Source organism: Ranitomeya imitator, chromosome 6, assembly GCF_032444005.1.
Source record: "Ranitomeya imitator isolate aRanImi1 chromosome 6, aRanImi1.pri, whole genome shotgun sequence".
Lineage (NCBI taxonomy): Eukaryota > Metazoa > Chordata > Amphibia > Anura > Dendrobatidae > Ranitomeya > Ranitomeya imitator.
The window spans coordinates 335124587-335412944 of NC_091287.1; the positions used below are offsets into that span (position 1 = coordinate 335124587).

The following is a 288358-nucleotide window of genomic DNA, read 5'->3' on the forward strand; positions in this document are numbered from 1 at the left end:
AAAATGTCTGCATTTGATATCTCTCCAGTATTTTCTTTTTTATAAGCAAAATACTTATTTTTATATTTTCTGATGTTGGTTCAAGGGGTACACGGGCAGCAGTAGACAGGTCAGTGGAGGCCTAGTGGAAGGAGGGACCGCAGACAGGCTTCGAAGCCCTAACATAATAAATTGGGCTGGCTGAAGGCAATTTAAAATTGGTTCCAGGGGAACCCGGGCAGCAGTAGACAGGTCAGTGGAGGCCTAGTGGAAGGAGGGACCGCAGACAGGCTTCGAAGCCCTAACATAATAAATTGGGCTGGCTGTAGGCAATTTAAAATTGGTTCCAGGGGAACCCGGGCAGCAGTAGACAGGTCAGTGGAGGCCTAGTGGAAGGAGGGACCGCAGACAGGCTTCGAAGCCCTAACATAATAAATTGGGCTGGCTGTAGGCAATTTAAAATTGGTTCCAGGGGAACCCGGGCAGCAGTAGACAGGTCAGTGGAGGCCTAGTGGAAGGAGGGACCGCAGACAGGCTTCGAAGCCCTAACATAATAAATTGGCCTGGCTGTAGGCAATTTACAATTGGTTCCAGGGGAACACGGGCGGCAGTAGACAGGTCAGTGGAGGCCTAGTGGAAGGAGGGACCGCAGACAGGCTTCGAAGCCCTAACATAATAAATTGGGCTGGCTGTAGGCAATTTAAAATTGTTTCCAGGGGAACCCGGGCAGCAGTAGACAGGTCAGTGGAGGCCTAGTGGAAGGAGGGACCGCAGACAGGCTTCGAAGCCCTAACATAATAAATTGGGCTGGCTGTAGGCAATTTAAAATTGGTTCCAGGGGAACCCGGGCAGCAGTAGACAGGTCAGTGGAGGCCTAGTGGAAGGAGGGACCGCAGACAGGCTTCGAAGCCCTAACATAATAAATTGGGCTGGCTGTAGGCAATTTAAAATTGGTTCCAGGGGAACACGGGCAGCAGTGGCCTGATCAGTGTAGTAGTAGTGGAAAAACGGGCCGCAGACAGGCTTCGAAGGCCTAACATAAAAAAAATTGGGATGTAGGCAATTTACAATTGGTTCCAGGGGAACACGGGCAGCAGTAGACAGGTCAGTGGAGGCCTAGTGGAAGGAGGGACCGCAGACAGGCATCGAAGCCCTAACATAATAAATTGGCCTGGCTGTAGGCAATTTACAATTGGTTCCAGGGGAACACGGGCAGCAGTAGACAGGTCAGTGGAGGCCTAGTGGAAGGAGGGACCGCAGACAGGCTTCGAAGCCCTAACATAATAAATTGGGCTGGCTGTAGGCAATTTAAAATTGGTTCCAGGGGAACCCGGGCAGCAGTAGACAGGTCAGTGGAGGCCTAGTGGAAGGAGGGACCGCAGACAGGCTTCGAAGCCCTAACATAATAAATTGGGCTGGCTGTAGGCAATTTAAAATTGGTTCCAGGGGAACCCGGGCAGCAGTAGACAGGTCAGTGGAGGCCTAGTGGAAGGAGGGACCGCAGACAGGCTTCGAAGCCCTAACATAATAAATTGGGCTGGCTTTAGGGAATTTAAAATTGGTTCCAGGGGAACCCGGGCAGCAGTAGACAGGTCAGTGGAGGCCTAGTGGAAGGAGGGACCGCAGACAGGCTTCGAAGCCCTAACATAATAAATTGGCCTGGCTGTAGGCAATTTACAATTGGTTCCAGGGGAACACGGGCGGCAGTAGACAGATCAGTGGAGGCCTAGTGGAAGGAGGGACCGGAGACAGGCTTCGAAGGCCTAACATAAGAAAAATGTCAATACAATGGTATTGACAGTGCCAGGCATTGAAGGATGTCAGCGCATAGACTAAACATTGGTGGAGCTGTGAGAGAAAATATTGCAAGTCATAGAGCACTGTTTGACCTGGGGGGGGACTGTCTTGTGGCCGGCGGTACAGGCCCAGGGCCCCTCATATTACAACGGTGTGTCTGACGTTGGGTGCGCACCACCACCGCCAGACACTTTATTGTACAATGAGGGACCTAGTGGCAGTGCCGTCGACCAAAAGCGGGCACACCCACTTCTTCAGACAAACAGTACTCTCACGGGTGCTGGCGCCAAGTGGCGATACCACGGCCCCGTGTGGGGACTTTGGCCATTTAGGGAGGTGTTAACATGTCGGATGCTGGACAATCAGGTGCTGCAAATTACGAGATTGGAAAAGTCGTTCAGAATAGTCCACAGGCAAGACCTTTACATAGGAAAGCTAGGTGTCAGCCGGGCAAGGTGGGGCAAAAGATTTCGAAATCCAGTTGTGGTTCATTTTAATGAAGGTTAGATCATCTACATTTTGGGTAGCCAGATGAGTCCTTTTTTCTGTTAGTATTGAACCTGCAGCACTGAATACTCTTTCTGATAGGACACTAGCTGCCGGGCAAGCAAGCTCCTGCAATGCATATTCTGCCAATTCTGGCCAGGTGTCTAATTTTGATGCCCAGTAATCAAATGGGAATGACGGTTGAGGGAGAACGTCGATAAGGGATGAAAAATAGTTAGTAACCATACAGGACAAATCTTGTCTCCTGTCACTTTGAATTGATGCTGCAGTACCTGTCCTGTCTGCGGTCATAGCAAAATCACTCCACAACCTGGTCAGAAAACCCCTCTGGCCAACGACACTTCTGATTTCTGCCCCTCTAACACCTCTGGTCTGCTGGCCCCTGCAGCTCGTGTTAGAACGATCACGGGCGCTGTGTGCAGGGAATGCCAGAAGCAAACGGTCAACAAGAGTTGATTGTTTGGTTGCTAATATTAGTTCCAAGTTCTCATGTGGCATTATATTTTGCAATTTGCCTTTATAGCGAGGATCAAGGAGGCAGGCCAACCAGTAATCGTCATCGTTCATCATTTTTGTTATGCGTGTGTCCCTTTTGAGGATACGTAAGGCATAATCCGCCATGTGGGCCAAAGTTCCAGTTCTCAAATCTGTGGTTGTGCTTGGTTGAGGGGCAGTTTCAGGCAAATCCACGTCACTTGTGTCCCTCCAAAAACCAGAACCCGGCCTTGCCGCGCCAACAATTTCCACTGGCCCCGGAAAAGCTTCCTCATTAAAAATATAATCATCCCCATCATCCTCCTCGTCCTCCTCCTCCTCTTCGCCCGCTACCTCGTCCTGTACACTGCCCTGGCCAGACAATGGCTGACTGTCATCAAGGCTTTCCTCTTCCTCAGCTGCAGACGCCTGATCCTTTATGTGCGTCAAACTTTGCATCAGCAGACGCATTAGGGGGATGTTCATGCTTATTATGGCATTGTCTGCACTAACCAGCCGTGTGCATTCCTCAAAACACTGAAGGACTTGACACATGTCTTGAATTTTCGACCACTGCACACCTGACAACTCCATGTCTGCCATCCTACTGCCTGCCCGTGTATGTGTATCCTCCCACAAAAACATAACAGCCCGCCTCTGTTCACACAGTCTCTGAAGCATGTGCAGTGTTGAGTTCCACCTTGTTGCAACGTCTATGATTAGGCGATGCTGGGGAAGGTTCAAAGAACGCTGATAGGTCTGCATACGGCTGGAGTGTACGGGCGAACGGCGGATATGTGAGCAAAGTCCACGCACTTTGAGGAGCAGGTCGGATAACCCCGGATAACTTTTCAGGAAGCACTGCACCACCAGGTTTAAGGTGTGAGCCAGGCAAGGAATGTGTTTCAGTTGGGAAATGGAGATGGCAGCCATGAAATTCCTTCCGTTATCACTCACTACCTTGCCTGCCTCAAGATCTACAGTGCCCAGCCACGACTGCGTTTCTTTCTGCAAGAACTCGGACAGAACTTCAGCGGTGTGTCTGTTGTCGCCCAAACACTTCATAGCCAATACAGCCTGCTGACGTTTGCCAGTAGCTGCCCCATAATGGGAGACCTGGTGTGCAACAGTGGCAGCTGCGGATGGAGTGGTTGTGCGACTTCGGTCTGTGGACGAGGTCTCGCTTCTGCAGGAGGACAAGGAGGAGGAGGAGGGGGTGCGAATGGCTACAGCCAACTGTTTCCTAGACCGTGGGCTAGGCAGAACTGTCCCAAACTTGCTGTCCCCTGTGGACCCTGCATCCACCACATTTACCCAGTGTGCCGTGATGGACACGTAACGTCCCTGGCCATGCCTACTGGTCCATGCATCTGTTGTCAGGTGCACCTTTGTGCTCACAGATTGCCTGAGTGCATGGACGATGCGCTCTTTAACATGCTGGTGGAGGGCTGGGATGGCTTTTCTGGAAAAATAGTGTCGACTGGGTAGCTCGTAGCGTGGTACAGCGTAGTCCATCAAGGCTTTGAAAGCTTCGCTTTCAACTAACCGGTAGGGCATCATCTCTAACGAGATTAGTCTAGCTATGTGGGCGTTCAAACCCTGTGTACGCAGATGCGAGGCTAAGTACTTCCTTTTTCTAACCATAGTCTCATGTAGGGTGAGCTGGACTGGAGAGCTGGAGATCGTGGAACTAGCGGGGGTGCCGGTGGACATGGCAGACTGAGAGACGGTGGGAGATGGTATTGTTGCCGCCGGTGCCCTAGATGCAGTGTTTCCTACTACGAAACTGGTGATTCCCTGACCCTGACTTCTTTGGCCTGGCAAAGAAACCTGCACAGATACTGCAGGTGGTGCAGAAAATGGTGGCCCTACACTGCCGGAAGGGATGTTGCGTTGATGACTAGCTTCATTGGCCGAGGGTGCTACAACCTTAAGGGACGTTTGGTAGTTAGTCCAAGCTTGCAAATGCATGGTGGTTAAATGTCTATGCATGCAACTTGTATTGAGACTTTTCAGATTCTGCCCTCTGCTTAAGGTAGTTGAACATTTTTGACAGATGACTTTGCGCTGATCAATTGGATGTTGTTTAAAAAAATGCCAGACTGCACTCTTTCTAGCATCGGATACCTTTTCAGGCATTGCAGACTGAGCTTTAACCGGATGGCCACGCTGTCCTCCAACAGGTTTTGACTTTGCCATACATTTTGGGCAAGATACGGGCCCGGCAGATGGAACCTGTTGCGATGTTGATGCCTGCTGCGGCCCCTCCTCCTCCGCTTCAGAACTGCTGCCGCCTGCACCCTGTTCCCCCAATGGCTGCCAATCGGGGTCAAGAACTGGGTCATCTATTACCTCTTCTTGTAGCTCGTGTGCAACTTCGTCTGTGTCACCTTGTCGGTCGGTGGTATAGCGTTCGTGATGGGGCAACATAGTCTCATCAGGGTCTGATTCTTGATCAGCACCCTGCGAGGGCAATGTTGTGGTCTGAGTCAAAGGACCAGCATAGTAGTCTGGCTGTGGCTGTGCATCAGTGCACTCCATGTCAGATTCAACTTGTAATGGGCATGGACTGTTAACTGCTTCACTTTCTAAGCCAGGGACGGTATGTGTAAAGAGCTCCATGGAGTAACCCGTTGTGTCGCCTGCTGCATTCTTCTCTGTTGTTGTTTTTGCTGAAGAGGACAAGGAAGCGACTTGTCCCTGACCGTGAACATCCACTAACGACGCGCTGCTTTTACTTTTACCAGTTTCACGAGAGGAGGCAAAAGAGCTAGAGGCTGAGTCAGCAAGATAAGCCAAAACTTGCTCTTGCTGCTCCGGCTTTAAAAGCGGTTTTCCTACTCCCAGAAAAGGGAGCGTTCGAGGCCTTGTGTAGCCAGACGACGAACCTGGCTTCACAGCTCCAGACTTAGGTGCAATATTTTTTTTCCCACGACCACCTGATGCTCCACCACTACCACTACCCTCATTACCAGCTGACAATGAACGCCCCCGGCCACGACCTCTTCCACCAGACTTCCTCATTGTTTTAAAAACCAAACTAACGGTATTTGTTGCAGTCACACAACTTACACGGTGAGCTATAACCTCAGTATGATTTAGCTACCCCTTTACAGGTGGGTAAGACCACAACGAAAATCAGGCACAATGTTACACACTCTGTTGTTGGTGGCAACAAATGAGAGAGATGCCACACACGCAGGACTGTCACTGAAGCGCAAATGTAAATATTAATCTCCCACTGATTTGTGTTTTTTTTTTAAAAAAAGGAGACTTTAGAAAAAAAAATTAAAAAAAAAAAAATGATTTTTTAAGGAAGAATTTATAAACCAAATAAAATGAAATGATTTTTTCAGGGAGAATTTAGAAAACAAATAAAACATAAAATAGCCTTTCTAGGGCCCAGTGAGTGAGAGAGGACGCACACAGGAGTCAGGAGTGGCACACAAGCCCAGAGGCCAATATTTATCTCCCACTGATTGATTTAGTGATTTTTTCAGGTAGATTTTGGAACCCAAATCAAGCAAAAAAATTAATAGGCTTTCTATGGCCCACAATTGGAGAGAGAGAGATGGCACACCCAGAAGTCAAGACTGGCACACAAGCAGAAAGGGCAATATTAATCTCCCACTGATTTTATTTATTTTTTTTTTTCAGGGAGACTTTAGAAAAAAAAAATACAAAAAAAAATGATTTTTTTCAGGAATAATTTAGAAACCAAATAAAATAAAATGATTTTTTCAGGGAGAATTTAGAAAACAAATAAAACAAAAATAGGCTTTCTAGGGCCCACTGAGTGAGAGAGGACGCACACAGGAGTCAGGAGTGGCACACAAGCCCAGAGGCCAATATTTATCTCCCACTGATTGATTAAGTGATTTTTTCAGGTAGATTTTGGAACCCAAATCAAGCAAAAAAATTAATAGGCTTTCTATGGCCCACAATTGGAGAGAGAGAGATGGCACACCCAGGAGTCAAGACTGGCACACAAGCAGAAAGGGCAATATTAATCTCCCACTGATTTGTTTTTTTTTGTTTTTTTCAGGGAGACTTTAGAAAAAAAAAATACAAAAAAAATGATTTTTTTCAGGAATAATTTAGAAACCAAATAAAATAAAATGATTTTTTCAGGGAGAATTTAGAAAACAAATAAAACAAAAAATAGGCTTTCTAGGGCCCACTGAGTGAGAGAGAACGCACACAGGAGTCAGGAGTGGCACACAAGCCCAGAGGCCAATATTTATCTCCCACTGATTGATTTAGTGATTTTTTCAGGTAGATTTTGGAACCCAAATCAAGCAAAAAAATTAATAGGCTTTCTATGGCCCACAATTGGAGAGAGAGAGATGGCACACCCAGGAGTCAAGACTGGCACACAAGCAGAAAGGGCAATATTAATCTCCCACTGATTTGATTTTTTTTTTTTTTTTCAGGGAGACTTTAGAAAAAAAAAATACAAAAAAAAATGATTTTTTTTTCAGGAATAATTTAGAAACCAAATAAAATAAAATGATTTTTTCAGGGAGAATTTAGAAAACAAATAAAACAAAAAATAGGCTTTCTAGGGCCCACTGAGTGAGAGAGGACGCACACAGGAGTCAGGAGTGGCACACAAGCCCAGAGGCCAATATTTATCTCCCACTGATTGATTTAGTGATTTTTTCAGGTAGATTTTGGAACCCAAATCAAGCAAAAAAATTTATAGGCTTTCTATGGCCCACAATTGGAGAGAGCGAGATGGCACACCCAGGAGTCAAGACTGGCACACAAGCAGAAAGGGCAATATTAATCTCCCACTGATTTGATTTTTTTTTTTTTTTCAGGGAGACTTTAGAAAAAAAAATACAAAAAAAATGATTTTTTTCAGGAATAATTTAGAAAACAAATAAAACAAAAAATATGCTTTCTAGGGCCCACTGAGTGAGAGAGGACGCACACCGGAGTCAGGAGTGGCACACAGGCCCAGAGGCCAATATTTATCTCCCACTGATTGATTTATTGATTTTTTCAGGTAGAATTTAGAACCCAAATCAACCAAAAAAATAAATAGGCTTTCTATGGCCCACTATTTGTGAGAGAGATGGCACGCTCAGGACTGGCACACAAGCCCAGAGGCCAATATTAATCTCCCACTTTTTTTTTTTTTTTTTCCAGGGAAAATTTATAAACCCAATAAAAAAAATAATAAATAGGCTTTCTATGGCCCACTATCTGAGAGAGAGAGATGGCACGCTTAGGACTGGCACACAAGCCCAAAGGCCAATATTAATCTCCCTCTGATTGATTTATTGATTTTTTCAGGTAGATTTTGGAACCCAAATCAAGCAAAAAAATAAATAGGCTTTTGTGGCACCCCTAGGGGTATTTGCCACAAAAATAGTTACTGACAGTAAATGCAAATACTAAAATAGCAAGACTGCACTACCACCTCCGGCCAGAAGGGGGGGCTCCAGAGACTCCCCTTGATCCATTCTGGTCTGAGAGAAGAACTGGCAGTTGGGCTAAGGAGCTGAAAGTGAGAGGTCATACAGTTGAATCTCTAACAGCCCTGTGACTGTTACCAGGCCTAAATCACCGGCCTGAGGAGAAGAGGGATAGAGAAAAAGGACATTGTGAGAACCGGGTAGCATTAATCACTACCCAGAACAGGCGCAAAGACGGATACCGGATCCGTGGCTGTATTCATTACATATAATACAGCAACCGGAAAAATGTGAGGTGATATCAGCTTCACTAGGGTCGGACGCAGCAACAGACACAGAGTTCAGCGGTACTCCTGGAGGGGGTAAGCCGATAAAAGGACTCGGGTTGACCGTCGAACCAGGACCCGGAGGGGACAGATTGGGCCGGCAGCCAGTTCACATACAGCAGCAGGGCCACACAGATATTGCGTACAATAAGAGGCGAAGACCCCGGCAGGGTCAAAGTAACTCAGAGTTCCCATACAGACTCCGGTGACAGGACTTGTTGTAAATCCTTTTTTGTTAAAGTAAACTGGTTAAACGTTTCAGTGCCTCAGTCTTTCATTTGGACAATAGCCATCTATCCAGGATTGGGATCATCACCGCTGGGAGAACCTGCTGCTGATCAAGTAAGTGCCAGTTCCCTCACGATACCCTTTACACTGTGCATTGCCTGAGGCCACAGCACCGGGTCAAGCCACCCGTGACACCCCCCTCAAGAGACAGACCCCATTGGTCCGGTGCTGGGTACCCCGGTCTCTTGGGCGTTACAATTGGCGTCACGAACAGGATCTAGCCAGCCCGTATACCGGGTATTGTGTGCCGTGATTGGAGCCCAAAACTGTGAAAACTTGGATGAAAAATCTTGAAAATTGACTTTATTAAAGAAAAATCCATTCCCCATTGAAAACTATTGAAAGTGACTTTTCCCCATTGGTTATAATGGAGTAAAGATGGCCGCCATCCCCTGAGGTAATCACTTCATAACCGTTAGGCACGAGACTGTTAATTGAGCTACGCCATCACCTGAGCCCCAGCCTAACTGAAAAACGTCAGAATCCGCCATTACAGAGCGCGGTGGGTGGGAGCAGCAGGGGGCATGTCATTGTGGGCGGCACCAAGCTGAGCGCTCTAACATCAGAGCAAGGGGAAAATCGATCCTGCAGCACAGTGGAACGAATCTACACTATCCCGACGGAAGCGGAGGACCGGAAGGGTCCGGATTAACTAAGGGGGCACAGTATGTCGCAGCACGGAGACGCCGCAGCACCCGGCGACGCTAATGCAGCTGAAAGACAGAGTGTCGATAGAGAGTCCGGTAGCGCAGCGGTGCAAGGAGTGGCGCCCATCATGCCGGTGCTGATGCCATATACCCCGGGTGGCCCATGGCTTCCAATGTATGAAGGTGAGCCTAATACCCTTGATGATTTCAGAGAAAAGATGCTGGCCCATTTTGACATGTTCCCTGTGGGTGAAGTTCAGCGTGTTAGTCTCCTGATGATGCAGTTAAGTGGCCATGCTAAGCGAGAAGTCACAGCGTGGGCAGCTGATCTAAAAGGCACTGTTGAACGCATATTTGCTGGATTAAAAGCTACATTTGAAACCACTGCCAGCAGCAAAGCTAAAGTACGATTCTTTAATTGCAAACAAAAAGTTAATGAGGGCGTGAGAGACTTTGCCTTAAACCTGCAGGAAGCCCTTAAATCACTTACACTGGCTGAACCCATTTTTAACACCGGAGCGGATAAACTGCTAAGAGATCAATTTATTGAGGGACTCTACACCCCTTCTCACCGGGGGCATGTGAGCATGCTTGTTTTTAAGAACCCTGAATTGACATTTGCCCAATTAAAGGAGAGCGTTATACGTCTCCAGCTGGCAGAGGCACCTCGGGATCAGGATCCTGCGCAACTCATGGCAAAGGCTCCTCAACAACATGGAGTACCAGTGACATCAGCTATGTCCGGGGCCATTGCTAAGCCCCTGGGGCCCAGTACTAATGAGGCTCTTCAACAAAAGCTTGACTCTTTAACTGATGTTGTTGCTTCAATGGCTAAAACCATGCAGGAGATGAGAGGACCCAAGATGGAGTTGTCAAACCGTAGAGAAGGTGTTCCATGGATGAGACCCCGGAGATACCCGACATGGAGAGGACGACCCCGCGACCGCTACCAACCGGATGGACAGCCCATTTGCCGCCGTTGCCAGCAGCCAGGCCACTTTGCACGAGATTGTGATTTAAACGGGAATCCCCTGGGAATGCGGGCCGCTTCGCAGGAATGAACTTTCAAGGCCCAACACCCTGGCACGACAGGTACATCGGAGGACGACCCATTATCCCTATCGTGCTGGACGGAATGCCCCTCAACGCTTTGCTGGACACAGGTTCCCAGATTTCATCTATACCGTATATCCTTTATAAGAGGTACTGGGCTGATGCAGATATTGATAAAGGGCCCTCTGATGTTGAACTAGATATATGGGCCAGTAATGGTAAGTTGGTACCGAAACTAGGATTCAGGGAGATGACCATAAAGATTGGTAAAGTAGAATTGAAGAAACAGGGTATAATTGTTGTTGATGTTGACCGGCGGAACTGTGAACCAACTGTATTGATAGGAATGAATGTGTTAGAGAACTGCTTTTCCGAAGTCATTTCTGTCTTACAGCAAATTGCTGAAACTGCCCAATCCTGCCAGCAGAGAGTTCTCCGGAGGGAAATAAAAGTATTGATGTTAAGGCAACAGGTAGAAGTTGCAGGTGGAGAAATCGGCAGTGTGAGGGTAAGTGATCCAACGTCTATTGTAATCCCACCAAAAACAGAAATGCTGGTTTGGTGTAGAGCAGCCATTGGTACTAAGGGACGAGATTATCAAGCCTTAATAGAACCAGTGTACACCGACAGCAGGCCCACTATACTCACAGCACGAGGGATAGTCGAGGTACACCGGGGACGAGTGCCGGTACGACTTTTGAACTGTGGAGAGGAAGAGGTTACTTTGCCAAGGTATGCTACAATGGCAAAGCTATATACTGTTGACAACAATGCCATCACAACCATTGAGCCCTTAGAACCAACCTGTCAGGTGGAAGGCAATGGCTCAGATGGAGAAATGGAGGATTGGTGCCAACAGCTACACGTGGGCATAAATTCAACACCTACCCATCAAAAACAAGGGGTGTATAGGCTAGTGACGGAATATGAACAAGTCTTCAGTAAACACCCATTGGACTTCGGACGGATAGAAGGGGTAGAACACACAATCCCCACCAGTGACCATCCCCCAATAAAAGAAAGATATAGACCCATACCGCCCGCTCACTATCAATGTGCAAAAGATATGCTGAGGGAGATGAAACAGGCCGGGGTAATAAGAGACAGCTGTAGCCCCTGGGCGGCCCCTCTAGTGATTGTCAAAAAAAAGGACGGAACCATGAGAATGTGCGTAGACTACCGGAAGATTAATAACATCACCCATAAAGACGCCTACCCCTTGCCTAGGATAGAAGAGTCCTTAACTGCTTTGAAATCTGCTAATTATTTTTCCACCTTAGACTTAACAAGCGGGTATTGGCTAGTCCCTGTGGCTGAGCGAGATAAGGAAAAGACGGCATTCACCACACCAATGGGTCTATGTGAATTTAATCGCTTGCCGTTCGGACTCTGCAACGCATCCGGTACCTTCCAGCGGCTGATGGAATGCTGCCTCGGACACAAGAACTTCGAGACCGTCCTCCTGTACCTAGATGATGTGATCGTCTACTCAAAGACTTACGAACAACACTTAATAGACCTGGCAGAAGTGTTCGAAGCCTTATCCAGGTATGGCATGAAAGTCAAGCCATCCAAATGTCACCTTCTCAAGCCAAAGGTACAGTACCTGGGACACATCGTGAGTTCGGAGGGAGTAGCACCAGATCCCGAGAAAATAAGCGCCATAAGGGATTGGCCAAGACCTACCAGCGCAAAAGAAGTGAGACAATTCCTGGGATTGGTGGGTTACTATCGCAGATTTATAAAAGGATTTACCAAGTTGGCAGCACCCTTGCAAGACACCTTGGTAGGGCAGACGAAGAAACCTTCAAACCGAAACCCTCCTTTTCAGTGGAACGACAAAAGGGAAGACTCCTTTGAACAACTAAAGAAGGCACTAACCGGAGAAGAGGTTCTGGCATACCCAGATTACCATCAACCTTTCATCCTCTACACCGATGCCAGTAATGTGGGACTAGGAGCGGTGCTGTCACAAAAGCAAGAAGGTCGGGAGAAAGTCATCGCCTTTGCAAGTAGAAAGCTCCGGCCTACTGAAAGAAATTCAGAAAATTACAGCTCCTTCAAATTGGAACTACTGGCAGTAGTTTGGGCTGTGACTGAACGTTTCAAACACTATCTGGCCGCTGCAGAATTTATTGTCTATACTGACAACAATCCGTTGACCCACCTGGACACAGCCAAATTAGGTGCGTTAGAACAGCGATGGATAGCCCGGTTATCTAATTACAACTTCAAGATCAAGTATCGAGCAGGTCGCAAGAATGGAAATGCCGATGCCCTATCCCGGATGCCACACATGAGAGATGTAGAAGAAGAAATGGGGGAGCTTGAAGAAATTGAACTACCAGCCTTCCATCATCCCAAGGCAAAACATCATCAGTCAAGTACCTATCAGAAACAACAAGAGGTGAATTTAAATCCGTTAGCACACCATAGATGGGCTGACACCCAAGACAGCAATCCGGCTGTGAAGTTGGTGAAGGAATTGTTAACTGAGCAAAGTGCATATCCCGATGAGGATGCCCCAGAAGAGACGCATCAACTCTGGAAAGAGAGAGGCAAAATGTTCCTGTATCAAGGGAAGCTCTGTAGAAGGTACACCAATCCGAAAACACATGAATTGGTTTGGCAGATTATCGTGCCTAAACAAGATGTCAAGATGGTCCTCGAAGCTTACCATAATGGTGCTGGTCACTTCGGTTGGAAAAAGTTAGAAGTACTTCTAAGAGAAAGATTTTATTGGGTCGGGATGAGAAAATCAATCGAACAGTGGTGCAGAAATTGTGGCCCATGCAACCTCAGAAGAAACGATCAAAAGAACCAAAGAGCACCACTGCAGCCCATAATCACCAAACAACCACTTGAACTTGTAGCCATTGACCACGTGAAGTTGACACCAAGCCGGTCTGGCTATGTCTATGCCTTGACCATCGTGGACCATTATTCACGCTTCTTGGTAGTAGTACCCGTAAAAGATCTGACAGCAAAAACAGCAGCCAAAGCATTCCAAACGTACTTTTGTAGACCCCATGGATATCCGGAACAGGTTCTCACCGACCAAGGTACAGCCTTTGAATCAGAGATCTTCAGAGAATTCTGTAATATGTATGGTTGCAAAAAGATCCGGACGACGGCCTATCATCCACAAACAAACGGCTTATGCGAGAAGATGAACCATATTGTAATAGAACTACTAAAGACTTTACCTGAGGCAGAAAGGAATCAATGGCCAGAGAAATTGCCTGACTTGGTGGATCTGTATAATCATGTCCCGGTGAGTTCCACCAATTGCACCCCAGCTTACCTTATGCGTGCAAGACCCGGCCAATTACCAATCGATCTAGAAATGGGAATTCTGAAACCAGACGCAGAAGTCCAAGACTCCAATTGGGATATCATACGGCAAAAGCAGTATCGCCAAGTGCAAGAGAGTGTGGAAAGAAGCCTTCAGCAAACTAGAGAAAGACAAGAGCGAACTTTCAACCAGAATGCTCTAGCGACCCCATTAAGACCGGGTGACCAAGTGCTCAAGAGAAATCGTCGAACCAATAAACTGGACAATCAGTGGGAAGCCGTACCCTACACAGTTTTACCAACAAGAGTGGATAATCCTAAAATGTGTCTCATTAGCAAAAACGGAGGCTTAACATCTGTACTAGTGTCAAGAGACAATCTTAAATTATGTCCGGAAGCATTGAAAGAGCCAGACGTTGTCCAGCCAGAACCAGAAGTTATTCAACCCATACAGGTTCAACCAGTAAAGGAAAAAGAAGAGGAAGTGTATCACACCTGTATAGGAGACTTTCCCAAAACCCTACTAACATACCATGGTGCAGTAGTGGTTCCCATGGTGGCCTTTTACCCAACACCGAACCCAATACCAGAAGTCCCAAGACAGGAAGAGGCTGGCCCCGTACTACAGGAGGTTCCAGGCCAGGAAGAACAGATTCCTGGTCAGAGTAATCCCATTCACGGTGGACTTGCTAACTCCATAGTCGTGGAATTATCTTTAGCAGAGCGGGCAGATACTACATCCGCAGTAGACAGTAGTACACCACATGAAGAGACACCGCTATTACGTAGATCACAGCGTAGTACCCAGGGTCAATTACCGGCCAGGTATGCAGATTACCAACTATAAAGCTCATAATGTGAATTGTATATATGTTATGCCGTCTATAGTTAAACAGAAAATGTAGTATAGTCATTGTTATCAGTCTGCAACGTTTAAGCCCAGTGCCTACAGAGACTTGTCTGTATGAACTTCTTGCATATTCTTGAACTTTTTATCAGCCCGGAGGCACTAAATCAAAGCTCCGGAAAGACTGCTTTTTGAACTTTGCTTTTTGCTCTTTTTGAACTTTCTTTAGACTTTATATTGATAACTCCGTTGGAAAAATGGAACTAAATTCCTGGACACTAAGTACAGTGCCTTTCCTAATACCTTCAAGGATAGAACTGTATTAATGAACGCTATTTGAAGTGACTTTTTACAGAACTATATTTTTGTTTCCTTGAGTGGTTTTTGTAACTTTTCATTTTTAAGACTCTGTACATATTAATTGTTATTTCAAAATGTTATTGTCCCACAGTCCCGGAGTACTGTTCTTAACTAAGGGGGAATGTGGCACCCCTAGGGGTATTTGCCACAAAAATAGTTACTGACAGTAAATGCAAATACTAAAATAGCAAGACTGCACTACCACCTCCGGCCAGAAGGGGGAGCTCCAGAGACTCCCCTTGATCCATTCTGGTCTGAGAGAAGAACTGGCAGTTGGGCTAAGGAGCTGAAAGTGAGAGGTCATACAGTTGAATCTCTAACAGCCCTGTGACTGTTACCAGGCCTAAATCACCGGCCTGAGGAGAAGAGGGATAGAGAAAAAGGACATTGTGAGAACCGGGTAGCATTAATCACTACCCAGAACAGGCGCAAAGACGGATACCGGATCCGTGGCTGTATTCATTACATATAATACAGCAACCGGAAAAATGTGAGGTGATATCAGCTTCACTAGGGTCGGACGCAGCAACAGACACAGAGTTCAGCGGTACTCCTGGAGGGGGTAAGCCGATAAAAGGACTCGGGTTGCCCGTCGAACCAGGACCCGGAGGGGACAGATTGGGCCGGCAGCCAGTTCACATACAGCAGCAGGGCCACACAGATATTGCGTACAATAAGAGGCGAAGACCCCGGCAGGGTCAAAGTAACTCAGAGTTCCCATACAGACTCCGGTGACAGGACTGGTTGTATATCCTTTTTTGTTAAAGTAAACTGGTTAAACGGTCTCTTGGGCGTTACAATTTCTATGGCCCACTGAGAGATGGCACACACAGGAGTAAGGAGTGGCACACAAGCCCTGAGGCCAATATTTTTCTCCCACTGATTGATGTAGTGATTTTTTCAGGTAGATTTTAGAACCCAAATCAAGCAAAAAAATAAATAGGCTTTCTATGGCCCACTGAGTGAGAGATGACACAGACAGGGATGGCACTCTAGCAGAAATGCCAATCTTAATCTCCCACCAAAAAAAAAAAAAAAAAAAGGAACTGTCCTTCAATTACTATCTCCCTGCAGTAATCTCAGCCAGGTATGGCAGGCAGCAATAAGGAGTGGACTGATGCACAAATTAAATAAAAAGTGTGGACAAACAAACAAGATAGCTGTGCAGAAAGGAAGGAACAAGAGGATTTGTGCTTTGAAAAAAGCAGTTGGTTTGCACAGCGGCGTACACACAGCAATGCAGCTATCAGGGAGCCTTCTAGGGCAGCCCAATGAGCTACAGCGCTGAGGGGAAAAAAAAAAAACGTAGCTTCCACTGTCCCTGCACACCGAAGGTGGTGTTGGGCAGTGGAAATCGCTACAGCACAAGCGGTTTGGTGGTTAATGGACCCTGCCTAACGCTATCCCTGCTTCTGACGAAGCGGCAGCAACCTCTCCCTAGGCTCAGATCAGCAGCAGTAACATGGCGGTCGGCGGGAACGCCCCTTTATAGCCCCTGTGACGCCGCAGACAGCAAGCCAATCACTGCAATGCCCTTCTCTAAGATGGTGGGGACCAGGACCTATGTCATCACGCTGCCCACACTCTGCGTTTACCTTCATTGGCTGAGAAATGGCGCTTTTCGCGTCATTGAAACGCGACTTTGGCGCGAAAGTCGCATACCGCATGGCCGACCCCGCACAGGGGTCGGATCGGGTTTCATGAAACCCGACTTTGTCAAAAGTCGGCGACTTTTGAAAATGTTCGACCCGTTTCGCTCAACCCTAGTTGATGGTATTCAGCTTTAAAGCTCCACTCCAGCGTTTTTTCTTATTTTTGCACTCGATGCATGCCACTAATGTAAGGTCCCTCATCCTAGAATTATACTTGCCAGCTACAATCTTCAACTCTTCCCGGCACCACTCCGGTCCTGTACCACCATCTTGTGCCACATCTTCTCACTGACTGGAAGTCAGGGGTAACAGTTGCAAGTTCTCCATGTAAATCTATAAGAATCTCATTCTAGCTCTCACAGACATCCATTGAGTTGAGTTGAGAAAAAACATTAGAGTGATCTGCCAGGTCACAAACTGCTGTAGACCAACCAGAGCAGTACAGATAAGATAAGAAGGTGGCAGCTGGTAAGCATGAGACTAAAGGTACCTTCACACTCAGCGATGCTGCAGCGATACCGACAACGATGTCGATCGCTGCAGCGTCGCTGTTTGGTCGCTGGAGAGCTGTCACACAGACAGCTCTCCAGCGACCAACGATGCCGGTAACCAGGGTAAACATCGGGTTACTAAGCGCAGGGCCGCGCTTAGTAACCCAATGTTTACCCTGGTTACCATCGTAAAACTAAAAAAAACAAACACTACATACTTACCTTCCGCTGTCTGTCCCCGGCGCTGTGCTTTCCTGCACTGACTGTGAGCACAGCGGCCGGAAAGCAGAGCGGTGACGTTACCGCTGTGCTTTCCGGCTGGCCGGCGCTCACAGCCAGTGCAGAGAAGCACAGCGCCGGGGACAGACAGCGGAACGTAAGTATGTAGTGTTTGTTTTTTTTAACTTTTACGCTGGTAACCATGGTAAACATCGGGTTACTAAGCACGGCCCTGCGCTTAGTAACCCGATGTTTACCCTGGTTACCAGTGAAGACATCGCTGAATCGGCGTCACACACGCCGATTCAGCGATGTCTGCAGGGAGTCCAGCGACGAAATAAAGTGCTGGACTTTCTGCAGCGACCAACGACATCACAGCAGGATCCTGATAGCTGCTGCGTGTCAAACACAACGATATCGCTAGCCAGGACGCTGCAACGTCACAGATCGCTAGCGATATCGTTCAGTGTGACGGTACCTTAAGTACAGGGAACTTAGATTAGTGGCAACACTCCAAATAAAAAATAATGCTGGAGTGGTGTTTTAAATATATATCATGCCCCCTTAATTTACAGTACTTTCCCACTCAAGGATGGCCAGGAGTGAATTATAATGATGGCAATCTGTGCTGAGAGGACACAATATAATAAATTAGGGGTGGTGGGTGGGATGATAGGGAGGTGGGTTGTAAAGAAGACGTGATTTTTTAATGAGCTGAGGGTGAGATGAGAGAGAAGCCATTACATAGTGATGAACGAGCATGCTCTGATAAGGTACTATCTGAGCATGCCTCAGCGCTAATAAAGTATCTTTGGGATGCTCAAATACTATGTTTGAATCGCTGTGGTTCGACAGCACAACACATGCAAGGATTGCCTAACAAACAGGCTATCAATGCATATGTTGCAGCTGTCAAATAGCTGTGAGACATGCAGGCGCGGTAACTCGAACATAGTATTCGAGCACACCGAAAATACTCTATTAGCACTTGAGCATGCTCAGATAACACCATATTCGAGCATGACTTCTCATCACTAATGACATTATAATGAATTGAGGTTAAGGGATGAAAGAGCAGATATAACATTTTAATGAATTGGGGGTGAGAGAGAAAAGATGACATAATGATTTGGGGATGGATGGTGGGAGAGAGGAAATGAAAGTATAATGACTTGGGGATCAAGACATGTAATTATAATTACTTGAGGTAGCTGTTGGAGCACAGCCATTTTTGCATCAGGTATAGCAGGTCGAACATCTGAGACCATGGAGGTTTGTGCTCACATTGCCAGGGTGACACCCAAATGTGACATAGTCTCCACCTTCAGCTTGTTGTACTCCTTGCAATACTGCAGGACTAAGTTGTAGTATGTTTTCTGTGGTTCCCCCAAAAGGCGTTGAGCTAGGTCTTATGCCCATTGCTCTGGGGGCAATTTCTATCTGTCTCCCACCCTCCCTAATAAAGTTAGAAAAGTCTCAATGTCATCTTCGAGAGTCATCTTCTGTAAGGCCTCCCGTACAATTCGCATCACTCAGAAACCTTCACTTTGGCTTGTCGGTGATGCCATCTCTGTGGCCAGGACAGTTTCTGTCATGAGGGCCATCTCTTGCTGATGCTGTTGCTACTGCTTCTAAAGCTTTAGACTGGCTGTGTGCTTATTTACAATATAACTAATGGATTCCATTACTAAGCCGTAGGCTTGATCTCACCTGACAATACAAAGTTAACATCAACCCAACAAATATTAAACCCATTTGCCACCACCACAGTGCAAGTGAGTAGAGCCAGGTAAAATGCCAGAATTGGCACATCTAATATATGTGACTTTTCTGGAGTAGCTGCAGGCTGCTATTTTTAGGCTGGGGTGCCAATATCCATGGTCCCTTACCATCCTGAGTATACCAGCCCCCAACTGTCTGCTTTAGCTTGGTTGGTTGTCAAAAATTGGGGGACCCTATGCCTTTTCTTATATTATTGATCCCATGGGATCCATCTATTCTTGATAACCAGCCTTGCTAAAGCTGGCAGCTGAGGGTTGCGGCCTGCAGTTGCCAGTTTTGCCTGGCTGATTATCAAAAATACCAATGCCATTTTTTTTATTTATTTATAACACAGGTGCCGGCTGAAGCATACACCCATCAGTGGCACCTGCTCTTGCTATTATCAAGGCTAGCAGGCATAAGCTGATGGGAGTAGTAGTCCCATCAGCTGACACCTGCGACCGGAGGTAAACTTTTTACCTCCGGTCACAGCTGTGGGCTCATGCTGTAATATGACAGAGTGGAAATCACAACACTCTGACAAGTAGTAATGATCTTACTGCCAATCAGAGCCCTCAGTGCTTCTGGCACTGGCATGCAGATGACAGCGTGAAAAAAAACTGGTGTTTGGAGTGCTGATCCAGAACAGTAAAACAAACTTCCTAGTTAAGTCTGTGTTTGGGGTCTGTGCCCGAACTCTAGGTGTTCGGTACAGGGCCCGGACTTTACTGTTCGGGTTCATTCATCTTTAATTATTTTCCTTTAAAATTGATAAATGACCAAGGATGCTATAAGCTCAGAAATGGCAGCAACCAGTGGGGCCCAACTACACCCATCTACTGTTTGGAAAAGTCTGGCCCGAAATGATCTTGATGAAAGAATTGTGGTTAAAAACCAAACCTTCAACAACAGAAAAATGGCAGCTGGTGCCTTGGACTGATTAATGAACATGAGCTGACGGAAAGATTTCCACAAGTCTACAGAGTGTTCAAAGAAAAAAATGATTTAATTTAGTTTTCTCTTTTGTTCATTCACTTTGCATTTTGATAAAAAATAAACTATTAACCATGTTTAATAGCATCCTTACTTTGCAGCATTTTTTTTCCACACCTGCCTAAAACTTTTGCACAGTTCTGTATACATACCTCCTTCATGACATTTTATATGGTGACAAGAAAAATATGATAATTTTAATTCTTCCTGCTTCACCTTACATAAAATATGAAACCTACTTTGGAGTGAACAAAGTATTCATAATACAATGTACTAAGGAGGTTTGACAGACAGAGCATAGAAATCCTTATATGACCCTAGTATTCATTTCTTACTTTCTGAAATATGTAGATGCCTTCTAATTTTGTGTGGATAAATAACAGAAACCAAATGTTGAGAATAATACTGAGCAGTTATTTTAAACATCATTGTACAGTTGACATCTTTCATACTTGTAGTAGAAAAAAATAACGGTTAAAATGCACTGATCTCAAACGTTCCTTGTTCTTATGACCTATTTTGGAAAGTCGAACCAAAAAGATTAAGTCTCTATTCTGTTCCACCTCACCTCAAACCCTATTACTTCAGTGAAATATGGATCATGCATAATTTTTAGACTGTCATTGGAAACCATTGACTGTATGGAGTGCCTCCAAAAATGTGTTGGAATTTGCAATTCTTAACATTTTAATCAATAATCAAAAGTTATGAAATTGTTTCAAATGCAAACTTGTGGCTGACAGAAGAGGGCACGACTGGTACCCAGATAACCAGATATTCAGAACACAGGAGATGGAGATATAGGAGAGGGTACTGAGATGTGACCTTCTAATCTTTGTTTGCTCCACACAGATGCCTGAACATAAGTAAGTGAGATTCAAAGTTCAGAGAGCAGACACAAGTAGGAGATAAGTAACAAGGCATTGCAAAATTAGAGCGGGACCAGTGGATCTGCATTGCCATGCTGCTGATTTACCCTAAATGTGGCCCACAGGTGTCCTGTATAATTTACTGCAGTGCTCAGGTGCGAATGACTAAAGGTCTGACTGCACTTTGTAAGGTTTTTGTAGCCCGTATCACGCCAAGATGATTTTTAGAATGGTGTTATACATTAAGATTTTTTAATGCACAGTATAGTCATGAGAAATATGTGGATAAAGAATCTAATGAAAAGAGCTTGATGTGTCGTTTTCTATTGGAAAACTGCTATACGGCTCCTCTTTCTGTTCTCCATGCTTAATGTGGCACACACAGACACACAATGCAAACATTGAGTCAACTTCTCCCTTTTTATCTGGTTTCAGGTGTCATTTTCATATTGCTCACAACTGTTACTTGCACAAGTGAGGCTGAACGAGCATCGCATGGTTGAAACAGTTTACCCACAAATTTGGAAAGGTGCCAACAATTTTGTACAGCCCATTATGTCCAATTTGTCTGTTTTTTTGTGTTATTTCAAAATGCACAAAGGAAATAAACGTGTATAACAAAACATATGCACTTGCAATAATTTTCTGGGTGAAATACTTTATTTTCAAGAACAATTTCAAGGGTGCCTACACTTTTTGGCCATGACTGCTAAACTTGTTGCATTACGTTCCCTTCCTTAGGACATGCTCAGTCTTTGCACAAAGTCAGCCTATGTTAAAAAAGACCAAAGCAAATCGTATATGGCATTAGACAAGTTTCAAAAGACATACTATCTCTTTCCTCGGCTCAAGGAACACCTCCGTGGCAAGAAATTTGACAACAATAGCGACGTGATAACCGCTGTTGGGGATTTTTTTGAGGGTCAAGATCAAGAATTTTTTTCGAAGGGAATTCTAAGTTTAGAAAAGAGATGGACTAAATGTATAGACTTGTTTGGAGACTATGTAGAAAAATAATTTTTTTTTACTATATTCATTCTGTTTAGTATTGATTATCATTAGGGTTGAGCGACTTTTAGTTTTTCAGGGTCGAGTCGGGTTTCACAAAACCCAACTTTCTCAAAAGTCGGGTCGAGTGAAATCGGCCGATCCTATTGAAAAGTTGGGGTCGGGGATCGGCCGAAACTCGAAACCCAATGTAAGTCTATGTTTTTTTTGGTTTTTTTTACATTTCCTTCAGGGCGATATAGCAGAAAATCCGGTAATTCAATTATCGGTTTTTCATTTCTCCTGCCAAAACCCGACATGATATGAGACATGGTTTACATACAGTAAACCATCTCATATCCCCCTTTTTTTTTCATATTCCACACTACTAATGTTAGTAGTGTGTATATGCAAAATTTCGGTGCTCTAGCTATTAAATTAAAGGGTTAAATGGCAGAAAAAATTGGCGTGGGCTCCCGCGCAATTTTCTCCGCCAGAGTAGTAAAGCCAGTGACTGAGGGCAGATACTAATTGCCTGGAGAGGGTCCATGGTTATTGGCCCCCCCTGGCTAAAAACACCTGCCCCCATCCACCCCAGAAAAGGCACATCTGGAAGATGCACCTATTCTGGCACTTGGCCACTCTCTTCCCATTCCCGTGTAGCGGTGGGATATGGGGTAATGAAGGGTTAATGCCACCTTGCTATTGTAAGGTGACATTAAGCCAGATTAATAATGGAGAGGCGTCAATTATGACACCTATCCATTATTAATCCAATTGTATGAAAGAGTTAAAAAAAAACACACACATTATTAAAAAGTATTTTAATGAAATAAACACACCGTTTGTTGTAATATTTTATTGTACGCTCAATCCACTCGCTGAAGACCCTCGCTCTGCAACAAATAAAAAATAATAAACCAACAATATACATACCTTCCATAGATCTGTAACGTCCCACGTTGTAAATCCATCTGAAGGGGCTAAAATATTTTACAGCCAGGAGCTCTGCTAATGCAGCACTGCTCGTGGCTGTAAACCCCAGCGAATGAAGGTAATGCAGGTCAATGACCTGTAGTTACCTTCATTCGCGGTGATGCGCCCCCTGCTGGATGTCCCTGGAGCATGGGAAAAGTTCCCGGGCTCGAGGTCATATGAAGACATCCAGCAGGGGGCGCATCACCGCGAATGAAGGTAACTATAGGTCATTGACCTACATTACCTTCATTCGCTGAGATTTACAGCCACAAGCACAGCTGCATTAGCAGAGCTTGTGGCTGTAAAATATTTTAACCCCTTCAGATGGGTTTACAACGTGGGACGTTACAGATCTACGGAAGATATGGATATTGTTGGTTTATTATTTTTTATTTGTTACAGAGCGAGGGTCTTCAGTGAGTGGATTGAGCGTACAATAAAATATTAAAACAACCTGTGTTTTTATTTCATTAAAATACTTGTTAATAATGTGTGTTTTTTTAACCATTTAATGCAAATGGATTAATAATGGATAGGTGTCAGAATTGACGCCTCTCCATTATTAATCTGGCTTAATGTCACCTTACAATAGCAAGGTGGCATTAACCCTTCATTACCCCATATCCCACAGCTACACGGGAATGGGAAGAGAGTGGCCAAGTGCCAGAATAGGTGCATCTTCCAGATGTGCCTTTTCTGGGGTGGCTGGGGGCAGGTGTTTTTAGCCAGGGGGGGCCAATAACCGTGGACCCTCTCCAGGCTATTAATATCTGCCCTCAGTCACTGGCTTTACTACTCTGGCAGAGAAAATTGCGTGGGAGCCCACGCCAATTTTTTCCACGATTTTACCCTTAAATGTAAGAGCTAGAGCGCTGAAATTTTGCACATACACGCTACTAACATTAGTAGTGTGCAATATGCAAAAAAAGGGGGATATGACATGGTTTACTGTATGTAAACCATGTCTCAAATCATGTCGGGTTTTGGCAGGAGAAATGAAAAGCCGGTAATTGAATTACCGGCTTTTCTGCTATATCGCGCTGAAGTTAATATATATATATATATATATATATGTGTCTGAATGACATATATATATATATATATATATATATATATATATATATATATATAAAAAAACCAAACCCGACTTTTAAGTAGAGATCGCCGACCGCCGACCAGATCCCAGAGTGGGATTGGGTCGGGTTTCACGAAACCCGACTTTTCTAAAAGTCGTCGACTTTTGAAAAGTGCCGATCTGTTTCGCTCAACCCTAATTATCATTACCTTTGGATCGCCCCTCGTAGTTATGTTAATGTATTTTCTCACTTTCCCCTCCATTCTATGAGCTTTCCAATAGGTAAATTGCCCTCTTGAACCACTTGAGCTTCTTGGATAACTATCTCTTAAGATCTATTATAGCATGAGCGAAAGATAAATGTGTTCTTACTATAATGATTTTTTTTACACTATTAGTAAGTGTATGTAAAAAAAAATCACATCAAAAAGTAAAAAGTTCATTAATGTAGTACATCTGATGAAGAGGGCATATACTTTATATTACTTTGAAATGATGATAGGCTCTTGAATACATTCTTCACATAAAAAAAGGTGTTCCATTAAACCTAGAAGACTTAGATTCAGGAAATCTACCACAAAGCCACACATAGCTAGTCATCCTGAGAGTTGATGGTTCCTAAGAATGAAAATATATAAAACAAACAGATTTGTATACAAGAGGTTTTAACTAAAATAATGAACATCTGGATTATTGAACGTATAAAGATTTCAATAAACTCCCTATGCATGAATGACAGAACGGCAAATAATGGACCTCTCCAAAATGAGGATGTTTCCATGTGAACACCTCACTTCTTCCTTTAGCTGTAAACTGTACAGATTTTAGTTTCCCATAGCTACAGGAAAAAACATGTCTTTGCTTGTTACTGTGGTGATTGCTTTATTTTGACTGATTGGTACATCGGGATTGGATGTTATACTATGACATTGTCTCTGGCTTAAAACTCGGATTAGTTATTTTCAGCATCAAGAAGGTAGTAACACGTTTGTTCTGTTTTGTACATTGTTTTGATATGGGATTAACAGAAATCTGTGTGACCTTGGTTTTTGTTTATGAAATTTATGTTAATCCTTAGTAAAAAGAGAGTTAGAGCTTTGTATTTAACAACTTGTATAAAGATGAAATTAAAATGAGTTGTGGGCAAGTTGGGAAAATCGGTTTGGCTGAACGTTTTCATTTTTCAACAATTTCAATATACTCAACATTTTATATTTCAGTCGTTCAATATATCAATACATTTGAATTAACAATGCACAACTTAAAGTCTAAACTACCAAACAGAAGATTACAAGAACATTTTGATTAAATGTTGTAAATAACATTTAAAGCTACGGCCATGTAACTTATCAGTGTAAACATCTAAATTTAGGAAAAAATTGGTTAACAGAAAACAGGTTACTCAATCTTAATGTAAACTGACAGCTAAATGCAATGTTAATAAATGTGTTTTCTCACATTGCATTGCAATAAAAAGGTGTAAATTACGTTAAGTTAAATAGAAAATAAACTGCTAAATAATTTACAGTAAAGTTTTAGAGCATTTAAAAATAAGAGTTCAAACTTTAAATCTTCTGCTAAAAGCATGGAAAGAAGTTAAGTAAAGGTGTTTACTGAAAATTGGTTTGTTATTAAGTCTAATGGCAAATGTATCAAATCTGTCTTTAGTTAGATCCCCGAGTGGCAGCTACAAGCAGTTACAATTTTACCATTTAATATTTTCTTTTGATGAAAACTGAGAATTTGGAGTTCTGTATTAGAGCTGTGACCCGTAGAAATTAAATAATGCAAAACTATGAAGCTAAGTTATACTTTATTGCACAAAATATGTTACGACACTGCAAAAAATTACAGTCCCCACAATCCCCACAGTAGAATACAAGATTCTTTACATATGGCCTTAAAAAATGTGTTGAGGCTGTCTAACAGCCGCAAATCAAGCAGCAGCTGTGACTTGAACATAATATACGAGCACTCCCAGATGCTCGGATAACACCCAAGCATGCCCGGATAAGAGGTTATCCAAGCACATTCGCTCATCACTAGTAATTAGTCAGCCTAATATTATCAAATTACAACAGTCCTGACCTCTGGCTCTCTACTCATATCTATGCATGCACAGATCACTGTGAAATTAATATGGGGCATGCACAGAACTGAAGACCCATAAGGATGCAATCTCGAGCTTATAATATGTTACCTCCTCACGTGATATTATATGAAAAAATTTCCAAACATGGCTGGGTGTGGACTGTAGAAGACTTCAGGCCTGCTGTCATAAAAACTACCACTACTAAACAAAATGTGACTATTAATATAGATACATATAAACTCTGGTAAAACACATTCAAAAATATAAAGCTAACGAGCAGAACAATAAGTCACAGAAATAAACACATGCAATAAAAATGTTACTGTTATATAAGAAAAAACAAAAAAGAGCAATCTGTTAAACTGGATCTCTATCAGTCAAAAAATAAGACTTAGTGGCACCCTACTTTTCTATTTATTTTGTAATGCAAGTTCTGCTGAATGCCAAGTCCACCAATGGGAGAGGGGTATCAATCTTCTTTCAAACTGATGATGGTATAGTCTTTTAGCTGCTTGCAAATCAACCTGCATCAATTCTTAAAACAGTTAATATAGTGCCCGATTTCCTGGGCTGCTTCCTCTGTATAAATCCCAAAGTAGAAAAAATGGCCATAAAATACTTATGCAAATTGCCTCTTCTGAGAAAAAGAGGACTTAAACTCTATAGCGCCACCTGTTGGAAGTAGCGATCCTACAAGTCACAATCAACCCTTTAACGAGTCGTGCAATATGACTTAGGATCTCACCTAGCCAAATCAGTTCTCATGCTTCACACTGACAAGGGCCAACAGCCCGAAACACCGTGTCTGCGAATTGAGATACTGATTTGGCTTTTATCCTAAGTCATATTGCACGACTCATTAAAGGGTTGATTGTGACTTGTAGGATCGCTACTTCCAACAGATGGCGCTATAGAGTTTAAGTCCTCTTTTTCTCAGAAGAGGCAATTTGCATATTTAATTTCCCAGAGGAGCATTGCACGGCGAATAAGCCTTCTTACCTTGACAAGCCAGCTGGTATGTCACTCTACATAAGAAGAAATGTTACCCCATAAAATACTTAGTAATGCAATTGAGTCTTCCAGGGTATTCAACAGAGTTTGTACCAATAAACACCATCGGAGGAGGTAAACGGCACTGTTTTAGAGTTTTTTTCCTGATTAGTAGAGAATAGAGTTGAATTTGGCTGGATTAAAGGTCTTTGAGGCACGTGTTTGCAGCTCACATTTTTAAGATGATGCAAGGAGCTTTTCCATTTTTAATGAAGAAAACTGTCTTTTTAGTGTCATTACTAGGTAGCTACAATTTAATACAATATCTAATTCATTTGATCCATCCAGCCAGAATCCTACTCTCGTTGATATATCTTGTTTGGCTAATAATCCTACTCATGTTTCAATTATCTTCAATGGGTTGGGCATTCATTAGAGAGGCTGACATAATCCTTGTAGAGGATAAGTAAATTAGTTTTAATTGTTCGTCTGTTTAACCGTTACATTTGCATAAAACTTATTAATAACTTATAATCCTATATTTCTCTTTGTAAAATGAAATATATCCAGCATCAGCAATCTCACAAGTTAAAACAATTATATTTATTTCTTCAAATTAAAAAAAATAATACATTGACACCAATTGAAAAAATATGTCAGTAATTGCATTTGTGTTTCAAACTAGCATCTTAATAGTCAGTAAAAATAAGGAGGTGCACACAGCTAATGGGGGGATGAGGTGCAAGCTGAACAGGGATAATGTAGAAAAAAGTCAAAAAGCTGCACTCTCAATTTGCATTGCTAGTGAATATTTAATACGTAGAAAATTGACACCATACAAATTGATTTTTGATGAATTAGGTACAGAATCAAGTAGTGTACGTGACGTTTCGACCCTTTGGAGGGTGTTTTTCAAACGACGCTGAAAGATAAGTGAACATACATCAGTCATGTGGTATAAACAGTGTGGCACATTCAATAAACCAGAAATAAATCTAATATATAAAGCTGAATGTGTGTGTGTATGTGTGTATGTCCGGGATTGGCATCTGCACCGTCGCAGCTACAGCCACAACATTTTGCACAGTCACACGTCTGAACCCAGAGAGCTTCATAGGCTATGTTGTGAGGCGAAATTTTAACCCCGCGCGTTCCAATTCACCAAACAATTTTGCCCCTATCTACATAATGGGGAAAAAGTGAAAGGAAAAGTGTTGAAGGCAAATTGACAGCTGCCAGATGTGAACAAGGGGGACTTAAAGAGTGAGAGCGATGGCGCCAAAGAGTATATACCGTACAGTTGCTAAGGTGGGGCCCCGACATGGGATACTCACCACACACGGGGATATGAACACACACAAAATGCGCCACACACTACCACGTGCTTGAACACATATACCACCCTCAGCACACATTTCACCACACATACACCAACCTCGCCACATAAAAGTCGAAACACAAAAGTCACCGCTCAAAACTCGCCACGCGCAAAACACACCACGTGCAAAACTAGGCTCACGCAAAACTCGCCACACATGCAAAACTCACCTCATGGAAAACTCGCCACATGCGGAAAAATTGCCACATGCACAAAAGTTGCAACACATGCAAAAGTTGCCTCACACAAAGCTTGCACATACTCAAGACGCACCACACATAAAACTCACCACGTGCAAAACTCGCCATGCGCAAAACTTGCTGCACACAACTTGCTACACTAACCTGTCACATGCTACTCGACACAAAAAGTTGCTACACGCATGTCGCCACACAAAACTCATCTCACATAAGTCGCTACATGCATGTCGCCACACGCAACTCAATACACACAACTTGACACATGAAACTCGCCCTAAAACACACACAAGTCTGGTATTATCCTTCAAAAATAAAAATCTGATTAATAAGCAGACAAACTACAAGAGCAACAACTGTACCATATAGGAAATACGGCAGCTGTCAGTCACATGACCTGTCTATTATGTGTATATGTGATCTAATATATACTGCCAAGGGGGAGGGCTTCCTGTTGGCTGGGGATTTATCAGGCTGCCAATTTAGCTTACAAATACTGAGGTAAAAATACTGAGCAAATAACATGTGAACGAGGTCTAATACAGGAGGAGATGACATACAGATATATACTATATACAGGAGGGGATGACACAGGTATATACTATATACAGGGGAGATGACACAGGTATATACTATATACAGGAGGAGATGACACACACATATATACTATATACAGGAGCAGATGACACACAGGTATATACTATATACAGGGGAGATGACACACAGTTATATATACAGGAGCAGATGACACACAGGTATATACTATATACAGGAGGAGATGACTTACAGGTATATACTATATACAGGAAGAGTTGACACACGTATATACTATATACAGGAGGAGATGACATACAAGTATATACTATATAAAAGAGGAGATGACACATAGGTATATAGAGGAGGAGATGACATACAGCAGGTATATACTATATACAGGGGAGATGACATACAGGTATATACTATACACAGGAGATGACATACAGGTATATGCTATATATAGGAGGAGATGACATACAGGTATATAGTATGTACAGAAGAGATGACATATAGGTATATACTATATACAGGAGGAGATGACACATAGGTATATACAGGAGGAGATGACATACAACAGGTATATACTTTTTACAGGGGAGATGACATACAGGTATATACTATATACAGGAGATGACATACAGGTGTATACTTTATATAAGGGAGATGACAAACATGTATATGCTGAGGGGAAAATGAGAGGTGTGAGGTGAAAATGAGGGGTGTGAGGTGAAAATGAAAAGGTGTGAGTGCAAAATGAGAGGAGTGAGGGAAAATATGTGAGGTTGAAATGACAAGTGTCAGTGGGGAATGAGGAGTGAGGGGGAAAATGAGAGGAGTGAGGGGGAAAATGAGAGGTGTAAGGGAGAAAATGAGAGATGTGAGGGGAAAAATGAGAGGCATGATGGGAAAATAAGAGAAGTGAGGTGCTATAACTAACCACAGATATTTACTATGCCCAGGCAACGCCGGGCTCTTCAGCTAGTAAATAACTAAAAAATCAGTACAGGGATCGATAAAATAATACATAAATTAAAAAAAATCATGCAAGCAAACATAATGAAAATATTAGGGGGAAAAAGGGGGTGAGGAGAAGGAACAGGAGCTTGTTGAAAAAGGGGAGCAAAAATGTAATACTGACCAAGCTGTAGATTCAATAAATATGGAAAATAAGAAAATAGGAAAAATGAAAAAAAAGCAATAATGAATAAAGTAAAAATTATTAATAAAGTGAAAAGGAAATGAGAATAGAACAAACGAGAAAATGAAAATTGAAAAATAAAAAAATAAAATAAATAAAATATAAAAGAAAAAGTAAAAAAGAAAAAGAAAATATATAAATATGGAAAATAAGTAAATGAATACTAAGTAATGAACAAAGGAAAACATGAAAGTAAACAAATAAAAAATAAAGAATAAAAATTATAAAAAAATAAAAAATAAAAATGGACAATGAAATATGAAAAATCGGACAAGCGTGCTTACCTCCTATAGAAACAATATTTTAATGAATCTGCGAAAATAAGAAAGAAAACATTAGAAGAGTTGGAAAAAGAGCAAATATGGAAAAAGCAAGCTCCCTTGAGGGCACAATAAATGCACATTTTAACCCCTTCATGACCCAGCCTATTTTGACCTTAAAGACCTTGCCGTTTTTTGCAATTCTGACCAGTGTCCCTTTATGAGGTAATAACTCAGGAACGCTTCAATGGATCCTAGCAGTTCTGAGATTGTTTTTTCGTGACATATTGGGCTTCATGTTAGTGGTAAATTTAGGTCAATAAATTCTGTGTTTAATTGTGATAAAAACGGAAATTTGGCGAAAATTTTGAAAATTTCGCAATTTTCACATTTTGAAATTTTATTCTGTTAAACCAGAGAGTTATGTGACACAAAATAGTTAATAAATAACATTTCCCACACGTCTACTTTACATCAGCACAATTTTGGAAACAAATTTTTTTTTTGCTAGGAAGTTATAAGGGTTAAAATTTGACCAGCGATTTCTCATTTTTACAACGAAATTTACAAAACCATTTTTTTTAGGGACCACCTCACATTTGAAGTCAGTTTGAGGGGTGTATATGGCTGAAAATACCCAAAAGTGACACCATTCTAAAAACTGCACCCCTCAAGGTGCACAAAACCACATTCAAGAAGTTTATTAACCCTTCAGGTGCTTCACAGCAGCAGAAGCAACATGGAAGGAAAAAATGAACATTTAACTTTTTAGTCACAAAAATGATTTTTCAGCATCAATTTTTTTATTTTCCCAATGGTAAAAGGAGAAACTGAACCACGAAAGTTGTTGTCCAATTTGTCCTGAGTACGCTGATACCTCATATGTGGGGGTAAACCACTGTTTGGGCGCACGGCAGGGCTTGGAAGGGAAGGAGCGCCATTTGACTTTTTGAATGAAAAATTGGCTGCACTCTTTAGCGGACACCATGTCACGTTTGGAGAGCCCCCGTATGCCTAAAAATTGGAGCTCCCCTACAAGTGACCCCATTTTGGAAACTAGACGCCCCAAGGAACTTATCTAGATGCATAGTGAGCCCTTTAAACCCCCAGGTGCTTCACAAATTGATCTGTAAAAATGAAAAAGTACTTTTTTTTCACAAAAAAATTATTTTCGCCTCATTTTTTTCATTTTCAGATGGACAACAGGATAAAATGGATCCTAAAATTTGTTGGGCAATTTCTCCTGAGTACACCTATACCTCACATGTGGGGGTAAACCACTGTTTGGGCACATGGTAAGGCTCGGAGGGGAAGGAGCGCCATTTGACTTTTTGAATGAAAAATTATCTCCATCGTTAGCGGACACCATGTCGCGTTTGGAGAGACCCTGTGTGCCTAAACATTGGAGCTCCCCCACAAGTGACCCCATTTTGGAAACTGGCCCCCCCAAGGAACTTATCTAGATGCCTAGTGAGCACTTTAAACCCTCAGGTGCTTCACAAATTGATCCGTAAAAATGAAAAAGTACTTTTTTTTCACAAAAAATTTCTTTTCGCCTCAATTTTTTTATTTTCACATGGGCAATAGGATAAAATGGATCCTAAAATTTGTTGAGCAATTTCTCCCGAGTACGCCGATACCTCATATGTGGGGGTAAACCACTGTTTGGGCACACGGCAGGGCTCGGAAGGGAAGGCGCGCCTTTTGACTTTTTGAATGGAAAATTAGCTCCAATTGTTAGCGGACACCATGTCGCATTTGGAGAGCCCCTGTGTGCCTATGCATTGAAGCTCCCCCACAAGTGACCCCATTTTGGAAACTAGACCCCCCAAGGAACTTATCTAGATGCATACTGAGCACTTTCAACCCCCAGGTGCTTCACAGAAGTTTATAATGCAGAGCCATGAAAATAAAAAATAATTTTTCTTTTCTCAAAAATGATTTTTTAGCCTGGAATTTCCTATTTTGCCAATAGTAATAGGAGAAATTGGACCACAAATGTTGTTGTCCAGTTTGTCCTGAGTACGCAGATACCCCATATGTGGGGGTAAACCACTGTTTGGGCGCACGGCAGGGCTCAGAAGGGAAGGCACGCCATTTGGCTTTTTAAATGGAAATTTGGCTCCAATCATTAGCGGACACCATGTCGCGTTTGGAGAGCCCCTATGTGCCTAAACATTGGAGATCCCCCACAAATGACCCAATTTTGGATACTAGACCCCCAAAGGAACTAATCTAGATGTGTGGTGAGCACTTTGAACCCTCAAGTGCTTCACAGAAGTTTATAACGCAGAGCCATGAAAATAAAATAAAAAATTTCTTTTCTCAAAAATGATTTTTTAGCCCGCAGTTTTTTATTTTCCCAAGGGTAACAGGAGAAATTTGACCCCAAAAGTTGTTGTCCAGTTTCTCCTGAGTACGCTGATACCCCATATGTGGGGGTAAACCACTGTTTAGGCACATGCTGGGGCTCGGAAGTGAAGTAGTGACGTTTTGAAATGCAGACTTTGATGGAATGCTCTGCGGGCGTCACGTTGCGTTTGCAGAGCCCCTGATGTGGCTAAAGAGTAGAAACCCCCCACAAGTGACCCCATTTTGGAAACTAGACCCCGAAAGGAACTTATCTAGATGTGAGGTGAGCACTTTGAACCCCCAAGTGCTTCACAGAAGTTCATAACACAGAGCAGTGAAAATAATAAATATGTTTTCTTTCCTCAAAAATAATTTTTTAGCCCAGAATTTTTTAATTTTCCCAAGGGTAACAGGAGAAATTTGACCCCAATATTTGTTGTCCAGTTTCTCCTGAGTACGGTGATACCCCACATGTGGGGGTAAACTACTATTTGGGCACTTGCCGGGGCTCGGAAGTGAAGTAGTGACGTTTTGAAATACAGACTTTGATGGAATGCTCTACGGGCGTCACGTTGCGTTTGCAGAGCCCCTGATGTGACTAAACAGTAGAAACCCCCTACAAGTCACCCCATTTCGGAAACTAGACCCCAAAATGAAATTATCTAGATATGTGGTGAGCACTTTCAACCCCCAAGTGCTTCACAGAAGTTCATAACACAGAGCCGTGAAAATAATAAATACGTTTTCTCTCCTCAAAAATAATTTTTTAGCCCAGAATTTTTTATTTTCCCAAGGGTTACAGGAGAAATTGGACCACAAAAGTTGTCCAGTTTCTCCTGAGTACGCCGATACCCCTTGTGTGGGGGTAAACCACTGTTTGTGCACACGTCGGGGCTCAGAAGGGAAGTAGTGACTTTTGAAATGCAGACTTTGATGGAATGGTCTGCGGGCGTCACGTTGCGTTTGCAGAGCCCCTGGTGTGCCTAAACAGTAGAAACCCCCCACAAGTGACCCCTTTTTGGAAACTAGACCCCCAAAGGAACTTATCTGGATATGTGGTGAGCACTTTCAACCCCCAAGTGCTTTACAGAAGCTTATAACGCAGAGCCGTGAAAATAATAAATACGTTTTCTTTCCTCAAAAATAATTTTTTAGCCCAGAATTTTTTATTTTCCCAAGGGTTACAGGAGAAATTGGAGCCCAAAAGTTGTTGTCCAGTTTCTCCTGAGTACGCCGATACCCCATGTGTGGGGGAAAACCACTGTTTGGGCGCACGGCAGGGCTCAGAAGGGAAGGCACGCCATTTGGCTTTTTAAATGGAAATTTAGCTCCAATCATTAGCGGACACCATGTCGCGTTTGGAGAGCCCCTATGTGCCTAAACATTGGAGATCCCCCACAAATGACCCAATTTTGGATACTAGACCCCCAAAGGAACTAATCTAGATGTGTGGTGAGCACTTTGAACCCTCAAGTGCTTCACAGAAGTTTATAACGCAGAGCCATGAAAATAAAATAAAAAATTTCTTTTCTCAAAAATGATTTTTTAGCCCGCAGTTTTTTATTTTCCCAAGGGTAACAGGAGAAATTTGACCCCAAAAGTTGTTGTCCAGTTTCTCCTGAGTACGCTGATACCCCATATGTGGGGGTAAACCACTGTTTAGGCACATGCTGGGGCTCGGAAGTGAAGTAGTGACGTTTTGAAATGCAGACTTTGATGGAATGCTCTGCGGGCGTCACGTTGCGTTTGCAGAGCCCCTGATGTGGCTAAAGAGTAGAAACCCCCCACAAGTGACCCCATTTTGGAAACTAGACCCCGAAAGGAACTTATCTAGATGTGAGGTGAGCACTTTGAACCCCCAAGTGCTTCACAGAAGTTCATAACACAGAGCAGTGAAAATAATAAATACGTTTTCTTTCCTCAAAAATAATTTTTTAGCCCAGAATTTTTTAATTTTCCCAAGGGTAACAGGAGAAATTTGACCCCAATATTTGTTGTCCAGTTTCTCCTGAGTACGGTGATACCCCACATGTGGGGGTAAACTACTATTTGGGCACTTGCCGGGGCTCGGAAGTGAAGTAGTGACGTTTTGAAATACAGACTTTGATGGAATGCTCTACGGGCGTCACGTTGCGTTTGCAGAGCCCCTGATGTGACTAAACAGTAGAAACCCCCTACAAGTCACCCCATTTCGGAAACTAGACCCCAAAATGAAATTATCTAGATATGTGGTGAGCACTTTCAACCCCCAAGTGCTTCACAGAAGTTCATAACACAGAGCCGTGAAAATAATAAATACGTTTTCTCTCCTCAAAAATAATTTTTTAGCCCAGAATTTTTTATTTTCCCAAGGGTTACAGGAGAAATTGGACCACAAAAGTTGTCCAGTTTCTCCTGAGTACGCCGATACCCCTTGTGTGGGGGTAAACCACTGTTTGTGCACACGTCGGGGCTCAGAAGGGAAGTAGTGACTTTTGAAATGCAGACTTTGATGGAATGGTCTGCGGGCGTCACGTTGCGTTTGCAGAGCCCCTGGTGTGCCTAAACAGTAGAAACCCCCCACAAGTGACCCCTTTTTGGAAACTAGACCCCCAAAGGAACTTATCTGGATATGTGGTGAGCACTTTCAACCCCCAAGTGCTTTACAGAAGCTTATAACGCAGAGCCGTGAAAATAATAAATACGTTTTCTTTCCTCAAAAATAATTTTTTAGCCCAGAATTTTTTATTTTCCCAAGGGTTACAGGAGAAATTGGAGCCCAAAAGTTGTTGTCCAGTTTCTCCTGAGTACGCCGATACCCCATGTGTGGGGGAAAACCACTGTTTGGGCGCACGGCAGGGCTCAGAAGGGAAGGCACGCCATTTGGCTTTTTAAATGGAAATTTAGCTCCAATCATTAGCGGACACCATGTCGCGTTTGGAGAGCCCCTATGTGCCTAAACATTGGAGATCCCCCACAAATGACCCAATTTTGGATACTAGACCCCCAAAGGAACTAATCTAGATGTGTGGTGAGCACTTTGAACCCTCAAGTGCTTCACAGAAGTTTATAACGCAGAGCCATGAAAATAAAATAAAAAATTTCTTTTCTCAAAAATGATTTTTTAGCCCGCAGTTTTTTATTTTCCCAAGGGTAACAGGAGAAATTTGACCCCAAAAGTTGTTGTCCAGTTTCTCCTGAGTACACTGATACCCCATATGTGGGGGTAAACCACTGTTTAGGCACATGCTGGGGCTCGGAAGTGAAGTAGTGACGTTTTGAAATGCAGACTTTGATGGAATGCTCTGCGGGCGTCACGTTGCGTTTGCAGAGCCCCTGATGTGGCTAAAGAGTAGAAACCCCCCACAAGTGACCCCATTTTGGAAACTAGACCCCGAAAGGAACTTATCTAGATGTGAGGTGAGCACTTTGAACCCCCAAGTGCTTCACAGAAGTTCATAACACAGAGCAGTGAAAATAATAAATACGTTTTCTTTCCTCAAAAATAATTTTTTAGCCCAGAATTTTTTAATTTTCCCAAGGGTAACAGGAGAAATTTGACCCCAATATTTGTTGTCCAGTTTCTCCTGAGTACGGTGATACCCCACATGTGGGGGTAAACTACTATTTGGGCACTTGCCGGGGCTCGGAAGTGAAGTAGTGACGTTTTGAAATACAGACTTTGATGGAATGCTCTACGGGCGTCACGTTGCGTTTGCAGAGCCCCTGATGTGACTAAACAGTAGAAACCCCCTACAAGTCACCCCATTTCGGAAACTAGACCCCAAAATGAAATTATCTAGATATGTGGTGAGCACTTTCAACCCCCAAGTGCTTCACAGAAGTTCATAACACAGAGCCGTGAAAATAATAAATACGTTTTCTCTCCTCAAAAATAATTTTTTAGCCCAGAATTTTTTATTTTCCCAAGGGTTACAGGAGAAATTGGACCACAAAAGTTGTCCAGTTTCTCCTGAGTACGCCGATACCCCTTGTGTGGGGGTAAACCACTGTTTGTGCACACGTCGGGGCTCAGAAGGGAAGTAGTGACTTTTGAAATGCAGACTTTGATGGAATGGTCTGCGGGCGTCACGTTGCGTTTGCAGAGCCCCTGGTGTGCCTAAACAGTAGAAACCCCCCACAAGTGACCCCTTTTTGGAAACTAGACCCCCAAAGGAACTTATCTGGATATGTGGTGAGCACTTTCAACCCCCAAGTGCTTTACAGAAGCTTATAACGCAGAGCCGTGAAAATAATAAATACGTTTTCTTTCCTCAAAAATAATTTTTTAGCCCAGAATTTTTTATTTTCCCAAGGGTTACAGGAGAAATTGGAGCCCAAAAGTTGTTGTCCAGTTTCTCCTGAGTACGCCGATACCCCATGTGTGGGGGTAAACCACTGTTTGGGCGCACGTCGGGGCTCAGAAGGGAAGTAGTGACTTTTGAAATGCAGACTTTGATGGAATTGTCTGCGGACGTCACGTTGCGTTTGCAGAGCCCCTGGTGTGCCTAAACAGTAGAAACCCTCCACAAGTGACCCCATTTTGGAAACTAGACCCCCCAAGGAACTTATCTAGATATGTGCTGAGCACTTTGAACCCCCAAGTGCTTCACAGACGTTTACAACGCAGAGCCGTGAAAATAAAAAATCATTTTTCTTTCCTCAAAAATTATGTTTTAGCAAGCAATTTTTTATTTTCTCAAGGGTAACAGGAGAAATTGGACCCCAGTAATTGTTGCGCAGTTTGTCCTGAGTATGCTGGTACCCCATATGTGGGGGTAAACCACTGTTTGGGCACACGTCGGGGCTCGGAAGTGAGGGAGCACCATTTGACTTTTTGAATACAAGATTGGCTGGAATCAATGGTGGCGCCATGTTGCATTTGGAGACCCCCTGATGTGCCTAAACAGTGGAAACCCCTCAATTCTAACTCCAACACACCCCTAAACCTTATCCCAACTGTAGCCGTAACCCTAATCACAACCCTAACCCCAACACACCCCTAACCACAACCCTAATTCCAACCCAACCCTAAGGCTATGTGCCCACGTTGCGGATTCGTGTGAGATTTTTCAGCACCATTTTTGAAAAATGCGCGGGTAAAAGGCACTGCGTTTTACCTGCGGATTTACCGCGGATTGCCAGTGTTTTTTGTGCGGATTTCACCTGTGGATTCCTATTGAGGAACAGGTGTAAAACGCTGCGGAATCCGCACAAAGAATTGACATGCTGCGGAAAATACAACACAGCGTTTCCGCGCGGTATTTTCCACACCATGGGCACAGCGGATTTGGTTTTCCATATGTTTACATGGTACTGTAAACCTGATGGAACACTGCTGCGGATCCGCAGCCAAATCCGCACCGTGTGCACATAGCCTAATTCTAAAGGTATGTGCACACGCTGCGGAAAACCCTGCGGATCCGCAGCAGTTTCCCATGAGTTTACAGTTCAATGTAAACCTATGGGAAACAAAAATCGCTGTACACATGCTGCGGAAAAACAGCACGGAAACGCAGCGGTTTACATTCTGCAGCATGTCACTTCTTTCTGCGGATTCCGCAGCGGTTTTAAAACTGCTCCAATAGAAAATCGCAGTTGTAAAACCGCAGTGAAATGCGCAGAAAAACCGCGGTAAATCCACAGCGGTTTAGCACTGCGGATTTATCAAATCCTCTGTGGAAAAATCCGCAGAGGACCAGAATACGTGTGCATATCCCGAACCCTAACCCTACCCCTAACCCTACCCCTAACCCTAGCCCTAACCCTACCCCTAACCCTACCCCTAACCCTAACCCTACCCCTAACCCTACCCCTAACCCTAACCCTACCCCTACCCCTAACCCTACCCCTACCCCTAACCCTAACCCTACCCCTAACCCTACCCCTAACCCTACCCCTAGTTCTAACTCCAAGCTTAGTGAAAAAAAAAAATTCTTTATTTTTTTATTGTCCCTACCTATGGGGGTGATAAAGGGGGGGGGGGTCATTTACTATTTTTTTATTTTGATCACTGAGATAGGTTATATCTCAGTGATCAAAATTCACTCTGGAACGAATATGCCGGTCGGCAGATTCGGCGGGCGCACTGCACATGCGCCCGCCATTTTGGAAGATGGCGGCGCCCAGGAAAGAAGACGGACACCGGCAGGCTCGGTAAGTATAAGGGGGGGGGAGATCAGGGCACGGGGGGGCGTCGGAGCACGGGGTGGGGGGCTTCAGAGCACGGATGAGGATCGGTGTGAGTGCGGGTGGATTGGAGCACGGGGTGGGGGATCGCTGTGCAGGGGGGGTGATCGGAGCACGGGGGGGATCGCTGTGCGGGGGGGTGATCGGAGTGCGGGGGGGGTTGACTGGAGCACGGGGGGAGCGGACAGGAGGATGGGGGAGCGGAGCACAGGACGGAGGAGAGCGCTGCACAGATCGGGGGGCTGGGGGGGCGATCGGTGGGGTGGGGTGGGGGCACATTAGTGTTTCCAGCCATGGCCGATGATATTGCAGCATCGGCCATGGCTGGATTGTAATATTTCACCAGTTTTTTAGGTGAAATATTACAAATCGCTCTGATTGGCAGTTTCACTTTCAACAGCCAATCAGAGCGATCGTAGCCACAGGGGGGTGAAGCCACCCCCCCTGGGCTAAACTACCACTCCCCCTGTCCCTGCAGATCGGGTGAAATGGGAGTTAACCCTTTCACCCGATCTGCAGGGACGCGATCTTTCTGTGACACAGCATATGCGTCACAGGTCGGATTGGCACCGACTTTCATGACGCATACGCTGTGTCACAGGTCGGGAAGGGGTTAAAGTCCATGACAATACAATACAAGTTAATCAACATTACCAGGTATCACAAAATAATAAGAGGTCAATGGATCATAAAATCTAGTTCCCTATTGAGACCCCTCAGAGCTAAAGTTTGCAGAGTGTGGATCCAGTAGGATTCCCTTTCTTTTAGCAATCTTATGTGATTGCCACCCCTTCTAGGTCAGGCCACCTGCTCAAGGACCTGAAACCTGAGTTGTGATACTGTATGCCCATCGCTACTAAGTGCTGTGGCAGTGGAAGCCACGTTTTTTGCACCTGATAGTTGATTTGTGACTTGCTATTCTGTCTTTTACATGCTGGGTTGTTTCACCAATAAATAGCAAGCCACAGGGGCATTTGATAGCATAGATGACAAAATTACTATCACATGTAAAAAAAAACATTGATGGGATAGCGTTTGCCCATATGCGGAAAAAGGGGAGCAAAAATATAATACTGACCTAGCTGTAGATTTTCCGTAAGCTTCTGTTCCTCTTCCCCACCCCCCTTTTTCCCTAATATTTTCATTATGCATGCTTGCAAAAAAATTGTGAATATATGTATTATTTTATCAATGCTTGTATTGATTTTTAATTTATTTATTTATTTCTGGTTTACTGAATGTGCCACACTGTTTATATCACATGACTGGTGTATGTTCACTTATCTTTCAGCGTCGTTTGAAAAAGACCCTCCAATGGGTCGAAACGTCACGTACGCTACTTGATTTTGTACCTTATTCATCAAAAATCAATTTGTATGGTGTCAATTTTCTACATATTAAATGTTCACTAGCAACACAAAATGAGAGTGCAGCTGTTTGACTTTTCTTCTAGCATCTTAATAGTTGTATAAAATACAAGATACTAAAAATCCTCTTGAGTTATTATATGTGTCTTGCTCAGTTCAATTTTATTTAATTTTAATCAGTTTTCTTAGTGGGTAATTTTTTACCACTTGTTAGGGGTGACAAGAAGTGGCAAAGAGTTTCGAATTAGTAGAAGCTTTTTTTTTGTTTTGTGTTATTAAGATTCCATTATCAGTATCCCCATTTAATGTGTTACCTAAGTAATTCACACTGTGTCTGTTAACATTATCCTTAATGTAACAAACTAAATTTAACAAAATTTACCTCTGTTCTAGGACCCTCCAATGTCAGGAGCAGGTCATCAATATAATGACTAGAGTTGAGCGACTTTTACTTTTTTAGGATCGAGTTGGGTTTCGCGAAACCCAACTTTGTCAAAAGTTGGGTCGGGTGAAATCAGCCGATTATTTTGAAAAGTCAGGGGCCGACCGAAACACGAAACCCAATGCAAGTCAATGGGGAATCAAAGTCGGCAGTGAGTGGAGGACAGTAAAACACCTACAGTGTCCATTCTAATGCCAAAAACATCAATTCTTATTTATTAAGCTTGTCAATCTTAATTTACTTTAAAATAATAGTTAGGCATTGAAAACAGGGGGTCATTTGGCTAAAATTGTGGGGGGTAGGGCTGGCTCAAGATTTTCATGGGCCCAGGAAATGCGGATTACGTCACGGCGGTGGAACAGGGAGAGGTAAGTATTCAACTTTGCAAGTGCTGTGATCCTGAGCAAGCAGGGGGGGCACACTCATTGGTACTTGGCACTGGCACAGGGCCCCTCATAGTACAGCGGTGTGTTTGACGGCGGGTGGCGCCTCCCACTGCCAGAGACACTTTTGCGTACTATGAGAGGCCCTGTGCCAGTGACATCGCCAACGAGTATGGCCCCCCACCTGATGAAGGAACCTGCACTTTCATCTGCTCCTTCCTCTTTGTCCCCGTGTAAGGTGGTATAGTATGTGGGAAGGGGAACCTGACTTTCAGCAGGGTCAGATTCAGGCTGTGCAGAGTGCAAGGGGAATGTAGCGTTCTGGGTCAATGTACCAGCAGACTCATCTAGCAGTGGCTGGGCAATGGGCAGGATGAGGAGGAAACACAGATATAGGCCCAAATAATAATGTAGGCTAAAAGCAGTTCAAAATTGGTAACAGGACTAAACAGGCGGCATTGCTTTGTTCAGTGGAGGACAACTGTAATGAGTGGTGCAGACACAGTTAGTAGGCCCAAAATAAAAAAGTAGGCTAAAAGCAGTTCAAAATTGGTAACAGGACTAAACAGGCGGCATTGCTTTGTTCAGTTGAGGACAACTGTAATGAGTGGCGCAGACATGGTTAGTAGGCCCAAATACAAAAGTAGGCTAAAAGCAGTTCAAAATTGATAACAGGACTAAACAGGCGACATAGCTTTGTTTAGTGGAGGACAACTGTAATGAGTGGCGCAGACAAGGTTAATAGTCCCAAATAACAAAAGTAGGCTGAATGCAGTTCAAAATTGGTAACAGGACTAAACAGGTGGCATAGCTAGGTACTAGGGTGGGCTCCTCTGCTGTAGCAGACAGTGGTAGTAGGCGCAAAGTATTGACTGGTCTAAATGGAGGCCAGGTCCCCTGTATATTGTAACTATCATCTTTCATTTCAACAAATTTGTATTGGCAGTGCCATTGAAGGATTTAACCCTCCATCAGGAACAATGGATCTGACAGGCGCAGCACTTCTACTTTCACTTCTCCCTTTTCACCAGATTTTCAGGAAACCCCCTCCCTCTAGATCATCTTCTGGCTCTAGCTGCTGTGTGAAACCTGATACCACAGTTGGTCTGCAGAGCTTCAGGAAGGAAGATATAGCTGTGCTGGCTTCTCAGGCTCATTGGTCCCGAATAGAGTTGAGCGACCTTGACCTTTTTAGAGTCGAGCCGGGTTTCGCGAAACCCGACTATCTCAAAAGTCGGGTCGAGTGAAATCGGCCGATTATGGCGAAAAGTCGGGATCGACCGAAACACGAAACCCAATGCAAGTCAATGGGGCAGCATAGTCGGCAGTGAGTGGGGGCCAGGAAAACACCTAGAGTGCCCATTTTAATGTCAAAACCATCCATTCTTCTTAATGAAGCTTGTCAAGCGTAATTTACCTTATAATAATTGGAAGGCATTTGAAATTGGGGGTCATTTGGCTAAAGTTGTGTGGGGTAGGGCTGGTTCAAGTAATTAGTGGGCCCAGGAAATCTGGACCACGTCACGGCAGTGGAGCAGGGAGAGGTAAGTATTTCAACTTTGCAAGTGCTGTGATCCTGAGCAAGCAGGGGGGCCCACTTGTTGGCATTGGCACTGGCACAGGGCCCCTCAAAGTACAGCGGTGTGTTTGCACGGCGGGGGCGCCTCCCACCGGCAGCAACACTTTTGCGTACTATGAGAGGCCCTGTGCCAGTGACGTCGCCAACTAGTATTCCTCCCCCCACCTGATGAAGGAACCTGCACTTTCATCTGCACCTTCCTCTTTGTCCCCGTGTAAAGTGGTATGGTATGCGGGAAGAGCAACCTGACTTTCAGCAGGGTCACAATGTTGTTGTGTAGCATGCACGGGGAATGTTGCGTTATGGGTCAATGTACCAGCAGACTCATCTATCACTGGCTGGGCAATGGGCACGATGAAGTGGAAACACAGATATAGGCCCAAAGAATAAAGTGGGCTAAATGCAGTTCAAAATTGGTAACACAGGAATAACCAGGGGGCATTGCAGTGTAGGACAACTGGAATGAGAGGCTGACACAGAGAGTAGGGCCAAATCAGTAAGTAGTCGAAATGCAGTTCAAAATTGGCAACCGTAGTAAACAGGCGGCACAGCTTTGTTCAGTGGAGGAGAACAGCAAGGAGTGGCAGACACCGATAGTAGGCCCCAACCCAACTAGTAGGCCAAATGCAGTCTAACATTAACAACTACTTAACGAGAGCCTGAAAATGGAATTTCAGGACAGGAAACCAGGAGAACAGCAAGGAGTGGCAGACACCGATAGTAGGCCCCAAACCAACTAGTACGCCAAATGCAGTTGTTCCATTTAACCACAATTTAATGAGAGCCTGAAGATAGAAGCTCAGGAAAGGCAACCTGGGGAACACCTTGGAGTGTAACACACCATCTCTCTCCACCCCATACCCATTTTGTAGGCCTAATGCAGTGTACTTTTCTACAACTACTAAACGAGAGTCGGAAGACCGAAGCAATGGCAAGGAAACCTGGGGAACACCTTGGAGTGTAACACACCATCTCTCTCCACCCCATACCCAATTTGTAGGCCTAATGCAGTGTAGTTTCCAAGAACTACTAAACGAGAGCCGGAAGATCGAAGCTCAGGAAAGGCAACCTGGGGAACACCTTGGAGTGTAACACACCCTCTCTCTACACCCCATACCCAATTTGAAGGCCAAATGCAGTGTAGTTTCCAAGAACTACTAAACGAGAGCCGGAAGATCGAAGCTCAGGAAAGGCAACCTGGGGAACACCTTGGAGTGTAACACACCCTCTCTCTACACCCCATACCCAATTTGAAGGCCTAATGCAGCGTAGTTTCCAACAACTACTAAACGAGAGCCGGAAGATCGAAGCTCAGGAAAGGCAACCTGGGGAACACCTTGGAGTGTAACAAACCCTCTCTCTACACCCCATACCCAATTTGAAGGCCTAATGCAGTGTAGTTTCCAAGAACTACTAAACGAGAGCCGGAAGATCGAAGCTCAGGAAAGGCAACCTGGGGAACACCTTGGAGTGTAACACAACGTCTCTCTACACCACGGAAGGGCTGATTCTTAGGAAGGAAGGCTGTTGGAAATAAGCATTGCGCGTCCGAGGGTGATTATATTCTTATTAGGTATATACTCACCCTCGGACGCGCCCTGCTTCTTTATTTGGAATGAATGTTTATTTGCAATGTGGTGTTGACTTTCTCTATTATTTTGGTAATTAATGATTTTATTATTTTCATTGTTTTGCATCTTCTCGGCAATAATATAAAGAAGACGCGACAGGACAACACTCGGTGGATGCCATATCTGTGTTTTCAATTTAAAAAACCTTTCAGTTAAATACTTGCAGGATAAAGTAATTGTAGCTGGTGGCCATTTTTAGTACTGTACCAGATTTTAGTTGTGTGTTTGTTTTTAATGTTAAAATGTCTGCATTTGATATCTCACCAGTATTTTCTTTTTTATAAGCAAAATACTTTTTTGTTTATTTTATGATGTTGGTTCAAGGGGTACACGGGCAGCAGTAGACAGGTCAGTGTAGGCCTAGTGGAAGGAGGGACCGCAGACAGGCTTCGAAGCCCTAACATAATAAATTGGGCTGCCTGTAGGCAGTTTAAAATTGGTTCCAGGGGAACACGGGCAGCAGTAGACAGGTCAGTGTAGGCCTAATGGAAGGAGGGACCGCAGACAGGCTTCGAAGCCCTAACATAATAAATTGGGCTGCCTGTAGGCAGTTTAAAATTGGTTCCAGGGGAACACGGGCAGCAGTAGACAGGTCAGTGGAGGCCTAGTGGAAGGAGGGACCGCAGACAGGCTTCGAAGGCCTAACATAATAAAATGGGCTGGCTGTAGGCAATTTAAAATTGGTTCCAGGGGAACGGTATTTGTTGCTGTCACACAACTTACACGGTGAGCTATAACTTCAGTATGATTTAGCTACCCCTTTACAGGTGGGTGAGACCACAACGAAAATCAGCCACAATGTTACACACTCTGTTGTTGTTGGCAACAAATGAGATGGCACACACGCAGGACTGTCACTGAAGCGCAAATGTAAATATTTATCTCCCACTGATTTGTGGTTTGTTTTTTTTTAAAGGAGACTTCAGAAAAAAATAAAATAAAAAAAAAATTATTTTTTACAGAAGAATTTATAAAACAAATAAAATGAAATGATTGTTTCAGGGAGAATTTAGGAAAAAAAAAAAAGGCTTTGTAGGGCCCACTGAGTGAGAGAGGACGCACACAGGAGTCAGGAGTGGCACACAAGCCCAGAGGCCAATATTAATCTCCCACCGATTGATTTAGTTATTTTTTTTGGTAGATTTTGGAACCCAAATCAAGCAAAAAAATTAATAGGCTTTCTATGGCCCACAATTGGGGGGAGAGAGAGAGAGATGGCACACCCAGGAGTCAAGACTGGCACACAAGCAGAAGGGGCAATATGAATCTCCCACAGATTTTTTTTTTTTTTTTTTTTTTCAGGGAGACTTGAGAGAAAAAAAAATACAAAAAAAATGATTTTTTTCAGGAATAATTTAGAAACCAAAGAAAATAAAATGATTGTTTCAGGGAGAATTTAGAAAACAAATAAAACAAAAAATAGGCTTTCTAGGGCCCACTGAGTGACAGATGACGCACACAGGACTCAGGAGTGGCACACAAGCCCAGAGGCCAATATTAATCTCCCACTGATTGATTTAGTTATTTTTTTTGGTAGATTTTGGAACCCAAATCAAGCAAAAAAATTTATAGGCTTTCTATGGCCCACAATTGGGGAGAGAGAGAGAGATGGCACACCCAGGAGTCAAGACTGGCACACAAGCAGAAGGGGCAATATGAATCTCCCACAGATTTTTTTTTTTTTTTTTTTTCAGGGAGACTTTAGAGAAAAAAAAATACAAAAAAAATGATTTTTTTCAGGAATAATTTAGAAACCAAAGAAAATAAAATGATTTTTTCAGGGAGAATTTAGAAAACAAATAAAACAAAAAATACGCTTTCTAGGGCCCACTGAGTGACAGATGACGCACACAGGAGTCAGGAGTGGCAGACAAGCCCAGAGGCCAATATTAATCTCCCACTGATTGATTTAGTGATTATTTTTGGTAGATTTTGGAACCCAAATCAAGCAAAAAAATTTATAGGCTTTCTATGGCCCACAATTGGGGAGAGAGAGAGAGATGGCACACCCAGGAGTCAAGACTGGCACACAAGCAGAAGGGGCAATATGAATCTCCCACAGATTTTTTTTTTTTTTTTTTTTCAGGGAGACTTTAGAGAAAAAAAAATACAAAAAAAATGATTTTTTTCAGGAATAATTTAGAAACCAAAGAAAATAAAATGATTTTTTCAGGGAGAATTTAGAAAACAAATAAAACAAAAAATAGGCTTTCTAGGGCCCACTGAGTGACAGATGACGCTCACAGGAGTCAGGAGTGGCACACAAGCCCAGAGGCCAATATTAATCTCCCACTGATTGATTTAGTGATTTTTTTTGGTAGATTTTGGAACCCAAATCAAGCAAAAAAATGAATAGGCTTTCTATGGCCCACTATTTGTGAGAGAGATGGCACGCTCAGGACTGGCACACAAGCCCAGAGGCCAATATTAATCTCCCATTTTTTTTTTTTCCAGGGAAAATTTATAAACCCAATAAAAAAAATAATAATAAATAGGCTTTCTATGGCCCACTATCTGAGAGAGAGAGATGGCACGCTTAGGACTGGCACACAAGCCCAAAGGCCAATATTAATCTCCCACTGATTGATTGATTGATTTTTTCAGGTAGAATTATGAACCCAAATCAACCAAAAAAATAAATAGGCTTTCTATGGCCCACTATTTGTGAGAGAGATGGCACGCTCAGGACTGGCACACAAGCCCAGAGGCCAATATTAATCTCCCACTTTTTTTTTTTTCCAGGGAAAATTTATAAACCCAATAAAATAATAAAAAAATAGGCTTTCTATGGCCCACTATCTGAGAGAGAGAGAGAGATGGCACGCTTAGGACTGGCACACAAGCCCAAAGGCCAATATTAATCTCCCACTGATTGATTTATTGATTTTTTCAGGTAGAATTTAGAACCCAAATCAAGCAAAAAAATAATAGGCTTTCTATGGCCCACTGAGTGAGAGATGGCACACACAGGAGTAAGGAGTGGCACACAAGCCCTGAGGCCAATATTTTTCTCCCACTGATTGATGTTGTGATTTTTTCTGGTAGATTTTGGAACCCAAATCAAGCAAAAAAATAAATAGGCTTTCTATGGCCCACTGAGTGAGAGATGACACAGACAGAGATGGCACTCTAGCAGAAATGTCAATCTTAATCTCCCACAAAAAAAAAAAAAAAAAAAAAAAAGGAACTGTCCTTCAATTACTATCTCCCTGCAGTAATCTCAGCCAGGTATGGCAGGCAGCAATAAGGAGTGGACTGATGCACAAATTAAATAAAAAGTGTGGACAAACAAACAAGATAGCTGTGCAGAAAGGAAGGAACAAGAGGATTTGTGCTTTGAAAAAAGCAGTTGGTTTGCACAGCGGCGTACACACAGCAATGCAGCTATCAGGGAGCCTTCTAGGGCAGCCCAATGAGCTACAGCGCTGAGGAAAAAAAAAAAAAGGAGCTTCCACTGTCCCTGCACACCGAAGGTGGTGTTGGGCAGTGGAAATCGCTACAGCACAAGCGGTTTTGTGGTTAATGGACCCTGCCTAACGCTATCCCTGCTTCTGACGAAGCGGCAGCAACCTCTCCCTAAGCTCAGATCAGCAGCAGTAACATGGCGGTCGGCGGGAACTCCCCTTTATAGCCCCTGTGACGCCGCAGACAGCAAGTTAATCACTGCAATGCCCTTCTCTAAGATGGTGGGGACCAGGACCTATGTCATCACGCTGCCCACACTCTGCGTTTACCTTCATTGGCTGAGAAATGGCGCTTTTCGCGTCATTGAAACGCGACTTTGGCGCGAAAGTCGCGTACCGCATGGCCGACCACGCACAGGGGTCGGATCGGGTTTCATGAAACTCGACTTCGCCAAAAGTCGGCGACTTTTGAAAATGTTCGACCCGTTTCGCTCAACCCTAGTCCCGAACACATCACACTTTATAAGGTTGGTATGTAATGTTTTTAGTCATTACTATTGTTTATTTAGCTTATTTTATGAATATATAGGGAAAGGTTTGTGGATATTTCATATAAATAAGGCAGATTTTCTTACAAATGAATGGCTATTTGGTGGGAGTTTTGAAATTTGTGTATATCAAAGTTATTACTTTCATGTTAAGTAAATGGGTTTGTTTTGCACCTGATAATGTGTAGTCTCTTTTATTACATCCCTATGAAGGTCTATGATCACCTTTAGGTCACTGAAATTGAGAAAATTAGATATTCTAGGCATTTTTCTAGCCTGCGCTTGACAGGCACATTGTTCCATTATGAGTTAGTGCGAATATTTTTCCTGACGGAGGGTTAACTGCACAGACTACACAGTGGTGGAGCACGGAGCGGTAAGTATTGCAAGTGGTAGAGCACTGTTTGAGCTGGGGGGGAACACTCTCTCATTGGCAGTGGTACTGGCACAGGGCCCCTCATATTACGACGGTGTGTCTGACGTTGGTTGTGCACCACCACCGTCAGAGACACTTCATTGTACTATGAGGGACCCTATACCAGTGCCGTTGCCCAAGAGTGAGCGGACCCACCTTTCCAGGCAAATGGCACTCGCACGGGTGCTTGCGCCAGGTGGGGACCACGGCCCTGTGGGGGGAGTCAGCCCATTTAGGGAGGCATAAAAATGGCCTATGGTGGACATTCAGCAGCTGCAAATGGCGGAATTGGAGAAGGCAGTAGGAGGAGGCCAAAAGCAAGACATTTTTCAGGCAAGCTACGTGTCAGCAGGAGAAGGTGGGGCAAAATAATTTGAAATACATGATTGGTTAATTTTAATTAAGATTAGAGCATCAACATTCTGGGTAGCCAGACGTGTCCTTTTTTCAGTCAGTATTGAACCAGCAGCACTGAAGACTCTTTCTGATGGCACACTAGAAGCAGGGCAAGCGAGTTCCTGTAATGCATATTCTGCCAATTCAGGCCAGGTGTCTATTTTAGATGCCCAGTAATCAAAGGGGAATGACTTGAGAGGGAGAACATCGATAAGGTAGGAAAAGTAGTTGGTAACCATACTGGACAAATGCTGTCTCCTGTCACTTTGAATCGATGCAGCACTACCTGTCGTGTCAGCGGTCATTGCGAAATCACACCACAACCTGGTCATAAAACCCCTCTGTCCAATGCCACTTCGGATTTGTGCACCTCTAACACCTCTGCCATGTTGCCCCCTACGGCTCGTCTGAGAACCATCACCGGTGCTGTGTGCTGGGAATGCCTGAACCAAACGGTCTACAAGAGTTGCTTGTTTGGTAGCCAATATTTGCTCAAGGTTCTCGTGTGGCATGATATTTTGTAATTTTTCTTTGTATCGTGGATCCAGGAGGCAGGTCAACCAGTAATCATCATCGGTCATCATTTTCATAATGCTGGGGTCCTTTTTTAGGATATGCAAGGCATATTCAGCCATGTGGGCCAATGTTCCAGGTGTCAATTCACTGCTTGTGCTGGGTTGAGGAGCACTTTCTTGCAAATCAACATCACTTGTGACCCGCAAAAACCCTGTACCTGACCTTGCAACACCACCAGTTTCTATTGCCTCCTGTGAAGCATCCTCCTCCCATAAATATTCATCCCCATCATCCTCCTCCTCTTCATCCTCCACCTCGTCCAGGAGAGTTCCCTGAGCAGACAATGGCTGACTGTCATCAAGGCTTCCCTCCTCCTCGGCTGCAGACACCAGCCAAATAATGTGCATCAAACTTTGCATCAGCAGACGCATTTAGTGGGATGCTCATGCTTATGATGGTGTTGTCTGCACTTACCAGCCGTGTGCATTCCTCAAAACACTGAAGGACTTGACAGAGGTCTTGGAGCTTCGACCACTGCATACCAGACAACTCCATGTCTGCCATCCAACTGCCTGCTCGTGTATGTGTATCCTCCCACAAATTAATTAAGGCACGCCTCTGTTTGCACAGCCTCTGAACCATGTGCAGTGTCGAGTTCCACCTTGTTGCAATGTCGATTATTAGGCGGTGCTGGGGAAGATTCAGCAATCACTGATGCTTCAGCATACAGCTGGAGCGTACGGGCGACCGGCGGATGTGCGAGCAAAGTCTTTGCACCTTCAGGAGCAGGGCTGGTAACTCCGGATAATTTTTGAGGAAGCACTGCATCACCAGGTTCAAGGTGTGAGCCAGGCAAGGTATGTGTTTAAGTTCTGAAAGGGCTATGGCAGTCACAAAATGTCTTCCGTTATCACTGACTACCTTGCCTGCCTCAAGATGTACACTGCCCAGCCATGACTGAGTTTGTTGATGCAAGTACTTGGCCAGTATTTCTGCAGTGTGTCTGTTGTCGCCCAAACACTTTATTTCTAACACAGCCTGCTGACGCTTACCACTAGCTGTTCGATAATGGGACTCCTCGTGTGCAACACTGGCAGCTGCGGATGGAGTGGTCGTGCGACTGCGCTCTGTGGATGAGCTTTTGCTTCTGGAGGAGGAGGAGGAGAGGAGGCGAACGCCTACAGCCAACTGTTTCCTAGACCGTGGGCTAGGCAGAACTGTGCCACTAAGGCTGTCCCCTGTGGACCCTGCATCCACCACATTAACCCAGTGTGCCGTGATGGACAAGTAACGTCCCTGGCCATGCCCACTGGTCCATGCATCTGTTGTGTGGTGCACCTTTCTACTGACTGACTGCCTCAGTGCATGGACAATGCGGTCTTTGACATTCTGGTGGAAGGCTGGGATGGCTTTTCTCGCAAAGAAGTGTCGACTGGGTAGGTCATAGCGTGGTACTGCATAGACCATCAGGGCTTTGAAAGCTTCGCTTTCAACCAACCGGTAGGGCATCATCTCTAACGAGATTGGTCTACCAATGTGGGCGTTCCAACCCTGTGTACACGGATGAGAGGATGAGTACTTTCTTTTCCTAACGAGAGTATCTTGTAGGGTGAGCTGGACAGGAGAGGTGCATATGGTGGAACTAGCGGTGGTGGACATGGCGGATTGAGAGAGGGTTGGTGATGGTATTCTCGATGTTGGCCTACATACAGTGTTTCCTACCAATAACCTTGTGATTCCCTGACTGCTTTGGCCTTGCGACAATGCCTCCTCATTTGCTGCTGGTGGTGTCCTAACTGGTGGGCTTACAGTGAGGAAAGCAATGTAGCATTGCTGACTACCTTCATTCTGAGCAGGTGCACCAATGGTACGGGACGTTTGGTAGTTATTCCAGGCTTGCAAGTGCATGCTGGTTAAATGTCTGAGCATGCATGTTGTATTTAAATTTTGAAGATTCTTCCCTCTGCTAAAGGTCTTTGAGCATTTCTTACAGATAACTTTTGACTGATCATTCAGATCTTGGTTAAAAAATTCCCACACTGCACTCTTCCTACTATGGAATACCTTTTCAGGCATTGCACGCTGTGCTACTTTAACCAGATGGCCACGCTGTCCTAAAACTGTTTTTGTTTTTGACAAACGTTTTTGGCCTGATACGGGCCTGCCAGATGACAGCTGTTGCGATGTAGATGGCTGCTGCAGATCATCCTCCTCCGCTTCTGAGCTACTGGCAGCGGCACCCTCTTCCCCCAATGGCTGCCAATCTGGGTCAACAACTGGGTCATCTGTCACCTCCTCTTCAATGTCATGTGCACCTTCCTCTGTGTCACCGTGTAAGGTGCTATAGCTTTAGGGACGGGGCACCATAGTCTCATCAGGGTCAGATTCTTGCTCAGTACACTGCGAGGGCAATGTCGTGATCTGAGTCAATAGAACAGCATTATAATCTAGCTGTGGCTGTGCATCAGTGCACTCCATGTCCGATTCATCTTGTAATGGGCAGTTAACAATTTTCCGTTCTAACCGAGGCATGGTATGTGTAAAGAGCTCCATGGAGTAACCTGTAGTGTCGCCTGACGCATCCTTCACTTTTGCTTTGGGTGAAGGACACAAGGAAACGTCTTGTTCCTGACCGGGAGCATCCACTGACGACTCACTGCTTTTATGTTTAGAACTTTCTGAAGAGCAGGCGAAAGAGCTAGAGGCTGAGTCAGCAAGGAAAGCCAAAACTTTTTCCTGCTACTCCGGCTTTAAAAGCCGTTTTCCTACTCCCAGATAAGGGAGCCTTCGAGGCCTTGTGTAGCCAGACGATGATTCTGGCTCAACACCTCCAGCCTTAGGTGCTATTGTTCTTTTGCCGCTACCACCAAATGCACCACCACCACCATCAGTACCAGCTGGCAACCACCGCCCACGGCCTCTTCCACCTGACTTCCTCATTTTTTGGAAAATCTAACCAAAATAACAACCGTTATATGGTACTGTAAAACAAGGTAAAAGGTGTATATAAACGTGTTGAGATTTGAAATCTCCCTTTTTTGGGGGGAGACTGAACAAAAAATAAGGCCCTGTGCAAAAAACAACACAATATAAGTGGCAGAAAGTGGCTGGAAGATGTATGAAAAAATACAAGGACTGTAGTACAATTTCAATCTCCCTACAATGATCTGAGGAAAAGTATGGCAGCAATATAAAGGACTGCTGCACACAAAAGTGTGGACAAATAAACAAGATAACTTTGCAGAAAGGAGCAACAGGACTTTTGCTTTTAAAAAAGCAGTTGGTTTGCACAGCGGTGTGCAAACAGCAATGCAGCTATCAGGGAGCCTTATAAGGCAGCCTAATAAGCTACAGAGCTGATGCTCAAAAATGTAGCCTCCACTGTCCCTGCAAACAAGTGGTGGTGTTGGACAGTGGAAATTGCTGCAGCACAAGCAGTTTTGGGGTTAATCTTCCCTCCCTAACTATATCCCTTCTTCTGATGAAGCTGCGGCAACCTCTCCCTATGCTACTATGGGCAGAAATAAGATGGCGGTCGGCGTGCACGCCCCTTTATAGCTCCTGTGACGCCACAGAAAGCAAGCCAATCTGTCATGATCCCAATGGCAGGGGATCACTAAAGGACAAGCACAGATACAAACAAGCTCTAGGGCGATGGAACCTGAGCTGACCGCGACCCTGAACCTAACACACTAATAAAAGTAGCCGGGGAACGTGCCTACGATGATCCTAGACGTCTCGCTCCAGCCGAAGATCTAACTTCCCCTATTAGAAGAAACACAGACCTCTCTTGCCTCCAGAGAAATCCCCCACAGAAATAGCAGCCCCCCACATATAATGACGGTGAAATGAGAGGAAAGCACATACGCAGTATGAAAACAGTTTCAGCAAAATGAGGCCCGCTAAAGCTAGATAGCAGAGGATACAAAAGTGAACTGCGCGGTCAGCGAAAAACCCTTCAAAAAAACCATCCTGAAATTACTTGAACTCATGTGCCAACTCATGGTACATGAGGAGCAATTTCAGCCCACTAGAGCAACCAGCAGCAAGAATCACATATCTGCAGGCTGGACAAAAAAACAAATAAAGCAAAACACCAAAACAGGAAAATCCAAACTTAGCTTGACCAGAAGTTTCTAGGAGCAGGGAGCAGAGGTAACAAGACACACTGGATACATTGATAACCGGCGAGGAAATGCCAGCAAAGCCAGGTTAAATAGGAAACTCCCATATGCTGATGGAACAGGTGGAACCCAGAAACCCAGGAAAGACAAGTCACCCAGTACCATCAGTAACCACCAGAGGGAGCCCAAAAACAGAACTCACAACACCAATCACTGTCATGCCCTTCTCTAAGATGATGGGGACCGAGACCTATGTCATCACGCTGCCCACACTCTGCGTCCTCCTTCATTGGCTGAAAAATGGTGCTGAAAGCGTCATACGAAACGCGACTCTGGCACGAAGATCGCCGACCACATGGCCGATCCCACACTAAGATCAGGTCAGGTTTCATGAAACCCGACTTTGCCCAAAGATGGCGATTTTTGAATTTGTCTGATCTGTTTGTCTCAACCCTAATGAATGCCTAATCAGAGCACCACATGAAAATGCCCCCACAGGCTGCCCCGAGGCACAGGCATATATATCAAGAGAAGAGAAAATATGCGGCACTCACCCCAAGTTAGCAGTGGAAATCGTGAACTTTATTGGAGAAAGTATATGGAGTACATTCGTCAGGACATCAGGTATACAGGAGGGTGCGGTATTGGAGTATGGACCATAGTCCATACTCATATGGACTCCTGTTACACATTTTGTATGCTGAGCACCATAACCCCTAGCATTCGTGATGCCTGACAGTCGTTTGTTCGCCATCAGTCCTGCTTACTGGGAATCGTATTGCTCTAGTGCCGTTCATTTCTTTATACTCAATGTGGCACAGGCATATATATCATTAACTTAAAACTGAAAATAAAGATTACACAACAACCACAAGACGGATTTCATCAACCAAGGTATCATTTTTATCAGTACTGTGGTGACGACCTGACACTGTATGTAGGCTACTGTGCACAAACCTACTGTCAGATTCCCTTTAAATATTTCCCTAATGCATTATCCCTTCTTTATATGTGATGCATATTTGAGTTGCTTATCATGATCCTCCAGCATGGAAAACCAAACGATTGGTTGATTATGCCTTCTTAGTGCTGAAAACCCCCAAAAACCCAATCATCAGTTGGTTTAGACCAGTAGTCCAAAATAACTTTTTCTTCAACAAATATTAATGTTCTTGAAGGAAGGTTTCCATTTTTTAGGGATGCAAGTCCTAAAAAGACATTAGATAATTCACTAAATCGATAGACACATCTATGTATTTATTTTTACAAATTCACTTTTTGCTCTCCATTGTGTTCTTGTACTATATATATATATATATATATATCATTTTTCACTGAAGTTTAATAATTCCATTTTGATGGACTGTGGGCTTTCTCTGTGAAATTGGTATTCTGATGGTAAAATTGTGTTGCTAGGAAAGGGGTCAATTTATAACATTGACTCAGTAAATGAGCATAACCTGCCTGATTCGAATATTGAATTCAGTGCAGTCAACCATGTGGAAAACACTGTTTTGTTTGTGTTAGTTCAAACAGCTGGTCATTAATGCAGGAACTATCTCTAGAGTGAAGTGCTACTGGACATGAATGGCTTCTTGATTAATGCTGGTCATGGAAAGGTTCTTCATCAAGCAATGATGCTCAGAGCAGAATAATACAGCATGATTTGACTGTGCTCTAACTGGGTGCTATGTCATTGTGTCACAAAGCAATTGAGGTTATTATGGGGCAGGATAGACAGACGGGACAGCAGGGTTACCAGACCGTGGCATTTTTAGAAATACAGGCCTGACCTACTTAGGGAAATTCTTGCTGGCTGGCAGCTGCACAGTATAAGAAGTCTCCCGATAGGCAGAAGCTGTTGCTAGGAGGAATTAGCATGGCCTATTCTGCACAGAGACTTGATGATTGAATGATAAAAGCTGACTGGAATTAAATGGATTTGGCTCAGAATTATTCAGATTTATTTCACTTTCCCTACTTTATCATACCAAGGGAGGAAAATAGCATTTCACTAACTTTATGTTATAGTATTGTGTTGGATAGTTAAGCCTTAGGAACTCTTTTTATTGGTTGTTGTCTATATTGAACCAATAGCAGTGTAGCCTATCAACAATTTGCTCTGCAAGAATCAAAACTATTTTCATGTATTATAAATATCAATATTTGGTGGCATTTTATAAAGTCAACAAATGAAAAGTATTTAAACTATGAAAGAAAAAATATATATTCTTGGTTAAACAGAATTTTTTGCAAATTTTGAAAACTATCATGTAGACTTATAAGATATATAATGAAGAATGACAAAACACTTGAAAACACAACGAGAATAATCTATGTTTCTTCTTTATATTTTCTCCATAAATTGGTACAATGATCTGTTGTATGATATTTCTGATATCATATTCCTACATCTTAAAGTGTAGTTTGTATTGCCTCATGGTGCAAAAGTTGTATTTACTATAAGGGTTCCAAGTAAGCACTAATGCCTTTATATGTACCACATATGTAAAATATATCTCACAATAGTAGCATCTGTATCTAGCATAAAAACAACAACAGTCAGAATTGTGCAATTAGTATGATATATTATGGCAACCCTGTAGTGCCAATTTGACCTGCAGATGTTAAGTACCTACCAGTATTTGGTGGACTATAAGACGCATCAGACCATAAGACGCACTCCAAATTTTGGGGAGAAAAAAAGAGTAAAACTTTTTTTTTAATAACATGGTGGTGCGTCTTATTTTTTTGATTTTGTGGTGGAGTGGGGTAACATGAGGCACGGCCTCTGCTACCAGAAGCTGGCGGCTGAATCGGCAGGAGTGGGGCGATGTTGAGGTCCCAGGGCTGGGAGGAGGGGGTGATCTGGCATTGCAATGTTGCGGGCCCTGTCAGAAAATGAGTGGAGTCCCCATACTTTCCATTGATTTCCTTGTGGTGGGCTTTGGAAAAATGGCTACCGGAAGCAGCACATGCTGATATTGAGATCTCGGCTCCTGAGATCTCAGAAGACGAGATCTCAACTGAGCATGCTCCACCTCCTCAGCCATTTTCCCAAAGCCTACAACAGGGAAATCAATGGGAAAGTGCGGGGAATCCATTCAAACCTGACATTTTGTGGCAGCCCGGGGCCCTCTGTTTTGCAGCGCCAGGACACACCTCTCCTCCCAGCTCGGGGCCAACAGTATCACTTCACTCCTGCCTCCACTGCCACCACCAGCTTACTACAGCAGCAACTCTGCCTCCTGAAACCCTGCTCCAGTGCAGCCACTCCCCCAGTAAGCTACATTTGGATTATAAGACGCACCCCCCAATTTTAATCATAATTTTATTTAAAAAAGGTTTTTCTTATAAACTGAAAAATATGGTACTTTCAATTGTTAACAATAAAGCATGACCATCTTTTGTTTTATGTGATCTCTATGTGATTGCTGATTTTTTTTTCAAAATAAACAAATTCTAATCTGTAAGCTACCTGTTTAGGGGTACAACACAATCTCATTAAGAAACATGCTGCCCATATCTAAACAGTACTGTAATTCTTTTATTTTTATTTTTTACAGCCTTAGCTCAGGCAGTCTAAATAAACCATAATAATCCTATCATGGTGAATGAATGCCTCCTTACTTTTTCCAACAGTTTATTTTAAGATAGTTTTATAAGTTTGGACACTTGAAATCTGAATAGTGTCACTAGTCCAAAACTCTTACTTGAAATTCTGCCAAATAGTAAGAGTGACAGTTAGATGCTTCCAATCGCCTTGAGACTTGTCTTCAGATGACACATGCTAAGCAATAAGATATAGTGGTTTGAAATAACTTACTTTAAAATATTGTACAGCCCAAAGTTTAACTGGTTTGGAATATAAATTTGTATGCTTATTTTCTCATATAGGAAGTATAGAAAACTATAATTATTATTTATATATTTATTCAGCTAAATATATCTTTTTTATTGCAGAAGCAAAATTAATAGAATATTTAATGAATTGTTATTAAATGTATTTATCAAACTTCATGACAGTTTATTTGAAAGTCTAGTTTGTTTTCATCCCTGTGTGCCTATCTGGTTTGGACATGTGAAAGGTTGGAGAGTGTATATTTATTTATTATTCTAGCTTATGGAGCACCATTAATTTCCACAGCACTTTGAAGACATCATCTGTTTTCATTGGGGGTCACATTCTTCCTAGGCTGAACTCATTGGGCCTCACATTCTTAATTCATTGGGGCTCACATTCCAAATTCATTGGGGCTCACATTGTGGATACAAATGAACAAATTGACAGAGCATGGGAAACAAATAAGGAGAATTGGAGCTCGTAACACAGGAAGAGAGATATAATGTCATAGGCATCACTGAGACTTGGCAGGATGATACACATGATTGGAATACAAACCATGAAGGCTGCAACTTATTTATTAGAAACAGGATTAACAAGAGGGGAGGAGGTGTTCCATTGTATGTTAGGAAAATGTATATTTCCACAGAGATCCAAGCTTCAGAGACTGGTAGCTCTGTAGAAATGGAGTAAGAATACAAGTAGAGAAGAACAGGAAGGACAGTATTGTAGGTGTTTACTATACGCCATTTGGATAGACTGAAGATATGGATGAAGATATGGATGAACTCTTTTTACATCAGATGTCTGTTCTCAAAAAAGTATGACACAGTGATCATGAGAGATTTTAACTACCCAGATATTTGTTGGGAACCTCTCTCAGGCAAACGTAATGGGTCCCAAAAAATCTTATATTCTCTTGCCGACATCTTTTAAAAGGTAGAACAAGATGTTTTGCATTCTTGGACCTAATTCTTATCAACAGGGAGGAAATTGTTGAGGAAGTAAATGTGGCTTTGAATTTTGGAAGCAGTGATCATGATATTCTTGAATTTTAGATTACAAGAAGAGGAAGACCAGAGAGTACTCAGACTTTAAGTTTGGACTTCAGAATGGCAGATTTTAATGGACTCAGAAATAAGGTAGGAAAGGTCCAATGGCTCAATGTTCTAAAGGACACAAATGTCCGAGAGCGATTGGAGACTTTACTAAAATAATTTTCACTGCACAATGGGTAACAATCCCACCCCCCAAAAAAGAATTGTAAGCATTTAAAGAGACCAAGATGGATGAACACAGAACTTAATCACTCATATATTAAATGGAAAGAGGGGGGCATATCTAAAGAAAAATATATTGCTGGCTGTAGGGAATGCAGGGCAAGCGTTAGAAGAGCAAAAGCCAGTAATGAAGTGAACGTTGCATGGAAGACCAAAAGCAGTAAAGAAGGATTTGGGGGGTATGTCAAAAGCAAAAGAAGATGCTATAGGATTTTTACTGGATGAAAAGGGTGAAGTGGTCAAAAATGATGTTGAGAAGCTTGAACTTTTAAATTCCTATGCAAAACAAGGAGAAACAGTCAAAATATACTAAACAATGTAAAGATTTTATTAATGTTTCAAAAAATTACAGAATAATGCATAAATAAAATTGGATTTGTATGCGCACAATATGGTTTGATCCATAGATGAAAAAAGAGGCTGAAGAATTGGTCAGGAAAAAGTAACAATATGCAAGCAACAAGATTAATTTATCCAATTTAAAAATTTACACTAGACATCTATATCAACTGATACTCTCAATTATAGTTACTGCACTGTGTATAATGATAATAGGAAAACCATCCAATAGAGGAGCAGTAATATGATGTCTGTTATGCAGAGTCAATAAACATATGCTGTATGCAATACATGTGATAGAAAGGGATACAATTAATAACAAAAGTAATTACCCATACTGATTGTAAATCCCGCCAAGACCACGGCCACAGTGAACGTGGCCATAGTCTTGGCAGGATTTACAAACACTATAGTGAACTTAGTGAATCTTTAATTGTATTGTGCAAGGGTTGGGCATAATTACCCTTGAGGTCCATTACAACTGTAACATTCTACGATTCTAATTTCCTCCCACACTCCAAATCAATATGTCTTTGGCATTTAGGAGGAATCCAGAGCACCCAGAATAAACCTACGCAAACACGGGAAGAGCATTCAAACTCCTTGAAGATGTTGTCTTTTGTGGGATTAGAACCCATGAATAGTACAGTGTGCTAGTTTTTGGTGAGAACTAAAATGACATTGTCATTTAACACGATCAAGACCATGACACCTACCCTTGATACTATTCATTGGTTAAGTACACCATATAATATAAAATAACTTACCTCCTTGACAAGCACAACTCATGTGATGTCAGTGCTTTGATTTCCAGCTGGGTCAGGTGACATTGTTATGCGAGGTGACCTCTGCAGCCAACCAGTGGCCAGTGATTAGCTGCAGCCTTCCAGTATTTCATCAGAGTTTACATCCAGTCTGATGGAATAGTGAAGGTTTCAGTGTTGTGATAAAATAGAGAATGTAAGTACGGTATATGTTGTTTTATTTTATATGGGACACTTGAGCAAATAGGAATTGGACTCCAATGAAAGACTGCATCTGGATAGATTTGTAATCTTCTATATGCAGTTGGGTGAGTTTCCCTTGCATTTTTTCCATACTCCCAAAATATTAGAAGAGGTTAATTGGCTTCATATGAAACTGAGCCTAATGTATCTGTTTAAAAAAAAGAAAAGAGCTGGCCTCTTCATGCTAGGCTGGGCGATATCTGGCTCTGATGAGTTCCACTATGTTTCTGTGCAAGTGAACTCTAAGTCATGATGTCACGACAGGCGCCATGACCTGGGGGAGTACATGGGGAAAATTGACCTGGGCCTCAACAGAGCCAAAAGTCTTGAACTAGTATGAAGAGCCCCATTGATTCAGCACTCATGGTGGTGAAAAGAAGATGCGACGAGGAATGAACTAGTGATGGTGAAGAGTAGAGGAGCCAACAAGGTGTACAGTAAGGTGAGTATATGTATTTTTTTTAACTTTTACACCTTTCCATGTCTCTTCTCAGTTCATCAAATTGCAATACTAGGCAGCCCCACTTTGACTGCAAACAGCCAGTGGTTCCATGATGATGTTCCACTGGCCTGACACCCACCAATCAATAAGTTCTTATCTATCCTGTGGATAGGAGATAACTTGTTTTCATCAGTTAAATCCTAAAACATGTAATTTATACCCTAACATGTGTCAATGGTAATGGGTTTTTTTCAGTTCTACTCAATTAGGATTTATTTCTGTTTTCTAACAAATTTCCAACACCTGTTTTAGTGCTACTACACATTTGGAAAGTCATAGTTTGGCGATTGTAAAGGGAGCTGAAACCAGCAGATCTTGACGATTTAAATGCCTAAGTGCATTTAGCATGGCAGGACTTTCCTCAATCATCTTTAAAAGGAAGCTGCCATAAAAAAAAATATTTTTCAGCAATTGAAAAAATGTAGAGAATTAATTGTTAGGGTTGGCGGAACACACCGAGTATATATATATAAGGAATAATAGGTGCATTCGCAATCCGGGGTCCACCGTGCAGGAGAGTAACTTGCTGCTAGAATTGGAGGCACTATATGGCGGTATAAGCGAACTCTGTTAGTTCACAGAATCGCAAAGATAGGAAAACACTGTGCCCTGTTAACCTCACAGAGGATCACAGCTACCTAACTGAGCAGAGAGCAAACACTGGTCATGCAGTTAGCAAGGCACACAAACACCTCTTCTCCGGTGGAGCTCGAATTCTAGTGGCTATACGCCAGCCCTGAATTCAAACACACAAAACTCCTCACCGGAGGTGCCAGTATTCTAGGGGCTTATTTCAGCCTACCCCGACCTCATGCAGACATGACCTCAAAAGTAGCAAAGCTCATGACATAGGTTGATACTAGCGCATGGCCGTGCGGCCATGTGAACCTTTTATAGCTGCAGCAGACAAGGACCTTCCAAGTGGTCCAGTAGGAGCCGCAACAGGACCTAAGCATGTGACCCCCGACCTACAATGGGAGGTCATCCTGTGGGCATGCTCAGTATGGGAAAAGCAGGACTTAGTCCCAGAAAGACCTGCTTGCTGCTGATCATTTCTTGCTAGAAAAGAGAGAGCCTGGAAGGGCAGTAGCAATCAGTCGTCCAGTATCAGCCTGAGCCAGACACTGGGACCGACGTCTCCGCTGAACAAGTTCCACTGCGGCTGGAGGAGAACGGGAGACCACAGCAGACATGGTTCGAGGTTCCCCCTGTGCAGCGGCGGGAACTCGCCACCTAACATTAATGTTTAAATTCTCATAAAAAATATTATAATTTGTTTATAATTTAGTAAAATATCAAAAAATAATTGTAAAAGGTTTGGTACTTTTAAACACTCGGGGGAGCAGCTATTGAAATCTGACAAAAACCTAGAGTACAACTAGCTCACATTACTAAGTCCGATATAGAATCACTGCACTCAGTAGAAAGGTATGCTTTGAAGTGAATAAATTTTATTAACGGTGATAGGTGAAGCGACAGTTTTTTAGAGACGTTTCGGCCGAACCACGGCCTTTATCATATAGTCGCTGGAAAAAAAATTTAAATCTATACAATCAGAATATTTGATATATATACAGTTCTGTATATCAAATATTCTGATTGTATATATTTTAATTTCTTTTCCAGCGACTATATGATAAAGGCCGTGGTTCGGCCGAAACGTCTCTAAAAAACTGTCGCTTCACCTATCACCGTTAATAAAATTTATTCACTTCAAAGCATACCTTTCTACTGAGTGCAGTGATTCTATATCGGACTTGGACTTATGGAACATTGGGTTCCCTTTCACTTGCACCTTTATTCTACCTAGTCGAGTGCTAACCATCTATATTATTATTATTATTAGCTCACATTACTGCACAGCAGTAATTATGGGGTGAGTCTGCTCACATGTGTGTGATGTCTCCTCTCCTCCTCTTCTGGGTGTTTTCTAAGGGATAAGAGAGGATGACATTTAGGAACACAGTGAGGAGCCATTTTGTTGGTGACTGCAAAGTTATACTGACAAGTAGATGGTCACCGAGGATGGCAGGCAGGAAGGATTCTGTAAGTTGGTGCTGCTCGCTGTATTATGCTCACATGCTGATGCTCACGCTCATACTGATACTCAAACACTGATGCTGACACTCACACACTGACTTTCACGCTCACACGCTGATGCCCATATTCACGCTGACGCTCACACTCATGTTGACGCTCACACATGATAAGACACGATGTAACGGCAGAATAGTGATTGCAGCTCTGGAGGTGACTGGAGGATAAGACAATGTAAAAGCAGAATAGTGACTCTAGCTCTGGAGGTGAATGGAGGACAAGACGATGTAAAAGTAAGAATAGAGACTGCAGCTCTGGAGGTGACTGTCTCTCTCCATGTGTGCAGTCTCCATCCCCCTGTGCATGGTCTCTCTCCCCATGTGTGCTCTTTATCCCTCTGTGCCTGGTCTCTCTCCCCATGTGTGCTCTCTATCCCCCTGTGCCTGGTCGCTCTCCACGTGTGCTCTTTATCCCTCTGTGCCTGGTCTCTCTCCCCATGTGTGCTATCTATCCCCTTGTGCCTGTTTTCTCTCCCCCTGTGCCTGGTCTCTATCCCCATGTGTGCTCTCTATCCCCCTGTGCCTGATCTCTCACCCCATGTGCGCTCTCTATCCTTCTGTGCCTGGTTTCTCTCCCCATGTGTGATCTCTATCCCTCTATGCCTGGTCTCTCTCCCAATCCCCCTGTGCCTGGTGTCTCTTCTGTGCTCTCCTCCCCCCTGTGCCTGGTCTCTCTCCCCATGTGTGCTGTCCATCCCCCTGTGCCTGGTCTTTCTCCCCATGTGTGCTCTCTATCCCCTTGTGCCTGGTCTCTCTCCCCATGTGCGCTCTCTATCCTTCTGTGCCTGGTTTCTCTCCCCATGTGTGATCTCTATCCCTCTATGCCTGGTCTCTCTCCCAATCCCCCTGTGCCTGGTGTCTCTCCTGTGCTCTCCTTCCCCCTGTGCCTGGTCTCTCTCCCCATGTGTGCTGTCCATCCCCCTGTGCCTGGTCTTTCTCCCCATGTGTGCTCTCTATCCCCTTGTGCCTGGTCTCTCTCCCCATGTGTGCTCTCTATCCCCCTTTGCCTGGTCGCTCTCCCTTCTAAGCACTCCTCTCCCCCCTGCATGTCTCTCCCCATGGGTTGCTCTCCCTCCTATGCACTCCTCTCCCCCCTGCATGTGTATCTCTCCATGGGTCGCTCCCCATGCAATGTGTGAACATACCCCAAGCTTTAGAAATATAGAAATAAAAAATCAACCCATAGTTCGCAAAGTTTTATTAAAAACACAAATAAATAAGTCTAACAAAAGGAGAAAAATATAAGTATATTTATTCAAACAAGTCTATAACAATAAACTTTACAAATCACTATGTAGAACTAAGCCACTTTAGAGATGGTTATGCATCCTGGAGTGGACCCACTGGATCACAACGCCGACCGATCCTGGGAGAGTTGACCAGGTGGAACTGACCCATATACAGGGACCATTAGGGGCAGGCCCAGGGGGAAGGTATGCCTCTATATAAAAAGAAGAAAGTATGATGGCACCAGGATAAATGGATTTAGATGGCTTTCAAGTGAGCAATTTACTGCAGCGATCAAAGTCTCTCATGGCAATCGGAACAACGGTGGAATACAATCGCGCTGTGGTGCTCTACCAAACAGTAATTCGTATTGAACATCCAAAGAAAAAGAAAAGGTGGCACTCACCAAGCGATGTATTAAAAATCCTTTATTCTTCCATATATTGGAGTAAGGACATGCCTTTCGGAAGAATAAAGGATTTTAATACATTGCTTGATGAGTGCCACCTTTTCTTTTTCTTTGAAGGTATGCCTCTATAGCTAGTGCCAGAGGGACGGCTTGAAGGAAAAGGAAAGAACCAGGGTACTCACCAAGAACAGTACGGAGCAGCACATTCACTGAAAAGCACGAGGACCAGGACCAGGCTGAGTCCACAAAGCGGGTACGGGACTCTGGATAGGGCAGAATACTCGCAGAGAGAGCCAAGATCCAGGGTAAGGCAGAGTGCACACAGGGTGACGTACAGTGACAGGGACGGAGCAGAGCACGCACAGAGAAACACACAATAACAGGTACGGGGCAGTGTATGCACTGGGAAGCGTACAGGGACAGATTAGAGCACACACAGAGAAACACACGATAACAGGTATGGAGCAGAGTATGCACTGGGAAGCGGACAGGGACAGAGTGGAGCATGCACAGGGAAATGCACCAAAATGGGTACAGAGCTGAGTACGCAGTAGGAAGCGTACAGGGATCTGAGGACTAGTCTGCACAAGACAAGTGCAAGAAAACAATAATCAGGTGCCGAGGCACGGCCGCAGCTGCCAGATATACCTAACACCGGACACTAGGTAAGGTCACTTCAGGGTCAGGACTGCGCTGCTATCTCCACCGCGCTCTCTTCTTCCCCAGCAGGATATAGGTTCTCCCTTACTCGTTTATGGAGCTGCAATCCAGGAAGAGATCGGAGAGTCTCCTGAAGTGAGTGTCCCTCACTGCTGAGTATAGGCTGTGGCCAAAGGCACCCGGCATGCGCGCATGCGCGGATGGCAGAGAACCTGAGGACGCCGTCTGGCCAAAAGAGAAGATGCAGTGTGTTGCGCCCCCACTCCGGATACGATGGTAACAGAGATAAACAACAAAAAACAAAAATGTAAGAGTAACAGCATCCCCTTCCCCTCCACACAGCCCCACCAACATGAAGCCTCACGAGTGACATTACCCACTTCCCCACACAGCCACAAGGAATGTACACATGTAAAGAAAATCTAGCTTCTTGGAAATTGCTAAATGTATTGGAAAACAGATAAAAAATGAAAACATGCTAACTTTCAGAGACAGCATAGAAACTTGTTTCAGATGCACATGGCCTCGTTGATTTTGTACCTCTTTTTCAATAAATTTTGTGATTTCCAAGAAGCCGGATTTTCTTCATATTTTATCTACATTTTGTCCCAGGGATTCCGTGCTTCTGTGCTCCTAGAGCTTGGGTAAGCTGTTTTTTTTTCTATTTTATGTACAAGGGAGTTACATCACCCCAATCACCTTGTAGCAAACCAATATGTATGATCTTCCCCTTCCCCACACAGCCCCTCCTCCTCTTGACCCCCTTCCCCACACAGCTCCACATCATCATCCCTCTTTCCCTGCAGAGCCCCTTATCCCCCCTTCCCTGCACAGTCCCTCATCATCATCCCCCTTTCTCCCCATAGCCCCTAATCATCACCCCTCTTACTTCGCACAGCCTCTCATCATCCCCCTTCTCCACACAAATTTCCCACAGCCCCTCATCACCCCCTTCTCTACACAGCCCCTCATCTCCCCTTCTCTACACAGCCCCTCATGATCTCCCTTTCTCTCCACAGCCTCTCATTATCCCCCCTTCTCCACATAGCCCCTGATCATCCCCCCATTCTCCACACAGCACCTCATCATCATCTTCCCTATGTAGCTCCTCTCAAGTAACATCAACCCCTTTCCAATATACCTCCTCAGTGCACTCACACCGAGTCCTGTGTCATCATTCCCATTTGTACAAGGGTGCAAGGTGCAGTCCCTCAGTCTTCTCCTCATATTGCTCCATGGTGCAGCCCCTCAGTCCTCTCCTCACATGACTCCATGGTGCAATCGCTCGGTCTTCTACTCACATAGCTCCATGGTGCAGCCCCTCGGTAATCTCCTCACATGGCTCAAAGATGCAGCCTCTCTTTTCTTGCTTCTCTTCCACAACAGCCTCAGCAAATCCCAGCTTCCTGCTATTGGGTCTTCACTGGACAGAAGGAGGCCCTGCACCTTACGGTGACATCATTGCCTCAAAAAATCAACTCTGATCTAATCACTACCTAGGGGGAAAGGGGAGCTCACAGAATACACTGTGGGCTCCAGAAAAATGGCACTGATCTCCTCCCTCTGCTGTGATCTGGACAGCCCAGGAGGGAGTGCCCAGGTCACAGCAGGTAGCAGCTTAATGCAAGGTATAGGCTCGGCAGGCACCCGCTGTCTCCTATGCCCAGGGCTGCCATATTTGCAGAGTGTAAGTGTCGTGCAGTGACTCTTACACTCCTGCAAAGCAAAATGGCAGCCAACAGTATCTCCAAAAATGATAACAAAAAATATTAAAGTTAAAAAAAAGTAATTTTGTATGAAAAATAATTGTTTATATAAACAATCATTTTTAATACAAAGAAAAATTGTGGCACCTTCTCTTTAAGGACCTCATTGATACAATGCAAAGGCATATAATTATGTGCATTTCTGTTTGTGGTGCTCATATTTGATACTAAATAAGTCAAGAAATTTAAAACATGTATCCTTTTCTTCATCATTTGCATATCATTAACATGTCTAGCAATCTTGTGATTTCTATTAGTGATAAGCAAATACATTCGGCACTATTCTCTTTACTCGCATGAATAGTACGCTATTTGGGCCATTCATTACTTACCGAGTAATTTGGTATTTAGCTAGGTACATTCTACTGACCTGCCCAGCAAGTTTTGAGCTTTATTTTCAGCCAATGAACATTCTTGGCTGGCTTGCCAAAGACAGTAATGCCGGTAGCGAGTGCGTAGTGTGAGTATAGGGACAGTGAAAGGAGCATATCGGGTGATTTTATTTATTCCAAAAAGCTCTTTTTAGGCCCCTTTCACACATCAGTTTTTGCTAGTCACAATCTGTTGAATTTTGAAAAAAACGGATCCGGCGACTGATGCCGCTGTATCCGCATTTTTTCTCAAAGGCTTGTATTAGCGATGGATTGCGATGGATGGCCTCACGTTTCATCCATCATTCACCGGATTAATTGAAAATTGTACGGCGGCCAGAGACAACGGACAAAGTAAAGTTTCTTGTCTCCGTCAAAAAAACAGACAGCGACGGATTGGACGCGGTCCGTCATTTGCTAGAATGGAAACTTATGACGGAATCCAGCGACGGATTCCATTTTTTTTAAACTGAGCATGATCGGACCTCTTTAGCCAGCTCTCTAGTCAGATCCATCGAAAGAACTGATCCGTTGCATCAGTTTTTTTACAATCTGCGATGAATCCGTCGATCATTCGAGCCAATGGATTGGGACTGATGGCAAAAAACTGATGTGTGAAAAGGGCCTAAGAGTTCATGAGGGTGAATATTAGTTCTTTGTTTGGTGGATATAGTGAAGGGAGAGATTTCATAGGAGGGTGAGAAAAAAATCAGGCACCTGGGTGTTATCACTATCAGTTCACATCATTATTGCAAGTAACATAGTAACATAGTTAGTAAGGCCGAAAAAAGACATTTGTCCATCCAGTTCAGCCTATATTCCATCATAATAAATACCCAGATCTACGTCCTTCTACAGAACCTAATAATTGTATGATACAATATTGTTCTGCTCCAGGAAGACATCCAGGCCTCTCTTGAACCCCTCGACTGAGTTCGCCATCACCACCTCCTCAGGCAAGCAATTCCAGATTCTCAGTACATGTTGAGATCTCTGTTAATTTGCATTGTATGCTGTATACTTTAGGATTAGGAACACACTGTGTGATTAGAGTGAGATAGCAAGACGTTCATCCACTACCACAGTGTTCCCCAACTCCATTCCACAAGAGCCATCAACAGGTCATGTTTTAAGGATTTCCTTAGTATTTCACTTAGGTGATGAAATTCCTGCCTGTAAAGGTGATACAATTATCACCTGTGCAATACTAAGGAATTACTGAAAACATGACCTGTTCGTGGCTCTTGAGGACCGGATTTGGGGAACACTGCCTTCCATAATATACATATCAGCTCTTTTTAGAGGCAAATAATATTAGGTAGTACCAGCATATACATCCAATTATTTTGGAGCTACATAACATTCCTGTGTAGCAGAATATAATTTTTTTTGCAGCTAAATAATATTCCTCAGTGCCAGCATATAGTAATATCCTTTGTAAAAGCTAATTGGTAATTAATATTCCATTACTGTTGCTTAAATAGCTAATATTTTTCAAGTAGTTGTGTGAATGGCACAAAACCTGCTGAGTTATGGAAACATAATTATTTACCAGTAATTTTACTGAGTCTGCCGTTGGCGTGTCTCCTCAAGGCAATCTAAAAAAATGCAAAAAAAATTAGATTGTTTAAATAAATAGCATATTTTTATCTGGTAGTTGTGCGACTGGCACAATCCATGCAGAGATAAGCAAACATCACAATTTACCAGTGGCAATAATTTTCATTAGTCCGCTGTTGCAGTTTGTCAGCAAGGCGATATAAAAATTACTAATTTTATGTTGGTTTAATATATAGCATATCTTTATCTAGCAGTTTTGTGATTGGTGCAAGTCGGGCAAAAATAAGCAAACGTCAAAATTTACCAGTGGCAATAATTTTCATTAGTTCGATGTTGCAGTGTGTCATCAAGGCGATATAAAAAAATACTAATTTTCTGTTGGTTTAATAAATATATATTTACCTAGCAGTTGTGCGACTGGCACAATTCTGACAGAGATAAGCAAACATCACAATTTATCAGTGGCCATAATTTTCACTAGTCCACTTTTGGCGATATAAGGCGATATAAAAAAAATACTAATTTTCTATTGGTTTAACCCCTTCGCGCCATGCGCCGTACTAGTACTGCGCTGCCGACACTGCATTAGTGCCAGCCGCAGTACTAGTACGGCGCCGCCATTTTCCGGTCACCGCGCGGCATCGCGCGGTGATCGGGTTCCAGTGTCTGCTGTTCCTGACAGCAGACAATCCCTGCACGCAGCCCCGGGTGCCTGCACCGCCCCCCCGCATCAGCGATCGCTGTGATTGGCTGGTCAATTCTGACCAGCCAATCACAGCGATGTGACAATAAAGTTTCAAAAAAAAAAAAAAAAGCATGTGACAGGTTGTGATTGATGCTGTGTGACGTCGCACCAATCACAGCCGTCACAGTAGGTGGGGTGATTCACACGTCACCTCACCTGATTAACCCCTATGGCGCTGATTGGCTGAACAATAGCTTCTAGCGAATCAGCGCCAAAGGGGTTAATTTAAAATACCGATCACCGCCCTGCACGCCATCTTTCTCTCAGATTTGGCGTGCAGAGCGGTGGTCTAAGCCCCTCTGTGTCACCTGAGATAGAGAATCCATTGGTGGCCAGTGCGATCCTCCCTGCGATCTCCTGCCTCCTGTGCTGATCTCCTGCTCCATCTTGTGCTCCGTGCTGTGTGCTCTCTGCTGCCATCTGCCTGCTGTGTGACTCCTGTGATCACAGCAGCAGCAGCACCTCCCCCACCCCTTTCCCATCCCCCCATCCCTGTTCCAGTACCCCCTCCCTCCCCCACCCTCCAAGAAATTTTTTGCGCACTTTTTTGCGCTTTTTTTTCCTGTGCGCGGCGTCCCGCGCAGAGCATTCGTGCTCTTCCTGTGTCCGCAACGCTCTGATCAGTATCGCTGCTGATCAGAGACTGCGCCACAGGACTTTTTTTTTTTAGTTAGTTAGTGTAGCGGACATTGCAGTCTAAGCGACGTCTGTTTTTTTTTTTTTTTTTTAGAAAAAAAATTGTAGTTAGTACAGTGTAGTTTTAGACGTAACAAGGTAGCGTAGCCGGCGTCAGTGTTTGGTGACGTCCCTCCATCCCTGTTCAAGTACCCCCCTCCAATTCAATTTTTTGCGCACTTTTTTGCGCTTTTTTTCCTGTGCGCGGCGTCCCGCGCAGAGCATTCGTGCTCTTCCTGTGTCTGCAGCGCTCTGATCAGTATCGCTGCTGATCAGAGACTGCGCCACAGGACTTTTTTTATTTTAGTTAGTGTAGCGGACATTGCAATCTAAGCAACGTCCGATTTTTTTTTTTCCTTTACAAAAATATAATAGTAGTTAGTACAGTGTAGTCTTAGACGTAGATTAGCTGGTGTCACAGCGTTCGTGACGACCGGTCTTTTTTTTTTTTAGAGAAGAAAAAATTGTACAGAGTAGTTTAGTGGTAGCGTGTTAGTGTAGCCAGCGTCACAGCGTTAGTGACGACCGATCATCTTTTAGAAAAAAAAAAATCGTACTGAGTTTTATAGGTAGGGAGGTAGCGTCTTGTGCATAAAAAAAATCTGCTATCGCCGGATAATCTCTAGTGCATTAGGGGAGCGTACGTCACACTGGTGGCGTTCGCTTTTCTTTTGTAAAAAAAATATTTAGTTGCGTAGGGTAAATTTATACTTTTTTTTTATACAAACTTATTTTTTTACATTGATTTTTCTTTTCATCTTTTTTTCTTGTTTCTTCTACATTTTTTCACACTACTTGTTTTTTCTCTCTGATTGGTTTTAATAAAGAGTACCCTATACACAAGCCCCACACATTACACGTGTAAAAGCACCACTTACACACACATACCCAGGGTTTGGGGAAAAAAAAATGGCCCATTCGTCAACAAGGCGCTATTCACCAGAGGAGGCTTACGCCATCCTTGCGTCCGACACGGATTCAGCCAGTGAGGAAGATCCCACATTCCTCTATTCCTCCTCCTCCTCCTCATCTGGTGAGGAAAGACCCCTAACAAGGCGCCGTAGGACCCAGGCAACTCCTGCAGCAATCGATCCCGTATGGATTGCACCCCCGGAAAATTTTCAGCCCGTCATTCCGGATTTCAGCAGCAGCTCAGGAATCCAGTTTGACACGACTGGCCTCACTGAAATTGACTTCTTCAAATTCTTTTTCAGTGATGAAATAATAAATATTATGGTGGCCCAGACGAACCTGAATGCCCAACAATTTTTTACCCAAAATCCCACGTCATCTTATGCCAGATGGACCCCCGTAAATGCAGCAGAGATGATGACATTTTGGGGAATTGTGCTGCATATGGGCCTAATCAAAAAGCCAAAGCTTCGGCAATACTGGAGTACTGACATTCTCTACAGTACACCGGTATTCCGCATGGCCATGAAAAGGACACGATTTGAAGCGATCCAAAAATTTTTGCATTTCAGTGATAATGCGCAGTGTCCTCCCCGAGACGATCCAAACTTTGATCGTCTATATAAAATTCGTCCAGTGGTTGAACACTTCAGCAGAAAATTTGCTGAGGCGTACACACCCCAGAGGGACATCGCTATTGATGAATCTCTCGTTCATTTCAAAGGGAGGCTAAAATTCCGACAGTACCTGCCCAGTAAGAGGTCCAGGTATGGAATAAAGCTGTACAAACTGTGTGAGAGTACCTCAGGGTACACCCACAGATTTAGGGTCTACGAGGGTAAGGACACCCAGATTAACCCCCCTGAATGCACCCCCATCCTGGGGGTGAGTGGGAAAATTGTGTGGGAATTGCTGCACCCACTGCTGGATAAGGGTTATCACCTTTATATTGACAACTTTTACACCAGCATCCCACTCTTCAAGGCCCTCTCTGCCAGAGGTACAGCTGCATGTGGCACCGTGTGAAAAAATCAGCGAGGACTCCCTAAGCCGCTAATTGGGCAAACGCTGAGAAAAGGGGAAAGCAGAGCCAAATGCAGTGACAACATGCTGGTGGTCAAGTATAAGGACAAAAGGGATGTCCTTATCCTGACCACCATACACCGTGACAACAGCACCCTTGTCACTGTTCGTGGGACCACAACACAAGTCCCAAAGCCAGATTGTATCCTGGATTACAATCGGTACATGGGGGGTGTGGATCTCTCAGATCAGGTCCTCCAACCATACAGTGCCATGCGAAATGCTTACGTATGGTACAAAAAATTGGCCGTGCACATTGTACAGATGGCACTGTACAATGCTTTTGTGCTGTCCCGATCTGCAGGCAATACGGGGACCTTCCTTCAGTTTCAGGAGGTAGTCATCAAGGCCCTAATGTTTGGCACTCAGGGATGTGAGGGTCCCAGTACTTCTGAATCTGATAGTGCCCGTACTGTCCAAGGTCAACATTTCCCAGGACAGGTTCCCCAAACAGCGAGGACAGGACGATCACAAAAATGGTGCAGAGTATGTTCCAAGAGGGGAATCCGAAAGGACACAATTTACCATTGTGAAACCTGCCCTGAGAAACCTGGCCTTTGCATTAAGGATTGCTTCAAAGCATACCACACGTCCACAAATTAATAAAAATTAGTTTATACCCTGTTGACACAACACACTGTGTAGTTTCCAACATGGTGTCACTTGTGGAGTGAGGCACTTGGAGGTTTACGGTGCTCACCACATATCTAAATAAATTCCTTGGGAGGTCCAGTTTTCAAAATGGGGTCACTTGTGGAGTGAGGCACTTGGAGGTTTACGGTGCTCACCACATATCTAAATAAATTCCTTGGGAGGTCCAGTTTTCAAAATGGTGTCACTTGTGGAGTGAGGCACTTGGAGGTTTACTGTGCTCTCCACATATCTAACTAAATTCCTTGGTAGGTCCAGTTTTCAAAATTGGGTCACTTGTGGAGTGAGGCACTTGGAGGTTTACGGTGCTCACCACATATCTAAATAAATTCCTTGGTAGGTCCAGTTTTCAAAATGGGGTAACTTATGGAGTGAGGCACTTGGAGGTTTACGATGCTCACCACATATCTAAATAAATTCCTTGGGAGGTCCAGTTTTCAAAATGGTGTCACTTGTGGAGTGAGGCACTTGGAGGTTTACGGTGCTCACCACATATCTAAATAAATTCCTTGGCAGGTACAGTTTTCAAAATGGTGTCACTTGTGGAGTGAGGCACTTGGAGGTTTACGGTGCTCACCACATATCTAAATAAATTCCTTGGGAGGTCCAGTTTTCAAAATGGGGTCACTTGTGGAGTGAGGTACTTGGAGGTTTACGGTGCTCACCACATATCTAAATAAATTCCTTGGTAGGTCCAGTTTTCAAAATGGGGTCACTTATGGAGTGAGGCACTTGGAGGTTTACGGTGCTCACCACATATCTAAATAAATTCCTTGGGAGGTCCAGTTTTCAAAATGGGGTCACTTGTGGAGTGAGGCACTTGGAGGTTTACGGTGCTCACCACATATCTAAATAAATTCCTTGGGAGGTCCAGTTTTCAAAATGGGGTCACTTGTGGAGGATTTCCACTGTTTAGGTACATCAGGGGCTCTGCAAATGCAACGTGACGCCTGCAGACCAATCCATCTAAGTCTGCATTTCAAATGGTGCTCCTTCCATTCCGAGCTCTGCCATGCGCACAAACAGTGGTTTTTCCCCACATATGGGGTATCGGTGTACTCATGAAAAATTGCACAACATTTTTTTCTTTCTATTTTGTCCTATAACCCTTGGGAAAACAAAAAAAAAACCTTGCTAAAGATCATTTTTGTGGAAAAAATGTGTTCTATTTCTTTTTACGACTCATCGTTATAATTTTTGGTGAGGCACTTGGAGGTTCACGGTGCTCATCACATAGCTAGATAAGTTCCTTGAAGGGTCTAGTTTCCAAAATGGGGTCACTTGTGGCGGTTTTCCACTGTTTAGGCACATCAGGGGCTCTCCAAACGGGACATGGTGTCCGATCTCCATTCCAGCCAATTTTGGTTTGTAAAAGTCAAATGGCGCTCCTTCCCTTCCGAGCCCTGCCGTGTGCCCAAACAGTGGTTTTCCCCCACATATGGGGTATCAGTGTATTCAGGATAAATTGGTCAACAACTTTAGTGGTCCATTTTCTCCTTTTACACTTGTGTAGATAAAAAAAATTGTTGCTAAAAGATCATTTTTGGGAAAAAAATGTAATTTATTATTTTCACGCCTCTACGTTCTAAATTTCTGTGAAGCACCTGGGGGTTCAAAGTGCTCACCACATAGCTAGATAAGTTCCTTGAAGGGTCTAGTTTCCAAAATGGGGTCACTTGTGGCGGTTTTCCACTGTTTAGGCACATCAGGGGCTCTCCAAACGGGACATGGTGTCCGATCTCAATTCCAGCCAATTTTGGTTTGTAAAAGTCAAAAGGCGCTCCTTCCCTTCCGAGCTCTGCCGTGTGCCCAAACAGTGGTTTTCCCCCACATATGGGGTATCAGTGAATTCAGGATAAATTGGTCAACAACTTTAGTGGTCCATTTTCTCCTTTTACACTTGTGAAGATAAAAAAATTGTTGTTAAAAGATCATTTTTGGGGAACAAATGTGAATTTTTATTTTCACGCCTCTACGTTCTAAACTTCTGTGAAGCACCTGGGGGTTCAAAGTGCTCACCACATAGCTAGATAAGTTCATTGAAGGGTCTAGTTTCCAAAATGGGGTCACTTGTGGCGGTTTTCCACTGTTTAGGCACATCAGGGGCTCTCCAAACGGGACATGGTGTCCGATCTCAATTCCAGCCAATTTTGGTTTGTAAAAGTCAAAAGGTGCTCCTTCCCTTCCGAGCCCTACGGTGTGCCCAAACAGTGGTTTCCCCCAACATATGGGGTATCAGTGTATTCAGGATAAATTGGTCAACAACTTTAGTGGTCCATTTTCTCCTTTTACACTTGTGAAGATAAAAAAATTGTTGTTAAATGATCATTTTTGGGGAAAAAAATGTGAATTTTTATTTTCACGCCTCTACGTTCTAAATTTCTGTGAAGCACCTGGGGGTTCAAAGTGCTCACCACATAGCTAGATAAATTCCTTGAAGGGTCTAGTTTCCAAAATGGGGTCACTTGTGGCGGTTTTCCACTGTTTAGGCACATCAGGGGCTCTCCAAACGGGACATGGTGTCCGATCTCAATTCCAGCCAATTTGGTTTGTAAAAGTCAAAAGGCGCTCCTTCCCTTCCGAGCCCTGCCGTGTGCCCAAACAGTGGTTTTCCCCCACATATGGGGTATCAGTGTATTCAGGATGAATTGGTCAACAACTTTAGGGGTCCATTTTCTCCTTTTACACTTGTGAAGATAAAAAAATTGTTGTTAAAAGATCATTTTTGGGGAAAAATGTGAATTTTTATTTTCACGCCTCTACGTTCTAAACTTTTGTGAAGCACCTGGGGGTTCAATGTGCTCACCACATAGCTAGATAAGTTCCTTGAAGGGTCTAGTTTCCAAAATGGGGTCACTTGTGGCGGTTTTCCACTGTTTAGGCACATCAGGGCCTCTCCAAACGGGACATGGTGTCCGATCTCAATTCCAGCCAATTTTGGTTTGTAAAAGTCAAATGGCGCTCATTCCCTTCCGAGCCCTGTAGTGTGCCCAAACAGTGGTTTTCCCCCACATATGGGGTATCAGTGTATTCAGGATAAATTGGTCAACAACTTTAGTGGTCCATTTTCTCCTTTTACACTTGTGAAGATAAAAAAATTGTTGTTAAAAGATCATTTTTTGGGAAAAAATGTGAATTTTTATTTTCACGCCTCTACGTTCTAAACTTCTGTGAAGCACCTGGGAGTTCAATGTGCTCACCACATAGCTAGATAAGTTTCTTGAAGGGTCTAGTTTCCAAAATGGGGTCACATGTGGCAGTTTTCCACTGTTTAGGTACATCAGGGGCTCTCCAAACGGGACATGGTGTCCGATCTCAATTCCAGCCAATTTTGGTTTGAAATAGTCAAACGGCGCTCCTTCCCTTCCGAGCCCTGCCGTGCGCCCAGACAGTGGTTTTCTCCCACATATGGGGTATCAGTGTATTCAGAAGGAATTGCACAACAACTTTCGTGGTCCATTTTCTTCTTTTACCCTTGTGAAAATAAAAAAAATGTTGCTAAAAGATCATTATGTGGAAAAAAAGTTAAATGTTATTTTTTTCCTTCCACATTCCGTTAATTCCTGTGAAGCACCTGAAGGGTTAATAAACTTCTTGAATGTGGTTTTGAGTACCTCGGGGGGTATAGTTTTTAGAATGGTGTCACTTTTGGGTATTTTAAGTCCTATAAGCCTCTCAAAGTGACTTCAAATATGATGTGGTCCCTACAAAAAATGGTTTTATAAAAGTTGTTGAAAAAATGAGAAATCGCTGTTTAACTTTTAACCCTTATAACTCCCTAAGGAAAAAAAAATTGGTTCCAAAATGTTGCTGATGTAAAGTAGACATGTGGGAATGTTATTTATTAACTAATTTGTGCGATATGAGTCTCTAATGCAAGGGTATAAAAATTCAAAGTTTGAAAATTGCTAAATTTTCAAAATTTTCGCCAAATTTCCGTTTTTTTCACAAATAAACGAAGGTAACATCAAATAAATTTTACAACTATCATGAAGTACAATATGTCACGAGAAAACAATGTCAGAATCGCCAGGATCCGTTGAAGCGTTTCAGAGTTATTACCTCATAAAGTGACAGTGGTCAGAATTGTAAAAATTGGCCCTGTCACTTAGGTGAAAACAGGCTTCGGGGTGAAGGGGTTAATAAATAAGATGTCTAGTTGTGCGACTGGTGCAAAGCCTGCTGAGATATGCAAACATGACTGCATACCTGTAATTAATTAATTAATCTGCTGTTGCCGTGTGTAATAAAGCTGATATCTGAGATAGAAATAGCCACACATTACTAGATACAGTGAATTTGTACATAGCATCTCTGTGAGGATAATTGTGAAAAATAAAGTCAGCAATTTTTTTTCATAAGCATAGAGCATTCAATTTGAGAAAGGGTGACGTTAAGGGATGTGTATGTGGTGGTCCCCCCAAGGCCGGGTGACAGATCAGAGGGTGACAGTATCTTGCTCTAGCTTCCTGTCCAAATTTGGTCAGCTTGCTACACTACTGACAAACCCAGACAAATGCGAGGATGTTGCATGTTGAATGGCAGACAAAGGCTCCAGTGTGTTGACAAGCAGCCCCACAAAGTCTTCCAAATGGTCCAGTCTCAGTAGATAAGAGGCTGAGCCTCTGAATCCTTAACCTGGCCCTCCTTCCTCCCACCATCAAGATTCCAGGGAGACATATGACCCCAGCTCTGGCCACTCTGAGGACCTGTTTATGTTCCCTTGTAATTTGTCAGGGCTTTCAACATGAACCATTAAAGAGGGTCATGCGGAGGCGGAATGCAGTGATGCCCAAACAATTAACCCTCGGCCAGGAGAAAGCCACGCTGGAGAAGGTCAATTCATGTCTGAAGAGGTGGAGGATAATCATGACACAGTTCCCATCAGGTCAGCCTAAAATCGCAACTCAGAAGGAGGATCAGATTGATGAATTGGAAGATGACATGGTCGATGATGAGGCTTCTGATCCAGTCTGGCATGGTGGCATGCCCCGCGAGCACAGCAGTGCAGAGTGATGGTTCTATAGCATGAAAACAGGCAAGATGAGGTATTGGTTTGACCAGAGGGAGAACTCGGTCAACTGTTCCACAGAGCCCCCCCACTTGGCTAGATAACAGGCCAAGTGTGTGTTGTTTCCCTGTATGGCAGTTTTTTATTATTATTATTATTATTATTATTCATTTATACAGCACCATGCTGTACATGTGAAAAGGGGTTACATACAGGGTTATAGATATCATTAACAGTAAACAAATTTACAATGACAGACTGGTACAGAGGGGAGAGGACCCTGTCCTTGCGGACTTACATTCCTCGGGATAATAGGGAATAGACAGGAGGTCGGTGTGCGGCAGCACTGGTGGTGGTGAGGCGGCAGCTCTGGTGGTGGTGAGGCGGCAGCTCAGGTGGTTGGTGAGGTGGCAGCTTTGGCGGTGGCAACATGGCAGCTCGGATGGTTGGTGGAGTGGAAGCAGCTCAGGTGGTTGTTGAGGCGGCAGCTCAGGTGGTTGGTGAGGCGGTAGAATGGTTATTGCAGGCTGTAGGCTTTCCTGAAGAGATGGGTTTCCAGGTTCCTTCTGAATGATCCGAGGATCCCCTGTGTTATGGCCTTACCAATCAGCTGTCCATGAAGCAGGTGCTGATGCCTCCTGTGTACAACCTGCAGTTGCACAGTCACAACAGTCTGCAACCACAGCCAGTTGGTTGTCCCAGCGCAGCGTTCAGTTGTCCCTGCCCCAGACATTTAACAGAAAGCTGAAATAAAACAGGCCCAAATGCTAAACACCCACATAGCCAGATTGGTAGCCCTGGAGATGTTACCTTTTCGAGTTGTGGAAACTGAGTCTTTCTGCCTCCTGTGTACAACCTGCAGTTGCACAGTCACAACAGTCTGCAACCACAGGCAGTTGGTTGTCCCAGCACAGCGTTCAGTTGTCCCTGCCCCAGACATTTAACAGAAAGCTGAAATAAAACAGGCCCAAATGCTAAACACCCACATAGCCAGATTGGTAGCCCTGGAGATGTTACCTTTTCGAGTTGTGGAAACTGAGTCTTTCTGCAACCTCTTGGCGGTGGCAGCCCCATAGTGTCGATTCCCAGCCACCACTTTATTTTCCAGTGTGCCACCCCGTGTTACATAAGCATGTGTTACACAACATCAGCCGTGCTCTGGCCAATGCTGTAACAGGGAAGGTCCACCTAACCACAGACACATGGACAAGTTCTTGTTGACAGAGATGCTACATTTGATGACACACTGGATTAACCTGGCAGAGTCTGGGACACAGTCAGATGCTGCAAAATGACTCATCTTGTCCACACCAAGAATAGCAGGCCCAACTTCCATCAGAGTTTCAGTCTCCGTATATTCCAGTTCCTGTCTCTATTCCTCATCATCATCATCGTCAATGCATCTAGCCTCTGCTGGGAAGTCTGCAGCACTGCTCTGGCGAAGCGGCAGCATGCTCTGCTGAAGCTCATCTATTTAGGTGATAAAGCTCACAATGCAGCTGATCTGTTGAAAGGGATTGAAGAACAGACCGATCATTGTCTCTCTCTGCTGAACCTCCAACCGGGTCTGTTTTTGTGATAATGGGCTAAACTTGGTGGCAGCTTTAAAGCTCGGCAAGCTGGTTCACAATCTATGCATGGCCCATGTGCTGAACTTGGTTGTAAAGAGATTTTTTTTTAAATATCAGACTTGCCCGACCTACTTGCCAAGGTACACCGTGACAGCGCACATTTCCGGAGGTGATCTCAGGCTTTCGCTAGTCTAGCTTTGCTGCAGCAGTGCTTTAATTAGCCTTGTCACCAACATATTTGTAACCTGTCCACAAGCTTGAATTCGACCTTTCATATGTTGGCAAGGCTTAAGGAGCAGAATAGAGCAGTGTCTGAATTCCAGCTTCTCAATGCCTGTCAGAGTAACACTCAGACCCCACACATAACAACTGCCGAGTGGGTGTGGATTGATGGCATACATGAAGCTCTTCAAAACTTTGAGTACTGCACCAAGATGGTGAGCACTGATGACACTATTGTAAGCGTAACCATTAAAACCATCAAAACGTTTGCTGCAGAATTTCAAAAATGAAGTTTTGACTGCCGAGAAGGTGGCTATGGAGCAAGATTTTACAGTGGCTGATAACACACAGCCCAGCCTCACACAATATTCTCTGGCCACATTGGGTGATGATGAGGAACAGGAGGCAAAGGAGGAGTATGAGGAGGAAAAGGAGTTTTTGGTCTGCTTTACTGAGTGGACTCTCAATCCCAGCTTCATACCTATCCATCATGGATGGCCTGAAGAGGTGGAGGAGGCTATACATCGTGAGGAGGAGAGGATAGTTGGTGTTCTTCCTGATGAGGACACTGAACGTATGACTATTTGTAGTCTGCCACGAATGGCAGAGTTCATGTCCAGATGCCTTTCCCAAGACCCTTGCGTGAAACACATTTTGTCCAACATGAAATACTGGCCATGCATTTCTTTCTCTCATGTCAGAGGCAGACAAGCCAGAGGGCCGTTGTGGAAGACTTGCTAAAAAGATTACCCTCAAACAACAATGACAATATTTTTTCCAGCTACAATATGTGAGTCAGAAAGGCATGCAGGCATCTTCTCCATGCTGTTCCCATTTAGTTTGAGCTCTTTCCCATCCATTTCAGCTTGTTTGTTGGGTCTTGCAGAAAAATATTTGGCTTTCTCATTGACTTTGATTTGATTCATTAATCAGTACGAATACACGGATATTAGAAGTTATTGTGCCAATTTTCCCGAATCTTAATATTTCACTATTCGTTTATCACTAATTTCTATAATTTCACAATTTTTTTTCTTGTTTTTGCACTTTCAATGTTGAGGAGTGTATGCATATAGTTATGGCCGAAAATGTTGGCAACCTTGAAATTGTTGCAAAAAATGAATTATTTCTCTGAGAAAATTACTGCATTAACAAATGTTTACGTAAACACTTTTTTTTGTATATGTTTATTTAAACAACACAAAAAACACAGAAAAAATGGCAAATTGGACATACACAAAGCTCCAAAAATGGATGGGACAGAATTGCTGGCAACCTCAACTTAATAGTTGGTTGCACACTCTTTGGAATAAATAGCTACAATCAATCGTTTCCTATAACCATCAACAAGCTTCTTACACCTCTCAAATGGAATTTTGAACCACTCTTCTTTTGCAAACTGCTGCAGATCTCTCATTTTTTTAAGGGAACCTTTTCCCAACAGCAATTTAAGATCTCTTCACTGATGTTCAAAGGGATTTAGATCCATACTCATTGTTGGCCACTTTGGAACTCTCCAATGTTTTGTTTCCATCCATTTTTCGGATCTTATTTACGTATGTTTGGGGGTTGTCCTGCTGGAAGACCAATGTTTATGATGCACACCCAGCTTTCTGATACTGGCACTATATTGCAACATAGAATCCTTTGTAACTCTGAGATTCCATGATACATTTTACACTCAATGCACTCAGTGCCAGAGCAGCAAAACAACACCAAAACATCGTTGAGCCTCTACCATATTTGACTGTAGGTACTATATTATTTTATTTGCCTACCGCTTTCAGTTTTCGGTAAACAGTAGAATGATGTGCTTTACCAATAAAAGCTCTATTTTGGCCACCCTGAAACTGATGCACCCTGAGCCTGCAAGGAAGAATTCATTTCTTTGGAACTTGATTGGGGCTGCTTATCCAACATCTGGACTATCCTGCGTTGCAACCTTTCAGCAATTTTCCTCATCCACATCCAAGGAAATTAGCTACAATGCCATGGGTTGTAAACTTCTTGATTATGTTGCACACCATAGACAAAGAAACATTAAGATCTCTGGAGATGGACTTGTAAGGTTGAAATTGTTCATATTTTTCAACAATTTTTGGTTCTCAAGACCACAGACAGATGTCATCGCCTCTTTCTTTTCTTTATGCTTAGTGTGGCACACACAGATACACAATGCAAAGATGAAGTCAAATTCTCCCCTTTTTATCTGGTTTGTGATTTTCATATTGCCCACAACAGTTACTTGTCACAGATGAGTTTGAACGAGCATCATATGCTTGAAACAAAGTTTCTTACCTTCATTTTTGGAAGGGTACCAACAATTTTGTCTGCCTCACTTTTGTGGTTTTGTGTGAAATTATGTCCAATTTGCCTTTTTTCTATTTTTTTTATTGTTTCAATACACACAGGGAAACAAACCTGTGTATAACAAAAGATATGAAACTGAACATTTTCTGGGAAAAAATACACTAATTAAAAAACAAGTTCCACTCATTTTTAAGCCACCCATTAAAATATGCTAGCTTTATTTCTTGATTAAACATGCATGCATAGCTTATTAGGGAGAAGGAAATTGGATACAGCTAGTCATTCTTTTCAAAAGACTTATCTCCCAGGAAAACATGGGATTGGGCATGGTGAATGCAATATGCCTTAAGCATTTATTAGAGATTTAATGTTTTCCCTTTGTTTTCATAGGTTTCCTCCTACAATACAAAAACATACTCATAGTGTTGTTGAGTATTTCTGCAAAGCGTAATGAAATTAATGATGTTACATAAGATAGTAAAATAAATAATATTAGTGGGCAAATTGATTTCATATTTTTAGGAACTTTTCTAACTAGTGCTAAGCATAAAACTACTAGGACATCAATGCATATTTTCCAGCATACAGTAGATACCACTTTTTACTACAATATCTATACTGAGAGCTTATAGTGTTTGATAAATGAGGAAGTAAGCAAAACCGATGGTAAATAAGTCAAACTTCATTTAGTTTGCACAACATTTTTGTTTCTTTGTGATAAATTAGCTGTAACCCCTTTTGGATTATTTATGATTTATGTTATGGAACTTATTGTACTTCTTTTTGTTTTTATTTTTACTGTTCCCAAATTGAGTTTAGTACAAACATGAAACTGAAATGAAAACAAGATGTACTATTCAGCTGAAAATGTACAATTTCTACAGGGATTTATTTAAGAAACTGTCAAGGCATATTTTTTTACCAACTTAAAATACCTTCCAGGCACAAAAGAGACTCATTTATAATATAGACATAAAATCGTGACAAGATCATGCCTATAATACATACTGTGCAGACGTTTTTTTCTGTGAATACTTAAAGTATTTAAACACAATTATCAGATAATAGTTAATTATATTCGGGGTCAGACTTGTCAAAATCCCAGATGGACCAGTCTGGCAATGGATATCACAGCCCGCAAAACTTTTAAAATCATCTGCGTCCACAGGACACGTATACACACGTGGTCAAAATTGTTGGTACCCTTCGTTTAATGAGAGAAAAAACCCACAATGGTCACAGAAATAACTTGAATCTGACAAAAGTACCATATATACTTGTGTATAAGCTGAGATTTTCAGCACTTTTTTTGTGCTGAAAATGCCCCCCTCGGCTTATACACGAGTTCTTGTCCAGAAAGCCGGCAGGGGAGGGGGAGCGGGGACTGGCGGCTGTAGCCCAGTGACAGCTGCAGCCGCTGGCTTCCAGAAGACATCAATACTCACCCTCCATCGCTGCATCTCAGTCCCTGCATCTCTGGTAATGAATATACACACGTCTTCACTCCCATAGGAGTGGAGCACATACATGGGAGAAATGTAGTTTCAGTGCTACATTCAGGTGCTTCTCACAGAATTAGGATATTATCAAAAAACGGTGATTAGACCTACCTGTAATTGTATTTCCAGGAATCCATCCTGACAGCACCATGTGGGACAGGAAACCACAAGAGTTTAAAAAGACCCTCCCCTTTCCACCCTTCAGTGATTTTCCAAAGTAACACCTCTGAATGGATGCAAAAAGAATTTTATTTGAACATAACAATCTTATACAAATGTTACTTCACATAAGTATGCAGTATACTGTATCTGAAAAAGGGAGGGAACTAACAGTGCTGTCAGGATGGATTCCTGGAAATACAATTACCAGTAGGTCTAATTACCATTTTCCAGGTCACCACCTGACAGCACCATGGAGAAGTACCAAAAGAGATTTTTGTTTCTAGGGTCGGGACTACTGCAAGAAGCACCTTCCTGCCAAAGGCTAGCTGAGACGCCACTACGTCTAGTTTGTAATGCTTAGAAAAGGTACTGAGACTAGACCAGGATGCAGCCCTGCAGATCTGATCTGCCGAAGCACCCCCTTTCTCTGCCCCTGAGGAGGCTATAGCCCTGGATGAATGAGCTTTTAGGCTAATGGTGTACCTAATCCATCTCACAATGGTAGATTATGAGGCTTTTTTCCCCTTATTAGGGCCTCTAAAGAGAACAAATAGATTTGTATCCTGTCTCCAGGCCCTAGTTGCCTCCAAGTACTTAAGTACTGTCTCCCTAACATCCAAGTTATAACATTTTTCCTTCAGGTTTTTAGGAAACTGACATAATGATGGAAGCACTACTTCCTGATTCATATTTGAATCTGAGACCACCTTAGGAAGAAAGCCTGGGTCAAGCCTTAAGACTAGTCTATCATCAAATATTTGCAAAAAGGGATTTTGAATGGACAGGGCCTGGAGTTCTCCTAGTCTCTTAGAGACTAGAGATTAGCGATGTCTATACCCTCAGCTAGGTCAAAAGGATCTCGGCACAATTCATTAAGGACTAGGTTAAGATCCCAAGGTGGGATGGTTCTCCTAATCAAGGGTCTTAGCCTCAGAACTGCCCTGGAAAATTGAGCTATCCAGGGGTGACAGGCTAGGGAAGAATCATAAAATACACTAAGGGCTGCCACTTGAACTCTCAAAGTACTCGGTTTAAGACCTTTCTTAAATCCCTGCTGCAAAAAATCAAGGATCTTGGGAATGTTAGGGTGATCAAGATCAACCATCGTGTCTCCACAAAAACTGCAGAACTTCTTCCAAATTTATAAATAAATTGCAGAAGTCACTGGCTTCCTACTTGCTTGGAGGATGGAGATGACTTCTTCTGATAGACCTTTCGCTTTCAGGATCTGGCGCTCAGGATCAGGCTGCTAATTGGAGGCTGTCTGGGTTTTGATGGAGAATCGGGCCATGGAGGAGAAGATCCCTTCTTTTCGGAAGGAGAAAAGGTTCTTCTACCGTCAAATTTTTTAGTAAAGGAAACCAGCTCCTATTGGGACAGAACGGAACTAGTAGAATGATCTGAGCTCTGTCCTCGTATATCTTCCTGAGGATTCTTGGGATTAGTGCAAGGGGGGGGGAAGCATATAAGAGACCCCTGCTCCATGATTGGGAGAGCGCATCCAATCCCACCGGTCTTTCCCAAGGGTTCAGTGAATCAAAAGTTTTGACCTTCGCATTCCTTCTGACGGCGAGTAAGTCCACCTCTGGTGTTCCCCAGCGTTGGCATAGCTCGCTGAAAACTTCGCTGTTTAGCTCCCACTCTGTGGCTGACAGCTTCTTTCTGCTCAGAAAATACCCTCCAGATATACAGCTGAAATTGAGAAAACCGATCTTTCTGCCCAACTGAAGATTTGATCCGCTAGCTGTTGTAATTTTGGATGTCTTGGACCACCCTGGTGTCGAAGAAATGCTACCGTCGTCGTGTTGTCCAAGAGAATCTTCAGGTGTTTGTTCTTCAGTAGAACTTATGCTGAATAGAGGACTTTCCATGTAGTTCTCTGTGATTTGAGGAATTCTTGCTGTCTTCTGAATTCCACTGTCCCTGATAATATTTTCCGAGGACTTGACCACCCCAACCCTGTTGGCTTGCGTCTGTGGTCACCATAACTGCTGGAGACTGGATCCAGGGAACGCCGACCCGGAGATTTCTGGGAACAATCCACCAGTGCAGGGATCGTTTGACCTGATGGGATAAACAGAACTCCCTGTCCAGAGAGGTCTGTCTTCTGTCCCAGGAGGCGAGAACTGCTCTCTGTAACTGATGGGAATGAGACTGACTCCAGTTGACACAAGGAATGCAGGCCGTCATCAACCCAAGGATCTTCATTGCATCCCTGATGGAGACTCGGCCTCTTGAAAAATGGCAAATTCTTCTTATTATATCGGTCCTCTTCTGGTCCGAAAGAAAAGATTGTCTGACATTTGAGTCTAGTATAATTCCGAGAAACTTTATTCTTGGTTTGGGTGTCAGGTCTGACTTTGACCAGTTCACCACCCAACCTAAATTCTGCAAAGTGGAGATCACCAACTAACAATCGATTTTGAGCTGCCCTGTAGAGTCTGCCACTATTATGATATCATCTAAATAGGGTACTATCGTGATGTCTCGATTTCTCAGATAAGCCACTATTTCTACGACAAGTTTTGTAAAAACTCTGGGCGCTGACGCCAACCCGAAAGGGAGGCAGCAAAACTGGTAATGGTAGACTCTTCCTTCTTTTTCTACCACAAATCTGAGGTATCATTGGTGATCTGTACAGATTGGTACGTGATAATATGCACTCGTTAAATCCAGAGTGCACATTGCCACGTCTTTTCCTAAGAGGGGAATTGTAGAGCCAATGGATTCCATCTTGAACCTCTTGTATTCTAGCCATTTGTTTAGGGGCTTGAGGTTTATTATAGTTCTGAATTCCCCAGAGGGCTTTTTTTTATAGAGAAAAGGCCCGAGTAATGACCTCTTCCTATCTCCCGATGAGGAACTGGGGATATTGCTGCCATTCGCAGAAGATCCTGGATGTCCAACCACATAGGGTAGACTGAAGAGAGATGGACGTTGGACACAAAAAATCTTTCTGAGGGAAGGGAGTTGAATTCTACCTTATACCCCTGAGAGATGACCTGGAGAACCCACGGGCTTCTGGTAATTTTCTCCTACTCTATCCAAAAGTTTAACAACCGCCCCCCTATTCTGTTGGCATCATTTTTTTCGGAATTCTGATCTGGAAGTCGAGGACCTGAATACCTATTTTTGTTCCTATTTTCCCCCCCTTTTTGATAGCTCCATCTCCCCTGCTATCCTTTACCCCGATAGTCTGATCTCTGACTATAATAGGGCCTTTGAAAGGGCTGGTATCAGGAAGGGAGTTATAAGTGACACTTGTTCCTATTTTCCCCCCCTTTTTGATAGCTCCATCTCCCCTGCTATCCTTTACCCCGATAGTCTGATCTCTGACTATAATAGGGCCTTTGAAAGGGCTGGTATCAGGAAGGGAGTTATAAGTGACACTCACCTATGCTATCTCCTGGGAAGACAGGACCCGGAGATAGCCACAGACTCCCAGGAATGCAAGGCAAGCAAGACTGGAGAGCGATTGCTTCAGGCCTAACAAGACCTGAATCACCTGACTGCTGGAGGGTGTGGCCTAAGCTCCAGGGAGCTAGAAGCTGAAGAAAAACTCCTAGAAAGGTAACTAAAGAACTGAGCAACCAAGGGGCACAGACAGAGACATAAACAGACCAGGCCGGCGTCAAAGCACAGAATAGCGTAATGGTACCAAAGGACTAGACAGAAAGGATAGTAGAGGCCAAGCAGAGGTCAATACCAAACGGACAGAGAAAGTACAGAGATGGAATCCAATAAACAGTAACCAGAGAGCAGACCGAGTCAAAAACCAAGTGATCAAGCAAACAGCACACAGCACAAAACACACTCAGGGGTCAATACACTTAGCCAAGGGCGGAAGTATCACTGACAAAGGAAACTCCCAGATGGAGGCTATAAGAAGTCCATGCAGGATCAATGTGAGGCCACAGGAATTAACCCTAGAAGAACCAACCCAGACAAACCATGACAGCTGGTACTTCCTACGTTTTTCCTCTGGAAACTCCTTCTTTTCATCTGAAGCTTTTTCCAGGATATCATCAAGAATGGGTCCAAAGACCCTAAACCCTAAGAAAGGGATAGAGCACAACTTATTTTTAGAATGGACATCACCTGAAAAGTTTTTCAGCCATATGGCTCTCCTGGCTGCATTTGATAAAGACTGGCCCTTAGCTGTAAACCTAACCGACTCTGCAGTAGCACCTGCTAGAAAATTGGTTGCTAGTTTTAGTAGAGGAATTGCTTTAATAATGGTCTCTCTAGGGATTCTAGCTGACAACTAATCTTTCAAGTCATCTACCCACAAATGCATAGCCCGCACCACGGATGTTGCCGCTACATTTGTGCGGATTACCACCGCTGAGCTTTCCCAGGCTCTCTTTAAGAGTCCATCCACCTTGCGATCCATCGGGTCCTTTAAGTTAAAGGAGTCCTCAAATGGAATGGTGGTTCTCTTAGAAACTTTTGCAAGAGGAATGTCAATTTTGGGATATCCTCCCAGTCCTTGGCTTGTTCATGATAGAAAGGGAGGCGGAGTCTAAAGTCTTTAGGGATTGATAACCTCCTTTCCGCTTCTTCCCATTCTTCTAAAATCATAGAACGAATATGGGCATTAACAGGAAAGACTTTTGATGTCTGAGAACGCAGCCCCCCAAACATTTCATCTTCAATCGACAGGGTAGATGCGGGTTCTTCAATATGTATAGTCTGTCTAACTACTCCCACGAGCTCCACTATATCATTAGACAAAAACTTATATTTTTTCCCCCTCTCTGGAGGATTTCTGCTTAACTCTTCCTCTTCCAGATCTGATTCAAAAGAGCTGTCCTCGGACGACAGATCCGATTCTCTCTGTCTTTTCCTGGATCTCTGTGGATCCTGGGGGTCTGACTGGATGGGCTGGGGAAATGTGATGCCAGATATCGAAGCCTGCACCTCTTCTCTGACAATGGCCTCATATTTGTCATCAGAGAAGCCTGTTCTTCTCCCACGATACGACTGGTGCATGACTTGCATAGGGACTTCTGCCAGGAGTCCTTAAGTTTTATGGCACAAATGGGGCCTTTTCTGCACTTCCCGGATTTCCTAGCTGCAGATGCCTATAACACATAATATATATTTAAAGATAAATGTCACATGGGCTATATGTGATCAAAGCCTCTGAGGGTGCAGGCTTCTGTCTGGAACTCACATGCATCTGGGCCTCCTGTATTATCTCGGGTTTTGCATTAGATTTATCCTCCATATTACTGGATAAGAACCCCCCAGTCCACACATACCTTTTATATTGTTGCTGCCATGTTCCGGACCTCCAAAATACGCTCAGGGAGTAGGGGAAGCAGAAGACGCCAACCCCTGCTGCCGGCTGCGACCCAGAAGTGACGTGCGCGACAGCCACGAATCAGAAGTGACTCGCGCAGGAGCGCGATCCGGAAGCGAGCACGTGCCGTGCTCCCAGACTACAGCCACGCTGATCCCAATCTCCGAGATGTTTTGTGGTATATCCCCCGGATCTGCATGCTAAGAATCTTACCCTGTAGAGGCGCTACTGACAGGTACATCGAGGTCTTGCGCCGAGGGTCAAGAGCCCCCTTCAGGGGGAAGCGACACTAAACCAGGAGCAGCGCTACACTGGTTGGTGCTGAGGGACCCTATGACTCGGGTGTCAGTGCGGCAGAATCTTCTAGTGGGAAGGAAGAGGCCGAGCTCGCCGATCCTCACTCTCTGCACGGGACAGACGGACGAACTCTCGTCATTCCCATCCATAGTGGGACAGGAAAAACACTGAAGGGTAGAAAGGGGAGGGTCCTTTTAAACTCTCATGGTTTCCTGTCCCACTATGGATAAGAAGGACTTCCTCCATGGTGCTGTCAGGTGGTGACCTGGAAAGTTGATTTATTTCAGTTCTTCAATACAAAAAGTGAAACGCATATATTATATTACATTATATATATTATATTATTACAGAGTGATCGATTTCAAGTGTTTATTTATGTTAATCTTGATGATTATAGATTACAGCAAAAGAAAACCCCAAAGTCATTATCTTAGTAAATTAAAATACTTTATAAAACCAGCTTGAAAAATGATTTTAAAATCCAAAATGTTGACCTGTTGGATCCGCAAATCATCACTTATTGTGGAAACTTCACACTAGACCTCAAGTAGCTTGGTTTGTGTGCCTCTCCACTCTTGCTCCAGACTTGATTTCCAAATGAAATGCAAAATTTACTTTCATCTGAAAACAACACCTTGGACAACTGAGCAACAGTCCAGTTCTTTTTCTCCTAGGCCAGGAGAGATGCTTCTGGGGTTGTCTATTGGTCATGAGTGGCTTGACACAAGGAATGCAATACTTGCAGTTTTTTGTAAATCTCCCCCAAATTTTTAATGGCCTTTTCTTAACCCCTTTACCCCCAAGGGTAGTTTGCACGTTAATGACTGGGCCAATTTTTCCAATTCTGACCATTGTCTCTTTATGAGGTTATAACTCTGGAACGCTTCAACGGATCCTGATGATTATGACACTGTTTTCTCGTGACATATTGTAATTCATGATAGTGGTAAAATTTCTTTGATATTACCTGTTTTATTTGTGAAAAAAACGGAAATTTGGTGAAAATTTTGTAAATTCTGCAATTTTCCAACTTTGAATTTTTATGCTGTTAAACCACAGAGATACAGTAGAGACCAAAGTTTGGACACACCTTCTCATTCACCTTCTCATTTAAAGGTTTTTCTGTATTTTCATGACTGTGAAAATTGTACATTCACACTGAAGGCATCATAACTATGAATTAGCACATGTGGAATTATATACTTAACAAAAAAAGTGTGAAACAACTGAAAATATGTCTTATATTCTAGGTTCTTCAAAGTAGCCACCTTTTGCATTGATTACTGCTTTGCACACTCTTGGCATTCTCTTGATGAGCTTCAAGAGGTAGTCACCGGAAATGGTCTTCCAACAGTCTTGAAGGAGTTCAAAGAGATGCTTAGCACTTGTTGGCCCTTTTGCCTCTTTTGCCTTCACTCTGCAGTCCAGCTCACCTCAAACCATCTCGATTGGGTTCAGGCCTGGTGACTGTGGAGGCCAGGTCATCTGGTGTAGCACCCCATCACTCTCCTTCTTGGTCAAATAGCCCTTACGCAGACTGGAGGTGTGTTTGGGGTCATTGTCCTGTTGAAAAATAAATGATGGTCCAACTAAACACAAACTAGATGGAATAGCATGCCGCTGCAAGATGCTGTGGTAGCCATGCTGGTTCAGTATGCATTCAATTTTGAATAAATCCCCAACATTGTCACCAGCAAAGCACCCCCACACCATCACACCTCTTTCTCCATGCTTTCACGGTGGGAATCAGGCATGTAGAGTCCATCCGTTCACCTTTTCTGCATTGCAAAAAGACACAGTCGTTGGAACCAAAGATCTCAAATTTGGACTCATCAGACCAAAGCATAGATTTCTACTGGTCTAATGTCCATTCCTTGTGCTCTTTAGCCCAAACAAGTCTCTTCTGCTTGTTGCCTGTCCTTAGCAGTCGTTTCCTAGCAGCTATTTTACCATGGAGGACTGCTGCACAAAGTCTCCTCTCAACATTTGTTGTAGAGATGTGTCTGCTACTAGAACTCTGTGTGACATTGACCTGGTCTCTAATCTGAGCTGCTGTTAACCTTCGAATTCTGAGGCTGGTGACTCAGATAAACTTATCCTCAGAAGCAGAGGTGACTCTTGGTCTCCCTTTCCTGGGGCGGTCCTCATGTGAGCCAGTTTCTTTGTAGCGCTTGATGGTTTTTGCAACTGCACTTAGGGACATTTTCAAAGTTTTCCCAATTTTTCGGACTGACTGACCTTCATTTCTTAAAGTAATGATGGCCACTCATTTTTCTTTACTTAGCTTCTTTTTTTCTTGCCATAATACAAATTTTAACAGTCTATTCAGTAGGACTGTCAGCTGTGTATCCACCAGACTTCTGCACAACATAACTGATGGTCCCAACCCCATTTATAAGGCATAAAAATCAAGCTTATTAAACCTGATAGGGCACACCAGTGAAACGAAAACCATTTCTGGTGACTACCCCTTGAAGCTCATCAAAAGAATGCCAAGAGTCTGCAAAGCAGTAATCAAAGCAAAAGGTGGCTACTTTGAAGAACCTATAAGAAAATTTGAAGTAATTTTGAGGGGTCTATATGATGAAAAATAACCAAGTGTGACACCATTTTAAATCTGCACCCCTCAAGGTGCTCAAAACCACATTCAAGAATTTTATTAACCCTTCAGGTGTTTCACAGGAATTTTTGGAATGTTTAAAAAAATGAACATTTTACTTTTTTCACAAAAAATTTACTTCAGCTCCTATTTGTTTTATTCTACTAAGGGTAACAGGAAAAAATGGACCCCAACGGTTGTTGTACAATTTGTCCTGAGATATCCCATATGTGGGGGTAAACCACTGTTTGGGCGCATGGCAGAGCTCGGAAGGGAAGGAGCGTCGTTTGACTTTTCAATGCAAAATTGACTGGAATTGAGAAGGGACGCCATGTTGTGTTTGGAGAGCCCTTGATGTGCCTAATCACTAAAAACCCCCACAGGTGACACCATTTTGGAAAGTAGACCCCCTAAGGAACTTAACTAGATGTGTGGTGAGCAATTTGATCAACCAAGTGCTTTACAGAAGTTTATAATGTAGAGCCGTAAAAATTCAAAATCATATTTTTTCACAAAAATGTTTTTTTTACCCCCAATTTTTTATTTTCCCAAGGGTAAGAGAAAAAACTGGACCCCACAAGTTGTGCAATTTGTCCTAAGTATGCCAATACCCCATATGTGGGGTTAAACCACTGTTTGGGTGCATGGCAGAGCTCGGAAATGAAGGAGCGCCGTTTGACTTTTCAATGCAAAATTGACTGAAATTGAGATGGGACGCCATGTTGCGTTTGGAGAGCCCCTGATGTGCCTAAACATTGAAACCCCCCACAAATGACACAATTTTGGAAAGTAGACCCCCTAAGGAACTTATCTTGATGTGTTGTGAGAGCTTTAAACCTCCAAGTGTTTCACTACAGTTTATAACGCAGAGCCGTGAAAAAAAAATTTATTTTTTTTTTCACAAAAATTATTTTTTAGCCCCCAGTTTAGTATTTACCCCAGGGTAACAGAAGAAATTAGACCCCCAAAAGTTGTCCAATTTGTCCTGAGTGCACTGATACCCCAAATGTGGGGAAAAACCACCATTTGGGCGCATGGCAGAGCTCAGAAGGGAAGGAGCGCCGTTTGGAATGCAGACTTAGATGGAATGGTCTGCAGGCATCACATTGCATTTGCAGAGCCTCTGTTATACCTAAACAGTAGAAACCCCAAATTGGAAACTAGACCCACCAAGGAATTTATCTAGATGTGTTGTGAGAACTTTGAACCCCCAAGTGTTTCACTATAGTTTATAATGCAGGGCCGTGAAAATAAAGTCATCTTTTTCCCACAAAAAGGGTTTTTTAGCCCCCCAAATTTTTATTTTCCTAAGGGTAACAAGAGAAATTGGACCACAAAAATTGCTGTCCAATTTGTCCTGAGTATGCTGATATCCCATATGTTGGGCGCACAGGAGAGCTCAGAAGGGAAGGAGCACTGTTTTACTTTTTCAACAAAGAATTGGCTGGAATTGAGATCGGACGCCATGTCGCGTTTGCAGTGCCCTTCATGTGCTTAAACAGTGAAAACCCCCAATTCTAACTGAAACCCTAACCCAAACACACCCCTAACCCTAATCCCAACTCTAACCATAACTGTAACCACACCCCTAACCCAAACATGTCCCTAAACCTAATCCCAACCACACCCCTAACCCCAACTACACCCCTAACTCCAACACACCCCTAACCCTAATCCCAAACCTAAACACACCCCTAAATCCAACACACCCCTAACACCATTCCCAACCATAACCCTAACCACACCCATAACCCTGACACACCCCTAACCCTAATCCCAACCGTAAATGTAATCCAAACCCTAACCCTAAATTTAGCCCCAACCCTAACCCTAAATTTAGCCCCAACCCTAACCCTAGCCCCAACCGTAACACCAACCCAAACCCTAGCCCTAACACTAACCCTGGCCCTAAACCTAGCCCCAACCCTAAACCTTGCCCCAACCCTAACCCTAGCCCTAACCCTAGCCCTAACCCTAGTCCTAACCCTAGCCCCAACCCTAACCCTAGCCCAACACCAGCCCTAACCCTAGCCCCAACCCTAGCCTTAACCCTAGTCCTAATGCTAAACTTAACCCTAGCCCCAACCCTAACCCTTGCTCCAACCCTATCCCTAACCCTAGCCCCAACCCCAGCCCTAACCCTAGCCCCAACCCTAGCCCTAACCCTAGTCCTAATGCTAACCCTAACCCTAGCCCCAACCCTAACCCTAGCCCAACCCCAGCCCTAACCCTAGCCCCAACCCTAGCCTTAACCCTAGTCCTAATGCTAAACTTAACCCTAGCCCCAACCCTAACTCTTGCTCGAACCCTATCCCTAACCCTAGCCCCAACCCTAACCCTAGCCCCAACCCTAAACCTAGCCCCAACCCTATCCCTAACCCCAACCACAACCCTAGCCCTAACCCTAGCCCTTACCCTAGCCCTAACTCTAATGGGAAAATGGAACTATATTATTATTATTATTTATTGTTATAGTGCCATTTATTCCATGGCGCTTTACATGTAAGGAGGGGTATGCATAATAAAAACAATTACAATAATCTTAAACAATACAAGTCATAACTGTTACAGGAGGAGAAAGGACCCTGCCCACGAAGGCTCACAATCTACAAGGGATGGGTGAGAATACAGTAGGCGAGGGTAGAGTTGGTCATGCAGCGGTTTGGTCGCTCGGTGGTTACTGCAGGTTATAGGCTTGCGGGAAGAGGTAGGTCTTCAGGTTCTTTTTGAAGGTTTCGATGGTAGGTGAGAGTCTGATATGTTGGGGTAGAGGGTTCCAGAGTAGGGGTGATACGCGAGAGAAATCTTGCATACGATTGTGGGAAGAGGAGATAAGAGGGGAGTAGAGAAGGAGATCTTGTGAGGATCGGAGGTTGCGTGTAGGTAAGTACCTGGAGACGAGGTCACAGATGTATGGAGGAGACAGGTTGTGGATGGCTTTGTACGTCATGGTTAGGGTTTTGTACTGGAGTCTCTGGGCAATGGGGAGCCAGTGAAGGGATTGACAGAGGGGGAGAAGCTGGGGAATAGCGGGGGGGACAGGTGGATTAGTCGGGCAGCAGAGTTTAGAATAGATTGGAGGGGTGCGAGAGTGTTAGAGGGGAGGCCACAGAGCAGAAGGTTGCAGTAGTCAAGGCGAAAGATGATGAGGGCATGAACTAGGGTTTTTGCAGATTCTTGATTGAGGAATGAACGCATTCGTGAAATATTTTTGAGTTGAAAGTCGGCAGGAAGTGGAAAGGGCTTGGATATGTTTTTTGAAGGAGAGATCAGCATCAAGGATTACCCCGAGGCAGCGAGCTTGTGGGACTGGGGAGAGTGGGCAGCCATTTACTGTAATGGATAGATTAGTTGGGGGGGTCACGTGAGATGGGGGAAAGATGATGAATTCTGTTTCGTCCATGTTAAGTTTCAGAAATCTAGCGGAGAAGAAGGATGAAATAGTGGACAGACATTGAGAGATTCTGGTTAGTAGGGTGGTGATATCTGGTCCAGATATGTAGATCTGTGTGTCATCAGCATAGAGATGATATTGAAAGCCATGAGATTCTATGAGCTGTCCCAGGCCAAAGGTGTAAATGGAGAAGAGCAGGGGCCCAGGACTGAACCTTGTGGGACTCCGACAGATAGGGGGCGAGGTGGTGAGGTGGTGTGTGAGTGGGAGACGCTGAATGTCCTGTCTGTTAGGTATGATGAGATCCAGGATAGGGCCAAGTCTGTGATGCCAAGGGATGAGAGGGTCTGTAATAATAGGGAATGGTCCACTGTGGCAAAGGCAGCCGACAGGTCCAGGAGGAGTAGGACAGAGTCGTGTCACTTGCTCTTGGTGGTTAAGAGGTCATTGGTGACCTTAGTTTGGGCAGTTTCAGTGGAGTGGTGTGACCGGAAGCCAGATTGTAAGCAGTCAAAGAGGGAGCAAGAAGAGAGATGGGAGGACAGTTCAAGGTAGACGTGTTGTTCCAGTAGCTTGGAGGCATAAGGGAGAAGTGATATAGGGCGATAGCTAGATACAGAGGATGGGTCAAGAGAGGGCTTTTTGAAGATAGGTGTGATGGAGGCATGTTTAAAGCTTGAGGGGAAAACACCAGTTGTTAGTGATAGGTTGAAGAAATTGGATAGGGTTGGGATGAAGACTGTGGTGAGGTTTGGGATGAAGTGGGATGGGATCGGGTCAAGTGCACAGGTGGTGATATGTGATCTTGAGAGTGGAGTGGAGAGTTGATCTTCTTTAATGGTGGAGAAGTCGGTTTTGGAGGTGGAGGGCTGGGAAGTCAGGAGGAAGGGCTCTGGGGGTTGTTGACCAAAACTGTCTCTGATGTTATCAATCTTCTGCTTGAAAAATGAGGCAAAGTCTTCAGCTGAGATGAGTGGGGAGGGAGGAGGTGCTGGGAGACGGAGGAAAGAATTGAAGGTGTTGAATAACTGTTTAGGGTTGTTAGACAGGGAGGATATGAAGTAGGTTTGATTAGCTGTGGTGAGTGTGGTCTTGAAAGTAGTGAGGGACTGTTTGAATGCAATGAAGTGCTCGTTGGAGTGGGATCTTTTCCATCTACGCTCAGCAGCCCTGGAAGCTTGCCTGTTATGAAAGGTAATTCAGTACCACAATGGACATAGAGGTAAGCGCACATACAGTGACCTGGCAATAACCCAAAAAACAAGAACGAGCTCTGAGACGTGGGAACTCTGTTGACCGCAATCCCTAATCCTCTCCAACCACACTAAAGGCAGCCGTGGATTGCGCCTAACGCTCCCTATGCAACTCGGCACGGCCTGAGAAACTAGCTAGCCTGAAGATAGAAAATAAGCCTACCTTGCCTCAGAGAAATACCCCAAAGGAAAAGGCAGCCCCCACATATAATGACTGTGAGTTAAGATGAAAAGACAAACGTAGAGATGAAATAGATTTAGCAAAGTGAGGCCCAACTTTCTGAACAGAGCGAGGATAGGAAAGGTAACTTTGCGGTCAACACAATACCCTACAAAAACCACGCAAAGGGGGCAAAAAGACCCTCCGCACCGAACTAACGGCACGGAGGTACACCCTCTGCGTCCCAGAGCTTCCAGCAAGCAGAAAAAAACAAATAGACAAGCTGGACAGAAAAAAACAGCAAACAAATAGCAAAGAGGAACTTAGCTATGCAGAGCAGCAGGCCAGAGGAACGATCCGGGAGGAAACAGGTCCAATACTAGAACATTGACTGGAGGCCAGGATCAAAGCACTAGGTGGAGTTAAATAGAACAGCACCTAACGACTTCACCACATCACCTGAGGAAGGAAACTCAGAAGCCGCAGTACCACTTTCCTCCACCAACGGAAGCTCACAGAGAGAACCAGCCAAAGTACCACTTGTGACCACAGGAGGGAGCTCTGCCACAGAATTCACAACACTTGCCTCAGTTCTTTGGTCTGGCTGGTGTGCCAGGGCTGTCTGTTGATTTTGCTTTTATATATATAAATATATGCTTTTCTTTAATTTTGTTATTTTTCCCTAACTAAGGGGGTGATGAAGCAGGGGTTGATTTACTTTTATAGCGGGTTTTTTAGCGGATTTTTATGATTGGCATCTGTCACACACTAAAAGACACTTTTTATTGCGAAAAATAGTTTTTGCATCTCCACATTTTGAGAGCTATAATTTTTCCACATTTGGTCCACAGAGTCATGTGAGGTTGTTTTTTGAAGGACAAGTTGACTTTTTTATTGGTACAGTTTTTGGGCATGTGACATTTTTTGATCGCTTTTTATTCTGATTTTTGTGAGGGAGAATGACCAAAAACCAGCTATTCAAGAATTTCTTTTTGGGGGGGCGTTTATATTGTTCCGTGTTTTGTAAAATTGATAAAGCAGTTTTATTCTTCGGGTTAGTATGATTACAGCAATACCTCATTTATATAATTTTTTTTGCTTTTATACGATAAAAACTATTTTATATAAAAAATAATTATTTTGCATCGCTTTATTCTGAGGACTATAACTTTTTCAATTTTTCGCTGATAATGCTGTATGGTGGCTCATTTTTTGTGGGATAAGATGACGTTTTCAGGGGTACCATGGTTACTTATATTCGTATTTTTGATCGCATGTTATTCCACTTTTTGTTTGGCGATATGATAATAAAGCATTGTTTTTTGCCTCTTTTTTTACAGTGTTCACTGAAGGGGTTAACTAGTGGGGCAGTTTTATAGGTCGGGTCATTACGGACGCGGCGATACTAAATATGTGTACTTTTATTGTTTTTTTATTTATATAAAGAAATGTATTTATGGGAACAATATATATCTACTATATAAAACTGAATGTGTGTGTGTGTGTGTGTGTGTGTGTGTGTGTGTGTGTGTGTGTGTGTGTGTGTGTGTGTGTGTGTGTGTGTGTGTGTGTGTGTATGTCCGGGATTGGCATCTGCACCGTCGCAGCTACAGCCACAAAATTTTGCACGGTCACACGTCTGGACCCGGAGAGTGTCATAGGCTATGTTGTGATGCGAAATTTAACCCCGCGCGTTCCAATTCACCAAACAATTTTGCCCCTATCTACATAATGGGGAAAAAAGTGAAAGGAAAAGTGTTGGAGGCGTCGCAGCTACAGCCACAAAATTTTGCACAGTCACATGTCTGGACCCTGAGAGCGTCATAGGCTACGTTGTGAGGTGAAATTTTAACCCCGCGCTTTCCAATTCACCAAACAATTTTGCCCCTATCTACATAATGGGGAAAAAAGTGAAAGGAAAAGTGTTGGAGGCGTCGCAGCTGCAGAAACAAAATTTTGCACAGTCACACGTCTGGACCCTGACAGCGTCATAGGCTACGTTGTGAGGTGAAATTTTAACCCCGCGCTTTCCAATTCACCAAACAATTTTGCCCCTATCTACATAATGTGGAAAAAGTGAAAGGAAAAGTGTTGGAGGCGTCGCAGCTACAGCCACAAAATTTTGCACAGTCACACGTCTGGACCCTGAGAGCGTCATAGGCTATGTTGTGAGGTGAAATTTTAACCCCGCGCTTTCCAATTCACCAAACTATTTTTCCCCTATCACCTTCCGAGGATCTGTTTATACCAAGGAAGGTGACGGGCACAAGGGGGCATTCTTTGCGTCTGGAGGAGAGAAGGTTTTTCCACCAACATAGAAGAGGATTCTTTACTGTTAGGGCAGTGAGAATCTGGAATTGCTTGCCTGAGGAGGTGGTGATGGCGAACTCAGTCGAGGGGTTCAAGAGAGGCCTGGATGTCTTCCTGGAGCAGAACAATATTGTATCATACAATTATTAGGTTCTGTAGAAGGACGTAGATCTGGGTATTTATTATGATGGAATATAGGCTGAACTGGATGGACAAATGTCTTTTTTCGGCCTTACTAACTATGTTACTATGTTACTATGTTACTATCTACATAATGGGGAAAAGTGAAAGGAAAAGTGTTGGAGGCAAATTGACAGCTGCCAGATGTGAACAAGGGGGACTTAAAGAATGAGAGCGATGGCGCAAAAGAGTATATACCGATCAGTTGCTAAGGTGGGGCCCCGACATGGGATACTCACCACACACGGGGATATGAACACACACACAGAATGCGCCACACACTTCCACGTGCTTGAACACATAGACCACCCTCAGCACACATTTCACCACACATACACCAACCTCGCCACATAAAAGTCGAAACACAAAAGTCGCCGCTCAAAACTCGCCACGCGCAAAACTCGCCACATGCAAAAACTAGGCTCACTCAAAACTCGCCACAAGTGCAAAGCTCACCTCATGGAAAACTCACCACACGCAAAACTTGCACACGCGGAAAAATTGCCACATGCACAAAATTTGCAACACATGCAAAAGTTGCCTCACACAAAACTTGCACATACTCAAAAGGCACCAGATATAAAACTCACCACGCGCACAACTCGCCATGCGCAAAACTTGCTGCACACAACTTGCTACACTAACCTGTCACATGCAACTCGACACACAAAAAGTTGCTACACGCATGTTGCCACACAAAACTCATCTCACAAAAGTCGCTACATGCATGTCGCCACACAAAACTCAACACACACAACTTGACAAACGAAACTCGCCCTAAAACACACACAAGTCTGGTATTAGCCTTCAAAAATAAAAATCTGATTAATAAGCAGACAAACTACAAAAGCAACAAATGTACCATATAGGAAATACGGCAGCTGTCAGTCACATGACCTGTCTATTATGTGTATGTGTGAGCTAATATATACTGCCAGGGGGAGGGCTTCCTGTTGGCTGGGGATTTATCAGGCTGCCAATTTAGCTTACAAATACTGAGGTAAAAATACTGAGCAAATAACGTGTTAACGAGGTCTAATACAGGAGATCACACAGGTATATACTATATACAGGGGAGATGACACACAGATATATACTATATACAGGAGAGATGACACACAGGTATATACTATATAGAGGAGGAGATGACATACAGGTACATACTATATACAGGAGGAGATGACATACAGGTATATACTATATACAGGAGGAGATGACACACAGGTATATACTATATACATGAGCAGATTACCTACAGGTATATACTATATACAGGAGGAGATGACATACAGGTATATGCTATATATAGAAGATGACATACAGGTATATACTATATACAGGAGGAGATGACACACAGATATATACTATATGCAGGGGAGATGACACACAGGTATGTACTATATACAGGAGGAGATGACATACAGGTATATACTATATGTAGAAGGAGATGACATACAGGTATATACTATATATAGGAGGAGATGATATACAGGTATATACTATATATAGGAGGAGATGACATACAGGTATATACTATATACAGGGGAGATGACACACAGCAGGTATATACTATATACAGGGGAGATGACATACAGGTATATACTATATACAGGAGATGACATACAGGTGTATACTATATATAAGGGAGATGACAAACATGTACTGTATATACTGAGGTGAAAATGAGAGGTGTGAGGTGAAAATGAAAAGGTGTGAGTGCAAAATGAGAGGAGTGAGGTAAAATAGTGTAGTGATCGGAAAACGACAGATGTGAGGTCGAAATGACGTGTTAGGGGGGAATGAGAGGAGTGAGGGAGAAAATGAGAGGTGTGAGGGAGAAAATGAGAGATGTGAGGGGGAAAATTAAAGATGTGATTGGGAAAATGAGAGGCGTGATGGGAAAATAAGAGAAGTGACGTGCTATAACTAACCACAGATATTTACTATGCCCAGGCAACGCCGGGCTCTTCAGCTAGTCTAATATATAAAGCTGAATGTGTGTGTGTGTGTGTGTGTGTATGTGTGTATGTCCGGGATTGGCATCTGCACCGTCGCAGCTACAGCCACAAAATTTTGCACAGTCACACATCTGGACCCCGAGAGCGTCATAGGCTATGTTGTGAGGCGAAATTTTAACCCCGCGCGTTCCAATTCACCAAACAATTTTGCCCCTATCTACATAATGGGGAAAAAAGTGAAAGGACAAGTGTTGGAGGCGTCGCAGCTACAGCCACAAAATTTTGCACAGTCACACGTCTGGACCCTGAGAGCGTCATAGGCTATGTTGTGAGGTGAAATTTTAACCCCGTGCTTTCCAATTCACCAAACAATTTTGCCCCTATCTACATAATGTGGAAAAAGTGAAAGGAAAAGTGTTGGAGGCGTCGCAGCTACAGCCACAAAACTTTGCACAGTCACACGTCTGGACCCCGAGAGCGTCATAGGCTATGTTGTGAGGTGAAATTTTAACCCCGCGCTTTCCAATTCACCAAACAATTTTGCCCCTATCTACATAATGGGAAAAAATGAAAGGAAAAGTGTAGGAGGCAAATTGACAGCTGCCAGATGTGAACAAGGGGGACTTAAAGAATGAGAGCGATGGCGCCAAAGAGTATATACCGTACAGTTGCTAAGGTGGGGCCCCGACATGGGATACTCACCACACACGGGGATATGAACACACACACAAAATGCGCCACACACTACCACGTGCTTGAACACATATTACCCTCAGCACACATTTCACCACAAATACACCAACCTCGCCACATAAAAGTCGAAACACAAAAGTCGCCGCTCAAAACTCGCCACGCGCAGAACTCGCCACATGCAAAAACTAGGCTCTTGCTAAACTCGCCACAAGTTCAAAACTGACCTCATGGAAAACTCGCCACACGCAAAACTTGCACAGGCGGAAAAATTGCCACATGCACAAAAGTTGCAACACATGCAAAAGTTGCCTCACACAAAACTTGCACATACTCAAAAGGCACCACACATAAAACTCGCCACGCGCAAAACTTAACTTGCTACACTAACCTGTCACATGCAACTCGACACACAAAAAGTTGCTACACGCATGTTGCCACACAAAACTCATCTCACAAAAGTCGCTACATGCATGTCGCCACACGCAACTCAACACACACAACTTGACAAACGACACTCGCCCTAAAACACACACAAGTCTGGTATTATCCTTCAAAAATAAAAATCTGATTAATAAGCAGACAAACTACAACAAATGTACCATATAGGAAATACGGCAGCTGTCAGTCACATGACCTGTCTATTATGTGTATGTGTGAGCTAATATATACTGCCAGGGGGAGGGCTTCCTGTTGGCTGGGGATTTATCAGGCTGCCAATTTAGCTTACAAATACTGAAGTAAAAATACTGAGCAAATAACGTGTGAACAAGGTCTAATACAGGAGGAGATGTGTTGTGAATTCTGTGGCTGAATTCACTCCTGTGGTCACAAGTGGTACTGCAGCTTCTGAGCTTCCTCCCTCAGGTGTTCTGGTGAGCTCGTTGGCTGCTTTGTTATTTAACTCCACCTGATTCTGTCTTCCTTGCTCCTTGTCAATGTTCCAGTGTTGGATCTGAGCTTCTGGATCTTTCCTGTGGCCTGCTGCTCTGCTTAGATAAGTGCTTCTTTGCTTTTGTTGCAACTTTTTCTGTCCAGCTTGTCATTTCGTTTTGCTGGAAGCTCTGAGACGCAAAGGGTGTACCGCCGTGCCGTTAGTTCGGCACGGTGGGTCTTTTTGCCCCCTTTGCGTGGTTTTTTGCTTTAGGGTTTTTTGTAGACTGCAAAGTTCTCTTTGCTATCCTCGCTCTATCTAGAATATCGAGCCTCACTTTGCTGAATCTATTTCATCCCTACGTTTGTCTTTTCATCTTGCTAACAGTCATTATATGTGGGGGGCTGCCTTTTCCTTTGGGGTATTTCTCTGAGGCAAGTCAGGCTTGTTTTTCTATCTTCAGGCTAGTCAGCTCCTCAGGCTGTGCCGAGTTGCATAGGTAGTGTCAGGCGCAATCCACAGCTGCCTTTAGTTGTGTTTAGGTTAGGTTCAGGTATTGCGGTCTACAGAGATTCCACGTCTCAGAGCTCGTTCTATTGTTTTTGGGTTATTGTCAGATCACTGTATGTGCTCTGATTGCTGGCACACTGTGTCACTGGATTGCCTACATAACAGTACAAGGAGCCATCCTAATGATTCTCAATAGAGGGTAAAAAGAAGTTCTGACACCTTTTTTTTTTCTCAGCTCTGTGTTCAGTCTTTTTTTTCCCCTAGACATTTGGGTGTTTCAGGACACAGGTGTGGACATGGATATTCAGGGTCTGTGCTCTTCAATGGATAATCTCGTTACACATGTACAAAGGATTCAAGATACTATTGATCAGAAATCTATGTTAGAACCAAGAATTCCTATTCCTGATTTGTTTTTTGGTGATAGAACTAAGTTTCTTAATTTCAAAAATAATTGTAAGCTATTTCTGGCCTTGAAACCTCATTCTTCTGGTAATCCTATTCAACAGGTTTTGATTATTATTTCTTTTTTGCGCGGCGACCCTCAGGACTGGGCATTTTCTCTTGCGCCAGGAGACCCTGCATTGAGTAATGTCAATGCGTTTTTCCTGGCGCTCGGATTACTTTACGATGAGCCTAATTCAGTGGATCAGGCTGAGAAAAATTTGCTGGCTTTGTGCCAGGGTCAGGATGATATAGAAGTATATTGTGAGAAATTTAGGAAGTGGTCAGTACTCACTCTGTGGAATGAATCTGCGCTGGCAGCTTTGTTCAGAAAGGGTCTCTCTGAGGCTCTTAAGGATGTCATGGTGGGTTTTCCTATGCCTGCTGGTTTGAATGAGTCTATGTCTTTGGCCATTCAGATCGGTCGATGCTTGCGCGAGCGTAAATCTGTGCACCATTTGGCGGTATTGTCTAAGATTAAACCTGAACCTATGCAGTGCGATAGGACTATGACCAGAGTTGAACGGCAAGAACACAGACGTCTGAATGGTCTGTGTTTCTACTGTGGTGATTCCACTCATGCTATTTCTGATTGTCCTAAGCGCACTAAGCGGTTCGATAGGTCTGCCGTCATTGGTACTGTACAATCCAAATTCCTTCTGTCCATTACCTTGATATGCTCTTTGTCATCGTATTCTATCATGGCGTTTGTGGATTCAGGCGCTGCCCTGAATCTGATGGATTTGGATTATGCTAAACGTTGTGGGTTTTTCTTGGAGCCTTTGCGGTGTCCTATTCCGTTGAGAGGAATTGATGCTACACCTTTGGCCAAGAATAAACCTCAGTACTGGACCCAGCTGACCATGTGCATGGCTCCTGCACATTAGGAAGTTATTCGCTTTCTGGTGCTACATAATCTGCATGATGTGGTCGTGTTGGGGTTGCCATGGCTGCAAACCCATAATCCAGTATTGGATTGGAACTCTATGTCGGTATCCAGCTGGGGTTGTCAGGGGGTACATGGTGATGTTCCATTTTTGTCTCTTTCGTCATCCACTCCTTCTGAGGTCCCAGAGTTCTTATCTGATTATCAGGATGTATTTGAAGAGCCCAAGTCCGATGCCCTACCTCCGCATAGGGATTGTGATTGTGCTATCAATTTGATTCCTGGTAGTAAATTCCCTAAAGGTCGATTATTTAATTTATCCGTGCCTGAACACGCCGCTATGCGCAGTTATGTGAAGGAATCCCTGGAGAAGGGACATATTCGCCCATCGTCATCACCACTGGGAGCAGGGTTCTTTTTTGTAGCCAAGAAGGATGGTTCGCTGAGACCGTGTATTGATTACCGCCTTCTTAATAAGATCACTGTTAAATTTCAGTATCCCTTGCCATTGTTATCTGACTTGTTTGCTCGGATTAAGGGGGCTAGTTGGTTCACTAAGATAGATCTTCGTGGTGCGTATAATCTGGTGAGAATCAGGCAAGGAGATGAATGGAAAACTGCATTTAATACGCCCGAGGGTCATTTTGAGTATCTAGTGATGCCGCTCGGACTTGCCAATGCTCCATCTGTGTTTCAGTCTTTTATGCATGACATCTTCCGTGAGTATCTGGATAAATTCCTGATTGTTTACTTGGATGACATTTTGATCTTCTCAAATGATTGGGACTCTCATGTGAAGCAGGTCAGAATGGTTTTCCAGGTCCTGCGTGCTAATTCTTTGTTTGTGAAGGGATCAAAGTGTCTCTTCGGTGTGCAGAAAGTTTCATTTTTGGGGTTCATCTTTTCCCCTTCTACTATCGAGATGGATCCGGTTAAGGTCCAAGCCATCCAGGATTGGACTCAGCCGACATCTCTGAAAAGTCTGCAAAAATTCCTGGGCTTTGCTAATTTTTATCGTCGCTTCATCTGTAATTTTTCTAGCATTGCCAAACCATTGACCGATTTGACCAAGAAGGGTGCTGATTTGGTTAATTGGTCTTCTGCTGCTGTGGAAGCTTTTCAGGAGTTGAAGCATCGTTTTTGTTCTGCCCCTGTGTTGTGTCAACCAGATGTTTCTCTTCCGTTCCAGGTCGAGGTTGATGCTTCTGAGATTGGAGCAGGGGCGGTTTTGTCACAGAGAGGTTCTGGTTGCTCAGTGTTGAAACCATGTGCTTTCTTTTCCAGGAAGTTTTCGGCTGCTGAGCGTAATTATGATGTGGGCAACCGAGAGTTGCTGGCCATGAAGTGGGCATTCGAGGAATGGCGTCATTGGCTTGAAGGAGCTAAGCATCGCGTGGTGGTATTGACTGATCATAAGAACCTTACTTATCTCGAGTCTGCCAAGCGCTTGAATCCTAGACAGGCCAGTTGGTCGTTATTTTTTGCCCGCTTCGATTTTGTGATTTCGTACCTTCCGGGCTCTAAAAATGTGAAGGCGGATGCTCTGTCTAGGAGTTTTGTGCCCGACTCTCCGGGTTCATCTGAGCCGGCGAGTATCCTCAAGGAAGGAGTCATTGTGTCTGCCATCTCCCCTGATTTGCGGCGAGTGTTGCAAAAATTTCAGGCGAATAAACCTGATCGTTGTCCGGCGGAGAAACTGTTCGTTCCTGATAGGTGGACTAGTAAAGTTATCTCTGAACTTCATTGTTCGGTGTTGGCTGGTCATCCTGGAATCTTTGGTACCAGAGAGTTAGTGGCTAGATCCTTCTGGTGGCCATCTCTGTCACGGGATGTATGTACTTTTGTGCAGTCCTGTGGGATTTGTGCTAGGGCTAAGCCCTGCTGTTCACGTGCCAGTGGGTTGCTTTTGCCCTTGCCGGTCCCAAAGAGGCCTTGGACACATATTTCGATGGATTTCATTTCTGACCTTCCCGTTTCTCAAAAGATGTCAGTCATTTGGGTGGTCTGTGATCGCTTTTCTAAAATGGTCCATCTGGTGCCCTTGGATAAATTGCCTTCCTCCTCTGATTTGGTGCCTTTGTTCTTCCAGCATGTGGTTCGTTTGCATGGCATTCCTGAGAATATTGTTTCTGACAGAGGTTCCCAGTTTGTTTCAAGGTTTTGGCGAGCCTTTTGTGGTAGGATGGGCATTGACCTATCTTTTTCCTCGGCTTTCCATCCTCAGACTAATGGCCAGACTGAACGAACCAATCAGACCTTGGAAACATATCTGAGATGTTTTGTTTCTGCAGACCAGGATGATTGGGTGTCCTTTTTGCCGTTGGCTGAGTTCGCCCTTAATAATCGGGCCAGCTCGGCTACCTTGGTCTCTCCATTTTTCTGCAATTCTGGGTTCCATCCTCGTTTCTCTTCAGGACAGGTTGAGTCTTCGGACTGTCCTGGTGTGGATTCTGTGGTGGACAGGTTGCAGCAGATCTGGACTCAGGTAGTGGACAATTTGACCTTGTCCCAGGAGAAGGCTCAACTTTTCGCTAATCGCAGACGCCGTGTGGGTCCCCGACTTCGTGTTGGGGATCTGGTTTGGTTATCTTCTCGTCATATTCCTATGAAGGTTTCCTCTCCTAAATTTAAACCTCGTTTTATTGGTCCGTATAGGATTTCTGAGATTCTCAATCCTGTGTCTTTTCGTCTGACCCTCCCAGACTCCTTTTCCATACATAATGTATTCCATAGGTCATTGTTGCGGAGATACGTGGCACCTATGGTTCCATCTGTTGAGCCTCCTGCCCCGGTTTTGGTGGAGGGGGAATTGGAGTATATTGTGGAGAAAATTTTGGATTCTCGTGTTTCTAGACGGAAACTCCAGTATCTGGTTAAATGGAAGGGTTATGCTCAGGAAGATAATTCCTGGGTTTTTGCCTCTGATGTCCATGCTCCAGATCTTGTTCGTGCCTTTCATGTGGCTCATCCTGGTCGGCCTGGGGGCTCTGGTGAGGGTTCGGTGACCCCTCCTCAAGGGGGGGGTATTGTTGTGAATTCTGTGGCTGAATTCACTCCTGTGGTCACAAGTGGTACTGCAGCTTCTGAGCTTCCTCCCTCAGGTGTTCTGGTGAGCTCGTTGGCTGCTTTGTTATTTAACTCCACCTGATTCTGTCTTCCTTGCTCCTTGTCAATGTTCCAGTGTTGGATCTGAGCTTCTGGATCTTTCCTGTGGCCTGCTGCTCTGCTTAGATAAGTGCTTCTTTGCTTTTGTTGCAACTTTTTCTGTCCAGCTTGTCATTTCGTTTTGCTGGAAGCTCTGAGACGCAAAGGGTGTACCGCCATGCCGTTAGTTCGGCACGGTGGGTCTTTTTGCCCCCTTTGCGTGGTTTTTTGCTTTAGGGTTTTTTGTAGACTGCAAAGTTCTCTTTGCTATCCTCGCTCTATCTAGAATATCGGGCCTCACTTTGCTGAATCTATTTCATCCCTACGTATGTCTTTTCATCTTGCTAACAGTCATTATATGTGGGGGGCTGCCTTTTCCTTTGGGGTATTTCTCTGAGGCAAGTCAGGCTTGTTTTTCTATCTTCAGGCTAGTCAGCTCCTCAGGCTGTGCCGAGTTGCATAGGTAGTGTCAGGCGCAATCCACAGCTGCCTTTAGTTGTGTTTAGGTTAGGTTCAGGTATTGCGGTCTACAGAGATTCCACGTCTCAGAGCTCGTTCTATTGTTTTTGGGTTATTGTCAGATCACTGTATGTGCTCTGATTGCTGGCACACTGTGACACTGGATTGCCTACATAACAGAGATGACACACAGGTATATACTATATACAGGGGAGATGACACACAGATATATACTATATACAGGAGAGATGACACACAGGTATATACTATATAGAGGAGGAGATGACATACAGGTACATATACTGTATATACAGGAGGAGATGACATACAGGTATATATTATATACAGGAGGAGATGACACACAGGTATATACTATATAGAGGAGGAGATGACATACAAGTACATATATATACAGGAGGAGATGACATACAGGTATATACTATATACAGGAGGAGATGACACACAGTTATATACTATATACAGGAGCAGATGACCTACAGGTATATACTATATACAGGAGGAGATGACATACAGGTATATGCTATATATAGAAGATGACATGCAGGTATATACTATATACAGGAGGAGATGACACACAGATATATACTATATACAGGGGAGATGACACACAGGTATATACTATATACAGGAGGAGATGACATACAGGTATATACTATATATAGAAGGAGATGACATTCAGGTATATACTATATATAGGGGAGATGACACACAGCAGGTATATACTATATACAGGGGAGATGACATACAGGTATATACTATATACAGGAGATGACATACAGATGTATACTATATATAAGGGAGATGACAAACATGTATATACTGAGGTGATGAGGTGAAAATGAGAGGTGTGAGGTGAAAATGAAAAGGTGTGAGTGCAAAATGAGAGGAGTGAGGAAAAATAGTGGAGTGATCAGAAAATGACAGATGTGAGGTTGAAGTGACAAGTGTTAGGGGGGAATGAGACGAGTGAGGGAGAAAATGAGAGGTGTGAGGGGGAAAATGAAAGATGTGATTGGGAAAATGAGAGGCGTGATGGGAAAATAAGACAAGTGAGGTGCTATAACTAACCACAGATATTTACTATGCCCAGGCAACGCCGGGCTCTTCAGCTAGTATATACATATATTTCTTTATTTGGGAATTTTATTTTTTACACATCTGAATATTTTTTTCACACTATAACATTGCCCCTGGGGGGCATCATGTTATAGGGTTAGAAAGCTTATCTGACACTTTGCAGAGCACTGTGTCAGATCAGCAATCTGACAGGCAGGGCTGCAGGCTTACTCAGAGCAGGCGCTGGTAAACCACCTCCCTGCAGGACCCGGAAGCAGCCCCGCAGCCATTTTGAATCCAGGGCCTGCAGGGAGAAGGAGGTAGGAGACCCTCGAAGCAACGCGAGTACATCACGTTGCTCCGAGGTTCTCAGGGAAGCACGCAGGGCGCCCCCTCCTTGCACAATGCTTCCCTATACCGCCAGAACACTGCGATCATGTTTGATCACTTTGTTCCGGGGGTTAATGTGCTTGGAGCGGTCCATGACCGCTCCTGGCACATAGTGCTGGATGTCAGCTGTGATAGTCAGTTGACACCCGGCTGCGATCGGCCGCGCTCTCCCTGTGAGCGTGGCAGATTGCATATGATGTACTATCCCGTCAGTGGTCATACGGGCCCACCCCACCTTGACGGTATAGTACGTCATATGTCAGAAAGGGGCTAAAGGGAATCTGTCACCCCAAAACTCGCCTATAAGCTAAGGCCACAGCATTCTGTAATGGTGCAAATAAGGCCCTGATTTCACCTGAAAGATAAGAAAAACAGGTTACATTTGCTTTCAGCTACAGGCGTACTTTATCTGCCCTGTTGAGGGCAGTGTAAAGTACTGCATGTGCAGGCGCCGGGCATCTCTGACCTTTCCCGACACCTGAGCACTGCAGTTCTTTGCTCTGCCCTCAACAGGGCAGATAAAGTACGCCTGTACAGGAGCCACGACAGGAAGCAAAGAAGAGGACGTCATCATATGAAGATGGGAGGCACTGGACCTGGACCGCGACGCCCATCGGACCGGACCACATCAGTACCACCCCTGGGTGAGTATAATATAACCTGTTTTTCTTATCTTTCAGGTGAAATCGGGGGCTTATCTACAGCATTAGAGAATGCAAGATTGCCTTGTGCAGGCATGTACTACCGAGGACAGAGAATGAACTTTAATCCAATATTGCAGCCAGCATGTAGCCAGCGGGTAAGGAAAGGGTGAATCAAACACCCGAAAACCCCGCCTCTATGGCTGAAAATTGTTCCCTCCAAATTCAGGTGACAGAGTCCCTTTAACATGACAAATCTGCACCATAAGCTGCCCAACCTGTGGGTGTGTATGGCAGGTGCATTTGCATGGGCATAGAATGGAAAGTTTACCAGGCAATAAGTAATGTTCTTTATTTACATACTATATGGCACTGTGTGCCAGTTTATCGTAAAAATAAGGGATCATTATGGCACTATTTAGCTTGTTAATATATGCACTAATTATCTTGGTAATTCAGAAAGAAGTTGTAAGCTGTGAACTGAGGCGGGTTAGCTGTACCCTTAATACTCTTAATGTATACTTATGAGTATTTTGTGCTCCAACAGAACTGATTATCCCCTACTGTGGGAACTTTCAAGTGTAAATTGAAAACCCATCTCTTCAGAACTGCTTACAGCCTGCAATGACTCTTCTGACACCTCACCACTGTAAGTTCTCCGCCTCACCAACAGCAGAGCTTCTGAGAACCCCTAACCTACTCTTTGCTTCCCCATTATCCTGTAGAATAAAAGTCTGCAAGGGTAGGGTCCTCTCCCCTCTGTACCTTTCTGCCACTATTTGTTTATTCATTATATTTACTATTTGTGTTTTGTATGTAACACCTTTTCATGTACAGCACCATAGAATCATTGGTGCTCTAAAATTAAATAATAATGCCCTAGATTAAAATCTAGGGCCTATGTTGCACCGCAATCGCTTCTTTATCTATTCTTTAAGAACTGTGGATACGTTACAATATACAGTATGTCAATATTTATTAAACACAAATTCAGCCAACATGCAAAAGCAGTATGAGAATGATTAGGGTTACTCTATAGATCAATAGCTTGTAGCATCACCCTTAGCAGCAATAACTTGAATAAATAATTGTTTATAATTTTATCAGTTCTTTATCATCTTTCTGGATAAATGTTCCAATACAAAAAGTGAAACTCATATACTATATAGAGTCATTACAAACAGACTGATCTATTTCAAGTGTTCATTTCTGTTAATGTTGATGATTATGGCTTACAGCCAATGAAAACCCAAAAGTCATTATCTCAGTAAATTAGAATACTTTATAACATCAGATTGAAAAATGATTTTAAAATCCAAAATGTTGGCCTACTGAAATGTATGTTCAGTAAATTAACTCAATACTTGGTCGGGGCTCCTTTTGCATCAGCTACTGAGTCAATGCAGCATAGCATGGAGGCGATCAGCCTGTGACACTGCTGAGGTGTTATGGAAACCCAGCTTGATTTTGTAGCAGCCTTCAGCTCATCTATATTGTTGGGTCTGGTGTCTCTCATCTTCCACTTGACAATACCCCATAGATTCTCTATGGGGTTTAGGTAGGGTGAGTTTACTGACCAATTAAGCACAGTGATACTGTTGATTTTAACCCTTTAAGCCCCGAGTGTGGTTTGCATGTTAATGACCGGGCCAATTTTTACAATTCTGACCACTGTCCCTTTATGAGGTTATAACTCTGGAATGCTTCAACGGATCTTGGCGATTCTGACACTGTTTTCTCGTGATATATTGTACTTCATGATAGTTGTAAAATGTCTTCGATTTAACATGCGTTTATTTGTGGAAAAAAATGGAAATTTGGCAAAAATTTAGAAAATTTGCAATTTTCCAACTTTTAATTTTTATGCCCTTAAATCACAGAGATATGTCGAACAAAATAATTAATAAGTAACACTTCCCACATGTCTACTTTACATCAGCACAATTTTGGAACCAAATTTTTTTTGGTTAGGGAGTTATAAGGGTTAAAAGTTGACCAGCAATTTCTCATTTTTACAACCCCAATATTTTTTAGGGACTACATGACATTTGAAGTCATTTTAAGGGGTCTATATGATAGAAAATAACCAAGTGTGACACCATTCTAAAAACTGCTCCCCTCAAGGTGCTCAAAACCACATTCAAGAAGTTTATTAACCCTTCAGGTGTTTTACAGGAATTTTTGGAATGTTTAAATAAAAATGAACATTTAACTTTTTTTCATAAACAATTTACTTCAGCTCCAATTTGTTTTATTTTACCAAGGGTAACAGGAGAAAATGGACCGCAAAAGTTGTTGTACAATTTGTCCTGCGTACGCTGATACCCCATATGTGGGGGTAAACCACTGTTTGGGTGCATGGCAGAGCTCTGAAAGGAAGGAGCGCCATTTGACTTTTCAATGCAAAATTGACTGGAATTGAGATGGGATGCCATGTAGCGTTTGGAGAGCCCCTGATGTGCCTAAATATTAAAACCTCCCATAAGTGACACCATTTTGGAAAGTAGACCCCCTAAGGAACTTATCTAGATGTGTGGTGAGCACTTTGACCCACTAAGTGCTTCACAGAAGTTTATAATGCAGAGCCGTAAAAATAAAAAATCATATTTTTTCACAAAAATGATCTTTTCGCCCCCAATTTTTTATTTTCCCAAGGGTAAGAGAAGAAATTGGACCTCAAAAGTTGTTGTGCAATTTGTCCTGAATACGCTGATACCCCATATGTGGGTGTAAACCACTGTTTGGACGCATGGCAGAGCTCGGAAGGGAAGGAGCGCCATTTGACTTTTCAATGCAAAATTGACTGGAATTGAGATGGGACGCCATGTTGCTTTTGGAGAACCCCTGATGTGCCTAAACATTGAAACCCTCCACAAGTGACACCATTTTGGAAAGTAGACCCCTTAAGGAACTTATCTAGTTGTGTGGTGAGCACTTTCACCCAACCAGTGCTTCACAGAAGTTTATAATGCAGAGCTGTAAAAATAAAAAATCATATTTTTTCACAAAAATGATATTTTGCCCCCAATTTTTTTCCCAAGGGTAAGAGAAGAAATTAGACCACAAAAGTTGTGCAATTTGTCCTGAGTACAACGATACCCCATATGTGTGGGTAAAACACTGTTTGGGCGCATAGCAGAGCTCGGAAGGGGAGGAGCGCCATTTGACTTTTCAATGCAAAATTGACTGGAATTAAGATGGGACACCATGTTGCTTTTGGAGAGCCCCTGATATGCCTAAACATTGAAACCCCCCACAAGTGACACCATTTTGGAAAGTAGACCCCTTAAGGAACTTATCTTGATGTGTGGTGCGCCCTTTGACCCAACAAGTGTTTCACAAAAGTTTATAATGCAGAGCCATAATAATAAAAAATCATATTTTTTCACAAAAATGATCTTTTCGCCCCCAATTTTTTATTTTTCCAAGGGAAAGAAAAGAAATTGGACCCCAAACGTTGTTGTGCAATTTGTCCTGAGTACGCTGATACCCGATATGTGGGGGTAAAGACTGTTTGGGCGCAAGGCACAGCTCGGAAGGGAAGAAGCGCCGTTTTACTTTTCAATGCAAAATTGACTGGAATTGAGATGGGACACCATGTCGCATTTGGAGAGCCCCTGATGTACCTAAGCATTAAATCCCACCACAAGTGACACTATTTTGGAAAGTAGACCCCCTAAGGAACTTATCTATATGTGTTTTGAGAGCTTTGAACCCCCAAGTGTATCACTACAGTTTATAATGCAGAGCCGTGAAAATAAAAATTCTTCTTTTTTCACAAAAATTATTTTTAGCTCCCAGTTTTGAATTTTCACAAGGGTAACAGGATAAATTGGACCCCATAAGTTGTTGTACAATTTGTCCTGAGTACGCTGATATCCCATATGTGGGGGGGGGGAACCACTGTTTGGGCGCATGACAGCTCAGAAGGGAAGGAGCGCCATTTGGAATGCAGACTTACAGTAGATGGATTGGGCTGCAGGCGTCACGTTGCATTTACAGAGCCCCTGATGTACCCAAACAGTAGAAACCCCCCACAAGTGACCCCATATTGGAAACTAGACCTTCCAACGAACTTATTTAGATGTATTTTGAGAACTTTGAACCCCCAAGTGTTTCACTACAGTTTATATTGCAGAGCTGTGAAAATAAAAATTCTTTTTTTTTCTTCAGAAAAATGATATTTTAGCCCCCAGTTTTGTATTTTAACAAGGGTAACAGGATAAATTGGACCCCAAACGTTGTTGTACAATTTGTCCTGAGTATGCTGATACCCCATATGTGGGGGGGAACCACTGTTTGGGTGCATGGCAGAGCTCGGAAGGGAAGGAGTGCCATTTGGAATGCAGACTTAGATTAATTGGTCTGCAGGCGTCACGTTGCATTTGCAGAGCCCCTGATGTACCCAAACAGTAGAAACCCCCCACAAGTGACCCTATATTGGAAACTAGACCTCCCAAGGAACTTATCTAGATGTGTTGTGAGAACTTTGAACCCCCAAGTGTTTCACTACAGTTTACAACGCAGAGCCGTGAAAATAAAAAATCTTTTTTTCCCACAAAAATGATTTTAGCCCCCCAAATTTTTATTTTCCCAAGGGTAAAAAGAGAACTTGGACCCCAAAAGTTGTTGTCTAATTTGTCCCGAGTACGCTGATACCCCATATGTGGGGGTAAACCCCTGTTTGGGCGCACGAGAGAGCTTGGAAGGGAAGGAGCACTGTTTTACTTTTTCAATGTAGAATTGGCTGGAATTGAGATCGGACGCCATGCCGTGTTTGGAGAGCCCCTGATATGCCTAAACAGTGGAAACCCCCAATTCTAACTGAAACCCTCATCCAAACATACCCCTAACCCTAATCCCAACAGTAACCCTAACCACACTCCTAACCCTGACACACCCCTAACTCTAATCCAAACCCTAATCCCAACTGTAAATGTAATCCAAACCCTAACTTTAGCCCCAACCCTAACCCTGACTTTAGCTCCAACCCTAGCCCTAACCCTAGCCCTAACCCTAACCCTAGCCCTAACCCTAGCCCTAACCCTAACCCTAGCCCTAACCCTAACCCTAGCCCTAGCCCTAACCCTAACCCTAGCCCTAACCCTAGCCCTAACCCTAACCCTAGCCCTAACCCTAGCCCTAACCCTAACCCTAGCCCTAACGGAAAAATGGAAATAAATACATTTTTTTTTAATAATTTTTCCCTAACTAAGGGGGTGATGAAGGGGGGTTTGATTTACTTTTATAGCATTTTTTTATACCCGATTTTTATGATTGGCAGCTGTCACACACTAAAAGACGCTTTTTATAGCAAAAAAGTTTTTGCGTCTCCACATTTTGAGACGTATAATTTTTCCATATTTTGGTCCACAGAGTCATGTGAGGTCTTGTTTTTTGCGGGACGAGTTGACGTTTTTATTGGTAACATTTTCTGACATTTATATTCCGATTTTTGTGAGGCAGAATGACCAAAAACCAGCTATTCATGAATTTCTTTTGGGGGGGCGTTTATACCGTTCCGTGTTTGGTAAAATTGATAAGGCAGTTTTATTCTTCGGGTTAGTACGTTTACAGCGATACCCCATTTATATCTTTTTTTAATGTTTTGGCGCTTTTATACGATAAAAACTATTTTATAGAAAAAATAATTATTTTGGCATCGCTTTATTCTCAGGACTATAACTTTTTATTTTTTTGCTGATGATGCTGTATGGCAGCTCGTTTTTTGCAGGACAAGATGACGTTTTCAGCGGTACCATGGTTATTTATATCTGTCTTTTTGATCGCGTGTTATTCAACTTTTTGTTCGGCGGAATGATAATAAAGCGCTTTTTGCCTTGTTTTATTTTCTTATGGTGTTCACTGAAGGGGTTAACTAGTGGGACAGTTTTATAGATTGGGTCGTTACGAACGCGGCAATACTAATTATGTGTACTTTTATTGTTTTTTTTTTAATTTAGATAAAGAAATGTATTTATGGGAATAGTATATATTTTCTTTATTTAGGAATTTTTTTTTTTTTTAATACATGTGGAAATTTTTTTTTTTACTTTTTGACTTTGCCCCAGGGGGGGACATCACAGATCACTGATCTGACAGTTTGCACAGCACTCTGTCAGATCAGTGATCTGACTTACAGTGCTGCAGGCTTACCAAGCGCCTGCTCTGAGCAGGCACTTGGTAAGCCACCTCCCTCCCTGCAGGATCCGGATGCCGCGGCCATTTTGGATCCGGGCCTGCAGCAGGGAGGTAGGTAAGGAGACCCTCGCAGCAACGCGATTGTGATGTGCTGCTGCAGTGCAGTAGAGAGCAATCTCCACCAAGGGTTGCTGGCTAAGGAAAAGAGGTTGCACACACAGCACAGCAACACTGAACAACAACACAGGTGTCACAGGTAATGAAAGGGACATGAAACAAGCCAAGGTCATACACGGAGATAGCAGCGCGGTACAGAAGGGGCGAGCAGAGAATCGTCGGGGACAAGCAAGATGTCAGAACCTACCAGGAACGTGGTAACCTAAACGTGAGACAGAGAAGGAGTCGGGGTACAGACCAAAGGTCAGAACAAGTCATAAACGGGTGTAGGCAGTCAGAGGCAAACAGGAACACATTAACAGGGATCAGGTCAGGAGCTCAAACCTTGCAGCATGAACTATAGCTGACACTGGCCCAATGGCTACAGAGGACTTAAATAGTTCAGCCAGCTCCAGGGTGAGGCAGAGAGGATTAACTCCCACATGACCAGTCCAGAGACAAGAGCTGAACATAATCTCAGAACTGGATCATGACAGCGATCACATCTCAGGGAAGCCTGCAGGGAGCCCCCTCCCTGCGGGATGCTTCCCTATATCGCCGGCACATCACGATCATGTTGGATCGTGGTGTGCCGGAGGTGGTCCGTGACTGCTCCTGGCACATAGTGCCGGATGTCAGCTGCGATATGCCCCCCCGTGAGCGCAGCCGATCGCATATGACGTACTATCCCTTCACTGGGAATTAAGTCCCAGGGCACCTCGACAGGATAGTACATCATATGGGATTAAGGGGTTAAACCAGGCATTGGTACTTTTGGCAGTGTGGACAGGTGCCAAGTCCTGCTGGAGAATGAAATTTCCATCTTCAAAAAGCTTGTCGGCAGTGGGAAGCATGAAGTGCTCTAAAATTTCCTGGTAGATGGCTGCGCTGACTTTGGTCCTGATAAAACACAGTGAACCTACACCAACAGATGACATGGCTCCCTCCCCAAACCATAACTGATTGTGAAAACTTCACACTAGACCTCAAGCCGCTTGGATTGTGTGCCTCTCCACCTGTCCTCCAGACTCTGGGACCTTGATTTCCAAATGAAATGCAAAATTTACTTTCATTTGAAAACAATACCTTGTACCACTAAGCGACAGTGCAACAGTCCAGTTCTTTTTCTCCTTCGCCCAGGTAAGGCATTTCTGGGGTTGTATTTTGGTCATGAGCAGCTTGACACAAGAAATGTGACACTTGTAGCCCATGTCCTTGATACATCTGTGTGTGGTGGCTATTAAAGCAATGACTCCAGCAGTAGTCAACTCCTTGTGAATCTCCAACAAATTTTTGGCCTTTTCTTAACAATCCTGTGAAAGCTGCGGTTACCCCTGTTGCTTGTGCACCTTTTTCTACCACACTTTTTCCTTCCGCTCAACTTTCCATTAATATGCTTGGATGCAACAATCTGTGAACAGACAGCTTCTTTAGCATTGAGGTTTTGTGGCTTACCCTCCTTGTGGAGTGTTTCAAGTCAGCAGTCTTCCACATGATTGTGGAGCCTACTGAAACAGACTAAGGGACCTTTTTAAATGCTTAGGAAGTCTTTGCAAGTGTTTTTTGTTAATTTGTCTAATTTACTGAGATAATGACTTTTGGGTTTTCATTGGCTGTAAGCCATAATCCTCAACATTAACAGAAATAAAAACTTGAAATAGATCACTTTTTTGCAATGACTCTATATAACATACGAGTTTTACTTTTTGTATTGAAGAACTGAAATAAATGAACTTTTTGATGATGTTCTAATTTTGTGAAAAGCACCTGTATATATAGATTGCACAAAAAACCTATGTGGCTAAAAACTGTGTGGAAAAGACATGACCGACATTGAAATAATCTTCACAAAAAAATCTAAACGTTATTAAAAAACTAAGTTTTTGTTAACATTTTGGCAAAACCTTTAGAAAGTAAATCCCACAAGGGGAATATAGTTAGAACTACTTTATGTAACATTAGTAAGCGAGCAACAGATACAAAGATTAACCCGAGCAGCAATAAGAAGGTGCATAGAAAAGAATCAGGACAGCCAGGGCTGTATCTTTGCTACCTGCTGAGGGTTGCTAAGCAACATGGGCCGACTTCTGCCCCAAGGGCCTGTTACTTTACAATTAGATATGTGAAAATGAAACAAAAAAATCCATTCAATTGTAAAAGTGAATGTTTAAAAAAAAAAAATATTATAATTTGTCATATATTTTTAAATACATATCAATTACTTGAACCAGATCTTTCTTTTTTTATATATAACTGACAATATCTATAAAATAATCCAAGATTCAAAATGTGACATTTTGACTCTCGGGGAGGAATTATTTGCAATTTGTTTTGAACAGAAGCTTAGTTCATGTCAGATGTGAACCTCCAGACAATCATTAGTTTAAACTGCCTGCTATGTGTTTAAAGATTTCAGTCAATTTACAGCTGATCTGAATTGCAAATATGATGGTAATAAGCCATTAGGGAACAGCATATCTCTTTTTTACACTTACAACCCTCTGCTGTAGGATTTCGAGCAAAAAAAAATGGGAACATGTCATCGTCTTTCTAACATAATAGTACAAAAAAATGAAAAAAAAAAAGCTTTTTTTGTTTTAAAATTGACTTTGTGATCATAATCAGATGGAATAATTATACGTCCATATATGCAAATGTGTTTTAGTGATTACATTTGAGTATCTGAAAGGTGCACGTTAATTTTTGGCAGTTGTGGAAAAAGTGCTGCAATGTAAGAATGCTATAACCCCTTAACTCCTGGATCTTTTTTTCGGTTTTGCATTTTTGTTTTTTGCTTCTCACCTTCCCAGAGCCATAACTTTTTTATTTTCCCATCAGTATGGCCATGTGAGAGCTTGTTTTTTGCAGGACGAGTTGTACTTTTGAATGACCCCATTGGTTTTACTATGTCTTGTACTAGAAAATGGGAAAAAAAATCCAAGTGCGGTGAAATTGCAAAAAAGTGCTATCCCACTCTTGTTTTTTGTTTGGCTTTTTTGGTAAGTTCCCTAAATGCTAAAACTGACCTGCCATTATGATTCTCCAGGTCATTATGAGTTCAAAGACACCAAACATGTCTAGTTTCTTTTTTATCTACCGTATATACTCGAGTATAAGCCGACCAGAGTATAAGCCAACCCCCCTAATTTTGCCCCAAAAAACTGGGAAAACTTATTGACTCGAGTATAAGCCTAGGGTAGGAAATGCAGCAGTTACCGGTGAATTTAAAAAAAAAAATAGATGCTCCATACCGTTCATTATTGCCCCATAAGATGCTCCATATAAAACTGTGCCACATATAATGCTCCATACATTTCATTATTTCCCCAGAGATGCTCCACATAAAACTGTGCCACAGATAATGCTCCATACTGTTCATTATTGCCCCATAAGATGCTCCATATAAAGCTGTGCCATATATAATGCTCTGCATCGTTCATTATGGCCCCATAGATGCTCCATATAAAGCTGTGCCATATATAATGCTCTGCACCGTTGATTATTGCCCCATAGATTATCCATATATAGCTGTGCCATATAGAATGCTCTGCACCGTTCATTATGGCCCCATAGATACTCCATATAAAATTGTGCCATATAGAATGCTCTGCACCGTTCATTATGGCCCCATAGATGCTCCATATAAAGCTGTGCCCCATATAGAATGCTCTGCATCGTTCATTATGGCCCCATAGATGCTCCATATAAAGCTGTGCCATATAGAATGCTCTGCACCGTTCATTATGGCCCCATATAAAGCTGTGCAATATAGAATGCTCTGCACCGTTCATTATGGCCCCATAGATGCTCCATATAAAGCTGTGCCCCATATAGAATGCTCTGCATCGTTCATTATGGCCCCATAGATGCTCCATATAAAGCTGTGCCATATAGAATGCTCTGCACCGTTCATTATGGCCCCATATAAAGCTGTGCAATATAGAATGCTCTGCACCGTTCATTATGGCCCCATAGATGCTCCATATAAAGCTGTGCCATATAGAATGCTCTGCACCGTTCATTATGGCCCCATAGATACTCCATATAAAATTGTGCCATATAGAATGCTCTGCACCGTTCATTATGGCCCCATAGATGCTCCATATAAAGCTGTGCCCCATATAGAATGCTCTGCATCGTTCATTATGGCCCCATAGATGCTCCATATAAAGCTGTGCCATATAGAATGCTCTGCACCGTTCATTATGGCCCCATATAAAGCTGTGCAATATAGAATGCTCTGCACCGTTCATTATGGCCCCATAGATGCTCCATATAAAGCTGTGCCATACAGAATGCTCTGCACCGTTCATTATGGCCCCATAGATGCTCCATATAAAGCTGTGCCCCATATAGAATGCTCTTCACCGTTCATTATGGCCCCATAGATGCTCCTTATAAAGCTGTGCCATATAGAATGCTCTGCACCGTTCATTATGGCCCCATAGATGCTCCATATAAAGCTGTGCCATACAGAATGCTCTGCACCGTTCATTATGGCCCCATAGATGCTCCATATAAAGCTGTGCCCCATATAGAATGCTCTTCACCGTTCATTTTGACCGCATAGATGCTCCATATAAAGCTGTGCCCCATATAGAATGCTCTGCACCATTCATTATGGCCCCACAGATGCTCCATATAAAGCTGTGCTATATAGAATGCTGCTGCTACAATAAAAAAAAATGACATATTCACTTCTCTTGCTGCCCGCTGCTCCTCAGCGTCCCATCTCGGCATCTCTCCGCACTGACTGTTCAGGCAGAGGGCGGCGCGCACACTAATACGTCATCGCGCCCTCTGACCTGAACAATCACTGCAAGAGGACGGGAAGACGGAGCGGCGCCCGGCGGGTGGAACGCGGACAAGTAAATATTAAATACACACCTGCTCTGTCGCTGCCCCTGGCTCCTTCTCCCGATCATTAGAGGAATGAATATGCAGCTCCACCTCTATGGGAGTGGAGTCCATATTCATAACTTTAACCCCTTTACCCCCAAGGGTGTTTTGCACGTTAATGACCAGGCCAATTTTTACAATTCTGACCACTGTCCCTTTATGAGGTTATAACTCTGGAACGCTTCAACGGATCCTGGTGATTCTGACACTGTTTTCTCGTGACATATTGTACTTCATGATAGTCATAAAATTTCTTTGAAATTACCTGGGGTTAATTTATGAAAAAAACAGAAATTTGATGAAAATTTTGAAAATGTTGCAATTTTCCAACTTTGAATTTTTATGCAATTAAATCACAGAGATATGTCACACAAAATACTTAATAAGTAATATTTCCCACATGTATACTTTGTATCAGCACAATTTTGGAACCAAAATTTTTTTTTGTGAGTTATAAGGGTTAAAATTTGACCAGCAATTTCCCATTTTTACAACACCTTTTTTTTAGGGACCACTTCTCATTTGAAGTCATTTTGAGGGGTCTATATGATAGAAAATACCCTAGTGTGACACCATTCTAAAAACTGCACCCCTCAAGGTGCTCATAACTATATTCAAGAAGTTTATTAACCCTTCAGGTGTTTCACAGGAATTTTTGGAATGTTTAAATAAAAATGAACATTTAACTTTTTTCACAAAAAAATTAATTCAGCTCCAATTTAATTTATTTTACCAAGGGAAACAGGAGTAAATGGACCCAAAAGTTGTTGTACAATTTGTCCTGAGTATGCCGATACCCCATATGTGGGGGTAAACCACTGTTTGGGCGCATGACAGAGCTCGGAAGCGAAGGAGTGCCATTTGACTTTTCAATGCAAAATTGACTGGAATTGAGATGGGACACCATGTTGCGTTTGGAGAGCCACTGATGGGCCTAAACATTGAAACCCCCCACAAGTGACACCATTTCGGAAAGTAGACCCCCGAATGAACTTATCTAGAGGTGTTGTGATCACTTTGACCCACCAAGTGCTTCACAGTAGTTTATAATGCAGAACAATAAAAATAAAAAATCATATTTTTTCACATAAATTATCTTTTCGCCCCCAATTTTTTATTTTCCCATGGGTAAGAGAAGAAATTGGACCCCAAAAGTTGTTGTACAATTTGTCCTGAGTAAGATGGTACCCCATATGTGGGGGTAAACCACTGTTTGGGCGCATGGGAGAGCTTGGAAGGGAAGGAGCGCCGTTTGACTTTTCAATGGAAAATTGACAGGAATAGAGATGGGACGCCATGTTGCGTTTGGAGAGCCACTGATGTGCCTAAACATCAAAACGGCCCACAAGTGACACCATTTTGGAAAGGAGACCCCCTAAAGAACTTATCTAGAGGTGTAGTGAGCACTTTGACCCACCAAGTGCTTCACAGAAGTTTATAATGCAGAACTGTAAAAATAAAAAATCATATTTTTTCACAATAATTATCTTTTCGCCCCAATTTTTTATTTTCCCAAGGGTAATAGAAAAAATTGGACCCCAAAGGTTGTTTTGCAATTTGTCCTGAGTACGCTGATACCCAATATGTGGGGGTAAACCACTGTTTGGGCGCATGGGAGAACTCAGAAGGGAAGGAGCGTCGTTTGAATTTTCAATGCAAAATTGACAGGAATTGAGATGGGACGCCATGTTGCGTTTGGAGAGTCACTGATGTGCCTAAACATTGAAGCCCTCCACAAGTGACACCATTTTGGAAACGAGACCCCCTAAAGAACTTATCTAGAGGTGTGGTGAGCACTTTAAACCACCAAGGGCTTTACAGAAGTTTATAATGCAGAGCCGTAAAAATAAAACAAAAATTTTTTCCCACAAAAATTATTTTTTAGCCCCAAGTTTTGTATTTTCCCGAGGATAACAGGAGAAATTGGACCCCAAAAGTTGTTGTCAATTTGTCCTGAGTACGCTGATACCACATATGTGGGGGGGAACCACCGTGTGTGCGCATGGGAGGGCTCGGAAGGGAAGGAGTGCCATTTCGAATGCAGACTTAGATGGAATGGTCTGTAGGAGTCACATTAAGTTTGCAGAGCCCTTAATGTATCTAAACAGTAGAAAAACCCCACAAGTGACACCATTTTGGAATGTAGACCTCCTAAAGAACTCATCTAGATGTGTTGTGAGAGCTTTGAACCCCCAAGTGTTTCACTACAGTTTATAACGCAGAGCCGTGCAAATAAAAAATATTTTTTTTCTCACAAAAATTATTTTTAGCCCCCAGTTTTATATTTTTCCAAGGGTAGCAGGAGAAATTGGACCCTAAATATTGTTCTTCAATTTGTCCTGAGTATGCTGATACCCAATATGTGGGTTGGAACCACCGTTTGAGTGCATGGCAGAGCTCGGAAGTGAAGGAGCATCATTTGGAATGCAGACTTAGATGGATTGGTCTGCAGGCATCACATTGCGTTTGCAGAGCCCCTAATGTACCTAAACAGTAGAAAACCCCCACAAGTGACATCATTTTGGAAACTAGACGCCCCAAGGAACTTATCTAGATGTGTTGTGAGAACTTTGAACCCCCAAGTGTTTCACTACAGTTTATAACGCAGAGCCGTGAAAATAATAAGAAAAAAATTTTCCCTAAAAAATTATATTTAGCCCGCAGTTTTGTTTTTTCCCAAGGATAACAGGAGAAATTGGACACCAAAAATTGTTGTCCAAGTCGTCCTGAGTACGCTGATACCCCATATGTGGGGGTAAACCACCGTTTGGGCGCATGGGAAGGCTTGGAAGGGAATGAGCGCTATTTGGAATGCAGACTTAGATGGAATGGTCAGCAGGCGTCACATTGCGTTTGCAGAGCCCCTAAAGTACCTAAACAGTAGAAACCCCCAACAAGTGACCCATATTGGAAACTAGACCCCCCAAGGAACATATCTAGATGTGTTGCGAGAACTTTGATTCCCCAAGTGTTTCACTACAATTTATAACGCAGAGCCGTGAAAATAAAAAATCTTTTTTTCCCACAAAAATTATTTTTTAGCCCCCAGTTTTGTATTTTTCCAAGGGTAACAGGAGAAATTGGACCCCAAAAGTTGTTGTCCAATTTGTCCTGAGTACGCTGACACCCCATATGTTGGGATAAACCCCTGTTTGGGCACACGAAAGAGCTCGGAAGGGAAGAAGCACTGTTTTACTTTTTCAACGCAGAATTAGCTGGAATTGAGATCGGATGCCATGTCGCATTTGGAGAGCCCCTGATGTGCCTAAACAGTGGAAACCCCCCAATTATAACTGAAACCCTAATCGAAACACACCCCTAACCCTAATCCCAACGGTAACTCTAACCACACCTCTAACCCAGACACACCCCTAACCCTAATCCCAACCCTATTTCCAACCGTAAATGTAATCCAAACCCTAACCCTGACTTTAGCCCCAACCCTACCCCTAACTTTAGCGCCAACCCTAACTGTAGCCTTAACCCTAGCCCCAACCCTAGCCCTTACCCTAACCCTAGCCCTAACCCTAGCCCTAACCCTAGCCCTAACCCTAACCCTAGCCTTAACCCTAACCCTAGCCCTAACCCTAGCCCTAACCCTAACCCTAATGGGAAAATGGAAATAAATACATTTATTAGTTTTTTAATTTTTTCCCTAACTAAGGGGGTGATGAAGGGGGGTTTGATTTACTTTTATAGTGGGTTTTTTAGCGGATTTTTATGATTTGCAGCCGTCACACCCAGAAAGACGCTTTTTATTGCAAAAAATATTTTTTGCGTTACCACATTTTGAGAGCTATAATTTTTCCATATTTGAGTTCACAGAGTCATGTGAGGTCTTATTTTTTGCGGGACGAGTTGACATTTTTATTGGTAACATTTTCGGGCAAGTGACATTTTTTGATCGCTTTTTATTCGGATTTTTGTGAGGCAGAATGACCAAAAACCAGCTATTCATGAATTTCTTTTGGGGGAGGCGTTTATACCATTCCGCGTTTGGTAAAATTGATAAAGCAGTTTTATTCTTCAGGTCAGTACGATTCCAGCGATACCTCATTTATATCATTTTTTTATGTTTTGGCGCTTTTGTACGATAAAAACTATTTTATAGAAAAAATAATTATTTTTGCATCGCTTTATTCTGAGGACTATAACTTTTTTATTCTTTCGCTGATGATGCTGTATTGTGGCTCTCTTTTTGCAGGACAAGATGACGTTTTTAGCGGTACTATGGTTATTTATATCTGTCATTTTGTTCGCGTGTTATTCCACTTTTTGTTCGGAGGTATGAATAATAAATTGTTTTTCCCTCGTTTTTTTTTTTTCTTACGGTGTTTACTAAAGGGGTTAACTAGTGGGACAGTTTTATAGGTTTGGTCGTTACGGACGCGGCGATACTAAATATGTGTACTTTTACTGTTTGTTTTTTTTATTTAGATAAAGAAATGTATTTATGGGAATAATATATATTTTTTTCTTTATTTAGGATTTTTTTAAAAATGTTTTTACACATGTGGAAATTTTTTGTTTTACTTTTTTACTTTGTTCCAGGGGGGGGGACATCACAGATCGCTGATCTGACAGTTTGCACAGCACTCTGTCTGATCAGCGATCTGACTTAGAGCACAGCAGGCTTACCAAGCGCCTGCCCTGAGCAGGCACTTGGTAAGCCACCTCCCTCCCTGCTGGACCTGGATGCCGTGGCCATTTTGGATCCGGGCCTGCAGTGAGGAAGGAAGGTAAGAGACCCTTGCAGCAATGCGATCACATCGCGTTGCTGCGGGGGTCTCAGAGAAGCCCGCAGGGAGCCCCCTCTCTGCGCGATGCTTCCCTATACCGCCGGCACACCGCGATCATGTTTGATCGCGGTGTGCCGGGGGTTAATGTGCCGGGGGCAGTCCGTGTCCGCTCCTGGCACATAGTGCCGGATGTCAGCTGTGATAGGCAGCTGACACCCGGCCGCGATCGGCCGCGCTCCCCCCGTGAGCACGGCTGATCTCGCTGGACGTACTATTCCGTCCTTGGGAATTAAGGCCCACCCCACATGGATGGAATAGTACGTCCAATGACAGAAAGGGGTTAATGAGCGGTCCCACGTGACCGCTGAACAGGGGAAGAGCTTCAGCACCCGAAGACCATGGGACAGGCAGGGACAGCGACAGGAGCGCCGGAAGCAGGTTAGTATGCGACAGACCTCTCTCCCCCTCACCCGCCGACCGTGACTCGAATATAAGCACAGAGGGGCACTTTCAGCCCAAAAATTTGGGCTGAAAATCTTGGCTTATATTCGAGTATATACGGTACGTGGTAAAAAATTCCAAACTTTGCTAAAAAAAAAAATAATTGCGCAATTTTCCGAGACCCATAGCGCCTACATATTTCGTGATCTCGGGTTGGGTGAGAGCTTATTTTTTGTGTGTCGAGCTGTCGTTTTTAACCCCTTCATGACCCAGCCTATTTTGACCTTAAAGACCTTGCCGTTTTTTGCAATTCTGACCAGTGTCCCTTTATGAGGTAATAACTCAGGAACGCTTCAACGGATCCTAGCGGTTCTGAGATTGTTTTTTTGTGACATATTGGGCTTCATGTTAGTGGTAAATTTAGGTCAATAAATTCTGCATTTATTTGTGACAAAAATGGAAATTTGGCGAAAATTTTGAAAATTTCGCAATTTTCACATTTTGAATTTTTATTCTGTTAAACCAGAGAGTTATGTGACACAAAATAGTTAATAAATAACATTTCCCACATGTATACTTTACATCAGCACAATTTTGGAAACAAAATTTTTTTTTGCTAGGAAGTTATAAGGGTTAAAATTTGACCAGCGATTTCTCATTTTTACAACGAAATTTACAAAACCATTTTTTTTAGGGACCACCTCATATTTGAAGTCAGTTTGAGAGGTCTATATGGCTGAAAATACCCAAAAGTGACACCATTCTAAAAGCTGCACCCCTCAAGGTACTCAAAACCACATTCAAGAAGTTTATTAACCCTTCAGGTGCTTCACAGCAGCAGAAGCAACATGGAAGGAAAAAATGAACATTTAACTTTTTAGGCACAAAAATTATGTTTTAGCAACAATTTTTTTATTTTCCCAATGGTAAAAGGAGAAACTGAACCAAGAAAGTTGTTGTCCAATTTGTCCTGAGTACGCTGATACCTCATATGTGGGGGTAAACCACTGTTTGGGCGCACGGCAGGGCTTGGAAGGGAAGGAGCGCCATTTGACTTTTTGAATGAAAAATTGGCTCCACTCTTTAGCGGACACCATGTCACGTTTGGAGAGCCCCCGTGTGCCTAAAAATTGGAGCTCCCCCACAAGTGACCCCATTTTGGAAACTAGACGCCCCATGGAACTTATCTAGATGCATAGTGAGCACTTTGAACCCCCAGGTGCTTCACAAATTGATCCGTAAAAATGAAAAAGTACTTTTTTTTCCCAAAAAATTTTTTTAGCCTCAATTTTTTCATTTTCACATGGGCAACAGGATAAAATGGATCCTAAACTTTGTTGGGCAATTTCTCTTGAGTACATCAATACCTCACATGTGGGGGTAAACCACTGTTTGGGTACATAGTAAGGCTCGGAAGGGAAGGAGCGCCATTTGACTTTTTGAATGAAAAATTATCTCCATCGTTAGCGGACACCATGTCGCGTTTGGAGAGACCCTGTGTGCCTAAACATTGGCGCTCACCCACAAGTGACCCCATTTTGGAAACTAGACCCCCAAGGAACTTATCTAGATGCCTAGTGATCACTTTAAACCCTCAGTTGCTTCACAAATTGATCTGTAAAAATGAAAAATTACTTTTTTTTCACAAAAAAAATTCATTTCGCCTCAATTTTTTAATTTTCACATGGGCAATAGGATAAAATGGATCATAAAATTTGTTGGGCAATTTCTCCCGAGTATGCCGATACCTTACATGTGGGGGTAAACCACTGTTTGGGCACACGGCAGGGCTCGGAAGGGAACCATTTGACTTTTTGAATGGAAAATTAGCTCCAATTGTTAGCGGACACCATGTCGCGTTTGGAGAGCCCCTGTGTGCCTAAACATTGGAGCTCCCCCACAAGTGACCCCATTTTGGAAACTAGACCCCCCAAGGAACGTATCTAGATGCATATTGAGCACTTTAAACCCCCAGGTGCTTCACAGAAGTTTATAACGCAGAGCCATGAAAATAAAAAATAATTTTTCTTTCCTCAAAAATGATTTTTTAGCCTGGAATTTCCTATTTTGCCAAGGGTAATAGGAGAAATTGGACCCCAAATTTTGTTGTCCAGTTTGTCCTGAGTACGCTGATACCCCATATGTGGGGGTAAACCACTGTTTGGGCGCACGGCAGGGCTCAGAAGGGAAGGCACGCCATTTGGCTTTTTCAATGGAAAATTAGCTCCAATCATTAGCGGACACCATGTCACGTTTGGAGAGCCCCTGTGTGCCTAAACATTGGAGATCCCCCAGAAATGACCCTATTTTGGAAACTAGACCCCCAAAGGAACTAATCTAGATGTGTGGTGAGGACTTTGAACCCCCAAGTGCTTCACAGAAGTTTATAACGCAGAGCCATGAAAATTAAAAAAAAAAATTATTTTCTCAAAAATGATCTTTTAGCCTGCAATTTTTTTTTCCCCCAAGTGTAATAGGAGAAATTTGACCCCAAAAGTTGTTGTCTAGTTTCTCCTGAGTACGCTGATACCCCATATGTGGGGGTAAACCACTGTTTGGGCACATGCCGGGGCTCGGAAGTGAAGTAGTGACGTTTTGAAATGCAGACTTTGATGGAATGCTCTGCGGGCGTCACGTTGCGTTTGCAGAGCCCCTGATGTGGCTAAACAGTAGAAACCCCCCACAAGTGACCCCATTTTGGAAACTAGACCCCGAAGGGAACTTTTCTAGATGTGTGGGGAGCACTTTGAACCCCCAAGTGCTTCATAGAAGTTTATAATGCAGAACCGTGAAAATAATAAATACGTTTTCTTTCCTCAAAAATAATTATTTAGCCCAGAATTTTTTATTTTCCCAAGGGTTACAGGAAAAATTGGACCCCAAAAGTTGTTGTCCAGTTTCTCCTGAGTACGCTGATACCCCATGTGTGGAGGTAAACCACTGTTTGGGCACACGTCGGGGCTCAGAAGGGAAGTAGTGACTTTTGAAAATGCAGACTTTGATGGAATGGTCTGCGGGCGTCACCTTGCGTTTGCAGAGGCCCTGGTGTGCCTAAACAGTAGAAACCCCCCAAAAGTGACCCCATTTTAGAAACTAGACCCCCAAGGAACTTATCTAGATATTTGGTGAGCACTTTGAACCCCCAAGTACAGACGTTTACAACGCAGAGCCGTGAAAATAAAAAATCATTTTTCTTTCCTCAAAAATGATGTTTTAGCAAGCATTTTTTTATTTTCACAAGGGTAGCAGGAGAAATTGGACCCCAGTAATTGTTGCGCAGTTTATCCTGAGTATGCTGGTACCCCATATGTGGGGGTAAACCACTGTTTGGGCACACGTCGGGGCTCGGAATTGAGGGAGCACCATTTGACTTTTTGAATACGAGAATGGCTGGAATCAATGGTGGCGCCATGTTGCGTTTGGAGACCCCTGATGTGCCTAAACAGTGGTAACCCCTCAATTCTACCTCCAACACTAACCCCAACACACCCCTAACCCTAATCCCAACTGTGTCCATAACCCTAATCACAACCCTAACCGCAACCCTAATTCCAACCCTAACCCTAAGGCTATGTGCCCACGTTGCAGATTCGTGTGAGATTTTTCAGCATCATTTTTGAAAAATCCGCGGGTAAAAGGCACTGCGTTTTACCTGCGGATTTTCCGTGGATTTCCAGTGTTTTTTGTGCGGATTTCACCTGCGGATTCCTATTCAGGAACAGGTGTAAAATGCTGCGGAATCCGCACAAAGAATTGACATGCTGCGGAAAGTACAACGCAGCGTTTCCGCGCGGTATTTACCGCACCATGGGCACAGCGGATTTGGTTTTCCATAGGTTTACATGGTACTGTAAACCTGATGGAACACTGCTGCAAATCTGCAGCGGCCAATCCGCTGCGGATCCGCAGCCAAATCCGCACCGTGTGCACATAGCCTAATTCTAAAGGTATGTGCACACGCTGTGGAAAACGCTGCGGATCCGCAGCAGTTTCCCATGAGTTTACAGTTCAATGTAAACCTATGGGAAACAAAAATAGCTGTACACATGCTGTGGAAAAACTGCACGGAAACGCAGCGGTTTACATTCCGCAGCATGTCACTTCTTTCTGCGGATTCCGCAGCGGTTTTACAACTGCTCAAATAGAAAATCGCAGTTGTAAAACCGCAGTGAAATGCGCAGAAAAAACGCGGTAAATCCGCCATAAATCCGCAGAGGTTTAGCACTGTGGATTTATCAAATCCGCAGCGGAAAAATCTGCAGAGGACCAGAATACGTGTGCACATACCGAAACCCAAACCCTAACCCTAACCCTAGCCCTAACCCTAGCCCTAGCCCTAACCCTAGCCCTAACCCTAACCCTAGCCCTAACCCTAGCCCTAACCCTAACCCTACCCCTAGCCCTACCCCTAACCCTACCCCTAGCCCTACCCCTAACTCTACCCCTAACCCTACCCCTAACCCTAGCCCTAACCCTAGCCCTAACCCTAGCCCTACCCCTAACCCTACCCCTAGCCCTACCCCTAACTCTACCCCTATCCCTACCCCTAAGCCTACCCCTAACCCTAGCCCTAACCCTAACCCTAACCCTAGCCCTACCCCTAACCCTACCCCTAGCCCTACCCCTAACCCTACCCCTAACCCTACCCCTAACCCTACCCCTAACCCTAACCCTAGCCCTAACCCTAACACTATTCTAACATTAGTGGGAAAAAAAAATTCTTTATTTTTTTATTGTCCCTACCTATGGGGGTGACAAAGGGAAGGGGGGGTCATTTATTATTTTTTTATTTTGATCACTGAGATATAATTTATCTCAGTGATCAAAATGCACTTTGGAACGAATCTGCCGGCCGGCAGATTCGGCGGGCGCACTGCGCATGCGCCCGCCATTTTGGAAGATGGCGGCGCCCAGGGAGAAGACGGACGGACCCCGGCAGGATCGGTAAGTATGATGGGGTGGGGGGGAGCACGGGGGGAGCACGGGGGGAGCACGGGGGGGATCGGAGCATGGGGGGGTGGAACGGAGCACGGGGGGGTGGATCAGAGCGCGGGAGGGGTGGAACGGAGCACGGGGGGGGGTGGAACAGAGCACAGGGGGTGGAACGGAGCACGGGGGGGTGGAACGGAGCACAGGGGGGGTGGATCGGAGTGCAAGGGGGTGATTGGAGCACAGGGAGGGTGATTGGAGCACGGGGGAGCGGACAAGAGCACGGAGGGAGCGGAGCACAGGACGGAGGGGAGCCGGAGCAGTGTACCGGACAGATCGGAGGGCTGGGGGGGCAATCGGTGGGGTGGGGTGGGGGCACATTAGTGTTTCCAGCCATGGCCGATGATGTTGCAGCATCGGCCATGGCTGGATTGTAATATTTCACCAGTTTTTTAGGTGAAATATTACAAATCGCTCTGATTGGAAGTTTCACTTTCAACAGCCAATCAGAGCGATCGTAGCCACGGGGGGTGAAGCCACCCCCACTGGGCTAAACTACCACTCCCCCTGTCCCTGCAGATCGGGTGAAATGGGAGTTAACCCTTTCACCCGATCTGCAGGGACGCGATCTTTCCATGACGCCACATAGGCGTCATGGGTCGGAATGGCACCGACTTTCATGACGCCTACGTGGCATCATGGGTCGGGAAGGGGTTAATGATACCATTTTAGTGCAGATATGTTCTTTTTATTGCCCATTATTGCATTTTAATGCAATGTCAAGTCAACCAAAAAACGTAATTCTGGCGTTTTGAATTTTTTCTTGCTACGCATTTTAGCAATCAGGTTAATGCTTTTTTTATTGATAGATCAGACGATTCTGAAAGCAGCGTTACCAAAATGTATATGTTTGATTTTTTTATTGTTTTACTTTGAATGGGACAAAAGGGGGTGATCTGAACTGTTATATATTTTTTATTTTTTTCATATTTTTAAAACTTTTTTACTTTTGCCATGTTTCAATAGCCTCCTTGGGAGGCTAGAAGATGGCATAGCCTGATCGGCTCTGCTACATAGGGGTGATGCTTAGATCACCCCTATGTAGCTGAGTTACAGCATTGCCATGAGCGCCGACCACAGGGTGGCGCTCTCAGCAATCTGGCATCAACAACCATAGAGGTCTGCAGGAGACCTCTGGTTGTTATGCCGAAGAACCACTGACCCCCAATCATGTGACGGGGTCAGCGATGTGCACATTTCTGGATGGCAGGAAGCACTTGATATATGCCAATGTGAGAGTTTGACAGTGGCATTTAACTAGTTATTAGGTGCAGTTGGATCGCGATTCCGCCTGCGCCTATTGCGGGCACATGCCAGCTGTTCAAAACAGCTGACATGTCCCTGCTTTGATGCGGGCTGACCTCCGGAGCCCGCATCAAAGCGGGGGTTCTACCATCAGACGTACTACCCTATCCGATGGCAGAAAGGGGTTAAGAACTAAAAGTATTAATAGTTTATTTGTATCAACTATCCCAATGAGAAGTAAATTAACAAAAGAGAAATCTAAATTAAATCAATATTCGGTGTGATCAGTAGTGTTGAGCATTCCGATACAGCAAGTATCGGGTATCGGCCGATATTTGCGGTATCGGAATTCTGATACCGAATTCCGATATTTCCCGCGTATCGGATACCGGAATCGGAAGTTCCCAGAATTCAAAACTGCGCACAGCAGCCAATGAGGAATGAATGGAAGTGTGGGCACATCCCGTTTAACATGTTGGGCATGTAACTACTGGCAAGGCTGAGATTGGCTGCTGAAATGATATCACGATGCACTATAAAAAAACGCTGTCGCCATTTTGCGCTCACTCTGCTGTGATTTCAGTTAGGGACAGGACGCTGTGTTCTAACTGAGGGCCAGTTGAGATAGCGAATTGCTTCATTGCGCTTTTCCCAGGCTAATTTAGCAAACGCTGTGTGTTCACCTTGCTCTTGCCTTGCAACGCTGTTTTAACAGCGTTCTGCAAGGTCTCTCTGTGTGTGTGTGTGTGTGTGTCTGTGTGCAGCCATATACCCGGTTGTATTCAGCTCAGGGGGGGTTCACACTGCCTCATACTGTTCTATCCATTGTCCTTTTTTGCTCATAGTGCAGCCTTCTGCACATTTTTTCTAAAATTTCCTATTAGTGTCTTTTCACCCGTCTCTAGCTAAATTGTGGAAAAACACTACATAGGATAACCTATAGGAGGGTTTTTGGGCCTTGCAGCACCGTTTACGGCTGTCTGCACGATCTCCGTGTGAGCGCAGCTCGCCCTGTAGTCTGTGTGCAGCCACAGCCGGTTGTATTCAGCTCAGGGTGCATCACTGCCTCATACCATTAAATAACTTTTCCTTTTTTGCAAATAGTGCAGCCTGCTGCAAATTTTTTCTAAAATTTCCTATTAGTGTCTTTCCACCCTTCTCAAGCTAAATTGTGGAAAAACACTACATAGGATAACCGAGAGGAGTGTTTTTGGACCTTGCAGCGCCGTTTATGGCTGTCTGCATGGTCCCCGTGTGAGTTAAACTCGCTCTGTAGCCCGATCTGCAGAAAAAAAAAAAGTAAAGTTCACCAAACACCACTTAACACTTGTGTAGGTCACATTTTATCATTAATAAAGTCTAGTCCACACTTTACAAAATTAGTGTTTCTTACACCTGTTAGGAGGAGCATTTCAGGAATAAGCACACTAAGGCCTTAGTACTTTTCTGCTTATCTTTATCTGTCAACCAAGATGAAGAGGGCAGGGAGTAAGGCACGTTGGCGTGGGCGTGGAGCAGGGAGAGGAGCAGGAAGAGGACGTGGTGATTCTGTGCCTGCTGCGGGCACCGGTGACTCATCATCACTCAGTTTCAGCAGGGAGCAGTCCTTCATGCGCAGCTTTGTCGGAGAGCGCCGTGCACCGCTGCTGCGTGAAGATCAAATTGAAGCCGTTGTCGGATGGATGGCAGCTAATGCATCGGCATTGACTTCAATTAGTGCCATATCCTCTCAGGCACACTGGAGAGTAGCCATCTGTCTCTTCACCACCTGCCAAATTGGCCAGGCAGTCAGAGAGCCCAGGACAGGAGCCGTCTCTACTTCTGTTCTCTGAATCTCTTGGCTTGGAAACAGGGGGCCAGCCAAGCAGCATTGGAGAAATGGAAGAAGAGGCAGTGTGCAGTGATGCCCAACAGCTTTGTCTCTCTGACTCTGAAGAGGTGGGTGGGCCAGTGCCTCCGGTGACCACAGCACAGTACGCATCTGATGATGAAACTCAGGTGCCGCTTTCTGGTGCATACTGTGCTGCCGAGACTACCCAAGAGGAGCAGTTGGTGGCAGAGGGTAGTGGAGATGATGAGGTCCTTGACCCATCGTGGCGTGAGGAACAGGAAGGTGGTGGGAGCAGCTCTGAGGAAGAGATTCCCCTAACGGGCCAAAGAGGGAGAGGGAGGGGGAAGACTGCGGAGCCTGGTCCTTTTTTGACACAGTTGCAGATGACATTTGTTTTGTCAAATGCAAGCTGTGTCATCAGAAAGTCAAAAGAGGTAAAAATGTCAGCAACCTCAATACCACAAATATGTGGAAACATGTGCGGACCAGGCACGCGGTGGAGTTACAAAAACACACTGAAGACCTAGGCCAACCAACAGCGGCAGCTACCACCTCTTCAGCTCGTGTTGCCTCTTCCTCCAGCTCTCACACAGCTGGTTCGGCTTCCTCCCAGGATCGCCATGGAAGAACCTCTGGCACTGTTGTCCAGAGACCTAGTGTAATTCCACCCACAGCACCACGTTCCCAGTCATCCTCACACTCCCAGCCTAGTCTACAGCCATCGGTAGTACAGGCATGGGAGAAAAGGCGGGAATTCTCGGCCAACCACCCCCGAGCACAGGCTCTGAATGCAGGCATTGCCAAACTTCTGTCACTGGAAATGCTCTCATTCAGGCTGGTGGAGACTGACAGCTTCCGTGACTTGATGGCATTGGCAGTCCCACAGTACAAGGTGCCCAGCCGCTTTTACTTCAGCAGGCAAGCTGTCCCTGCCCTGCATAAGCATGTGGAGGGAAACATAAAACACGCGCTACTGAACACCGTCAGTAGCAAGGTCCACCTCACCACCGATGCGTGGACCAGTCAACACGGACAGGGGTGATACCTTTCCCTCACTGCCCATTGGGTTAATGTTGTTGAGCCAGGTACAGATTGTGCGAGTGGCGCAGGACGTGCCCACTCCAAGGATTGCAGGAATCCAGTCTGTACGCATTGACTCCTCCTCATACACAAGTTCCTCAGAATCATCGCTGCAGGAGCTGTCACAGTCCACCTCCACATAGACCAGTGAACGTTTACCTGTTACGACCGACATGAGCACAGCCATGGCCAAACGTCAACAGGCCATCTTGAAACTAGTTTATTTGAGGAATCAAAGCCACACAGCGCAGGAGCTCTGGAATGCCATCAAGCAGGAGAGCGATGTGTGGTTTGTGCCAGCGAATCTCCAGCCAGGCATGGTAGTGTGTGACAATGGCCGAAATCTGGTGGCAGCTTTGGCCATTGGCAACCTCACTCACACCCCATGTCTGGCACATGTGCTCAATTTGGTTATGCAGAGTTTTCTGAGGGACTATCCGGATCTTGATGCACTGCTGCACAAGGTCCGCCTAGAGTGTGCTCACTTGCAGCGTTCCAGCTTGGCAAGATCCCGCATTGCTGCTTTGCAGCGCCGATTCCGCCTTCCGGAACACCGCATCATATGTGACCTACCTACCAGGTGGAACTCCACGTTACATATGTTGGAGCGGTTGTGTGAGCAGCAGCAAGCAGTAATGGAGTACCAGCTGCATCAGGCGCAAAGAAGTTGCAGTCAGCGCCGATCAGACTTCACAACCACAGAGTGGGCCACTATGAAGGACGTCTGCCAGGTTTTGCGTCCTTTCAATTATTCCACGCGGATGGCATGTGCAGATGATGCACTAGTCAGCATGTCTGTCCCCCTTATCTGCTTGCTTCAACAAACACTGCAAGCATTAAGGGATGATGTTGTGGAAGAGGTGGAGGATGAGGAGTCACCTTTTCCATCAGCTTCTGGAGAGTCAGCGCCACATGGTTCCTCACAATGGGGTAGGCAGGGGCCACTTTGTGAGGAGGATGAGGAGGAGTCAATGGAGGAGGAAGAGCTCCGTCCAGAGGAGGGAGTTACACAATTGTCCAGTGGTCAGTGTGTACAGCGAGGGTGGGGTGATGACGATCGGGCAGAGATCATGTCTCAAGCAGGGGACAGAGTTTCTGGGCCAGTTGGCAGTCTGCAGCACATGGTTGATTTCATGCTGCAGTGCCTGAGAAACGACCGCCGCATCGACCACATTCTCAACATGCCTGATTATTGGGTGTTCACCCTCCTCGATCCTCGCTACCGGGACAACGTCCAAAACCTCATCCCAGCGTTGACCCGGGAGCGTAAAATGCGGGAGTACCACGACACACTGGTGAATTCCATCATCTTCTCCAGTCCAACTGAGAGGAGTGCTGCTAGTGCTTTACAAAGCAGCTCAGTGCGTCGAGGCAGTGGAGGAGGCTCTGCACAAAGAGGGAGCAGAAGCAGTGCCTCTGCCCAAGGCAAGACCAGTATGGCACAACTGTGGCAAACTTTTGCGTGCCCGCCCCAAATGTCTACACCATCACCGGCGGCTCCAGTCAGCAGGAGGCAACGGTTCCGTCAGATGGTGACAGACTACATGTCTTGCCCTCTTACTGTACTCCCAGATGGCTCTTCCCCTTTCAAGTTTTGGGTCTCTAAGCTGGAAACATGGCCAGAGCTAAGCCAGTATGCATTGGAGGTGCTGGCTTGCCCTGCGGCTAGTGTCTTATCGGAACGTGTCTTTAGTGCCGCAGGTGGTGTACTAACAGACCGTCGCATGCGACTATCCTCCGATAACGTTGACCGGCTTACTTTTCTGAAAATGAACCAGGCCTGGATCTCGCAGGAATTTGCCACTCCTCTGCCTGATTAAGTAATTGGGTGTCATCCAGGTCTCCTGATGTGTTCATCTTTCTACCACCTGAACTGCTATTCCTGGGCTGCAACACCGCCAGTTGCGGCTCAGAAGTGCAGGCTGCACAGTCAAAACATACGACCCAGTGTTATTGGGTTTCAGTAACGTCAGCTGATCCCCAGCTGTGTAGCCGGCAATGTGTCCTGCGACCGCCACGCTGGCACTAGGGTTGAGCGACTTTTACTTTTATAGGATCGGGTCGGGTTTCACGAAACCCGACTTTTTCAAAAGTCGGGTCGAGTGAAATCGGCCGATCCTATAAAAAAGTCGGGGTCGGCCGAAACTCGAAACCTAATGCAGTGCATTGGATTTCCAATGGTTCCCAGGGTCTGAAGGAGAGGAAACTCTCCTTCAGGCCCTGCGATCCATGTTTAAGTGTAAAATAAAGAATTAAAATAAAAAATATTGCTCTACTCACCCTCGGACGTGCCCTGGTGCTAACCGGGAACCTTCCTTCCTTCGAATCAGCGCTAGCAGGACCTTGCGGTGACGTCGCGGCTTGTGCTTGGTCGCGCGACCGAGGGTGAGTATATTCCTATTAGGTATATACTCACCCTCGGACGCGCCCTGCTTCTTTCCGGCAGCCTTCCTTCCTAAGAATCAGCACTTGCAGGACCTTGCGGTGACGTCGCGGCTTGTGATTGGTCGCGCGAGCGGTCACATGGGCGGTCGCGCGACCAATCACAAGCCGCGACGTTGAAAGTTGAAAGGGAACCTTTAACCCCCCCCAAGACGTTTGTAGCTGAAAGAGCCATCTTGTGCAGCACTAAGGATGCAAAAGGAAAAGGTTGCTCTTTTAATTATGCTCCTTGCAAACACAGAACACTTAAACACTTAAAATGTGTCCCCTGATACCGTAAAACCGTCCCGGAGCTGGGACTTTCCTTCGTAATGTGACGCAGCACAGCCATCATTCCTACCCCCTTGGTGCCATGCGCTGCCTCCTCAGCGTTGTTTTAAGCTGTCACCGACCCTGTGCTGTTCTGTTATCCCTTGGCCATGCCCAATTTGCGCTGCCTGTCTTCTGACATAATTTGGTGTCAGGCTGGCTGCGCCTGTGCGGCCGCGCTGCCCGAAATCCCGCCTCGCAGTTTCTTCTGATTGAATCACACTGCGCGCCTGGGATCCATGGGCATGCGTAGTGCATATCTTCCCCTCAGGCTCTCGCTCATCTCCCTCCGCCTTCTTCAGACTGTGCGCCGTCAGCTGATCCCTAATAGCATGCCACGGCCGTGACGCCGCACAGTCTGAAGAAGAGGGAAGGAGGGGAGTGAGAGTCGAGGATATGCACTGTGCATGCCCATGGATCCAAGGCCCACAGTGGGATTACATTAGACGACACTGCGAGGTGGGATCTCGGGCAGCATGGACGCACAGGCACTGACAGCCTGACACCTAAATGATGTCAGAAGACGGGCACCGCTAAGTGTGCATGGCCAAGGGATAACATAACAACGCAGGCTCCGTGACAGCTTAAAACAACGCTGATGAGGCAGCGCACGGCACCAAGGGGATAGGAATGACAGCTGTGCAGCGTCACATTACGAAGGAAATTCCCACCTCCGGGACGGTTTTACGGTATCAGGGGACACATTTTTAGTGTATACTTCTGTGTTTGCAAGGAGCATAATTAAAAGAGCAACCTTTTCCTTTTGCATCCTTAGTGCTGCACAAGATGGCTCTTTCAGCTACAAAAGTCTTGGGGGGGTTAAAGGTTCCCTTTCAACTTGCTCCAATCAGGCTTCGGCCTACACTCTGTTCCTCTGCTACTTGTGCTGTCCCTGGGCTCTAACACTGCCAGTTGGTGCCTGGAAGTGCTGTCTGCACAGTCAACAGTCGCTCCTCTGTTATAGGGGTTCAGTAACGTCAGCTGATCCCCAGCTGTGTGTGCGGCAATACCTCCAATCTGCCTCTCCTGCTGTCCCTGGGCTCTAACACCGCCAGTTGGTGCTTGGAAGTGCTGTCTGCACAGTCAACAGTCGCTCCTCTGTTATTGGGGTTCAGTAACGTTAGCTGATCCCCAGCTGTGTAATCGGCAACGTGTCAAGCGACCGCCACGCTGGCACAACTAAAATGTAAGGGAACCTGTCCCCCCCCCCTAGGCGTTTGTTACTGAAAGAGCCATCTTGTGCAGCACTAATACTGCACAAGGAAAAGGTCGCTCTTTAAATTATGCTCCTTGGAAACGCTGAACTACACACTCATGTAATGTGTCCCCTCACACGGTCAAACCATCCCGGAGGTGGGACTTTCCTTTGTAATGTGACGCAGCACAGCCGTCATTCCTACCCCCTTGGCTCCGTGCGCTGCCTCCTTAGCGTTGTTTAATTCTGTCACGGACCCTGCACTGTTATGTTATCCATTGGCCATGCACAGTTTGCGCTGCCCGTCCTCTGACATCATTTGTTGTCGTCCTGGCTGCGCCTGTGCATCCACGCTGCCCGAAATCCCACCTCGCAGTGTCGTCTAATGTGATCCCACAGTGGGCCTGGTATCCATGGCCATGCGCAGTGCATATACTAGCCTCTCACTCCCCTTCTTCACGCTTCTTCAGACTAGGCGGCGTCAGCTGATCCCAAATAGCATGCCACGGCCATGACGCCGCACACTCTGAAGAAGCAGGAAGGAGGGGAGTGAGAGGCGATGATATGCACTGCGCATGCCCATGGATCCCAGGCCCGCAGTGGGATTACATTAGATGACACTGCGAGGTTGGATCTCGGGCAGCTTGCACGCACAGGCACTGCCAGCCTGACACCTAAATGATGTCAGAAGACGAGCACCGCTAAGTGTGCATGGCCAAGGGATAACATTACAGCGCGGGCTCCGTGACAGAATCAAACAACGTTGAGGAGGTGGCGCACGGCACCAAGGGGGTTGGAATGACGGCAGTGCTGTGTCACATTACAAAGGAAAGTCTCACCTCCGGGACGGTTTAACGGTGTGAGGGGACACATTATATGAGTGTGTACTTCAGCGTTTGCAAGGAGCATAATTTAAAGAGCCACCATTTTCCATGTGCAGTATTACTGCTGTACAAGATGGCTCTTTCAGCAACAAATGCCTGGGGGGGGGTTAAAGGTTCCCTTTCTACTTGCTCCACTGCAGGCTTCAGCTTACACTCTGCTCCTACTGCAGACCCTGGGCTCTAACACCGCCAGTTGTTGCCCGGAAGTGCTAGCTGCACAGAGAAAAACACCCGCCAATGTGTCAGTGGGGTTCAGCAACGCCAGCTGTTCCTCTGCTGTGTAGCTGGCAACGTGTCCAGCACAAGCCACGCTGGCACAACAGAACAAAAGCTGCCACCAGTGCAGGCTTCGGCCTACACTCTGCTCCTCTCCTCCTCCTGCTGACCCTGGGCTCTAACACCACCAGTTTTTGCCCGGACGTGCTAGCTGCACAGAGAAAAACACCAGAAAATGTGTTAGTGGGGTTCAGCACCGCCAGCTGTTCCCCTGCTGTGTACCAGCAACGTGTCCTGCAAACGCCACGCAGGCACCTGAACTGAAATTAAAGGGACCCTGCCCCCCCCCACGTGTTTCTATGTATAACAGCCACCTTGTACAGCAGTAATGCTGCATTTGTACAAGGTGGCTGACTTTTTCTCCTTGCCCACGTCGAACTCAACAAACACGTACAAAATGTGTCTCATTAGAGACCATTACAGTGTCCCTGAGGTGTGACTTTCCTTTTTAATGACACGCAACACCCCCATTGGTAATGCTGGCCATCTTCTGACATCGTTGGTTGGCTGCCTGTGCCTGTGCGTCCGCCCTGCCCGACACAACGCCCCTCATTGTCTTACTTATTTTGACTGCGAGGGTGTGATTGATGGGCACGAGCAGTGCATATCTTCGCCTGTCTTCACTCCCCTCCTTCCGCCTTCTTCAGACTGTGCGACCTCATGGCCGTGGCATGCGATAAGGGATCAGCTGAGGCCGCCCAGTCTGAAGCAGGTGTAAGGACATGTGTGAGCGGCGAACATATTTACTGCACAAGGCCACGAATCCCAGCCCCGCACTGTGACTTTATGAAAAGACACTGTGGGTCTGGGATTTATGGCCATCGTTAACCGCACCAGCCAACATGAAATGAGGTCATAAGACGAGCAGCGCTAACAGGGCATGGCCAAGGGATAGCAAGAGCGCAGACTCCTGTACAGCAAATAACAACGCTCAGGAGGCTGCGCCCAGCACCAAGGCGTTATTTTTGGACACTTGTGCTGCGTCTCTTAAAAAGACAAGTCACGCCTCCAATACAGTTTTACTGTACAATGGGCAAAATTGTGTACGTCTTTCATTCAGCATGTGCAATGAGCAAAATTTAAAGAACAACCTTTCACTTGTGGAGCATTACTGCTGCACAAGGTGTGGCTCTTCTACATTGTAACACATGACGGTGGGTTAAAGGTTACCTTTGAAATTGGTTCAATTAGGCTTCGGCCTACACTCTGGTCCTCTCCTCCTCCTGCTGACCCTGGGCTCTAACACCGCCAGTTTTTGCCCGGAAGTGCTAGCTGCACAGAGAAAAACACCAGCCAATGTGTTAGTGGGGTTCAGCACCTCCAGCTGTTCACCCTGCTGTGTAGTCGGCAACGTGTCCAGCACAAGCCACGCTGGCACAACAGAACAAAAGTTGCCACCAGTGCAGGCTTCGGCCTACACTCTGCTCCTCTCCTCCTGCTGACCCTGGGCTCTAACACAGCCAGTTTTTGCCCGGACGTGCTAGCTGCACAGAGAAAAACACCAGCCAATGTGTTAGTGGGGTTCAGCACCGCCAGCTGTTCCCCTGCTGTGTAGCCAGCAACGTGTCCTGCAAATGCCATGCAGGCACCTGAACTGAAATTAAAGGGACCCTGCCTCCCCCCAGGTGTTTCTATGTATAAGAGCCACCTTGTACAGCAGTAATGCTGCATTTGTACAAGGCGGCTGACTTTTTCTCCTTGCACACGTCGAACTCAACAAACACGTACAAAATGTGTCTCATTAGAGACCATTACAGTGTCCCTGAGGTGTGACTTTCCTTTTTAATGACACGCAGCACCCCCATTGGTAACGCTGGCCATCTTCTGACATCGTTGGTTGGCTGCCTGTGCCTGTGCGTCCTCCCTGCCCGACACAACGCCCCTCGTTGTCTTACTTATTTTGACTGCGAGGGTGTGATTGATGGGCACGAGCAGTGCATATCTTCGCCTGTCTTCACTCCCCTCCTTCCGCCTTCTTCAGACTGTGCGGCCTCATGGCCCTGGCATGCGATAAGGGATCAGCTGAGGCCTCCCAGTCTGAAGCAGTTGTAAGGACATGTGTGAGCGGCGAACATATTTACTGCACAAGGCCACGAATCCCAGCCCCGCACTGTGACTTTATGAAAAGACAATGTGGGTCTGGGATTTATGGCCATCGTTAACCGCACCAGCCAACATGAAATGAGGTCATAAGACGGGCAGCGCTAACAGGGCATGGCCAAGGGATAACAAGAGCGCAGACTCCTGTACAGCAAATAACAACGCTCAGGAAGCTGCGCCCAGCACCAAGGCGTTATTTTTGGACACCTGTGCTGCGTCTCCTTAAAAAGACAAGTCACACCTCCAATACAGTTTTACTGTACAATGGGCAAAATTGTGTACGTCTTTCATTCAGCGTGTGCAATGAGCAAAATTTAAAGAGCAACCTTTCACTTGTGGAGCATTACTGCTGCACAAGGTGTGGCTCTTCTACATTGTAACACCTGGGGGTGGGTTAAAGGTTACATTTGAAATTGGTTCAATTAGGCTTCGGCCTACACTCTGCTCCTCTCCTCCTCCTGCTGACCCTGGGCTCTAACACCGCCAGTTTTTGCCCGGAAGTGCTAGCTGCACAGAGAAAAACACCAGACAATGTGTTAGTGGGGTTCAGCACCTCCAGCTGTTCCCCTGCTGTGTAGTCGGCAACGTGTCCAGCACAAGCCACGCTGGCACAACAGAACAAAAGCTGCCACCAGTGCAGGCTTCGGCCTACACTCTGCTCCTCTCCTCCTCCTGCTGACCCTGGGCTCTAACACCGCTAGTTTTTGCCCAGCAGTGCTAGCTGCACAGAGAAAAACACCAGCCAATGTGTTAGTGGGGATCAGCACCGCCAGCTGTTCCCCTGCTGTGTAGTCGGCAACGTGTCCAGCACAAGCCACGCTGGCACAACAGAACAAAAGCTGCCACCAGTGCAGGCTTCGGCCTACACTCTGCTCCTCTCCTCCTCCTGCTGACCCTGGGCTCTAACACCGCCAGTTTTTGCCCGGACGTGCTAGCTGCACAGAGAAAAACACCAGCCAATGTGTTAGTGGGGTTCAGCACCGCCAGCTGTTCCCCTGCTGTGTAGCCGGCAACGTGTCCTGCAAATGCCATGCAGGCACCTGAACTGAAATTAAAGGGACCCTGCCCCCCCCAGGTGTTTCTATGTATAACAGCCACCTTGTACAGCAGTAATGCTGCATTTGTACAAGGTGGCTGACTTTTTCTCCTTGCCCACGTCGATCTCAACAAACACGTACAAAATATGTCTCATTAGAGACCATTACAGTGTCCCTGAGGTGTGACTTTCCTTTTTAATGACACGCAGCACTCCCATTGGTAACGCTGGCCGTCTTCTGACATCGTTGGTTGGCTGCCTGTGCCTGTGCGTCCGCCCTGCCCGACACAACGCCCCTCGTTGTCTTACTTATTTTGACTGCGAGGGTGTGATTGATGGGCACGAGCAGTGCATATCTTCGCCTGTCTTCACTCCCCTACTTCCGCCTTCTTCAGACTGTGCGGCCTCATGGCCGTGACATGCGATAAGGGATCAGCTGAGGCCGCCCAGTCTGAAGCAGGTGTAAGGACATGTGTGAGCGGCAAACATATTTACTGCACAAGGCCACAAATCCCAGCCCCGCACTGTGACTTTATGAAAAGACACTGTGGGTATGGGATTCATGGCCATCGTTAACCACACCAGCCAACATGAAATGAGGTCATAAGACGGGCAGCGCTAACAGGGCATGGCCAAGGGATAACAAGAGCGCAGACTCCTGTACAGCAAATAACAACGCTCAGGAGGCTGCGCCCAGCACCAAGGCATTATTTTTGGACACCTGTGCTGCGTCTCCTTAAAAAGACAAGTCACGCCTCCAATACAGTTTTACTGTACAATGGGCAAAATTGTGTACATCTTTCATTCAGCGTGTGCAATGAGCAAAATTTAAAGAGCAACCTTTCACTTGTGGAGCATTACTGCTGCACAAGGTGTGGCTCTTCTACATTGTAACACCTGACGGTGGGTTAAAGGTTACCTTTGAAATTGGTTCTACTAGGCTTCAGCCTACACTCTGCTCCTCCTGCAGACCCTGGGCTCTAACACTGCCAGTTGGTGCCTGGAAGTGCAGGCTGCACAGAGAAAAACACCTGCCATTGTGTCAATGGGGTTCAGCAATGCCAGCTGTTCCCCCGCTGTGTAGCCGGCAACGTGTCCTGCAAACGCAACGCAGACACAAAGCTGCCTCCAGTGCAGGCTTCGGCCTACACTCTGCTCCCTCTGCTTACCCTTTGCTCCAACACCGCTAGTTGGGGCTCTAGGAAGACAATCTTGAATAGGCAACGCATCCGGGTTCCAGCACCGTCAGCTGGTTCTTGGCAGTGTCTTTGTCACGGGTACTCCCTTGTGCCCAGCCTGGGTCCAGCACCGTCAGCTGGTTCCGGGTAGTGTCAAGGTCACTTAGACGCCTATGCGTTGCCCCATCGTGTTGCGGTCGGGTTAGCCAACTCCATGGTGCCTCCAGTTTAGGAGCTTCCTATGTGGGCTGCGGGAATTGGCATTCAAGGCTGGTTCTCTAGTGCCAGTAGGCTACGCTCCCCCTGTAGGACTGTTGGTGTTCGGTAACTGCGGCAGCCTCGCGGCCTAGCTGGTCTCTCCTCTCCTGTGGACCTTCTGGTCCACATCCTGGTTCCAGCACCGTCAGCTGGTTCCGGGCCGAGCCTTTGGCTTAGGTGCCTCCTTCTGGGTATCTGAGTTCCGCCAACGCCAGGCGGTCCTTGGTAGTGCTTTTAAGCGCGGGTACCTACAGCTTTGTAACCGGGTTCCAGCACCGTCAGCTGGTCCTCGGTGCCATTGGCTCTTGCACACTTGGGCAACGCATCCGGGTTCCAGTACCGTCAGCTGGTTCTCGGCAGTGTCTTTGTCACGGGTACTCCCTCGTGCCCAGCCTGGGTCCAGCACCGTCAGCTGGTTCTGGGTAGTGTCATGGTCACTTAGACGCCTATGCGCTGCCCCGTCGTGTTGCAGTCGGGTTAGCCAACTCCATGGTGCCTCCAGTTTAGGAGCTTCCTATGTGGGCTGCGGGAATTGGCAATCAAGGCTGGTTCTGTAGTGCCAGTAGGCCAAGCTCCCCCTGTAGGACTGTTGGTGTTCGGTATCTGCGGCAGCCTCGCGGCCTAGCTGTTCTCTCCTCTCCTGTGGACCTTCTGGTCCACATCCTGGTTCCAGCACTGTCAGCTGGTTCCGGGCAGAGCCTTTGGCTTAGGTGACTCCTTCTGGGTATCCGAGTTCCGCCAACGCCAGGCGGTCCTTGGTAGTGCTTTTAAGCGCGGGTACCTACAGCTTTGTAACCGGGTTCCTCGGTGCCATTGGCTCTTGCACACTTGGGCAACGCATCCGGGTTCCAGTACCGTCAGCTGGTTCTCGGCAGTGTCTTTGTCACGGGTACTCCCTCGTGCCAAGCCAGGGTCCAGCACCGTCAGCTGGCTCTGGGTAGTGTCAAGGTCACTTAGACGCCTATACGTTGCCCCGTCGTGTTGCGGTCGGGTTAGCCAACTCCATGGTGCCTCCAGTTTAGGAGCTTCCTATGTGGGCTGCGGGAATTGGCAATCAAGGCTGGTTCTGTAGTGCCAGTAGGCCAAGCTCCCCCTGTAGGACTGTTGGTGTTCGGTAACTGCGGCAGCCTCGCGGCCTAGCTGTTCTCTCCTCTCCTGTGGACCTTCTGGTCCACCTCCTGGTTCCAGCACCGTCAGCTGGTTCCGGGCCGTGCCTTTGGCTTAGGTGCCTCCTTCTGTGTATCCGAGTTCCGCCAACGCCAGGTGGTCCTTGGTAGTGCTTTTAAGCGTGGGTACCTACAGCTTTGTAACCGGGTTCCAGCACCGTCAGCTGGTCCTCGGTCGTGCCATTGGCTCTTGCACACTTGGGCAACGCATCCCGGTTCCAGTACTGTCAGCTGATTCTCGGCAGTGTCTTTTGCACTTGTACCTTCTGCTCCCCATCCTGGTTCCAGTACCGTCAGCTGGTTCCGGGCAGAGCCTTTGGCTTAGGTGCCTCCTTCTGGGTATCCGAGTTCCGCCAACGTCAGGCGGTCCTTGGTAGTGCTTTTTAGCACGGGTACCTCCTGCTTAGTAACCGGGTTCCAGTAACGTCAGCTGGTCCTCGGTAGTTCCATTGGCTCTTTGACCTTCGGGTAGCCATCCGAGTTCCAGTTCCATCAGATGGTTCTCGGCATTTTCTCAGCCTTCTTGTACCTTCTGCTACATTTCCAAGTTCAAGACCCTAAAGCCGACGACCCGGAAGACCACCCCTAAGATGACGACACCAGAGACGACAACCACTGAGATGACAACGACACTGGAGATGACGACCCTGAAGACCACCCTGATGACGACGACGACGGCGGAGACGACGACGGCGGAGACGACGACGGCGGAGACGACGACCCTGGAGACGACGACCCTGGAGACGACGACATGGAAGACCGAGAAGCAGAAGAACAAGCGGCTGCAGAACAAAGAGCAGAAGAACATTAAGCATAACACTTAATATCAGAGCAAAAGATATTATCTAAATTATATGCAGAAGAAGACTAAGCAGTGTATGGGGGTGAATCCGTTCCTCCTCGTGGTTCCCCTGGATAAAGCCTGATGCTGCAGGCCAAACTGAACGCGGACAAATGTAACTTTTGTGACAGGCAGAACGGAAGGTGTAATCTTCAAACTTTTATAGATAACAACTACGGGAATGCCTGTCACAAATGAGAATATGATGAAGAAGTAGAATAGGAAGAATAATAATAGTTGAAGAAAATGAATATGAAGAATGTAATAAAAAAAAAATGTAGAAGATGAAGAAGAAGATGAATAAGGTGAAGAAGAAGTTGATGTCAAAGATGCTGATGATGATGAAGATGAAAGTGTGGGAAAAGTTAAAAAAAAAAAGGGGAAGGGCGTGGAATAGTGAAACATCAATATCTGACAAAATAAAAAAAAAATTTACATAGTCAATATCTTTGTAACTCCGAACGTCTTTAAAAAAAAAAAAATCCTGCTATTCTATTTGATTGGGCTAAACCTCTATGCCTTTAATGTCTCCGCCACCTCCCCAAATACATCCTGCATCATTCTTAGTTGTTTTCCTTCATGTAGAATGAACCTACAAGGAAAGAAAGGGTTTATTTTAATTCCGATATTTTGGTCCCATTGACTTGTATTGGGATCGGGTATCGGTATCGGCGATATCCGATATTTTTTGAATATCGGCCGATCCAATCCGATACCGATACTTTCCGATATCGGAAGGTATCGCTCAACACTAGTGATCAGCCTTTGCCTTTAAAGCAGCATCAGTTTTTCTTAGTCCAATGGAACTCAGTTTTTGAATGAAGGGAAGTTGCTCCAAAAATCTTGAAGAAAGAACCGCAGATCTTTTGTGGATGTAGGCTTCCACAAATTCTTCTGTCTTTTTATGAAATCCTATGCAGATGTGATGATGTTGAAATCAGAGCCCTGTGAGGCCCATATCATCACTTCTAGGACTCCTGTTTTTTCTTTATTCTGAATATGATGCTAAATGACAGTAGCTGTATGTTTGGGGTCGTTCTGCTGCAGAATAAATTTGGAGACAATCAGATGCCTCCCTGATGCTATTTCATGATGGATAACTATCTGCCAGTATTTCTCAGCAATGAAAACACCATTAACGTGGACCAATTGCCCAACTCCATTTGATAAAATGTAGTCCCAAACTTGTAAGGCACCTCAACCATGCTTTATTGTTACAAAAGACACTCATTATTTTATCACTCTTCAGCCCTTTCTGAGCACAAACTGACTTCTGTTGCAGCCAAATATTTAAAATTTCTTAAGATCTGTGGTTAGTTCTCCAAAATATTTGTAATAGACATGGTATGGTATATATATATTACAGACCAAAAGTTTGTACACACCTCCTTTAATGATTTTTCTGTATTTTCATGACTATGAAAATTGTAAATTCACACTGAAGGCATCAACTCTATGAATTAACAGATGGGGAATTATATACTTAACAAAAAGTGTGAAACAATTGAAAATATGTCTTATATTCTAGGTTCTTCAAAGTAGCCACCTTTTGCGTTGATGACTGCTTTGCACCATCTTGGCATTCTCTTGATGAGCTTCAAGAGGTAGTCACCGGAAATGGTCTTCCAACAGTCTTGAAGGAGTTCCCAGAGATGCTTAGCACTTGTTGGCCCTTTTGCCTTCACTCTGCGGTCCAGCTCACCCCAAACCATCTCGATTGGGTTCAGGTCTGGTGACTGTGGAGGCCAGGTCATCTGGCGTAGCACCCCATCACTCTCCTTCTTGGTCAAATAGCCCTTACACAGCCTGGAGTTGTGTTTGGGGTCATTGTCCTGTTGAAAAATAAATGATGGTCCAGCTAAACGCAAACTAGATGGAATAGCATGCCGCCGCAAGATGCTGTGGTAGCCATGCTGGTTACTTTACTTTCAGTGCAGCAAACTCACTCCTGAAGTTCATTGTGGATCTCTAAATGATCCAATGTTGTCCTAAATGCCTAATAATGATAAATATAATCCACCTGTGTGTAATCAAGTCTCAGGATAAATGCACCTGTTCTGTGATAGTCTGGGGGTTCTGTTTGAAGCACAGAGAGCATCATGAAGACCAAGGTACACAACAGGCAGGTCCGTGATACTGTTGTGGAGAAGTTTAAAGCCAGATTTGGATACAAAATTATTTTCAAAACTTTAAACATCCCAAGGAGCACTGTGCAAGCGAACATATTGAAATGGATGGAGTATCATACCACTGCAAATCTACCAAGACTTGGCCGTCCCTCTAAACTTTCATCTCAAACAAGGAGAAGACTGATCAGAGATCCAGCCAAGAGGCCCATGATCACTCTGGATGAACTGCAGAGCTCTACAGCTGAGGTGGGACAGTCTGTCCATAGGACAACAATCAGTCATTCAATGCACAAATCTGGCCTTTATGGAAGAGTGGCAAGAAGAAAGCCATTTCTCAAAGATATCCATAAAAAGTGTTGTTTAAAGTTTGCAACATGCCACCTGGAAAACACACCAAACATGTGGAAAAAGGTGCTCTGGTTTGATTAAACGGAACCTGTCACCTGAATTTGGCGGGACCGGTTTTCGGCATTAACCATTTTGTTGACATTTCTAGACCCCAAAAATATTTTTTGGGACTACTGTTTTTTTTTATTATTCTGGGAAGTAAATAATTTTCATTAGCTATCTATTTGCCATTTCTATGCCCCAAAAATGTTTTTTTTCTGGGCTAGTGTGTGCTTTTTAGTAGCATGGGAAATAAATAATTGGTATCAGCCATCAAGTTGCCATTTCTAGGCTTCAAAAATAATTTTTGTGGATTAGTATGTGTTTTTTAGTAGTATAAGAAATAAATAATTAGTATGAACCATCTCGTTGTCACATCTAGGCCTTAAAAATATTTTTCTGTATTAGTGTGTGTTTTTTAATTGTCTTGAAAATAAATAATTGGTATCACCAATCTAGTTGCCAATTCTAGGCCCACTAATCATTTTTCTGGACTAAAGTATGTTTTTTAGTGGTCTGGCAAATAAATAATTGGCATCAACAGTCTCCTTGTCATTTCTAGGAACCAAAAATATTTTTTTTGCACTAGTATTTTTTTAGGTAGTCTGAAAAAACAAATAATTGACAACAACTGTCTTATTGCCATTTCTAGGCTCTAACATTTTTTTGTACTATAGTGTTTTTAGAAGTCTTGGAAATAAATATAAATATTTTTCATCAGCTATCTAGTTGCCATTTCTAGGTCCAAAAATAATTCTGTGAGTTTTTTAGTAGCCTGGGAAATAAATAACTGGCAGCAACTGTCTTGTGGCCATTACTAGGTACAAATATACATTTTTCAGGAGCGCTGTGTTTTTTAGTACTGTTCCAAATAAATAAATCTACTCTTCCTCCATCAGTTTGTGAGTAATGTTTGAAAAACTACCGTATATACTCGAGTAGTGAGGAGTGAATATACTTGTTACTCGAGATTTCCCAAGCACTCTCGGATGTCCTCCGAGTATCTTTTAGTGCTTGGAAATTTAGTTTTTATTGCCGCAGCTGAATGATTTACATCTGTTAGCCAGCATAAGTACATGTGGGGGTTTCCTGATTGCTAGGAAATCCCAAAAAAATAACCTTTAATAATTTATAGTACTAAAATCTCTAATCATTAAAACACAACAGCAGAAATGTGCCTATATAGTCCTAGAGCGACACTAAGCTTTGTCCTACCTGGCAGCGGGGGTTGGCACCCTAAATTACGCTTGGCGCCCCCACTCCACAGTGTTGGGCATTGTCTTGGGGATAAGATATTGATCGAGTGCTGTTATTCTCATCTCCTTATCATCATCTCCTTCGACTTTACCCGGATGTCGGGATCTTGTGCCGCAGCTCACAGATGAGTATCCCTGATCTTACTATGTTAACCATTGGATTACTATGCTGCTGTAACCTCTATTATTGAGGACTGAGCTTAAGTCACTACGGTGCATTTTGTGACAACAACGTTGCTTAATTGTCGGTCCTGTGCCCTCTACTAAGGGGTGTAGGATCAGTTTGGCACTTTGCACTTTATTATTGCCGTTGATATCTATATGATTGGAGAATGATATAATAGCCTATGTTTGTGTGCATATAAGGGGGCTTTTAGGGCAATTGGTCTAAATACCTGTATATTGCCTGATCTGTTAGAGACGATCGTGTCTCGGTTATATAGTCATTTACCTATTTGACTTTGAGATATAAGTGTGTCCCCCTACTGGATACTTGCTATCATCTTTTCTTGTTTTGATGATATGAGATTTATTTATTGCATCCTGATATACCTTTATGAGCTGGGCACATCTGACTCCCATCAGCTGGGTATATCTTACTTTGCTGATTGAAGCCCAATCTGTGAAATACTGCATTACACTATTTTGTTGGTTTATTTTTCCTATGTTTTTGTTTTCACATTTTTTCAATTTCTTTTTGTGGTTATCAGGGTGTATTGGGACATTTTTCTATCCTTTATCTCCATTGTAGGGATGTTTGAGGGATCCTAGGGTAAGTCGACGTCGAGTGGGGGCGCCAACCGTTTCACAGTAGGGTGCCAACCTCCACTGTCAGGTAGGGTTTGTCCGTTAGGCATATATTAGGTCGCTCCAGGTTTCCTGCATTGTAGGGATTTTTAGGGATTCTGAGGGCGAGCCGCCGTGGAGTGGGGGCGCCAAGCGTAATTTAGGGTGCCAACCCCCGCTGCCAGGTAGGACAAAGCTTAGTGTCGCTCTAGGACTATATAGGCACATTTCTGCTGTTGTGTTTTAATGATTAGAGATTTTAGTAGTATATATTATTATAGGTTATTTTTTATGAATCCTGTGGTTTTTTTGGTTTTTTGAGCTTAAAAGGGTTCTTGAGTATATATGCTAGGGAATCCCCACATGTACTTATACTGGCTAACAGAAGTAAATCATTCAGCTGCGGCAACAAAAACGACATCTCCGAGCAATAAAAAATACTTGGAGGACACCCGAGCGTGCTCGGGAAATCTCAAGTAACGAGTATATTCGTTCATCACTATACTCGAGTATAAGCCGACCTGAGTATAAGCCGAGACCCCTAATTTTGTAACAAAATACTGGGAAAACTTATTGACGCGATTTTAAGCCTAGGGTGGGAAATGTAGCAGCTACTGGTAAATTTAAAAAAAAAAAAATATCAATAAAATTACAATAATTGAGACATCAGTAGGTTAAATGTTTTTGAATATCCATATTGAATGAGGAGCCCCATATAATGCTCCATACAGTTCATGATGGGCCCTATAAGATGCTTCATACAAAAATATGCCCCATATAATGCTGCACAAAGGTTAATAATGGCCCCATAAGATTTTCAATATTAAAATATGTCCCATATAATGCTGCATAAAAGGGTAATGATGGCCCTATAACCCTATAAGATGCTCCATAGTATATTATGCCCCATATGATGCTCCATAAAGGTTGATGGCCCCATAAGATACTCCATAGAGTAATATACCCCATATAACGCTGCTGCTGAGATTTTTTAAAAAAATTACATACTCACCTCTCGTCGCTAGGGGCCAGGTGCCGGTGTCGCCGCTTGCTCAGGCCCCCGACCCTTGCGATATTCACCTGTCCCTGTTCCACCGCCATGCGCCACTGTGTCTGACGAGTCCTCTGGCTGTGACTGTTCAGGCAGAGGGCGTGCACTAAACACATCATCACACCCTTTGACCTGAACGTCACAGCCAGAGGGCGCAAAAGACAGAGCCCAGCGGTGAAACCGGGACAAGTGAATATCGCATGGCTCACCCTCCCCCATCATACTCACATGCTCCTGGTGTCCCTGCTTCTCCGATGGTCTCTGGCGCCGGCAGCTTGTTCCTGTGCTCAGCGGTCACATGGTACCACTCATTAAATTATGGGAGTGGAGTGGAGTGGCATGCATGTTCATTACTTTAATGAGCGATGCCACGTGACCGCTGAACACGGGAAGAGCTGCCCGTACCAGAGACCATTTGAGAAGCAGGGACTTGCAGAGGCCATGCCAGGAGGGGGTGAGTATGGTTTGACAGCCGCCACTCCCCCACCTGCCGACCTCCTGGGACAATGATGTCGTTAATTTAATCTGACGATTCCCATGAGGGAGGCCTTAAAGGAATACCTATAGACTAGTTTAGCTGCAGGTCATATAAGACCCTCTAAATCTCCTGTGGCTGTAGGATTTTTTTTTCAAAAAGAAGGATGGGGGCCTTAGGTCGTGTCTGGATTTTTGGGAGATTAATAAGATCACTGTGCGCAATCCTTACCCGTTGCCGCTGATTCTGGATTTATTTAACCAGCTAACCGGAGCGAAGTGGTTCTCTAAGATTGACCTTCGCGGAGCATTTCATTTGCTGCGGGTGAAGGAGGGAGATGAATGGGAGACAGCCTTTAATACCCCGGAAGGTCATTTTGAGTGTCTGGTGAGGCCTTTTGGCCTTACTAATGCGCATGCGTTTTTTCAAAATTTCATTAATGACATTCTGAGGTTATTGATCGGTAGGAGTGTTATTGTTTATTTGGACGATATTTTGATATATTCACCTGATCTGAAGTCGTATTGGCAGAGAGTCCGCGATGTTCTACAGATTTTGAGTGAAAACTCACTCTTTGCTAAATTGGAGAAGTGTGAGTTTGTGGTACAGAAAATGAGTTTTTTGGGGTACCTTGTCTCCAGTGATGGGTTTGAGATGGACCCGGTGAAGGTTCAGGCAGTGCTGGAGTGGCCTAGGCCTGAATGTTTGAAGTCGGTTCAGAGATATTGGGGGTTTGCCAATTATTACAGGGATCCAAGAAGTATCGTTTCTCCTTGCGGAGAGTGACATGATAAGAATGTCGAGGTGAGGAGTCTTAAAGCCGCAATACTCCTCTGGGAAATATGCAAATTGTCTCTTCAGAGAGGAAGAGAATAAATAAAAATAGAAGTGACAAAAGGCAGAAGGATATAACTCATGGTCTGGGCAATTATAAATAAGTCAAAACAAGTGCTAATGAGTCAGTACATGCCATGGATTCAAAGCATCCGACCGGTTATCAAAAACTTGCAAGAGAGAGCAGGGGGGAGGAAAATCCAAACAATAACATAGTAACATAGTAACATAGTTAGTAAGGCCGAAAAAAGACATTTGTCCATCCAGTTCAGCCTATATTCCATCATAATAAATCCCCAGATCTATGTCCTTCTACAGAACCTAATTGTATGATACAATATTGTTCTGCTCCAGGAAGACATCCAGGCCTCTCTTGAACCCCTCGACTGAGTTCGCCATCACCACCTCCTCAGGCAAGCAATTCCAGATTCTCACTGCCCTAACAGTAAAGAATCCTCTTCTATGTTGGTGGAAAAACCTTCTCTCCTCCAGACGCAAAGAATGCCCCCTTGTGCCCGTCACCTTCCTTGGTATAAGCAGATCCTCAGCGAGACATTTGTATTGTCCCCTTATATACTTATACATGGTTATTAGATCGCCCCTCAGTCGTCTTTTTTCTAGACTAAATAATCCTAATTTCGCTAATCTATCTGGGTATTGTAGTTCTCCCATCCCCTTTATTAATTTTGTTGCCCTCCTTTGTACTCTCTCTAGTTCCATTATATCCTTCCTGAGCACCGGTGCCCAAAACTGGACACAGTACTCCATGTGCGGTCTAACTAGGGATTTGTACAGAGGCAGTATAATGCTCTCATCATGTGTATCCAGACCTCTTTTAATGCACCCCATGATCCTGTTTGCCTTGGCAGCTGCTGCCTGGCACTGGCTGCTCCAGGTAAGTTTATCATTAACTAGGATCCCCAAGTCCTTCTCCCTGTCAGATTTACCCAGTGGTTTCCCGTTCAGTGTGTAATGGTGATATTGATTCCTTCTTCCCATGTGTATAACCTTACATTTATCATTGTTAAACCTCATCTGCCACCTTTCAGCCCAAGTTTCCAACTTATCCAGATCCATCTGTAGCAGAATACTATCTTCTCTTGTATTAACTGCTTTACATAGTTTTGTATCATCTGCAAATATCGATATTTTACTGTGTAAACCTACCAGATCATTAATGAATATGTTGAAGAGAACAGGTCCCAATACTGACCCCTGCGGTACCCCACTGGTCACAGCGACCCAGTTAGAGACTATACCATTTATAACCACCCTCTGCTTTCTATCACTAAGCCAGTTACTAACCCATTTACACACATTTTCCCCCAGACCAAGCATTCTCATTTTGTGTACCAACCTCTTGTGCGGCACGGTATCAAACGCTTTGGAAAAATCTAGATATACCACGTCCAATGACTCACCGTGGTCCAGCCTATAGCTTACCTCTTCATAAAAACTGATTAGATTGGTTTGACAGGAGTGATTTCTCATAAACCCATGCTGATATGGAGTTAAACAGTTATTCTCATTGAGATAATCCAGAATAACATCCCTCAGAAACCCTTCAAATATTTTACCAACAATAGAGGTTAGACTTACTGGCCTATAATTTCCAGGTTCACTTTTAGAGCCCTTTTTGAATATTGGCACCACATTTGCTATGCGCCAATCCTGCGGAACGGACCCTGTCGCTATAGAGTCCCTAAAAATAAGAAATAATGGTTTATCTATTACATTACTTAGTTATCTTAGTACTCGTGGGTGTATGCCATCCGGACCCGGAGATTTATCTATTTTAATCTTATTTAGCCGGTTTCGCACCTCTTCTTGGGTTAGATTGGTGACCCTTAATATAGGGTTTTCATTGTTTCTTGGGATTTCACCTAGCATTTCATTTTCCACCGTGAATACCGTGGAGAAGAAGGTGTTTAATATGTTAGCTTTTTCCTCGTCATCTACAACCATTCTTTCCTCACTATTTTTTAAGGGGCCTACATTTTCAGTTTTTATTCTTTTACTATTGATATAGTTGAAGAACAGTTTGGGATTAGTTTTACTCTCCTTAGCAATGTGCTTCTCTGTTTCCTTTTTGGCAGCTTTAATTAGTTTTTTAGATAAAGTATTTTTCTCCCTATAGTTTTTTAGAGCTTCAATGGTGCCATCCTCCTTTAGTAGTGCAAATGCTTTCTTTTTACTGTTAATTGCCTGTCTTACTTCTTTGTTTAGCCACATTGGGTTTTTCCTATTTCTAGTCCTTTTATTCCCACAAGGTATAAACCGCTTACACTGCCTATTTAGGATGTTCTTAAACATTTCCCAATTATTATCTGTATTCTTATTTCTGAGGATATTGTCCCAGTCTACCAGATTAAGGGCATCTCTAAGCTGGTCAAACTTTGCCTTCCTAAAGTTCAGTGTTTTTGTGACTCCCTGACAAGTCCCCCTAGTGAAAGACAGGTGGTCGCTATTTCCTAGATGCCCGAACACCTGCAGATTTGTTATTCTGTCAGGTCTATTAGATAGTATTAGGTCTAAAAGTGCTGCTCCTCTGGTTGGATTCTGCACCAATTGTGAAAGATAATTTTTCTTGGTTATTAGCAGAAACCTGTTGCCTTTATGGGTTTCACAGGTTTCTGTTTCCCAGTTAATATCCGGGTAGTTAAAGTCCCCCATAACCAGGACCTCATTATGGGTTGCAGCTTCATCTATCTGCTTTAGAAGTAGACTTTCCATGGTTTCTGTTATATTTGGGGGTTTGTAACAGACCCCAATGAGAATTTTGTTACCATTTTTCCCTCCATGAATTTCGACCCATATGGACTCGACATCCTCATTTCCTTCGCTAATATCCTCCCTTAAAGTGGACTTTAGACAAGACTTTACATAGAGACAAGCCCCTCCTCCTCTCCGATTTTTACGATCCTTTCTAAACAGACTGTAACCCTGTAAGTTAACTGCCCAGTCATAGCTTTCATCTAACCATGTCTCGGTTATTCCCACTATGTCAAAGTTACCTGTAGATATTTCTGCTTCTTGTTCTTCCATCTTGTTTGTCAGGCTTCTGGCGTTTGCGAGCATGCAGTTTAGAGGATTTTGTTTTGTTCCAATCTCCTCGCTGTGGATTGTTTTAGAAATGTTCTTACCTCCCTTCTGAGTATGTTTTCCTGGATCTTCTTTGTTCAAGTCTAATGTTTTTCTTCCCGTCCCCTCTTCTTCTAGTTTAACGCCCTCCTGATGAGTGTAGCGAGTCTTCTGGCGAATGTGTGTTTCCCAGGTTTGTTGAGGTGTAGTCCGTCTCTGGCGAGGAGTCCATCGTACAAGTAATTCACACCGTGGTCCAGGAATCCGAATCCTTGTTGTCTGCACCATCGTCTTAGCCAGTTGTTTGCATCAAGGATCCTGTTCCATCTCCTGGTGCCATGCCCGTCTACTGGAAGGATAGAAGAAAAAACTACCTGTGCATCCAGTTCCTTTACTTTCTTCCCCAACTCTTCAAAGTCTTTGCAGATTGTCGGTAGGTCCTTCCTTGCCGTGTCATTGGTGCCAACATGTATCAGAAGAAATGAGTGGACGTCATTGGAGCTGAAGAGCTTTGGTATCCTATCGGTCACATCCTTGATCATCGCACCTGGAAAGCAGCATACGTCTCTTGCGGTTATGTCCGGTCTGCAGATGGCTGCTTCTGTGCCTCTCAGTAGTGAGTCTCCCACCACCACCACTCTTCGTTGAAATTCGTTGAAAGACCTATGGTCTTTCAATTAAAAATAGCTTTATTGTGGAAGGCACAGAAGCGGTGGCAGCAGTGGATAGCCTTTTGAGCATGGAGAGGTTTAGCTCTGCTCCTGTTTTGATCCAGACAGATGAGACCAAGCCATTTCTGGTAGAGGTTGATGCCTCTTCAGTAGGGGTGGGGGCAGTTCTGTCCCAGGAGGAAGAGGATGGGGTGCATGCTTGTGCTTTCTTTTCTAAAACAATTTTGGAGACTGAGCTCAACTATGATGTTGGGAACAGAGAGTTGCTGGCAATTAAACTCGGTTTTTACTGATCATAAGAATCTGATATATCTGGATGCTGCTAAACAATTGAATGCCCGTCAAGCTAGGTGGGCACTGTTTTTGCCCAGTTTCATTTATCCGTCACATATATCCCTGTGACAAAGAATGTTAAAGTGGATGCTTTGTCTCATAGTTTCTCTCCAGCAGTTAATACAGAGAAGGAGGAATGTATTTTGCAGAGAGGGGTGGTGGTGGCATCATTGGGTTCTGAGTTGGAGAGTAGCATCCTAGAGGCCCAGAATGCTGCACCAACTAACACTCTGTATGGTAAAATATTTGTGCCAAGAGCCTTGTGGAAAGCTTTGTTTGCTGAATGTCATGAGTCTCGGTTGGCGGGTCATCCAGGGATTTCGGAAACTTGAAAGTCAATCGGTCGATGTTTCTGGTGGTCAGGGTGGCAAAGAGAAATCATCAAGTGGGTGAGTCTGTGTTCCGTGTGCGCTAGTTCGAAGGCCTCACATGTCCCTGCTGCAGGGTTGCTGTGCCCTTTGGAGGTTCCTAGTTCGCCAAGGTCACATCTTGCTATGGATTTTATCACCGATCTGCCTGTCTCTGAGGGTTTTCCTGTCACATGAGTTGTTGTGGACCGGTTTAGTAAGATGTGTCATCTGGTCCCGTTCAATAAATTACCCTGCGCCAAGACTCTAGCTAAGGCATTTGTAAAAGAGATTGTCAGGCTCCATGGGGTTCCCACGGACATTGTTTCTGATAGAGGACCACAGTTTGTGACTCGCTTTTGGCATGCTTTTTGTGGCAGATTAAAGGTTCATTTATCATTTCGTCAGGTTATCATCTGGAGTCCAATGGACAGACTGAAAGGAAGAACCAGGACGTCGAGCAGTTCTTGAGATTTTTTGTAGCAGACAATCAGAAGATGTGGTCGGAATATCTACCAGTAGCTGAGTTTGCTCTTAATAATCATACATCTTCCTTGGCTGGGTGTTCTCCTTTTTTTTGCTGTACAGGGAGGCATCCATCTTTCAGTCCATTTTCTAAGATTGGGGCAGCGGTGCCTGAGGAGGAGAGTTTTTTCTGGAAATTTGGACAGGGTTTGTACCAATGTATGCCATAATCTAAGAGAGGCTAATAGGAAGTCAAAGAAATATTTTGACAAGAAAAGAAGGGAAGCGTTGTTTGCAGTTGGGGACATGGTCTGGTTGTCCTCCAGTAATCTGCGTTTGAAGATCCCTTCTAAAAAACTGGGGCCTAAGTTTCTAGGACCATTCAAAGTGGTTCAGGTGGTCAACTTGGCAGCGGTGAGATTAGACATTCCCTCGTCCTGGAGAATTTATTCAGTTTTTCATGTATCTTTACTGAAGAAAGTTGACACACCAGATAAGAAGCCTATGCCGACTGTTCCTCCAGTTGATGAGGACGGCGCGTTTGAGATTTCACGCATTTTAGATTCCAGATGGCACAGAGGAAGTTTGCAGTATCTCTTGTCCTGGAAGGGTTTCGGTCCTGAGGATAATTCCTGGGTGAAAGCTGAGGACGTCTCAGCCTCAAGGCTGATTAATGCTTTTCGTAGGAGATTTCAGAATAAGGCTCGGCCAAGAGGATCCGGAGGATCCTCATAAAAGGGCAGGTACTGTTAGAATCTGTTGACCATTCGCCATCTTGTTGTGGTTTTCTGGCTGCTAGTCTTTTTTCCCTGGTGCTGAGTTGTCTTGGTCAGGTGATTGTATCACCCTTTATTACCCAGCACCTGCCTCCCATTCCTTGCAGGACAACAGTGTTAATCCGCTAGAGTTCTGGCTAGGTGCTTAGACAGCTTTCTGTGTTTGATATTTTGCAGTTCTGGGATCTCTGGTTCTCCCGTCTTTTGTTTCTGTTTTCAGTTTGTTTCTGCAGCCTGCTCTGTGTTTCCTATTAGGAGGTGACCTGTTTTTTGTACGCAGACCTTAGATCGTTTAGGGATCTCCTTCCCCTTATCTATAGGTCTTCACCGAGTTTACACTAGGATCGTCGGTGGGTCTATTCGCAAGGAATGGGTCGCCCACTCCATCGTAGGGTTTCAGCCTAGACTTAGTGCAGGGTCAGCTTTCCCCCATTTCTCCTAGTTCTGTGCTGCAGTTTCGTAACACCTGCTGACAATAAGAGTTTGCACTCTATGGCAGAGAGGGAGAGATTTCCCCGCTGATTGTAAGAGCTTACACTGTACAGAACAGATAGAGCACTGCTGACTATGAGATGTAACACTCTCTAGAGAAGACACTGCTGACAATAAGAGTATGCACTCTATGGCAGAGAGGGAGAGATTACCCCACTGATTATAAGAGCTTACACTATAAAGGACAGATAGAGCCCTGCTGACTATGAGATGTTACACTCTGCATAGGAGAAGACCCTGCTGACAATAAGAGTATGAAGTCTCTGGCGGAGAGGGAGATATTACCCCGCTAATTATAAGAGCTTACACAATACAGGACAGATAGAGCCCTGCTGACTATGAGATGTGACACTCTATAGAGGAGAAGACCTTGCTGACTATAAGAGTATGCACTCTACAGCAGAGAGGGAGAGATTTCCCCATTGATTATAAAAGCTTACACTATACCTGAGAGATAGAGCCCTGCTGACTATGAAATGTTACACTCTACAGAGGAGAAGACCTTGCTGACAATAAGAGTTTGCACTCTATGGCAGAGAGGGAGAGATTACCCCACTGATTATAAGAGCTTACACTATAAAGGACAGATAGAGCCCTGCTGACTATGAGATGTTACACTCTGCACAGGTGAAGACCCTGCTGACAATAAGAGTATGCAGTCTCTGGCGGAGAGGGAGATATTACCCCGCTAATTATAAGAGCTTACACAATACAGGACAGATAGAACCCTGGTGACTATGAGATGTGACACTCTATAGAGGAGAAGACCTTGCTGACTATAAGAGTATGCACTCTACAGCAGAGAGGGAGAGATTATCCCGCTGATTGTAAGAGCTTACACTGTACAGAACAGATAGAGCCCTGCTGACTATGAGATGTTACACTCTACAGAGGAGAAGACCCTGCTAACAATAAGAAGAAAAACATTAGACTCGAACAAACAAGAACCAGGAAAACATACTCAGAAGGGAGGTAAGAACATTTCTAAAACAATCCACAGCAAGGAGATTGGAACAAAACAAAATCCTCTAAACTGCATGCTCGCAAACGCCAGAAGCCTGACAAACAAGATGGAAGAACTAGAAGCAGAAATATCTACAGGTAACTTTGACATAGTGGGAATAACCGAGACATGGTTAGATGAAAGCTATGACTGGGCAGTTAACTTACAGGGTTACAGTCTGTTTAGAAAGGATCGTAAAAATCGGAGAGGAGGAGGGGTTTGTCTCTATGTAAAGTCTTGTCTAAAGTCCACTTTAAGGGAGGATATTAGCGAAGGGAATGAGGATGTCGAGTCCATATGGGTCGAAATTCATGGAGGGAAAAATGGTAACAAAATTCTCATTGAGGTCTGTTACAAACCCCCAAATATAACAGAAATCATGGAAAGTCTACTTCTGAAGCAGATAGATAAAGCTGCAAATCATAATGAGGTCCTGGTTATGGGGTACTTTAACTACCCGGATATTAACTGGGAAACAGAAACCTGTGAAACCCATAAAGGCAACAGGTTTCTGCTAATAACCAAGAAAAATTATCTTTCACAATTGGTGCAGAATCCAACCAGAGGAGCAGCACTTTTAGACCTAATACTATCTAATAGACCTGACAGAATAACAAATCTGCAGGTGGTCGGGCATCTAGGAAATAGCGACCACAATATTGTGCAGTTTCACCTGTCTTTCACTAGGGGGACTTGTCAGGGAGTCACAAAAACACTGAACTTTAGGAAGGCAAAGTTTGACCATCTTAGAGATGCCCTTAATCTGGTAGACTGGGACAATATCCTCAGAAATAAAAATACAGATAATAAATGGAAAATGTTTAAGAACATCCTAAATAGGCACTGTAAGTGGTTTATACCTTGTGGGAATAAAAGGACTAGAAATAGGAAAAACCCAATGTGGCTAAACAAAGAAGTAAGACAGGCAATTAACAGTAAAAAGAAAGCATTTGCACTACTAAAGCAGGATGGCACCACTGAAGCTCTAAAAAACTATAGAGAGAAAAATACTTTATCTAAAAAACTAATTAAAGCTGCCAAAAAGGAAACAGAGAAGCACATTGCTAAGGAGAGTAAAACTAATCCCAAACTGTTCTTCAACTATATCAATAGTAAAAGAATAAAAACTGAAAATGTAGGCCCCTTAAAAAATAGTGAGGAAAGAATGGTTGTAGATGACGAGGAAAAAGCTAACATATTAAACACCTTCTTCTCCACGGTATTCACGGCGGAAAATGAAATGCTAGATGAAATCCCAAGAAACAATGAAAACCCTATATTAAGGGTCACCAATCTAACCCAAGAAGAGGTGCGAAACCGGCTAAATAAGATTAAAATAGATAAATCTCCGGGTCCGGATGGCATACACCCACGAGTACTAAGATAACTAAGTAATGTAATAGATAAACCATTATTTCTTATTTTTAGGGACTCTATAGCGACGGGGTCTGTTCCGCAGGACTGGCGCATAGCAAATGTGGTGCCAATATTCAAAAAGGGCTCTAAAAGTGAACCTGGAAATTATAGGCCAGTAAGTCTAACCTCTATTGTTGGTAAAATATTTGAAGGGTTTCTGAAGGATGTTATTCTGGATTATCTCAATGAGAATAACTGTTTAACTCCATATCATCATGGGTTTATGAGAAATCGCTCCTGTCAAACCAATCTAATCAGTTTTTATGAAGAGTTAAGCTATAGGCTGGACCACGGTGAGCCATTGGACGTGGTATATCTCGATTTTTCCAAAGCGTTTGATACCGTGCCGCACAAGAGGTTGGTACACAAAATGAGAATGCTTGGTCTGGGGGAAAATGTGTGTAAATGGGTTAGTAACTGGCTTAGTGATAGAAAGCAGAGGGTGGTTATAAATGGTATAGTCTCTAACTGGGTCGCTGTGACCAGTGGGGTACCGCAGGGGTCGGTATTAGGACCTGTTCTCTTCAACATATTCATTAATGATCTGGTAGAAGGTTTACACAGTAAAATATCGATATTTGCAGATGATACAAAACTATGTAAAGCAGTTAATACAAGAGAAGATAGTATTCTGCTACAGATGGATCTGGATAAGTTGGAAACTTGGGCTGAAAGGTGGCAGATGAGGTTTAACAATGATAAATGTAAGGTTATACACATGGGAAGAAGGAATCAATATCACTATTACACATTGAACGGGAAACCACTGGGTAAATCTGACAGGGAGAAGGACTTAGGGATCCTAGTTAATGATAAATTTACCTGGAGCAGCCAGTGCCAGGCAGCAGTTGCCAAGGCAAACAGGATCATGGGGTGCATTAAGAGAGGTCTGGATACACACGATGAGAGCATTATACTGCCTCTGTACAAATCCCTAGTTAGACCGCACATGGAGTACTGTGTCCAGTTTTGGGCACCGGTGCTCAGGAAGGATATAATGGAACTAGAGAGAGTACAAAGGAGTGCAACAAAATTAATAAAGGGGATGGGAGAACTACAATACCCAGATAGATTAGCGAAATTAGGATTATTTAGTCTAGAAAAAAGACGACTGAGGGGCGATCTAATAACCATGTATAAGTATATAAGGAGACAATACAAATATCTCGCTGAGGATCTGTTTATACCAAGGAAGGTGACGGGCACAAGAGGGCATTCTTTGTGTCTGGAGGAGAGAAGGTTTTTCCACCAACATAGAAGAGGATTCTTTACTGTTAGGGTGGTAAGAATCTGGAATTGCTTGCCTGAGGAGGTGGTGATGGCGAACTCAGTCGAGGGGTTCAAGAGAGGCCTGGATGTCTTCCTGGAGCAGAACAATATTGTATCATACAATTATTAGGTTCTGTAGAAGGACGTACATCTGGGGATTTATTATGATGGAATATAGGCTGAACTGGATGGACAAATGTCTTTTTTCGGCCTTACTAAATATGTTACTATGTTACTATGCACTCTAGGCAGAGAGGGAGAGATTACCCCACTGATCACAAGAGTTTACATTATACAGGAGAGATAGCGCCCTGTACACTCTACAGAGGAGAAGACCCTGCTGACAATAAGAGTTTGAACTCTATGGAAGAGAGGGAGAGATTACCCCGCTGATTATAAGAGCTTACTCTCTATAGGAGAGAGACACTTACCCAGTGACTCTTGAGATGGAGAATGACTCGGTGATACATACTGTGCCTCAGTGATAACCACTGATCTGTGATAACCACTGATCTGTGATAGCCCAGGTACTGACCACTACAATACAAAAGTATGATAATCCATGTGGTATCATAGCTGCAAATCAGTAAAGGGAAGTTCTGTGTTACAATGCAAAACTACATAATCTTGCTCTCTGATGCTTGCTAAGATTAACAATATTTGTAAATTGTAGCATATTTTACATGTCATATTTGCAAATATATGTTTTACCTAATATGAAATTACTGAGTTAGCCATGGTTTCCCATGTGATTTCCTATTTCTGTGTAAGATATAATGCTACTTCTTTATAAATAACAATATCAGGTATAATATATCTGGTGAATGTCATTGAAACAATCCATAAATGTTCCGTAACAACCAAAAATCTTTTTAGTCAAGTGCATCCTGTGTTTGTCCCTAAATTTCCTCTAGTCTAGTTCCTGTAAGACTATTACCCAACAACCTGTGACATGTATGCCGTTGCACTGAGCACAGTACGCAGCCTCTCCTTTGACTTTCTTAAACATTAGACTATGGATTGTGCTTTTGTTGGTTTGAAATGATCTATACAATTATAACTTCTGCTGCATGAGATCTGAGCACACTTTCCAATGTTATGTTAGGTCAATTATCCTGAGATATGTAGTCATCAGGATTATGGCCTCCAGGTGTTTTTTTCCACAATTAGGATGTTGGAATGAAGCAGGATTATTATTTTATGAAAATAAAATTAGATGTGAATTAGGGGGAATTAAAAGACCATTTATAATTTGGCTAGATTAGGTGGGGATAAAAATGATTTTGTAGCTTGTAATCCAGAAGGCAGCTAGAGAAAAAGTTTTGCAGAGAGCATAAAGTGGGTAATGCTCAAAAAGACCTGTGTGTGTGGCAAAGAGCAGAATGGGAACATGGGTGGCCGAGAACTTGGTTTAAGCAACATAAAAAAGACAAGAGGATGAAAAAATGGAGAAAAGACTGATTACAGACCCAATAAGTTGGTTGAATTCATAGCAGTGGTAGCTGATCCACAGACAATAAGGTAAACATAGTCGGTGTAGGAGACATGGGTCAGCAGTTATATTGGATCTGAAAGAGGAAGGACTCTTAGTTACTACTAGAGTTGAGCGACTTTTACTTTTTTTGGATCGAGTCGGGTTTTGCAAAACCCGACTTTGTCAAATGTCGGGTCGGGTTAAATCGGCCGATTATTGCGAAAAGACGGGGGCCGACTGAAACACGAAACCCAATGCAAGTCAATGGGGAATCAAAGTCGGCAGTGAGTGGAGGACAGGAAAACACCTACAGTGCCCATTTTAATGCCAAAAACATCAATTCTTATTACTTAAGCTTGTCAATCTTAATTTACTTTATAATAACAGTTAGGCATTGAAAACTGGGGGTCATTTGGCTAAAGTTGTGGGGGGTAGGGCTGGATCAAGATTTTTGTGGGCCCAGGAAATGCGGAATATGTCATGGCGGTGGAGCAGGGAGAGCTAAGTATTTCAACTTTGCAAGTGCTGTGATCCTGTGCAAGCAGGGGGGGCCCACTAGTTGGCACTGGCACTGGGCCCATTATAGTACGGCAGTGTGTTTGATGGCGGATGGCGCCTCCCACTGCCTGAGACACTTTTGCATACTATGAGAGGCCCTGTGCCAGTGACGTCGCCAATGAGTATGCCCCCCCCACCTGATGAAGGAACCTGCACTTTCATCTGAACCTTCCTCTTTATCCACGTGTAAGGTGGTATAGTATGCGGGAAGGGGAACCTGACTTTCAGCAGGGTCAGATTCTGGCTGTGTAGAGTGCAAGGGAAATGTAGTGGTCTGGGTCAATGTACCAGCATACTCATCTAGCAGTGGCTGGGCAATGGGCAGGATGAGGAGGAAACACAGATATAGGCCCAAATAATAAAGTAGGCTAAATGCAGTTCAAAATTGGCAACAGAACTTAGCAGGCGGCATTGCTTTGTTCAGTGTAGGACAACTGTAATGAGTGGCAGACACAGTTAGTAGGTGCAAATAATAAAGTAGGCTAAATGCAGTTCAAAATTGGTAACATGACTAAAGAGGCGGCATTGCTTTGTTCAGTGGAGGAAAACTGTAATGAGTGGCAGACACAGTTAGTACGCCCAAATAATAAAGTAGGCTAAATGCAGTTCAAAATTGTTAACAGGACTAAACGGGCGGCATTGTTTTGTTCAGTGGAGGACAACTGTAATGAGTGGCAGACATAGTTAGTGGGCCCAAATAATAAAGTAGGCTAAATGCAGTTCAAAATTTGTAACAGGACTAAACAGGTGGCATAGCTAGGTACAGGGGTTGGATCCTCTGCTGAGTAGCAGACATTGGTAGTAGGCGCAAAGTATCAACTGGTCTAAATGGAGGCCAGGGCCCCTGTATATTTTAACTATCATCTATCGTTTCAACAAATTTGTATTGGCAGTGTCATTGAAGGATTTAACAGCACAGACAACACAGTGGTGGAGCAGGGAGAGGTAAGTATTGCAAGTGGTAGAGCACAGTTCGAGCTGGGGGGGAACACTCTCTCGTGGGCGGCGGTACTGGCACAGGGCCCCTCATATTATGACGATGTGTCTGATGTTGGTTGTGCACCACCAAAGTCAGAGACACTTCATTGTACTATGAGGGACCCTGTGCCAGTGCCGTCGCCCAAGAGTGGGCCCACCCACCTGTCCAGGCAAATGGCACTCACACGCTGGCTCAACACCTCCAGCCTTAGGTGCTATTGTGCTTTTGCCACTAGCACCAGATGCACCACCACCACCATCAGTACCAGCTGGCAACCATCGCTCACAGGCTCTTCCACCAGACTTCCTCACTTTTTGGAAAATCTAACCAAAATAACAACCGTTATATGGTAGTGTAAAACAAGGTAGAAGGTGTATATAAACTTGTTGAGAATTTAAATCTCCCTTTTTTGGGGGGAGACTGAACCAAAACTCAGGCCAAGTGTATATAGCAATGCAATCTAAGTGGCAGAAAGTGGCTGGCTGACATACGACAAACTAACAGGACTGAAGTATATCCACTTTGTGAGAATTTAAATCTCACTTTTTTGGGGGGAGACTGAACCAAAACTCAGGCCCAGTGCATAAAACAACACAATGTTAGTGGCAGAAAGTGGCTGGCTGATATAGGACAAACTAACAGGACTGAAGTATATCCACTTTGTGAGAATTTGAATCTCACTTTTTTGGGGGGAGACAGAACCAAAACTCAGGCTCAGGCCCAGTGTATATAACAATGCAAAATAAGTGGCGGAAAGTGGCTGGCTGAAATACGACAAACTAACAGGACTGAAGTATATCCACTTTGTGAGAATTTGAATCTCACTTTTTTGGGGGGAGACTGAACAAAAACTCAGGCCCAGTGTATAAAACAACACAATGTAAGTGGCAGAAAGTGGCTGGAAGATATATGAAAAAATACAAGGACTGTAGTACAATTTCAATCTCCCTACCATGATCTCAGGAAAAGTATGGCAACAATAAAAAGGACTGCTGCACACAAAAGTGTGGACAAATAAACAAGATAACTGTGCAGAAAGGAGCAACAGGATTTTTGCTTTTAAAAAAGCAGTTGGTTTGCACAGCAGCGTGCAAACAGCAATGCAGCTATCAGGGAGCCTTATAAGGCAGCCTAATAAGCTACAGAGATGATGCACAAAAATATAGCCTCCACTGTCCCTGCAAAAAAATGGTGGTGTTGGACAGTGGAAATCGCTACAGCACAAACAGTTTGGGGGTTAGTCTTCCCTTCCTAACTATATCCCTGCTTCTGATGAAGCTTCAGCAACCTCTCCCTATGCTAAGAATGGCAGAAGTAAGATGGCGGCCGCCGTGCATGCCCCTTTATAGCCCCTGTGACACCGCAGAAAGCAAGCCAATCACTGTCATGCCCTTCTCTAAGATGGTGGGGACCGAAACCTATGTCATCACGCTGCCCACACTCTGCGTCCTCCTTAATTGGCTGAAAAATGGTGCTGAAAGTGTCATACAAAGCGCGACTTTTGCGCGCAGATTGCCGACCTCACGGCCGATCCCACACTAGGAAAGTCGGCGATTTTTTAATTTGTTCGATCCATTTCTCTCAACCCTAGTTACTACATCTGTTATTGATCCACAACCTGTCTAACCCCTTTCGATGATACTGCAAGTAAAAAAGACTTCAATATGAAGAAGAGAAAATTCCGCTTAGGCATCATTCAGACCTCCGTGCTGCACGTACACACGTGCTACACAGTGATGTCTGCTTTTTTCTGGTATCAAGGATGAAAAGTGCCATTACAAATCTATGAATTATAGTAAAAGGTGGTTTAGTAGTGGAGCGCCAGGAGGTAGACCCAGAGAGGGGAGAGGGAAGAAAAGGTGCAGAGTCCCCCGCAGCTTCCAGCTGAACACCTCCAGTGGAGGACGTGGTAGCAGGGAAAATGAAGATCGGTCTCAGGAGCGCAAAAAGAAGACTCGAACACCAGGTTTTATGTGAACCACAATGCATTTCAACAGATAACACCGTCTTCAACTTTCCACCTGATGAAGACGGTGTTATCCGTTGCAACGCATTGTGGTTCAAATGCAACCTGGTGTTCGAGTCTTCTTTCTGCGCTCCTGAGACCGATCTTCATTTTCCCTGCTATTACAAGTCTATGAGTCAGTGAAAAATAGAGACAGAATACAAAGACATCCGTGTGCCATTCATGTGCCATCCATGTGGTATCCGTGTGCTGTCCGTGTTTAACATTACAAAGTATAGGAGAATCTTTGTAATTTATTATTTATTTTTTTATCAATCCATGAAAACACTGATGATACACTGATGACACTGATGCATATCCACGGCCGGACTGGCCATCGGGCAGTTCTGGCATTTGTCAAAGGGGCCGCCACCTGCCGTGGGCCACTCCCTCTGCAGGAGCCCTTTTGATGTGGTGACAGTACAGGTGCCGCTCAGGAGCAGGAGAAGGAGGCGTGTCCTCAACTGCTCTTTTCATGGAAACACCAGCAGGGACCAAAGTCAGGAGGAAGAGTGGAGGTAAGCTGGGCTGGGGGCAGGGAGGCATTTATCCCCGGGCGATGTCCCAGCTCCTGCTCATGGCCGGGGATAATTTACATACCTCTCCTAGAGGCCGCACTAGGCACAGCTGCTGTCTGTAGCACCCAGCCAATGAAATCAAGCAGGGGAGCTACAGAAACCAAAGGTAGGAGGTAGGCGGGGCCAGTGCTGTGAGGAGAACAAGATGATGGAAGATAACAGCGCTGAGCTCCTCCAATAGCAGGTGCAGCATTCCCTCCTCTGCTGTATCAATGCTGGAGGATGCAGGGCTGAGGGTGAGAGGATCAGTGTCAGAGGATGCAGGGCAGAGTGTGAGAGGATCATTGCCGGAGTATGCATGGCTGAGAATGAGAGGATCAGAGCTGGAGGATGCAGGGCTGAGAGTGAGAGGATCAGTGCTGGAGGATGCAGGGCTGAGAGTGAGAGGATCAGTGCTGGAGGATGCAGGGCTGAGGGTGAGAGGATCAGTGCTGGAGGATGCAGGGCTGAGAGTGAGAGGATCAGTGCTGGAGGAGGCAGGGCTGAGGGTGAGAGGATCAGTGCTGGAGGATGCAGGGCTGAGAGTGAGAGGATCAGTGCTGGAGGATGCAGGGCTGAGGGTGAGAGGATCAGTGCTGGAGGATGCAGGGCTGAGAGTGAGAGGATCAGTGCTGGAGGATGCAGGGCTGAGAGTGAGAGGATCAGTGCTGGAGGAGGCAGGGCTGAGAGTGAGAGGATCAGTGCTGGAGGATGCAGGGCTGAGAGTGAGAGGATCAGTGCTGGAGGATGCAGGGCTGAGAGTGAGAGGATCAGTGCTGGAGGATGCAGGGCTGAGGGTGAGAGGATCAGTGCTGGAGGATGCAGGGCTGAGAGTGAGAGGATCAGTGCTGGAGGAGGCAGGGCTGAGGGTGAGAGGATCAGTGCTGGAGGATGCAGGGCTGAGAGTGAGAGGATCAGTGCTGGAGGATGCAGGGCTGAGAGTGAGAGGATCAGTGCTGGAGGAGGCAGGGCTGAGGGTGAGAGGATCAGTGCTGGAGGAGGCAGGGCTGAGGGTGAGAGGATCAGTGCTGGAGGATGCAGGGCTGAGAGTGAGAGGATCAGTGCTGGAGGAGGCAGGGCTGAGGGTGAGAGGATCAGTGCTGGAGGATGCAGGGCTGAGAGTGAGAGGATCAGTGCTGGAGGAGGCAGGGCTGAGAGTGAGAGGAGGGCTCAGGCCTGTGTGTGCAACCACTAGCAATGGAGTTGAATTCCCCTGCTCCTAGAAAGTAACGTCACATGAAGAAATCCAACTGCCTGCAGAAAGGAGTGAGTATATATGTATATGCGCAATGTGTAAAGTGTGTATATTTGCAATTCATGTGTCTGTAGTTTCTGTATGAGTAGATATATGTACTATCTGTAAATGTATATATGTACTGTGTGTATATGCCTATATATATATATATATATATATATGCATCTTATGGGTCTGTATATGTACTGTATGTGAGTGTATGAATATATATATATATATATATATATATATATATATATATACTGTATATATTCATGCACTGTATATGTGTGTATGTACTGTAATGCTGCAGAATCATGACCCCCCAGGTTGCCCACCCTTTATTTCTGTAACTTTCATTTTACCGCCCTGTGTTGTAGTTTTGTGGAAACAAGTCTATTTTTAAGGGGAACTTATCTCCAGTGTTTGAGTCTTTCATCAAATTCTGCCACCTTTATCACCAGTGTGCTGCATTACACTGACATGTATATTGACTCCCGACCCCCTGTTTACCCCCATACAAAACATTTTATTTGCTCTCCCGCTGTATTTAAAGTGAGGCTGGTCGGGCGTCATCTCTGTTGTATGCTGCTGACTAGTGTTGAGCGATACCATCCGATACTTGAAAGTATCGGTATTGGATAGTATCGGCCAATACCCGAAAAGTATCGGATATCGCCGATACCGATACCCGATACCAATACAAGTCAATGGGACACCAAGTATCGGAAGGTATCCTGATGGTTCCCAGGGTCTGAAGGAGAGGAAACTCTCCTTCAGGCCCTGGGATCCATATTAATGTGTAAAATAAAGAATTAAAATAAAAAATATTGATATAATTACCTCTCCGGAGGCCCCTGGACATCACCGCTGGTAACCGGCAGGCTTCTTTGTTTAAAATGAGCGCGTTTAGGACCTGAGAATGACGTCGCGGCTTCTGATTGGTGGCGTGCCGCTCATGTGACCGCCACGCGACCAATCAGAAGCTGCGACGTCATTCACAGGTACTAAATTCCTAGAATGAGGAGTTTAGGGCCTGAGAATGACGTAGCGGCTTCTGATTGGTCGCGTGCCGCTCATGTGACCGCCACGCGACCAATCAGAAGCCGCGACGTCATTCTCAGGTCCTAAACTCCTCATTCTAGGAATTTAGGACCTGAGAATGACGTCGCGGCTTCTGATTGGTCGCGTGGCAGTCAAATGAGCGGCACGCAACCAATCAGAAGCCGTGACGTCATGGAAGTCCCTAAACGCGCTAATTTTAAACAAAGAAGGCTGCCGGTTACCAGCGGTGATGTCCAGGGGCCTCCGGAGAGGTGAGTATATCAATATTTTTTATTTTAATTCTTTATTTTACACATTAATATGGATCCGATACCGATTCCCGATATCGCAAAAATATCGGAACTCGGTATCGGAATGCTCAACACTACTGCTGACCTGTACTTAGACTATCTAGAGAGCATGATTACAGAAGTTACAAGAAGTGGGCCTGTGTTCTTAATTGATTCGCACCAAATCTAGTCTAAACCAAAATGTAATCTTTTAGAATGACACCACTGAATGGAGATCCGTTTTTGTTTGTTTTGTATAACCTTTAGCAAAATATTTGTTTTTCTTTTTTGTGGCATGGACAAAAACAAATCCAGAGTCTCCCAATTTTTACGTTCAGTTTTATACTTCAAATTTGGAACAATAATAGAAAAATGCAAATTTCCTATGTTAACCATTGTATAATTTAAAATGATAATCAAAAACGTTATAGCACAACATAATCATCTTACTCAGATGTGTGATATAGCAATACTAAAAATATATGTGCTTTACCCAACATACAAATCTACTCTAAAGGTGCAGTTCATATGGAGGGACAAAAAATGTGACAAAATGATTTGGATTTGGGGTAACATATTTTGAATTACTGTAAATACTCATGTATAAGCCAAATTTTTCAGCACTTTTTTGTGCTGAAAGCACCCCTCTCGGATTACACACGAGACACTGTACAGAAAGCCGGCGGGGGAGGGGGCGGAGCAGCAGGTGCCAGGAGCCAGCGCACACATCATACTCACCTACCTGTGTCACCCCAGCAGTTCGGGTACCACAGTAGTGCTGCCTTCCTCTTGGGAAGGGTAGTGCTATGCCTGGAAACAAGAGGGATCTCTTTTGCAGGTAAATCACACACACAACACCTTCTGAATCCAGGCCAGGAGGGGGAGCTCAAAACTCTGTTTTTGGGGAACTTCCCTGAATAAAGATCCTGGTTTGGAGGAGTCAGACAGTTGGTCCAGAAAGACCAGTGAGATAAGTTGAGAGTGAAGAGAGACAGGAAAGGAGTAGAGGAGAGATTTCAGGGCTCAAGGAGGCTACAAGTGGGCCTCTGAGGAGCCAAAGCGCAGAAACCGGGCACCGGGAGCCTGAGGCTAGAGTGGAACTGTAGAACACCTAGCAGAACCGGAGGGCACAGAACTATACGTATACTGCCCAAATTAAGCCTGTAGTACAGCAGCACCCTGGAGTCACCATGCAGAGACCCCAGAAGGAACGGCTCAAGCTGCCTACCATAGAAGTACCTGTCCCTGGACAGGGGAAAGAACCAGGACCTTGTTAGGACATTACAGACAGCAAGGGACTATAGGAAACGTGCAGTGGAAGGCTCTCAACCTGACTTGCCAAGGGGATTCCACTTGCTTCCGGGCTGCCTGGACTTCTCATTTACCTGTTGCCGGTACCCTGGACTGTGGCCTGCCAACTACAGTTAACCAGGTAAAGACTTTACAACTTGTGTCCTTTACTCATTGACCAGCAAACACCATCATTGCCATACACTCTAGGACCCCTGGGGACCCCGCTTCACATGTGGGAAGTGTCACCATCATTGCTGCAACAACATCCCCAGAGGACCCCTTTAAAGCAGCGTCGGTCCCCCTATTGACCGAACACCACAGGTGGCGTCACGACAGACTAATTCATAATTCCCCTTTAAAGACCGATCCCCTTTACAGTGAGTCCCAGGGCCATGGACTGGGTCACAGCCACCGTGACATCCACATTAATAGCCGACTGGGCCCGGCACCGAGTACCCTGCCCTGGTGGGCGACTCATACCTGCGTGTCCTGGGTGCTGGCACTGCATCTCATTCTGGCCATCGGCACCTGTCTCCTGCTCTTCCTGTGCTCAGCGGTCATGTAGTACCACTCATTAAGGTGATGAATATGAACGTGTCTCCACTCCCATAGGGGTGGAGTGTATATTCATTACCTTAATGAGTAGTACCACATGATCGCTGAGTACAGGAAGAGCTGCAGGCAGGCGCCGGTGGCTGGAACGAGATGCAGAGCCAGCACCCATGGCATGAAGGTTGGTGAGTATGATATTTTTGTTTGTTTTTTCAATAGGAAACATGCACACAGAGATAGGGAATATGGAGGCATGCATACAGGGATGGAACTGGGAGGCATGCACACAGGGACAGAACGGGGGAAGCATTCATACCAGGACAGGGAAGGGGAGGCATGCATACAATGACAGGGGAAGGGGAGGCATGCAGACAGGGACAAGGATGGGGAGGCATTCATACCAGAAAAGGGAAGGGGGAGCCATGCATAGCAGGACAATGATGGGGAGGCATGCAGACAGGGATGGGGAGGCATTCATACCAGGACAGGGAAGGGGAGCCATGCATAGCGGGACAGGGATGAGGGGACAATGCATACTTGAGTCAATAAGCTTGCCCAGTTTTCCGTGGCAAAGGTAGGAGCCTTGGCTTATACTCGGGTCAGCTTATACTCGAGTATATATGGTATATGGATTATACAATAGCAGTCACTGACAGAAGAGGTTCCCTGTGCAGGAAGGAGTATATGGACCAGTCCAGTGCCTCAACATAACGAACAATTCAATGTCATTTGAAGGGGAAAATGGGCCCCAGTTACCTCTTTGGCCTATGTGTGGCTGCACAGGTTGCAACAGTGGTATGTCAGCCCCTGTATTAATGCACTACTACTACAAATAAGCAAAGTAACATGAGTCCATGTCTTAGACTTAGAGCAATGGTACAAAACATTTTTGGGTCCCAGGGCCACATCCCATTCCCAAGGCCTGGAAATTATCTTAAGGGGTACTTACATTAATACATCACCAAACCAAGTTTTGAGTATTTGAAAAACATTTGGAGAGTTCCTGCTTCAAAGAAAACAGTATGTACACACACGAACATAAACTGATATTTTTTTAGCCAAACATGCCAAATCCTCCTCATAATTATTATTATTATTATTATACATTTTTATAGCGCCATTTATTCCATGGCGCTTTACATGTGAATACGGGGCAAATATAGACAAATACATTAAACATGAGCAGATAACAAGGCACACGAGTACACGCGGGCAGGGTCCTCCCTCCTTATGTACTCGTGTGCCTTGTTATCTACCTACTGGTGCCTGATGTGTTCATTACCTCTCTGGTGCTAGCAGCAGCATGATGATGTCAGCAGCATGCCCAGCTGCTGCATCGTACCCAGCATCGTGTGGGGCCATTATACTGTACAAAGCATCATGTGAGCCCATTATACTGTATGGACCATCACGTGGGGCCAGTATACTGTACGCAGCATCATGGTGGCCATTATACAGTATGGAGCATAATGTGGCCATTATGCAGTATGGAGCATCATGTGGAGCCATTATACAGTATGCAGCATCATGTGTGGCCATTATAAAGTATGGAGCATCATGTGTGCCCATTATACAGTATGGAGCATCATGTGTGCCCATTATACAGTATGGAGCATCATGTGGAGCCATTATACAGTATGGAGCATCATGTGTGGCCATTATACAGTATGCAGCATCATGTGGGCCCATTATACTTTATGGAGAATCATGTGGGGCCATTATAGAGTATGGAGCATCATGTGTGGCCATTATACAGTATGGAGCACTGTGACCATATTTTTTTTGTTTATAATTATTGTTTATCAAACATTGTGATCAGCAGTGCTAAATGGGTGTGGTTGGGGCATGACTAGTTGTGAAATGGGTGTGGTCAGAGGCATGGCCTAAAATTTGCCACGGCGTGCTTTGCGCGCCCCTAACTTTGTCCCTCTTTCCCTTCCTCAAAAGTTGGGAGGTATGCAGCAAGGCCACATCAGAGTATTACTGCCCTTACTGGTGTATGGGGCACGGTGAGCAGAGAGGGGCCCCGAGCGGGCCCCTCACTTCTGCTCACCTAGTACTAAGCCAACGTGCTGGAATGACAAGTATCAGTGCAGCCACGCGCACTCATTGTCTGCTCCATCCCTCTCTGCATAGTGAGGACTGGAGCAGAGTGTGTGTGGTGTGTGTGGCCGTGCAAAGAGTTGCCGGCTGCAGTGTAGCAGGAGTGCACAGTAGCACAGGCTGTGACAGTATTCACCCCCGCACCTGCAGTCAGCAGCAGAGCCAAAAACAGAGCATCGGATCTCTCCCCTCCAGCAGCGTCAGCGCTCTCACACTCTGAAGAACCATGGAGGGGCGTGGCTAAATGTGGGGGTGGAGCTACCGGACAACCAGGGAGAAGGAGGCAAATGGGAGGAAATATAAAAATAAGAGCAGGAGAGAAAAAAGCTGAAAGATGTAAGAAGACAGAAAACACAAGAGAGAGGCAAGACACCGGTGAAAGGATTATATACATATATACTGTAAGGGTATGTTCGCACAGACAGTAATCGTCAGCGCTTTGAACGGAGCACATGTCCACTCTGTCCAAAGCGCTGCCTGCTTTTGAACGCAGGTGATTCCGCACGTGTTCATTGAACTGTGCGGAATCACAGCATCCTATACATTGTACGGGTGATATTTATCTTGCGGAGACTGAGCGTCTCCGCAAGATAAATAGACATGCTGCGGTCTGAAAAGACACTCTGCATGTACGTCTCCGCAGGGAAGCTGGAGGTGTCCGTGCACCCATAGTGGAGATGCGCTATCATCTGGCTGCTGTGGAGTGGACATTGTGGATGTACAGAGCGTCCAACCCACAGCCATGACCATGGGAACGTACCCTAAGACACTGGCTGCAGTGGTGGTATTCAGGCGGCTCTCAAGGGTTCAGTGACACTGCTTGTAAAAAAAGCAAGCGGTTGTCAGAGCCATCAAGAAGCGGTGCCGCAATCCGGTTTCCTGGTCTGCAATTTTCAACTAAATGACCATCTGAGGAGGCACATTCAGTTGCAATATATTGTGGTACAGAAAGCCACTGGCTTTCTGCACAGCAATAATTATCAGCTGCCAGCCAATCCCAGGCCGGCAGATGACATTGGCGTATCACTGTCATCTGTCAGCGCGTTCGTACCTCAAATAAATGAGGGAGAGGGCACCGCTGGGCCATGGCCAGGTAAGGAGATTTTTTTTACTTTCTTTTTGTACTAAAAGCTACAGGATGGGAGTTCGTTTGGGGGCAGGATGGGAGCTCATATAGGGCAGGATGGGAGCTCATATGGGACACAGAAAGGACAGAGCAGGGGGCGCTAATAGGACTATACCTGGTGGTCAGATTAGGTATCTATTGAAACATAGATCCACTCACTTATCTGGGTTGTGCACACTTGCACAACCTCAGAAGACGCCTGTGGTTAGTGGAAGGCCAGCCGTCGAGCTGTGGGGTGTGGAGTCCAAGCTGACATGTGACTGAAACACAATACCACAAGTCCTACAGATCTCCTAGTAGTGATGCCTGTGCTGCTCCATCTGCAACCCTTAAGGGGAGTGTTGATAATGAAGAAAAAAAGTGTGCAGTCAAGTGGAGTGCTGGGCATTCAGAGGAGGGTGAAAGATAAATAAAAATGTACAGACCTTTATTAAAATGCTGTACACACAATGCATTTCGGCGGCTAAATGGCACCTTCATCAGGTGATGGATGGGGCAGGATAGGAGCTCATATGGGGCAATATAGGAGCTCATATGGAGCAGGATGGGAGCTCATATTGGGCAGGATGGGAGCTCATATGGGGGGCAGGATAAGAGCTCATATGAGGGCAGGATGGGAGCTCAATTGGGGGCAGGATGGGAGCTCATATGGGGACAGGATGGCAGCTCATATGGGAGCAGGATGGCAGCTCATATGGGAGCAGGATGGGAGAACAAGGCTGGAGCAAAGAATGAGACATAAGGGGGCCAGGATTGGGGAATATCATTACTGTAGAAAAAAATTAAGTAATGTGCTCTGCAAGCGATGCTCTAGGTTAACTGTGCTATTTCCTGAAGAGACAAGTACTGGCTGGAAGAAGTGATGCAGGTCTGTGCTGGATGAAGATGAAAAGTAAAGATGTAGGGCTTCATCTCAAGAAGTCACTGTTGAGTCAGTGTATTACATGTACTCAAACAGTATACACTGATACTATATGCAGAGCTCCTGTGTACGTGTACAATGTCACCATTTCCTGGGCAGCACGGTGGCGCAGTGGTTAGCACAGCAGTGCTGGAGTCCTGGGTTCAAACCGTACCAAGGACAACAACTGCAAAGAGTTTGTATGTTCTCTCCTTGTTTGCGTGGGTTTCCTCCGGGTACTCCGGTTTCCTCCCACATTCCAAAGACATACTGATAGGGAATCTAGATTGTGAGCCCATCGGGGACAGCGATGATAATGGGTGCAACCTGTAAAGCGCTGCGGAATATGTTAGCGCAATATAAAAATAAAGATTATTATTATTATATATTATTATATTAAATGGAGGAAGAAGGAAGCGATATTTCTCATATAGCTCCAGGTTGTTTGTTGTGCAGGTCTGTCTTAGAGAATGATATAGATGCTAAATGTGAGTCATGGTATTCTATGTCTTAACCTCTTGCTACTCTTTTTTTTGCAGCTTGTATCTCTAAACATCATGCATGGATAGTTGCAGGACAACAGTCTCTGTGTCTCCATTTTTTTTCTACTTGAGTCAACAGGGACCATTGATCCAGACACCAGAACTTCCTGTTCTACAAAAGCCAAATCACATCAACTCATATTACATTTATGAATAATGATCATAATTATCAGGCACTAGTGATGAGCGAGTATACTCGTTGCTCGGGTTTTCCCAAGCACGCTCGGGTGGTCTCCGACTATTTGTTAGTGCTCGGAGATTTCGTTTTAGTTGCTGCAGCTGCATGATTTACGGCTGCTAGACAGGCTGAATACATGTGAGGAATGCCTGTTTGTTAGGGAATTCCCATATGTGTTCAGACTGTCTGGCAGCCGTAAATCATGCAGCTGAGGCCACGAAAACTAAATCTCCGAGCACTAACAAATACACAGACATCACCTGAGCATGCTAGGGAAAACCCGAACAACGAGTACACTCGCTCATCACTATCACACATAACACTGATGCACAATGCTGATGACACACTGATGCACAACACTGATGACACACTGATGCACAACACTGATGAAACACTGATGCACAACACTGATGCACAACACTGATGCACAACACTGATGAAACACTGATGCACAACACTGATGCACAACACTGATAACACACTGATGCACAACAACACTGGTGACCCACTGATGACACAATGTTGCACAATACTGATGACACAGTGATGACACACTGATGCACAACACTGATGCACAATACTGATGACACACTGATGACACACTGATGCACAACACTGATGCACAACAGTGATGACATACTGATGACACACTGATGCACAACACTGATGACACACTGATGCACAACACTGATGACACACTGATGACACACTGATGCACAACACTGATGCACAACAGTGATGACATACTGATGACACACTGATGCACAACACTGATGACACACTGATGCACAACACTGATGACACACTGATGACACACTGATGCACATCACTGATGCACAAAACTAGTGACACACTGGTGACCCACTGATGGCACAATGTTGCACAATACTGATGACACAGTGATGACACACTGATGCACAACACTGATGCACAATACTGATGACACACTGATGCACAATATTGATGACACACTGATTACACACTGATAACTCCAGTACCATTTTTTACGTACATGTTTAAACACTGATTTGTGAATTATTAAATTGCAGGATGGCGCTGATGAAGTGTCTGCTTTATAATAATAGCCTTTCTTCTTACTATTTAAAGCTAACATTATTTACAGCTTTTATATTAGAGAAAGCAATAGACATGCTAAATGAGAAACAATGTAAAACAAAACTACTGACATTAACACAAAGAGATAAAAAAAAAACTGTACAAAATAGAATAAAAAGAGAGTGAAAACATGGGTTTGCATTTATTTTATTATGAGCCATGCTATGAATAAACAGGAATCTAGAAGTTTATTCTGTATTAATCTAATTGAAACAAAGCAACAAAATAAACACTGGGAAGATTCAGCTTTAAGGTTGCTGTATAGATAGTATCACATTATCTTTCTTTTTCTAGTAAATTATAGAAGTGTCACAACTTAACAGTTGCCTTCATGTATAAGACGACATTTTAAAAGTTTCAAATAATTATCGATTTTATGTGAATCTCTTCGCAGGCAATGAAGAAGGTTATAAAATGCAAAAAGCCGTGAATTTTCATCTCCTGGTAGTGAGGCTGGTGGACCTGGCCACGGAGAGTAGACTTCATTTTCTAAATCACCTGGATGAATCTAGAAACAGAAGATTGATTGATGAGTTACTTGAGTCTTGTATTTCAATTTAATTGAGCTATCATTCTTATGATCATAGTCTATTAGGTTTACCCTTCCAACGATCCTTTCCATTCCTTCAAGGAGACGTTTGGTTTGTTCTTCTACTTCTACAGCTTTCCAGAGAATGGTGTCTGGTGCTTCTCGTATATCTTGAACTTCAGAAACCATGTGAAGCAAGGGGTCATTCCAGGATCTCAAAACTTTCAGCACTAAGTTCAAGAGGTCTTCATGCTTTATTGCAGAAATATAAAATAAATTACAAAGTATATATACACGGTATAATTTTATATGTAGATTTAAACAAACATTGTTTATGCCTAGCACCAAAAAGAAGCAGAATAGTGCAAAGTGTAATTTATAGTTAGGCATATGGGTAAATTATATAAACATCCAGTTCAATGGGCAGCACCATGGCTCAGTGGTTAGCTTTGCAGCGCTGAAGTCCTGGGTTCAATTCCTACCAAGGACAACATCTGCAAGGAGTTTGTATGTTCTACCTGTGTTTGCGTGGGTTTCCTCCTGGTTCTCCGGTTTCCTCCCACATTCCAAAGACATAATGATAGGGAATTTAGATTGTGAGCCCCATCAGGGACAGTGATGATAATATATGTAAAGCACTGCGTAATATGATAGCGCTATATAAAAATAAAGATTATTATTATTATTCAATGCGGAGATGACAGTGAATGGAGTACTGAGTTACCAAGGTGGAAACTATTGAACTAGGAGACCACAGTAACTGTAAGCTTTTTCCTAAACTAATGTCTTACTAATTACAGTAAGCACTAAGCATTATGTGCCTTCTTTTCAAGTTTTGCTCTGGAGTTCTGTAACTCACAGGTATTTTCTTGAATGGATAAACCAGGTCTTGGGGGAAAGGAGAAAAACCTTTTTCCTAGTCAACTTTCATGTATCCTATTTTGTGGAGATCACAGTTTTAAATATTTCAAATGCCAAACCATAAATTTCACTAAAAAACTGAAGTATTTAAAATGTAATTATTAAGATACTTTTTTGCAAATCTGTATAATCAATCATTCTTCCAAAGCTAAAAGTAGTATATCTAATGAAAATATTATATTGCATAATTCCTATATATGCAGTTATGGGGATTCGCCGGTTTTTGACCTGGGACCGGAGAGTATGTATGAGTTGTACTTACTCTTAGCCAGTAGGCACAGCCTTGCTTCCATATACTTGTATAGAGCGAGGCCGCACCCACGACGGACCCTGGCCAGGAGTATGTACAGTGATGGAAGTAATCATTTGATCCCTTGCGGAAAGGAGTGGACCAAAATTCCTCCTGACATGTGTGCAAACCTCATCATCAACTACAAAAAACTTCTGACTGCTGTGCTTGCCATCAAGGGTTTTGCCACCAAGTATTAAGTATTGTTTGCCAGAGGGATCAAATACTTATTTCTCACTTCAAAATGCAAATAAATGTATATAATTTATACAATGTGATTTTCTGGATTTTATCTTTGATATTCTATCTCTCAATGTTAAAATTAACCTACCTTTAAAATTATAGACTGTTCATGTCTTTGTCAGTGGGCAAACTTACAAAATCAGCAAGGAATCAAATTCTTATTTCCTTCACTGTATAACGCATATGTACCCTCCAGTCCCGGGTCAGAAATAGGCAACTCCTCTCAGCACACAGTGCATGCGCTTGGGGGATTTATAAGCCTGCAGTCACACAGAGTGACTGCAAACTTATTGATTTGGATCTGACAACCCCTTAAGGTGGTTCCAATGGTAGAGCTTCAAATTAACAGTAATGAAATTAGTATTTATTAATTTCTTTAATTATAGATTCTAGAATTGTCTTACCTGTATTTGCTGTGCTTGTTCTTTGTCTTCTGGGGTATTTAGTGAAGAAGTATGACAACTCATTCTAGATTTTGCTAGAAACCTGCGACCTGGGGTAAACCTTTCATCCTGTAAAAAATTCAAATAAAATTGTAAAACCTAAAATATTACAAAGCTAGAATTTCATAATGTTGACAGATTCAATGATAATAATGAACAGTAGGAAATGGTATAAAATTAGCAATGCAGTTTTATCTGGCATCACACTTTACTAAGAAAATAAAAACATCCATCAGGAAATCAGCTCCCAGCCACTGCTCCAATTCCTCCCCACATCTCCTCTGGTTCACTCTCTACATTTGACCCGGTCACAGAAGAAGTCTCTAGGCTTCTCTCTTCTTCTCGTTCTACTACATGCACTACTAACCCCATTACCTCACACCTTCTCCAGTCTCTGTCTCTAGTCGTCACTAGTCACCTAACTAAAATCTTCAGTTTCTCCCTCTCTTCTGGTATCGACCCCTCTTCCTTCAAACACTCCTTCATTACTCTAATATTAAAAACCCCTCTCTTGACCTATCCTGCACAAATAACTACAGAGCAGTTACCAATCTGGCCTTCATCTCTAAACTCTTGGAGGACCTGGTGTACTCCTGCCTTACTCGTTACCTCTCCACTCACTTTCTCCTAGATCAATCGCAGTCCGGCCTCCTCCCCCTACAGTCTACCGAAACTGCACTCATCAAAATGACCAATGACCTTTTGACAGCAAAACATAACGGTGACTACTCTCTGCTCATTCTTCTTGACCTTTCTGCAGCTTTCGATGTTGACCACTATCTCCTACTCTCCATGCTCCAAACAATAGGCATAAAGGATACTTCTCTCTACTGGTTCCATTCCTATCTTTCTGACCACTCCTCCAGTGTATCGTTTACTGGTTCCACTTCTTCTCCTCTCCCTCTCAGTATCAGGGTCCCTCTTCTCTTCTCTCTCTACATGGCCCAAATTGGACAGACTATCATCTAATTTGGCTTTCAATACCATATTTATGTTGATGACAAACAACTATACACATCTTCCCCTGACCATACCCTGGCTGTACTGCAGAACACCAGTAAATGTCTGTCCGCAGTTTCCAGCATCATGTCCGCTCTCTATCTGAAACTCAACCTTTCCAAAACTGAACTTCTTCTGCTCCCACCATCTTCTCACTTCCCTAAAGCTGACATCTCCCTTTACGTATGTGGCACTACAATAAACCCTGGGAAGTAGGCGCTGTCTGGGTGTTATGTTTGACACCAATCTCTCCTTCGCCTCCTACATACAATCTCTTGTCTGCTCTTGCCGCTAATACCTAAAGAACATCTCTAAAATCTGTCCATTTTTCACCATGGAAACAACAAAAACCCTCACTGTTGCCCTGATCCACTCCCACCTTCACTGCTGTAATTCTCTATTAATTGGCCTCACCCTCACTCGACTTTCCCCTCTTCAGTTCATCCTTAATGCAGCAACCAGGGTCATCTCTCTGGCAAACCATTACTCGGATGCCTCCGCTCTGTGACAGTCACTGAACTGGCTTCCCCTACATTATAAGATCCAATATAAACTGCTTGTTCTCCACAGTGCAGCACCCTCTTCTTCTCCTTCATCATTTCTGTTTATCATCACAAAAGTTCATTGCTCTCCGCAAGTGAACTTTGATTAACATTCGTACTAATCCGTACCTTCCACTCCCAGCTTCAAGACTTCTCCTGAGTTGCACCAATCCTCTGGAATGTTCTACCTAAAGAGATACTGATTTGGCTGTTATCCTAAGTCATCTTGCACGACTCATTAAAGAGTTGATTGTGACTTGTAGGATCGCTACTTCCAACAGGTGGCGCTACAGAGTTTAAGTCCTCTTTTTCTCAGAAGAGGCAATTTGCATATTATATTTCTCAGAGGAGCATTGCACGGCGAATAAGCCTCCTTACCTTGACAAGCCAGAGATGGTATGTCACTCTCCATAAGGAGAAACGATACCCCTTAGACCCCAGTCCAGAGCCTCTCACCTAGCCAAATTAGTTCTCATGCTTCGCACTGACGAGGGCCAACAGCCCGAAACACCATGTCTGCGAATTGAGATACTCATTTGGCTTTTATCCTAAGTCATATTGCACGACTCGTTAAAGAGTTGATTGTGACTTGTAGGACTGCTACTTCCAACAGGTGCCGCTATAGAGTTTAAGTCCTTTTTTTCTCAGAAGAGACAATTTGCATACTACCTAAAGAAATTAAGACTTACCACAACTTGCACAGTTTTAGGTGCTCCTTAAAAACACATCTGTTTAGGGCAGTCTATCACATTCCCTAATCAAAGTACTTTTACATGTAGTCCATTCTCTACTTCTCTGACTATAACCCTCCATCACACTCCATCAATATATTTGCATTAATTATTGTATTATTATCACTAATTTACTATGACTGTTGTATATGAATTGTTGAATTGTAAAGCACTGAAAAATATGTTGATGCTGTTTAAATAAAGATTGTTATTATTATGGGTGTGCATGTGAAAAATGCAGACAGTAAGATTCTTCAAAGGAATGAAGCCGGAAATCTCTACTTGGGTATCAAATTGGTAAGTGTTAAAAGGCTAAGTTGACTCGAACATATAAAACAATTAATCTGATTTTCAACCTGAAATAATGTACAATTTTTTTCTCTGCATTGTCATAATTATGCAATCTGCAATTTTTCTACATCAGCAGTTATTACAATTTATAAGACCCAACACAGTTTTCTATGTTAAAAAGTTGCAATATTTCAGCATAATCAGATGCTATACTGTTAAGCCTTATTGAATTTGAGTTATTTTATACATTGCTAGCCTTAAATAGGTGAATTTAATCTGAAATACAGATGAGAATAGTGCTTGCTGCAATTATTTTCAGGCAGGCATTCGGATCATATAAAAAAAAGGGCATCTGAATAGTCCTTATGGAATAATATTGGTCCAAGGGCTGTCTGTTTTTTCCGTAGACAGCATTTCGGACCAAAGATATGGTTGTGAGAACATAGCCAAACAGTCAGTAAAATGACTATCACATGTTGAAACTAAAGATCCCTTTAACCCCTTCAAGACATGTATGTACATGTGCATTACAAGTACAGGCGGTTTAAGCAAAACTGGGCAGTGCTAAAAGATTGGGCAATACCTAGTGCAGGGAGCAACGCTTAACATTCAGGAAGGTGTGTACCACTTCACTCAGGCCTTGCATTAAGCATAACAGAGCAAAGAACCAGGTTTAAATATTAGCAGCATGTACTCATATGGTTGCAAGACAAGTCAAAATAAAGGTTTCAATGGCCAAATACAGTACACAAATACTATTATATGCGAAAGTGACTTGAATTACAAGCATGACAGAATGAAATGGGGTTGCCCAGGACATTAACATTGATGGCCTATCCTCAGGAGAGGTAATCAATTTCTGATTGGTGAGGATGTGTCACCTCTGCCGATCAGCTGACCTCTGCACAGCACAGCTCCGTTGACAGTAAACTGTCTGCTGCTGTGTACTGCACATTGAGCATCTATTAAAAACAATAGGGGTTGAATATGCAGTACCCGGCCTGGGACACTATTCCATCAACATAACTGTGCAGCTCTGTAACTGAGCAGTTCTGGCGCCGACGATACCGGGAATAGCTGATCACTGGTGGTGTTAGGTATCGCACCCCTACAGTTCAGACATTGATGACCTATCCTGAGGATAGACCATCAATGTTAAAGTTGCGGACAAACCCTTTAATTATTTGATTATACCGCGGTAATCTTCCTGAGGTGGTCTCGCTGGTGGATTTACCCTTGATCTTGCGGCAGAGCTATTAATCTATACTGTTAAGTATTGAGGCTGAACGGTTTCCCAGTGGAAGTTGCCCAATGAATGAGCACATTTTTTAACCACTTAAAGGTTTCTGACATAAGAAGTTTTGACATTGTAGGCATTATGTTTGTTTTATAAGGCGTGTTTGCTGCGCTTTTTCAGGCGGTTTCTGATTGGAATCTGCCTGTAAAATTTTCCTTGCACATATACTCTAAATGTCTGCTTCACGACTATACTTACAAACTCATTGAACATATCCGATGATAGCGAATGAATATAATGTGAAAGTTTCACCGCACGATCAAAGAGCGCTCCAGTGGAGATCTGACAGTTGGGTCCACCATTTGGACATATTGGCTGTGAGATAACCCCATTTCTTTCTAGAATTGCACTGGACCCTGCTAATATAATTAGCACTACACCTTAAAAACAAAAACAGAAAGTAATTACATAAATAAATGAACAAAAGAGGAGACTAAAGGAAACAGGAAAACTTTGAAGTTACAAAGAAAATGAATTTTCCTTCCAGTGAACTTGACATGCTGCTCTTTTTTTTTCTATCATGAATCATTTCCATGAATTCATCTCAAAATATATATTTATTAAATAATGTCCCAGAAATTTGCATACATATGTTTTATGTACAAAGCTCAGTGACAGCTGCCATTATTGATAAAATATATTTTATAAATATGTCTTTAAACGAAATGAAAAAATATGTAAAGGCTTGGGTTTGAAAAGCTTCTATGTTGAAAATAGATCAAATAGAATTTTAGCCTATGATCAGTATACACTATTTTAAGAATTTTCAAAGTAAATGAAAACTGTCAAGTATGGAATTATGTAAGCTGTTTTCTTAGACCGCTACTATAAGAAAGTATAGAAAACAGAAATAGAAAGAAAAACCAAATACAAGTACCTTTAAATGATGCACCCATCAGATCAATCATGACCGAGAGAGTCTTACACTCAAATGGAAATGGTCTTTTGTTCTCTTGCTCTACATTTTCAGTATTTATACACTTATCCACCATTGATGAATTAATGCATCTTCTCCACTCATAATCACAAACATCAAATGCCCTTATCTCTCCATTCATATTCACAAATGTTTTATGAAAAATAGCACAATACATTTATTTAACTAAGAAAACATATGTGCTGGCCACTGAAAAATGGACTCAATGTTCTAATGTGACATTTGCCCGAAAAACTCATTAATTTACACCTGTATCTTCATTTAAAATATGTGCTACAGCTGTGCAACAAGGCTAATGTCGCTAGATATGAGCAAGCCCCCTCAAAAAAAACATTCTTGCCCGCTTTTTGGTAATCTGGATAATGAAAATGCATATTATTTTTGATGTGCCTATTTTCATTGGTTGTTTAAGTAGGACCAAAATGAAGTTAATGCACCACTTCTGCGTTGTTGTTTTTTAATTTTTCATTAGAGCACTGGAGTGGTGCCACCAATGTAAGATCCCTGATCCTAGTATTAAATTTACAAACTGCCATCTTCAGCAGCTCCCAGTGCCGCTGTGGTTCTGATCTGCCATTTTGGAACCACAACTTCTGACTGACTGGAAATCAGAGATAACAGTCACAAACTCTCAATGTAAGTCTATGGGGGCCTCGTTCTGTCCTCTTTCTGGCTCTCATAGAATTACATTGAGCACTCAATGCTCGTCAGCAAACACTGGAACAATCCGGCAGGTCACAGTCAGCAGAAGACAAACAAATTGGCCCCAATAACAAATGAAGATAGCGGTTGGTAAGTACATTACTATGGGCAGAGAACATGGAGAAGTGCTTTAACTAAGTTTCTGTCTTTGGAACTGAAAAGTTATGGCAATAATTTGGAGATCTCAACCATAAGAAAAATGTGTGACATGAGGAGTTATGGGGCTAACCTTGTCTTTTGATTCTTGTTTAAGAAAATTAATGGAGGTTATAATTCATACAAAACTTTGAGCCTAGGAATACACCATGATTGGACATGAGCTAACTTAAAACTTTGAGGTTCTTATGAGAAAGTTAATGTCCAATGCTAAACACTAAATACAGACTTTCAGAAGTCCTGTGTAAAGTTTGGAGTTCCAGGGGAAGTTCATTGCAGAGAAAGAATGAGAGAGAGAGAAAATTTCTTTCAGCTCCAAAGTTCGGTTCTCCATACATTTCAAATGGGTTCTGGTTCAAGTTCAGGTAAAGTTCTGGTACTCGAACAGAGCTATGGACTAAAATTTGGGTAGGGTACAAGAACCTGAACTTCCATGGGTCGCTCATCCCTAACCACGATGTTAGCAAATATACATCATTAAACTAGGTGGATATTCACATAGAACAACAATAAGCTACACTAAAACACTAAAAAGGAAGGAGTGAATAACCATTAAAAAGAAAGTTATTTTCATTGTTAAATATATAATTTTATTAGTACACATACAGTAGATAATGAAATTTCACGACAAACACATAAGAAAAGAAGGGGGTAAAATAAGTAGTAGTGTTGCATTTTTGTATAAAATATACTGCCTCAGGATTTGATCCGGCAGTCTTGTGGTTGTCTGCCGGCATCTCTATCAAATGAGCCACTGTTGCTTTCTGGGTGCTGTTTTCACTTTGCCTTTTGTTACTCCATTCTTATAGGAGGTGCTTTCCATTTGCTATTTGGCCTATTCTATCACTCTGCAGGGCCTTCTATTTACATAGTAACATAGTAACATAGTTAGTAAGGCCGAAAAAAGACATTTGTCCATCCAGTTCAGCCTATATTCCATCATAATAAATCCCCAGATCTACGTCCTTCTACAGAACCTAATAATTGTATGATACAATATTGTTCTGCTCCAGGAAGACATCCAGGCCTCTCTTGAACCCCTCGACTGAGTTCGCCATCACCACCTCCTCAGGCAAGCAATTCCAGATTCTCACTGCCCTAACAGTAAAGAATCCTCTTCTATGTTGGTGGAAAAACCTTCTCTCCTCCAGACGCAAAGAATGCCCCCTTGTGCCCGTCACCTTCCTTGGTATAAACAGATCCTCAGCGAGATATTTGTATTGTCCCCTTATATACTTATACATGGTTATTAGATCGCCCCTCAGTCGTCTTTTTTCTAGACTAAATAATCCTAATTTCGCTAATCTATCTGGGTATTGTAGTTCTCCCATCCCCTTTATTAATTTTGTTGCCCTCCTTTGTACTCTCTCTAGTTCCATTATATCCTTCCTGAGCACCGGTGCCCAAAACTGGACACAGTACTCCATGTGCGGTCTAACTAGGGATTTGTACAGAGGCAGTATAATGCTCTCATCATGTGTATCCAGACCTCTTTTAATGCACCCCATGATCCTGTTTGCCTTGGCAGCTGCTGCCTGGCACTGGCTGCTCCAGGTAAGTTTATCATTAACTAGGATCCCCAAGTCCTTCTCCCTGTCAGATTTACCCAGTGGTTTCCCGTTCAGTGTGTAATGGTGATATTGATTCCCTCTTCCCATGTGTATAACCTTACATTTATCATTGTTAAACCTCATCTGCCACCTTTCAGCCCAAGTTTCCAACTTATCCAGATCCATCTGTAGCAGAATACTATCTTCTCTTGTATTAACTGCTTTACATAGTTTTGTATCATCTGCAAATATCGATATTTTACTGTGTAAACCTTTTACCAGATCATTAATGAATATGTTGAAGAGAACAGGTCCCAATACTGACCCCTGCGGTACCCCACTGGTCACAGCGACCCAGTTAGAGACTATACCATTTATAACCACCCTCTGCTTTCTATCACTAAGCCAGTTACTAACCCATTTACACACATGTTCCCCCAGACCAAGCATTCTCATTTTGTGTACCAACCTCTTGTGCGGCACGGTATCAAACGCTTTGGAAAAATCAAGATATACCACGTCCAATGACTCACCGTGGTCCAGCCTATAGCTTACCTCTTCATAAAAACTGATTAGATTGGTTTGACAGGAGCGATTTCTCATAAACCCATGCTGATATGGAGTTAAACAGTTATTCTCATTGAGATAATCCAGAATAACATCCCTCAGAAACCCTTCAAATATTTTACCAACAATAGAGGTTAGACTTACTGGCCTAAAATTTCCAGGTTCACTTTTAGAGCCCTTTTTGAATATTGGCACCACATTTGCTATGCGCCAGTCCTGCGGAACAGACCCTGTCGCTATAGAGTCACTAAAAATAAGAAATAATAGTTTATCTATTACATTACTTAGTTCTCTTAGTACTCGTGGGTGTATGCCATCCGGACCCGGAGATTTATCTATTTTAATCTTATTTAGCCGGTTTCGCACCTCTTCTTGGGTTAGATTGGTGACCCTTAATATAGGGTTTTCATTGTTTCTTGGGATTTCACCTAGCATTTCATTTTCCACCGTGAATACCGTGGAGAAGAAGGTGTTTAATATGTTAGCTTTTTCCTCGTCATCTACAACCATTCTTTCCTCACTATTTTTTAAGGGGCCTACATTTTCAGTTTTTATTCTTTTACTATTGATATAGTTGAAGAACAGTTTGGGATTAGTTTTACTCTCCTTAGCAATGTGCTTCTCTGTTTCCTTTTTGGCAGCTTTAATTAGTTTTTTAGATAAAGTATTTTTCTCCCTATAGGTTTTTAGAGCTTCAATGGTGCCATCCTGCTTTAGTAGTGCAAATGCTTTCTTTTTACTGTTAATTGCCTGTCTTACTTCTTTGTTTAGCCACATTGGGTTTTTCCTATTTCTAGTCCTTTTATTCCCACAAGGTATAAACCGCTTACACTGCCTATTTAGGATGTTCTTAAACATTTCCCATTTATTATCTGTATTCTTATTTCTGAGGATATTGTCCCAGTCTACCAGATTAAGGGCATCTCTAAGCTGTTCAAACTTTGCCTTCCTAAAGTTCAATGTTTTTGTGACTCCCTGACAAGTCCCCCTAGTGAAAGACAGGTGAAACTGCACAATATTGTGGTCGCTATTTCCTAAATGCCCGACCACCTGCAGATTTGTTATTCTGTCAGGTCTATTAGATAGTATTAGGTCTAAAAGTGCTGCTCCTCTGGTTGGATTCTGCACCAATTGTGAAAGATAATTTTTCTTGGTTATTAGCAGAAACCTGTTGCCTTTATGGGTTTCACAGGTTTCTGTTTCCCAGTTAATATCCGGGTAGTTAAAGTCCCCCATAACCAGGACCTCATTATGGGTTGCAGCTTCATCTATCTGCTTTAGAAGTAGACTTTCCATGCTTTCTGTTATATTTGGGGGTTTGTAACAGACCCCAATGAGAATTTTGTTACCATTTTTCCCTCCATGAATTTCGACCCATATGGACTCGACATCCTCATTCCCTTCGCTAATATCCTCCCTTAAAGTGGACTTTAGACAAGACTTTACATAGAGACAAACCCCTCCTCCTCTCCGATTTTTACGATCCTTTCTAAACAGACTGTAACCCTGTAAGTTGACTGCCCAGTCATAGCTTTCATCTAACCATGTCTCGGTTATTCCCACTATGTCAAAGTTACCTGTAGATATTTCTGCTTCTAGTTCTTCCATCTTGTTTGTCAGGCTTCTGGCGTTTGCGAGCATGCAGTTTAGAGGATTTTGTTTTGTTCCAATCTCCTCACTGTGGATTGTTTTAGAAATGTTCTTACCTCCCTTCAGAGTATGTTTTCCTGGGTCGTCTTTGTTCGAGTCTAATGTTTTTCTTCCCGTCCCCTCTTCTTCTAGTTTAACGCCCTCCTGATGAGTGTAGCGAGTCTTCTGGCGAATGTGTGTTTCCCAGGTTTGTTGAGGTGTAGTCCGTCTCTGGCGAGGAGTCCATCATACCAGTAATTCACACCGTGGTCCAGGAATCCGAATCCTTGTTGTCTGCACCATCGTCTTAGCCAGTTGTTTGCATCAAGGATCCTGTTCCATCTCCTGGTGCCATGCCCGTCTACTGGAAGGATAGAAGAAAAAACTACCTGTGCATCCAGTTCCTTTACTTTCTTCCCCAACTCTTCAAAGTCCTTGCAGATTGTCGGTAGGTCCTTCCTTGCCGTGTCATTGGTGCCAACATGTATCAGAAGAAATGGGTGGACGTCCTTGGAGCTGAAGAGCTTTGGTATCCTATCGGTCACATCCTTGATCATCGCACCTGGAAGGCAGCATACTTCTCTTGCAGTTATGTCCGGTCTGCAGATGGCTGCTTCTGTGCCTCTCAGTAGTGAGTCTCCCACCACCACCACTCTTCGTTGCTTCTTGGCTGTACTTTTTGCTGTCACTTGTTGCTGTGTGCCCTTTTCTTTTTTGCTTGCTGGTATTGCTTCATTCTTAGGTGTGCCATCTTCATCCTCTACAAAGATTTGATATCGGTTCTTCAGTTGTGTGGTTGGTGATTTCTCCATGGTCTTCTTGCTTCTTTTGGTCACATGCTTCCACTCATCTGCTTTTGGAGGTTCTCTGACACTTTTTTCACCTTCTGTGACCAGTAGAGATGCTTCTGTTCTGTCTAGAAAGTCTTCATTCTCTTTGATGAGTTTCAAAGTTGCTATTCTTTCTTCCAGACCCCGCACCTTTTCTTCTAAAAGGGCCACTAGTCTACACTTCTGACAGGTGAAATTGGATTCTTCTTCTGGTCGATCTGTGAACATGTAGCACATGCTGCAGCTCACCATGTAGGTTGTCACATCTGCCATGTTGCTCCTAGATCCTGCTGACTTGCTGTGTGTTTTCCTTCTTGTGTAATCTACTCAGCCAAGCTCTCTTGCAATAATGTCCTACAGGCAAAAATTCACGCGCCTTACGGCGCGCGGTTTGGTGATGCTTTCGAAGCAGCTGGTCCCGGCTGTACCCAACGATCTTCTAGCTTAGGGAGACTTCGCTTCTCCCAGAAGGCACCTGGAATATGCAAATTAGCCTCCTGAAGCTTGAATCCCTGGTTTGGTGATGCTTTCGAAGCAGCTGGTCCCGGCTGTACCCAACGATCTTCTAGCTTAGGGAGACTTCGCTTCTCCCAGAAGGCACCTGGAATATGCAAATTAGCCTCCTGAAGCTTGAATCCCTGGTTTTGTGATGCTTTCGAAGCAGCTGGTCCCGGCTGTACCCAACGATCTTCTAGCTTAGGGAGACTTCGCTTCTCCCAGAAGGCACCTGGAATATGCAAATTAGCCTCCTGAAGCTTGAATCCCTGGTTTGGTGATGCTTTCGAAGCAGCTGGTCCCGGCTGTACCCAACGATCTTCTAGCTTAGGGAGACTTCGCTTCTCCCAGAAGGCACCTGGAATATGCAAATTAGCCTCCTGAAGCTTGAATCCCTGGTTTGGTGATGCTTTCGAAGCAGCTGGTCCCGGCTGTACCCAACGATCTTCTAGCTTAGGGAGACTTCGCTTCTCCCAGAAGGCACCTGGAATATGCAAATTAGCCTCCTGAAGCTTGAATCCCTGGTTTGGTGATGCTTTCGAAGCAGCTGGTCCCGGCTGTACCCAACGATCTTCTAGCTTAGGGAGACTTCGCTTCTCCCAGAAGGCACCTGGAATATGCAAATTAGCCTCCTGAAGCTTGAATCCCTGGTTTGGTGATGCTTTCGAAGCAGGTGGTCCCGGCTGTACCCAACGATCTTCTAGCTTAGGGAGACTTCGCTTCTCCCAGAAGGCACCTGGAATATGCAAATTAGCCTCCTGAAGCTTGAATCAGCTTCAGGATTTATCACTTTATATTTATATATATATTTATATATATATATTTATATTTATATATATATTTATATATATATATTTTTTTATATATATATATTTATATTATATATATATATTTATATATATATTTATATTTATCACTTTATATTTGTATGCTATGTCAAATTTATATATGTGTACAGTTTAAACTAGAAGTTTACATACACTATATAAAAGATGCATGTTTTTCTCAATATCACACAATATCACACATGAAATAAGAATAAACCTTTCTCATTTTAGGTCAATTAGGATTACTATAATTATTAATATTTGCCAAATGCCAGAATAATGAGAGTGAGAGAATATTCGAAGGCCTTTTTATTACTTACTGCAAAGTCAAAAGTTTACTTGCAATGCATTAGTATTTGGTACCATTGCCCTTAAACTGAATGACTTGGGTCAAAAGTTTGGGATATCCTTCCACAAGATTCTCGCAATAGTTGGTTGAAATTTGGGTTTATTCCTTCTGACAAAACTGGTGTAACTGATCCAGGTTTGTAGGTCGCCTTCCTCGCACCTGACTTTTCAGCTTTGCACATAAATTTTCAATAGGATTGAGAACAGGGCTTTGTGATGGCCACTCCATAACATTGACTTCGTTATCCTTAAGCCACTTTATTACCATTTTGGCAGTATGCTTCGGATCATTGTCCATTTTGAAGACCCATATCCGCTCAAGCTTTAACTTCCTGGCTGATGTCTTGAGAGGTTGCTTCAGTATTCCACATAATTTTCTTTTTTCAAGATTAATGATAGCTGAATAGTGAAATACTCAGATTTAGGAAAATTGGCACAAATAATTTCTAATATCCGTGTATTCGTACCGAATAACGAATCCAATGCAAGTCAATGGGAAAGACGAATATTTTTCTGCTGGACTTAACAAACAGGTCTGGGAGCATGAAAAAAAGTTGAAATGGATGGGAAAGAGCTAAAACTAAATGGGAACAGCATGGAGAAGATACCTGCATGCTTTTCTGACTCACATATGGTACCTGGGAATAATGTTGTCAGACTATTGTGCTGGTTTTACAGATTTTTAAAAAGACCTACCAAACCAAACATTTTTTTAAAAGGGAAAAAATACTAAGAAATATAATTTCCTTCATAATTACATGTAAATAATGCAAAATAAAAAAATGTATACCTCCCCTTTAGCATATGTTCACATAGAGTGTTTTGGCTTTATTTTTTACTTTTACATTCGTAAGGTCTCTAACGCCTACATTTGAAAGGACCCTCCCTCATACCAAATAGTTAGCAAGATAGTGGAATACATATTTCCCATCCCATTATAATGCCATTTCAAACATGCCCATATGAATGTTGTGCATTGCCCACCACCACTACCATGTCAACCACCATGGCATTATGAGGCCCTTGCTGACAATTAGCAGAGTGCCAGCAGATGCCATGAAACCTGAGTTTTGTAAGGGCCCTCAGGTGACCCTGTACAGTTAGTCCTCGGGTTACAACGGTCTCGATTTACATTGTTTCGTGGTTACAACGCTTTATACGACGCCTCATTCCGACTTACATGGTTTTGCGTTGTAAGTCGAACTACATGCAACTACATGCAGCATCGGAAGAATAGAGTCCAGTACTGTACACTGTACCCAGTTACACGAAGAAAACAAGTCTCCTGCATGCCTAACACCCTAATTATGTAGGGTACTGTGTTAGGATAGGTGTTTGGATAGGCTAAGTGTTTGCAGTACTGTCTGTTATTATGGTACAGTACTGTATGAATGTATGGTCCGACTTACATCGAAATTCGGTTTACAACGCTGCGTAAGAACGGATCAACGGCGTAAGTCGAGGACTGCCTGTATTATTCATTTGGGAGAGCTCTCACTTCTACATTCTGGCGGTCCCTCACTCGTGCCAAATAGTTAGTCAGAAAGTGGAATACATATTCCCCATTACTTTAAAATGCCAGCTAAAACATGCCATTTGAATTCTGGGCTTTGCCTGCAATGACCACCATGTCCACCACCATGTCATTATGTGGCCCTTGCTGACAATTAACAGAGTGCTAAAAGATCCATTGAAACCTGAGTTTGGTAAGGGCCCCCATGTGGCCCTGTATCATACATTTGGGAGAGCTCTCACAACTACATTTGGGAGGTCCCTCCCTCATGCCAAATAGCCAAATAGTGGAATTTATATTCCCCATCACTTTACAATGCCAGTTAAAACACGCCATTTGAATTTTGGGCTTTGTCAACAACCACCACCATGTCCACTGCCACGTCATTATGGGGCCCTCGCTGACAATAAGCAGAGTGCCAGCAGGTGACGTGAAATCTGAGTTTGGTAAAGGCCTTCAAGTGGCCCTGTATCATACATTTGGGAGAGCTCTCACAACTACATTTGGGAAGTCCCTCCCTCATGCCAAATAGTTAGCCAGATAGTGTAATAAATATTTCTCATAACTTTATAATGCCTGCTAAAACATGCCCATTTGAATTATGAGCTTTGCCCACCATGACCACCATGTCCACCGCCATGTCATTATGCGGCCCTCACTGACAGTTAGCAGAGTGACAGCAAGTCCCATGAAAACTGAGTTTGGCAAGGGCCATCAGGTGGCCCTGTATCATACAGTTGCGAGAGATCTCACTCCTACATTCGGAAGATTTCTCCCTCATGCCAAATAGCTAGCCAGATAGTTGAATGCATATTCCTCATCATTTTACAATGCCAGCTAAAACATGCCCATTTCAATTTTTTGCTTTGCCCACCACCACCATGTCCACCGCCATGTTATTATGCATCCCTTGTTGACTATTAGCAGAGGGCTAGCAGGTGCTGTGAAATGTGAAACCTGCATTTTGTAAACTCCATAGTTCATTTTTGACACCGGATCCCAATGGAACAACTGTCATAGTGGTTAAAGCAGTAGTAAGGTGAATATAATACACCAGTTGGGGGACATGTATGATCAATGTCAGTAAATTGGATCCTATCAGACACCAAAAGCATTAGAATAAAATTCTGAATACAGTGTATGCAAGCCATGGCCTATATTGTGGTCACTCTGTCACACCTGAATCCCATACAAGCCTCATTTTACCTGGAAGCAGCCTCCTCAAGGGAAAGAGACAGGAGTGCCATTGACCAATCTTCACAAGCCTATACATTTTCTATTGGTTTAATATGTAGCATATCTTTATCTAGCAGTTCTGCGACTAGTGCAAAGCCTGCAGAGATGCGCAAGCGTGACTATTTATCTCTAATTTTCATGAGTCTGTTGATGCCATGTGTAATAAAGCTGATATCTTAAAAATAAATTGCCACACATTGCTAGATATATTGAATTTGTACATAGCACCTCTGTGAGGGTACTTGTCAAAAATAAAGCCAGGATTTTTTCTTATGAGCATAAGGCATTCCATATGAGAAAGGGTGACGTTAAGGGATGTGGATGTGGTGGTGCCTGCCAAGGCCGTGTTGCAGATCAAAAGGTGACTGGATCTCATTCTAGCTTTCTGTTAAAATGTGGTCAGTGCAGTACACTACTAATGAACCCAGACAATTGCCAGGATGTTGTGGGTTGGATGGCAGATAAAGGCTTCAGTGTGCTGACAAGCAGCACCATGAAATCTTCCACACAGTTCAGCCTCAGTAGCCAAGAGACTGGGCCTCTGAATCCTCAACCTGATCCTCCTTCCTCCCCCCATCAAGAGTCCCAGGAGACATATGACCCCAATGAAAGCCTCTCTGGGGAACAGTTTATGTTCCCTTGTAATTCGTCAGAACTCTCAATGTGGTTTAATCAGAGGGACAACTCAGTCAACTGTTCCACAGAGCCTCCCGCACTCAGCTAGATAACAGTCCAAGGGTGCGTTGTTCTCTTGTATGGCAGTTTTTTTTTAAATTCTTTCAGACAAAGCAACTGTAATTTGCATCATCTGCCAAACCAAGTTAAGAAGAGACAAGAACACTGCTAACCTGAGCACCACCAGCATGCAAAAGCACATGGCAGCCAAGCACCCCAGTAGTTGGGAGGAATGACTGGGTACAAAATCATGTCGCATTTGGAGAGCCCCTGTGTGCCTAAACATTTGAACTCCCCCACAAGTAACACCATTTTGGAAACTAGACCCCCCCAAATGCTTCACAGAAGTTTATAACGCAGAGCCATGAAAATAAAAAGTCATTTTTCTTTCCTCAAAAATTATTTTTTAGCCCGCAATTTTTTATTTTCACAAGGGTAACAGGAGAAATTGGACCCCAAAAGTGGTTGTCCAGTTTGTCCTGAGTACACTGATACCCCATATGTGGGGGTAAACCACTGTTTGGGCGCATGGCAGAACTCGGAAGGGAAGTAGTGATGTTTTGGAATGCAGACTTTGATGGAATGGTCTGCGGGCATCATGTTACGTTTCCAGAGGCCCTGATGTGCCTAAACAGTAGAAACCCCCACAATTGACCCCATTTTGGAAATTAGACACCCCAAACAACTTATCTAGATGTGTGGTGAGCACTTTGAACCCCCAAGTGCTTCACAGAATTTTATAATGCAGAGCCGTGAAAATAAAAAATCATTTTTTTCCCAAAAAAATAATTTTTAGCCCCCCATTTTTTTATTTTTCCAAAGGTAACAGGAGAAACTAGACACCCAAAATTGTTGTACAATTTTTCCTGAGTATGCTTATGCCCCATATGTTTGGGTAAACCACTGTTTGGGTGCACGTCGGGGCTCAGAAGGGAGGGAGCACCATTTGACTTTTTGAATGCAAGATTGGCTGGAATCAATGGTGGAGCCATGTCGTGATTGGAGACCCCCTGATGAACAGTGAAAACCCCTCAATTCTAACTCTAACACTAACCCCAACACACCCCTAACCCTAATCCCAACTCTAACCTTAACTGTAATCACAACCCTAACCCCAACACACCCCTAACCACAACCCTAACCCCAACACACCACTAACCATAATCCCAACCCTAACCAGAACCCTAACCCAAACACACAACCAACCCTAATCCCAACCCTAGCCATAACTCTAACCACAAACCTATCCCTAACCTCAACACACCCCTAACCCTAATCTTAACCCTAATTCCAACCCTAACCCTAATTCCAACCCTAACTCTAGTTCCAGCCCTAACCCTAAGGCTATGTGCCCACGTTCCAGATTCGTGTGCGGATTTTTCCGCACTGTTTTTGAAAAATCCGCAGGTAAATAGCACTGTATTTTACTTGCGGATTTCCAGTGTTTTTTGTGCAGATTTCACCTGCGGATTCCTGTTGAGTAACAGGTGTAAAACGCTGCGGATTCCACACAAAGAATTGACATGCTGCGGAAAATACAACGCAGCGTTTCCGCATGGTATTTTCTGCAACATAGGCACAGTGGATTTGGTTTCCATAGGTTTACATGGTACTGTAAATGTGATGGAAAACTGCCACGAATCCGCAGCGGCCAGTCCACACTGTGTGCACATAGCCTAATTCTAACCCTAACCCTAATTCTAACCCTAACCCTAATTGCAACCCTATCCCTAATTGCAACCCTATCCCTAATTTTAACCCTAACCCTAATTGCAACTCTAACCCTAATTCTAACCCTAACCCTAATTCTAACCCTAACTGCAACCCTAGCCCTAACCCTAGCTCTTACCCTAACCCTAGTGGAAAAATAAAAATAAATATATTTTCTTTATTTCATGATTTTCCCTACTTATGGGGGTGATAAGTGGATTCATTTTGGAAGATGGTGGCGCCCATCGCTGAATACGGACGTACACTGGGAGGGACACCGGGACTCGGTAAGTATGGGGGGTGGGATCGGACAGTGGAGGGAGTGGAGGGGAGGCCGGGGGAAGGCAGAGGGGAGAGGAGGGCACAGAACGGAGGGGAAAAAAGACTGACAGTGGTGGCAGATTGCCGCTGTCAGTCGGTGGGGGGGTCAGATCGGGGTCTCCAGCCATGGCCAATGATATTGCAGCAGTGGCCATTGTAATATTTCACCAAGTTTTATAGGTGAAATATTACAAATTGCTCTGATTGGCTGTTTCACTTTCAACAGCCAATCAGAGCGATCGTAGCCACGTGGAGGCAAAACCACCCCCTTGGGTTGCAGTACCACTCCCCCTGTCCCTGCAGGTCTGGTGAAATTTTAGTTATCCCTTTCACCCGATCTGCAGGAATGTGATCATTCTGTGACGCCACATAGGAGTCATAGGTCGGATTGGCACCGACTTTCATGACGCCTATGTGGCGTCACAGGTCGGGAAGGGGTTAATTAATAGAAATAAAAGTTACATTTTATGGTCTTCTAGTGAGGGTTTATTTGAGGTTCTCCCCAATTTGGAAATTATATACGGCATATTCCTCCAAAGGCCATCTCAGTTCCTCCATTATTTTGTTACATAGTAATCTTAAGGTACCGTCACACATAACGATATCGTTAACGATATCGTTGCTTTTTGTGATGTAGCAACGATATCGTTAAGGAAATCGTTATGTGTGACAGCGACCAACGATCAGGCCCCTGCTGGGAGATCGTTGGTCGCTGAAGAAAGTCCAGAACTTTATTTCGTCGCTGGATCTCCCGCTGACATCGCTGGATCGGCGTGTGTGACGCTGATCCAGCGATGTCTTCACTGGTAACCAGGGTAAACATCGGGTTACTAAGCGCAGGGCCGCGCTTAGTAACCCGAAGTTTACCCTGGTTACCAGCGTAAAAGTAAAAAGAACAAACACTACATACTTACCTACTGCTAGCTACACTCCTCCTGCACTGGCTGTGAGCACAGCAGCCGTAAAGCAGAGCGGTGACGTCACCGCTCTGCTTTCCGGCTGACCGGCGCTCACAGCCAGTGCAGGAGGAGTGCAGCGAAGCAGAGCACCGGGGATAGACAGCGGTAGGTAAGTATGTAGTGTTTGTTTTTTTTACTTTTACGCTGGTAACCAGGGTAAACATCGGGCTACTAAGCGCGGCCCTGCGCTTAGTAACCCGATGTTTACCCTGGTTACCCGGGGACTTCGGGATCGTTGGTCGCTGGAGAGCTGTCTGTCTGACAGCTCTCCAGCGACCAAACAACGACGCTGCAGCGATCGACATTGTTGTCGGTATCGCTGCAGCGTCGCTTAGTGTGACGGTACCTTTAGTGTATGTAAACTTTTGACTTTTGCAGTAAGTAATAAAAATGCCTTAAAACATTCTCTCATTATTCTGGCACTTGGCAAATATTAATAATTATGGTAATCCTAATTGACCTAAAAAGGGAAAAGCTTATTCGGATTTCATGTCAGATATTGAGAAAAAACAAGCATATGTGTCTTTTTATATAGTGTATGTAAACTGTTTTCAACTGTATATACTAATTTTATAGAGAATACCACCCTACTACTTATTTACTCCATCTTTTGTTGTTAACTCTCCTTGTGTATTGCACTCCACAATATTAAGATATATTTTTTTTATATTTATTTACTATTAAAATTATATATTTTTATGATACAATTAAATTTTCTGCTTGTGGTTATTCAATCTCTCACTTTTAAATGTTTGAACTTGTAGATCAACGGAGAACAGAGTACAGGAGAACAGCAACACACCACTTACTGATTGTACACTGCTAATGCACACAAACCCTTACTGAACGATTAGTCAAGATTGATGTTTTTCACATTAGTCTTGAAGAAATTTCCACTGGGTTAACCTGTCCCAATTTCATGAATTTTATGCATCTATGGGCTGTTTGTGAGCCACAATCTAAAATATTCACCAGTTATAAACTGGAGTGCATTTCTACTATAGTTTTACTAATGAGTAAGCTAAGACTGGCCAACTTTTTAGAAAATAGGCAATATGTGAGTAAAAACCCCACTACTCTTCTGTTTGGGCCTCCATGCAGCTAAGCCAGCTGCCATAGCAGTTTGTCTTTAGTACTAGATTGAAGAAGGCTTTATTGAGTTATTTAAAAATCTGCACCATTTTATAACATACCCCTTCACAGTTTGGATAGCTAGGCCAATTGAAGCATGTTACCCTATTTTAATCGTGAAAATATGTGTGAAGAGCTTTTCTGTACAGTATGTATGTATAATAAAAATTTAATTACTTATATATTCTTTTTTTATCTTTGCACTTCATGCAAATAGTTAAAAATACATTAACGTCACCCACTGTTAATCATCTCTAACACACTAGCATCAGAAAATGTAATTAAATAGGGAAATTAATCATTTCCAAATGATGTGGTATATGTGGTTATGATGCTTGAAACATTACCATTTACTGTGAAATGGGCTTGAGTCAAAAAGCCAATAACTCCTCAATTAGTAGAACTTACAATGCATTCTTGGGTCAGGTTTTCGAAATGATGGGCCTAATAGTTTGTGTCATGCAGTAAACCATCTGTGAGAATATATTCCATTAGGATAGATTAATCCATCATCTCCTCGAGCTGGTTTAATCATCAGGTGCTTTTAATGAATGTTTTACCTAGTAATAACACACAGACTACTAGAAATGGCGTTCAATTAGTTACCGTACGCATATTGTTATTCTGGAACATTCAAATCAATGGAAGTCATGTCAGGTTAATGTACAAGACCCTTGTGCAAATATCTGTGCTGTTGATTAATATATTTAGAAGGCATGATAAACTTACTTTTCAACTTTATGTTTCCATGCTGAACAATTATGATGTTCGTCCTTCGTAGTCGAAGATGACCATGAATTCAGGGTTAGAAGACAATTAGAGGAGACTGATGAGTCCAATCTGGGCCCTGAAGGTATACTATTGTAAATTACTATTATTCAGGCTCAAATAGGGCCATAATTTCTGGTGCACATACCACGTTACACCTTTTCTGCTTTATCTGGATAGAAGGTACCGAAATGTTTCAAACTTTGGATGCACAGGTGGTGTAAAAATAGACTAGACAGTCTAAAGATGCATCAAATTTGCGCAAAGTGCATGAGGCACCTTGAAAAATTTGCCCCATCTAGTCTAATTTTGGCTGTCTAATTTTAATACAGAAGGGCTGCAGATATCACACCTTCCATGACATTCATTAGTAATTGGTACCTAAAAAGGTATACATAGGTTGCATGTTCTATTTATGAATTGTACACCTGATCAAGTCTGATCTAGACAAAACGTGTTCTGTTATATCATTGTATTTTAACCCCTTCATGACCTTGGGATTTTTCATTTTTCCGTGTTCGTTTTTCACTCCCCTCCTTCCCAGAGCCATAACTTTTTTTATTTTTCCGTCAATTTGGCCATGTGAGGGCTTATTTTTTGTGGGACAAGTTGTACTTTTGAATTACATCATTGGTTTTAGCATGTCGTGTACTAGAAAACGGGAAAAAAATTCCAAGTGCGGTGAAATTGCAAAAAAAGTGCAATCCCACATTTGTGTTTTGTTTGGCTTTTTTGCTAGGTTCACTAAATGCTAAAACTGACCTGCCATTATGATTCTCCAGGTCAGTACGAGTTTATAGACACCTAACATGACTAGGTTATTTTTTCCTAAGTGGTGAAAAAAATTTCCAAACTTTGCTAAAAAAAAAATTGCGCCATTTTCCGATACACGTAGCGTCTCCATTTTTCATGATCTGGGGTCGGTTGAGGGCTTATGTTTTGCGTGCCGAGATGATGTTTCTAATGATAGCATTTTGGTGCAGATACATTCTTTTGATCGCCCGTTATTGCATTTTAATGCAATGTCGCGGCGACCAAAAAAACGTAATTCTGGCGTTTCAAATTTTTTTCTCGTGACGCCGTTTAGCGATCAGGTTAATGCTTTTTTATAATTGATAGATAGGGCGATTCTGAACGCGGCGATACCAAATATGTGTAGATTTGATTTTATTTTTATTGATTTATTTTGATTGGGGCGAAAGGGGGGTGATTTAAACTTTTATATTTTTTTATTTTTTTCACTTTTTTTTCATTTTTTTTTTTACTTTTGCCATGCTTCAATAGCCTCCATGGGAGACTAGAAGCAGGCACAGCACGATCAGCTCTGCTACATAGCAGCGACCTGCTGTTCACTGCTATGTAGCAGAAAATCAGGTGTGCTGTGAGCGCCGACCACAGGGTGGCGCTCACAGCTATCGGCGATCAGTAACCATAGAGGTCTCAAGGACCTCTATGGTTACAATACTGAAGCATCGCCGACCTCCGATCATGTGACGGGGGTCGGCGATGCCGTCATTTCCGGCCGCCCGGCCGGATGCGGTAGTTAAATGCCGCTGTCTGCGTTTGACAGCGGCATTTAACTAGTTAATAGGTGCGGGCAGATCGCGATTTTGCTCGCGCCTATTACGGGCACATGTCAGCTGTTCAAAACAGCTGACATGTCCCGGCTTTGATGCGGGCTCACCGCCGGAGCCCGCATCAAAGCGGGGCTTCTGACCTCGGACGTACTATCCCGTCCGAGGTCAGAAAGGGGTTAATAAACCGTATTGAAGAATCTTGGGAGAATAGAATGGAAGTTCCTACAGTATCTCTTGTATTTCTTCTACAAATTCATTAGTAATTGTGATTATAAAACTTGAAGTTGCATTTACTCCAGAGGTTCTTGGATGCTTGATTGAAAAAATAGTCTTTTAAAGAAGACCTATCACTTGCCCAAAAAATTTAGTTAAATGGCTTGTAAAATTTTTAGGCTCACTGATTCTGCCACATTTTTCCTTTTCCTTTTAGTGTGGTGTCATTCCTGTTAAAGTGCAATATGTGAAATTTTTGCTTGAAATCCAACTGGAAGTTTCTTCCGAGTTTTACTCAGGGCATGCACTTTCACCCTCCCTCTTAAATGCTGTCAATCACAGCTCAGCAGCATCTGAGACTGCTAGACTACTAGATTCTATTGAGCTGTGATTGGTATTATCTAAGAGGGAGAGGTGAAAGCGCATTCCCCCAATAGGTCTCTGAAAAAACGCCCAGTTGAAATGCAAGCAGAACTTTCACATATTGCACCCCCCTATAGCAAAAAAAATTGAATTCCTCTGCAGTGGACAGGAGCCACAGAATTAGAGGAGTGTATGATGTTTTACAGGGTATTTAACTTATTTTCCTTGTGCAAGTGATAGGTATTCTTTAAATAATTGTGAAGCATCCAAGGAGCATCAATTTCAAGTCAAATTTCCAAAATTTTTCAATTTCACGCTTTTGACCCCAAAAAAAGAAAACTTTTTTTATTTTGACCATTTCTCCTTTTCAGAAAAAAAATACAAATGTTAGGGCATGTTAGGTTAGGCTATGGGTTGAACTGGATGGACTTATAGTCTTCCTTCAACCTTAATAACTATGTAACTATGTAAAATTTATTTCTTGGAAATTCGGAGACATGTTGTCAGAAGTTTATAGACTAAAAGAACAATTTACATTTTACTCAATAATATACCTATAAAGAGAAAAATCAGACAAACTGAACATTTTGCAGTGGTCTTCTAATTTTTGCCAGAATTGTATATACCGTATTTTTGGGATTATAAGATGCACTCGGTGGTACGGGGCCCCCGCCGACATTTTGTCAACGCAAGAAGGAACAAATCTTCCCTTCAGCTGTCTAAGAACAGAGGATTGATGCTGCTGAAAAAAAAAATTATTCTGCTCAGTTAGCTGAGGAGATTTATTCTTCTGATGACACAGTCCTTATCTGTCAGCTATGGTGTTGTTAAGGTTATGTATTTGATTTGAAGATATCCAAAATGGACACTTGCAGACAAAATGGATGCTTTGCTGAATATATATACTATATATATATATATATATATATATATATATATATATATATATAAAAGAATCACAGATACAGATTAATGTGTGTACGTGCTTTACGTTATACCTGTGTTTTAGAACACTCATGTGGACTTTTGTATGCCAATGTGTCCACTGAGCTAATCAAGAATGAAGTAATGCCTAAAAAAAGACTAGAATCATAAAACTAATGAATATTGATTAAAGTCCTCCTCTAGTAGGAGTATATAGGGGGTTTAACCACAGATTTACATTGATAAGTGATAACCTATAAAAGGATGTGCCTTCCGATCAATAAAACAGATTTGCTACTAGTGACTGAGTGTCTTCCATCACAAATGGTTTTGTCTCCATGTGCACGTTAAATCTCTCGGAGAGACACACTCTGGCCACAGACAATTAAGATGATCACTCATTTGGGGTGACATTAACAGTGCATGATGCAACTCTTCTTTCATTGAGACATAGGTCTCAAGATTTGGGTTTCTTCAGACTACTGAAACCCATGTTAACACATGACTAGGGTTTAAAATATGTGATAGTGGCCATTTTATCACATTCTTAGAGAACTCCTTTAAACCAAATTTATGAAGTGTTTAGAAAAATAACAAACTCACTCTTGTAAAAGAGTAAAAGTGAAAAATGCATCTTTAGGCAGAACTGTTATCTGTATAGATGTGGTCAATTTATCAAACTCATACAGCACTTTGCTAGATTTGGTCAAATTAATGACAATGCAGCTAGAAGTTAAAAATAAATCCCATCATAAAGTTTCCGAAATGTCTCACAATTTTGAGTTTGGCAGTGGCGTTCAGATTTTCCCAAGCATTCTGAATTTTTCTTTTTCAAAGTGTAAAAATGTTTCAGCTGTACCACTGTAAGACTGTAATCTGTCCCACTGATCTGATATTGATCCTACGGAAATACTTTAATGGCAGATAAACCTTTTAAGTGATGAACAATTTAGCAGAAACAAATCTGTCAACTCAAAAACATTTTCTAGACATATTGCCTTCTCGCATCTTACTTCAATGATAAAATACAGTGTCATATCTAATGGAAGTACAGAGGTAGCAGCATCAACTGGAGCCTTAAGACCTTATCGACTGATGACTACATAAAAACTACATAAATAAAAAAAAACATAGAGAGGAACAATGATCCCTACTAATTGAGGGGACTGATAGTAAAGCTTTTGAACATTGGAAGAAGAACTTCAAGTTACAGTATAACTCTCAGAATATTGTTAATAAAAATAATAATAACAATGTCATGTAGAGCCAACACATGCCGCATAATTTTACAGTTACAATCATTAATCCATGATGGTATATTTGTCAGTGACCACATGTGTGCATGGTAATGACTAGTAGTAATACATCATATAGTACAGTGTAGCACTGTATAGAACAATGCTTTTGGCACATCATGTGAATGTCTAATTTTCACGTGTACATGTAGTTAATCGTTGATAAAAAAAAAGGCAATCAGTATCAGCTATTCAATATGCTGTTTACGGGCATTTACCCTTTTCCATTCCATATAACGTGAATTCACGTAAAGGAAAAAGGTCAAACACATGAGAAAGTACAGCTAAGATGCATTAGTTGCCTCAAATATTCATTAAAAATAGATGCCTCTTGCAGCTCAAAAAATTGCCAATGAATTAATTTGCATTTAATCAGAAAAGACTTTACTGTTTTCTATTAACACACCTACCGGTTGGAAAGGTTACATGTCTCCATTTTATAAAACATTGTAGTCAAATAGATTCAACATATGTGAGGGCTGTAAGGAACCAATAATATCACATTATCTTCTCACTCAATTGTAGTAGTAACGCAAAAGCTCAAGGAATCTGTGAAATAGCACTTGATTTGTGCAGCTGTCATACAAAACTGGGAAAGTAATCTGTTTCCTAACCGTAACAGTAATTTTAGATAGCTGGAGCGTGATGCTTCATGATAGAAGGTTGATCATCACTCAGGATGTCGCGCTAATTGACTGTAACTGGACCACTTCCATTACTTTATCTAAGCCCAATACTGCCACACATGGATCATTAGTAACACTAATTGTACAAAGCACAACTATAAATCTTAGATGTATATTTTTACATTTTTTCTAAACAGTTATACACAATTTTCCTTTGATGCGTTCTTGTTGTATGTACTATAATATTACTGTTGTTTCCTTTCCATGTACTTTCAAGTTTATTACCTCTATGCAGCAAACTGCACCTTCATGAGACCTAATTCATTATTAAACTTGCATCAGTTTTTTGTCCAGTTTTTAGTGTTTAACTACTTAATTTAATTAATTCAGTTTGAGATACACATATCAAATACCAGACTGTACCTGTGCCCGTTTTATACCTTCTCTCTATAATTTTGCTTGTTTACAAGCAACTGTAAAACTGGTTAGTGTAACTAGAATAGAAACGCAATTTTAACACTATCATTTATTGCTGAGCTTTGTCTATTGTTACATAGACAGAAATCATTATCAATGGCCCAATCTATTAAGGTAAATATGCAGCTTTCGCGTAGCTGTTCAGAGAGCCATCAGATGACAGGGAGTCATTTCTTCTTTGATGATGTCAGGTACTGATGGAAATATTTAGTGCAATGTGGAAACCTAAAGGTTATTAACATGTCTGCCTTTCATAATTGAATGACTGCTTCTAGGTCCTGGCTGCAAGAGGTGGGGTTACAAGCACAACTGGACTATATGCTTAAAGGGAAGCTGTCAGTAGGATCAACCCTCCTAATCTGTCTACATTGGCACAGGAATCTGAACAAAATTATACCTTGATATCTGAGATCCAATGTTTTTTTTCCAGAGATATCCACATTTTTCTTATATGTAAATATGCTGTTCAGGGAAATTAAAAGGAAATAGATCAACCATTATATGGATTAAGTGACATATAGTTGCTAGTTGAATGATTGGTAGACTGTTCAGAAAATTGACAGAAACCAAAAAAGAAACTCCAAACTTATGCTCTAAAAGGAAATAAGGTACAATAGGTGTAAGATAAAAATACTGTATATACTCGAGTATAAGCCGAGATTTTCAGCCCATTTTTTGGGGTTGAAAGTCCCCCTCTCGGCTTATACTCGAGTCATACCCGGGGCTTGGCAGGGGAGGGGGAACGCGGGCTGTCTAATTATACTCACCTACTCCTGGCACGGTCCCTGCAGTCCCTGCTTTCCCGGCGCCGCAGCTTCTTCCTGTACTGAGCGGTCACATGGTACCGCTCATTACAGTAATGAATATGCGGCTCCAACTCCCATTGGGGTGGAGCCACATATTTATTACTGTAATGAGCGGTAACAGTGACCGCTCAGTACAAGAAGAAGCTGCGGTATTGGGGAAGCAGGGACTGCACCGCGCCAGGAGCAGGTGAGTATAACGGGGAAGGGAGCGCAGCGCTGCGTAATATTCACCTGCTCCTCTTTCCGGCGCCGCTCCATCTTCAGCGTCTTCAGCAGTGACGCTCAGGTCAGAGGGCGCAATTACGTGGTTAGCGCACGACCTCTGCCTGCACGTCAGTGCAGAAGACGCTGAAGATGGAGTGGTGCCGGAACGAAGTCAGGTGAATATTGAAAGTGCCAGGGGCCTGAGTGACGGAGAGGTGATTATGTGATTTTTTTTTATCGCAGCAACAGCAAATGGGGCAAGAGTCTGTATGTAGTATCTTATGGGGCCATAATCAACGTTTGTGGAGCATTATATGGGGCAAGTGTCTGTATGAAGCATCTTATGGGGCCATAATCAAGGTTTATACAGCACTATATGGGGCAAATATCTTTATGGAGCATCTTATGGGGCCATAATCAAAATTTGTGCAGCATTATATTGGGCAAATGTGTCTATGGAGCATCTTATGGGGCCTTTATTAACCTTTATGCAGGATTATATGGGGCATATTTTAATATGGAGCATCTTATGGGGCCTGTTGTGAATTCTGTGGCTGAATTCACTCCTGTGGTCACAAGTGGTACTGCAGCTTCTGAGCTTCCTCCCTCAGGTGTTCTGGTGAGCTCGTTAACTGCTTCATTACTTAACTCCGCCTGATGCTGCTATCCTTGCTCCTTGTCAATGTTTCAGTGTTGGATCTGAGCTTCTCCTGATTGTTCCTGTGACCTGCTGCTCTGTATAGCTAAGTGCTTTTTGCTTTTTTGTTGCTTTTTTTCTGTCCGGTGTACCGCCGTGCCGTTAGTTCGGCACGGTGGGTTTTTTTTGCCCCCTTTGCGTGGTTTTGCTTTAGGGTTTTTTGTAGACTGCAAAGTTCGCTTTACTGTCCTCGCTCTGTCCTAGAATATCGGGCCCCACTTTGCTGAATCTATTTCATCCCTACGTTTTGTCTTTTCATCTTACTCACAGTCATTATATGTGGGGGGCTGCCTTTTCCTTTGGGGAATTTCTCTGGGGCAAGTCAGGCCTATTTTTCTATCTTCAGGCTAGCTAGTTTCTTAGGCTGTGCCGAGTTGCCTAGGTAGTTGTTAGGCGCAATCCACAGCCGCTTTTAGTTGTGTTTAGGATAGGATCAGGTGTGCAGTCTACAGAGTTTCCACGTCTCAGAGCTCGTTCTTGTATTTTTGGGTATTTGTCAGATCACTGTGTGCGCTCTGATCGCTAAGCACACTGTGTTTCTGGATTGCCTTCATAACACCTGTCATTAGCAAACATAACAGTACAAGGAGCCTAACTAATGATTCTCAATAGAGGGAAAGAAAAAGTTCTGACATTATTTTTTTTTTTTTTTTTCTGCTCTGTGTTCACTTTTTTTTTCCCCTAGACATTTGGGTGATTCTGGACACAGGTGTGGATATGGATATTCAGGGTCTGTGCTCTTCAATGGATAATCTCGTTATAAATGTACAAAAAATTCAAGATACTATTGATCAGAAATCTATGTTAGAACCAAGAATTCCTATTCCTGATTTGTTTTTTGGAGATAGAACTAAGTTTCTAAGTTTCAAAAATAATTGTAAGCTATTTCTGGCCTTGAAACCTCATTCTTCTGGTAATCCTATTCAACAGGTTTTGATTATTATTTCTTTTTTGCGCGGCGACCCTCAAGACTGGGCATTTTCTCTTGCGCCAGGAGACCCTGCATTGAGTAGTGTCGATGCGTTTTTCCTGGCGCTCGGATTGCTGTACGATGAGCCCAATTCAGTGGATCAGGCTGAGAAAAATTTGCTGGCTTTGTGCCAGGGTCAGGATGATATAGAAGTATATTGTCAGAAATTTAGGAAATGGTCAGTACTCACTCAGTGGAATGAATCTGCGCTGGCAGCTTTGTTCAGAAAGGGTCTCTCTGAGGCTCTTAAGGATGTCATGGTGGGATTTCCTATGCCTGCTGGTCTGAATGAGTCTTTGTCTTTGGCCATTCAGATCGGTCGACGCTTGCGCGAGCGTAAATCTGTGCACCATTTGGCGGTACTGCCTGAGGTTAAACCTGAGCCTATGCAGTGCGATAGGACTATGACTAGAGTTGAACGGCAGGAATACAGACGTCTGAATGGTCTGTGTTTCTACTGTGGTGATTCCACTCATGCTATTTCTGATTGTCCTAAGCGCACTAAGCGGTCCGCTAGGTCTGCCGTCATTGGTACTGTACAGTCCAAATTCCTTCTGTCCATTACCTTGATATGCTCTTTGTCGTCGTTTTCTGTCATGGCGTTTGTGGATTCAGGCGCTGCCCTGAATCTGATGGATTTGGATTATGCTAAACGTTGTGGGTTTTTCTTGGAGCCTTTGCGGTGTCCTATTCCATTAAGAGGAATTGATGCTACACCTTTGGCCAAGAATAAACCTCAATACTGGGCCCAGCTGACCATGTGCATGGCTCCTGCACATCAGGAAGTTATTCGCTTTCTGGTGTTGCATAATCTGCATGATGTGGTCGTGTTGGGGTTGCCATGGCTACAAACCCATAATCCAGTATTGGATTGGAATTCCATGTCGGTATCCAGCTGGGGTTGTCAGGGGGTACATGGTGATGTTCCATTTTTGTCGATTTCGTCATCCACCCCTTCTGAGGTCCCAGAGTTCTTGTCTGATTATCAGGATGTATTTGAAGAGCCCAAGTCCGATGCTCTACCTCCGCATAGGGATTGTGATTGTGCTATCAATTTGATTCCTGGTAGTAAATTCCCTAAAGGTGGATTATTTAATTTATCCGTGCCCGAACACGCCACTATGCGCAGTTATGTGAAGGAATCCCTGGAGAAGGGACATATTCGCCCATCGTCATCACCACTGGGAGCAGGGTTCTTCTTTGTAGCCAAGAAGGATGGTTCGCTGAGACCGTGTATTGATTACCGCCTTCTTAATAAGATCACTGTTAAATTTCAGTATCCCTTGCCATTGTTATCTGACTTGTTTGCTCGGATTAAGGGGGCTAGTTGGTTCACTAAGATAGATCTTCGTGGTGCGTATAATCTGGTGAGAATCAGGCAAGGAGATGAATGGAAAACTGCATTCAATACGCCCGAGGGTCATTTTGAGTATCTAGTGATGCCGTTCGGACTTGCCAATGCTCCATCTGTGTTTCAGTCTTTTATGCATGACATCTTCCGTGAGTATCTGGATAAATTCCTGATTGTTTACTTGGATGACATTTTGATCTTCTCAGATGATTGGGAGTCTCATGTGAAGCAGGTCAGAATGGTTTTTCAGGTCCTGCGTGCTAACTCTTTGTTTGTGAAGGGATCAAAGTGTCTCTTCGGTGTGCAGAAAGTTTCATTTTTCGGGTTCATCTTTACCCCTTCTACTATCGAGATGGATCCAGTTAAGGTCCAAGCCATCCAGGATTGGATTCAGCCGACATCTCTGAAAAGTCTGCAAAAGTTCCTGGGCTTTGCTAATTTTTATCGTCGCTTCATCTGTAATTTTTCTAGCATTGCCAAACCATTGACCGATTTGACCAAGAAGGGTCCTGATTTGGTTAATTGGTCTTCTGCTGCTGTGGAAGCTTTTCAGGAGTTGAAGCGTCGTTTTTGTTCTGCCCCTGTGTTGTGTCAGCCAGATGTTTCTCTTCCGTTCCAGGTTGAGGTTGATGCTTCTGAGATTGGAGCAGGGGCGGTTTTGTCACAGAGAGGTTCTGATTGCTCAGTGATGAAACCATGTGCTTTCTTTTCCAGGAAGTTTTCGCCCGCTGAGCGTAATTATGATGTGGGCAATCGAGAGTTGCTGGCCATGAAGTGGGCATTCGAGGAGTGGCGTCATTGGCTTGAAGGAGCTAAGCATCGCGTGGTGGTATTGACTGATCATAAGAACTTGACTTATCTCGAGTCTGCCAAGCGCTTGAATCCTAGACAGGCCCGTTGGTCGTTATTTTTTGCCCGCTTCGACTTTGTGATTTCGTACCTTCCGGGCTCTAAAAATGTGAAGGCGGATGCTCTGTCTAGGAGTTTTGTGCCCGACTCTCCGGGTTTATCTGAGCCAGCGGGTATCCTCAAGGAAGGAGTCATTGTGTCTGCCATCTCCCCTGATTTGCGGCGGGTGCTGCAAAAATTTCAGGCGAATAAACCTGATCGTTGTCCAGCAGAGAAACTGTTCGTCCCTGATAGGTGGACTAATAAACTTATCTCTGAACTTCATTGTTCGGTGTTGGCTGGTCATCCTGGAATCTTTGGTACCAGAGAGTTAGTGGCTAGATCCTTCTGGTGGCCATCTCTGTCACGGGATGTACGTACTTTTGTGCAGTCCTGTGGGATTTGTGCTAGGGCTAAGCCCTGCTGTTCTCGTGCCAGTGGGTTGCTTTTGCCCTTGCCGGTCCCAAAGAGGCCTTGGACACATATTTCGATGGATTTCATTTCTGACCTTCCCGTTTCTCAAAAGATGTCAGTCATTTGGGTGGTCTGTGATCGCTTTTCTAAAATGGTCCATCTGGTGCCCTTGGCTAAATTGCCTTCCTCCTCTGATTTGGTACCTTTGTTCTTTCAGCATGTGGTTCGGTTGCATGGCATTCCTGAGAATATTGTTTCTGACAGAGGTTCCCAGTTTGTTTCAAGGTTTTGGCGAGCTTTTTGTGGTAGGATGGGCATTGACCTATCCTTTTCCTCGGCTTTCCATCCTCAGACTAATGGCCAGACCGAACGAACCAATCAGACCTTGGAAACATATCTGAGATGTTTTGTTTCTGCAGACCAGGATGATTGGGTGTCCTTTTTGCCGTTGGCTGAGTTCGCCCTTAATAATCGGGCCAGCTCGGCTACCTTGGTTTCTCCATTTTTTTGCAATTCTGGGTTCCATCCTCGTTTCTCTTCAGGACAGGTTGAGTCTTCGGACTGTCCTGGTGTGGATTCTGTGGTGGATAGGTTGCAGCAGATCTGGACTCAGGTAGTGGACAATTTGATCTTGTCCCAGGAGAAAGCTCAACTTTTCGCTAATCGCAGACGCCGTGTGGGTCCCCGACTTCGTGTTGGGGATCTGGTTTGGTTATCTTCTCGTCATATTCCTATGAAGGTTTCCTCTCCTAAATTTAAACCTCGTTTTATTGGTCCGTATAGGATTTCTGAGGTTCTCAATCCTGTGTCTTTTCGTTTGACCCTCCCAGACTCCTTTTCCATACATAATGTATTCCATAGGTCGTTGTTGCGGAGATACATGGCACCTATGGTTCCATCTGTTGAGCCTCCTGCCCCGGTTTTGGTGGAGGGGGAATTGGAGTATATTGTGGAGAAGATTTTGGATTCTCGTGTTTCTAGACGGAAACTCCAGTATCTGGTTAAATGGAAGGGTTATGCTCAGGAAGATAATTCCTGGGTTTTTGCCTCTGATGTTCATGCTTCCGATCTTGTTCGTGCCTTTCATGCGGCTCATCCTGGTCGGCCTGGGGGCTCTGGTGAGGGTTCGGTGACCCCTCCTCAAGGGGGGGGTACTGTTGTGAATTCTGTGGCTGAATTCACTCCTGTGGTCACAAGTGGTACTGCAGCTTCTGAGCTTCCTCCCTCAGGTGTTCTGGTGAGCTCGTTAACTGCTTCATTACTTAACTCCGCCTGATGCTGCTATCCTTGCTCCTTGTCAATGTTTCAGTGTTGGATCTGAGCTTCTCCTGATTGTTCCTGTGACCTGCTGCTCTGTATAGCTAAGTGCTTTTTGCTTTTTTGTTGCTTTTTTTCTGTCCAGCTTGTCTTTTGTTTTGCTGGAAGCTCTGAGAAGCAAAGGGTGTACCGCCGTGCCGTTAGTTCGGCACGGTGGGTTTTTTTTGCCCCCTTTGCGTGGTTTTGCTTTAGGGTTTTTTGTAGACTGCAAAGTTCGCTTTACTGTCCTCGCTCTGTCCTAGAATATCGGGCCCCACTTTGCTGAATCTATTTCATCCCTACGTTTTGTCTTTTCATCTTACTCACAGTCATTATATGTGGGGGGCTGCCTTTTCCTTTGGGGAATTTCTCTGGGGCAAGTCAGGCCTATTTTTCTATCTTCAGGCTAGCTAGTTTCTTAGGCTGTGCCGAGTTGCCTAGGTAGTTGTTAGGCGCAATCCACAGCCGCTTTTAGTTGTGTTTAGGATAGGATCAGGTGTGCAGTCTACAGAGTTTCCACGTCTCAGAGCTCGTTCTTGTATTTTTGGGTATTTGTCAGATCACTGTGTGCGCTCTGATCGCTAAGCACACTGTGTTTCTGGATTGCCTTCATAACACCTGTCATTAGCAAACATAACAGGGGCCATTATAAACTTTATGGAGTATTATCTGGGGCAAGTGTCTGTATGGAGTATCTTATGGGGCCATAATCAAGGTTTGTGCAGCACTATATGGGGCAAATATCTTTATGGAGCATCTTATGGGGCCATATTCAACATTTGTACAGCATTATATTGGGCAAATGTGTCTATGGAGCATCTTATGGGGCCATTATTAACCTTTATGCAGGATTACATAGGGCATATTTTAGTATGGAACATCTTATGGGGCCATCATAAACGTTATGGAGCATTATATGGGGCTCCTGATTCAATATGGATATTCAAAAACACTTAACCTACTGATGTCTCAATTAATTTTACTTTTATTGGTATCTATTTTTACTTTTGACATTTACCGGTAGCTGCTGCATTTTCAACCCTAGGCTTATACTCGAGTCATTAAGTTTTCCCAGTTTTTTGTGGCAAAATTAGGGGGGTCAGCTCATACTCGGGTCGGTTTATCTCGAGTATATACGGTACCTTTATTAAGAAAAATATAGTAAACGGTCGTACTACAAACAAAGAATGTATAAAATGTACCCTCGCTTGGAAAAGATGGCAGTAATAAATATGAAGAAAAAAGCATACAATAATAAATAATATTAGACCGCCTAGAAAATAAAACAAGTATAACATATAGGTATAATTATGGATGTCACAATGAGCTGTAAAAACCACAAGGTACAAATTATTTAAAGTGTGTCACCACTGCCTGAAGTGGAGAGGGTGATAATTATCCCACAAATGGGATTTCACATATATTGCACATTTGTTGTAAACTCTACCCGGAAGGTGCTTTTAATCGCAGCATTAGGTACCAACCAGAAGGAAATTGAAAGCAGGTGATGATACATCAAAAGTATATATTTTTAGGATGTTGTATGGTATATAAATATATATTGCAAGGCATGTGCACAAAGAAGGAATAATGATAATACAGGAAGACTTTATATATACCACAATGTGTGCAGACAAGTGTGCAAGTTGGACCGGGGCAATGTGCAATAGAGGCAGATAGATGGGGGCAATGGGGAATAGTACCTCTGTGGTAAGTGGTCCAACTGTGCTGCACACCCCGATGCGTGTTTTGGAATATGTCTTTTGTTAGGGGGTGCCATCCAGAATGAACCAGGAGGTTTTAATAACAAGTGCGTGTGGCACCGATAGAAGGAGGTCACAGAGGGAACGGTGCATGTGCCACCAGGAGGACCTGGAAATCCACGCCGCCCACTTCATGTGCCCGGCAACACGGAGTCACATGACTCGGCGTTACCAGGGACATGAAGACGATGGAACAGACAACACACGTGCATGACTCCGGCCAGGTCATTTGAGGGCAGCATAGTAGATGGAAATGAAGGGGGCAGTACCACACTGATAGTGATGCCCGCATCGAATATGATATGGAATATAAACATGAGGGACAAGTAAATTAGGAGTATGGAATAGCTTAAGACGACAATCAAAGTTAACAATAGGTGCATGAAGTGAAATAAGGGGACTTTATGGCAAAGTAATGTGGAAAAATATGTTTTATATAATGTAAAAATATATATACATACAGTAGTTGGATGTCTCAGTATGCTCGCATGTAAATGTATGCATCCAAACAAACGCATACGCAGATAAACAAAAAAGGAGGGAAGGAGATAGTGAATGGACTGTCAAGAGAGGAAATTAGTGAAAAGTAAGTGAAAGAGAAGAGAAAAAGGGGGGGGAGGGAATGGGAGAAGGGGAAGGGGGAAAAGGAAAGGGGGAGAAAGGAGTGGAGGGGGAAGGGGGAAAGAAGAAATAGGAGAAGGTAGAAAAAGGGAAATTTATGATAAATGCTTTCTTGTTTCTCTTGTGGTATAGGATCCACTAATAGGGGTGTCCTTCAAAGAACTTTGTCAGGATATGGGGAGGTACCGTCTGTACCATTGAGTCAGCATAAATTGATAGAGACATCAAGAAAAAAAACAGTCAGGACCATCAAGTGATATCCTTCCAAGGGCGAGGCACTCACAATAAAAAAAAAAAACACTAATAAGAAGAAATATATAAGGGGAAAGAAATTGAAAACAAAAATAAAAAACAAATGCAAATAATTGCACAAGCATTTATACAAAGAGAATCAAACGATTCAAAGGGCTAGAATTGATTACAAAAATGAGGTGAAACTGAGGTTTTCATTTAAGCCAAATGGGGAAACTGATTTTAGGGTCCAAATCCATTTAGTCTCCAATTTTGTTAAGGTACGCTAATCTTGCCACCCCAAATATTAGGTTTGATTATATCAGTCCCAATCACTTGCAGAAGGCAAGCATCACAATCATGGTGGGTTTTGAAAAGTCTTGGGAGGATCTTAAGTGTAGAAATATCTTCAATTTCCTTAGCAACAATGATACCCAGAATGTGTTCTTGTACCTGGATTTTAAATCCTTGGGTCGTCAAGCCAACATAAATCAGAGAGCAGGGACAGATGGCATTGTATATTATGACTCTTGTGGTACATGTTATTGCGTGTGTAATTTTTCACACAGTGGAGCTATCAAAATTGGGGAAGGTTTGAGCTCTAACCATGTTGGTACAGGCAACGAACTTGCCACAAGGTCTGCATCCCCACAATGGTTTAGAGTCAAAGAGGAAAGAGGTAAAGTCATTTTTTTCCCCTTATCCTCTTCCATCCACCTCCACCCCCTCTTATTTTCCCTCTCACTTATCATTATTTTTAATATTATTTATTTTTAATTATAAAACATGTGTTTGCATATATACATATATACCTTCCCATTTTCACTCTCATTCATATGCACACTTTATCGCATTATATACACTTGCCCCCATATGTCTAATTACCATCTCATACCATCAGTACTGTCACGCCGCCGCTCAAAGCGTCCTCTCATACTTACCTGTCCTCGGCATCCCGGCGCGGCTCCTACTCTGCAGCGTCTTCCTTTTGGCGTCCGCTCCCGCCCCCTGCTGCTCGTCGAGTGCGCGCACACGCCAGGTTCAGTTCTGCACGTGCGCACTTCTAGCTTCCCTCCTGCGCTTCCTGCTCTGTCCTCTCTATCATCCTGGAGCACTCTCACCCGGAGGTAATGCACAGCGCTGCTATATATACCTGCCTCTTCATGTCTCCTGTGCCTATGGTCGTTTGTGTATTCTATTGCCCTAGGCTGCCCATGGTCTCTGTGCATTTTTGTTCTCTCTGACTTTTGGTTTCTTTCTCCGTTTCTCTAGTGCCCCATCCGTTTCTGTGTTCCTGCCAGTCTCTCCGTCTCTCCTGTACCCCGTTCGTTCCTGTGTTCCTGCCTTGTTCCTGCCAGCCCCTACGTCCGCAGGATCCTGCTGTGTCCTGAATCCCTGTGGTGTACCTGTCAACGCCTGTGTCTCTGTGGTACTCCTGCCAGTCTCTGTGTCCTTGCATCTTCTGTGTTTTCCTAATGGGTCCTAGCCACTTCCCTTCCTTCTTTTCCATCCTGGCCCCCTAGCTCCCATGGCGATAGTCCCTCACGGGCCTGCCCCTAACTCTCCCTGTATAGGGGGTGGTCCATCTGGTCAGCTCATCTGTGAGGGGTTCGCTGCCGCGGTCCAGAGGGTCCACTTTTTCCACGCTTTAGCGTCACAGTACCATAGGCCATGGACCCTGCTGGTGTCTCTGCTACTCAGAAAGAGTTGCTTTTTTTGCAGGAGAACCAAACCAGGATGACGTCTTTTCTAAAGAATATGGAGTCTCGCTTAGCGGCTTTACAGTCCTCTGATCCTGGCAACGCCTCTCAGTTGGCTGCTCTTCAGCAGGAGCTTAGCCAACAACAGGACACTCAGTCTCATGATGTTCGGCTTCTGTCCCTCCAGGGTGCCATCTCTGTTCCTATCCAGGCATCTGCTTCGCAGCCCTTGCCCCGCCTTGCTGGACCTCCTCGGTATAGTGGAGATCCAAAGTTATGCCGCGGCTTCCTAAATCAGTGCCAGTTACATTTCGAATTGTCACCACTACTTTACCCCATCGATCGAGCTAAGGTAGCCTTTGTGGTGTCCCATTTGGAGGGTGAGGTTTGGCGTGGGTTAATCCCCTCTGGGGGCTGAGACGATCCTTTGGTCACCCAGCTTAACTCTTTCTTAGATACCTTTTGCAAGGTATTTGATGAGCCTGGTTGGTTGGTTTCTACCACTGAGTCCCTCTTCAACCTTCACCAGGGTACTCTTTCGGTAGCCCAGTACGCCATTCGTTTCCGGACATTGTCCTCTGATTTAGGTTGGAACAGCGAGGCTTTGGTTGGCGCGTTTTGCTGTGGTTTGTCCTCTCGAGTTAAGGACGAGCAAGCAGGACGGGATACTCCTGCCACCTTGGATGAACTTATCTCCTTGGCGATACACATAGACTTGCGCTTCCAGGAGCGCTCTTGTGAGGTTGTCAGAGAGAAGAGACCTCTTCATCTGTCTTCTACCACTGAGGTGCGTCTTTCTCTCAAGCCGTGTCGACTGCCTCCATATCTTCTCCTGAACCTATGCAGGCTGATGGTCTCAAGTCTGCAGAGCAATGCCGCAAGGAGAGACTCGCACAGGGTCTTTGCATTTATTGCGGCAATGCCTCTCATCATCTGTGTTCCTGTCCTTTGAAGCCAGGAAACACCTCCACCTAGGTCAGGTAAGAAAGGCCTCCCTAGGTAGTTGTGATTCCTGTCCACCCCTGATTCTCTCAGTTATTTTGCATTTGGGTTCTTGTAACTTTTCTTTTGAGGCCTTTTTTGACTCGGGAGCAGCTGGAAATTTTATTCAACTAGAGGTTGTTAACAAACTTTGAATTTGTGTTTGACCCTTGGAAACTCCAAGACAAATAGCTTCTGTCAATGGTCGGCCTTTGCGGGAGACCGTCAACCTGGTCACGGAGGAGGTTGATTTTCAAATAGGAGCTCTTCTCTGTGAGAAATTGCCTTTTTTTTGTCTTGCCTTCTCTGTCTCATCCATTTCTTTTGGGGCTTCCCGGGCTCAGAAATCATGAGCCCACTCTGAACTGGCATACAGGGGACGTTTTACGTTGGGGACAGTCGTGTCTGAATAGATGTCTAGTCCCCGTCAAGCCTGCAAGTTTCTATCGGTCTGCTCCAGTCTCTGACGACATTCCGTTGGCCTATCGCTCCTTTTTGGACGTTTCCAACAAGAAGGAGGCGGAGGTTTTACCACCACATAGTTCATATGACTGCCCCATAGATCTAGTCCCCGGTTCTACTCCTCCAAGAGGTCGTATTTATCCTCTGTCCCCTGCCGAGATGCAAGCCATGTCCGCATATGTCTAAGAGAACCTAGCCAGAGGGTTCATCCGAAAGTCTACCTCTCCTGCTGGAGCTGGTTTTTTCTTCGTTAAAAAGAAGGATGGTTCTCTTCATCCATGCATTGACTACCGAGGCCTCAATAGTATCACGATCAAAAACAAGTATCCTCTCCCTCAATTTCCTGAACTTTTTGATCATCTGCGAGGAGCACAAATTTTCACCAAGTTGGATCTCAGAGGAGCCTATAACTTGATTCATATCCGTTCTGGAGATGAGTGGAAGACTGCGTTTAACACCAGAGACGGCCATTACGAATATTTGTTTATGCCTTTCGGCTTATGTAATGCACCCGCAGTCTTCCAGGAACTGGTGAATGATGTCTTTCGGGATTTACTGTACTCCTGCGCTGTAGTATACTTGGATGATATTCTTGTATTCTCACCAGATCTGTCTTCCCATAGGAAAGATGTCCGGCAAGTACTTCTACGTCTGAGGGAGAATCGACTATACGCGAAACTTGAAAAGTGCGTCTTTGAGCAGTCATCTCTACCTTTCTTGGGTTTCATCATTTCTTATGCTGGTTTGCGTATGGATCTAGAAAAAGTTTCTGCTGTGCTCAACTGGCCGCATCCACTCGGAGTTAAAGCTATTCAACGTTTCCTGGGATTCACAAATTACTACCGGCAATTTATTCCTCATTTTTCCTCTTTATCTGCTCCCATGTCTGCTATGATTCGTAAGGGTGCTAACCCTCGTCAATGGTCTATTGAGGCTGAAGAGGCTTTCCGATCCCTCAAGCAAGCTTTTTCCTCCGCTCCAATACTGCAACATCCTGTAACCAACAAACCCTTTATCCTGGAGGTTGATGCTTCTGCTATCGGAGCTGGAGCTGTGCTCTCTCAAAGATCCTCTTCTGGATATCTTGTGCCCTGTGGCTTTTTCTCCAAGATCTTCTCTTCCTCTGAGAAAAATTATTCCATCGGAGACAAGGAACTTTTGGCCATCAGATTTGCACTGGAAGAGTGGTGGTATCTTCTAGAGTGAGCCTTACATCGTTTTGTAATTTACACGGATCACAAGAACTTGGCATACATTCGTTCTGCTCATAGATTAAATCCTCCACAGGCCAGGTGGGCCTTGTTCTTTGCCCGGTTTGACTTTGAGCTTTGTTTTCAGCCAAGTCATAAAAACTCCAGAGCCGACGCCCTATCCAGGTCGTTCCAGTCGGAGGACGTTGTGGAGGAGCCTACGCACATCATCGATCCGGCCAGAGTCATCACGGTAGCTCTAATCTTTCTCTCCCCTTTGCCTCCGGGAAAGACTTTCATTTCCGAAGGAGATAGGAAACGCGTCCTACTTTGGGGTCATGCCTCCAAACTGGCTGGACATGCTGGTTTTAAAAAGACTTTTCATTTGATTTCTCGCTACTGTTGGTGGTCAGCTTTGTCTAAGGATGTCCGAAGTTTTGTTGCCTCTTGTCCTTCCTGTGCCAAGAATAAGATTCCTAGGCTTTTACCTTCTGGGCTTCTACATCCTCTACTGGTGCCTTCCTCTCCGTGGCAACACTTATGTATGGATTTAATCACTGACCTGCCTCGTTCTTCTGGTTGCACCCTTATTTTTGTGGTCATGGATCGCTTTTCTAAAATGGCTCATTTCATTGCTCTTCCTTGTCTACCTTCTGCTCCTTAATTGGCAAAGATTTTCATCCATCATATTTTTCGTGCTCACGGTCTACCCCAACATATTGTTTTTGACCGAGGAGTCCAGTTCACCGCCCGATTCTAGAGATCGCTCTGTAAGTCTATGAACATCTCGCTAGACTATTCTTCATCTTATCATCCACAGTCCAATGGCCAAGTGGAGCGCACTAACCAAACTTTGGTGACCTATCTCCGTCATTTTTCTAATGCCCATCAGAATGATTGGTCTGACTTTCTACTGTGGGCCGAATTTTCTTACAATAATCATCCCAGTGAATCTTCCAACAAGTCTCCATTTTTCATTGTCAATGGTCAACATCCTTGTCTTCCTCTACCGATTCCTCCTGTCTCTACCATACCAGCGGCTGATCTTCTGTCTAATGAGTTCTCCAGGGTTTGGCAGGAGACCAAGTCTGCTCTTGAGTTAGCTCAAGTTAGGATGAAGAAACATGCGGATAAAAGGCGTCTGGATTCTTCTATATACCATCTGGGCATAAGGTCTGGCTTTCTTCAAATTTTATTTGCCTTAAAGTCCCTTTGCGTAAGTTGGGTCCCTGATATATAGGTCCTTTTGAAGTGTTGACTCACATTAACCCCTTTCTGACCTCGGATGGGATAGTATGTCCGAGGTCAGAAGCCCCGCTTTGATACGGGCTCCGGCTGTGAGCCCGCATCAAAGCCGGGACATGTCAGCTGTTTTGAACAGCTGACATGTGCCCATAATAGGCGCGACCAGAATCGCGATCTGCCCACGCCTATTAATTAGTTAAATGCCGCTGTCAAACGCAGACAGCGGCATTTAACTACCGCATCCGGCCGGGCGGCCGGAAATGACGTCATCGCCGACCCCCGTCACATCATCGGAGGTCGGCGATGCTTCAGTATTGTAACCATAGAGGTCCTTGAGACCTCTATGGTTACTGATCGCCGGTAACTGTGAGCGCCACCCTGTGGTCGGCGCTCACAGCACACCTGATTTTCTGCTACATAGCAGTGAACAGCAGATCGCTGCTATGTAGCAGAGCCGATCGTGCTATGCCTCCTTCTAGCCTCCCATGGAGGCTATTGAAGCATGGCAAAAGTAAAAAAAAAAATGTGAAAAAAATGTGAAAAAAATAAAAAAATATAAAAGTTTAAATCATCCCCCTTTTGCCCCAATCAAAATAAATCAATTAAAAAAAAATCAAATCTACACATAATTGGTATCACCGCGTTCAGAATCGCCCGATCTATCAATTAAAAAAAGCATTAACCTGATCGCAAAACAGAGTAGCGAGAAAGAAATTTGAAACGCCAGAATTATGTATTTTTGGTCGCCGCGACATTGCATTGAAATGCAATAACGGGTGATCATAAGAACGTATCTGCATCATAATGCTATCATTAAAAACGTCATCTCGGCCTGCAAAAAATAAGCCTTCAACCTACCCCAGATCATGAAAAATGGAGACGCTACGAGTATTGCAAAATGGCGCAATTTTTTTTTTTTTTTAGCAAAGTTTGGAATTTTTTTTCACCACTTAAGTAAAAAATAACCTAGTCATGTTAGGTGTCTATGAACTCGTACTGACCTGGAGAATCATAACGTCGGGTCAGTTTTAGCATTTAGTGAACCTAGCAAAAAAGCCAAACAAAAAACAAATGTGGGATTGCACTTTTTTTGCAATTTCACCGCACTTGGAATTTTTTTCCCGTTTTCTAGTACACGACATGCTAAAACCAATTATATCATTCAAAAGTACAACTCGTCCCACAAAAAATAAGCCCTCACATGGCCAAATTGACGGAAAAATAAAAAAGTTATGGCTCTGGGAAGGAGGGGAGTGAAAAATGAACACGGAAAAATGAAAAATCCCAAGGTCATGAAGGGGTTAATGATGTTTCTTATAAGCTTAGGTTACTGTCTCTCTTCGCATTCCCAATGCTTTTCATGTGTCTCTCCTTAAGCCTGTAGTTTTTAATTAGTTTCATGCTTCAACTCTTTCTTCTCCTTCACCTATTTCCGCGGATGATGTCTTTGAGGTAAAAGACATTCTTGCTATGAAGAAACTTAGGGGTAGAACTTTGTTTCTGGTTGACTCGAAGGGGTTTGGTCCTGAGGAGAGGTCCTGGGAGCCCTTGGAGAACATTCAGGCTCCCCAAATTCTGGCTAGGTTTTTGTCCAACCTTAAAAAGAGGGGGCGTAAAGATGGGGGTACTGTCACACCACTGCTGCTACCGCCGCTCACCGCGTCCTCTCATACTTACCTGTCATCGGCGTCCCGGGGCGGTTCCTCCTCTGCAGCGTCTTCCTTTCGGCGTCCGCTCCCACCCCCTGCTGCTTGTCGAGTGCGCGCGCACGCCACGTTCAGTTCTGAGCGTGCGCATTTCTAGTTTCCCTCCTGCGCTTCCTGCTCTGTCCTCTCTATCATCCTGGAGGACTCTCACCCAGAGGTAATGTGCAGCGCTGCTATATATACCTGCCTCTTCATCTCTCCTGTGCCTATGGTCGTTTGTGTATTCTATTACCCTATGCTGCCCATGGTCTCTGTGCATTTTTGTTGCTCTCTGACTTTTGATTTCTTTCTCCGTTTCTCCAGTGCCCCGTCTGTTTCTGTGTTCCTGCCTTGTTCCTGCCAGTCTCTCTGTCTCTCCTGTACCCCGTCCGTTCCTGTGTTCCTGCCTTGTTCCTGCCAGCCCCCAAGTCCGCAGTATCCTGCTGTGTCCTGAATCCCTGTGGTGTACCTGTCAGCTCCTGTGTCTCTGTGGTACTCCTGCCAGTCTCTGTGTCCTTGCATCTCCTGTGTTTTTTTTTGGTTCCTAGCCACTTCCCTTGCCACTATCACTCCCGTCTGCCAAGTGCTCCTTCTTTTCTGTCCTGGCCCTCACGGGCCTGCCCCTAACTCTCCCTGTATAGGGGGTGGTACATCTGGTCAGCTCGTCCGTGAGGGGTTCGTTGCCGTGGTCCAGAGGGTCCACTTTTTCCACGCTTTAGCATCACAAGTACGTATCATATCATACCTGTCCCTTACCAATTCCTAGTAGCACTGCACTTACCTTCCTTGTTTTCACTAATTTCCCCACTTGGCAGTCCCTTCGCTATCTCCTCCCCACCCTTTTTTATTTCTATGCATGTGCGCTTGTTTCTGGATGCATACATTCACATGTGTGCATGCACTCAGACACCCAACTATGTATATTTAATTTTATATTATATATAACATATATTTTTCACATTACTTTATCATAAATTCCACCTATTTCACTACATGCACCTCTTGTTGACTTTTATAGTCATTTTATAGTAATCCCTTCTCCTTATTCGCTTGCCCCTCATGTTTATATTTCATATCATATGCGATGCGGGCAGCACATATAGATGTCCATATAAATGGCTTAGAAGACTTTATCCTACTGACAAATTCCCTTCGATTCCCAAAGAAATGAATGGGATTTATGGAAACAACTTAGGAAAGTGAGTTGTGCTGCATAACTCCGAGTTTCTGAAACAACATAGCTCACTGTTTTATGCTGATTATGTAACTCCCATTTATTTTTTTGAGATTTAGGCTGGAGTCACACTCAGCGTAAGTCAATACGGTCCGTATATTACGGCCGTAATACGCTGAAAAGTCCCCAAAAAAGTGGTCCGTAGCTCCTCCGTAGGCAGGGTGTGTCAGCGTATTTTGCGCATGGCATCCTCCGTATGTAATCCGTATGGCATCCATACTGCATGTTTTTCTCGCAGGCTTGCAAAACCAACGTACGGCTATACAAGGGATCCATGTGTAAAAAAAAAAAAATACAGTGCCTACAAGTAGTATTCAACCCCCTGCAGATTTAGCAGGTTTACACATTTGGAATTAACTTGGCATTGTGACATTTGGACTGTAGATCAGCCTGGAAGTGTGAAATGCACTGCAGCAAAAAAGAATGTTATTTCTTTGTTTATTTTTTTTTTTAAATTGTGAAAAGTCTTTTCAGAGGGTCATTTATTATTCAACCCCTCAACCCACCAGAATTCTGTTTGGTTCCCCTAAAGTATTAAGAGGTAGTTCAGGCACAAAGAACAATAAGCTTCACATGTATGGATTAATTATCTCTTTTTCCAGCCTTTTCTGACTATTTAAGACCCTCCCCAAACTTGTGAACAGCACTCATACATGGTCAACATGGGAAAGACAAAGGAGCATTCCAAGGCCATCAGAGACAAGATCGTGGAGGGTCACAAGGCTGGCAAGGGGTACAAAACCCTTTCCAAGGAGTTGGGCCTACCTGTCTCCACTGTTGGGAGCATCATCCGGAAGTGGAAGGCTTATGGAACTACTGTTAGCCTTCCACGGCCTGGACAGCCTTTGAAAGTTTCCTCCCGTGCCGAGGCCAGGCTTGTCCGAAGAGTCAAGGCTAACCCAAGGACAGCAAGGAAGGAGCTCCGGGAAGATCTCATGGCAGTGGGGACATTGGTTTCAGTCAATACCATAAGTAACGTACTCCACCGCAATGGTCTCCGTTCCAGATGAGCCCGTAATGTACCTTTACTTTCAAAGCGTCATGTCAAGGCTCGTCTACAGTTTGCTCATGATCACTTGGAGGACTCTGAGACTGACTGGTTCAAGGTTCTCTGGTCTGATGAGACCAAGATCAAGATCTTTGGTGCCAACCACACACGTGATGTTTGGAGACTGGATGGCACTGCATACGACCACAAGAATACCATCCCTACAGTCAAGCATGGTGGTGGCATCATCATGCTGTGGGGCTGTTTCTCAGCCAAGGGGCCTGGCCATCTGGTCCGCATCCATGGGAAGATGGATATCACGGCCTACCTGGAGATTTTGGCCAAGAACCTCCGCTCCTCCATCAAGGATCTTAAGATGGGTCGACATTTCATCTTCCAACAAGACAACGACCCAAAGCACACAGCCAAGAAAACCAAGGCCTGGTTCAAGAGGCAAAAAATCAAGGTGTTGCAGTGGCCTAGTCAGTCTCCTGACCTTAACCCAATTGAAAACTTGTGGAAGGAGCTCAAGATTAAAGTTCACATGAGACACCCAAAGAACCTAGATAACTTGGAGAAGATCTGCATGGAGAAGTGGGCCAAGATAACTCCAGAGACCTGTGCCGGCCTGATCAGGTCTTATAAATGACGATTATTAGCTGTAATTGCAAACAAAGGTTATTCCACAAAATATTAAACCTAGGGGTTAAATAATAATAATTGACCCACACTTTTATATTTAAAACTAGCTGAAGAGCCCGGCGTTGCCTGGGCATAGTAAATATCTGTGGTTAGTTATAGCACCTCATATCTCTTATTTTCCCATCACGCCTCTCATTTTCCCAATCACATCTTTCATTTTCCCCCTCATATCTCTCATTTTCCCCATCACATCTCTCATTTTCCCCCCTCACATCTCTCATTTTCTCCCTCACTCCACTCATTTTCTCCCTCACTCCTCTCATTCCCGCCTAACACTTGTCATTTCGACCTCACATCTGTCATTTTCCGATCACTACACTATTTTCCCTCACTCCTCTCATTTTGCACTCACACCTTTTCATTTTCACCTCACACCTCTCATTTTCACCTCAGTATATACATGTTTGTCATCTCCCTTATATATAGTATACACCTGTATGTCATCTCCTGTATATAGTATATACCTGTATGTCATCTCCCCTGTATATAGTATATACCTGCTGTGTGTCAACTCCCCTGTATATAGTATATACCTGTATGTCATCTCCTCCTATATATAGTATATACCTGTATGTCATCTCCTCCTATATATAGTATATACCTGTATGTCATCTCCTCCTATATATAGTATATACCTGTATGTCATCTCCTCCTATATATAGTATATACCTGTATGTCATCTCCTTCTGTATATAGTATATGCCTGTGTGTCATCTCCCCTGTATATAATATATAATTATAGACATTAGCATTCCCACCATAAGTGTAATATGTTTAGGCGCTATTATATGATTGAGTTACATGTAATTTATATACTTTACCGCTATAGCGCTGTATGTGAGGGCGTTTTTGCCCTTATCCAAAATGGTGATCGAGGTGAGAGCGCATGCGTGGTGTGGCAGGAATCGTGACTCATCCTCTCCCGCCCTCAGGATGTGACACGGCGGGCTTGAGACGTCATGAGGGATTTCCCTCTGCCCGTCGCGCCACAGGAAGAGCAGGATATGATGCGGAATAGGCGGATCTGCACATTACCGCGCATGCGCCATCATTCATGCCGATTATTGAAGACAGGTGCCCCTTGTATTTATAAGACCGCTCTAAACACACATACCTCACAGCCCCCCGAGGAAGCCCAACGCGAAACGCGCGTCGGGGCTGCTGGAGTCACGCACTGGCACATATTTGCGGGTAAGATGAATGGTGGACCTCCCACTTTCTTTATGACTTAATTTTAGAAGTGACTTGCAATGTGTGGAGTTTGGTAGTCAGTTACGACTCATATTATACCATATAGTACTTACAGCACAGTATTGTGATACGTTTGGTTACCTTTCATCTGAGGTCATCCGTTTATTAAGCCCCATGTGTTACCACAGTGTTTGTGTCCTCTGTATTTGCACCAGTTTCTGTACCTTGTATAGTCAGTCTGTATATTATATTTGTATATGTGTTTAATAAAGATTGTTATACGTTCTTTTTTATACCTGCGTATGGGATTTTTACTCCTTGTTCTTTGTAGGATTAATATAGTATATACCTGTATGTCATCTCCCCTGTATATAGTATATACCTGCTGTGTGTCAACTCCCCTGTATATATAGTATATACCTGTATGTCATCTCCTCCTATATATAGTATATACCTGTATGTCATCTCCTCCTATATATAGTATATACCTGTATGTCATCTCCTCCTATATATAGTATATACCTGTATGTCATCTCCTCCTATATATAGTATATACCTGTATGTCATCTCCTCCTGTATATAGTATATGCCTGTGTGTCATCTCCCCTGTATATAGTATATATCTGTGTGTCATCTCCTCCTGTGTATAGTATATACCTGTATGTCATCTTCTATATATAGCATATACCTGTATGTCATCTCCTCCTGTATATAGTATATACCTGTAGGTAATCTGCTCCTGTATATAGTATATACCTGTGTGTCATATCCTCCTGTATATAGTATATACCTGTATGTCATCTCCTCCTGTATATAGTATGTATAGACCTCGTTAACACGTTATTTGCTCAGTATTTTTACCTCAGTATTTGTAAGATAAATTGGCAGCCTGATAAATCCCCAGCCAACAGGAAGCCCTCCCCCTGGCAGTATATATTAGCTCACACATACACATAATAGACAGGTCATGTGACTGACAGCTGCTGTATTTCCTATATGGTACATTTGTTGCTCTTGTAGTTTGTCTGCTTATTAATCAGATTTTTATGTTTGAAGGCTAATACCAGACTTGTGTGTGTTTTAGGGCGAGTTTCGTCTGTCAAGTTGGGTGTGTTGAGTTGTGTGTGGCGACATGCATGTAGCGACTTTTGTGAGATGAGTTTTGTGTGGCAACATGCGTGTAGCAACTTTTTGTGTCGAGTTGCATGTGACAGGTTAGTGTAGCAAGTTGTGTGCAGCAAGTTTTGCGCATGGCGAGTTTTGCGCGTGGTGAGTTTTATGTCTGGTGCCTTTTGAGTATGTGCAAGTTTTGTGTGAGGCAACTTTTGCATGTGTTGCAAATTTTGTGCATGTGGCAATTTTTCCCCGTGTGCAAGTTTTGCGTGTGGCGAGTTTTCCATGAGGTGAGTTTTGCACATGTGGCGAGTTTTGCGTGAGCCTAGTTTTTGCATGTGGCGAGTTTTGCGCGTGGTGAGTTTTGAGCGGCGACTTTTGTGTTTCGACTTTTATGTGGCGAGGTTGGTGTATGTGTGGTGAAATGTGTGCTGAGGGTGGTATATGTGTTCAAGCACGTGATAGTGTGTGGCGCATTTTGTGTGTGTGTTCATATCCCCATGTGTGGTGAGTATCTCATGTCGGGGCCCCACCTTAGCAACTGTACGGTATATACTCTTTGGCGCCATCGCTCTCACTCTTTACGTCCCCCTTGTTCCCATCTGGCAGCTGTCAATTTGCCTCCAACACTTTTCCTTTCACTTTTCCCCATTATGTAGATAGGGGAAAAATAGTTTGGTGAATTGGAAAGCACGGGGTTAAAATTTCACCTCACAACATAGCATATGACGCTCTCAGGGTCCAGACGTGTGACTGTGCAAAATTTTGTTGCTGTAGCTGTGACGCTTCCAACACTTTTCCTTTCACTTTTTTCCCCATTATGTAGATAGGGGCAAAATTGTTTGGTGAATTGGAATGCGCGGGGTTAAAATTTTGCCTCACAATATAGCCTATGACGCTCTCGGGGTCCAGACGTGTGACTGTGCAAAATTTTGTGGCTGTAACTGCGACGGTGCAGATGCCAATCCCGGACATACATACACACATACACACATACACACATACACACATTCAGCTTTATATAGTAGATTTATAAAAATTTAACTGAGCAACAAAACTTTTTGGTTTGTAAGATTTATGCATCTGTTAATAAATCCTGCTCTTGTTTGAAGTTTGAAGGCTCTAACTTATTTGCATCTTATTAAACCTGCTAAATCTGCAGGGGGTTGAATACTACTTGTAGGCACTGTATATACTGTCTATATATATATATATGTCAGTAGACACATATATGTATATATATTATTACTTCATACAGAGCTAGATAGCTTTAAAGCCGGTAATTCAATTACCGGCTTTTGCTATCTCCTTCCTAAACCCGACATGATATGAGACATGGTTTACATACAGTAAACCATCTCATATCACCTTTTTTTGCATATTCCACACTACTAATGTTAGTAGTGTGTATATGCAAAATTTGGTCGTTCTAGCTATTAAATTAAAGGGTTAAATGGCGGAAAAATTGGCGTGGGCTCCCGCGCAATTTTCTCCGCCAGCGTAGTAAAGCCAGTGACTGAGGGCAGATATTAATAGCCTGGAGAGGGTCCACGGTTATTGGCCCCCCCCCGGCTAAAAACACCTGCCCCCAGCCACCCCAGAAAAGGCACATCTGTAAGATGCGCCTATTCTGGCACTTGGCCACTCTCTTCCCATTCCCGTGTAGCGGTGGGATATGGGGTAATGAAGGGTTAATGCCACCTTGCTATTGTAAGGTGACATTAAGCCAAATTAATAATGGAGAGGCGTCAATTATGACACCTATCCATTATTAATCCAATAGTAGTAAAGGGTTAAAAAAACAACAACCACATTATTAAAAATTATTTTAATGAAATAAAAACAAAGGTTGTTGTAATATTTTATTCTACGCTCAATCCAAACACTGAAGACCCTCGATCTGTAACAAAAAAAAATAATAAACCAACAATATCCATACCTTCTGCAGATCTGTAACATCCAACGATGTAAATCCATCTGAAGGGGTTAAAATATTTTGCAGCCACGAACTCTGCTAATGCAGCATTGTTCCTGCCTGCAAAACCCCGGGGAATGAAGGTAAATTAGGTCAATGACCTATATTTACATTCATTTGCGGTGAGGCGCCCTCTGCTGGTTGTCCCTAGATCGTGGGAACTTTCCTAGAAAGGTCCCAGGCTCGAGTTCCTATGAGGACAACCAGCAGAGGGCGCCTCTTATGAACTCGAGCCTGGGAGCTTTCTAGGAAAGTTCCCACGATCTAGGAACAACCAGCAGAGGGCGCCTCATCGCAAATGAAGGTAAATATAGGTCATTGACCTACTTTACCTTCATTCTCCGGGGTTTTGCAGCAAGGAGCAGCGCTGCATTAGCAGAGCTCCTTGCTGCAAAATATTTTAACCCCTTCAGATGGATTTACATCGTGGGACTTTACAGATCTTCGGAAGGTATGTATATTGTTGTTTTGTTTTTTTTTGTTACAGATCGAGGGTCTTCAGTGAGTGGATTGAGCGTAGAATAAAATATTACAACAACCTTTGTGATTTTTTCAGTAAAATACTTTTTAATAATGTGTTTGTGTATTTTTTAACCCTTCACTACTATTGGATTAATAATGGATAGGTGTCATAATTGACGCCTCTCCATTATTAATTTGGCTTAATGTCACCTTACAACAGCAAGGTGGCATTAACCCTTCATTACCCCATATCCCACCGCTACACGGGAATGGGAAGAGAGTGGCCAAGTGCCAGAATAGGCGCATCTTACAGATGTGCCTTTTCTGGGGTGGCTGGGGGCAGGTGTTTTTAGCCGGGGGGGGGGGGGGCAATAACCGTGGACCCTCCCCAGGCTAATATCTGCCCTCAGTCACTGGCTTTACTACTCTGGTGGAGAAAATTGCGCGGGAGCCCACGCCAATATTTTCCACCATTTAACCCTTTAATTTAATAGCTAGAACGGCCAAATTTTGCATATACACACTACTAACATTAGTAGTGTGGAATATGCAAAAAAAGGTGATATGAGATGGTTTACTGTATGTAAACCATGTCTCATATCATGTCGGGTTTAGGAAGGAGATAGCAAAAGCCGGTAATTGAATTACCGGCTTTAAAGCTATCTAGCGCTGTATGAAGTAATAATATATATACATATATGTGTCTACTGACATATATATATATATATATATAGACAGTATATATGTTTTTTTTTTTTTTTTACACATGGATCCCTTGTATAGCCGTATATTGGTTTTGCAAGTCTGCGAGAAAAACACACAGTACGGATGCCATACGGATTACATACGGAGGATGCCATGCGCAAAATACGCTGACACACCCTGCCTACGGAGGAGCTACGGACCACTTTTTGGGGGACTTTTCAGCGTATTACGGCCGTAATATACGGACCGTATTGTCTTACGCTGAGTGTGACTCCAGCCTAATTGGGACGTTTGTTAGGCGAGTTTTACGGACGTATTTTCTGCACTCATACGTCCGTAAAACTCGCTAGTGTGACTCCAGCCTTACTCAAACAGTGTAACGCAGTTACATAGCACTGACTCAGGTGGCCAGGAGCTAGAAGCAGTTATTCACATCTCATCTATGAAATGAAAGGCAGGAATCAAAATAACCCTATAATGGGCTAACTTAGTTACTTCTTGACCTTTGCTTTGCAGGTTTTTGAAACTTCAAATTTAGTACAAAAAATAAGATGATTGAAATTTCATCATAAAGTCTGGTCAAAACGATTGTCTGATATTTTCCTCTTCTATAATATAAGAAAATAATGTTTCAGGTTAAAATACTGAAGAAGTGGAAGCACTTGACTGTGAAGGGTCTTCTAAATTTCCCACATACAGAATGAATTTCTGAAAGCATCTACACAAGTTGATTATTTTAGGGTAAGAATGCCTCTATTACAAGTGTGGCATAAAATATAATGTAAAAGATTAGACTGATATCAGCATTCCATCAGTTTATATGTGGTTTTCTATCGAGTCTACAGTACCTGGCAAATGCTTCCAATCATCCTCAGTGCAACATGTTCTCTCTCAGGTTCTGCAAGAGGAGACAAATTGTTTTATTATAAGATGGGAATGACAGGTCATTAGTGTGTAATTCTGACAAAAGGATGAAGTCATGCTTCTCTTATGTGCTAATTTAATGTCCTCTAAAATGCACACCGAGCAAAAAAATGGATTTAAACAGACATTACTTCCCCATAATGTACAAAAATTTGGCAGAAAGTGAAACATTTTTTACTCAAACTAAACTAAATGTTCTCTCTATAAAAATATGTGTATTAAAATTAAAAATTACATAATTCATTTACCATGACAAATCAAGGCATTTATTTATAAACTGTTTTGCATGAAATTTTCATACACATATATACTTGTATACATTGTTGTTTTGCCCAGGACTAAAATAGGAAAATAAATCATTGAAATGTGACTGCACAGGTGTTTAACCTGGAAGGAGGGGTAAGTCACTTTTCTTTTTAGACTTAAGAATTTTGCTGATGTTTTTGCACCAAATTCATAAAAATGGCACACATAACTCATAATGTTTTGCCCCAAATTGTCTTTTGTTCTGCTTTTAAATTGTTTTAACGACACTATTTGAGAAAAGTTGCACATTTTGAAAAATGCTGCAAAAAAATAAAGCCCAAATCACTGGCATACATATCACTGGCATACATAAAATCACTTTTGGTAGGGAATGAAGTAGAGATGCGCCAAACTTTTCTACTTTAAAAAAAAATGATTTCATGAATCTGTCTAAAACATCTGAAAAAGCCATAGTGATTTAAAAATCAGAAAACTGACTAAACCACAAAATATAGCATGAAAAAGGCATAAAGTATTAAAAAATCACTGACTGAGAGGTATTCACGACAAAAAAAAACTGCAGCTGCAGGGACAAAAACATAATCTACGAGCACGCCCAAGATACTCGGAGAACACCCGAGCATGCTCAGAAAACTTGAGTAACGAGCACACTCACTCATCACTAGATTCCTTGTTTTTAGAGCTGTCCAGTAGAAATTGTACACAGGAGATAATTTCCTGTAGAATTTCCTGTGGATTGTTGATTAGGAGGAAAGCAAACCCCCATTAGGAGCAAACGCAAATTGACCTATATAAGGGGAAAAATAATTTCCCGATTCCACATAAGGAAATCAGATTGGTTCCTTTGATCAATGCCCCATCGCAAAATCTAGTATATGGTCTGTATTATATTTTTCAAGAAAGGCGTTCAGGCCTTCCTTAAACTTTTTCGGTAAATCAACCATTACATGCAAGATTCTTTTCTCCCCTAACATCACAGTTAGTGAAGAGGCTGTATTCCCACATACACATTAAACTAACATCAGCTGAGCCTGCTAATAGCGGGTTTGGCCGACACTAGGCTAAGGTACATGGGGGCCTTAACTTACATTGTAAGCCTGGCAGTGACAACTTTTCCAGTTCTTCCACTTCTCCAACTTAAACAAGACCATACTTTAATGACTTTTAATCCATTTATGAATCAGATGAATTGTTTCTATAAAACTATTAAACTGTCATAAAATAAAACATAATATATATTACTCACCCAGCCTTTAAAAAAAATCTATGCAAAGTAGAATATTAGCAACTTGCCCAATGCTCCTTCATAGGCGACTGACTACAGTTAGGGCCAGAAATATTTGGACAGTGACACAATTTTCGCAAGTTGGGCTCTGCATGCCACCACATTGGATTTGAAATGAAACCTCTACAACAGAATTCAAGTGCAGATTGTAACGTTTAATTTGAAGGGTTGAACAAAAATATCTGATAGAAAATGTAGGAATTGTACACATTTCTTTACAAACACTCCACATTTTAGGAGGTCAAAAGTAATTGGACAAATAAACATAACCCAAACAAAATATTTTTATTTTCAATATTTTGTTGCAAATCCTTTGGAGGCAATCACTGCCTTAAGTCTGGAACCCATGGACATCACCAAACGCTGGGTTTCCTCCTTCTTAATGCTTTGCCAGGCCTTTACAGGCGCAGCCTTCAGGTCTTGCTTGTTTGTGGGTCTTTCCGTCTTAAGTCTGGATTTGAGCAAGTGAAATGCATGCTCAATTGGGTTTAGATCTGGAGATTGACTTGGCCATTGCAGAATGTTCCACTTTTTGGCACTCATGAACTCCTGGGTAGCTTTGGCTGTATGCTTGGGGTCATTGTCCATCTGTACTATGAAGCGCCGTCCAATCAACTTTGCAGCATTTGGCTGAATCTGGGCTGAAAGTATATCCCGGTACACTTCAGAATTCATCCGGCTACTCTTGTCTGCTCTTATGTCATCAATAAACACAAGTGACCCAGTGCCATTGAAAGCCATGCATGCCCATGCCATCACGTTGCCTCCACCATGTTTTACAGAGGATGTGGTGTGCCTTGGATCATGTGCCGTTCCCTTTCTTCTCCAAACTTTTTTCTTCCCATCATTCTGGTACAGGTTGATCTTTGTCTCATCTGTCCATAGAATACTTTTCCAGAACTGAGCTGGCTTCTTGAGGTGTTTTTCTGCAAATTTAACTCTGGCCTGTCTATTTTTGGTATTGATGAATGGTTTGCATCTAGATGTGAACCCTTTGTATTTACTGTCATGGAGTCTTCTCTTTACTGTTGACTTAGAGACAGATACACCTACTTCACTGAGAGTGTTCTGGACTTCAGTTGATGTTGTGAACGGGTTCTTCTTCACCAAATTAAGTATGCGGCGATCATCCACCACTGTTGTCATCCGTGGACGCCCAGGCCTTTTTGAGTTCCCAAGCTCACCAGTCAATTCCTTTTTTCTCAGAATGTACCCAACTGTTGATTTTGCTACTCCAAGCATGTCTGCTATCTCTCTGATGGATTTTTTCTTTTTTTTCAGCCTCAGGATGTTCTGCTTCACCTCAATTGAGAGTTCCTTTGACCGCATGTTGTCTGCTCACAGCAACAGCTTCCAAATGCAAAACCACACACCTGGAATCCACCCCTGACCTTTTAACTACTTCATTGATTACAGGTTAACGAGGGAGACGCCTTCAGAGTTAATTGCAGCCCTTAGAGTCCATTGTCTAATTACTTTTGGTCCCTTGAAAAAGAGGACGCTATGCATTACAGAGCTATGATTCCTAAACCCTTTCTCCGATTTGGATGTGGAAACTATCATATTGCAGCTGGGAGTGTGCACTTTCAGCCCATATTATATATATAATTGTATTTCTGAACATGTTTTTGTAAACAGCTAAAATAACAAAACTTGTGTCACTGTCCAAATATTTCTGGCCCTAACTGTATGTTGTTAAGGTTATGTTAACACTTGTGAGTTATATGTGCATCTTTTCAGAGCCATAGGAGGCTTTCTCAGTGCATCAATTCAAATCAAGTTTTTGCCTTGAATTAGGTGAATCGAATGAAAATCTAATATGCAGTCCATATTCTTTGGCACACATCCAGGAAAACAAGCAGAATGCTGTAGTTTAAGAGATTTTATTTAAAAAAAAATGTAATCTAAAAATGAAAAAACCCTCTTTGATGGAATTTCTATAGTTTATTATTTAACTAATTTATTGCTATAGATTTGATTTTTATTCTATATGATATTTTTATTTAACAGGTAGAGAATTTATATAGAATTCTTAGCGGTAATGCATACTATGTACTGTAGGATGTTTTATGGTGCTGCCTGCTAGAAAAACTGAGATATTGAAATTATAATTTAACTTTTTTCTTTATTCATGTAAATTCTTCAAGTAAAATATTCCAAGAGATAATCATTCTGACAAGTAACTCATTGAATTTTCTCATATCCAGTCCTATGTATCTTATAAGGATTTCATCATGATTAATAAAACGCTGAGTCAAGATTTCTGCTTTACAGCGACACCAATGGATTATGAAAGCTGCAGTCAGAATACAATAGACATGCTCATGGCAGGTTTGACAGCTGAAGGCAACTTCTACTTTCTTTTTAATACTGTCTCAGGAGAAATACCGTTTGAACAATCTTCTGACATTTACATTTTGGTCATCTGAAATATTAAATACAAACACTTATAATGAAGCTAGTTATATACTGATCTTATTAGAAGCGGAGTATTTTTTTAGTAAGATATAGTACTATCATAAAAGTTTAAAATTGGTGCATGTGTATGTTTTTTGGGAGGGTCTCTGTCACCCCACACTTTCCCGCATGACAGTCATAAGTAAGGCAGTTTATTGTATAAGTGATCAAGCCATCACATGTATAGTTTAGAAAAGTAAAAGAAATGTATTAAAATCCCCTAAAGCATTAGAATTCAAATCACCCCCATTTTTACATTCTGAAAATAAATACGTTAACTTACTTAGAATTGAATCATTAAAGGGAATCTGTTAGCAGAATTTTTCTATGTTAACTGAGAGCAGCATAATGTAAGAGCCTACACACTGATTATAGTGATATGTCACTTTTAATACAATCAGTGTTTAACCCCTTCATGAACTCAGCTTTTTTCGGTTTTGCATTTTCGTTTTTCACTCCCCTCCTTCCCAGAGGCATAACTTTTTTATGTTTCCATCAATATGGCCAAGTGAGGGCTTATTTTTTGTGGGACAAGTTGTACTTTTGAACAACATCATTGGTTTTAGCATGTCATGTACTAGAAAACAGGAACAAAATTCCAAGTTCGGTGAAATTGCAAAAAACGTGCAATCCTATATTTGTTTTTTCTTTTGGCTTTTTTGCTAGGTTCACTAAATGCTAAAACTGACCTGCCATCTTGATTCTCCAAGTCATTATAAGTTCATAAACACCAAACATGTCTAGGTTATTTTTTATCTAAGTGGTAAAACAAATTCCAAACTTTGATAATTTTTTTTTTAATTGCGCAATTTTCTGATACCAGTAGCTTCTCTATTTTTCATGATCTGGGGTTGGGTGAGGGCTTATTTTTTGCGTGTTAAGCTGACATTTTTAATGATACCATTTTGTTGCAGACATGTTCTTTTGATTGCCCGTTATTGCATTTTAATGCAATGTCGCGGCAACCAAAAAACGTAATTCTGGTGTTTCAATTTTTTTTTTTAACGCGGCAATACCAAAAATGTTTATATTTGATTTTTTTATTGTTTTATTTTGAATGGGGTGAAAGGGGGTGATATAAACTTTTTTATTTTTTTATTTTTTTCTTATTTTTTAAAACATTTTTTTTTAACTTTTGCCATCTTCAATAGCTTCCATGGGAGGCTAGAAGCTGGCATAGCTTCATTGGCTCTGCTACATAGGAGTGAAGCTCAGATCGCTCCTATGTAGTAGAATCGCTGCATTGCTATGAGCACCAACCACAGGGTGACGCTCACAGCAATCTGGCATCAACAACCATAGAGGTCCTAAATAGATCTCTGGTTGACATGCGGGCACATGCCAGCTGTTCAAAACAGCTGACATATTCCGGCTTTGAAAGGGGTTAATCAGCAGGAGATTACAAGTAGAGGACAAGATGTCTTGTGAATCCTAGATTGACCACTCCCCCGGCACTGATTAGAAGCTCTCTGTCACTATACATTGTAGATAGGAAGCTGCCAATCAGTGAAGTGGGTGGACTTATTCACAGCTCATCATCTGAGTTCTGCCACATCTGCTGTAGAGAAAATTGTTATTTTATCATAACTGCTGCACTCAGTAAATTAAATGATACATCACAGGAATAAGAGGGAACTATCTAGATATCATTCATTAGGAGCATCATGTTGTGCATGCTAATATACTGTTTTAGTGTGATTAGAATGTATTACACTGTGCTGGATGTCACTGTGGGGACATGCTATTGTCATGTGTATGCAACAGCAGCATCATAATATGTAAGAAGAAGCTGTGAGGGCATCATAATCTGTTATGGGTACTGTGGAGGCATCATATTCTGCAATGGGTACTGTGGAGGCATCATACTATGTAAGGGGTACTGTGGAGGCATCATAATTTGCAAGTAGGGAGAACTGTGGGGATAAGTTGTGTTAAGGAATTCACCGTGAGAGTATCAAACTGTGTACAGAATGACTTTTTATGGGACATCATACACTATGGGGACCAGGAATAGGGTATTGTAGTGGGTGAGAACACTAAGAGGCTTTGGTAGGGGCATAATTACTGTGTCTGTACCTCAAAACATGTCCTCTTTTTTTTTTTTTTTTTTTAAAAGGCAGATGGCAATGTCCAACTATTCTGCATGTTTTTTTGGGGGGTGAGGAAAGGGGAGGACTCAATTAGGACTTTTGCTAAGGAGCCCCGTGATTTATAATTACACCTCTGCTTCTGATTTGTGGGCTGATTAATGTACACCTATAGCAGGGGTACCCCATCATTGTATAATGTGCTCTTTCCTGCTATAATGTGCCCTATTTTGGCATAGAGGGGAAAATAAGTAATTGATACACTGCAGATTTTGCAAGTTTTCCCACCTACAAAGAATGGAGATGTTTGAAATTTTTATCGTAGATATATTTCAACTGTGAGATATAGAATCTTAAGAAAAAATCCAGAAAATCACTTTGTATGATTTTTACATAATTAATTTGCATTGTATTGCATGAAATAAGTGTTTGATACAGTAGAAAAGCAGAACTTAATATTTGGTGTAGAAACCTCTGTTTGCAATTACAGAGGTCAGACATTTCCTGCAGTTCTTCACCAAGTTTGCACACAAAAAGGAAGCAGGGATTTTGTCCCACTCCTCCATTCAGATCTTCTACAGATCTTTCATGTTTCAGGGTTGTTGTTGGGAAACATTGAGTTTCAGCTCCCTCCAAAGTTTTTTTTTATTGAGTTTAGGTGTAGAAACTTGAAAGGCCACTACAGGACTTTGAAAAGCTTCCTATGGAGCAACTCCTTATTTGTCCTGGCTGTGTGTTTCCGGTCACTGTCATGCTGGATGACCCAGCCACGAGCCATCTTCAATGGTCTTACTGAGAGAAGGAGGTTGTTGGCCAAAACCTCACAATGCATGACTCCATGCATCCTTCATTCAAAATGATGGAGTTGTCCTGTCACCTTTGCAAAAAAGCACTCCCAATTATATTTCCTCCACCATGTTTCATGGTTGGGATTGTGTTCTTGGGGTTGTTCTCATCCTTCTTCTTCCTGCAAACATGGTGAGTGGAGTTGATACCAAAAAGTCCTATTTTGGTCTCATCTGACCACATTACCTTTTCCCATGCCTCCTCTGGATCATCCAGATGCTCATTGGTGAATTAAAAAAATGGGCCTGGACATGTGCTGCTGTGAGCAGGGAGACCATAGTGTGTTACTAACGGAAATGTTTGAGACTACTGTCCCAGCTCTCTTCAAGTCATTGACCAGGTCCTCCAATGTAGCTCTGGGCTGATTACTGATCTTTCTCAGAATCGTCCTTACTCTTACTCTTATCTCTTCAAAGCGAGATATTGCATAGAGCCCCACACCAAGGAAGATTGTTTGACATCTTGTGTTTCTTCTATTTTCTAATAATTGTGCAAACAGTTGTTACATTCACAACAAGCTGATTGCTTATTATTATTATTATTATTTATTATTTTACCGCCATTTATTCCATGGCACTTTACATGTGAGGAGGGGTAAAAATAAAAAAAAACAAGTACAATAGTCTCAAACAATACAGGTCACAACTGGTACAGGAGGAAAGAGGACCCTGCCCACGAGGGCTCACAATCTACAAGGGATGGGTGAGGATACAGCAGGCGAGGGTAGAGCTGGTCGTGCAGCGGTTTGGTCGATCGGTGGTTACTGCATTTTGTAAGCTTGTCGGAAGAGGTGGGCCTTCAGGTTCTTTTTGAAGGTTTCAATGGTAGGCGAGAGTCTAATATGTTGTTGTGGAGAGTTCCAGAGTAGGGGTGTTGCGTGAGAGAAATCTTGTATACGATTGTGGGAAGAGGAGATAAGAGGGGAGTAGAGAAGGAGATCTTGTGAGGATCGGAAGTTGCGCGCAGGAAAGTCCCGGGAGACGAGGTCACAGATGTATGGAGGAGACAGGTTGTGGATGGCTTTGTATGTCATGGTTAGGGTTTTGTACTGGAGTCTCTGGGTAAAGGGGAGCCAGTTAAGGCATTGACAGAGGGGAGAGGCCAGGGAATAGCAGGGGGACAGGTGGATTAGTCGAGCAGCAGAGTTTAGCATAAATTGGAGGGGTGCTAGAGTGTAAGAGGGGAGGCCATTGTCATGTCGGACGCTATTCACACTAGGGCGTCTGACAGACAGTGGTAATTCTACATTCGTCCACTATGCGCTCAGTGGCGCCAGCTAGATTTTATCTAGGTTGTCCGAGGTTAATATAGCTGGTACTCGGATTGGAGGCTGGGGCACGCCCATGGCCTTTATATAGTTCTTCTGAACTTTGGGCGTCGCCGATTATAGCTTGGGTCTTGTGCCTGGTGATCTCGGTTCGGAGTGGTGGTCTTGGAGTGGAAATATCAGATCTGGTGGTGTATGATCCTTGTCATATTTCTCCTTCCTATATTCGTGTTTTGTTTTGCCCTGTGCACATTATAGTGTTTTCCTGAGTGTGTTTGCGGCGTGGTGCATGTTTGGTTTTCCCTGTGTGTGCTTTCTGTAAAGGTAGGTGTTAAGATAATCACTGGGTGGAGGGTGGAGGTTTCAGTTTAGTACTGAATCAGGAGTTAGGGTCAGGCCTGGCGGCCCAGACAAGCACAACATCAGTGTAATCTCTGGGAGAGGGACAGACAGGGTTTCCCTAGTCTTAGGGAAATCGCAGGGGCCCGGGTTATTAGCTTTAGTCTACCTAGGCTCCCAGTGAAAGCCACAGAGCAGGAGGTTACAGTAGTAGAGGTGGGAGATGATGAGTGCATGGACTAGGGTTTTTGCAGATTTTTGGTTTAGGAATGTACGGATCCATGAAATATTCTTGAGTTGAAGGCGGCAGGAAGTGGAAAGGGCTTGGATATGTGGTTTGAAGGAGAGATCAGTGTCAAGGATTACTCCGAGGTAGCGAGCTTGTGGGACTGGGGAGAGTGGGCAGCCGTTTACTGTAATGGATAGGTTTGTTGGGGGAAAGACAATGAATTCTGTTTTGTCCATGATAAGTTTTAGAAATCTAGAGGAGAAGAAGAATGAAATAGCAGATATACATTGAGGGATTCTGTTTAGTAGGGTGGTGATATCTGGTCCAGAGATGTAGATCTGCGTGTCATCAGCATAGAGATGATACTAAAAACCATAAGATTCTATGAGCTGTCCCAGGCCAAAGGTGTAAATGGAGAAGAGCAGGGACACTAGAACTGAACCTTGTGGGACTCCGACAGATAGGGGGCAAGGTGAGGAGGTGGTGTGTAAGTGGCAGATGCTGAATGTCCGGTCTGTTAGGTATGAAGAGATCCAGGATAGGGCCAAGTCTGTGATGCCGAGGGATGAGAGGGCCTGTAGTAATAGGTAATGGTCCACTGTGTCAAAGGTAGATGACAGGTCCAGGAGGAGGAGGACAGAGTAGTGTCGCTTGCTCTTGGCGGTTAATAGGTCATTGGTGACCTTAGTTTGGGCAGTTTGAGTGGAGTGGAGTGGTGTGACCAGAAACCAGATTGTAAGCGGTCAAAGAGGGAGCAGGAAGAGAGAAGGGAGGACAGTTCAAGATGGACGTGTTGTTTAAGTAGTTTTGAGGCATAGAGGAGAAGTGATATAGGGCGATAGCTAGATACAGAGGATGGGTCAAGAGAGAGCTTTTTGAGGATAGGTGTGTTAGGTGTCGAGATCCCACCTCTGCACAGGGGGAATCTTGAACCATCCCCGCTGCGAGTCTCCCATTCTTCTCCAGCCGCAGTGGAGTCTGCTCAGCGGAGACGTCGGTCCCAGCGTCTAGCTCAGGCTGATACTGGACGACTGGTTGCTGCTGCCTTTCCAGCTTCTGCCATTGTAGCCAGTACTGGGCAGCGGCGAGCAGACGTGTTTGGGACTAAGTCCTGCTCTTCCCTTTCTGAGCATGCCCAGGGCAAGATCTCTCGTTAGAGATCAAGGGTCACATGCTTAGATACTGCAACAAATCCCATTGGTCCTTTAGGAAGGTCCTGAAGGTGTTCTTCTTCTGTGGCTGACTCCCATTGGTCCTTCTGGGAAGGTCCTGTTCTTGCTGCAGCTATAAAAGGTTCGAATGGCCGCACGGCCATGCGCTAGTGTACATTTGGAATCATGTGTGTTGATGAGTGCAAGTCGTTCTTTAAAACCCCCTCCCTTGTGTATGACTGTTCGCAAAAGGTGGATGCTTGCTGTCTAGCGCCTGACTAAGCTGTCAACATAAAGACACACGATACAGCGTCTATTGCTGTAACTGCCAGTGCGGCACCGTGTGCTTATAGAGTGCTTTCCAATCCCAAGTCTGGGTGGTTAGTGGTGTCCGCCAAAGCGGCAAAGCACGCACTCTTGTGCTTTAAATTATATTTTCTGTTACTTTAACACTCCAGTTGCGGTGTCGAGCGCAAGTGGTCTGTACGTACTCTAATCCTGTGTCTTGGGATAGAGTCCTGACTGAGACTCCTTGCTTGCGCTCTTGGTGCGGTACCACGGCCCTGTGATGCAACAGGGTTTGCTTCCTTCACACAGGGTGAAGTTAACCCATGTGTGTATCCACATTGTACCGCCATATAATCTGTCATTACTCAGCAGCAGGTTCCAACTCTGCTCGGTGGACCCCGGGCGGTGAACGCACCTTATACCATCTCTCTTATAATTTGGTGCATTCCGCTAGCCCTAACAAGGTGTGATTGAGGCATGTTTAAAGCTTGAGCAGAAAACACCAGTTGTTAGTGATAGGTTGAAGAGATGGGTTAGGGTTGGGATGAAGACTGTGGTGAAGCTTGGGATGAAGTGGGATGGGATCGGGTCAAGTGCACATGTGGTGAGATGCGATCATGAGAATAGAGTGGAGAGTCGAGCTTCTGTAATAGTGGAGAAGTTGGTTTTGGAGGTGGAGGGCTGGGCAGTTGGGAGGAAGGGCTCTGGGGGTTGTCAACTAAAACTGTCTCTGATGTTATCGATCTTCTGCTTGAAAAATGAGTCAAAGTCTTCAGCTGAGATAAGAGGGGAGGGAGGAGGTGCTGGCGGACGGAGGAGAGAATTTAAGGTGTTGAATAACTGTTTGTGGTTGTGAGACATGGAGGATATGAGAGATAAGAAGTAGGTTTGTTTCGCTGTGGTGAGTGTGGTCTTTAAAGTAGTAAGGAACTGTTTGAATGCGATTCAGTGCTCGTTGGAGTTTTTATCTTTTCCATCTCCGCTCAGCAGCCCTGGAAGCTCACCTCAGTTCTTTGGTCAGGCTGGTGTGCCACGGCTGTCTGTTGATTTTGGCTACTTTCACACTACCGTTTTTTGCAATACGTCGCAATGCGTCGTTTATGGCAAAAAACGCATCCTGCAAAGTTGTTTGCAGGATGCGTTTTTGCACCATAGATTAACATTAGCGACGCATTGCCACACGTCGCAACCGTCGTGCGACAGTTGCGCCGTTTTGTGGCGGACCACTGGGAGCAAAACACATTAAATGTAACGTGTTTTGCTGCCGACGGACCGCCTTTTCCAACCGCGCATGCGCGGCCGGAACTCCGCCCCCACCTCCCGCACCTCACAATGGGGCAGCCGATGCGCTGGAGAAATGCATCCGTTGCACCCGTTTTGCGGCGCATCAAACGCTAGCGTCAGAATCTCAGCCCGACGCATTGCGACGGGGAGATTCTGACGCTAGTGTGAAAGTGGCCTTTGCCAGCTTTGGTATGTGTGAGAGGGGCAAGAGATTCCAAAGCTACAGCTGTTGTGGTATTACATAGAGCAGCAGCATCATCCTCATTGTGTAGGGAACTTATGTCTATGAGAGTGAGGAGGGATTCAGAGAGTGAGTGTAGATCCAGGTGTTTAAGATTTCTGCAAGGGTGTGCTAGTTTGTGGGGTGGGGATTGTAGACAAGGAGTGGAGAGGGAAGAGAATGTAAGTAGGTTGTGGTCAGAAAGAGGTGAGTTTGAGAGGTTAGATAGGGAGCAGAGGCGGGTGAAGATGAGGTTCACTGTGTGATCATCTTTGTCAGTGGCTGCAGAAGACCTTGAGTGAGGCTGAAGGAGGAAGTGAGAGATAGAAGTTTAGTGGCAGCTGAGAGGGAAGTGTCAATGGGGATGCTGAAGTCGCCCATGATGATAGTGGGGATGTCCGCAGAAAGGAAATGAGGTAGCCAGGTGGTAAAGTGGTCAATGAAGGTAGTAGCTTGACCGGGGAGGCAGTAAATAACAGCCAGTTGGAGTTTGGAGGGGAAGTAGATGCGCATAGAGTGCACCTCAAAGGAAGTGAGAGTAACAGTGGTTGGCAGTGGGATTGGGGTGAAGGAGCAGTTATCTGAGAGGAGAAAACCAACTCCTCTGCCATGCTTGCTGCTGGGGCAGGGTGTGTGAGAAAGGTGGAAGCCACCATATGAAAGTGCAGCAGGAGATGCTGTGTCAGAGGGGGTGAGCGAGGTTTCAGTGATAGCAAGGAAGGAAAGTTTGGTAGTAACAAAAAGATCGTGGATGTAGGAAAGCTTGTTGCTGACAGAGCGAGCGTTCCACAGGGCTCCTGTTAGTGGGACTGGGGAAGCGGGGGCTGGGCAAATGGGTATAACGTTAGAGAGGTTACGGAAATTTGTGATGGAGTGTGGATGGGAGATAGAACTTTCTGTGGGGATGTCGTGAGGAGGACCAGGATTTGGAGAGATATCACCAGCAGTGAGAAGAAGCAGAGAAAGTGTTAGCAGGAGGGAGCAGGAGAGGGCATGAGGTGGCTGTCTGTTCTTGGAGATAGAGGATTGTATGTTGAGGAACAGTTCTGAGGAGGCGGTGAGATGGATGGGGAGGATTGAAGAAGAGATGAACATTTCCTTACCAGGAGCATGGATTAGGGAATTAGCAGAAAATGAAGGGTTATAGGGGTGAAAGTGAAAACAAACAGAAACATTGTTTACAGTGACTGTGTCCAGTTACATTCAGTTTCCTTCTAATTCAATTCTGGTTTTAATTCTACATTAATCTTTACACTTCTAGGATACACACAGCAGTCTGTGCAGACATGTGCTATGCAATATATGTAGGATTAAGCGCATTCAGGTGTGAAGCAGAAAGGAGTGGTCTCTGTTCATCTTGGTCAGAGAATTAAGAGTGGACCAGATGCATATAATAAAGCCAAAGTGAACATCATAAATAACACTGGGGTAAGCTGGGGTTAGTTGAAAAAGATACCATGTGAGAGCTATATTCTATATTACATTCCATTCCATTATATATTCCTATATTCCATTCCAGGTTGGTCTAAAATTTTGTCCCTGATTTCCTTAGCAGCTCTTTGGTCTTGGTCATGGTAGAGAAGTTGTAGTGTGATTGATTGAGTGTGTGGACAGGAGTCTTTTATACAGGCAATGAGTTTAAATAAGTGCAATTGAAGCAGTTAATGAGTGCAGAGAAGGAGGACTACTTAGGGAAAAATTGACAGGTCTGTAAGAGCCAAAATTCTTGCTGGTTGGTAGGTGATTAAATACTTATTTCATACAAGAAAATGTCATTTAATTATTTAGAAATCAAAAAATCATACAATGTGACTTTTTGCATTTTTTTTATTCTGTCTCTTAGAGTTGAAGTGTACTTACAATACAAATGTCAGACCTTTCCATTCTTTGGAGGTTGGAAAACTTGCAAACTCAAATACTTACCGTATATACTCGAGTATAAGCCGAGATTTTCAGCCCAATTTTTTGGGCTGAAAGTACCCCTCTCGGCTTATACTCGAGTCATACCCAGGGGTCGGCAGGGGAGGGGGAGCGGGGGCTGTCTAATTATACTTACCTACTCCTGGCGCGGTCCCTGTACATCCCTGCTTCTTCCAGCGCTGCAGCTTCTTCCTGTAGTGAGCGGTCACATGGTACAGCTCATTACAGTAATGAATATGCGGCTCCACCTCCCATAGAGGTGGAGCCGCATATTCATTACTGTAATGAGCGGTAATGGTGACCGCTCACTACAGGAAGAAAATGCGGCACCGGGGAACAGACCTGCAGCGACGGCGCCATGATGGGGCAGTGAGCGATACTCAACTACTCCTCGTGCCACCGGCGGCACCGCTGTGTCTTCCGCAGTGATGCACAGGTCAGAGGGCGCGGTGTCATGATTCCAATGGCAGGGAATCACAAAAGGACAAGCACCAACGAGCTCTAGGGTGATGGAACCTGAGCTGACTGCCACCCTAAACCTGAACACACAAATAACAATAGCCGGGGAATGTGCCTACGTTGATCCTAGACGTCTCGCACCAGCCGAAGATCTAACTTCCCCTATTAGAAGAAACACAGACCTCTCTTGCCTCCAGAGAAATACCCCACAGAAATAGCAGCCCCCCACATATAATGACGGTAAAATGAGAGGAAGGCACATACACAGTATGAAATCAGATTCAGCAAAATGAGGCCCGCTAAAACTAGATAGCAGAGGATACAAAAGTAAACTGCGCGGTCAGCAAAAAACCCTTCAAAAAACCATCCTGTAATTACTTGAACTCATGTTCCAACTCATGGAACATGAGGAGCAATTACAGCCCGCTAGAGCAACCAGCAGCAAAGAAACAATTATATGCAAGCTGGACAAGACAAAAATAAATCAAAACGTGGAACAAGAAAATCAAAAACTTAGCTTGTCCTGAAGATAACTGAAGCCAGAAGCTGAGGTAACAAAACACTCTGATAACCTTGATAGCCGGCGGGGAAATGACAAGAAAGCCTGGTTAAATAGGAAACTCCCAAATACTAATAGAACAGGTGGACACCAGAGACAGCAGAACACAAATCACCCAGTACCATCAGTAACCACCAGAGGGAGCCCAAAAACAGAACTCACAACAGTACCCCCCCCCTTGAGGAGGGGTCACCGAACCCTCACGAGAACCACCAGGGCGACCAGGATGAGCCCTATGAAAAGCGCGGACCAAATCATCAGCATGAACATCAGAGGCAACCACCCAAGAATTATCCTCCTGACCATAACCCTTCCACTTGACCAAATATTGGAGTTTCCGTCTGGAAACACGAGAATCCAAGATCTTCTCCACAACATACTCCAATTCTCCCTCCACCAGCACCGGAGCAGGAGGCTCAGGCGAAGGAACAACAGGTACCTCATACCTCCGCAACAACGACCGATGGAACACATTATGAATAGCAAACGATGCCGGGAGATCCAAACGAAACGACACAGGGTTAAGAATTTCCAAGATCCTATAAGGACCGATGAACCGAGGCTTGAACTTAGGAGAAGAGACCTTCATAGGAACAAAACGAGAAGACAACCACACCAAGTCCCCAACACGAAGTCGAGGACCCACGCGGCGACGGCGATTAGCAAACTGCTGAGCCTCTTCCTGGGACAACTTCAAATTGTCCACCACATGACTCCAAATCTGATGCAACCTATCCACCACCATGTCCACTCCAGGACAATCAGAAGGCTCCACCTGACCAGAGGAAAAACGAGGATGAAACCCCGAATTACAAAAGAAAGGAGAAACCAAGGTAGCAGAACTAGCCCGATTATTAAGGGCAAACTCGGCCAGCGGCAAAAAGGTAACCCAGTCATCCTGATCAGCAGAAACAAAACACCTCAAATAAGTTTCCAAGGTCTGATTAGTTCGCTCCGTCTGGCCATTCGTCTGAGGGTGGAATGCAGACGAAAAGGACAAATCAATGCCCATCTTAGCACAGAACGTCCGCCAAAATCTAGACACAAACTGGGATCCCCTGTCAGAAACGATGTTCTCCGGAATCCCATGCAAACGAACCACGTTCTGGAAAAACAGAGGGACCAACTCAGAGGAGGAAGGCAACTTAGGCAAGGGTACAAGATGAACCATTTTAGAAAAGCAGTCACACACAACCCAGATGACGGACATTTTTTGAGAGACAGGGAGATCCGAAATAAAGTCCATGGAAATGTGCGTCCAAGGCCTCTTCGGGATAGGCAAAGGTGACAACAATCCACTGGCTCGAGAACAGCAAGGCTTAGCCCGAGCACAAACCTCACAAGACTGCACAAAAGAACGCACATCCCTAGACAAGGAAGGCCACCAAAAAGACCTGGCCACCAAGTCTCTAGTACCAAATATTCCAGGATGACCTGCCAACGCAGAAGAATGGACCTCAGAGATGACTCTACTGGTCCAGCTATCCGGAACAAACAGTCTCTCAGGCGGACAACGATCAGGTTTACCCGCCTGAAACTCCTGCAAAGCACGTCGCAAGTCTGGGAATACGGCCGACAAAATCACCCCATCCCTAAGGATACCAGTGGGCTCAGAATTTCCAGGGGAGTCAGGCACAAAACTCCTAGAAAGAGCATCCGCCTTAACATTCTTTGAACCTGGCAGGTATGAAACCACAAAATTGAAACGAGAGAAAAACAGTGACCAACGAGCCTGTCTAGGATTCAGACGCCTGGCAGACTCAAGATAAATCAGATTTTTGTGATCAGTCAAGACCACCACACGATGTCTAGCACCCTCCAGCCAATGACGCCACTCCTCAAATGCCCACTTCATGGCCAAAAGTTCCCGATTACCCACATCATAATTCCGCTCAGCGGGCGAAAATTTTCTAGAAAAGAACGCACATGGCTTCATCACCGAGCAATCGGAGCTTCTCTGTGACAAAACCGCCCCCGCTCCAATCTCGGAAGCATCAACCTCAACTTGGAAAGGAAGCGAAACATCAGGCTGACGCAACACAGGAGCAGAAGAAAACCGGCGTTTAAGTTCCTGAAAGGCCTCCACAGCCGCAGGAGACCAATCAGCAACATCAGCACCCTTCTTAGTCAAATCCGTCAAAGGCTTAACAACACTAGAAAAATTAGTTATAAAACGACGATAGAAATTAGCAAAGCCCAAGAACTTCTGCAAACTCTTAAGAGATGCAGGCTGCGTCCAGTCACAAATAGCCCGAACCTTGACGGGATCCATCTCAATAGTAGAAGGGGAAAAAATATACCCCAAGAAAGAAATCTTCTGGACTCCAAAGAGGCACTTTGAGCCCTTTACAAACAAGGAATTAGCCCGCAGGACCTGAAACACCTTCCTGACCTGCTGAACATGAGACTCCCAGTCATCAGAAAAAACCAAAATATCATCCAAATACACAATCATAAATTTATCCAGATATTCACGGAAAATATCGTGCATAAAGGACTGGAAGACTGAAGGAGCATTAGAAAGTCCGAAAGGCATTACCAAATACTCAAAATGGCCCTCAGGCGTATTAAATGCGGTTTTCCACTCATCACCTTGCTTTATTCGTATAAGATTATACGCACCCCGGAGATCAATCTTAGTGAACCATTTAGCCCCCTTAATGCGAGCAAACAAATCAGTCAACAAAGGCAAAGGATACTGATATTTTACGGTAATCTTATTCAAAAGACAATAATCTATACAAGGTCTCAAGGACCCATCTTTCTTGGCCACGAAAAAAAAACCTGCTCCCAAAGGGGACGAAGATGGACGGATATGTCCCTTTTCCAAGGACTCCTTAACATAATCCCGCATAGCAGTATGCTCTGGTACTGACAGATTGAACAAACGACCTTTAGGAAATTTACTACCAGGAATTAAATCTATAGCACAATCGCAATCCCTGTGAGGAGGAAGCGAACTGAGCTTAGGCTCCTCAAAAACATCCCGATAATTCGACAAAAATACAGGAACCTCAGAAGGAGTAGTTGAAGCGATAGAAATCGGAGGTGCATCATCATGAACCCCCTGACATCCCCAGCTTAACACAGACATTGTTTTCCAGTCAAGGACTGGATTATGAGTTTGTAACCATGGCAGACCAAGTACTAGAACATCATGTAAATTATACAGTACCAGGAAGCGAATCACCTCCTGATGAACGGGAGTCATACGCATGGTCACTTGTGTCCAGTACTGAGGTTTATTCATAGCTAAAGGTGTAGAGTCAATTCCCTTCAAAGGAATAGGGACTTCCAGAGGCTCAAGACTAAACCCACATTGCTTGGCAAATGACCAATCCATAAGACTCAGGGCAGCGCCTGAATCTACATAGGCATCGACGGAAATGGATGATAATGAGCAAATCAGAGTCACAGACAGAATGAACTTAGACTGTAAAGTACTAATGGCAACAGACTTATCAACCTTTTTTGTGCGTTTAGAGCATGCTGATATAACATGAGCTGAATCACCACAATAAAAGCACAACCCATTTTTCCGCCTATAGTTTTGCCGTTCACTTCTAGACTGAACTCTATCACATTGCATTGTCTCAAGTGCCTGTTCAGAAGACACCGCCAAATGGTGCACAGGTTTGCGCTCCCGTAAACGCCGATCAATCTGAATAGCCATAGTCATAGACTCATTCAGACCCGTAGGCGCAGGGAACCCCAACATAACATCTTTAATGGCCTCAGAAAGGCCATCTCTGAACTTTGCAGCCAGGGCGCACTCATTCCACTGAGTAAGCACTGACCATTTCCGAAATTTTTGACAATATATTTCTGCTTCATCTTGCCCCTGAGAGAGAGCTAATAAAGCTTTTTCAGCCTGAATCTCTTGGTTAGGTTCCTCATAGAGCAAACCCAATGCCAGAAAAAACGCATCCACATTAAGCAACGCAGGATCCCCTGGTGCCAATGCAAATGCCCAATTTTGAGGGTCACCCCGCAGGAAAGATATAATAATCTTAACCTGCTGAGCAGGGTCTCCAGAAGAGCGAGATTTCAAAGAAAGGAACAGCTTGCAATTGTTCCTAAAATTCAGAAAACTAGATCTATCTCCAGCAAAGAACTCTGGAATAGGAATTCTAGGTTCAGACATAGGAGCATGTACAACAAAATCTTGTATATTTTGAACCTTAGCAGCAAGATTATTCAAGCTGGAAGCTAAACTCTGGACGTCCATGATAAACAGCTAAGGTCAGAGCCATTCAAGGATTAAGAGGAGGAAAAAAAAATAAAAAAAAAAAAAATCAGCCAGGCTGCAATTAGGGCTAGGCAGCAACCTCAGAGGAGAAAAAAAAAAAAAAAAAAAAAAAACTTCCTCAGACTACTTTTTCTCCTACTTCAGCCCAAACATTTTGTGGCCGGCTATACTGTCATGATTCCAATGGCAGGGAATCACAAAAGGACAAGCACCAACGAGCTCTAGGGTGATGGAACCTGAGCTGACCGCGACCCTAAACCTGAACACACAAATAACAATAGCCGGGGAACGTGCCTACGTTGATCCTAGACGTCTCGCACCAGCCGAAGATCTAACTTCCCCTATTAGAAGAAACACAGACCTCTCTTGCCTCCAGAGAAATACCCCACAGAAATAGCAGCCCCCCACATATAATGACGGTAAAATGAGAGGAAGGCACATACACAGTATGAAATCAGATTCAGCAAAATGAGGCCCGCTAAAACTAGATAGCAGAGGATACAAAAGTAAACTGCGCGGTCAGCAAAAAACCCTTCAAAAAACCATCCTGTAATTACTTGAACTCATGTTCCAACTCATGGAACATGAGGAGCAATTACAGCCCGCTAGAGCAACCAGCAGCAAAGAAACAATTATATGCAAGCTGGACAAGACAAAAATAAATCAAAACGTGGAACAAGAAAATCAAAAACTTAGCTTGTCCTGAAGATAACTGAAGCCAGAAGCTGAGGTAACAAAACACTCTGATAACCTTGATAGCCGGCGGGGAAATGACAAGAAAGCCTGGTTAAATAGGACACTCCCAAATACTAATAGAACAGGTGGACACCAGAGACAGCAGAACACAAATCACCCAGTACCATCAGTAACCACCAGAGGGAGCCCAAAAACAGAACTCACAACAGCGCGGTGACGCGATTAGTGCACGCCGCCCTCTTCCTGAACATCGGCGCAGAGGATGGGAAGACACAGCGGCGGTCAGCGGTGGAACGGGAAAGGTGAGTATACCAAGAGACGGGGGCCTGAGAGGTGAGTATGTAATTTTTTTATATTCTTTAATCGCAGCAACAATCTGTATGGAGCATCTTATGTGGCCATGTGCAGCATTATATGGGGGCAAATATCTGTATGGGGCATCTTATGTGGCCATGTGCAGCATGATATGGGGGCAAATATCTGTATGGGGCATCTGTATGGGGCCATGTACAGCATGAAATGGGGGCAAATATCTGTATGGGTCATTTGTATGGGACCATGTGCAGCATGATATGGGGGCAAATATCTGTATGGGGTATCTTATGTGGCCATGTGCAGCACGATATGGGGGCAAATATCTGTATGGAGCATCTTATGTGGCCATGTGCAGCATTATATGGGGCAGTTATCTATATGGAGCATCTTATGGGGCCATGTGCAGCATTATATTGGGCAAATATCTGTATGGAGCATCTTATGGGGCCATGTGAAGCATTATATGGGGCAATTATCTGTATGGAGCATCTTATGGGGCCATAATCCACATTTGTGGAGCATTATACGGGGCAAATGTCTGTATGGAGCATCTTATGGGGTCATAATCAACATTTGTGCAGCATCGGGTATTCTAAAATATGCATGTCCCCGTAGTATATGGACAATGATGATTCCAGAATTCGCAGCAGACTGTGCCCGTCGCTGATTGGTCGAGGCAACCATTATGACATCATCGTTGCCATGGCAACCATTATGACATCTACATCTATACTATGCCCGTTGCTGATTGGTCGAGGTGAATTTGCGGCAGACTGTGCCCGTCGCTGATTGGTCGAGGCCTGGCGGCAGGCACAGACAGACAGACAGACAGAAAGACAGACAGACAGACGGAAAAACCCTTAGACAATTATATACATAGATACTAGATTGTGGCCCGATTTTAACGCATCGGGTATTCTAGAATATGCATGTCCCCGTAGTATATGGACAATGATGATTCCAGAATTCGCGGCAGACTGTGCCCGTCGCTGATTGGTCGAGGCAACCTTTATGACATCATCGTCACCATGGCAACCATTATGACATCATCGTCGCTGTGCCTGTTGCTGATTGGTCGAGGCCTGGCGGCCTCGACCAATCAGAGACGCGGGATTTCTACGTCGATGCTGTGCGCGTCTCTGATTGGTCGAGGCCGCCAGGCCAGACAGACAGACAGACAGAAAGACAGACAAAAAGACAGACGGAAAAACCCTTAGACAATTATATATATAGATATATATATATATATCTATATATATATATAGATATATATATATGGTAAATATAGATGAGAGATTGCAAAAATAAGTCTTGCCTTAGTTACTTTTGAGTTTTCAATATTTTTATGTTGAAAATGCATTTCTATGGTTTTTCTCAGATAAGTATAAATGGTGAAATAATGTTTTATATCTTATTCTACAGCAGGAGTGCAATGAACCTGATGATAAATAAACACATTTTCATATAAATAACTATCAGTAGCACCCAATTAGAACTTAACTCCATAGGTTAATCAAAAGGACATTGGTTGTGAAAAATGTAATAGAGGTTGTCTGTGTCAAAATAAATGGTGGCTAAAGTCAGAAATAAATATGAAATAGAACCTTATGTATGTTACCTCATGCATCTGCACAATTATATACAGGAAATCATCTGCATAATGGTATTAAATTAAATCATGAATCTGTACAGATAGATGTCACCTCTGTATTTATGAAATGTATACTTTCATTATAGCATTAGGTTGGCAGAGGCAAGCATAATACATATAAAATATTGCAATTAATTTAAAGTCTTAACCCTGCTGTTCTGTTTTTGAAATTCTATAATGTTATAAAAATTCAGCGTGTGATTCTGAGACTTGAGGCTCCCTGACTTTTCGTCATTAGGGGAGTACTCTCTGTGGGAATTTTTTTTTTTTTTTAATTTTTGTTTACTTTATTTGGTACAATTTTTTTTACACTTGTACTGTTCGATCAAAAATGACCGTTAGGCCTTTATTCAGCTCTCCAGACAATTTTTGACAAAAATAAATAAAGGTGCTATCACCTCATTTTGAACTATATATTGCATGTACTACTATTTATCAATGTATCTGACTACTTTTGGTCAGAAAAGATTTACACATACCAACATTTTCAAGTTGCGATACAGCCGACGGATTCGCTTCCAGTATAGCTATGCGCAATTTATTTCACTGGTTTTTATTTACCCTGCTGTTCATATAGATCTAGTTCCATTCAGTTGTCAACATTTCATATTGTAAATCATGATTTTCTGATTTTCCATGTGTTTGCTGGTTGTACAGTATTACACTGTGCAATGCTGTCCTAAGCAGAATTCACCTAAAGTGTTGTACTGTGAGCTTTTTCCTGCTGCAGGGTGGTGTCTGCTCTGATCTTATCTGTAGACAGATAACATAGCAGTGTAGAGTTTCAGTTCAGCTGGAGACAACACAGAGTGAGCAGAGGTTCAGACGTCAGAGCTCTGAAGTCCCATTTTTACAGGTATGTTACAGATAAATTATTCTTTTATTCTAAAATTATTCAATATTCTCACTGCTGTGATAAAATGGATGATAGGGGGTTAGCATTAGGGTTGTGTAGACTCAATGTCTGCTTATGAGTACATATTCTCACTGCTGTGATAGAATGGATGATAGGGGGTTAGCATTAGGGTTGTGTAGACTCAATGTCTGCTTATGAGTACATATTCTCACTGCTGTGATAGAATGAGTGCATGCCTCATTTTTGTTTGCGACGCTCCAGCACCATAATCACAGGGCATATCTCAATGTGTGACGGGACGTTATTGTGTGTATTGTTGCGAAATTGTTTTGATTTTTTTTTTCATTCATTGTTTATGGATATATTTTATTTTTTCATTCAACAGTGATGCCTTACAGCATGAGAAGAAGACACTTCACCCAAGCTGAATTGGAGGAGTTTATAAACGACTCCGATACAGACGAGGATGTTAGGTCCGGTCAAAAATGACCGAGAACAGTATAAGTGTATAAAAAACAACGTTTTTTGCCATTTTATAGAGAAAAAAGCCTTTTTTTTTTTTGCCTTTGAAAAAAGTATATCTACATAATGTTTGATATTATTACTTATAGTTAACATTTAGATCAAGATTTTTTTTTTATCTGCAAAAATAATCAATTTTTACAAAAATCGAAAAAATACCATGTTCCCTTTTGGATATAAAAAAAATATAAAACAAGCTTTGTATTTATTTTTTTTTCTGGTATTTGAACAACCATCTTCAAAAGCAATATAATAGTGCAAAAACTGTTTAAAAAAACCACTTAGATTAGCTAAAAATGATTATTTTATAAGGACGGTCAAAAATGACCGGGAACAGTACAAGTGTATGTGAAATCTAAACAGAACAGCAGGGTTAATTAAATATTGGTTTATATTATAAACTAGATAAAGTTGCCGAGACATCAGTATAAGCAACCAAATATTAATAACAGGCATTCCTTTACCCGGAATAAAAATTTGGTTTCCTGCCCTAGCCTTGTATGAAAATATCCTAGCCAAAGCTTACAGTATTGTTTACTGTCTTTGGCACACAGATCAGGGGACCGTAGTAAATGTAGTTGCAGTATATGATGATCATACAAAAAAATACAGGATAATTTGTTAATGCAATTTTATGATGTTGCAGCAATTGTTTATGCAATGACTACAGAAAACTGCACCAAAAAATAAAACCGTGGCCAAAATGCTAGGTTTTCACCCAGAGTTTGTGCTGTTCGTGTAGGAAAAATGCATATTAAAAACTTTACACATTTTTAATATCATTGGAAACAATTTTGTGATTTTTCGTCATGTGCTATTAACCACTATCTGACATGCTCCATGCTAGTACTGCTCTGTTGGAACTGTGTTCCCGCAAAACAGCAGTAATAGTACGGTGCACCAATCGCACAGCCTCATGCTGAGCACCACAGCGATCGGGTGCAGGTGTTAGCTATATGTGAGAGCCGACACCCAGCCACAACGCCCACAGTCAGTGCTAGCATTGATCGCGGGCATTTAACTCTCTGATCCCACTGTCAGTAGTGACAGTGACATGGAAGAGCATCGCACATTGAGTGGGCTCCCTGCGCTCTTCCATCAGGACATTGCGATGTGATTGTGTTGTCCTGATGGTCTCCATGGATACCTCCAGCTCCAAGATGGCTGTGGGGTCCTCCTGGGTCCTGCAAGGAAGGTGGCTTCCCAGTGCCTTCAGAGAGAAGAACCTGAAACACCTCGTTTCCTGCCTGTCAGATCGCTGATCTCATACTTTGCAATGCAGAACATCAGATCAGCGATCTGATGTTATACAGTAATGTCCCATACTGGGACAAAGTAAAAAAGTAAAAAAGTAAAAAAAATAAATAAATTAGAAAGTGTAAAAAAGAATCAAATATGTTTCCAATAATTACATTTATTTATATAAATAAAAAAATAATCAATAAAAGTACACATAATTGGTAACGCCACATCCATATCAACTCGCTCTATAAAACTGGCCCACTAGTTAACCCCTTCAGTGAACACCATAAAAAATAAATAAAAAACGAGGCAAAAAACAATGCTTTATCATACTGCCGAACAAAAAGTGCAATAAAACGCGACCAAAAAGACAAATGTAAATAGTCATGACACCGCTGAAATCATCATCTTGTTCCACAAAAAACAAGCTGCCATATAGCTTTATCAGCAGAAAAATAAAAAAGTTATAGCTCTCAGAATAAAGCAATGCAAAAATCATTATTTTTTCATTAAAATGTTTTTACTGTGTAAAAGTGGCAAAACATAAAAAAAATATTAATTGGGTATCGCTGTAATCGCACTGACCCAAAGAATAAAGGTGCCTTATCAATTTTACCATACACAGAAAGGTATAAAAAAAAATCCAAAAAAGCAATTCCTGAATTGCTGGTTTTTGTTCATTCTGTCTCTCAAACGTCGGAATTGAAAGCGATCAAAAAATGTCATGTGCCTGAAAATGGTACCAATAAAAACATCAGCTCATCCCACAAAAAACAAGCCTTAAAATGACTCTGGAAGCCGAAATATGTAAAAATGATAGCTCTCAAAATATGGTGATGCAAAAACTAGTTTTCGCAGTAAAAAGCGTCTTTTAGCGTGTGACACCAGCCAAACATAAACACCCGCTATAAATCTGGTATCTTTGTAATCGCACTGACCCGAAGAATAAAGTCGCCATATCACTTATACTGCACGAGGAACGGTGTAAAAAATAAATAAAGCCAATTCTTCACATGATGTTGATGTTTTTTCATTCTGCCTCCCAAAGATCACAGTAAGGCCGGGGTCACACTTAGTGTAGGGAAATAAGGTCCGTTTTCAGGTGTAATACGCAGAAATGTTCCCTAAACAGTGATCCGTATGTCATCCGTAGGCAGGGTGTGGCTGCATATTTTACGCATGTCATCTTTCATATGTAATCCGTATGGCATCCATACAGCGTTTTTTTCTCGCAACCTTGCAAAATGGACATATAATGGATCCATGGGCTCGAATATTTGTGAAAACATATACACAGTCTATATATATATATATATATATATATATATGTATATACTAGATGGTGGCCCGAGTTTAACGCATCGGGTATTCTAGAATATGTGTGTATGTATGTAAATAGCAGCCACATAGTATATAGCAAAGGCCGCATAGTATATAGGAGGCTAAGTAGTACTGCACAAACTTATATGGGGTATTGCCACATTCAGTAGAAATTGTGGGACAAATGTTGGTACCATTTTTACCCATTTCCCAGTGTGAAAATGTAAAACTTGGGGCTAACACACAATCTTGGTGGTAAAAATGTAAATTATTTTATCTTTACTGCTCAATGGCATAAAAGTCTCTGACACACCTGTGGTGTCAATATGATCACTGCACCCCATTGAGAGGTTTAGTTTGTAAAATGGGGGCACAATGGGGTGAGTTCTGTTTTTTTGGCACCGCAGGGGCTCTGCCACTGTAACATGGCACTCTCAAACAAGTGCAGCAAAATCTTCACTGTAATATGACATCTGTTCTCTTCTGAGCTTTGCACTGTGCCTCAATAGTATTTTTCAAAGACTTATGGACAATCGATGAACTCCGGAGAAATTGCACAAATTTTGGGGTCCATTTTCTCCTGTTACCCTTGTGAAAATACAAACATTTGAGCTAAAAAAGAGTTTTGCGATTTTTTTTATTTTCACGGCCTAACGTTGTAAACTTCTGTGAAGCACCGGTGAGTTCAAGGTGCTCAATACACATCTAGATAAGTTCCCTAAAAAGGATCTAGTTTCCAAAATAGTGTCACTTGTGTGGAAGTTTCCATTGTTTAGGCACTGTGGATCTCCAAATGCTACGTGGCATCCAGTAAATTTTACCTTCCAAAAGTCAAATAATGCTCCTTCCCTTCCAAGTCCTGCCAAGCATCCAAACAGTTGTTTTCCTCCACATTTTGTGTATCTGCACACTCAGTAGAAATTGCACAACAAATTGTATGATCAATTACTCCTGTTACCCTTATAAAAATACAAAATTTGGAGCTAAAAATAGATTTATCTGGGAAAAATGTGATTTTCTTATTTTCACAGCTTAACGTTATAAACTTCTGTGAAGCACCTGGGGGTGTTCCCGGTGCTCAATACACATCTAGGTAAGTTACTAAAGTGGTCTAGTTTCCAAAATGGCGTCACTTGAGGGGGTTTACCACTGTTTAGGCACATAAGGGGCTCTCCAAACGCGACATGGCATCTGCTAATTAGTCTACAAAATGTTTACATTTAAAAAGTCAAAAGGCGCTCCTTCCCTTCCAAGCCATGCCATGTGCCCAAACAGATTTCCCCCACATATGGACTATAGACATGCTCAGAAATTGCACAACAATGGTCCATTTTCTACTGTTACACTTGCGAAATTAAAAAAAAAATAGGTATAAAGGAAATATTTTGTGATAGAAAAGTAAATGTTTATTTTTTCATTCCACATTCCAAAAATTCCTGTGAAGCACCTGAAGGGGTAATAAACTTCTGTAATGCGGTTTTGAGTATCTTGAGGAGTGCAGTTTTTAATGGTGTCAGTTTGGGGGTATTTTCTTTCATATAGGCCCCTCAAAGTCACTTCAAATGTGAGGCGGTCGCTAAAAAAATGGTTTTGCAAATTTTGTTGTAAAAATGAGAAATCACTGGTCAACTTTTAACCGTTGTAACATGTGAGAAATGTTATTCATTAACTATTTTGTGCGCTATGACTCTGATTTAAGGGCATAAAAATTAAAAGTTTGAAAATTGCAAAATTTTCAAAATGTTCACCAAATTTCCATCTTTTTCACAAATTAACAAAAGTCAAATCAAATAAATCTTACCAATATCATAAAGTACAGTATGTCGCTAGAAAACATTCTCAGAATCAGTGGGATCCATTGAAGCATTCTAGAGTTAAAAACCATCATTGAATGTGGATACTTCATGCTAGATCTTGGAAATCAAGGTCCCAGAGTCTGGAGGAAGAGTGGAGAGACAGACAATCCAAGCTGCTTGAGGTCTAGTGTGAAGTTTCCGCAATCAGTGATGGTTTGAGCTATGTCATCTTCTGGTATTTATACACTGTGTTTTATCAAGACCAAAGTCAGCACAGCCGTCTACCCGGAAATTTTAGTGCCCTTCAAGATTCCATCTGCTGACAAGCTTTTTTTTAGATAGAAATTTCAATCTCCAGCAGGACTTGGCACCTGTCCACACTGCCAAAAGTACCAATGCCTGGTTTAAGAACAACAGTATCACTGCGCTTGATTGGCCAGCAAACTCACTTGACCTTAACCCCATAGAGAATCTATGAGGTATTGTAAAGAGTTAGATAAGAGACACCAGAACCAACAATGCAGGTGAGCTGAATGCTGCTATCAAAGAAACCTGTGCTTCCATAACACCTCAGCAGGACCACAGACAGATCGCCTCCATGCCATGCTGCATTGATGCAGTAATTGATGCCAAAGGAGCCCTGACCTAGTATTGAGTGCATTTACTGAACATTAATGTTGAGCATTCCGATACCGCAAGTATCGGATATCAGCCAATATTTGCGGTATCAGAATTCCAATACCGAGTTCCGATACTTTCAGTATATCGGATACCGGAATCGGAAGTTCCTAAAATTCAAAGAGCCCGAATTCAGCCAATGAGGAATGATTAGAAGTGTGGGCACATCCTGTTCTGCATGGTAGGCATGTAACTACTGGCGTGGCTGTGATTGGCTGCTGGAATTATGTCATGATGCACTATAAAAGTCGCCACCGCCATTTTGGGTTCACTCTGCTGTGAATTCAGTTAGGGACATGACGCTGTGTTCTGACTGAGGGCCAGTTTAGAGATAGCGATTTGCTTCATTATGCTTTACCCAGGCTAATTTAGCAACCGCTGTGTGAGAACCTTGTTTTTGCCTTGCAGTGCTGTTCACAGCTGTCTGCAAGGTCTGTGTGTGAGTGCAGCTCACGCTGTTGTCTGCTCTACAGCCACCGCTGGTTGTAGTCAGCTCAGCGTGCATCACTGCCTCATACTGTTCAATTGTCCTTGTTTGCATTAGTGCTGCCTGCAGCATATTTTTCCTGTTTTTATCCTATTAGTGGGTTTCCATCGGTATCCTGCTAGATTGTGGAAAAACACTATATTGGAGTACATAGAGGAGCTTTTTTTGGCCTTACAGCGCCATTCACGGCTGTCTGCATGGTCCGTATGTGAGTGCAGCTCACTCTGTAGTCTGTTCTGCGAAAAAAAAAGTTAATAAAGTTCACCAAACACTCCACTTTACAGTTGTGTAGGCCACATTAGCTCATATCAAAGTCTAGTCTACACTTTAGAAAATTAATGTTTCTTATACCTGTTAGGAGCTGTTCAGGAATAAGCACTCTAAGCCCTTAGTACTTTACTGCCTATCTTTATCAGTCTACCAAGATGAAGAAGGCAGGGAGTAAAGCACGTGGTAGTCGGCGTGGAGCAGGGAGAGGATGTGGGGATTCTGTGCCTGCTGCGGGCATCGGTGACTCATCATCCCTCAGTTTCAGCAGGGAACAGTCCTTCATGCGTAGCTTTGTAGGAGATCGCCGTACCCCGCTGCTGCGGGATGAACAAATTGAAGCCATTGTCAGATGGATGGCAGCTAACACATTGACTTCAATTAGTGCCACATCCTCTCAGGCACAGAGCACTGGAGAGCACCCATCTGTCTCTTCACCACCTGCCAAATTGCCCAGGCAGTCAAAGAACCCAGGACAGGAACCATCTGTACTTTTGTTCTCTGAATCTCTTGGCTTGGAAAGAGGGGGCCAGCCAAGCAGCATTCCAGAAATGGAAGAAGAGGCAATTTGCAGTGATGCCCAACAGCTTTATCTCTCTGAATCTGACGAGGCAGGTGGGCCAGTGCCTCTGGTCAGCACACCTCAGTACGCATCTGATGATGAGACTCAGGTGCCACTTTCTGGTGCGTACTGTGCTGCCGAGACTACCCAGGAGAAGCAGTTGGTGGAAGAGGGTAGTGTAGATGATGAGGTCCTTGACCCATCCTGGCGTGAGGTACAGGAAGGTGGTGGGAGCAGCTCTGAGGAAGAGATTCTCCTAATGGCCCAAAGAGATAGAGCGAGGGGGAAGACTGCGTTGCCTGTAGCCTCTACTTCGGCACCCATTAGGAGCATGCCTCTTCCAAAAGCCAAAACGGGCGCTCCCAAGACTTGCAGTGCCTGGTCCTTTTTTTAACACAGTTGCAGATGACATTTGCTTTGTCAAATGCAAGCTGTGTCATCAGAAAGTCAAAAGTATCAGCAAGCTCAATATCACAAATATGTGTAAACATGTGCGGACCAAGCATGTGGTGGAGTTACAAAAACACAATAAAGCCCTGGGCCAACCAACAGTGGTACCTACCACCTCTTCAGCTCATGTTGCAGCCTCTTCCTCCAGCTCACACACAGCTGGTTCGGCTTCCTCACAGGATCGCCATGCAAGAACCTCTGGCACTGTTGTCCAGAGACCCAGTGTAATTCCACCCACAGCACCATGTTCCCAGTCATCCTCACACTCCCAGCCCAGTCTACAGCCATCGGTAGCACGGGCATGGGAGACTGACACCTTCCGTAACTTGATGGCATTGGCAGTCCCACAATACAACGTGCCCAGTTGCTTTTATTTCAGCAGGCAAGCCATCCTTGCCTGCAAAAGCATGTGGAGGGAAACATTCAACATGCGCTACTAAACATCGTCAGTAGCAAGGTCCACCTCACCACCGATGCGTGGACCAGCCACCATGGACAGAGATGATACCTTTACCTCACTGCCCATTGGGTAAATGTTGTGGAGCCAGGTTCAGATCATCAGAGTGGCGCTGCACGTGTTCTCCCAACTCCAAGGATTGCAGGAATCCAGTCTGTACACATTGACTCCTCCTCATACTCCAGATCCTCTGACTCATCGCTGCAGGAGCCGTCACGGTCTACTTCCACCTTGACCCATGAACGCTTACCTGTTACGACCGATATAAGCACAGCCGTGGCCAAACGCCAACAGGCTGTACTGAAATTAATTTCTTTGGGGAATCGAAGCCACACAGCGCAGGAGCTCTGGAATCCCATCAAGCAGGAGAGCAACATGTGGTTTGTGCCAGCGAATCTCCAGCCAGGCATGGTAGTGTGTGACAATGGCCAAAATCTGGTGGCAGCTCTGGCCCTAGGCAACCTCACTCACATCCCATGTCTGGCACATATGCTCAACTTGGTCATGCAGAGTTTTTGAGGGACTATCTGGATCTTGATGCACTGCTGCACAAGGTCCGCCTAGAGTGTGCTCACTTGCGACGTTCCAGCATGACAAGATCGCACCTTGCAGCTCTGCAGCCAATTCCGCCTTCCAGGACATCACATCATATGTGACCTATCCAACAGGTGGAATTCAACTTTACATATGTTGGAGCGGTTGTGTGAGCAGCAGCCAGCAGTAATGGAGTACCAGCTGCATCAGGCACAAAGAAGTCACACTGCGCGCCCTTCAGACTTCACAACTACTGAGTGGGCCACTATGAAGGACATCTGCCAGGTTTTGCGTGCCTTCGATGATTCCACACAGATGGTGAGTGCAGATGATGCACTAGTCAGCGAGACTGTCCCCATTACCTGCCTGCTTGAAAGAACACTGCAAGTGCTAAGGGATGAGGTTATGGAAGAGGTGGAGGATGAGGAGTCACAAATGCCATCTGCTTCTAGACAGTCTGCACGACGTGGTTCCTCACAAAGGACTAGGCAGGGAACACTTTGTGAGGAGGATGAGGAGGAGTCAATGGAGGAGGAAGACATCTTTACAGAGGAGGGAGTTACACAATGCTCCAGCAGTCAGTATGTAGAGCGAGGGTGGGGTGATGTAGAGCAGGCAGAGATCACGCCTCAAGCAGGGAACAGCGTTTCTTGGCCAGTTGGCAGTCTGCAGCACATGGTTGATTTCATGCTGCAGTGCCTGAGAAACGACCGCCGAATGGCCTACATTCTCAACATGGCTGATTATTGGGTGTACACCCTCCTAGAAAAGCAGGACTTAGTCCCAGAAGCGTCTGCTCGCCGCTGCCCAGCACTGTCTTCAATGGCAGAAGCAGGAAAATCAGCAGTAACTCTTTGTATAGAGTGGGACTGAGCAAGACGCTGGGACCAACGTCTCCGCTGAGCAGGCTCCACTGTGGCAGGAGAAGAATGGGAGACCGCAGCGGAGATGGCCTGAGATTCCCCCTGTGCAGAGGCGGGAACTCGACCACTAACACCCTGGGCTCCAACACTGCCAGTTGGTGCTTGGAAGTGCTGTCTGCACAGAGAAAAACACTCACTCCTGTGTTAGTGGGGTTCAGTAACGTCAGTTGCTCCCCTGCTGTGTATCTGGCAATGTGTCCTGCGACCACCACGCTGACACTACAACAGATATTAAACTGCCTCGAATGCAGGCCTCGGCCTACACCCTGATTGACCCTGGGCTCCAACACCACCAGTTGGTGCTCGGAAATGCTGTCTGCACAGAGAAAAACACTCGCTCCAGTGTTAGTGGGGGTTCAGTAACGTCCGCTCCTCCTCTGCTGTGTATCCGGCAATGTGTCCTGCGACTGCCACACTGAAACTGCAACAGATATTAAACTGCCTCGAGTGCAGGCCTTGGCCTACACTCTGCTTCTCCTGCATTCACTTGTCTCCAACACCGCCAGTTGCTGCCCGGAAGCGGCAATGTGTTCTGCAACCTCCACGCTGACACTACAATAGAAATTAAAGGGAACCTGTCCCCTCCCCCAGGCGTTTGTATCTGAAAGAGCCACCTTGTGCAGCAGTAATGCTGCACAAGGAAAAAGTGTCTCTTTTAGTTATGCTCCTTGCACACGCTGACCTTAACACTTATAAAATGTGTCCCCTCATACCGTAAAACTGCCCCGGAGGTGGGACTTTCCTTCGTAATGAGGCACAGCACAGCCGTCATTCCTACCCCCTTGGCGCCGGGCGCCACCTCCTCAGCATTGATTGAATCTGTCCTGGAGCCTGCGCTGCTATGTTAAACCTTGGGCATGCGCAGTTAGCGCTGCCCATCTTCTGACATCATTTGGTGTCAGGCTGACTGCGCCTGTGCGGTCGCGCTGCCAGAGATCCCGCCTCGCAGTGTCTTCTGATTTATTCACACTGCGGGTCTGGGATTCATGGGCATGCACTGTGCATATATTCGCCTCAGGCTCTCACTCATCTCCCTACGCCTTCTTGAGACTGTGAGGTGTCAGCTGATCCCTAATCCAATGCCACGGCCGTGACACCGCACAGTCTGAAGAAGGCGGAAGGAGATGAGTGAGAGGCGAAGATATGCACTGCGCATGCCCCAGTCTGATTTAATCAGTAGACACTGTGAGGCAGGATCTCACTCAGCGCGGTCGCACAGGCGCAGTCTGCCTGACACCAAATGATGTCAGAAGATGGGCAGTGCTAACTGCGCATGCCCAAGGTTTATCATAACAGTGCAGGCTACGGGACAGATTCAAGCAATGCCTAGGAGATGGCGCCCGGCGCCAAGGGGGGAGGAATTACGGCTTTGCTGTGTCTCATTACTAAGGAAAGTCCCACCTCCGGGACGGTTTCACGGTATGAGGGGACACATTTTATAAGTGTTTAGTTCTGCGTTTGCAAGGAGCATAATTAAAAGAGCCACCGTTTCCTTGGCTCTTTCAGTTACAAACACATGGAGGGTTAAAGGTTCCCTTTCCACTTGCTCCAATTAGGCCTCAGCCTACACTCTGCTTCTCCTGCATTCCCTGGGCTCCAACACCACCAGTTGCTGCCCGGAAGTGCCATTTGCACAGTCAACACTTGCTGCCGTGTTATTGGGTTTCAGTAATGTCAGCTGATCCCCAGCTGTGCATCCGGCAATGTGGCCTGCTACCTTCACGCTCACACTACAACAGATATTAAACTGCCTCGAGTGCAGGCCTTGGCCTACACTCTGCTTCTCCTGCATTCCCTGGGCTCCAACACCGCCAGTTGCTGCTCGGAAGTGCTGTCTGCACAGTCAACAGTTGCTCCTCTGTTTTGGGGTTCAGTAACGCCAGCTGCTCCCCTGCTGTGTGTGCGGCAAAAACTCAAGTATTCTCCTCCTGCATACCCTGGGCTTCAACACCGCCAGTTGCTGCTCGGAAGTGCTGTCCGCACAGTCAACAGTTGCTCCTCTGTTTTGGGGTTCAGTAACGCCAGCTGCTCCCCTGCTGTGTGTGCGGCAATAATTCAAGTCTGCTCCTCCTGCTTTCCCTGGGCTCCAAAACCGCCAGTTGCTGCTCGGAAGTGCTGTCTGCACAGTCAACAGTTGCTCCTCTGTTATTTGGGTTCAGTAACACCAGCTGCTCCCCTGCTGTGTGTGTGGCAATGACTCAAGTCTGCTCCTCCTGCTTTCCCTAGGCTCCAACACTGCCAGTTGCTGCTCGGAAGTGCTGTCTGCACAGTCAAAAGTTGCTCCTCTGTTATTGGGGTTCAGTAACACCAGCTGCTCCCGTGCTGTGTGTGCGGCAATAACTCAAGTCTTCTCCTCCTGCATACCCTGGGCTCCAACACCGCCAGTTGCTTCCCGGAAGTGCTGTTCGCACAGTCAACAGTTGCTCCTCTGTTATTGGGGTTCAGTAACGCCAGCTGCTTCCCTGCTGTGTGTGCGGCAATTTCGCCTGCTCCCTCCATATTCACACTACTACAGATTTGAAACTTGCTCAAACTAGGCCTCGGCCTACATTTTTTTTCTCATGTAATCCCATTGCTCCAACACCGCCAGTTGCTGCCCAGAAGTGCCGTTTGCACAGTCAACACTTCCTGCCGTGTTATTGGGGTTCAGTAATGTCAGCTGCTCCCCTGCTGTGTATCCGGCAATGTGTCCTGCTACCTCCACGCTGACACAACAACAGAAATTAAAGGGAACCTGTCCCCCCCAGGCATTTGTAACTAAAAGAGCCAACTTGTGCAGCACTAATGCTGCATTTGGACAAGGTTGCTCTTTTAGTTATTCTCCTTGCACACACTGAAGTTAACACTTATAAAATGTGTCCCCTCATACCTTCAAACCGTCCCGGTGGTGGGACTTTCCTTCTTAATGAGATGCAGCACAGCCGTCATTTATACCTCCTTGGCGCCGTGCGCAGCCTCCTGAGCGTTGTTTGTTTATGTACCTGAGCCTGCGCTGTAAAGTTATCCCTTGGCCATGCGCAGTTAGCGCTGCCCGTCTTCTGTCATCATTTGTCGTCAGGCTGGCTGTGCTTGTGTGGCCGCCCTGCCCGAGATCCCGCCCCGCAGTGTCTTCTGGTTTCTTCACATTGCGGGGCTGGGATTCATGGGCATGCACAGTGCATATCTTCGCCTCTCACTCATCTCCTTCCGCCTTCTTCAAGACTGTGCAGCATCATGGCCGTGGCATGTGATAAGGGATCAGCTGACGCCGCACAGTCTGAAGAAGGCGGAAGGAGATGAGTGAGAGGAGAAGATTTGCACTGTGCAAGGCCATGAAACCCAGCCCCGCAGTGTGAAGAAATCAGTAGACACTGCGGGGCTGGGATTCATGGGCATGCGCAGTCCATATCTTTGCCTCTCACTCATCTCCTTCTGCCTTCTTCAGACTGTGCGGCGTTACGGCCGTGGCATGTAATTAGGGATCAGCTGACATTGCAAAGGCAGTAGGAGATGAGTGAGAGGCGAATATATGCAATGCCCATGAATCCTGGCCCCGCAGTGTGAATAAATCAGAAGACATTGTGGGGCGTGATCTCGGGCAGCGCGACCACACAGGCGCAGTCTGGCTGACATCAAATGATGTCAGAAGATGGGCAGCGCTAACTGCGCATGGCCAAGGGATAACATAACAGCGCAGGCTCCGGTACACAAACAAACAATGCTCAGGAGGCTGCGCCTGGCGCCAAGGGGGTATGAATGACAGCTGTGCTGCATCTCATTAAGAAGGAAAGTCCCGCCTTTGGGACGGTGTCACGATATGAGGGGCCACATTTATAAGTGTTTCGTTCAGCGTGTGCAAGGAGCGTAATTAAAAGAGCCACCTTTTTCTTGTGCAGCATTACTGCTGCACAAGGTGGCTCTTCTAGTTGCAAACACCTGGAGGGGTTAAAGGTTCCCTTTCAACTTGCTCCAATTAGGCCTCAGCCTACACTCTGTTTGTCATTTAATCCCTGGGCTTCAACACCGGCAGTTGCTGCTCTGAAGTGTCTTTGGCATGGGTACTCCCTCCTGCCCAGCCTGGTTCCAGCAGATCAGCTGTTTCCGGGTAGTGACAAGGTCACTTTGCCTCCAATACGTTGTCCTGTTGTGTTGCGGTCGGGTTAGCCTACTCTATGGTGCCTGCAGTTTAGGTGCTTCCTATGTGGGCTACGGGAACTGGCAATCAAGGCTGGTTCCGTAGTGCCAATAGGACAAGCTCCCCCTGTAGGGCTGTGGATTTTCGATAACTACGGCCAGCTCGCAGCTTAGCAACTTTTGTTTTTCCTGTGGACATTCTGCTGCCTATCGGAGTTCCAGCACCATGAGCTGGTTCTTAGGAAGAAAATCTTGAATAGGTCCCCCTGGTTCCAGTACCGTCAGCTGGTTCCGGGCAGAGCCTTTGGCTTAGGTGCCTCCTTCTGGGTATCCGAGTTCCACCAACGTCAGGTGGTCCTTGGTAGTGCTTTCTGACACGGATACCTCCTGCTTAGTAACCGGGTTCCAGTAATGTCAGCTGGTCCTCGGTAGTTCCATTGGCTCTTGAACCTTTGGCTACCCATCCGGGTTCCAGTACCGTCAGCTGGTTCTCAGCAGTATCTTTGGTTCTTATACCTTCTGCTCCTCATCCTGGTTCCAGTAACGTCAGCTGGTTCTCGGCATTTCCTCAGTCTTCTTGTACCTTCTGCTACATTTCCAAGTTCAAGACCCTAAAGACGACGACCCTGAAGACCACCCCTAAGACGACGACCCCAGAGACGACGACCCCTGAGACGATGACCCTGGAGATGACTACCCTGAAGACCACCCCGAAGACGACGATGACCCCGGAGACGATGACCATGGAGACGGCGACCCTGGAGTCGACGACCCTGGAGTCGACGACCCTGAAGACCGAGAAGCAGAAGAACAAGAAGCAGCAGAACAAAGAGCAGAAGAACATAGTAACATAGTAACATAGTTAGTAAGGCCGAAAAAAGACATTTGTCCATCCAGTTCAGCCTATATTCCATCATAATAAATCCCCAGATCTACGTCCTTCTACAGAACCTAATTGTATGATACAATATTGTTCTGCTCCAGGAAGACATCCAGGCCTCTCTTGAACCCCTCGACTGAGTTCGCCATCACCACCTCCTCAGGCAAGCAATTCCAGATTCTCACTGCCCTAACAGTAAAGAATCCTCTTCTATGTTGGTGGAAAAACCTTCTCTCCTCCAGACGCAAAGAATGCCCCCTTGTGCCCGTCACCTTCCTTGGTATAAACAGATCCTCAGCGAGATATTTGTATTGTCCCCTTATATACTTATACATGGTTATTAGATCGCCCCTCAGTCGTCTTTTTTCTAGACTAAATAATCCTAATTTCGCTAATCTATCTGGGTATTGTAGTTCTCCCATCCCCTTTATTAATTTTGTTGCCCTCCTTTGTACTCTCTCTAGTTCCATTATATCCTTCCTGAGCACCGGTGCCCAAAACTGGACACAGTACTCCATGTGCGGTCTAACTAGGGATTTGTACAGAGGCAGTATAATGCTCTCATCATGTGTATCCAGACCTCTTTTAATGCACCCCATGATCCTGTTTGCCTTGGCAGCTGCTGCCTGGCACTGGCTGCTCCAGGTAAGTTTATCATTAACTAGGATCCCCAAGTCCTTCTCCCTGTCAGATTTACCCAGTGGTTTCCCATTCAGTGTGTAATGGTGACACTGATTCCTTCTTCCCATGTGTATAACCTTACATTTATCATTGTTAAACCTCATCTGCCACCTTTCAGCCCAAGTTTCCAACTTATCCAGATCCATCTGTAGCAGAATACTATCTTCTCTTGTATTAACTGCTTTACATAGTTTTGTATCATCTGCAAATATCGATATTTTACTGTGTAAACCTTCTACCAGATCATTAATGAATATGTTGAAGAGAACAGGTCCCAATACTGACCCCTGCGGTACCCCACTGGTCACAGCGACCCAGTTAGAGACTATAAGCATAAGACTAAAAATCAGAGCAAAAGATATTATCTAAATTATAAGCAGAAGAAGACTAAGCAATGTATGGGGGTGAGTCCGTTCCTCCTCATGGTGCCCCTGGAAAAAGCCTGCTGCTGCAAGAAAAACTGAACGCGGACAAATCCTGTTGTAACTCTTTTGTGACAGGCAGAACGGAAGGTGTAATCTTCAAACTTTTATAGATAACAACTACAGGAATGCCTGTCACAAATAAGAATATGATGAAGAAGTAGAATATGAAGAAGAATAATAGTTTAATAAAAAGAATATGAAGAATGTAACAAAAAAGAATAATAGGAAGAAGGTGAAGAAGAAGAAGATGAATAAGGTGAAGAAGAAGTTGATGTAAAAGATGCTGCTGCTGAGGATGATGAAGAAAAAAGTGTGGGAGAAGTAAAAAAGAAGGTGACGAGCATGGAAATAGTGAAACATAAATATCTGACAAAATATAAAAAATCTTAACATAGTCAATATCTTTGTAACTCCGAACGTCTTAAAAAAACCTAATTCCCGCTATTCCATTTGATTGGGCTTAACCTCTATGCCTTTAATGTCTCCTCCACCTCCCCCAATACATCCTTCATTTTTCTTAGTTGTTTTCCTTCATGTAGAATTAACCTACAAGGAAAGAAAGGGTTTATTTTAATTCCGATATTTTGGTCCCATTGACTTGCATTGGTATCGGGTATCGGTATCGGCGATATCCGATATTTTTCGAAAATCAGCCGATCCAATCCGATACCGATATTTTCAAATATCGAAAGGTATCACTCAACACTACTGAATATACATTTCTGTAGGCCAACATTTCAGATTTTAAAACCATTTATTCAAGCTGGTGTTATAAAGTATTCTAATTTATTGAGATAATGACTTTTGGATATTTCATTGGCTATAAGTCATAATCATCAATATTAACAGAAAAAAAAACACTTGAATTAGATCACTCTGCTTGTTAGACTCTATCTAATATATGTGTTTTACTTTTTGCATTGAAGAACTGAAATAAATTAACTTTATGATGATATTCTAATTTTGTGAGATGCATCAGCAAATTGTATATGGAATACGAATTTAAAATTGTCCGTTTTTTCTAGTTGAAAGCTTCATGTGTTTATCTGTACTTAGGCCAATTAGGTGCATCCTAAAAGTTTCAGTATCTCTTGTCATAATCTAGCAAATTGATTGATTATGACAGCTGTCAGAGTAATTAATTAGATTTGATTTGATTGTAAATTAGATAGTTATTTGTTAACTAAATCTTCTTATAAAAATAATGTGTTACACTTCCGGAGTAATCATGCTTCTAATTGTTAAAAAGGCTACCTCATAGTTAGTTTATGAGAGTTGACAGAATCTCAACTACTCAAGACAATTATGTCACCAGTAGAGTTGAGCGACTTTTACTTTTTTCGGATCCAGTCGGGTTTCGCAAAACTTTGTCAAAAGTCGGGTTGGGTGAAATCGGCCGATTATTGCGAAAAGTCGGGGGCCGACTGAAACACGAAACCCAATGCAAGTCAATGGGGAATCAAAGACGGCAGTGAGTGGAGAACAGGAAAACACCTACAGTGCCCATGTTAATGCCAAAAACATCAATTGTTATTACTTAAGCTTGTCAATCTTAATTTACTTTATAATAATAGTTAGGCATTGAAAACTGGGGTCATTTGGCTAAAGTTGTGGGGGGGGTAAGGCTGGCTCAAGATTTTCGTGGGCCCAGGAAACGTGGAATACGTCACGGCGGTGGAGCAGGGAGAGGTAAGTATTTCAACTTTGCAAGTGCTGTGATCCTGAGCAAGCAGGGGGGGCACTAGTTGGCACTGGCACAGGGCCCCTCATAGTATGGCGGTGTGTTTAACAGCGGGTGGCGCCTCCCACTGCCAGATACACTTTTGCGTACTATGAGAGGCCCTGTGCCAGTGCCAACGAGTATGCCCCCCCACCTGATAAAGGAACCTGCACTTTCATCTGCACCTTCCTCTTTGCCCCGTGTAAGGTGGTATAGTATGCGGGAAGGGGAACCTGACTTTCAGCAGGCTCAGATTCTGGCTGTGTAGAGTGCAAGGGGAATGTAGTGGTCTGGGTCAATGTACCAGCAGACTCATCTAGCAGTGGCTGGGCAATGGGCAGGAAGAGGAGGAAACACAGATATAGGCCCAAATATAATAAAGTAGGCTAAATGCAGTTCAAATTTGGTAACAGGACTAAACAGGCGGCATTGCTTTGTTCAGTGGAGGACAACTGTAATGAGTGGCAGACACAGTTAGTAGGCCCAAATACTTAAGTAGGCTAAATGCAGTTCAAAATTGGTAACAGGACTAAACAGCACAGACTACACAGTTGTGGAACAGGGAGAGGTAAGTATTGCAAGTGGTAGAGCACTGTTCAAGCTGGGGGGAACACTCTCTCGTGGGCGGCGGTACTGGCACAGGGCCCCTCATATTACGACGATGTGTCTGATGTTGGTTGTGCACCACCACCGTCAGAGACACTTCATTGTACTATGAGGGACCCTGTGCCAGTGCCGTCACCCAAGAGTGGGCACACCCACCTGTCAAGGCAAACGGCACTCACACAGGTGCTTGCGCCAGGTGGTGAGTCAGCCCATTTAGGGAGGTATAAAAATGGCCTATGGTGGACATTCAGCAGCTGCAAATGGAGGAATTGGAGAAGTCAGTAAGAGGAGGCCAAAAGCAAGACATTTTTCAGGCAAGCTACGTGTCAGCAGGGGAAGGTGGGGCAAAATAATTTGAAATCCATGATTCGTTAATTTAATGATGGTTAGATCATCCGGCTTTAAAAGCTGTTTTCCTACTCCCAGATAAGGGAGCCTTCGAGGCCTTGTGTAGCCAGACGATGACACTGGCTCAACACCTGCAGCCTTAGGTGCTATTGTGCTTTTGCCAATACCACCAGATGCACCACTACCACCATCAGTACCAGCTGGCAACCACCGCCCACGGGCTCTTCCACCAGACTTCCTCATTTTTTGGAAAATCTAACCAAAATAACAACAGTTATATGGTACTGAAAAATAAGGTAGAAGGTGTGTATAAACTTGTTGAGAATTTAAATCTCCCTTTTTTTTGGGGGAGACCGAACCAAAACTCAGGCCCTGTGCATAAAACAACACAATGTAAGTGGCAGAAAGTGGCTGGCTGATATACGACAAATTAACAGGACTGAAGTATATCCACTTTGTGAGAATTTGAATCTCCCTTTTTTTGGGGAGACTGAACCAAAACCCAGGCCCTGTGCATAAAACAACACAATGTAAGTGGCAGAAAGTGGCTGGAAGATATATGAAAAAATACAAGGACTGTAGTACAATTTCAATCTCCCTACAATGATCTCAGGACAAGTATGGCAGCAATAAAAAGGACTGCTGCACACAAAAGTGTGGACAAATAAACAAGATAACTGTGCAGAGAGGAGCAACATTTTTGCTTTTAAAAAAGCAGTTGGTTTGCACAGCAGCATCCAAACAGCAATGCAGCTATCAGGGAGCCTTATAAGGTAGCCTAATAAGCTACAGAGGTGATGCACAAAAATATAGCCTCCACTGTCCCTGCAAAAAAATGGTGGTGTTGGACAGTGGAAATCGCTACAGCACAAGAAGTTTGGGGGTTAATCTTCCCTCCCTAACTATATCCCTTCTTCTGATGAAGCTGCAGCAACCTCTCCCTATGCTAAGATCGGTAGAAGTAAGATGGCGGCCGGCGTGCACGCCCCTTTATAGCCCCTGTGACGCCGTATAAAGCAAGGCAATGACTGTCATGCCCTTCTCTAAGATGGTGGGGACCGAGACTTATGTCATCATGCAGTCCACACTCTGCGTCCTCCTTCATTGGCTGAAAAATGGCACTGAAAGCGTCATACGAAATGAGACTTTTGCGCGCAGATCGCCGACCTCATGGTTGATCCCACACTAGGATCGGGTAGGGTTTCATGAAACCCGACTTTGTAGAAAATCTACGATTTTTGAATTAGCCCGATCCGTTTCGCTCAACCCCAGTCACTAGTATAGATGTATGACATTAGTAGAGAGAAATTTATGGCCTGTAGTTATTCAAAAGTCACTGTGGCCCAAGTAGCAGAATAATGTGGTCAGAAAATTTAATGAGTCATATACCAATGGTGAGCTGACAAGGAAGTCCAATGAACAAAAACAGGAAAAGTATAATTTTTTCCATGAGGCATGCTGAATAGGGTTGAGCGACCTTGACCGTTTTAGAGTCGAGTCGGGTTTCGCGAAACCCGACTATCTCAAAAGTCGAGTCGAGTGGAATCGGCCGATTATCGCGAAAAGTCGGGGATCGACCGAAACACGAAACCCAATGCAAGTCAATGGGGGAGCATAGTCGGCAGTGAGTAGAGGCCAGGAAAACATGTACAGAGCCCATGTTAATAGCAAAAACATCCATTCTTGTTACTGAAGCTTGTCAATCTTAATTTAGCTTATAATAATTGTAAGGCATTTGAAATTGGGGGTCATTTGGCTAAAGTTGTGGGGGGTAGGGCTGGTTCAAGTAATTAGTGTGCCCAGTAAATCTGGACCACGTCACGGCAGTGGAGCAGGGAGAGGTAAGTATTTCAACTTTGCAAGTGCTGTGATCCTGAGCAAGCAGGGGGGGCCCACTCCTTGGCATTGGCACTGGCACAGGGCTCCTCAAAGTACAGCGGTGTGTTTGCACGGCGGGGGCGCCTCCCACCGGCAGCAACACTTTTGCGTACTATGAGGGGCCCTGTGCCAGTGACGTCGCCAACGAGTATTCCTCCCCCCACCTGATGAAGGAACCTGCACCTTCATCTGCACCTTCCTCTTTGTCCCCGTGTAAGGTGGTATGGTATGCGGGAAGGGGGACCTGATTTTCAGCAGGGTCACAATCTTGCAGTGTAGCGTGCACAGGGAATGTAGCATTATGGGTCAATGTACCAGCAGACTCATCTATCACTGGCTGGGCAATGGGCAGGATGAGGGGGAAACAGATATGGGCCCAAAGAATAAAGTGGGCTAAATGCAGTTCAAAATTGGTAACAGGACTAACCAGGGGGCATTGTTTTGTTCAGTGGAGGACAACTGGAATGAGAGGCTGACACAGAGAGTAGGCCCAAATCAGTAAGTATTCTAAATGCAGTTCAAAATTGGCAACAGTAGTAAACCGGCAGCACAGCTTTGTTCACTGTAGGAGAACAGCAAGGAGAGGCAGACACAGATAGAAGGCCCCAACCCAACTAGTAGGCCTAATGCAGTGTTGTTTTCAACAACTACTAAACGAGAGCCAGAAGATCGAAGCAATGGAGAGGAAACCTGGGGAACACCTTGGAGTGGAAGACACTGTCTCTACACCCCAGACCCAACTTGTAGGCCGAATGCAGTGTTGTTTTCAACAACTACTAAACGAGAGCCAGAAGATTGAAGCAATGGAGAGGCAACCTGGGGAACACCTTGGAGCAGAAGACACCGTCTCTACACCCCAGATCCAACTTGTAGGCTGAATGCAGTGTTGTTTTCAACAACTACTTAAGAAGAGCCAGAAGATCGAAGCAATGGAGAGGCAAGCTGGGGAACACCTTGGAGTGGAACACACCGTCTCTACACCCCAGACCCAACTTGTAGGCTGAATGCAGTGTTGTTTTCAACAACTACTAAACGAGAGCCAGAAGATTGAAGCAATGGAGAGGCAACCTGGGGAACACCTTGGAGCGGAAGACACCGTCTCTACACCCCAGACCCAACTTGTAGGCCGAATGCAGTGTTGTTTTCAACAACTACTAAACAAGAGCTTTAAGATTGAAGCAATGGAGAGGCAACCTGGGGAACACCTTGGAGTGGAACACACCGTCTCTACACCCCAGACCCAACTTGTAGGCCGAATGCAGTGTTGTTTTCAACAACTACTAAACAAGAGCTTTAAGATTGAAGCAATGGAGAGGCAACCTGGGGAACACCTTGGAGTGGAACACACCGTCTCTACACCCCAGACCCAACTTGTAGACCGAATGCAGTGTTGTTTTCAACAACTACTAAACAAGAGCTTTAAGATTGAAGCAATGGAGAGGCAACCTGGGGAACACCTTGGAGTGGAACACACCGTCTCTACACCCCAGACCCAACTTGTAGGCCGAATGCAGTGTTGTTTTCAACAACGACTTAAGAAGAGCTTTAAGATTGAAGCAATGGAGAGGAAACCTGGAGAACACCTTGGAGCGGAAGACACCGTCTCTACAACCCAGACCCAACTTATAGGCCGAATGCAGTGTTGTTTTCAACAACTACTAAACAAGAGCTTTAAGATTGAAGCAATGGAGAGGCAACCTGGGGAACACCTTGGAGCGGAAGACACCGTCTCTACACCCCAGACCCAACTTGTAGGCCGAATGCAGTGTTGTTTTCAACAACTACTTAAGAAGAGCCAGAAGATCGAAGCAATGGAGAGGCAACCTGGGGAACACCTTGGAGTGGAACACACCGTCTCTAAACCCCAGACCCAACTTGTAGGCCGAATGCAGTGTTGTTTTCAACAACTACTAAACGAGAGCCAGAACATTGGAGCAATGGAGAGGCAACCTGGGGAACACATTGGAGCAGAAGACACCGTCTCTACACCCCAGACACAACTTATAGGCCGAATGCAGTGTTGTTTTCAACAACTACTAAACAAGAGCTTTAAGATTGAAGCAATGGAGAGGCAACCTGGAGAACACCTTGGAGCGTAAGACACTGTCTCTACACCCCAGACCCAACTTGTAGGCCGAATGCAGTGTTGTTTTCAACAACTACTTAAGAAGAGCCAGAAGATCGAAGCAATGGGGAGGCAACCTGGGGAACACCTTGGAGTGGAACACACCGTCTCTACACCCCAGACCCAACTTGTAGGCCGAATGCAGTGTTGTTTTCAACAACTACTAAACAAGAGCTTTAAGATTGAAGCAATGGAGAGGAAACCTGGAGAACACCTTGGAGCGTAAGACACCGTCTCTACAACCCAGACCCAACTTGTAGGCCGAATGCAGTGTTGTTTTCAACAACTACTAAACAAGAGCTTTAAGATTGAAGCAATGGAGAGGCAACCTGGGGAACACATTGGAGCGGAAGACACCGTCTCTACACCCCAGACCCAACTTGTAGGCCGAATGCAGTGTTGTTTTCAACAACTACTAAACAAGAGCTTTAAGATTGAAGCAATGGAGAGGAAACCTGGAGAACACCTTGGAGCGGAAGACACCGTCTCTACAACCCAGACCCAACTTGTAGGCCGAATGCAGTGTTGTTTTCAACAACTACTAAACAAGAGCTTTAAGATTGAAGCAATGGAGAGGCAACCTGGGGAACACCTTGGAGCGTAAGACACCGTCTCTACACCCCAGACCCAACTTGTAGGCCGAATGCAATGTTGTTTTCAACAACTACTAAACGAGAGCTAGAAGCTCTAAGCTATGGAGAGGAAACCTGGGGAACACCTTGGAGCGGCAGACACCGTTAGTAGGCCCTACCGAAGTAGTAGTAGTAGCCCCAATGCAGTTTTCAAATTCCTATAGGCTGAAAACCAGACTATTGACGCTCAGCTTTTTTAAAAGGAGGACACCTGTATTGAGTGGCGCAGACAGACACAGGTAGTAGGCCTTAAACACAACATTTGGCTCAATGCAGTTTTAAAAAGGTTACAGGTGTACACAGGCAGCATTGGTCTGTTCAGTGGACGACAATTTCAATTATGGGCCACAGACAGAGTTTGTATGCCTACTACTAAAAAAAGGATGCTCTATGCAATTTAAGATAGGTTCCAGGGGTACATGGGCAGCAGTGGTCTGGTCAGTGGAGGACTAGTGGAAGGAGGGACCGCAGACAGGCGTAGTAGGCCTAGCATAACAAAATTTGGCTGTAGGCACTTTTTAATTGGTTCCAGGGGTACGCGGGCAGCAGTAGACAGGTCACTTGAGGACTAGTGGCAGGAGGGACCACAGACAGGCGTAGTAGGCCTAACATAACAAAATTTGGCTGTAGGCACTTTTAAATTGGTTCCAGGGGTACACGGGCAGCAGTAGACAGGTCACTGGAGGACTAGTGGAAGGAGGGACCGCAGACAGGCGTAGTAGGCCTAAGATAACAAAATTTGGCTGTAGGCACTTTTTAATTGGTTCCAGGGGTACACGGGCAGCAGTAGACAGGTCACTGGAGGACTAGTGGAAGGAGGGACCGCAGACAGGCGTAGTAGGCCTAACATAACAAAATTTGGCTGTAGGCACTTTTTAATTGGTTCCAGGGGTACACGGGCAGCAGTAGACAGGTCACTTAAGGACTAGTGGAAGGAGGGACCGCAGACAGGCGTAATAGGCCTAACATAACAAAATTTGGCTGTAGGCACTTTTAAATTGGTTCCAGGGGTACACGGGCAGCAGTAGACAGGTCACTGGAGGACTAGTGGAAGGAGGGACCGCAGACAGGCGTAGTAGGCCTAACATAACAAAATTTGGCTGTAGGCACTTTTTAATTGGTTCCAGGGGTACACGGGCAGCAGTAGACAGGTCACTTAAGGACTAGTGGAAGGAGGGACCGCAGACAGGCGTAATAGGCCTAACATAACAAAATTTGGCTGTAGGCACTTGCAATTCTCTTGCAGGGGTACGCAGGCAGCATTGGTGTTGTCAGCGGAGGCCGATTGTAATGAGTGTCTGCCAGTTAGTACTCCAAAAAAATAAATAGATGTTAATGTCTCGCATTACAACAAAACCAAAACACAAAAGGGTGGAATACTTAGGTACAGGGGTGGGCTCCTCTACTGAGTTTTAGACCTAGTAATTTGGCGCTAATTATTTACTGGTGTAAATATAGGACACTGCCCCTGACTATGTTAAGTACTATCATACATGTCAACACATTGGTATTGTCAGTGCCAGGCATTGAATGATGTCAGTGCATAGACTAAACATCGGTGGAACTGTGAGAGATAATTGTGCAAGTGGTAGAGCAATGTTTGAGCTGGGGGGGGAACTCTCTTGTGGCCGGCGGTACAGGCCCAGGGCCCCTCATGTTACAACAGTGTGTCTGACGTTGGGTGCGCACCACCACCGCCAGAGACACTTTATTGTACTATGAGGGACCCAGTGGCAGTGCCATCGACCAAAAGCGGGCACACCCACCTCTTCAAACAAACGGCACTGTCACGGACACTTGCGCCAAGTGGCGAGACCACGGCCCCGTGGGGGGGATTTTGGGCATTTAGGGAGGTATAAACATGTCGTATGCTGGACAATCAGCTGCTGCAAATTACACGATTGGAAAAGTCAGTCAGAGTAGTCCACAATCAAGACCTTTTCATAGGAAAGCTAGGTGTCAGCCGGGCAAGGTGGGGCAAAAGAATTCGAAATCCAGTTGTGGTTCATTTTAATGAATGTTAGATCATCAACATTTTGGGTAGCCAGACGAGTCCTTTTTTCGGTTAATATTGAACCTGCAGCACTGAATACTCTTTCTGATAGGACACTAGCTGCCGGGCAAGCAAGCTCCTGCAATGCATATTCTGCCAATTCTGGCCAGGTGTCTAATTTGGATGCCCAGAAATCAAATGGTAATGATGGTTGAGGGAGAACATCGATAAGGGATGAAAAATAGTTAGTAACCATACTGGACAAATGTTGTCTCCTGTCACTTTGAATTGATGTGCAGTACCTGTCCTGTCTGCGTTCATAGCAAAATCACTCCACAACCTGGTCAGAAAACCCCTCTGTCCAATGCCACTTCTGATTTCTGCACCTCTAACACCTATGGTCTGCTGGCCCCTGCAGCTCGTGTGAGAACGATCACGGGCGCTGTGTGCTGGGAATGCCTGAAGCAAACGGTCAACAAGAGTTGATTGTTTGGTTGCTAATATTAGTTCCAAGTTCTCATGTGGCATAATATTTTGCAATTTGCCTTTATAGCGAGGATCAAGGAGGCAGGCCAACCAGTAATCGTCATCGTTCATCATTTTAATAATGCGTGTGTCCCTTTTGAGGATACGTAAGGCATAATCCGCCATGTGGGCCAAAGTTCCAGTTGTCAAATCTGCGGTTGTGCTTGGTTGAGGGGCAGTTTCAGGCAAATCTACGTCACTTGTGTCCCTCAAAAAAACAGAACCCGGCCTTGCCACGCCACCAATTTCCCGTGGCCCCGGAAAAGCTTCCTCATTAAAAAAATACTCATCCCCATCATCATCCTCGTCCTCCTCCTCCTGTTCACCCGCTACCTCGTCCTGTACACTGCCCTGACCAGACAATGGCTGACTGTCATCAAGGCTTTCCTCTTCCTCTGCTGCAGACGCCTGCTCCTTTATGTGCGTCATACTTTGCATCAGCAGACGCATTAGGGGGATGCTCATGCTTTTTATGGCGTTGTCTGCACTAACCAGCCGTGTGCATTCCTCAAAACACTGAAGGACTTGACACATGTCTTGTATCTTCGACCACTGCACACCTGACAACTCCATGTCTGCCATCCTACTGCCTGCCCGTGTATGTGTATCCTGCAACAAATACATAACAGCACGCCTCTGTTCGCACAGTCTCTGAAGCATGTGCTGTGTTGAGTTCCCCCTTGTTGCAACGTCTATGATTAGGCGATGCTGGGGAAGGTTCAAAGACCGCTGATAGGTCTGCATACGGCTGGAGTGTACGGCGAACGGCGGATATGCGAGCAAAGTCCGCGCACTTTGAGGAGCAGGTCGGATAACCCCGGATAACTTTTCAGGAAGCACTGCACCACCAGGTTTAAGGTGTGAGCCAGGCAAGGAATGTGTTTCAGTTGGGAAAGGGAGATGGCAGCCATGAAATTCCTTCCGTTATCACTCACTACCTTGCCTGCCTCAAGATCTACAGTGCCCAGCCACGACTGCGTTTCTTTCTGCAAGAACTCGGACAGAACTTCCGCGGTGTGTCTGTTGTCGCCCAAACACTTCATAGCCAATACAGCCTGCTGACGCTTGACAGTAGCTGCCCCATAATGGGACAACTGGTGTGCAACTGTGGCAGCTGCGGATGGAGTGGTTGGACGACTGCGGTCTGTGGACGAGCTCTCGCTTCTGCAGGAGAATGAGGAGGAGGAGGAGGGGGTGCGAACGGCTACAGCCAACTGTTTCCTAGACCGTGGGCTAGGCAGAACTGTCCCAAAATTGCTGTCCCCTGTGGACCCTGCATCCACCACATTCACCCAGTGTGCCGTGATGGACACGTAACGTCCCTGGCCATGCCTACTGGTCCATGCATCTGTTGTCAGGTGCACCTTTGTACTCACAGATTGCCTGAGTGCATGGACGATGCGCTCTTTAACATGCTGGTGGAGGGCTGGGATGGCTTTTCGCGAAAAGAAGTGTCGACTGGGTAGCTCGTAGCGTGGTACAGCGTAGTCCATCAAGGCTTTGAAAGCTTCGCTTTCAACTAACCGGTAGGGCATCATCTCTAACGAGATTAGTCTAACTATGTGGGCGTTCAAACCCTGTGTACGCGGATGCGAGGCTAAGTACTTCCTTTTTCTAACCAGAGTCTCATGTAGGGTGAGCTGGACTGGAGAGCTGGAGATCGTGGAACTAGCGGGGGTGCCGGTGGACATGGCAGACTGAGAGAGACGGTTGGAGACGGTATTGTTGCCGCCGGTGCCCTAGATGCAGTGTTTCCTACTACGAAACTGGTGATTCCCTGACCCTGACTGCTTTGGCCTGGTAAAGAAACCTGCACAGATGCTGCAGGTGGTGCGGAAAATGGTGGCCTTACACTGACGGAAGGGATGTAGCGTTGCTGACTAGCTTCATTGGCCGAGGGTGCTACAACCTTAAGGGACGTTTGGTAGTTAGTCCAGGCTTGCAAATGCATGGTGGTTAAATGTCTATGCATGCAACATGTATTTAGACTTTTCAGATTCTGACCTCTGCTTAAGATAGTTGAACATTTTTGACAGAAGACTTTGCGCTGATCAATTGGATGTTGTTTAAAAAAATGCCAGACTGCACTCTTTCTAGCATTGGATCCCTTTTCAGGCATTGCAGACTGAGCTTTAACCGGATGGCCACACTGTCCTCCAACAGGTTTTGGCTTTGCCACGCGTTTTGTGCCATCTACGGGCCCGGCAGATGGAACCTGTTGCGATGTTGTTGCCTGCTGCGGCCCCTCCTCCTCCGCTTCAGAACTACTGCCGCCTGCACTCTGTTCCCCCAATGGCTGCCAATCGGGGTCAACAACTGGGTCATCTATAACCTCCTCTTCTAGCTCGTGTGCAACTTTGTCTGTGTCACCGTGTAAGTCGGTGGTATAGTGTTCGTGACGGGGCAACATAGTCTCATCAGGGTCTGATTCTGGATCAGTACCCTGCGAGGGCAATGTTGTGGTCTGAGTCAAAGGACCAGCATAGTAGTCTGGCTGTGGCTGTGCATCAGTGCACTCCATGTCAGATTCAACTTGTAATGGGCATGGCCTGTTAACTGTTTCACTTTCTAAGCCAGGGACGGTATGTGTAAAGAGCTTCATGGAGTAACCCGTTGTGTCGCCTGCTGCATCCTTCTCTGTTGCTGTTTTTGCTGAAGAGGACAAGGAAGCGACTTGTCCCTGACCGTGAACATCCACTAACGACGCGCTGCTTTTACATTTACCAGTTTCAGAAGAGGAGGCAAAAGAGCTAGAGGCTGAGTCAGCAAATAAAGCCAAAACTTGCAATTGCTGCTCCGGCTTTAAAAGCGGTTTTCCTACTCCCAGAAAAGGGAGCGTTCGAGGCCTTGTGTAGCCAGACGACGAACCTGGCTCCACAGCTCGAGCCTTAGGTGCTATATTGTTTTTCCCACGACCACCCGATGCTCCACTACCACTACCATCATTACCAGCTGGCAATGAACGCCCACGGCCACGACCTCTTCCACCAGACTTCCTCATTGTTTTAAAAACGTCACCAAACTAACAGTATTTGTTACTGTCAAACAACTTACAAGGTGAACTCTAACTTCTGTATGATTTTGATATCCCTTTATAGGTGGGTGAGACCGCAAGGAAAATCAGGCACGATGTTACACACTGTTTTCTGTGGCACCAAATGAGAGAGATGCCACACACGCAGGACTGTCACTCAAGCACAAAGGCCAATATTAATCTCCCACTGTTTTTTTTTTTTTTCAGGGAGAATTTAGATACCAAATTTTTTTAACAAAAAAACTAGGCTTTCTATGGCCCACTATTTAAGAGAGATGGCACACTCAGGACTGGCAGACAAGCAGAAAGTTAAATATTAATCTCCCACGTTTTTTTTAATTTTTTCTGGGAGAATTTAGATACGAAATTTTTTAACAAAACAACTTGGCTTTCTATGGCCCACTATTTAAGAGAGATGGCACAATCAGGACTGGCAGACAAGCAGAAAGGCCAATATTAATCTCCCACAGGTTTTTTTTTTTCAGGGAGAATTTAGATACCAAATTTAAAAAAAAAACTAGGCTTTCTATGGCCCACTATTTAAGAGAGATGGCACAATCAGGACTGGCAGACAAGCAGAAAGGCCAATATTAATCTCCCACAGGTTTTTTTTTTTTCAGGGAGAATTTAGATACCAAATTAAAAAAAAAAAAAACTAGGCTTTCTATGGCCCACTATTTAAGACAGATGGCACACTTAGGACTGGCAGACAAGCAGAAAGGCCAATATTATTCTCCCACAGGTTTTTTTTTATTTTTTCAGGGAGAATTTAGATACCAATTTTTTTTAAAAAACTAGGCTTTCTATGGCCCACTATTTAAGAGAGATGGCACAATCAGGACTGGCAGACAAGCAGAAAGGCCAATATTAATCTCCCACAGGTTTTTTTTTTCAGGGAGAATTTAGATACCAAATTAAAAAAAAAAACACTAGGCTTTCTATGGCCCACTATTTAAGACAGATGGCACAATCAGGACTGGCAGACAAGCAGAAAGGCCAATATTAATCTCCCACAGGTTTTTTTTTTATTTTTTCAGGGAGAATTTAGATACCAAATTTAAAAAAAAAAACTAGGCTTTCTATGGCCCACTATTTAAGAGAGATGGCACAATCAGGACTGGCAGACAAGCAGAAAGGCCAATATTAATCTCCCACTGTTTTTTTTTTTTCCAGTTAGAATTTAGATACCAAATAATTTTTTTTTAAAAACTAGGCTTTCTATGGCCCACTATTTAAGAGAGATGGCACAATCAGGACTGGCAGACAAGCAGAAAGGCCAATATTAATCTCCCACAGGTTTTTTTTTTCAGTGAGAATTTAGATACCAAATTTAAAAAAAAACACTAGGCTTTCTATGGCCCACTATTTAAGACAGATGGCACACTCAGGACTGGCAGACAAGCAGAAAGGCCAATATTAATCTCCCACAGGTTTTTTTTTTATTTTTTCAGGGAGAATTTAGATACCAAATTAAAAAAAAAAAAATAGGCTTTCTATGGCCCACTATTTAAGAGAGATGGCACAATCAGGACTGGCAGACAAGCAGAAAGGCCAATATTTATCTCCCACAGGTTTTTTTTTTCAGGGAGAATTTAGATACCAAATTTAAAAAAAAAACAAACTAGGCTTTCTATGGCCCACTATTTAAGAGAGATGGCACAATCAGGACTGGCAGACAAGCAGAAAGGCCAATATTAATCTCCCACAGGTTTTTTTTTTCAGGGAGAATTTAGATACCAAATTTAAAAAAAAAACAAACTAGGCTTTCTATGGCCCACTATTTAAGAGAGATGGCACAATCAGGACTGGCAGACAAGCAGAAAGGCCAATATTAATCTCCCACAGGTTTTTTTTATTTTTTCAGGGAGAATTTAGATACCAAATTTAAAAAAAAACCTAGGCTTTCCATGGCCCACTATTTAAGATAGATGGCACAATCAGGACTGGCAGACAAGCAGAAAGGCCAATATTAATCTCCCACAGGTTTTTTTTTTATTTTTTCAGGGAGAATTTAGATACCAAATTTAAAAAAAAAAAACTAGGCTTTCTATGGCCCACTATTTAAGAGAGATGGCACAATCAGGACTGGCAGACAAGCAGAAAGGCCAATATTAATCTCCCACTGTTTTTTTTTTTTTTTCAGGGAGAATTTAGATACCAAATATTTTTTTTTTAAAAACTAGGCTTTCTATGGCCCACTATTTAAGAGAGATGGCACACTCAGGACTGGCAGACAAGCAGAAAGGCAAATATTAATCTCCCACGTTTTTTAAAATTTTTTCAGGGAGAATGTAGATACCAAATTAAAAAAAATAAAAATAAAAGGCTTTCTATGGCCCACTATTTAAGAGAGATGGCACGCACAGGACTGGCACTCTAGCAGAAATGCCAATCTTAATCTCCCACAACTTATTTTTTTAGGGAGAATTAAAAAAAAAAATAAAAAAAAGGGACTGTCCTACAATTACTATCTCCCTGCCGTAATCTCAGCCAGGTATGGCAGGCAGCAATAAGAAGGAGTGTACTGCTGCACAAATTACATCAAAAGTGTGGACAAACAAAAAAGATAGCTGTGCAGAAAGGAAGGAACAACAGGATTTGTGCTTTGAAAAAAGCAGTTGGTTTGCACAGCGGTGTACACACAGCTATGCAGCTATCAGGGAGCCTTCTAGGGCAGCCCAATGAGCTACAGCGCTGAGGGAAAAAAATGTAGCTTCCACTGTCCCTGCAAACAAAAGGTGGTGTTGGACAGTGGAAATCGCTACAGCACAAGCGGTTTGGTGGTTAATGGACCCTGCCTAACGCTATCCCTGCTTCTGACGAAGCGGCAGCAACCTCTCCCTATGCTCAGATCAGCAGCAGTAAGATGGCGGTCGGCGGGAACGCCTCTTTATAGCCCCTGTGACGCCGCAGACAGCAAGCCAATCACTGCAATGCCCTTCTATAAGATGGTGGGGACCAGGACCTATGTCATCACGCTGCCCACACTCTGCGTCCACCTTCATTGGCTGAGAAATGGCGCGAAAGTCGCGTACCGCATGGCTGACCCCACACAGGGATCGGGTCGGGTTTCGTGAAACCCGACTGTGCCAAAAGTCGGCGACTTTTGAAAATGAACGATCCGTTTCGCTCAACCCTAATGCTGAATACTCATTTATGAACAAAAGAGTTGAACATAAATGTTAGGGAATCTTCAAGCAGGATTCCAAATCTGAAACACCATTTGTTGCTGAATCCATTTTTGGATATCATGAAGGGTAACCTATTGTGAACACAATATTGGGAATGGTATTTAACCCCTTCATGACAAGAGGTATATTCATATTTGTGTTTTCGTTTTTTTGCTCTCCTAAAGCCATAACGTTTTTATTTTTAGTGACAAGTTGTACTTTTCAATGACACAATTGGTTTTAATATATTGTGT

The 288358-nt window shown here is 43.9% G+C and overlaps 1 protein-coding gene across 1 annotated transcript; it reads right to left on the reverse strand.

Moving 5' to 3' along the window:
- Positions 1 to 180542: 180542 nt before the first annotated feature.
- On the reverse strand, positions 180543 to 187606 carry PRL (prolactin). Its single transcript, XM_069728936.1, has 5 exons — positions 187562 to 187606; positions 186883 to 187064; positions 182786 to 182893; positions 181001 to 181180; positions 180543 to 180907 (listed from the first exon to the last, which is right to left on the reverse strand). Exons 1-5 carry the CDS (start codon positions 187590 to 187592, stop codon positions 180716 to 180718), a joined length of 693 nt encoding a protein of 230 aa, XP_069585037.1. The 5' UTR covers positions 187593 to 187606; the 3' UTR covers positions 180543 to 180715.
- Positions 187607 to 288358: the final 100752 nt, after the last annotated feature.

Excerpts from the sequence above, each read along its gene's own strand:
- PRL (XM_069728936.1), bottom strand. The coding sequence starts at position 187,592 with ATGATTGATCTGATGGGTGCATCATTTAAAG. Across the intron at positions 181,181-182,785 it reads AACAAGCACAGCAAATACAG|CATGAAGACCTCTTGAACTT; the intron begins GTAAGACAATTC and ends TCTGCAATAAAG. Across the intron at positions 180,908-181,000 it reads TGGAAAGGATCGTTGGAAGG|ATTCATCCAGGTGATTTAGA; the intron begins GTAAACCTAATA and ends TTCTGTTTCTAG.